At 49.1% G+C, this 288358-nt stretch overlaps 3 protein-coding genes across 5 annotated transcripts in view; 1 reads left to right on the forward strand and 2 right to left on the reverse strand.

Annotated features, from left to right (window-relative positions):
- Window positions 1–367: 367 nt before the first annotated feature.
- NTRK3 (neurotrophic receptor tyrosine kinase 3) lies at window positions 368–211098 on the reverse strand. 3 transcript variants are annotated; one of them, XM_088539201.1, is made up of 18 exons: window positions 210817–211098; window positions 175744–175818; window positions 174440–174511; window positions 154751–154819; window positions 146142–146299; window positions 143576–143718; window positions 142832–142973; window positions 140456–140752; window positions 136524–136547; window positions 136255–136325; window positions 134338–134440; window positions 92069–92257; window positions 39952–40082; window positions 35494–35666; window positions 30540–30783; window positions 19748–19822; window positions 3421–3579; window positions 368–699 (listed from the first exon to the last, which is right to left on the reverse strand). In XM_088539201.1, the coding sequence occupies exons 1-18, from the start codon at window positions 211062–211064 to the stop codon at window positions 514–516; spliced, it is 2559 nt and encodes an 852-aa protein (XP_088395327.1). In that variant the 5' UTR covers window positions 211065–211098; the 3' UTR covers window positions 368–513. The 3 variants fall into 3 exon arrangements, with proteins under 3 accessions (XP_088395327.1, XP_088395388.1, XP_088395453.1); XM_088539262.1 differs by lacking the exon at window positions 19748–19822; XM_088539327.1 differs by lacking the exons at window positions 368–699; window positions 3421–3579; window positions 19748–19822; ... (1 more) ...; window positions 35494–35666; window positions 39952–40082 and adding an exon at window positions 65876–66829.
- Window positions 211099–285626: 74528 nt separating this feature from the next.
- Window positions 285627–288159, reverse strand: MRPL46 (mitochondrial ribosomal protein L46). Its single transcript, XM_088538087.1, has 4 exons — window positions 287989–288159; window positions 287458–287650; window positions 286743–286916; window positions 285627–286068 (listed from the first exon to the last, which is right to left on the reverse strand). The coding sequence occupies exons 1-4, from the start codon at window positions 288142–288144 to the stop codon at window positions 285818–285820; spliced, it is 774 nt and encodes a 257-aa protein (XP_088394213.1). The 5' UTR covers window positions 288145–288159; the 3' UTR covers window positions 285627–285817.
- Window positions 288160–288186: 27 nt separating this feature from the next.
- MRPS11 (mitochondrial ribosomal protein S11) overlaps window positions 288187–288358 on the forward strand; it is a 3573-nt gene continuing 3401 nt past the window's right edge. The window contains exon 1 of the mRNA XM_088538136.1: window positions 288187–288302. Coding sequence (XP_088394262.1) covers window positions 288250–288302 — 53 coding nt within the window. The 5' untranslated portion in view covers window positions 288187–288249. The remainder of the gene's footprint in view (window positions 288303–288358) is intronic.

A 288358-nucleotide genomic window follows, 5' to 3' on the forward strand; every position in this document is an offset into this window, starting at 1 on the left:
CAGTGTACAGCATACAGCCAGGGCAGGGCTGTCCTCCCGGAGCTCCTGTCTGAGACAGCATCGCTGCCTCAGCCCATGTAGAGCCCTGCCCGAGCCGTAGCCTCACAGCAGGGTTACAATTCACTGCTTAGTTGCTTGGGGAAAAGATTCCTTCTCTTTTCTTTTAATTATATAAATCTTTTAAAGTAGTTTTTCTCTCCCCTTTTTTTTTTCCTTTTTTTTTTCAGTCATAATTTCTGTAACAGCAGCTTCTTTCTGTATTGGCGTAGAAGTTATATATAGAGGGATATCTATAAATATATATATATATATATAAGCCAAACTGCCTTACAGGTCATTGTTTTGTGGGGTTTTTTGTTGGTTTGACTTTTGTTTTTCAGTGTTGTTTGTGTAGCAGGCACTTGAGTTTATATGACAATGTTTGCTTGGGAGCTGAGGGGCAGGGGACTTGGAAGGGGGTGAGGGAAGGAAGGATGGAAGGAAGGATCAAGGACTCTTGACAAGTGGCCATGGCTAGCCAAGGATGTCCAGGTAGATTGGTGTGGCCTTGCCCAGAGCATGAAGGATCTTGTAGATCTCCTTGATGTTGAGCCGTTGCTGAGGTTCCCTCTGCCAGCAGCCCAACATGATGTCGTAAACCTCCTTGGGGCAGACTCGAGGCCTTTCCAAAACTCGGCCTTGGGTAATGCACTCAATGACCTGAAAGAGAGGAAAGCAACATCAAACACCAGCCTTCTGGACTCAAACACCAGGCAGTTCTTGGATGATGCCCCATCCCTGATGCTTTGTGGCTGTCCCCATACCATGTAGTGACTGGGTGCGGAGGAGATGAGCCATCGTGTCACTTCTGGAGAGACGTGGCTACAGATCTCACCTGTTTGGGAGCTGCAAGGCTGCGGCTGGAGGTAAACCTTCCAGCTTAAAGCCATCAGGAATGGCACACAAAGACTTCTATCAGTTTACTCTTAAGTGCCTTACTGCATCCAGGAAATAGGAAGCCACAAGCTTCTCCAGGGGAAATTCTCCAGGGGAAAGTTCAGAACGTCTCTTCCTACCTCCATCTCCAAGGGCAAATTTGCCTCACTTTCACATAAGAAAGCATCTGAAAGAACAATATTCCATCTCAGCTCACATTTGTGATAGAGGGAAAAAAAGAATGCAGTGCTAAAATCTTGCTCTGGGTCAGCTCAGTGCTGCTAATGAGAGGACTGGAGCTCCCGGTCAGATCACAATTTTCTTTGGAGGGCTGCTTTTGGAGGAGACTTCCCTGTTTGTGTGTTGCTCACCAGAGGAATGGCTGCAAAGGCAATTGGGATAAGCTTTGCAGAGAGCTGCTATCACTGTCGGGTGGCCTCAGTTGGAGCTGCTGAGTCCCAGCATCGCAGGGTGTGAGCGACCTGACATGCTCTGCAGATAAACACAGATCCCAAACAGAGTGCTGAGGGAAGCCACCCGGCAAGGGGCGCCTCAAGTTTCTCTTTTATGAATAGTAATGGCCCTGCCACACAGCTCAGCAGATAGTTCCCGCTTCGCTGTTAGCATATAAATATGCAGGGAAGAGATTAGGACCTGCTGAAAGCAGGGAGAGGAGACTGCAGCATGCAGGGAGGCCTGCAACCCACAAAGCTGTCAGCAGCAGGGACTTGGGAGCAGAGGTAAGTTATGGTTTCTGAGAAGAGCCCTGGATAGGAACCATGTGGTGAGCCCTGGCCCTCCAGAGTGAGGGAAGGGCATAGACTGGAGCTAATGGCCCGGCTGAGACTTTGAGACAAGAAGGTCCCTGACTCACCTCGCTGCTCAGGCAGGATCTTTTAAAGCCCTGAACAAGCTGGTGAGGGCACGAGGCCATGCAGATGCCGTGAGAGAGGAGCGAGCATCCCAACCTTGCCCACGAATAGCATAGTGCCCACGAATGGCAATGACGGCATTTGGTAGGCCTGGTTCTTGACCATAGTCCTGTGCTGGCAGCCTGGGGCTGACCAGCAATCTCTTCTCACTGTCAGGAGCTGCAACCACCCCGTGTGTGAGCCAGATGAGAGCTACTGTGGCTCCCTTTTGACACGGAAGGGTGGATAGTGGATGGGCTGCAGTGGGAACTCTCCCCTCAGAACCAAGTGTATGCAGCAGCAAGCAAGCAAAGGACGAGATCTCTCCAAGGGTGGGAAAAAAATAAATAAAACAGCCAATACAGCTGCATCCCAAACTGCATGCAGATCCTGATCAGCTCCTTTCCCCCAAGATGGCTGCTCTCAGTCCTGCTGCCCTGCAGAGGAAACTGAGGCAGGCAGCATGGAGGCAGCGGAGCGCTCCTCGCCCGACAAACCTCTCATCTGCATACAAGCTGCATGTGCTCATTTGTGTGTGTGTTTGTATTTACCCTCCCAGGGAAATGCAAGAGCAGCTCATTAGTGTGACAAATCACTTCTGTCGCTGTCTATTCCGTTGTTTGCGACTCCAAAATGTTTGCGTGTGCGACTTTGTGATATACAGTCAGGCCCCATTGAGCACACGAATGGGCAAGTATTAGAGATGTAAAGCAACACCTTGGATTTGCCATCTCTGCAACTCACTTAATTAAGGGATCTGTGTCCAGAAAGCAGAAAATGCACATTTCTCCTTACAAAAGGTGAAATTGCTGAAATCCATTAGATACACAGTAGGATAAAAATGTGCAAGGTTCCCACAGACTGCTTTGTCAATGCATCATGTTCTTCTAGAATACTGCCTGCTATTCTGAGCAAAAATCTTCCAATGCATTTTCTGCTGATGTACCTCAAACCTCAGGTCTGGCTAATCCCTGCCAGTCTCCCTAGATTTATTTTTTACAGTGTAAAAAAGGCTGCAATTTTTGATATTCAAAGAAATAATAAGGACAAGCCAGGCCTTTGGGTCCCACTCTCAATGAATATGAGAAATCCATCTAATAGATATGGCAAAAAGCCTCACAGAGCAGTGCCATATAACCTGTCTCAGACACTGTCTGACCCGAAGACTGCAGTAAATGATCAAGAGCCTCTGCTATAAAGCAAAGAGGAAGAGAATGGGGGAAATCAAGGGCACCACAGAACTTAGATTCCAGTAATTATTTGGGTATCCCCAGTTCTGACAGCATCCCGGAGTTTATCAGATGAGGTTGTTATGAAGGTGCATCACGAATTTAGAAGCTTGTAACTGAGGATGAACCATTACATGGCTTTGGCAGAGCCATTTAATTAATTCTTGTGTGCCTCAGTTTCCCTAGTTCTTAAATGCAGATAATGACACTTCTTACGAGATTTTTTTTTTACCGTCATGTCTGAAAAAGGACGTAGTGAAAAAATATTGCAGGTCCTAAGGTGGGGACCATCAACAAACAATTTGCTTTGCAAGCACTGACGGGAAAAAGAAGTTTCCAGCTGAGGGATCTCAGCACTGCTGTACCTCTGTGTTTGAGAGCTGAAACCAGGGCTGCTTCCCATAGGTGAAGATCTCCCAGAGGATCACCCCGAAGCTCCAGACGTCACTCTCCGTGGTGAACTTCCTGTACATGATGCTCTCCGGAGGCATCCAGCGGATGGGCAGCATGGTGTGTCCGCCAACCTGTGCGAGGGCAAAGGCAGGAGATCTGAGTTATCCGAGCCCAAGAAAGGGACCAGCCTTGGTGTGACATGGGCAAACTCAGGGCCACTCTGCTGGAAGGAGATGTTCAGAAAAGCTGTGCAGGCTGCAACCTCCCCTGCCGCCCACGGGCTTACCCTGCAGTCCCACCTGGTTAGTGTGATGAATAGCGAGTGCCACGTATAAATGATGTCCTCTCCTCCCCAAAATGGGCTTGTAAGGAAATGATATGACAAAAAGCCAAGAACATGCTCAGGCTGTGCAGGATGATGAACCAGCAGGCAACAAAAGAAACAGAGCTTTTAATCAAATAATACTGCACTGAGCTTTGCTGGAGCTTGGTGCAGAGGCACCCATCCCGAATGAAGAGTGAGGTTTGTCCCTCTTCAGTAAAGCGTACTGAAAGCCAGACACTGGTGTTTGAGCATCACCTAATTGCATGAAAGATTTCCCACTCATAAAACTGTGCTACAGGCCTTTTCAAAGGACGCTTTAAATATATAAATGACTGCAGGACTGCACTGAAAGAGAGCAGGCTGTTTGTCAGCCTTTTACACACAGGGATATGCCCAGCATTTACTAGAGGAGGGGGGGGGCCCTCCCCTCTGGAGTGTGGGTTTGGAAGAGCCCTTAGGCAAGTCCCATTGGGGTCTGTTAATTGAGGGAAAGCCTCTTTCTTCATCAGGGTCCACCCATCTCTAGGGCACGTGAATCCAGCAGGTGGGTGCATGCAAACAGTTTGAAAACAGATGGATTTACCTTCATATTCACTAGAGATTTCTAAACAAGTGTCTCTGAACAGGACAAATTTTTCTCTGTTCTGTCCCTTTGCTCAAGAAACACCATCTGTGGGGGAAGAGCTAATTGATAAGAGCAGGCAGTGCTGGAAGCAGGATGGCTGCAAGTCTCCAGCATTTGTTTCTGCTGAGGTTTTACTGGGGATGAGAGAGCACTTTTGTGGCACTGCTTGGAAGACTGCTTGTCTCATTACAGACGCCAAGAAAAACATGCGCTAACCCCTTTGTAGCACTGCAAGAGAGCCAAAGGGACAGGAATGTCTCTGATTCTGTGAAAAACTGGGAGGAGAAGATAGCTGCTGTCTAGGTTTTCTGCACATGTGCAACTGTTCAAAAAAAAATGAGGTCATTGTGCTTGTTTGGATGTAAATGTTTCTTGTACAAACAAACATTCTCTTCCAACCACCCAGCCTTCCTAATCTCCCACAGGTTTCTCTGCTTGATTAAAGCAGACTGAGTGCAAGGAAGAGTCAGTGCTGAGGCCAACTGGAGTGCTGGGGAGCAACAAGGACAGCGTGGAGAGGTGTGCTGGACTAGGCTGTGAAAAGGGTATGATGCTTAGCAGGTTTTCAGTAGAGACTGTGGGAGTAGGACTCCTCTGGAGTTAGAATTTGGGTTTGCAGTGTTGTATTGAGTTCTGCAGGCTGGCTCTGTTTCTATGACTAAAATAGTCTCATTTAGAAAGGAATAAAATAGTCAATATGAGGGAAGGGAAGGGAAGGGAAGGGAAGGGAAGGGAAGGGAAGGGAAGGGAAGGGAAGGGAAGGGAAGGGAAGGGAAGGGAAGGGAAGGGAAGGGAAGAGAAGAGAAGAGAAGAGAAGAGAAGAGAAGAGAAGAGAAGAGAAGAGAAGAGAAGAGAAGAGAAGAGAAGGGAAGAGAAAGAAGAGAAGAGAAGAGAAGAGAAGAGAAGAGAAGAGAAGAGAAGAGAAGAGAAAGAGAAAGAGAAAGAGAAAGAGAAGAGAAGAGAAGAGGAAAAAAAAAAAACAGAGAAGAAGAGAAAAAAAAGCCTCAGGAGCATCCTTCATTCCTAAGTGCAGAGATGCTCTGTACTGAGATGCCTGAAAATAAAAAGCTCATTGTAGCTCTATGCCTCCTGGTTATAGACACCTTGGCTAGCATGATCTCAGCTTGCTGCTCTAATCTCCCAAGAATGTCCTCCCTTAATGGAAATGGAAATAATCCTTCCTTTGTTTGTTCCTTTTAAACCTTGGCTGCAATTTTAGCTCTTTTCCTGCATTTCCTGCTTTCATGACTTGCTTTCCCTTCTTGAGAAGGGCTCCAAGGAAATGTTATTGACAGAACATGACATACATCAAAGTTGACTGTTGCAAAAAAAAAAAAAAAAAAGTTTTGTACTAATGCTTATTTTGTTCCCTTTTGAGTAGCACTAACTCTTCAGCTTTCTAGCAAGCTCAGAATAGTTACTTATTGCAAAAGCTTTCTAGATTTGCGCTATCTTGAATCTTGCAGGATCATCAGGGATTGCAGGTAGTATAAAGAAGTGAGCACATTTAACTCCCTTTTGAACTAGTCTTACAGAGGTATGGAATCTATGAGCCTGATCCTCAGCTTACAAGAACTGCTCTAGTGCTTAAATGAGAGTACCCTGATTTACACCATTTGAGAATCCATCCCCCAAAAGCAGAACAGAGAAGCCTGCAGGTCTACCTCAGGTCTACTAAAGCAAAATACAGTCCAAGTCTTTGGTCTCTCCTAGACACATCCTGGTGAAAAAATGCCATTAAAGCATCAGTGGTCATCCTGATGATCTAATGACACAATCTTGGCTTAATTCACATTGTGGCATCGAGGGACTGCCAAAGCATTCATCTCAGCCTTATGTCATGTGAGTTCTTTTTTAACTAAAAATAAATCCATTAATAATTGAAAAAACAAGCCAAGCAGCCCCCACAACTGTATGGCTCCCAAAATGCACCTTAGCTATGTTCACAGATAAAACCTGGTGAGGTGTTCTGTGCACCTGAAATCGGGTGGCACTCTTTTCTAAGAGAAAACAGTCATGCACCTTCTAGCTAACTGTTACCAGAAAAGGCATACATTGCACTGCACTATAAAAACCACTCCAGTGTCAAGCTTAGCACATAAGGCTATTACATATATAAATGTACATATTACATTTTAAAGCATTGTCTTTGACTGACCCTTACTGTGCCCATCACAGGCTGGCTAGGATTAAAATTCCTGTTTTGCAGATGAGAAAAGGGGCACAGGAAGGCAGGGAAAGGCCCTTTTGTGAAGTTATAGAGTAAGTGAACACTCAGACAAGGCTTGCCAGTCTGCACTTGGCTGCACCCTGTTATTTGCTGAGTTAGCAAAATGATTTAGAGTTGAGCAGAGATGGATTAACCTACAGATGCCGTGGGAAGCAGAGTGTGCCCAGAGTGACAGCAGCCCCTTGCATACCATATATTTGCTGTGATCTGTGTTGCAATAGTGTAGACTTGCACGTGATTCCCAAGGCTGCATACTTCACTTACAGGACCTGTCATTGCCAAAGGCATGAGCACAAAACGATGCAATTAAATTAGGCTTAAAAAAAAAAAAAAAAAAAAAAAAACAAGGATTCCCTTCTGCAGAGCTAGTTTGTCCTTGGCTCTGGAAAGGAACATGATTGTGTCTTTGGAGCACAGATAAAAGTTTGCCTCAGTCAATCCTCTATTAGCTCAGAGTTGGACCTGTCAGGCTCTGAAATAAGTGACCGTGCAGGGCTGATGCCTGTCAATCAGGAGCATGCTACCCTGTGTCTTTCCTGAAAGAACCACCTACCTTCTATCCCACCTCCCCTTTCCCCCGGGGAGTCAGGGATGGGGTAGAACCCAGACACCATTCAGCTCATATTCAAAAGTAAGGATGAAATGTCCCCAAATAGCAGCACGCCAGCATCTTCCTTGGAGACACTACATAACCTGGCTGAGGGTTAAGATATTTAGCCTAAATTATCTTCTATTCCTCCATTTAAATCCTATGATGTTGCCAAGCTCTTTTTACTTGTTATTTCAGTGTTTCTGAGACTTGCAGACTGGCCTCTTATCCCATTGCCATGGCTGTCTAGCTTAGCTTGACATTTTTTAGCTTTCTTTTTCTTCCTAGATCAACTCACCCTGCCCACATGCCCATGTTATTCCCCTGCTTTTCTCCTTCAGCCTGCGACACTTTCCTGGTAATAAATAGAGCAATCAGTGCATATCCTCTGAGCTGTTGAAGTTTCCCCTTCTTGCTGTCTCCATTTCAAGATGCCAGTATGACCTAGTGATTTCCATCACTTCCAAGCGGACACTACCTCGTCTATGGCCACACGTTTCTAACACTCCAGGGCACGTGGGCTTTGCTCTGAAGCCTCATTACACATCCAGCCCACAGATTGCAGGATAAGCAGCCACTCCCTTGGAGCAGCTTATTGCTGTATTAGATCAGAGCCGCTGGGAGCTGGGGGAGATTCATGAGAGGACAGCATTAATGGCCATTAGGGAGAGGGATAATTAGTTAATGTTAGTACAGCTCTTAGAAAATGTAAAGCTATATAAGTGCTATGTACTAGTAGTATTATAAGATTCTAGGTTTGTCTGCTAGGAAAGGAAACTGGTGTCTGGGGAAAGGATTCTCCTTGTCCCAGCTTTCTGAATGACATCTAGCTGATTAGGAAGGAATAAGAAGACATGTCATCCCCGATGAGTTTGCCAGCACAGCGACAAGCAGGGGAGCAGCAGTGCTCCAGCAAAGGCAGAGCGATGCATCAGCAGTTTGGGCCCTTTTCAGTGATACCATGGAAATTAGAACCAAACCAGAGCTGAAAAGCCCCCATGAGGATTTTGGGCTTGTGAGAACCCAGATCCTAACATGCTGGCTTGGTGGCCAGCCCTGCTTTCCTTCTCCCAGCCCCCAGGCTAACTTCAGGGCTCTACGCTAAAGGCACTATTCCGTGGGGATGGAAGGGGGAGGACTGAGTCATCCTCACCATACTCACTGCTGAAGGCTGTTTCATGATATTAAGTGACAGCTAAGAATTGGATTTGGACTCTCTTATACTCTAAGGTAGTGCTTTATTTTCCTTTCTTGTGCAGTTTTCTTCTCAACTTTGAAATAAAAGATTCAGTGCTTTGCTTTCCTTGGTCATTTGACATTTGCTTTGCACAGTCTTTTGACAGCTTAGTGCTGCTGGCACACTTTGAGGAGGCTCTACTCCTTTGGCTGCCTTGGAAGAGCCACAAGAATAGCAGTAGGTGTCTTCGTATGGTGCAGCATTAGCTGAACTTCCCTTTTGTGTGCACAAAGTCGAGATGTTTGAGTTTGTACAGAATCACATAGCAGTATTAGAGACCTTGGCACTACTTCTCTCCAAGAGACTATGCTCCACAAATCAGCTCTTTTTAGATCTGGTGATAAGGCACACATTCCTGAATTACTGTTTGAGTTCCTGCTGCTATATGTACAGATGACCTGGGCTCTTCTTTAATTGCAGACCTGGCTACCAGCCCAGGCTGGGCTGCACCAGAACATATGTCCTTTAGACCCTAGCTGGATGATCCCTTGAAAATACTTAGCTGTGAACCTTCTCCCAGCAGCCAGATGTATGTCCCCATCAGGACACATTAATTCCTGCTGTGGGTAGCATGTGTTATTCAGCAAATCTGGACAGTTTTGTATAAGAGCCACAGGTGGCTGGGTCACCTGAGAGGAAATAAGGACACACACACACACACACACACACACACACAAAAAAAAAGGCAATGCAACTGAGAAACACAAAAAGCTTCTTTGTTTGGCTAAGCTGAAGTCTTGGGGAAAGAAAAAAAAAAAAAACCCAAAACTGAAGACAACTACTGCAGATTGTGCCATTGTAAGTTAAAGTGTGTCAACTCTGGTTGGGAGATGAGCAAGTGGTTTCGCAAGGACAAGGCAAAGGCTGATTCTTGCTAGAGATGCAGGAGGAGACACTTTCCTTGCTGTCAGTGCTGGACTCAGCTGACTCGAGACACCTTTCCCCCCTCAGATGTTTTTGAGCTCTTCTGTCTGAGTCTGACAGATTTCTGGGCACCTTTTGCAAAGTGGAGGGATTAAGTCTGACATGCCAGCCAGATCTGGGCTTCACTAAGCATTAGCTATAGATACTGCCCTGCACTTCGCACTCATAACTGTCACCTCAATAAGCTATTAAGTACCCAAGTAGTTTACATCAGCAGTAGCTGTGTTTAAGTGTATGTTGTGACTGGATGGGATTTCCCTGCAAATTCTGTATTAATTTACCCTCATCTTATCTAGATGTTGCTCAGACTGCATCGTTGTCAGAATGACTCTGTCCTCAAAATCCCAAAGGTTCTTTCATGACTTTGAAAGGCAACATGTTGTGCTGCTGTACCTGCCCCCAAGGTTGAGTCAAGCTGTGACTGATGTCTCAGGTCCTCCCCTCGTCTAAGCTCAAAAGAGGGCCTTGCAAATCTCTCAACAGCCTTGTTCTCATCTCCAGGTCTCTCAGGTGTGCTCCTGGATATGCTGAACAAATTGCAATTTCTTCATTGAAAAAACAAAAACATAAAGCAAGGAAGAAAGGTGTGATCCAATCATGGTATTTCCAAGTAAAGTTTCCACAGATGGTCTTGTTTTCTTCCCTCAAACTCTGTTCATCCTGGAAAAGCATCTTGGTTAAACTGTCACACTTGTTTCAGCCCTTTCATTCAGTGTAAGTCATTTGCCAGGCACAATGGAGGCCACGAGCAGGAAAAAGATCATGGTGGTTCTAGACCGCTCTTGGTCAATTAGGATGCTGCGTCTCCCAAGGGACCACGGTCTATTTCCTCCTTGCGGCCACAGCCAGTGCTGAACAAGAGCTTAAAAACCAGCAGACCAACAACAGGAAGCCTCCAGATATTTCAGCGACTTTGTCCTGTTGTGTCTTCCCCAGGTATTTCTCTGCATGTATCTCTTCCCCTTTCTGCAAATGCCTTCCTCTCGCAAGCACTGGTATGACAGGGTTGCGGACTGCCCATCTGCATGCCAGTGATTAAAGGTGTCTTACAGCACCATGCACGGGATCGCAGGGCTTTTCTGGGATTTACACGGTGCATAGGAGCAACCGGGAGCTGTTTCTCCTACCCACATGCAGCTGACCTTGGTATCCCAGGCTTGCCCAAAGCAGGGGAGATGCAGGTCACCTGCTGCCAGAAGGAAGAGCATTGGACTTAGAAAGACCGTGGGCAAAGAAACCAAATGTCCCTGTTGTGACAGAATTCAGGAGCCAGACGGATGTGCTAGGGAGCAGGCAGGGTTAACGCCAAGGAGGGGGTGAGACCTTCCTGCTGTCAGCAGGACGGTTTGCAAAGGGACTGTTTGTTCCCCCCAGATGCACATACTGTGTTTAAACACGGGTCTAAAAATAAAGCCTGCCATTCACATTGTTTTTCCTTACTTCATTTAACAATCTAGTTGCTTTATGACCTGTAATTCTGCATCAAGAGGTGTAATTTGCAAGCAGGGACAACATCCTTGCTCCCCCTTCCCCTCATCTCTGCTCCACCGAGTGTGTTTTAATCCCACGGTTTTCAGCATTCCTAATGAGCCATTAACAAGCTGCCAATTACTTATGCAAATGAGGGGGGGCAGACAGGCAGGGGTGGCTGTAGCTAGAGGTAAATTCTGCTACCTAAAAACGGCCTGAGATAAATCACTGCTGCTGTAAGAGCTGCCTGTACCCAAGAGTCCTCTCTGTTATATTATCTGCCATCTAAAAATGCCAGCGGTAATGCAGAGGATGGTTAAGGAAAGGGAAACAGAGGAGTAATCACACATATATTTTTAATTATGTTTGCCAATAATCTATTTGGTGTGTTCATCCCTTTCTTTTTGTTCCCGGCTCTGTAAAATATTGTCCTAACAGCTGCTGCTGGAGCCTCGCCAGGTGAGGAAGAGCTGGGCAGCCTCCAGGAGCCCAGGGCCACCTCCTTGGAATGGCCCAGAAGGACGAGCCCCTACACTGCAACTCTCCAGCAGCTGCAGGACACGGCAGCACTGGGGTGGATCTGCTGGTGGGAGAGCACGGTGGCTTCCTGGGAATGCCACCACCTTGCCGTGGGATGGAGCAGGGCTGTGGTGGAGGGCTGGCGCACAGGCTGGTTGTCGCCTGTGCGCCAACATGGGCACCAACTCTTGACTTTTTAAAGCTGTCGACTAACCACCTTTATCCCGGTCACTGCCCAGATATCAGCAAACGCTGGGAAGGCCACTAAACTTCTCAAACTCCAGGCGTCAGCTAGTTAGGGAGGCACCATATGGATTTACTGATTCGGCTCCACAAGATTACAGATCCTTGTACCGCACTACAGTCGTTTTCAGGAGAGATGCAATGTCCATGAAACAGCACAGCTGTCAGCTGGTTCCAACTTTAGAGGGGATCTGCAGCCTGTGAGGACTGCAAGTACCAACAGAAATTATCCGTGACTGAGCTACATTATCATTTTGCAGTGAGTTGATAATACTACAAGAAGTGTTTAATCACTCAAAAGCTAATCACATAGAGACTGTTAAAGTTAAACCATCATGATGCAAGAAACATGTCCATCAGGAGTCTACTTTTTGGCTAGAGAAAGAAGGAAAACCATCTCCATTTCTGGTCTGAGAAAGTAGGAAGACATTTGACCAATAAATTCTAAGCTGGTGATATAAAAGCAGAGCCTCAAAATGGCTTGAGAAATTCTGCTTAGGAAATGGTACCAATAAAGCACTTGCATGTGCTATCACTCTATGCTAACATGCTTTCAGATTGGTATCTCATAACTCCCCTTCCATCATCCCTCTCTCTCTGTCCTGACAGTGACTCCCCGCCGGGTAACCAGTCATACTCTGTCTGCAGCCAAGGCCATTCCTGACTGACGAGTACACATGATTTAGATAAGGCTCCATTACTTAACTTCTGGATGCTGGATAATCAGTTCAACTGCCTTGGCATTAATCATAATAATATTCAAAATTCATTAGGCTTGATTGTTTGGAAATCTATTTCTTACTAATGTCAGATTCACTGAGCATAGGCCTGGCAGCACCAAGACAGAAAGTGATTGCAACGCAGGGCATGGGAACTCCCTGTCTTTACTTGCAGTAGCTCTGCTGGACAATGATCTGACAGCTCCTGGTTTGTTGTCCCTGAAAGGTGTCAGACAGAAGTGACACACTGTGACCATGGAGCCTGCTGGGTGACCAAGGGCCATCTCCATAAACCTACGAGAGGATATGGAGCTTTTGGTGGGGGTTAGGTGCTCACTCATACACTCATGCTAATCTTAATTGCATCTGTTGCAAACAAAAACTGTGCAGGCAACCCAGAGATTTGTGTGCACTATCACAGTAGAGACATATGGAAGCTGAAAGTGTCTTTGAAAAAATAAATCTGCCCCTCGCTTTCCTGAAAATTTACAGTACTTTAGACTACGGGCTGCAACTGTAGTGCTTTACCTGGATGAAAACCTTCCAGCACTATAACAGATAGATTGTCCCTTCTTGACAAGTTGCTGTAAGCCAATTGAGGACAGTTCCCTCTGGAACACCTTCTAATCATGTATCTGGCCTATTTAGGTACTGGGAGTGCTTCCCAGCTCCCCTCCAGGTAAGAGTTCTCACCCTCTAGCACAACAAGTTTCTCAGCAGGAAATCTTTAGAGACATATTGGATGCCTTCAGAAGATGCTTGGCTTTCCCTCCTAGCACTGGCAGTGCAGGCACAGATGGCATCTCCAGCAGGCTCAGTGCAAGCGGCGTCAGAGTGAAGAGCTCATCTTCGGAGGCTGCGGTGTCACACCTACTAACGACGTGATTAAACTCATCGGTGCCGGTGGGAAAGCTGTGCTGGCTCCAGTGCTGCTGAATGGAGAGCTGCATTTCCCTGCAAACACGGATCCTGGTGCCTGCAGGGCAGGCTGCCGCAGAGGCACCGTGACTGCAGGACGCTAATGGCTGGATGTGCTGAGGGCTGGGGAAGGAACGGCTGTGGACATTCCCTACCTGTGCATCCCTGTGAACACGCAGGGTGGCACCTGGAGAGGCTGTGCACAACAGCCAGTGCTGGGTCTTCCCCAGCCCCACTATGACCGGGGAGCAGCAGCAGTGGGAAGGGACAGGACCCCGACCGGCATTAGCCGTGATGGTGGCACGGGTGGAAAACAAGGCTGGCCTTGGGCTGCAGGATCCTGCTGGAAAACAAGCCAGATTTGAATCAGAATGACTAGCGAATCTGATCTTCAGCAGTTTTTCCAGATGCCCTTGATGAATCAATTTGCCAGTGTCTTCACAGTGGGGTGTCTAGACAGCAGCTCTCCATTAGGGTTAGCCACAAGAGGAAGGGGCAGAAGGAACAAGCGAGTCTAAAGAAACCACTAATGTTGCACAGTGTCTGGCAGGGTGAACAACCCGTGCAGACGTGTGCTGAGCAGACAGGACGGTCCTCAGTCATGTCACTGCCGGGGCATTTGCTCAGAGGACAGACGTGGCTGCAAGCGGTGGGCTGAGAGCATCACCTGGTTCCGCTGCTTGGCCAAGCTGCTCTCCTCCGAGAGGGTGACCACGCGTATGCAGCGTGTGCAGGCAATGACACACGTGGCCGTGCACAAAACAGCTTTACAGAACAACGAGCGTCACCGAGAAGGTCCTGTTAATTCCACTCTGCCATCTTCCCTTTGCACGCGAGAGCCCTCGAGGGTTTTAGCAGCTTTTGATGGGTGCCAATCCAGATGGCCCAGCGGGAAGCGCACAGCTTCCCTCAGGAAGTCATGAGCAAATATTTTCTACAGGATGAAAATTTCCTGCTTGCCACATTGATTTTCTCCGGCCTCATCTTCATCACATTATACTCCTACATACTTCTCTCAATAACATATTTTTAACCTCCAGGTTAAAAACTCAGCTCGCAACTTTGTAAATATTTGCAATCAGGTATCACATCTCCCCATCCTGGTCATTCCTTAGCGAAACTATTTGCATACTGTACTTCAAATCGTGCCTCGGAAATCAAGCAAGCCCCTCACCCCCCAATTCATTTCTGCCTGAAGCTGGCAGATGCTCTGTGTGGGACTATCAGGGCTAGATTAAAAAAAAAAAAAAAAACAGGTATTTAAAATTATGATCGCAATAGAGCCACAAAGTGATTGACCATTTGCTCTTTGACATGGGGTCTCTATGTAGGTGGCTTCAGAAGAGCATTTGTCTCCTGGTCACACTGAAAGCCACAAGCCTGCTAGGAGCTGCCACCCCCTCAAGGGACTGGGGCTGGTTCAAAGAGGACAAGGTTTATATGGATAAAATGCACCATGGCCCGGGGCGGGCGCGAGCGCTCTGTACAGCAATACTGCTCTATATTGATTAGAAGCGGCTCGGTGCTTTATTGGCCACCCGAGAGGTGTGATGAGTTGTTACTGGAATTTGTACTTGATAATCAAAGGCATTTGTCACACTTTGAAATGCTCTGGGCACGGGTGTTCACTTCTTACATCTGCGAGAAACGGAAGCCGGGAATCCAGCGCGAGAGGCCGGCATGTGGAGCGCTCACAAATCCATCCTTTCAGCTTTCCTAGAGAAACTGAGACATTTTCCTTCCTTCCTCCCCCTTGCTGGCAGGTACGGGCAGCCTCGCTGCCCTCTCCTTCCACCTCCCCTTGGATTTTTAAGCTCTTTAGCAGCCTTAAACGCACCTAATGAGGTTTCTGCCTGCAATTTGCTGCTGTCCCTCTGCTTCCCTTATACCGGGAAGAAGAGTGGTTTGGAAACCTATCGTGGACATCCCTGCCCTGGGAGGCTAATTACATAGTAGCCGGCGACCTCCTATGCACATGGTAATCTGCTGTGTTGTACCCGGGCAAATTATCAGAGTCCTTCTGCCTTTTCCACCGCAGTCCTATGCAGAGCTGGAAATACGGCTGGCTAAGCGGTAATTAATCTTGGCAGAGTCACGAAATGCCTGTGATGGTAGAGCCAGGCTTGCATGGCACCTATGCCTGGAGGAAGGGATGGATGGGAATTCTGGGGGGGAAACGACTGAATTTCCCACTCTAGCTCAGCAGGATGGGGCCAGAGGTTCAGTAGGGTTTATCAGGGAAGGGGCGACCACGAGGGAGCTGCATGAGGACGGCACTGATGTTTTTCTCTGAAACCATCCAAATCAACAAGGCACAGACCCAGGCACTCTCCACTCAAAACCCAAAGCAGAGCAACAGGATCAGCTTTGTCCTTGGCCTCGGCGTGAGTCTTCGCAGTCTCTTCCTGCATTAATGGTCCCATTGCTCAGGCTCGGGGACACTGTTCTGACCCCCGGTATCTTCATGGTATCCAAACATATTTGTGTGCGGCTTAGAGCCACTGACACTCTTCCCTCTGGAGAACTTTGCCTTTTTGTAACAATCAGAGCTATGTGGACTAATATATGGACTTATATGGACTAATAAAATATTACAATTTGTTAGGAACATTTGGGTTGGCATCGTATGATTCTTCTGACATTTAATAGTGACAATAGAAAAGAAAAAAAAAAAAAAAAGCTTGGAAAGAAAGGTTTCCAAGAGCATTTCTTTCCCAAACAGGAGCACTGAAATAGAATGGCAAAATCCCACATGCTGGTACTGAGATCGGCGCTGACACCTCCCATGCATGCCTGGTTCACTTGAACATCTGCCAAGTTAAACAAGCAAACATGGGATTTGGATGTCCTAGCCGCAAAGGTGTTTTTGTGAAGCGAGCCCTCCTCCTTAGCTGCTCCAGCAGTTTATGCCGTGCGCTAATGAACCGACCAAAGCGGTGCCTGCGTGTGTCACTGCTCGCGATGGGCTCCTCCTCAGAACTCACGGGTGCCGCGCAGGGGAACTCGTCTCGGCACTTCTCCACCTCTGCCTTTTTCAAATAGGCTGCGTTCACCTCCCTTCTTTCCTTTCCCAGTGCCTCATCCATCGTGCACTCTGGTTAATTAACAGGACTAGGCAGTAAAGCAGTGGAGCCAGGGGTCTGGAGCGTGCAAGGCACGGTCTGCCACGAAGCAGACTGTCCTCTCAGCCCCTCTCTGGGCAGCATTTGCATGGCTTGGAGGGAGTAACCCTGTGCTGAATGAAGCAGGGGCATCTGAGAGGTGGAAAGTTGCTCTTGCAGCAGTGTGGGCTGAATTTTGAGTCTTGCTGTTGTCACAGATTTTCTGTGTGCCCTTGGGCAAGGCATCTGATAGCTCTGGGCTTCACTTGCTAGCCTGGGAGATGGGGAAACGCGCTCTGACTGCCCGAGGACATTGGGCAGGTAATGGCTGTAGAGTTAAGCAATAAGCCTGCCAAGAGGGAGAAAAATGGTCAAATATTTAGCTCAGGGTTACTTACACCTGGCAAAAGAGATAGAGGGTAACACAATAAACACTGAGAAGAATAGCAAAGAAATTCCTTTGTTCAGTGACTGCTTTTGCCTTGTACCTCAACTGGATCTTACAGGATTAAAGGCAGCTGATTATGTAAAATCTGTACTACAAAGCACATGTAAAATATGTGAGCTAAGGCCTTACTATTCTATTACCTGACCTCGCATGTTCCCTTTTGCAACCTCAGCATTTTTTTCTGGATAGGTTTATCCCGGTGGTTATTTTAAGAAAACTGTGTTAAAATTCTTGCTTCTGTGCCAGGTACCTGCTGTTTAACAAACAGGCCATGACTAAGCATACACTGGAAATTAGAAGAATCTATGAGTTAAAGCAGTGAGATTCTGGGACTGTCTTCCCTTAGGAGCACATATAAAGTGGTGCTTGATTATGAAAAAGATAAATCTGATGTGATTGATGCAGCAGGAGATTGGATTTGATGAACCAGAGAGTCCCTTCCCATCCTCTCGACTCCTAATGAATTCATCTTTTAAGGAGGGGGGCAAAGTTATTTTGATGGCAGACAACAGAGAGGTGTGCAGATACCTGCTAATGCATCACAGCATCACAGGATTTAACCACATTCCACCACCTTGAAGGTGGGATGCATCACTCCCCTGGCTCTGCCAGTCCTGAACATACCAAGCAGGGCTAGAGGCAGGATCCTACCTCCTCCTCTCTGCATTTTCCAGCCACTGAGAACTTCGATAACTCTCCTTAAAGCAGTGAAGGGAATGTGTCTGCTATGTTCTCCTAATGTACTTACCTGTCTCCCATCAACATAATGCCTAAATCCCTTGCAATTTTTTTGATATATATCTCCTTGGTGAAGATGAGCAGGAATGGGATCACCTCTTTACCCTGTGAGACTGGGACATGGAAAAACCCACCTGAATTGCAGTGGTTTTTATGGTGGTGTTAGAGAACCCGCATAGAAAGGCTGCAGCTCAATCCAAGGCTGGGATCACACTGCTGAACTCTTCCTCTTCATGCACCTAACTGGGCTCTCCCTTTCGTAATAGGAATGGCAGAGCAAAAAGCATTTTGCAGCACACACATTCCTTCATCTGGGACTCATGTCCTTCTGGCAAGACAAAAGGCCTGAGCTTGGCATTCCTTGGCACAGCATGAGTTTGTTTCAGAAGAGATGCACAGCAAAAGTAACTATATTCATTTTTCCCCCTTGAATAGCTTTAATTCTGTAATACTTGCTAATAAGTTAAAATGTTGTGTTTCCAATTATCAAATGGTACAGGATAAGCTAAGGGAGTTTGTTAACACACTTTCAAGGCTGGGAAAAAATAAAAAAGAAAAGCAGCAACATATTTGGAGATGGTGGCTATAAACACAACCCAAGTGTTACCTGCTATGACATTTTAGCCAAGGGGAGGTTGTGCATATTATTGCTGGGCATAGGACTCTGAGAAAGGATGTGAAATAGGGCATAAAAATTGTAAACGAGAAGGGAAGGCTTTTCCTCTCCAAAGTGTGGCTATTCTCAAGGACGTCCTGCATAGCTCTAGGGCCTGATCCTGCAGATAATACCAGCTATAGCACTTCCATGTCTTAGCACCCCACTGGCTTCGTCGGGGACTGCTCAGAGCAGGGAGCACTAAGCCCAGTGGTAAGTGGTTGCAGGATCAGATTCATAGTGTGCCGAGCATTTGGGATGAAAAGAGCTATAAAGAAGTCACATATTATTATGTCACATTGCAAAGGTCAACTCCAGTATTTGTTCTGTCATGAGGACATGATTGAAAGGCAAAAAAATAGTGTCAGGGCACCGGGGAAAATCATTTTTTAAAAACTGCCTTCAGGGCTGAGGATACAAAATTACATCAGTGCTTAGAACTAAATTCCCATCCACACCTTGCAATTCAATTTCAGCTCAGAAAGGCAGAAAAGTAACAAAATCACCTTTTGGCGGCACGTCTGCTTATCCGCTGAAAAGTCAGCGCTATCTAAACTCCGCTCCCGTTTGACTCTGGCAACAGCATGAGCTGCCAGAGCCCTGCTCCGTCACAGACACCGCGAGGGCTTTGTGAGAGCCACTCAGCTACTTAACACCGCGGAGGCACCCGCTTAATCCCTGTCCCTGCCAGCTCTGGATGAGCCACGGTGACACTGGGGAGAGGCTGGGGACAGCTCTTCCCTGCAGCCTGGCTGCAGCGTGCACCTCCACAAGCAGCGTCAGGAGGAGGGCTGAGTGTGGGGAACAGGAAACCCCGTTGCTCTCCCTGCCTCCAATAATTCACCCTGATCACAACCACAATGCAGGTATTAATGCCCATCGCACAGGGCTCAGTCGTGTGAGACAAGGTGGGACAGTCAACAAGATAGAGCTGTCCTGCCTCCCCTCACAAGGGCTCATGACCCGTGGCCAAAGGGGACTCAAGCAGCAGCTCCCAGCTTCCTGGCTCTGCACCAGCAGCCAGACACAGGACAGTCACATTCAGTGCTCACCCTCTTTCATACACTTGTGCTTCCAGCAGAAGCCTTGCAGGTCACTGCTGTGACACTGTGACACATGGCTACGAGCGCCCGACACTGCGGCTGTGTCTACACCAGCAAACGGGCAGTGCAAAGGCTGGGATGGGGCAGTCTGGCTGTTTTAAAGCTCCAGTTTTAAGGCTCCACGTCAATTCAACAGTGCCCAAGCAATGGGTGAGAGGACAGCACAAGTCAAGGACAGTCCCCAGCAAATGCCACCTTGCTTTGAGGCACAAAGAGGGCTTCACAACCCTGTGCGGTACCTGGTCACTGCCTGAGCTACAGCCCGTGCCATCTGCTAGTGCAGACACAGCCCAAGCAACCACGTTTGCACTGCGGTCTGCATTTGCCCGTGCATCCTCGCCGTACAAACAAGCCCCAGGGACAGAGACCCGGGCGCCGCGCGCCGCCGCGCGTCCCTTCACGTGGAGCGGCGCAGGACCCCGGCTCCGGCCGCCCCTGGGCCGCGATGCACTCACTGTTGCAGCTGCCGGCGGTGCCAGTCGCTGTCGGTGCCACGCTGCGCCGCGCTGGGCCCTCCGCCGCGGCCCTTCCTGACGGGCAGTGGGCGAAAACAAGGGAAGGAGACAAACAAAAGAGAAGGGAAGGGTGAGAGAGGGAGGGAGGGATGGCGGGGATGAAGCAAGGGGGCAAGAAGGGGAAGGGCATCTCTCTAACGGAACCGTGTGTCTTTCACCGCTGCACTGACCCTGCACAGCCCTTGACAGGTCACTGAGGGGGACACACGGTGCCCAGGACCCCTCTGATCTGGGGCTCCTTAGGAGGGACTGCGTCCTCAGGTGCTCATCTGCACTACAGCAAATCAGTGTCAGCCAAGCTGCTGAGAAGCCACTTAATAGTGACGTTATATTTAATATGTGACAGGATAAACTGGCCACATAGGTGTTATCCTGCCTGTAGGGGACAACAGAAGGCAGCAGACACAGACTCATGGGACAGCGGAGTGCTCGAGTGACTCCACCTGGAAGCTGCTTTCTTGGTCAGGGCAGCGCTTTCTCTCTGGAGCACCTTTATCCAAATTGCTCCAGGCTCTTTACTAGGAGTAAACCTTCATCAGGCTGGCTCTGAAGCAGGGTATTTTGCAACCAGGATTAAGGGCATCATTGGCCAAATGTCCCAGTTAAGAAACACCTGGTACCTACTGAGGAAGGACCTCAGGCTCTGATCACCTGCAAACCTGCCAGCGCTTGCAAAACTGAGCCCTACAAAAGGACAAGGGAAAGAAAATACAATGGAGCAGAAAATACAGGATGATGATTTCCATGCATCAAAGAAGGAAAGATTTAAGGAATGGCAGGGAAGGAAAAGGGTGGGAATATCAGAGCACAAATGCATAGTGAATGACTAGCATGAGGTCTGTTGATTTCTAGTGAGGTGGCTCTGCTGCCACCAGGACAAAAAGCAAAGTCCCACCATGAAAGGGCAGCTGGTGAGTGCTGCAGGCTCGGGGGAGACTTCTCGATGTGACATTCAGTAGTGTGGACCTGATGGCCAAGGGAAAACCAAAAATGTGAGGTTAGGGTGTGTCCAGCTAGTCATCACTCTGAGCATCTTTCTCTCCTTCATCAGAGGTGAAAAATCAACTATAAAATGCAGCTGATGGCTCATTCTGCTTAGGGAATTGCCCTGTGAATGCCTGATTAGTCTCCAAAGTGCTTTGCTCGCTTCCCAAGGAGTTGAGGTAGGAAATGGGCGGGGGCCAGGCTTACAAAATTATTTCATGATGCTTGGTTAAATTGCCTCTGCATTATAATGTTACTATTAGGGGAAAAAGAAAAGAAAGATCTAGCAAAAAAAGCTGCATCCCAAAGCCAGCTGTGGCAGCAGTATGGACATTGGAAAGAAGCAGAGCAGATGAAGTCATCGGCAATGGAAAAAAACACATCAATATAATATAGTGCAGAACACAGCAAATTCTACCTCAAACACAGAGCTGAAAAGGAAACATCTTCCTTTGCCAGTTCTATTACCATGCATTTATTCCAATAACAAATAACTAAACCTGAGAGTAACCCAAACCTGATTTATTCCTCCATCTAAGTAAATACAAAGAGGCAGCGGAACCTGACTGTAAAAAACACTGATCTCATATGTTTTCCTCATATGTATTGGAAAAAGTGGGAATGGAGTTTCTGCCTTGCTGCCAGGGGATGCTGGCAAAGCATTTGAGTTATAGATATTGTATCTTGTCACTAATGACTGCAGGGAACTAAAAGGGATTTGGATTTTTTTAATGCTTTGCATTAATTGATAATTTGGTCTCAGAATCCACAGTGGAACACAGGATTTGCTATATTGGATCAGTCTACTAGCCCATAAAATCTGGCATTTTGCCTTTATGATGCTCAGAAAAAAATTATCATCCAGTGTCTGTTTATAAGGTTTTTTTATAAGGCTATACGACTGAAACAGAGAAAAGATCTTTCTGGCCTCCACAGGATGATGCCTCTTTAATTCCTGAACCATGGGTTTGGCAGGGCTTATCACTGTCCCTGTATTAATTCAAGGAAGAAACTCTGTAACTATGAACAGTTTCAATAGATATGCTGCTGTTTTCCCCCTTGGTCACCACATCCCAAATAGTGAGAAAGTGAACTTGTGTTTTCAAAGTGCAAATAAGAATAGAAATGGGGGCAGAGCAGGGATGGGGGTAACTTGCCTTGTGCTGAGCAGAACAATATTGATTAGGCAGTATAAAAATTTCCATCATTAATTCATTTAGCAATCTTATCATATGTTGCCCACATAATTGGATGGGGAAGAGAGAAGTGGAATCACTTAAGCGTTCAGAGCTCAACACGCACCAAGAAAGGATTCCTATTTCTGCGTGCGTGCAATTTTGTGCATCGTTGCCTCTGATTGTACATTGAACATGCTCTCTTTGACAGCCTGGCCCTAAACAGCCTGTTTATTAACGACAGCTGCTTGCAAATAGGGGCATTTTCCATCCAGCTGTCTTGGAGAAGGGGTTCTCTGTGTCTATGAGAGAAACTATGGAACAGGGTGGGATGAGAAAGGGAAAGCCGGTGGGAATTCTGACCAGGCAGGAATCAGGAGGGAAAAAAAAAAAAAGGAGAAGAAGAATGGTTTCTTTCCATGCAGATGTCTTAATTAAGAAGGACAAGATGTTTGAATATTAATTTTTTCTAGTGAGGTCTTCAGCTTGTCTTCAAGCAAGGTCCTTCACACTCAGGAAAATCTTTAAATCTATCACTTGAAAAGCCACTACTCCACTCTATATGCAAACAATGACGACAATGAAAACAGCAGCAGAAAACCAAGACAATTCATAATTTATCTCCACTCCCACTGAACTTGCTTCTAAGTTCTCTGCCTTCACTCCTGCCTGCAAGGTCCATGGCCATTCCCCACCTTTCCTGACTGATGGGAGATGGTGACGATGCAGAGGACTCTGCTCTGCTGGATCTCCATCACATCTCTGTGTCTCTGATCTGAAACTAGGCACCATGCTCTTTTCTATGCATCTCATCTCTTCTAGGCTAATAGGATATTCCAAGTGGGGAGAGAAGGAAGAACGGAGCACACTGCATGCAAGCAGCCTCTAGCAGGTGAATATTCACTTAAGCACCACTGCCAGGCAACATAAATTAGACCAAGAGCAAAAACAGTTTCATGGTCAGAGGAGGAAAAAAACAATTCAAGGATTAGTACAGATCACAAGTTCTTTCCTTTGCCTCTCTAGATCCATTTGCTACACCCAGGATAAGAAGAAAATGGAAAAGAATCCTGCCCTTCTGGATTCAGTTTTATTGAAAGGGAAATGCATTGAAGAAAAAGGCTCCCAAAATCCCAGCAGAAAACTTGCTGTCTTAAGTTATCAAAGCAGCAGTAAACAGGCTTGGACAAGCTCGGCTATGTGGAAAAACAATCCCAGATGTCTGAACTCAGCTGAACCCCTGACTTCTTGGGGCCCAACCACCACTTTCCTGGGTCCAGGATTTGAGGGTTATTCACAGCAGCCTTTCCCAGATTTCTGGGATGCAGGGATGAGACAGGTCGGCTCTTACAAACAACCGAAGGTCCCAATAGCAGCAGCACAAGCATTTCCTAAGTCAAAGGAGTTTTTTGTTTTGTTTTCATAGCCCATAATGGATTATTTTACTTCCACAACTCTGTTCAATCACTTTTCCCATCTTTCTCAACAGCTGACACCTCCAATCTTGTGTGACAAGGAACTCCATCGCTTTACCACCCACAGAAGCACCTCTGATCTCAGCCTGCCATGAACATCAGCAGGCTTCTAGCTCAGGACATGCCATCCAATGAATAAATCCTCCCTGTTTGGCTATATCCATGACCTGGGCAAGTAGAAGCTCAGGCGTTAAAGACAACAAGAAGGTAAACTGAAAGGCTTAGAGCTTCCCTAGGTCTCCGGAGGGCAGTCAGGCTGCTGGAAGAAAACAAAACAGCTCAGCTCAAACTTCAGGGAACTGCACTGAACTTTGATTGAAAAAAAATAATTTGGATTAATGCTCAGCAAGTGTGTGAGGTTTGGGAGGCATGTCGAGGGGTTAAGCAGAGAGCCAGGGTCTGGTGAACACTCCGACTGTATTAAGCCAAAAAAGTCTTAGCCAAATGACTTGCAATGCTGTGACCAGGTATCCCGAGCGGGAGAAGAGGTGAGTGTGGAGGTTAAGCAAGCAGTCTTCATTCTCCCCAAACAAACTGCTCATTTGTGTCTGTGCTTCAAAGATGTCACTAGATTATGAGGGATCTTCAACGGCCACATCTCTCTCATTATTGAAATGAAAGAAATAGCAAGAACATGACAGCAGCAACCGAAGCATGAGAAGGACAGGTAGATGGGGAGGCAGTGGGGAAGGCTGCGAGTGGAAGGTTTTGCAGGGTGGAGAATTAGGGCAATTACCATTTCTGAGAAAATGCCAGAAATGCAACACAACCTAATCTCCCCAATTAATTCCTCTGCACTTGAGTCACTTTGTGTGAAGGGCTCTTAATGCTTCAGAAGGAGAGAGGGGAAGAAAAAAGGACTCTTCAGTATTTGTTTTTCCCTCGATGGAGAAGTGAGAAGAGGTAAGGAAAAAATATCTGGTTAAAACACAAGACAGTGCTGTTACATCTTCCTTTCAGGAGATAAGAAACTGCTGCAAATTCAATTTGCAGAGCATTTTATAGGAGCCACAGAGATATCAAAGACCAATATGTTTAATATTGCACTTAGTTTTCCTGCACACAGATCATGCCAGGATTGGCTCAGAGACACCTACCAAAAATAACACACTTGAGCACTTCCCTCGCCTGCCCTGTTTCTGGCCCTGCCACAAGTTCAGGACAGCTTTGCTCTTTTGCCTCCAACCTGCCAGTGAGGGATGGTGCTGCGAGCCTCCCACACCTTGCGGGACAGCCAGGGCTCACCTGGAAGGATGAGCAATGAAAACAAAGAAAGAAATATCAAATTAGGGGCTAGGGTGAGGGGTATAAAGAACCAAAAATACCAAATAATTCCAACAGTAGGTCCAGGCTTCTATACATAGCAAGACAGCAGGACTGCTCTACCTGGTTGGTCTGTCTGTGTCAGTACTAGGGGTCTCCAGGCTGAGTATATCCAAGGTACCATGAAACCTTTGTGCCCCTACTCATTTAGATATGACAAAGCAGGACATGTTCTCCAAGATCCCAGCTGCTACAGGAGAAAACTACTTTTCACTTTTAGATCCTTTCATCAGTAGAATATATATTTACAGATGTGAAACTTCCCAACTCCCTAGGAGAAAGGTTTCATTTCAGGCTCATTTCTAGAAGGACGGCAAAGTGCTTGACAGGGGTCAGCTTTCCCCTCCTCAGGGACTGCTTGAGAGAGTTTGCACTGTCCACAGTTTTGGGGAGAGAATTGGGCAATAAGGGCTGGGCGGTGATTTCATTCTGCTGGTAATGACCTGTAAACACACTGCATGAGATGGAAAGCAAAGAAAGAAACAGAGCAGCCCGAGCATGCAAGTAGGTAGCGTAGGGCTGAAGGACACGGACACAGGCATTAGGAAGTCATGACAAGGATGCACAAAACTCAGGCGCGTAGACTGCAGCTAAACTGCTGCCAGTGAGTTCAAAGCTGGTGTGAACAGAGCATCATCTGGTGACGTTTGGGACCTGCCTTCAAAGACATTCAGGAATCTGCCTCTGTCTGGAGGAGTCTGTGTCAGACTATCAACTCCGTCTGCAATGTAAGGCTCCTCTATTAGTCTTATCTATCTTGTTCAACGAGTCTCCAAAGGAGCATGACCCAGGTAGCCGCTAAGCCTCAGTGATCTATTCCACACATGGAAGTCTCCCTGGAAAAATAGCTGGTTGTAGCCCAGGAAAAATAAAACAATTTTGAACTCTAGAGGAGAAGAAATAAAATTTGAGATGATCAAGATGGGAGAGGGTCATCAGGAGGCAGATGGCCATCAGGAGGTAACCTGACAATGGGTATTGAAAATTATAAAGCATATGGGTTTTTCTTTATCCATTTTAAAGAAAAGAAAAAAAAATGTTAGCAGGAGAAAGACAGAGTAACCCTCCCGGCTTCAGAGGAGGACACATCTGCCAAAGGGAGCCTAGACTTTTTAAAGGACATTAACCTAAGGCCAAAGTCATGGCAGAAATGTTTTGCTCTGATAGTCTAAGGATGTGAGAGCCAAGGTTCATAGGAAGAGATACTAAACTTTTACAAAACCAACTGATACCACTGAAGAAAAAAAAAAAAAAAAAGGCTCAGACAGGGCCTGTAAGTCTAAAATTCATTCTTTTTCTCCCCTCCAAAAATATCAGATATTCTAATAAATGTTATAACTTCGTCCTGCAAACCATTTCTCTCCAAAATCCAAAGAATGCTCCAGAGTGGTATACAGAAGAGAACATTTTTTAATATTATGTTTGGCTTTGTACTGCCAGAAATAGAAATATATTTTCAGAACCCTTTGCAAACTCTCTGTGTGTCTGTTTTGACAAGTGAGTGTCATCTGTGTGATGATCTGTAGCCTGGAATATGCTCAGGAGAGCCCTCTGAAGAAGTATGCATCTAAATTCCCTACAGGTTTCAAGCACAGGACAGGATTTAGGGCAGGATGCCAGAAGGGTAGGACATAAGAGACCTGAAGAGAGAGCTATCTGAATGAATTTTAAAGCCTGTATAAATTCTTCCTTTGCTGGACCTAAGGCTTCACTGCTGATGTCCCACCATGTTAGGACATTACCTGGGAAGTTTTTAAAGGCTGGCGACTAGGATTTAAACTGCACTAACTTCTAAAGTTGAGGAACGCCTTTTCCCTATCTTCCTCCATAATTAGCAACTCCAAGTGTCCTGAGAAGGCACCGCATAGTTCTGTTTTGGAACTGGATTTTTCATTACAAAGGAAAAGGAAAATGACCAGGAGTTCACTGCAGCGCAGAGCTGCAGCAGGGCTCTGCGGGGTGGCCAAACCCTGGTGTGCTGGGGGAGAGCGCGGCCTGGGGTCCTCAGCCCCACGCGGGGGATGCTCCCACTCCAGATAACGCCCCGTCCTGCCGTGCCCTCCCGGGCTCCCCGGGCAGCTCTGGGCTTGCACCATGTGCCTGACTTGCTGCAGTGCCCGACGTGACACTTGGCTTTGCTGGAAGCGCAACGTCCCTGACCTGCAGCTCCCACCGCCTGCTGTCACCATCCCGAGTCATTCCTGAAAAAAACAGTCTGCTTACACGTTTTTGAAAGAAAAAGCAAGGAAAAACAATCTGCCAAGGCCTTTTTCTCCCCCTCTCCAATATGGCTACATGCCATGCTGCCTTTCTACAGACACCCAAATGAAAGATCACATGGCACATTAATAAATATGTTGCAGAACTGCTCCTTCGGCATCACTGCCTTTACTCATCACCTAGACACTAGGATACTTCTCCCTTTCTCCCCAGTCTTTGCTTTCTAATCAGATTCAATTTCACCTCTCCCCAAGCCTACCACTTCCGTAACCATCTCCTCTCCATCTTGTTGAAAGAAGGATTAAAGACAACAGCTGATGGGATTACTCTATGCTACACATGCAAAAGGAAGCATCTGTCTTCAGCTTGAACACCAAGGGCCCTGCAGAGAAGCAGAACTGTTGTCTGCTGCTTTTAATACACAAATGTTTGTTTTCTGTATCCTAATGCATCAGGATACAAAGCAGTTCACCTTTGCAAAGCACTTTCGCATCCCACAAATGCAGAAGCCAGATGGTAGGGTTTTATTTTTTATTTTTCCCCTTTGTTTGAAAAGATCAAAAATGGGAAAGGAACTGCCTAGGAGTTAATCCTCAGCCTGGAACACACACACGTATCCACATGCCCAGTTATCTTTGCTCGCTGGGCCTGGAGAGGAGCAAACCTGGGGATGCAGCACACTAAAGTAAACACCTGCCTGTAGAGAGCTCCAGACCTGTCACTTTGTGTCAGCTCTCAAGTGGAATCCTTCACTGTATTTCCACAAAATGATAAATTAAAGTATTCTCCCAAGGCTACAGCCTGGACACAAAAAGTAATATTGCACAGAGATCACCTGAAACAGAACTTTGCTCCAGGTCCTACTGCTGGGCATGGCAGACTGTGCTGATAATGGGTTGTACGAAAACACTGAGAGTCAAATCTGGGGAATTTTACCGAACAGGTTGTGGATGTGACAAGGGAGACAACCATAGAGTGTCTAAATTAATCTCTCAAGCTACATCTCCACCTTCCACAGGGGAATCCCAGGAGCAATTTGGTTCTCACCCTTGGCCTCATCATGGTTTTTCTCTGTACCTGTAAAGAACCAACTGCTTAGGGTTTCTTGGTGCATTTGGTGATGGGTCTGTACGCTTGAAAGGATTGTCTCCGAAGACTTGAAGACCCAGTTCTTATGCAAGGGATCTTAGTAACTAAAATTACAAGGAAGATAGACTCAGAATATGAACGCACAACTGTTGTTAAACCAAACTGTTTTTCTCATCCATGTTTGCAGGAGGAATTGAATGCTGCTTCATACTCTAAAGTCACGTCTAATACAGTAATTCACAGGAGCCCCATGTGGCTCTATTAGTGTCACGCCTGAGTTTGTGTTTAGAGGGTTGTCTATTAGTGCTTGTAGGGAAGTTGGGAGTTCAGAGGAAGCCAGGCTTGTGCTTCTCCCTGCACAGAGAGCAGGGGGAGAGGGCAGGGATAATTGTGCAGGTAGGAGATAATAGCGGGAGGTGGTTGTAATGTGGATAGGAGGAGGCAGCGGGGAAGGCCAGAGACTGTCACATAACTGGGAATGCAGCAGAGGCATCAATAATGTGAGAGGCTCTGTGTGCTCACCTGGTGATCGCATCCCTCAAGGCAGAGACGACAGGAGGCTGAGAAAGGAAGTATCTGGGTTCTCCTCCTGCTCCAGGAGGAATGTGGCTTGGTTTTGGCTGAAAGGAGGATGGACATTGGTGCCTGGAATTCTGCTTTTGGCTATGGGGAAATATAGCATGGGTGGGTTTCCCAGCTTTGTCACTGAAGCCTGCTTTCGCCTTGTACAATTCAAATCCTCTGTTCTTCATGCCATCAGCATGAATATGGGTAATCAAAATCCCTTTAATTTGCTAGGACCCCTCTTAGGATTCCTATGTGCTTGTAAAGCAAGGACTTACTCATCAAAAGTATTAAAAGTAGCAAAAGTACAAAAAAAAAAAAAAAAAAAAAAAAAAGAAAACTTCCTAAGAACAAAAGTGCCTCTCAGGATATGCTCATCTGAAGTTCCGCTCCCGCTCTGGTAAACAGGTGATAACTAGTTATTGCTTTCATCATGTATGACAAGTTAAATGAACAGGGAAAAGTCCAATAAAAATCCATATGACACTGCATGGGAGAGCATGGAACAATCCCCAACAAAGTAGCTTGCACAGACAGGATGAGGTCTATGAGACACTATGACAGAGAAGGCAAAAAAAAAAAAAAAAAATCCACTATGGTACATTGGTCTAGGAGCCAGGCCAGAGCACTGGCAACCACATGGACCAGCTTCTCATCCTCCTCTTGGCTCTCCTTTTGCCCACTTGTTGCTTACTGAAGTTTCTGCAGTGATGCTACCTTGGCCACCCCTCTTCCCTGGGCACCTCTCTTCCCCAAGACCTTTCCCAAACATGGACTTTTGAGCTTTCTCACACAGTTTAGGTCTGTTTCATGCCTGGTAATAAACCTTAACATCAAGCCAATGTCCTGGACTTGGAAAGGTGGTTTGACTTAGTGCAGTAACTCTGCTTGGTATCTGCCTAGCAAGCCAGCACATAAAGCAAGCCTTTTGAAGCAGAACATGATCACAAGTCCTTCAAGGTAGCTGATAAAAATCAGCCTCAAAGCCAAGCAGCCGTGTTGTAACCAGAAATAAACCAGCCTTACACCGTGCCTTAGCCTGAAAAGCCCTTCGTTGGTTGTGGGTGGCCAATTGATAAACCAAGAAGGATGGGAAATACTTCCCGCCGGGGATGTTGCCATCCCAGGCGGATGGGACGGTGCAGACTGGCACAAAGGGCAGTATGAGTGGCAAAGGGTAAGTGCGAGCACAAATCACAGAGGAAAAGGCTGCAAAGGCGTCCCTGTCTCACTGCATCCATCCCCAGAGCCTAGTGCAGGATTAGCCTCTGCACTAAACTCAGGCATTTTTATCTAGTCACTTCCTGAACTTCCTTAATGACAGGCCCTTCAGCAACTCACCTCTGGCAAATTATTGCATTGTCTAAATGATGCCTCTGCTGGAAAAAGTGTTTTGAGGTCGAGCCTGAATTGCCTTTTATTTCCTCTTCCATATTTTATGTACTTATCAGATAGTCTTTCAGTTGCCTTTTCTCTAGGCCCCTGTATTAAGTTTCTTTAATCTAACACCAGAGGTCAGAGCCTGTAGTCTTTTAATCATCTTTGTCTCCTTCTCTGGATTACCTTTAATTTATGAAAGTCTTCAAAAAGAGAGAGAGGAAAAAAATAAGACTGTAAAAAAGGAGTGACTTCAGAGCTGACCTGAAGTGTGTGACTGTGTGCGGGAATATCAGAGATCTCTGTGTGTAGGCAGCTGCATGGATGTCTGAACTATACGTATGCCTAAGACTGTAAAGGACAGCGGTTCAGGGATCAGGCACACACAAGTGTGGCTGGAGGATATCCATGTGCATGTTTTGCTGAGGGAATAATCAAGTGAGCTCAGAGCTCTGTTGAATTTATTGTAATATTCCTAATCTCTCTTTGTTCTGAGTATCAGACTGCTGCTGGAGGCTGCCTTACCCTGTAGTAATCAGTGCTGTAGACATCTCTTGACATCCCAAAGTCTCCAATCTTCACCAGTAGGTTGGCTCCAACCAAGCAGTTCCTGGTTGCCAGGTCTCTATGGACAAAGTGCTGGGAGGCAAGGTACACCATTCCAGAGGCGATCTGGCTAGCGATGTGGAGCATCTGGGATAGCCCTAGCTCCCCTTTGGCTTGTCGAGGCTGCCCATCCACGAGGATCATAGCATCTGGGCCATGTGCCCTATAAGGAGGAAGAAGCAAAAAGCATAGAGTTGGGTCTCCAAAATGACCAGGAAATAGGAATCCCACACAGGCTCTGTTCCTGCTCTGGTGGGGATTAGCCCCTATCGTTCTGCTCAGTGAAGACGTATGCACAGCTTCAGTGGAAAGAAAAATGGAATTAAGAGAACAGGAGCCTGGGAGAACATTTGGTATATGAGTGGTGTCCTACATTTCTTCTCCTATCCTTACTCTTCTCCAGGCAACTTATGGCCACAGGGGGACACAGACTCCTTGGAGAGAGGGACCATTGGCTTGATGCCACATGGCCATTCTTCTCTTGTAAGACCTGTCCAAAACTCATGAGCCTTCAGATACTTACATGTTCACTCCAGTTTACTCTAAGACCTTGAAAACCCTTCCAGAGGAGGAGATATCACCCTTTTTTCTTCCACAGCCATTTCAGCCTCCTTCTTAATCCCCACAAAGCCTTCTCTGTTTCTACCAAACACCATTACGCCAAATATCCTCCTCCCAGCTGACACCAATGCATCTAGATATCACAGAAAAGGTTTCAGAAGAACATATCCTAAGCTCTCCCAGAAGTAGTGCAGCTACTGTAAACTGTGAAGGCAGGAGCAGAGGACTACAGAGGTTAGACCTGGATGTCACCAAATACAGAGAACATCCTGGGCAATAAAGGGAAATATTTTGCTGAACCAAGTGTATTGTAAAAGCAGAACTTAAGGTCAGGCTCGTTCCTGTCCTGCCCTGCTTTTAATCCCTTCTCTCACTGTGTACCAAGCCTGCCTTGGCCTTGCTCCCTCTGTGATGTCCCTTCCCTGGGGGATCTCACCCTGTGGTAGCCTATGTGAAGGTGGAATGACAAAAGCCCTCATACCTAGGGAAAAAGCAAGAGATTTGCTGCGACCTTCCTTCTTGTGACTAAGATACAGCATGTCTTTTTTTTTTTTTTTTTTCTTCTTCTCTCTGAGGCTTTCAAACTGTTCTCTTTGAAATGATTCCTGGCATTTCACCCCTGTCATCAGCAGTAACCCCGTGGAGAGCTTGCAAATTGAAATTGCATGTACAGCACGTTACCTCCTTCTTAACATGGGACCAAATAACCCATAACAAGACCTAAACTGTTTTTTCCCTTTGTCTCTGTTCCTTAATTACTCTGTTGGGCTTGAGGGCATGCAAAGGGATTAGCATTCAGGCATTTGGGGCTCAGCTAATACAGTTTTGCATATACCCTTGCCTTCAACCACCTCCTGCTGCCCTGCCACGGCGAATATGGTTGTGAAGCTCTCTGCCACCTGACAGGAGGACAGTTGAAAGACATGACAAACTCCAGAAATGGGTGCTAAGGATCCAGGCATATTTCAAGAGCCACAAGTCAGTGATGCTGCAGCAAGTGTGAGATGAGCTAGTGGGGAAAATCCTGCAGAGACTGCAGGGTTGGGGATGCCAAAGGAATCCCTGGATGTGGGTAAGGATTGTGGGTGAAGCCAGCACATTGGAAGAACTGCTGCATGCAAAGAAGAGCAACAGAAGAGTGTATGCAGAGATGACTGCTTGATGTCTTTTTTAAACAGACCCCGTGTGATTTACCCCAGGAAATTACCTCTTGATGACAATAGATATTGACAGCAGGTGAAACTGAGCCAGGACTGAACTGAAATTTGCAAAAAACAGCAAAACAGGAGAAAAAAGAGCTTCCAAGACTGTAATGGACAGTTCATACTGGTCATGCTTTGCAAACACATCCTGCATAGCTGCAACTGATCCTTGTTGTCATCAGGGTAAGTATTCTAATGTAGAGCTCGCTGGGAAGCAAAGAACATACTACTAACTCGTTACTGCCACCTATAAGAAATACAGTAATTGCCACCAAAGAAATCTATCTGAAGAGAATAAGCTAAGTTTAAGAAATGGTCAGTCAATACTTCAATTTCATTAGTTCTTTGTACATATATGTCCTATATTATATATTTTTCTCCCTCTGTCTCCTTCTCCATCCCACATGGTTATGATCGAGAAGAAAGAAGTAGCAGCATGTTCATGAGATTAACTCATGAGAGATACTAGTGCACTAAGTTGCATCAAGAAGACTGCAGGGACTACGAGAGAGGTCCGGCCATCTCTTCTTGGAGCAAACTGTCTAATTCAGCTTTACAGAGAGACAGCAAAATTGGTGGGATGTCTGTCAAAGAACTTTTTCTGGTATAGAGCAACGGAGGTTTTTGTTGACATCGGTTGGACAACCATCCCTCAGACTGCATGCTCTCTGTGCTGAAATTCCTCCTTCTGTCCAAGACAGTGCAACTATAGGGCTGCTGAAAGCACAGCTCCACTGGAAGGAGTGACACAAAAAACTCAGAATTATATAACTTGTCAAATAAAACCTTCTTGATGGCAAGATCTTTCAGAATAAGCTGTCATTTCACTATCCCTTGTCTACCAGCCAGGTCACTGCAGCTGCAGATGCCCTCTCAGGCAGGTCCTGGCCTCGAAGGACACTGATGTTTCGCATGACTATGTCTCAGGGCAAGGCTGTGCTCTAGAAGTACAGAGGTGCATGGCTCCACCACAGTAGCACTCTTCAGAGCTGTATCTGTGTAAAGCAATTACATTAGATGTTGACAGTGGGCACAAGATATCTCACTAAGACAGTTAGAGAGCCTGCTTTGGACTATTCTTTCTGAGAGGTCAATTAGAACAATGAAGGAGGCTATGCTTCATCTGTAATATCTATCTACTCTAAGGAGAATAAAGCTACTAGTGCCAGGAAAAAAGATGGTTCAATTTTCTGCTCTTCCTTGTGAAGAACTTCAAGATTGCAGCCTCCCATGTTTTTCTGACTGCTTTTCTTCAGTCACGAGGCTGGAACATTGTCCTTAATACTGCAAACCCAATCTGAGCAAAAACACTGTTCCAGCCATATACAAAGTTACTTGCTGGTAGACAGAATTCAGTTCGTTTCTTCTAGAAACACCTAGGCCTCTTGTAAGATGGGGTGGCACAACAGGGAGATGCAGGGTAACCACGGCTGTTCTTCTCTGAATGTGACTCCGAGAAGGAGCTCTGCAAGGTTAATAGTGACACCTTCACTCTTCCCAGCTTGTCAATGATCTCATCTATCCAGAGCATGAGAGAAGAACTGAGCTAGGAAGTCATATTCAATCTATACATAACCATGCCAAATTAAGGAGGGACAACCAATGTGAAGGTGTTTCCAGCTGCCCTGCAGGCACTCCCAGGGAGCTACAGTTTGGCACTGCTTGGCAGAGGAGGAACAAGCTTTGGGGATCCCTTCCCCATTGCTTTTATGGTACAGGTGACTGCTTAAAAATGAAAACCTCTGGGAATGTGTTTGTGTTTGGTCAGAAATTGACTGTGATGGTGGAATAATAATCACAGCATCCATCTCAGCCCCAGATCTAGACCACATGTGTTCAAGCTTCTTCCTAATGCAATCATGTTCATACTTAGCAGTCAAAACAGGAAAATATCAAGGGTCCAATTTTCTAAATGCTGGGAAATAAAACTACTAATTATTTCAAGAGGTAAGTACAACTCCACTTGCATGCAGGTCTCAAAGCATAATTTCTGTATCAGGGGAGAAAAAATCACCCTCCAGAGAGCAAACATCCTCCCACAGTTACTCCCTGCCCCTCACCGTTGGCAGATTCAGGGTGCAAAAATGATTGGCTTTATGTTTAGAAAAATGGTTTCAGGGAATCTGGCAATTTGGAGCTCTCTAAAGGCAGGGAAGGCAATTACAGCGCTTTGGTAGGCCTAACTTCCTGAGTAGCTTGGTGCTGTGGAGAAGAATATTTTGTACCTCAGTCAGGATCTCTGCCAAAAAAGACTCAGGGAACAAAGGACCAGTGATGGACCCCAGGAGGACCCTCCAAAATTTCTCAACTCTTCTCCGAATATGAGAACTAGACATCGTTAAACACCCAGAATCTCAGTCAGATCAAGGATGGCAGAAATTTTCTCTGGGTAGTAGTTTGTGTCTAATGCTACTGAACCAGGAGCTGTGTGAGATGAAGACAGATGACCAGCAAGCTTCTTCCTTCAGAAGCAGATAGGTCATGAGTTTATTGCCTTTCTACCGCAGCAGATGTGAATACAGGCAGCAGCCAGGCTTCCTGCTGTTTCAGATTTGCTAGGGTGGGAAAGACAAGTCAATCTCTCATAACTCACTAGGGTGAGCCTAGACCTGGACAAAGTAGTTCAGATATAACCTCACCAGGGCTGTGCAGAGGGCAGGGATCACCTCCCTCGACTTGCTAGCAACCATCTGCCTAATGCAGTCCAGGACGCCATGGGCCTTCCTTGCCACATGACCACATGGTTGGCTCATTGTCTATTTGTTGTCCACCAGGACCTCCAGAGCAGGACCCCCAGGATCATCCCTGCAGAGCTGCTTTGCAGCAGGTCAATCCCCAGCCAGTGCTGGTGCATGGGCTTATTCTTCCCTAGGAGCAGAACTCTGCAGAATATACACTAAATTTCATGAGGTTCCTCTCTGTCCAAGTCTCCAAAAGACTTGGTGGCGAGGACCATCATCATCTACAAGCTGCCTTTGGAACAACCAGCTCTTATTACCCAGTCCACCAGCATCCGGCAGCGTCCCTGGAACATCAAAGATTTACAACAAACCATATCAGGGTTGCAGAAATAGCTATATCACATATCCTACACCCTATCTCACACTTACCTCAGGAACTTATTCAGGTCCCCATGCTTCATGTATTCAAAGACCATGATGAGTGGGTCACCATCACCACATACGCCATAGAACTTGACAATGTGCTCATGCTGCAGGTTGGTGAGCAGCTCTGCCTCCCTCTGGAAGTCCTTACGGGCTGCCAAGGTGGGGTCTTTCAGTGCCTGAAAGAAGGGACACAGACACATAGAGGATGGCTCAAATGGGGGCAAGGCCAGAATGCGCAAGGCTAGATTGCTCCATCTCCCAACTCTGCCATATTCTGCTACAAGCAGGCTCAAAGAACTGAGAAAACTAAGGGCAGCTACCAGCTCTGCACCATGGTAGCTTGGCTAAGTGCTTTCAGCTGGCTCAGGAATGTCCCCTCACATGACCCTGCCAGACACTGCTGAGACACCTCCCCAGGAGGTGACCAAGGGGTGGCCACCAAGAGGCTCATCAGGGATTTTGCTGTGAGCCTCAGGATGTCGCAGAGGAGCTGATGGGGAAGAAGACAAACCGCTGTTGCCAGCCCCCTGTCACTGGGAGACCTGGCAGCCAGCAGTGATGGTAGCACCTCCGCGTTGCCTACGCTGCCCAGCCCAGCAGGTTCCCCAACTCATTTCCCAGGCAGCAGCAAACATTCCTCTGAGGGTAATAGCTTCCAATTATTCCCAGCTTGGGTAGGATTTGTACTGGTGACCTCGGGGTGAATGGCTTCATATCTTATTATTATTAAATTCCTGAGCCAGTCAGTCCTTGCTATCTGTCTTTCATTTTGAAATAGCTGACTATACTGCCTTTATTCAGAAGATGGATTTGCCTGGCTGTGCAGTTATTGTGTGGATTTTTCAAACTGCCTCTGAAGAAGGACACTGTCAAGTCTTTTCTCATAATTTTTAAAATCATGTTTTTATTCCCTGCTGTTTATAACAGCTTCCCTGACAGATTGATGCTGAAATCAGTATCCTCATTGAGAATATCTCATCTTCCACCTTCCAGCACACCAGTTTGCCATTGCAGGGTAGCTTGCAGACTCTGAGCTGGGTGCACAGGACTGGGATTGCAGGTAGCCTTGAAGACATTGCTCTGGGTGCCCCTGGCAAGTAGTCAGGGCTATCTGGCAGAAGATGCTGGCTTTTTTATGTATTATTCTATGGTTGCACAGGAGAGTTGGAAAACTGGGTGTCATTATCACAGGTTACCAATGGAGGGCTCTCCTGTGAGCACGTAATAAAAAAAAAGTTGAAGTCCGAAACATTTGACAAGGTAAAATGGGCATGAGAAGCAGCATGGTCTTCACAAATGCTTAAGGAAGAGAAGTTGTTATCCTGGTTTTTAGTCATCTGGTTTCCATTGCATTCCCTCCATACTCCACTACTCTTGGTACACGCTGTGATCTGGACTGCTCTGTCCCAGTGCCGGCTTCAACCATTCATCAGTGGTGGTCAGAAAGGAGCCAAGGTATCTTCATTCCATTTACCTCCACATTCAGTCTAGCTCTTTGCTTTGTACACCTCTGATTATCCCTTGGCATGAGGGGATGCTATGCAGCTCTCCCATTATTTATTCACAAATTCACCTTCTCAAGCCTTAAATCTCCTGGTGGTGATGGAGGAGGTAGTGTCAGCAAGAGCCGGCTCTAATTTATATACAAAAAAAAGGATGTTAAGCATCAGAAAGCTGCATGGGGAAGAAAGGGCTCAAGCACACAGCTAAGGTGGTCCTGCGTGGTCTAAAGTTCTGCTACATTCAAGGCTGGACAGAGTGAAGTAGCTAGCTCTCCAACACCACCTGCCTTTCCTCTCAGAGCAGATCTCCCAAGAGGTTTTACCAAGCCATGAACATTCCCCTCTTCTTCTGCCTCCAACCTGAGACACACATGGCATAATTTTATTTTAATTCCCTGTCCTATGGAATGGCTTCATTAGAGATATTTAGATGGATGATAGTTACATTGTACACATGGCAAAGGATCCACCCTTATCTCAGGCAACCAATGACTTCATAATGTTGATGCTAGCCCTTTTTTTCCCTCCAGGAAAAGTTTCCTCCATCACTCTTTTCCCCCTGCTTTTCCTACAGTTGTATGTAATATTTCAAGCTGCAATGAGTTTAGCTTTCCTTCATACATTCTCTTTTCTACAAGGTGTCAACACTATAACTTTGTAAGTATCATGCAGAAATGGATATTAGAAAACATTTCTAAGGCTGCACAGCCAAGGCCTTAGAAGGAAGGTAAATAGAAGAATTGGAAGTGGTGGAGCAGATAAAAAACAGGATCAGAGGAAGAGAAGGGATGTCCCATTGAAACCACTGAAATGCCTCCCCTAGGAAGGCTTGGGGTGGACTGTATTTGTACCTCCATTACGTGGTTCCTACCTGACATCAAGCAAGTCACTGAATATCCGCAGGCTGCAGCCATTGCCACTCCTAATCAGTTCTTATTCGTACCAGGGAATTCCTCACTTGCCCAGCACCTGCTCTCAACTTAGTAAATGCTCAGGACTTCTGCAATGACAACTGGGGTCAACAGGAATTTGGCATGTGCTATAGGAGGCTCTGGAGAGGCAGGTCAGTATCCGTGTATTCCAGATTAGAGGATCCTTTCAGTTCAATTTCCCTGAGCTTCCATCTGCAAAAAGGCACTCATACAACCCCCAGCACCTCACTAGGAAGTTGTACAAATGAAGACACATCTAGGGTGCACCCAGACACAAAGTGTGTTCATCACTGTGGAGCAGCCCATAAAACAATCAAAAATATATATTCTGGAGAACATACCTTGAATGCCAACCCCTCCACCACTCACATACTTGACTCTGAACTCAGCACTCTCTGATGAACACGGTTCTTGTGTATTTCCTAGGATGTTTTTAGAAGCATGTTGAATAAAACAGGAAGCTTGTCCATGCCATCACATCAGTACTCAGCTCATCCGCAGGGCTGCAGTCTTTAGCGCTATTGCAAATCTTTATCTGTTTAGCTGAATGAGTAACACAGACACTTTCTTTGCTCTCGTCCCGGCCCTGAGAGAAAGTCTTTGAGAGTGCAGGAGGGACAAATTCTCTGCTCTGGACTCTGTTGCCCCTAGCTAACAAATCCTGCCGCTGCCCAGAGTTGTAATGACTGGGGAAGTAGCTCTCAGGCCCAGTCAGAAACAGGAGATCTTCAGGAAATGCAGCCAAATCTCAATTTAATATGTAAAGCCTCCTTTTTTATTTTTTTTCCCTGAGACTTATAATATTGCCCAAATTCGAAGGATTTTTTTTTCCTGGAGCTAGAAGAAAGCCAGATTTCAAGGCCCTGTTCCAGAGCGGGATCTGTATGATCTTGCAGGATGAAAGGCACTCTGGAGATGTAAGTTCATAGTAGTGATTAACAGAAACAAGTTTGGATGCTGTTTCTGCCTATATGCAAACAAAGCTCACGAGAAACCTCTGGGATAAGATAGCACTAGGGATAGCTGACAGTGAGAGGCAGGCAGCAGCCATATAATCAGGCAATTGATCATATGTGTAGCTCTTCTTCAGCCAGTCTTGAAAGTGAAAGGTACCGTCTTGCACTTCATGGCCAGAGCAAAAGGGGATAAATGAGCTTAGAAAAAGGCTTGAACTGCTGACACTGAAACAACTCTGAAGTAACTGGATGCCTGCAGTATTCTGGAGAGAGCGCTGGAACCTTTCTCTTGCAGATCATCAGTTCAAATGAAGATCTCACAAAGAGTTAGGAAGCAGCAATTAACCACAGATGATTAGATTACGAAGGTCTGCCAATTGATGCCACTTGACAGCAGAGTACACTACTGCACTAATGGTACCTTCCACCTAAAGCCGTGCTGATGTATCACAACCCACACAAGGACCCTTGCAAAGATGCAAGGAGCACAGCACACTCCAAGTTGAACCTGTGTTGGCTCCAAATTCCCAAGATGGGAGGGATCTGTGCCCACGCCAGCAGGAGCTGAGCCGAGCCAAGCTGGAAGGGGTTACTTTATTCATCTTGCAGCAAAGCTATTCCAGCAAATTGATCCCAGAAAACTGCTTCGTGACATATAGCTTTTAAGCACTTCTTTTTGCAGAGGCCTTTTTTTGTTTCAACTTCTGCATATTCCACGAAGAGATAAAAACCCAAAAGAGAAAGGCCCCAGGCACTTGAAGAGGGAGGTAAATTCCATGCTTCACTTCTACAGCTGCACAGGAGCTTAAAATGGCCAGACCAGCTTCTCCTCCCTGTCTCCTGGCTTCATTGACAGGAAGAAAGGCTTTGGCATTGGCGAGAACAGATGACCTTGAAGCGAAACACTGAAAGTTTCTGTGACTAAGTGGATTTACCACAATATCCAGCATCAGATAAATCTCAATCCCAGCCCCCATCCCTCCCTGCCTCCCTTTCCCACACAGGTTTGGGCAGCCTTTCTTTGTGGTCCAGCCCCTGCTGTACTCTCTTCCATTCGCCCCTGAGATTTACCTTCACTGCCACCAGCATTTTGTCGTTGGTGGGGCTGAGGTTGTAACACTCGGCCAAGAACACCTTCCCAAAGGCACCTTCTCCCAGCTCCCTCTTCAAAACGATGTCTCTCCTCTTTATATGCTGGACATCTGTTGGAAGGAAGGAAGGAAGAAGGAGAGGGTTGAGGGAAGAATGAATTAGGGTTAATTCAGGGAAGGCAAAAATAACTAATTCAATTTTCTAGCAAGCTGCAAAGGATCTGAAATTGCCTTGCAAAAATATCTACAGGGATCTTTTTACCCACCCACAGAGCACTGCCATCTCTGGGGTGAAACTAGTCTTATATAAAACAGCTGTGAGGAAAGTACTTGAGATTTATCAGGTTTTACTATAAAGTTAGAGCAAGCTTGTCCTCAGGGGGTAGAACCTTTGGGGAAAAATCTGCCCTGAAGACCTGAATCTCTTTGGAATAATTCTGGAAATAATTCATGTGCTAAAGGTCACTACAAAGGCTACAGGCTTTTAGTGCCAAGCCAGGTGACACTAGAAGGTCCTGTTAATTTTTGCATTTTGGTTGGGATCAGTTTAAACCCAAATTCAGGCAGATTTCTGTGCCTGGGCCCAGGCAAGGTAGAACCAGGAGGGTTGCCCCAGGAGGAGAACTACTGACCTTACTGCACCTCAGGGCAATAGCACAAGCTGTTTGGAAGAGCGGAGCACAACCATGCGACAAGACCTTGGCCCTGCAGCCATCTCTTGTGCGAATGTTCCCTCAGAAAAGAAAATATCATCCCAGGATAGACTCACTGGCACAATGGAAAAACTCATTCCATTACTCTCAATGATCCTTTCCACTGACATTTAGGATGGCAAGGACTGATAGAGAATAGTAGCTGGGGTTTCAAGAAGAATGAAAAGAGCAACAGTTATTAATTTAACAAAGATAGAGATCTATGAAGACTGGTTGGCTCCTGATGTTTGTGTATCAGCTAATGGTGTCATTCATTATGACTAGATCTACCCGGACATTAGGCAGCTGCAAAGGTAGATAAGGGACTACCAGGATTTCCACAAATACAGAGAGAGGGATCAAATGGGCCACTGAGCACAGGGAGAGGTTGGAAGGTCTCATGCTCTCTTTGGGACAACCCTAGGGCACAGCTACTTCTTGCCAAAGCTCTTAAGCACCTTTCCAAATCACAGCCAACACACAGCTCCTTTAGCAACACGAACAGGCATTTCTTCATGCCTGGAAGCAGCTAGAGGCAGGTAAAGCTGTACAGCCACCCTAGCGCCGTTGGGAGCTGTGAATGTTGGAGGTGGGGACCAAATGGCAAAGGGCTTCAGACCCGCTGCAGAAAAGCATCACTAACGGTGATTAAAACATGAAACCAGCTCCTATCACCCAGATTTGATTCAGGTGGCATCTACATCAGCCCAAGAGAGCAAATGCTTTACAACAATGTAGGTACCATTCAACTCATTAAAATGCCAATGGATTGAAAGAGTAACATTCTAATGGCTTTCATACAATTAAGTTTTCTAATTACAAACTCACAGGCAGGTTGGAAGCTGCTATCTGTAGCCCTTTCGCTTGTTTGGGAAGATGGATGCTGCAAAACTGCATAAGCAATGGGCCTTGTAATGAACGATGCCTCTATAGAGAATTCCCATTGACCTTTTCATTAATTGTTCAATAGGCTGAAAATTGTTACTTACCAATATTAATAATATTAGTAACATTAAGGCACATGATGGTGGGCATATCCAAAATGACTTTGGTTTTAAATCTACAGTGACAGTCAGGGAGAACAAATCACCTGTGGACTTTGCTTTCCACACCTGGCTTAGTTGAGTGCTTAAGGAGTATCTTGAGAAATCTGAAATATTATGTGTTGAAATGTTAAGTGATGCACTTGGGTGAGGAAAGTCCTAATCTAAGAAAAGCTCAAATGGCACCAGTTTACTTAATAGTAGAGGAAAGGGTTTTTTCCTCTTTCTCTTGGCAAGCATTTCTATAGCGCTCATCAGTATACTATCTAGGATTTGCTGTCAAACTATTTGAATTCTTGGTATACTGATTAGCAACAGTCAAGAAAATTACTGAGAATGATCTTGTATTACAAGCAGCCCAAGGATACTTAAAAAAAAAAAAAAAAAAAAAAAGACTGAATTCCAACAGAAATGTAGCACTTATATCCTATGTCCCATCTAATTTCAGACAAAGTTAAAAAGGAAACTGTCTCAAAACAACCAATGCTAGTGCTTGAGATTATTTACACTTCAAATGAGTAAGTCATAACAGCATTAGAAATGAAGCAAACTTTTTTTTTTCCCTGAACTGCCTCGGGTCTTGCCTGAGATTTCCAGCTCCTTCCCTTACTCAAGAGCATCTTGATAAACGACCAGACATTTCTGAAAGCTGGGGTCCAGACTGTGTACCTTCACATTCAGGAGGTCCCAATATTATGTCTACGCTATTAAAAAAAATATACCATCTGCCTTTGAGACCCAGATTTTGCAGCAAGTTGTTAGGGTCACCTGGTAAGCTTCAGAGAAAATGTATATGAATAATTTCAGGACATATTGTAATAGTGGGAGTTAAGCAGAGGGAGAAGCAATCCTTTTGAGATAGTGGACTCACATAGCACCATAACATTTAAAGTAAACTAGTTCTAAAAAGTTCAGGAAGCAGTTTGACAGCAACTGGACAACTTTAATGGAGAGTCAGGAAAGCACTTCTGCTGATCACAATTTCTCTCAAGCTAGAATAGCCATAAATTTTTGCTTTGTGGTATTCTAGGCACAAATGGAATGATAAGAGAGTTATAATAAATTGCTTTCTCACATGCTATAGGCTTAAAATACTGATGTTTACATCAAATTCCTCCAGTCACACTGGATTCAGCACTATGATTAATCCCGTATTACTATTAAATACGGGCCTTACCCATGAAGCAATGACAAACCACCCTGGCACTGTGCAAGTGGCCGTGTTATTGTGCTAACCTTGCATCTATTCTTTGCTCATCTGTCCTGACCGTAACTCATAGGGAAGGCCGAGTAGCTGAAAGATGCTGGACTGCAAGGGCACCTGGGCGGTTCATCTGCATAAATCTGTTTACCTCCTCCTATAGAAAGCTGAGCCCTGTCTGATAAACAGCTGGTGTGTGTTTGTTTTCGGCAGGCTTCGGCGTGCTAATCTGTCTCGGCAGTGTTGCGGTCAGCCATGCTGACAAGGTTTATGCAAACTGTCTTCCCAAGTACCACTGTCTCCATTTTTTTTCTCCTCCTCCTCCTTGTACCATTAGCTTATAAGAGAAAGCCAACAAGATAATTCAAAAGAAGAATCTAGGAAGGAAACACAGCAAGACCCGGCAGGAAAGTAACCAGACTTGACAGCATGATGGAAATTCATTCAGGGCCATGCTGTATCTACAGGAAGGACATGAACACAGAACACTGAAGTAATTGCTGATTTAAATGAAACATCTCATGATCCTTGTTTCAGACTCACTGTGATGTTACACGATACAGACAAAGGAAAGATAGCTAGTTTCTCCACCTTTGTTTCTTCTCCATGAAGACCTAATATCCAGAGATCACGTCTGAAACCTTTGCTCCATTTGCGTTCTGAATAACACATGAACCACACGATAAAACATCTGACCTACTGGCTGGAAATGCCTTATGGTTTCAGTTCTGTGAAGTAAAGCGTGTTAGCAAGAGGGTAAGTGTCACTTACCTTTACAAACCGCCTCCAGAGCGCAGAGCTTTGCTTTACCCTGGAAGACTCGAGGAAGAAGGGTTGGAACTCCAGATCTGTGATGGGATCTTACCTAACCTCCTCTGAACCCTTTGGAGGATGGCTGACTTGATCTGTGCTTAACGTGCATTCAGTCAGAAAAGTGGCTGTCTAAAAACAGCAACTTCTCCCTCCCTGTTCCTATTCCCATGTGTCTCTTAGTCACATCTGCTCCTCTTCTGACTCAAACAGAGTGAGTTTGCTAACCTTTGCAGACCCAGCACAGATACTAGGATAGAGAGGAGAGGGAAAAGCAAGGAGATTTATTCTGCTTTTCTCATACACCAATCTACCATGTCCTGGTGGGTCACTTCTGCATTGGCCTCTGTGACAGAGCCTGGAAAAGCCAGGAAGAATTTTCATTCAAATGTCGGTGACATTCAATGATTCTTCACAATTCTTTTACACTATACTCATCAGTATTCAGGATTTACTGTATTAACAAACTATTTGAATTCTTGGTCTACTGATTTGCAATAGGCAATGGGAGTAAGAGACACTGATTTTTTTTTTAAATTAGAGAAATACCATAAAAAAAAAAAAATCACATGAATACAATTCAGAAACTTGCATGGGATCCATTTCAGGTGTCTAGTTTTCCAGTTAGTGACTCATTTCTAAACCAGTCCCAAAAGCTGTAAGAGGAAAGGAAGTTGTTGATGATCCTGCATTTGAGATTCCCATCACAGCCAGGATCCTTAGAAAACAAGTTTGCTAATAGCCTGGAAATATGGATGCAGATGATGAAGTACCTGGAGGCCAGGGTGACACAGACAACTACACTGGGATGCAGATGAACAAACCAAACCTAAGTAGTGCTATTACTTTAGCTACAGTAACATGCAGAACCTCTTTTTAAAACTGGGCCATTTTTTACCAGCTAAAACTAGATCTGAAGTTGATTTCTCATACTTCTTTTTGATCCATGAACAGTGAGTAGTCTATTTGGTGGCTGTATTTCTAGTAGATTTCCTGTCTTTGGGCTTTTATTTCACTAAAACTAGGTAGCTTAATATCTTTCCTCTCACTTTTGCCATCCTATAAATTAGCAGCTTTCTCTTCTTTCATAGAAAAGACTAAGGACAATTTTCTACTAGTTTCTTCTCTTCCTCCAAACATACCTTTCCTTCTCCTCTTCCTTTTCTTCTCCTTCCTTTCCTCCTCCAAAATCCTTTCTCTTCCTGCATGCCTCCTCTCCCTTACATTTTGGGCACTGTTCTGTACTGTTGGTATCAACAGCCATATCATTTTTATCTTGTGGCTGTTCCTTTCCTGCTCTTCTTTTGCTTTGTCACTTTTTGCCATTTCTTCTCGCATGACCTCACTTATTTCTGACCCCTTTGCTCCTCAATCCCTGCTTTAAAACTGACTTCTTTCAGGTGTTTTTCTAGAGTATCCTAAATGGAGCTCTTTGTAGTAATGGCCTTGATTTTCACAAGTTTATAGAGCCTCATTTGCATCAACAACACTGCATAAATAATAACAATGACATTTTTCAGCAGCAACTGAGTCATTTGCTGTAACAACTAATTTGTGTCAAAAAATCGTCTCTCTTTTCTTCATACACAAGTTGTCCACAAAAAGGTAACAAAGTTCTCAGTTAGTCAACATGATTCTGTCACTTCTTTCCTGACTCACTGCTAAAATAATTCTTGTGAATATTCCCTGTATGACTTGGCTGCTCCGTGACAATTAAAATCAAATAAATAAAGCTTACAATTTGCACTGGAATGCGTATCATTAAGACATGCAGCTACCAAGCAGAGTGTCTTTCCTGTCGGGCAGTTGACTGCAATTTAGATATCAACCAGATGTGTTGGTGAGGTACTGAAGTACCACATTGGAGCAACCTGTGCCCACCAGGTAGGACCAGATCAAAAACCTTGCAACTGGAGGTCTGACAAGTCTTTCTCTCAGAGATTTGTCTCTTGGAGAAGATAATGCACCAGCTCACTGCACAGAGCCTGAGTCTTCTTCCTCTCTTGGTTCAAATCCATCAAAGTCAATGGAGGATATTGATTTCAATTGCAGACTGCTGCAAAGTAGATGTAAACAAAGACAGAATCTGCCCCACACAATTTAAAAATGGAGAAATAAACAGGCTGTTGCTTATCTCCATATGGACCGAGTAGGTAGTCCTCTGCAGCTGGTGGCTTTCTTCATGCTCTGACATGAGCAACAGTTCACACTTTGGCAGCTTGGCTCTGTGCCCATACTCTGCTTCTTTGCCAAAGCCCTCTACCAAGGCACCCTTCGAGAACTCAGGTTCAAAATAATCATGATTATAAACACCAAGCAAATCTGAAAATCCTTTCAAAAGCAATCCCAAATGAGGTTTGATATATTTTTTGTTAGTTTAAGCCAATCAATCTTTGAGAACTTTCAGGGACCAATCCTCCAGCTGAGCCATCCGAGTTCCAACCCTTGGGTGCACAAGGTCCTTCTCACCCCCTGCTTTCCAGGCCCTGTGGACAAGACCACCTAAATTAGGCCTTTCTCTGCACTTTTCAGGCTGCATTTAAATCTTGCTAATTCTGCATGACAGGTCTAATAGCCATTCCTCTGTGTCCACACAGCAAAAATATAGATCTAAGCTTTCCAGCTCACATTTTCATTGTGTCAGCATCCTCTCCTTTGGCCTTGATGGATAAAACATGAAATACAAATGATGCTATCCCTTTTACTGTGTTACCCCTTGCAACTCTTTGCATCCTTTCTCATCCTCCAACAAGCCAATACAAGGCATTTGGCTTCACAGCTTCTCTTCAGATCGTTTTTCACATCCTGTACCTGACCAAGAAGCTGGCAGCTTACTTCCAGGGATCCCCTGCTGCCAGGCTATATATTATATTACGAAACAATCATAATCATCTGTGAAAATTCCTACATAAAGACCTTAAAAACCTCTCCACTTCATTTCTGCAGGTCTTGGCACCTTCTTATCACTCCCTGCATTTCCTGGGAGCAGCTGCATGGCACCAGCATAGTGCCCAAAGGGGAAGATCACATTATTGCCTAGCTGACCCAACAGACCTCAGGCTAAAGCACTGCATCCTGCTGAAAGGATCTTGTAAAAATTAGCTGACCTTGATGCATTTAGCTGGACATCTCTAAATATATATATATATATATATATATATATATATATTTAAATCCAAGAACCTTTGGCCATGCCAGGAGCTGATATTCAGTGCGATCAGGGTCAGGGAGACAAAAAGAGAAAAACTTGCACAATTCAGAGTTCCGATCCTTTGAAAATACCTTACGTGCATCACTTCCATGAACACCAGTGGCAATTAGGTGATCATCAACCCCTCTGGCCTCTGCTGCTGCAAGAGCGCACGGAAAGCAAGCACTGACCCAAAGGGCTGCCTTTCACTAATGAGCTAACTCCAGCGAGCCTCGATGTGAAGGAGAGCTGCTATTGTGCACACCAGCCCTCCAGCTACACAGAGTGATCTGATTAGCAGCACAGAGAGCCTGGATTAGCACCTGCTGAGTTGCAGTAACTCGAGCTGCTGCAGCCCCGCTGCAGCGCGAGCTCCAATATCAGCCACGCTGCACCAGGGAGGGCCCCTGGACAACCCGCAAGGATGGTCTTCTCACAGAGCATCCTCTGAGCTAACGGTGAATGTAAAGAGAGCAAGCACGTGTCTGTATGTGCATATGCATAGAGGAGCCGAGAGAAAGGTGAAGCAGAAGTCACCATCTAGTTGAACAAATCAGCTAATGCAAGCCCAGAGGCTGCCATATCATCCACAAGACCACACTGCAAACCTGGGTTTGCAAGCCGGTGATAGATGCTAGTGTGACAGACCTGCAAAGTTTAAACCCAAACCAAAGCAACCTTTCATTTTCTTCATTTAAAAGCTGAAAAATAATGATAATGTTAGAATATGCTCGGCATCCCCCTCCCTCTGCTTGCATAAAAGCTACTGTCACAGCTTAAATTACCTGACACTCCTATAAAAACAAATTATGACTTCAAAATCTTCTCATCCATTCCAGTACCATAAATCTGAGTACAAAATGGCTAGTAATTATTTTATAAAGAGAGAAATATAAGCTGTCCCAGGTTTCCTGGGTGCTGGGCAGACTCTCAGCCAGATGCAGCATTAGCACTTGCAGAGCGCTATTCTGGGGAGATCCCAAAACCAAGGAAGCTAAGGAGCTACAGCAAGAGAGAGGCTCCCGAGGGTCTTCCCCAGCAAAGTTTTGCCAGTGACTGTAGGAACAAAGAAATGAAGCCTCCTGCCTTCCTCTACATCTGGGTCTTGCATGGCAGCAGGCTCTTTCCTTTAAGACAGCAGCCACCTCCTCCTCCAGTCAGTTTGTGTCTTTCTGAAATTATTCCAGCAAGAGCTCTTAGTATCCATGGGGCCATGGTAAATCTCTGATCCCACCGTGACGTGGTTCACTTCACCTGTGCTAAGTTGCAGCCACTGCTGCTCCAGCAGGACCTTGCTCCTCCACAGCCACTAAACCCAGGCTGGCTCCCCAGGGGACAGCGAAGCACTCATGGTGGGACTGCAACCTTATTAACATTCCAAACAGTCCAGAAGAACAAGCCAAAAAGATTCCCATTGTCTTTCACATCCACCCAAATAAACTTTCTGGCTGCCACCAGGTTGCAAAGCCTAACTTGCCTCTCTAGCTTCAGCAGCCTATCTTGTTGACATCCAGCATCAACTTTGCACCCCAAGGGGACCCTTGGGCTCTGCCTTCATTATACAGAATTATCTGCATCCCGGGGACTCCTCTCAGTACAAGGACAGACAGCAGGAGACCTGCAGAGAAGGGAGCAGAGTGGGCTGTGGAGGCCTTTGCATTGGGTGCATGTCCAAGAGCACCACCATGTATCATAAAAGACACCCACAAAAGCACCACCCTCACTGACTCACCGTTACACTCCAGCAGCTCTTGGAAATACAGATTGGGATTCTTGGCAGGGTGGGAGGAAAAGGGAACAGGAGAGGGAAAGGGAGTCTTTCTGGTGAACGTGTTTTCTTTCCACCAGCCAGGCCCCTAGGTCCCCTGCTGCCAAAGCACTCAGAATAAAACATTAATTCAATACCACACATTTAATTACACATTATTTGAAAGTGAATTTATTTAACGGAGGAAAATAGTCTTTAGAGAGCATCTGCCTCCCTCAGACTGATGCATCTGCTGGGAGGGGGCTCAGAGAGGACAAAGGAGGAATAACGGCTTGTTTTACATCAGCAGCTATTGCTGCTCAGCTCAGCCCTTCAAAAGGGGAGATTTTAAAGAGATACGGCTGTGTTTTGCAGGAACTTACTGGATGATTTGATTTTCCAGCCAGTTTTCACTTGATTGGAAAGTGCTGCTGCAGAGAGATATCACTTGTCTTTTCTCTGTAATTTATTATTTCATTTTTCTGAGGAAAGGGAGGGATTACTAATAGAGGAATGGAGAAGGACTTGCTGCCCCTCAGGAGACCACACTGTAGTCAGATTTCAGGCTTAAGACTTTAACAACAGAGTAATCAGACACTTAATGGCATCCCATTGCCGAGATGGCTAACGGTAGCCAAGCTGCAAGCACCCAGGTCTTAGCAGCAGCCACACAGGTTTACGACAGCCTCCCATCAGGGAGGCAGGGCCTTACCTCCTGCCCCCCAGGTTTCAGAGGCCCGTGGCTTGCTTGCTCCCCAACGTGCAGGCTCATCGCTGTGGCAGTCCCTGCACCTCTCAGGCTGGCTGTACTAGCTGGGGCAAAAAGCCTGGCAGCAGCTAAATTGAAGCTGCATCGAGACTCACAACTCCCCATCCAAACTCCACTGAGGAGATCATCCCCTTCACCTGCAGAAAAGCAGTGGCTGATGCCAGTTGCTGGCACAGGTGCACCCTCCTCAGCTGGGAATGAATCCTGCTGAACTGCTGCAAGGCTAGAAAAGAGCTGCTTGGTCCTTTACAGGGAGAACTTTGCTCTCAGACTGAGATTTCTCCTTTGCTGTCAACTGCATTTTGCTGCCCCTGGAAAGCCCCAGCAGAAAGATGTGGCTCAGGGCTGGGTTAACTCCCTGCAAGGCTATAGTCATGCCACAGCAAGAGCCTTTCTCCCACCCCTCACCTCTGCACATGGTCTTCCCTCCTGCTCCTTAATTAGGGAGCAGTACCAAAAAGCTCCCTCATCTCCATAACAACCTTGCTTAGACCACAATCCCCATGAAGCAGGGAAACCCACCATCCTGGTTGCTCCTCCACCACTAGCCTTCCATGTGCCACCAAGAGGCAACAGGATGGTTGGTGCCAGGCTGGTACTTACCCACAGTGGGCTATGGCCCTCCAAGTACAAGATGTCCCAGAGCCTTCTCCAGCCTCAGAATGTGGTTTTTCTGTGGGAACAGCACTGACAGCACCATTCCAATCCCAAAAGTGAATCTCAGCATGAAGGCACCTCTTTCTGCCTTAAGCCAAGGTTCTAGTCACTCACTTAAACTGCTTCCACCCAGCCTAACTCAGCTGTCGTTACCTTTCTAATGATTGCTGATCTTAATAGGCCATCAATGCTAAAAGCTCCTTCATGTAACTGTTTAACAGGCACACTGAACACATTCTGGGGACCATGTGGGCTTTAGAAGAAGAATGACATTAAAGAAAGAGGTATGGTTTGGACTCAAGGGCAGAGTCACAGCTGTGGTCCAGGATGCAGCACCCACTCTTAACTGGCCCCCAAATTGGGTGTAAACTGAAAAACAAACAAACAAAAAGAGAAATATTAATAGAAGAAGCACAATTGGAAATGCCAGGATATTTAAAAAAAAAAAATCTGTTTCCACAGAATTTCTGGGCCAATTCAAAAGCAGGAAATTTGGTGACAGGGCCCAATCTTCTGAGTTTTCCAGCTAGAGCTCCAAGCAGTTTGGAAGTGTTTCTGATTGTTGCCAGGCTCACCATAAGAACAACAGAAAAAGGACAAGTTTGAATACAACATAGCATCTTCTGCTCGTTTTCTCTTTTTGCTCCTGGAAACTTCTGGGTCCTCTTCTTGCTCCATGTTCAGTTGTTCTCTCACCAGTGACTTCTTCTGGTGGTCTTTAAATGAGTAGTCAACCCCGCCAAACTCATGGAACAAGAAATTTCCAGAAGTGAAGCCATACGGAGTGAAAACATGAGGTGCTGAAAGACAGATCTCAGGCTCATGTTATGATTTCATTAGAAAGTTTCTCTCCAATCTGCGCAATTTCCATCGTTCTCTTCCTCCCTTCCTCCTCCAATTCCCCTCCTCATAGGGCCGACACAGGAGGGGCACTCACATCTATAGTTTGATGAGGTGTTCCCCTTGACTCATGTTTTCCTACACCCCAAACGGACCTTACTCCGTCTTTGTTTCTGCTTGAGGTTTCCTTGGCTTTCTCCCTACTTCTGCCGTCCACAAAACCCCATCCCTTTCTCATCTTGCCAACTTCTCCTGCTAAAGTAAACCCCTGAAGGAGGAGTAACGTGAGATATCTCTGCCTGCTAAACTCTAAAGTTACTGTGGTTTTGGCTATTTTGGTAATTGCTATTAGGCTGCAAATTACATAGAGATGAATACAGAGAAGGAAGGACTGTACAAAGGAATTAGCTAATCTGATGGGACTAGCAGCTGGTCTTCATTTAGCTGTCCAGCTCAGAGTAGTTCAAGGCTTCCTGTACTCCCTTCACCCATGGCCGAGTCAGGCACAGGCTAAGGACGCAGTGAACACTGTGCTTTGGTGATGCTTCATACTAGGAGAAGTCAGCCTTTCTCCTCAGGTGAGGAATCCCCTCCTCGTTGCTAACAAATGAGCAGGATAACAGCAGAGCGCTCCGAGCAAGCCAGAGGAGATGCCCAGTACTCCTGGTTGGTTTTGCGGGTAAGAACATCTGAAAGGCAGCGGTTCTGCTGTGCATGGACTCCACAGCTGCTCCAAGTAGGAGTGTGACTTATTCCACAGACTCCAGCTGAGTGAAGGCCCTGTCTTGCCAACCCCACCTTCCTTCCCTTGGCAGAGACAGAACTTTTTGATTAGTGACAGGTGAACCACAAAAAGTCCTCTCTGGAAAAGGCTTTGGAAATCTCTCTGTCACCAGGAATTCAGGACTATTTAAAGAACCACGTATTATTGTTAGGACACTGTGTTTTCCTCCTTTATGCTATTTCTTTGTTGTATCCACCCATTGTCCTGTCTTTATTACAATAAAAAATGAGAATCTTTCTCAGCTTTTTGTCTCTGGCACTCCCAGCATGGACAGAACACAGTTCAAAAAACCAGCATACACCTGTCCATCTCTCTGCCATCCTTAGTGATGCCTCGTGTCATTTTAAGTCAGGTGTTTGGGGTGAATTTCTACCCCACAAAACACCACAAACTTCACCACATGCAAAAGGGAAAAAAAAGTCCTATGGCAATCTCCTGCAGCAAAACATCAGCGTTGCCCAGTGGAACAATATCCAGTTAATTCTTCTTAGGGGTCTTGGTGAGAATCAAGAAGAAACTCTGCAGGGCCAGTTACGAAAGCAAGATTATAAATATATATATCCTTGTATATGTATAGTTTGACTTATACTCAAATTTTACAGCAAGAATATGCTGCTAATGGAAATCAGCAAAATGAGCAAGATCGCTGGGAAGGAAGGAAGAGGGAAATTAATGCTTTGCATTTAGCGGATGAAAGGCATAAAAAGGATCTCCACCTCTCCAAAGGTGGCAATATCAACTTGTGGATGAATAGATGGGGGTCATACTACAGAGCAAGGAGTGGGGCATAACAGTGGGAAGAGCACTGCAGTGTCACTAGCTGCTTCTCCTCCCTAGTTTAGGACGGATCTCATTTGATTGGAAAATGGCTTGACTTTTCCATGTACAATTGCATATGTAGCTTTCCTGAAACACCAGAATTGGACAGACAGCATCAGATCTTGGGACAGTAACATGGAAAAAAAACGGAGGCCAGTTTCCACTAATCTAATCTATGAGACTGCCTGCAAGTCCTGTTTCATTATTGAAATCTGAGCTTGGATGGTGTCCTCAAACTCAGCTTGTATTATAAAGGTCACCTTCATGTCTTTTCTTTATCAATCAGAGTTTCATTCAAGCCTCTTAATCTTTTCCTCAGGCAGGAGTTTTTCAAACTGGTAATGGCCAAACCTACCCAAATCAATTCCTGAGCACAAATGAGAAGCCAAAATTCAGAACTAAAACTTCTTGCATTTACGAAACCAAGTTGCATATCAAACTGATGCCAAGTGATCTGACGTTTCCAGGCTGGAAGTTAGAAATGTAGAGAAAGCAGAGAAAAAATAAAAAAATAATGAAGAAAAAAATATTTACCAAATGTTCAAAACCACATTTTGATTTCTTGAAGGAGTTTGATAAAAGATTCCTGTGCTGTCCAGTTTGCCCTTTCTTCATTGATAGCACTGTCTTTTGCCTAAATTGCAGTTTTCCTAGATCACAAATTCTTCATGCATTGAAATATTCACAGTGCTGCTTATAGTATTGCAAGGAGGGTTTGAGAAGTCCCATCTATCTTTGTTTCTTTCTCTCACTCACTCTCTGCTTCTCTCATCTCTGTCAAACAAATCCCCAAATCAGATGGGTCAGCAAGGACACTCAAGACCTTGGGCCATAGTGTTGTGAAAATAACTGAGGTCCATGGTTTAAGAATAGGGGTGATTCTAGTTCCTGCTTTCACTATTGTCCACAATTTTTCAGTAGACATTGCAAAACACACACGATTAAGATTGACCTCCAAGATATACAACATTCAACCTCTTTCCAATTGGAAACACTTCTATGAATAGCTCTGTTTTGTCTTATGCTCCTTTACCAGATTTCTACACACTCTCTTATTTAAACCCTATACCAAAGCTCTTACTCTCAATCATTAATCTCTGATGGCGATGCTTGTCAAATACTGAAAATCGGCAGTGTACTATATCCATTGAATTTCCCTTATGGATTGTGGCAGTTAGATCCCCAGGGAACCTCATTGAATTAGTTGAGTATGACCTCTCAATAGTTCAAGTCACAGAAGTTTGGCCTTCATGGAGCTTCTCTTTACCAGGTGTTCTCCCACAACATCCCTTAACGTTGAAGATGATTTCCAAGAATTTCCCAGAGCAGATATTAAACTTACTGGGTCTCTTGCTCCGTTATGTCCACCACAATCCAAACCTCATCAATCTGGCCCGTATTAGACAGGCACTTAAACAGGCCAGTTGTGTGCACTCACAGGTGTGTACATTATGGGATGTGCTCTCTAGAGGATGTCGGTCAAGGATGCTCACCTTGTCCAGTGTCCTGAAGCAGCTGACCATTAGGCAGATCTTTCTCTTCATCTTCTGTAAAGTTGGATGCAATTTTGGCAGATGAAATATATCTAATACTTCTCTTACCGCTGATACAAGCTGACTTATATTCTCTGTGGCCAGTCTAATTTCTCCATATATCACCCTTGAGATAAACATTTTCTCCTCTGCACCAGTTTGCTGTTCTCCCTGTCACTCCACACCCTTCCTTGCTAGGAGGGCAGTCTCATCGGTGTTCACAGATACTTACGTGCAAAGGGATTTTGCTTCCTTAAGTATTCCCTGAGCATCATGTATGGCTGCTTCTTCCCATTCCTTTATTCTCTCTTCTTCATCCTCCCCTTTGCTTTCACTGTGATATTTCATCAGTGCCATGTCACGGTCTTTTTATGTCTTGCTTACCTGGTTTATGCTGGTCCTTTTGTCTTTTATTTTTTTCCCCCACTTTTCTGAATGTTTAGGACAGCTTTTCTACGTGTATCTTAAAGTCCTGCTTCCCCCTCCCTGCTGCTGATTCCCCAGGAAGCATTAAGCCCCAGCCAACTTGCTTTCACTCATTTTGCATTCCCCTAAAGTCTGCTCACCAAAAGGCCAGCAGTTTTGAATAGCTGCCCTTTCTGCAGACCCTCCTCAGCACTTCAGCTCTGCAGGGAATATAATCACTGTATCCTAGATGCTCTTCAGTTTCAAGTGTATTTGTTATAGCTGCTCAGTTTCCTTTAATCTATCATTTCTCCTCCTCCCCCCACAAGTGCCTTCTTTCACTGGGATTTAAGTGCACCAAAGGAAGCTTCTGCCTTTGACCCTTGCTGCCCACACCGGCTCAGTCCCTGCACCACCGTCACCGTCGGTGGCTTGTGAAATGCTTGTTGCTCCTTACGTGGCTTAGCAAAAGTGCTAGGCGCTTGCAAAGAAAGTACGAACCTTGCTCGGAGCTGCGGAGCTCTCCCGTGGGTGACCTCTCGGAACAAATCGAGGGAGAGAAGGCAACGCTCTGATGTCCAAATTGCTTGTATCATTAGCACCAAGATGAAAATGAAGATTGAAAAGTTCTCCCAGACCTATCTAGGAGGCGGAAACATTAATAACAGAGAGAATGTCCATGTACTTATGAAAAAGTGTGCTCCTGGGAGGATTATACTGTATTTTTATTGGGGTGATGCATGTCCCCTTGACAACACAGTTTAGAGTAAAATCACATGCATCCCTGTAGAGCTGGAGCCAAAACTGCCAGATATGAAAGCCTCAGTTAACAGGAATGGCATCCACATGCCTTCCTCTATGTTAAGCTGCGTGAGCTTACAGACAGAGATTTAATTGGTGTATTAATGTATTAAAGCATTGATACAAACAGGGACTGTTTTCATAAGCCAGAAAATCCTTGAGTACCTTGTAATTAGCTGGGTTTGTTAAACCACTTAATAAGCAATAGATAGCATATGTCTGATGCCTTAGCTAGGTAGAAAATATAGTCAAGAAGTGCTTAAATATGACATGTGTTAAGTTCTCAGGTGGGCCCTGACAAAATATCACTCCATTCACTGCCTTCTGCTCAGCCTGGGCACAGGAGAGCCCTGTGTCTGGGGTTGCACACTGTGCCTCTGCTTCCCTTCCCAGAAACGGCCACCAAACCCTACCCCTAGCTATAGCAACTATCATTGACTGTTGATAGAAAAAAAATGTGCTAAAATTCTTCAATAGGATATAGAAGACAGGAGAGTAAAACATTGGCAGCACCTTAGCCTCTAGTATCTTCATTTGTATGGGTTACACAGGCCGAGGAGCGGATATGCTCAGGTAGCTCCATCAGAAACAGTGATGTTATGTCAACTTTCACCTGCTCACAATGTCACCCAAAGCAGGGAGGGTCAGAAAACCATCCAAATTACATCAACACAGTTCTCTGTCCAGTAGCCAGCTGTTTATTAGGGCTCACACTTTGAGAACCTTTTCTTCTTGAGTGGTCCCAAGCAAGAGGCAAACTCAGCACAAATGATGTCATGATACCACCAATCCAGGCACTCCCGCTTCCCTGGGCAACGCGCAGCCCACCAGGTTATCCAACTGCCCTAACTTTGCTTTCCAACAGCACATTGCCCAGCACAACAGCAGCTTTCAGAGAAAGGGCAGAGAAGTTCCATTCAATTCTGCATCCACACCAGTCCATCGAGGGCACCTGCAGCTCTGCGACTATTCCTAGATCTCAGCTGGATTCTTCATTTCATCTTTGTCCTATCTCCTATTCTAGTGCTGAACCCCAGGCTTGCTGCCTTGGAGCTTCCTCCAAACACTGCATTCATCCATTTTTAAAGGTGACCTTCCAACTTTAAAGCAAGTTAGTAAGCCTTACAGTCTTTTTTTTTTTTTCTTTTAAATTGGTCTTTATTTTGAATTGAAAGGGGGCTGAAAGGTTTCTCTATTAAAAAATAAAATTTGCTTTTAACTTTAGAAAGATCACAAGTTTCCAAGTCATTTTTCTCCCAGCTTTTGTATTAGCCTCCTTGGGGGTCACCCAGCTTGCTGCAAGCTTATCAGCTGCCAGCTCTTACTGTGAATCCAGCTTGGAGGCTTCCCATCCTCCATGTGATGTGCTGTCTGCCAAAGCAGTGCCCTGAAACATCCCGTGTGAAAAATGGTCTTTGTAGAGCAGGGTATAAGTGGAGTTATTTTTAATTGGGGTCATACTAGAGACCTAGGTTAAACTGTGACCTCAAACTCTTGTGCTGGCACAAACGACGAGACAGTAAAAAATGAAGTTCTTTTTATCTCACCTCCCTGCCCAAGCCAACCTCTTACTAGCCCTGTGGAAGAGAAAGGGAGTGCAGCCCTTAGCAATAGCAACGTTGCTCTTCCTCTGAATTGGCCAAAGTGATTAAATAGCCATCAATAAATAGTATCAAAGCAACAGAAGAGTTTGCTGCTGCTGCTGTAGTGTAACATTTTGCCATCTACTCAGGACAGCGAAGACCTAATTTTTAACGGCAATAGAACTGAGATAAGGAGAAGAAGAAAGATTTTATAAAATAAAAGCTTATATTCCAGGCCTTCTCCTAGAGAATTAAACAAACAAAAAGACAACACACTCTCTCTCCCACTGTATTCTCGCTTGTTTGACTATGAGTTCTGACACTGACTGGTTATCCTGAACGTCTGTTTTTACCAAGAGAACAGGACATCACCAATCAGTGCCAAGCAGCTCAGCTCTGGATTTAGTCACTGGCATCATTCTTAATCCAAAACCTTTCTTGTGCTATGGACATTTGATTGCAGGGAACTACACTGACATCTACAAACTCATGTTGTCTACCAAGTGACCACCCGCTTACAGGAGCCCTTATTCACAGCTGATTTGTGCCACATTGAAACTGGGAGCCTGGACAGCTAAGTGTCTGGCTCAGTCAGAAAGCAGCCAACTTCTCTTTCCAGACCACTTGGTTACCCTAACTGCTGTGTTTGCCATCTCCAGTGCTAACTCTTCTACTCTGCTTGACCCCAGAGCATACCTAGGACTCTTCATTCTCCATCCAAGCCAATGCACCCATGCTGCTCCTGGCCATCCTGACCATGTCTCATGTGATCACTAGAACATGCCACTCCTTCTTTAAAGACTCACAATCAGCTGAAGAACCAGTTATCTACTGAAGATAAGAGTACCTCAACACACATCGTCTTCAGGAGGAGAGAGAGAGCTTCCTAAAGCAAAGGCAGGAATGGGGGGTGTTACTAGGCCAATTTTAGTACAATAAATAATGGAACGTTCCTTGCCTCACACTCTCAGCGTTCTCCTTAGCTCTGATGCTCGGTTTCATCTTTGGACTATGAATGATTCATGAAGCCTTAAAATATATATTATCCATATCTCATAGAATAAAGAATCTTTATTCAGAGGTTTGTGAGGGAGCAGCATGCACAAGTTCTGCTCCTTCTTTCTGAACAAGGGCTGGGATGTGTCTTGGGAAATGACCCTTGCGGCTCCCCCATCTTTTCCAGACCCAGATGCCGTCTGGAGCTCAAAGATGAGCTTTGCCTGGAGGCTCCAGCCCTGCCTCTCTACAACAAAGAAATGCACTAGCTTCTTATGTTCCTGAGAATTTCTCTTCTTGAATCATTCCCAGGACCAGTTCAGAGCCAGACATCTGAAACTCTCCTCATCCCTCCCCAGGCAGCCAGAGTGCACAGGTACTACCTTTGCACTTGGAGGAATTTAAATGATATGTGAGATTATGAATGGGGAAAATATAGCAAAAACTTACCTCTAGCATACAGAGTATTCCACTGAGGCCTCTACCATCCTGATTTCCACTTCTCACATTACTGATGGTATCTCTTCCCTTGGAAATCCAACACCTTTCATCCAGCCACATTTAATTCCTACTGTGCATATAAACACACACACATCTCTACACCATGAACATCTGCTTACTTCTCCAGACAAGAATATTACCTCAGGCATTTCTAAGAATGTTATGCCAAAGTACTTCCCTTTCTAACTGCAGAGATGGCCATCCGCTCACTCTGCTAAGAAAGGCAAGCATGGTACTGGGTTAGATCTGGTAAAAAATCCCAGTCCAGCAGAACCTGTCCCTCACTCAGAGGGGAGGCAGAACTGAAGGGCAAGAGTTACGATTTGTGACTGTCCATCTAAGAGGGGCCTCTGACAAAGCAAGGTCGGTAACTAGGTTCTCTGCCATTTATATCATGGGGCATCTTCAGAGAAAAGAGTCTCTGAGCCCTCTAGCCAGAGTGCCCTCCTCATCCATGGTGACTCCAAGGATGTTGCTTCTGCCCACGCTGATGTCACACCACCCGGACTGCCATCCCCCTTGCCGGCAGGCTGACAGAACAGACAGCAGCCAAATCTCACCTAGATGATGCTCTAAGCTAATGGGGCTCCAAGAAGGTGAACCGTCCCCTGAAGTGATCACGCAAATACATCTTCTTGCAGCCTCCTGGTTTTTAGGTATCTATTCAGGATCAAAATGCAAGATTTCATTCTATGCTACAGCTCGTGCTCACCAAGAACTACATTTCCTGACCCTTGGGAGTCTTAGGAGATCTCTTACTAAGAAGAGATGTTGTCTGTCCCTATTCATTTGGGAATACACTGTAACATCTTTTTACACTCAGGAGTTGTCTTTACTTCCTAAGGATGCCTGCCTGGTTTGTTGGCAGGAGATATTCTCCTTCTCTCCTAAGTCTGTTATCAATATCAATCTGCCCATTCTCTCTGAGGCTCAGGCTAACACCACTGAATCCAGAATAGGAGGTTTGGCACAAGATTAGATGCATTACAGTCATGTAGGGGAGCTTAAAAACCTACACAGAAAAGAACCCAGCTCCCAGGAGCCCTCTCCGAGGCTAAAAGGATTAATCTGAACTTTCAGTCTAGCCACAGAACAATATTTTCAGCCAAGATACAGTGGCAGGGACTTTGCTGTCTTCTTCTGAAGCCATGTCTACAGATCTTCTGCTAAGATTGAGTGACAAGTGGCTGCAAGAGAGGCAATCATTTTGTAATGCATGCTCTGCTGGAACCAGATAGAGGGTTAAGGCACAGCAGCACTTTGCTACTTATTGCTGATGAAAATGATGAACTGGCACTATCATCAAATTGCCATCCAAGAACCGCTGTGCTTCCTGGCTTTGTAAAGGCACGAACTGCCATGGTGACTCCTACCACAGCTCCGCCACACCAGCCTGCAGCTTGAGGTGGCATCTCCCCACCATCTCCACCTGGGCAGCCAAACAGTGTTGGCAGGGGTTAATCTCAGTCTTCGGAACACTTTGTTCTTCTGGTTCAAGGCTTTGACACAGCACCAAGTCTGCAGCATTTCCAGCCACAGCAGCCCCGGCCAGCTCCTGAGCCAGGACCGACAGTTTCTCACTGAAACAGCCTAATACAGACAGATATCCTCTACACACTAAGGCCAGATCCATCAAAATCATCCCTGATAGAGGTCTGAACAGAGAGTAGTACACTCAATAGCTCCCTGGAAAGAGAAAATCTGACACTTACCTATGTCTTTAAGGGCCCTTTCTTGATCACATGCAACATCTGTGCACTGTCAAATGTGATGGCTTTGGGAGACAGTTATCTCTGGAGTTGTTCTAGCAGTGATGAAGAGATGACTGGTGCTTAAATATTTGTAAACTTGCAGTCCCCTCTGGCCCCAGTCAATGAATGAATGGCTCAGGAATTGCAAAGCAAACTTGCAGTCACCTTCAGCAGTCTGAGAGAGATTGTACTGGGCACTACCAAGCAAGCAGCAGCTGCACGTTAAAGCAGAGCCGGTCCCGAGGTCTGCAAGTAGTGCAGGGAACTCATGCAGCAAAACCAAAATGCTATGTTGGTCCAAAATCGCTCTAAAATCATGTTAGTTACCAGACACCAATGCCTCATGAGGAATTCTGAGCAGAGATATTTTTACAGAGAACTTTTTGGCCTGGGAAGAGTTTTGACTGCAGTGTGCGCACTGCATTATCACAGTGTCACTTCAGATTCTTGTTATGAGCAGCAGGGCTTGGACTCTTGCTGGCCAGAGCACCAGGCACACAAAGCTTCATCTCACAAGCCCATGAGCTCATTCGCTCTCATAGCCGATGTTGCAATATACTTAGCTTCCTCACCAGTTTAATCCACAGACTATGAACATCCCCCCCCCACACACACTTTCTCCCTCCCTAGCCCAATTATCTTAATAAAGAGCCTGGACACATCTCTGACTCATTTAAGATAATGACGACCTGGCCATGATTAGCTTATTCAGACATCCTGGCATTTTACCGAGCCTAATGCGACTCCAGTCTGGCTCTTTCTGACTTCTCAAGAAAGAGGCTGAAATCCAGCACTGGCTGCACAACAATCAGTGCATGGAGATCCATCCGCACATCAGAAACAGGCTGCTCCCAAAAATCCGGCTGCAGCCTTGAAGGCTGCTGTCCAAAACCAGCTCTTAACTATCCCGAAGAGGCTGGGGCACGATGGTGTCTCTTGTCAGCAGCCAAACTTGTTTGCTCGGAGCACCAGTCCTGATGCCTGGTGCACAAACATGAGGGTAAGAACAGTTCCACACATGGTACTGCTGAAGAACATCTCTGAATATTGCAGTTTTGCCTGCCTGTCTAAAACACTCACTCACCCAACTGGAGAACAAAAGCCGTACCAGTCTGCCAGTCACACAACATGAATATTTGAAGAAAACCCTTGGAGGAAAAAGGCTGAGTAGTCTGAAATCACAGGCAAATCCTTACAAAAAGTCAACTCATCTGCAGGAATTGGGCACAGGTCACAAATGACTCACTAACAGCAGAGCGAATCATTTAACCAGCACTTGGAACAAATCCCTCCGCTTTGTAGTGAACAACCAGGATTTATTCCTGCTGATTAGCCAACAGTTACACTCACAAGTTCAAAATTAATATCAAAGTTCAAATATAATTGTCTTGTACTTGCACTTTGCTTTACTGCTGGAAAGATCATCATCTTTACTTAGCTAAGAAATCATCTACCATTTATTTACCACAGTCGGGGGCATGAGTTAAGATTTATATTAATTCTTAATTTGACAAAGCTCAAATACTGAATTCCATCTCAAAGTTGTGTCTTGGAAAAAAAATAATTTAACAGCATTTAAGATTATGTACCAACTTCAAGAGGAGCAGGCACTTACCAATTGTCTGGAAAGAAATTACCAAATTCCAGTAGAGAAGAAGGACAAACCTCCATCAAACATCTGCAGTACATCCAAAGAGGTGAAATTCTGAGCTGAAGAGTGACATCAGGATCTGAAGTGACCAAGCTGGGTTCTCAGCAGAAGCAGGGAGGCTCATAACTGAACAACTAGATGTCTGAATCTCTGCGCATTTCAACTTACAATGGTTCTGGAGTAAGAGAGCACTAAGGATGGTCACACATTTTCCTGAGGTTGTCTTTCCATGGTTGCTCTCTGTGCCGCTTTGCAGAAATCACACTATTAGTAGCACAAAGGAAGGAGCACCGGGCACATCACTAACCTATTTTCACCATAGGGCTTCCTACGTCATTTTTTGGGATCCTGACAACGCTCACCAGTGGCTCTGAACCTGCGTGAAGCCCACGGTGTGGCCACGGGGGCAGATTTCCTACAGTCTGCAGTGCACCCCGAGGGCAAGAGCAGCTCCTGCCATGGGTGACACAGGCGGTGGAGCTCGCTCTGCAGCGAAGCCTGCCCACATTGGGCCACTCACTGGGACCCCAAGGAGACTGCCCTGGCAAGACAAGAGCGTGGGGAGCCCAGGGGAGACAGCAGGATGACCACAAAAACAAAGGAGAAGAGAAATCACCATAACAGAGGATGAAGATGCATTACTTGGCCTGCCAAAGTATCTTCCCCAGCTATTTTATGCTGCTCTCCAATCACAACCCCTCTTTCCCCTTCAAAGCAAATGCATGCACTTTCTTGTGGCTTGTTGCACTTTTCGACTAATCTATCAGGGCCAGAAAGCACTGGTAAATACAGAGTTAACAAGGGCTTTTTCATTGCATAAACTGTAACAGAAGTACTTCAACATCTTAAGCAAAAATAAAGTCACCATCATTCATTCCTTGTGTGCTCTCTTCCTGCTGCTCTTCCAAGCCTGTGTTTTTAAGCTCTACTACTGTGTCTAGTACGGAGCCTTCATGCAGGTACGTCTGGTGGCCCTGAGACCTAAGGAGCAGGCACAAGGAGAAGCAGGTGCCCAACCCCTGTGACATGGGGCAGAGCCCTCAGGCACAGTCACACTAGCTCATTCACAACACTGAAATCATCGTGGCAATTCATATGTAAGAAAGTGGCTGCCCTGAAACATAAGACAGGGTGGACTAAGGCTGGCCAAACCAGCAGCCTCAGTAATTGTCTAATCAGAGTCTTGTGAGAAAATATTGCAGAGCTGTGAGACCTGATGATAGACCCTGGCGTACTGAGGAGAATAAGGCAGAGCTTCCAACAGTCGTATTTCTTCCCAATACCTCAGAAAGGAGAGGAAACAGGAATGAAACCCAAAGCAGCTTAGCTGGCCAGCCCATGCATAGGGAAACAACCATTCTTCTGAGGTATCTTCGACATCCCTGGAAAGGTAAAGATCTCAGCTACCACCTAATCTCATGAACCAAAGCACCCACTCACTTCTAGAGATATTCTCATTTAGCAGTGAAAAGCAAACAGGAACTTTCAAGCAAATGCCTCACAGAGATGCTGTAAGTCATATTAGGACAGCATAGAAACAGAAGGATACTACAGCACAAGTTTTTATTTCACTCATCAAAACTCCACTTGGGTATTCCACAAGGATTCTAGCAGCATCCAGCAAAGTCAGCTCAAAGACTCATGCCCAGAGATACCTATAAGTCAACAAAACAACACTAAGTTAAATAAACAGCATTTCCACTAGCAATACTATGACACGGACACTGCCATCCTCAGGCCAGACCTCACACACCACAGAGCACGTCCCAGAGAGATCCAACATCCTTACACAAACTCCCAAGGAAGCACCCGAGTGCAGCAGCCACTTTCACACCTCCACGTCACACACGGTCTTGTTAGCTTAATAGGAAGCTAATAGTCCCTGATGAAGAGGCAGCTGTTCAACACTCAAGGAGAGCACAGCTGAGCAGAGGGACCCACAGCAACAGCATGTCCTAAAGGAAGAGCAGTACAGCCAGAGCATCCCCCTGGTATCAAACTCCCTGAGAGACCAGACTCCTAAAAAACTCCATCCACTAGGGCAAGAACTTTTCTTGGCAAGCCCTGATACCACCTCCCAGCAGTGCTGCCTTGTTCCAGAGAATATGACTGTTTCTAGCTGCAAAACCCAACAGGCTGACAATTGGGATAGCAGCAGCTGAGCTCTGTCTAAAGCAAGAAAACAGCATCCTGGCTGGCGAGAGCAACAGAAGCAAGAGCTACACCTGAGCAACATTCCCAACTGCCAATCCCACGGTCCACACCACCCTGAAGGAGCAAGTGATCCAAACTCCCCACACATGGAACATCTCATGAAGACGTGAGTATAAGACATGTCATTCTGAATGTTTATTTATTTTGTCTTCAAAGAAGAGACCTGATGCAGCTGTTTCGTTAGAAAATAAAGTGTTTATTAAGAAACTAGACATTGAACACCCCTATAGTCTCTGTGAAAAGGGACCGTCCCATTTCCCATTAGCACAGGATGATAGTTATGGCAAGATAAGAATGCTCAAAGATGGAGGAGTTTCATTGACAGAAAATGAGGTAATGATTTACAATAATTAAAACCAAAATAAAATAATAAAAAAAAAATCCTTAGGCTTGCTACTTAAAGCCACCAATTGCAAACAGCCATAATTGGCTTTCATTTTCAGCAGTGAGGAACCAGAGACTTTAATCGGTGTTAAACAAATTGAGACATTGATCACAGTGGGGAGAACTGCTTTAAATTATGCTGTACGGTCCGGAGGATTTCTTCTAGACAGAGATGGACCTGAGCTGCAAAATTCAACCCTTCCTCTGCTAGGGTGTTTGGGTATAGGCTTCTGGTTCAGGCCCACAGATGTATCTCTATGACTGATACACACAGTTGAGAGCAGAGTCCCCTGAACAGTGCAAGGGAGAGGAGACAGTTTGGACGGACAAGACATCCCCAGATCAGATGGGTGACTTCCAGGAGATGGGTAATTCAGTTCAGACAAGCACCCAGTAATTCACATGCTTTGTGAAGCTCCTCTTCAGTCTGCGAGTCTGCAGAATTGAGGTGTAAATCACACATGGCCGCAGGTCCTCTCTCTTGGTGCACCTCTTATATTTCCAGCTCTGATTTTGGCAGGAAACATTATTGGAAATTTGGTCGTGGTTTCTGAAGTGATCCAACCTGAACCAGGCCTCCTTGTCCTAATGCAGATGCCCCACCTAAGGCATGTCCATGAACTTAAAGCCATCTGCTATCATTTCTCCTTCACTCTTCTATTGCACTTTACCTTTTTATGTGAATGAACCAGTAAAAGAAGCAAGAGAATGGAATATTCATAGGATCATCCCTGTGGGAAAGGTGGTAATAAAACCTCCCTGGAAAATTCCAGGACGGTTCATGCAGGTCACTCATAAAGGCAGGATGAAACAGAACATCCCATTCTTAGGCTTCTGCCCAATTTTGGCAAGGGGGAACCATTACTCTTTCCAGTGGCAGTGACCCATCAGGGCTGGTGATCTAGAGACATCCCTGGTGTGATGAGAACCTCTCAGGTCACCAAGAAGGCAAACAAAGCTGAGTGGCTGGTGAGCAAGGTCCTAGTTCAACACTCCTCTCAGAAAGGGATCTGGCCACACCTGAAGCTTTCTGGAGTTTTTATTATTATTATTATTCCTCTAGAGAAATCTGCCTTGCTTCTAGGTTCTTACTGGTACCTCACTGGTACGTGTGAGCAGATCTTTTTTTCCCATAGATATGATGTCCGGAGAGTCCAAGGAAAGCCCTCATGGCAACTGGCAACTCTTGAGGACAGGATCAAGGGTTTTCTTTTTCCATCTGAGAGGCTTTGGATGAAGTAAGACAAAAGTGGGAAGGGAGAGGGGGAGATAATACAAATATTGACCAGAGAACATGATCAATACTCTTGCTTATGGCACAGAAGCAACAGAATGCTTATTTTTCTTCCCCTTCAGTCACTCCTCCTCAAGCCGATTGCTCCGTGCGCATGACTGGGATACAATCAATCTCTAGTTTGGTGAGAACACAGGGGAGGGCTAAATGGGGCTGGAAAAGGCCCAGCAACTGGGATCTGCGTGCGTCTGATATGCTTTTCTGCTTTGCTTACTGCCCTAGTCCTGGCAGGGGCACTGACCCTCCTGCACTATAGATTTTCCATCCATGTGGGAAGTCCAGGAAACTCCTCAGATAAAGCTCATCATTCAAGCAGCAGGGAGAGACCAAAGTACGACAACGATATAGTCAGATCCAACGAGCCGCTCTAACACACACAAACAAACAGACAAACAAACAAAAAAAAGCCTCCTAGAATACGTGCACTTCAAAGATAACCACATTCGCTTCCTGTTAGAGAAGTGCGATTTTCTTTTCGTTATTATGCCTTCCAACATTATTTTCTGTGCAAAAAACCTGGGAGCGGGGCTGTTTTTGTTCTTACCAAAAGTCTTCGTTCTGCTTTAGTTTCTTCCAGGCTCCCGCCTCGGCTCGCTCTGGGAGATCCCATGGCGCTGCCACGGTAAGAGGTGCTGGCGGCATTCACTGGGTGTTGCGAAGACACAAGCTTACAAGGAAAACTCCAAGCAGGGAGGACATGACTCAAGATGTCAGTTTGGTTGGCTTGGTTGGCTTTGTTTTGTGTTTTATTTTAAAGCAAAAGTACAATTATTGACTGTGTTATTAGGATGACTCCTTTGAATTGGGTTTTAATTTTCTTTATTTGCTCTCATTGCTGCTGTTGTGCCTTGCAGAGATATTTAACGAACACAGCGACCATTGGAGGAAAAGAACAACCCTGTTATCTGGTGACAGAAAACCACAGTTTCACTTGGCTTTAAGGTGTGTACAGGCAGGGCTGCAGAGTCCTATTAGGAGGAGACCTCAATCCATACAGACCACGCTTACTGCTTCCCACCATTTTGAGGGCACAGCCTATAAACTTGACATCAGAACAGGGACTTTTAAGGAGTTTTTAAAAGCCATGACGTCCTTTGCTGAAATAAACACTGACATCCTCAACATAAATGCCTTGGTTAAGAGGTTTGGAATGTCCAGGGAGGCTTATTGGATTCAACATAATTTCTCTGAAACCTAAAGGGGGAAAAAAAACAGAAAAAAGAAAAAAGCAAAATAAAGTAAACGAAAAAACTAAAAAGAGCAAAACTAGAAAAAAAGAGAGAGATATTGACACACATATAATTATTAAAAAAGAACCAAATGAATAACCAGCAAACGGCTGCAGTTAAATTAAAGTCAAAATGTCCTCTCTGTGCCAGCTATCGTGTTGTGTTTTTCCGTCAAGAAGAGACAGTCATTCCAAGTGGTGTGTGCAGGCACAAGTGCTCCAAGGACAAGGGGCATGCAAGACTTCTGGATGGAGACCTGGCAACAACTATTTTCCTGAGCTTCCCACTGATTGGGATGGGAGGGGGGGAAGTTCTATTTGGACCATCTTTCCCATAGCCAAGGAGTGAGGAAAGTGGAGGCTCTCTCCTGTATCTATCCTTCTCTGATAGTTCTTTCATTCAGGCTTGATATATCTGAAGCAGAAGAGGACACTGAGAGGCTGGGGCGCCCTGACTCTCAAAGCCCCATAGGCTTCCCTAGCTCCTGCTGTCCTTTTCACCCCAAGACCTGCAGACTGGAGGCATCTCCTTGTACAACCTCAGGTCTGTACAAGCTTTCCCTTCCATATTTTTGCAGTCTCTAGGCGCTTCAGGGCAAATATAATATTTTCAAAGATTGTTTTAATTATTTCTTCAAAATGCCCTTTTTGTGGAATGCCGCAGCCAGGGAAGCCTATTGTGATTCTGTTTCTAATAGAGACACAATACTTGATTATTTTCTGAAGCTAACTAAATGCAAATATTCAAGACTTCTAAGAAAACAGTCCACTGGGCAGGCGGCAGCAAACTTATTCTGTAGGGATGAATGGGAGCTCCATGAGGGAATCCTCCTGCTGAGATGCCTAGTCCTGCAGGCCTGGCCTAGGCCTGAAGGCCAGGCTAAAGGAGGGCAAATTTGGGTTTGCACTTAGGACATAACCTGATGTTCAGCCTTCTTCCTGACTTGAAGCTACCTGTGTTTGTTATTATCTTTTGCGCTAAGTCCTGAAAGCTTCCACAGAAAAGACTCTTATAAGTCACTTCCTGCATCAGCTCATCACTTTTTATACTACTTTCTCAGAAACTTACTTATAATAGTATTTCTATGATTGAGGTCATCCCAATGGACAGAAATGAGACATGGCAAGAAGAGGGATATATCTTTGAAGGTAGTGATAAAGCTACAATGAGGTTGCTGTTAGCTCTCATCAGATACTTGGAACATAAAAGAAACTTTTATGCCACTTTTTCAAAATTCCTAATTCAGATCCATTGAGTTGTCAGGACAAAGACATACAGGGCAGTAGCCTTGGGGTTGCTCTGAGTCAACTTCTTACAGCCAAAATGTCGTTTCCAGTAACTGAAAATTACTGGGATGCCTTGACTACATCATAGCTCTAAGGTCTGGAAAATGCTCTTGCTCCTCCTGCAACTTGGGGATCTTCACCAAAATGAGTAAGTTTGTCCAAGCCTGGCATCACTAGAGCAGCACAGTGTAATATGGATGCCTTTGGGAACTGACCCTGCCAGCCTCAATAGGAAGGTGCCCTCCATTAGATTAGGAATAGCAAGTATTATACACTGAATCTATGCCAATCAACGTTTTTTTCCCCCTATTTCTTCTTTGTATTTTTTTCTATTTCTAATTGCTATTTCTTTCCTTACTTGCTATGGCTATTTCTATCTTACTCCATCTGCTTCTCAAATGCATGCCTCTTGATGAACCTGAGATTGCTTTTTGTTTGCTTTGGAACTGTTTAAGCTTGTTTTAGGGATACTATCTATTACTCTTAGAGGCCCCAGAGAGCTGATCCACATGGGAAAGTGAGCTAGACTTAGTTTCGGTTCATATATCATAAACAGAATTTGTAGGCAAATTCCAAGTGCTGAAATGTCATTAGTAGTGAGAAAGAGCTGCTTAACTCTTAGAGCCAAAGCAGAGTTTAAAGTGCTGACGCTTGGAAAACAACATGTAAACTAAGTCCACTTCTTATTGGAGTCACTGAGAGACAAATAAACATGGCATCCCTGAATGTCACTATTTATCTTGTTTTGTTTTTTATAATACAAATATACTTTATGGTCACTAAAGGACAGTTGGGAAAGTCTATGCTCAACAATATCAAGTCTACGCTCAAAAATATCAAGCATCTCAAAGGAGCACTCCTGCCTGCTTTATTTTATTTGTATATCCTAGCTCTGCTAAATTAAGGCAATTCCACTTCTGCTGGACACCAGGCAAGATACCTAAAAACCCACTGGGGGCAAAGAGCCTCAGCAAAGGGACACGTGAAAGATAAGCAAGTCTTGAGCCTGGGAACACCAAGGGCTTTGCTCTTTCACAGCAGAGTCTCTGTAGGGCAGGTCTGGATTGCAGGGATTATTCCATAGCTGACGTGGTCATTGCTGAGAGACAACAAGGAACGTGTCAGGAGAGCAGCCTGCATTCCTGAACTCTAGGGGCTGAGCCCACGTACTGTGGACTTGGGAACGGGGCCCAGCATTCTTTCATAGGTCACTTTGTCATTCTCTCCTACTGAATTCTTAAAAGTCCCCAAAGAATCTGAAAAAACATGTTTCTTAACTGATTTTTTTCGTCTTTCTTCCCTACTATCTCCCACGCCATGTCGATAACTTTAACCCCATTCTGGTTTGTATGGAGCAGAAACCAACAATGTTCTTGCTAAGTTTACTTCTTCCCTGTCAGATATGAGATGAAGGATGTTCACTATGATTTCCAGGGATAGAATGAGTGAATCTCAAAAGGTTCAGAGTTTGGATGCTACCAGGAAAAAAACGTCATCTTCCTACTATCAAAACTATCAGCAGCTGAAAAAAAATAATTAGAAAAAAAAAAGAAAAAAAAAGTGTTCATGGTCTTAAAGGATCTAGTGAAATTTTAAACAAATAAATCTTTTTGTAGTCTTTCATACTTATCAATGCAAGATGGACAACGAGAAGTATTATCTTTGATATTGGTTATAGATTTGGAAGAAACTCCAATGTATAATCCTGAAAATAGTGGGGTCATAAAAAAATATATCTGGATTCAAGGAGAACGCATCTCTGAGGACTTACAAAATTAGGAAGAGTCTGACAGATTAAAATTTGTACTTTTCTCTTGTCTAGTGAGATTACTTCTAAAATTCAAATACGATGCTGTCTGTCTTTTCTAACAGCCATGATATGGTAGTGGAATAAATGTATGGGAAGTGTCGGAGAACAGGGAAGGAGATATGAGCTCAGACCTGGTGTCCAAGTCTAATAGTTTGAGATGGACAGGGCAGATGGAGCATTTCCCTGAGCAGGCTGGAAGGATGTGACAATGAAAGGACAAGAAAATTGAAGGTAACTTAATCATAAGAGCAGTTTTTGCCTTCAATCTCAGCCATCCACTTAGTCCTCCAGAGTTGTCTTTAGTTTCTCGCTCCACATGTCCCACGCACAAGCCACCCAACAGCGCCCTGCGAGGCTGGGACACACCTGCCTCCACCGCCTGAGAGCAAGACTAAGGAGACAAGGAGTAAACTTCACCTCTTCTTCCCTCTTTGCCTCCTGCTAAAACTGCAGCTGTTTAAATATACCACGCTTCCAGGGCTTTTGAAATCTCTGAGTGCTCAGCGTCACATGAGAACGGCAGAATGGGGCTGTGATACTGAGAACTTCAGAAAACGACGCAGAAAACGACGCAAATTTCCCCATGGCAGCCCCATCCAACCCGGCAACAGCAGCGGCGCAGCCCTGTTTTGAAAACCCTTGATTAGAGATGGATGGAAGCTGCCTTTATAACAGCAGCAAAAATTACTATGGAAAGGGATCAGAAAAACAAAAGATTGCCGTATTGTGACCGACAAACAAGAGTTAAATAGCAGCAAATTAAGGGCAACAGGTTGGCCAAATGTCTCTGCTATCCACAAGACCTATACTGAGTGATAGACCCCTCTTCCATGTTACAGAAGAATTTGTAACATAAAGGAAAGTAATTGGAGAATCAAAAACCCTCCCTACACACAGATACCTTTCTCTACACACAGATACCAGATAAGAATAGCATCAAAGAAGGCATAGAAAGCCTCAAAACTGACCTTTATCCAGAGCACAAAGAAGTGCAATCCATTTAGTCAAAGTGAGGAGTGATATGTCTATAGTTAAGTGTTAAGTATAGATATTAAGTATAGATATGTCTATAGTTAAGCAACACAGTGCTCCAAGTCTCCTGTCATGCATGGGTTCACATATCCAAAATCCTTTCTCCTTGCTTTTTCCTCTCGCATATACCAGACACCACACAAACCAGACAGGACTACCTGCTGCTGGGCCTGAAAGGCTTTTACTCCCCACGGAAGGGAAGGTCACAGAAGGCCACCACAGTCACACCAAGAGATTCTCCCTGCTGATGTCAACAATCTCCTCTGCCGTGCAAGGTAAAGTCAAAGGACCTGGCCTGGCCTCCTCTCATTTGCACCAGCTATTGACCAAGAGTGGACAATTGCCCCAAAGAAATGCAGCCCACAGAAGAATTTCACACCAATAAGAGATGTCAAGTAAATCTTCCAGTAGATACAGCTCCTTTAAGAGTCACAGAAGGATTCTGAGTGCTACAGCACTTGATTTTCATGGAATCAGGATCCTTACCCTCAGCTCATGGAAGCTCACCTTGTCTTGTTCTTTTGCCATGACTAACCTCATACATAAGTCTCCCACTTTGGCCTATGAGACATTGGAAACCTCCAGGGAATATGCTAGATGGAGCTCTAGCTACAATTCGTGGCATCTTCCTCTTCTCCACAACTGCAAAATCACAAGCAGAGGATTCACAGCACTGTATGTGTTTGTGGTCAAGAAAGGGAAGAGATGGGCTGAAAGCAAGAGAAACATGGGTATCAAATGGGTTCGAAAGATTCCTTTTCTGCACAAATCCATTTCTGCACAAATTTCTCTCAAGATTAACTAGAAAACAGAAAAGGAAAGAAGAATACTACAGAAACTCAACAGCTGAACAATGTTCCTCAAGGAAAGAGTAGCATTCATGGCTTTCCATGAAATGAACTCCTAGGCCTATGTCAAATTCATTAAACCTTTGGTCGGAGGAATTCCAGTATCCATAATATTTCTGCCTTTGCCTCTGTTAATATGAGCCATTTCCATATTAACCAGGATCATAAGTCTGTTTTCTCTGGAACTCCTTCATGGATGGAGTAGTTCCAAGATACTAAATGTTGTAGCCTGATAGCTTAGAAGGCAGAGCTCCAAGATTCCCCACCATTCCCCCTTAGGAAAAACTCAAAAGTGGGAAAGCATTTACCAGGGTATTAGGTGAAAGAACATTACATACATGTATGCATATATATATAAAACGAAAAAAAAACTGAACAATTTGACCAAGAGGCTGTTTCCAAGTATGCTACACTGCAGCATCTGAAATGCCCTGTGATTTGAGCCGACGATATTTTCCCTGTCTAGAGGCATGGCAAATGCTTTTTTCTCTAGACTGCACAGAGGTGCAACTATTTAAAGCCAGTGAGAGGCCCACTGTGCGATGGAAAGTAGCCAGATCAGTTGGGCCTTCTTGATTTTGTTTTCATTAGATCGAAGCCAGGGTATGTGGAATTATTTGCAAGAGGACCAGAGAAGGGGAAAGGAATGGGCACCCAACAAATTCACCCACAGGATGCAGACCATAGCCTCTGCTTCATTGCATTTGCAGGGGGTCAGAGAAAAGGAAAAGTATTTTGAGTGAAGAGGACGGTTTTGTTGTCCCTCACAATACCCACAACAATGCAAAGGTGCATAGCAAAGCTTCGGGATTGACTGCAAAAACAAGGTGCAGGAAACTATTTTCAAGTGAGAGCTTGATAGTAGCTGCTATCCTGGTATTTATCAAGCTATCGATAAAGCCCAGGATCTGCCTCTGTTCCTCCGTGTGCTTGCAGCAGGGTCTCCAAGAATCTTCTCCTTTGCAGTTCTCCGTGCCTGGGGGAACAACAGTTCTCCCGACCTCCGCGGGTCCCCGTTCCTCACAGCGGTGCATTCCCCCTGCCTCTGCACTCCACAAAGCCCACGGGACCCTGCATGAAAGATCCCATCCCAAAAAGCAAAACATCATTTTCATCACTTTGCTTTTCAAATCAACTCTTTTGTCACTTTTTTAAAGTCAGCCCTCAGAGTGCTGCCAATTTAGGAACTGTGCACAGTTTTACAAGAGCTTCTCATTTTCCACTTTGCCTGACAGGTATCAGTGTTCTTCTGATACTGCCTCTGTTCCCAGCCACTTTAGATAGGAACAGCTATCCTAAGCATTTTTACAAAGTTACTGGAACCACTGACTAATTTGCCTAGAAATGAATATCCACTGGGAAAGAATCTGGTTGGCTTGTGTTCCTTAATTGCTGATTAATTCCAATTATGGTACAGTTGATCCACCAGTACCATGGACTTCCACATCAAAGAGCTAACCAGCAAGAGAAGCCCCTGAGTTAGAACACCAACAGCCCTCTTATAAACTTCTTCTCAGCCAGAGAGCACTTCATAAACATTAATTTGTTACGCCTTTCTTATTCCCTTGGGAGGCAGGAGCTGTTATATTCATTATGCAGATGGCAAAACTATGGCACGGAACAGGAATATGATTTGTCCAAGGTCCCTGGGGGAATTAATACTGGGTGTAAGCACTGAGCAAGGAAAAGCCCCAAATCCCGGCCACCAGCCCTCAGCAGGAGTCCCAGCACCCTGGAACTGGAACAGTAGCATTTGGGACAGGCAGATGGCTGGGGTGAAAGAGCAGGCACCAACCGGGATGCGTTTGGTGGACAGGGAAGCCCACAATTGCTGCAGTCTACAGCTGGGGCCCTCTCTGCTGAGACAGTGTCCAAGAGGCCCTGCAGTTCCTCAGAGGACAGGAGGAGGTTGAGGAAGAGCTAATCAAGGCCCAGGGTAGATCCTGCTTTGCTCAAGTCTCTCTGCCATCTGCTCCAGCAATGCCTTGTGTTGTCTAGAAAGAACAGAGCTGCCCTCCAGGAAGCCCAGCCGTAACATGAGCCAGACAGCCTGAAGTGTCAGGAGGAGATTCCTATGGGGAAAATGCGGTTTAATGGAGTTTACAAACCGAGGATGGAAATCAAGGCTTTAGAAGTGTGATGTTCCAGAGACTGCAGCAGGCCAGGAGATGCACAGCACCACAGAGGAGTTATAAATGGAAGGAGGAAGAGCAGAGAGTAAAAAAGCAGGGCACTTTGAAGCATGAGATTTTGTTGTTTTTTTAGGCTGCTTGTTTGGATACTGCATGGTCCGGCACTATTGCCCTTCATCCGTGTTTCTCCAGTGCTCCCACTCTGCCAGTTGTTCCACAAATGAAGGATAATATCATGTTTTTTCCTCACTAGATAATCGCCCCACTAGCTGGTTCTCAAAATAAGTTTCCATCTGCAGCAAAATATATTAGTTGTCCAACTTTCTGGGGCAGGACTCCCAATTCCAGTGTTTGTTTGAAGACTCTGCTTTGGTACCTGCAGGGGGTGGCAAGCTCAAAACACACAACCTCAGGCACAGGGAAGGCCGTGCTTTCCTCACATGGAGAGAAGACCCTGCTGTCCTACAGCAAGTAGGGCCAACTAAACAAGTGGCAGATACTTGTGGTGGCCTCCGTGCTGCAGGAGGGGAGAAGAGGCATCGCTCCCACAGAACACACATGAAATACAGCATGTTGCAGTGGCCGAGAAAGGTATGAAATGCAAGGAAAGGCCCTTCCCCTTGCAGCCACAAAGCAAAGACGAGATGAGAAGAAAGTCCCCAAGCTGGTCACCCCCGTGCCTGCAGGGGGGATGGAGCCTGGTGTCTAGGACCAGCCTTGCTCCACACTGCACCGAATGTTGCAAAAGAAAGTGCTACACGTCACACAGAGCACAAATGAGGCTGAAAGCCAAAATGCACAGCAACTACAGCTACTGTGCATTAGACACTCTCATCAGAAAGAGGGAGGAGGACTAAGGTTTCTCTTCTGCAGACTTTTGCCATCAAGTAGTTTTTCTCTCTCTCTTTTTTTTCTCCCCTCTGGAAGCCACCTCCAAGCTTCACAAACTACATGACTGCCAGACCTTTCCTTGGTGCAGCTTCACTTTGGATCTGAAAGTCTTTCTGTCTCTCATCAAGTCAGGAAAATGTACAAGGCATTTGAACACTTCGTCCCAATCTTACTTCCCACCATCTCATTCTTTGTGAGCCTTTGTGTCTGTCTGTCCCTCCTGTGTCATCAGCATGTGCTGATCAAGTATCAGCAGAGATGAGGGACAGAGAGCAACAGAGAAGAGGCCAAGCTCCCTGAGCACCAGACAAGGAGGCACTGCACTATAAGAACTGCCAGAAAAACAACTCTCCAAAAGTCATTTTCCTTCCACCAAAGGACGTCACACCTGAGAAGAAGTGAAAGTGCTTTACATTAATTTTTTTTTTTTCCTCCTCTCCATCTCCATGCAGGAGACAGCAGTTCCAGCCAAGAAGGTGTCCTCACCTCCATATTGTGCTTCTCCAAAGGAAAGCTGCCCAGACAGGACAACTCTGGGGCCAAAATGTCCATGTGGAGATGCAATAAGGAGCAAGGGTGCCAGTGCAGAGCGGGGAGAGGGTGTGCACAGCCCGGCACACGTGGGACACGTCGGGTGGCAGGAGGGGAAGCAGGGCCTCAGCACAGGGGCAAGCGATGAGCGCAGGGAGGGGGCTGGCAGGTGTGTGCACACACGTGTGGGGCCGAGAGCGTAACGCTGCTCAACGCTCACTCGCGCTTCACATTACGGATTTAACGGCTTTTAATGGGAGATTTTGAGAGCGATCAGGAATTGGAACAAAAGGAGCTGGGGGAATAATTATTCTAACCGGGGGAGCTAAAGAACACGGCAAAATCGCGTGCAGAGCAATCAGGCTAATTAAAGGCACCCAGAAGAATCAGGATAAAAATGCCAAATGGTTTTCACTCTGCTGCCCTAATCCACTAACTGCCTCCTCACTTTGCCTCCCACCAGCTGTGGGAAGGATGTGTGTGGTGGAGTCGGATCGTAGCACTAAAGAGACAGAGCTGACTAAGCGACACGGGGTCCCCTTGGCTGTGGGCAGGAACATATTTTGGCCTGCCAGGCCCCAAAACAGCTTTTTTCACTGGCAGCCCAATGACACTAAATGCCCCTGCTCCCTCCAACCATGCAAAGAGGTTTCAAACTCACTTTCCAGAAGCAGAAGAGTTGGTCACAACTACCAGCATAGTGACTAAATTCAAAATCCACAATCCTGGTCCTTTCAACCCAACAATGCACAATGGATAAGAGCATCTTCTTGTTCAGATAGTGTCATCTTGATCTTTCCAGCACTTCAAAGCCCCTGCCTCCTGTGCTGGGGCTCATGCCATGCTAGCACCAGAAAATGCTGAACTAAAGCTACAGAATGTAGGCAATTTTGCACATAGGAAAAAAAATGGAGATTGGGAATACATTTCTGCTGTTAGGAACAGAGATGAATGTGTTCTTGATTGAACAGACTACCGGTTTTACAGACTCCCCTGCCTTCAGCCTGGGTTAAAAATTCCCTATGACTGAGCCCTTAAGGAGCTGCTGGGCCTTGACCCTCTGGGTATTTTGGCAGGAGATTTTTCTTGGACATTGCTGGAGTCAAACAAGGCATTATTTGCCTAGACAGATGCATGCAGAAAATGAGATTATTAGAACACAGCATATAATAATGAAAGTGCAAAGTGTCTCTCTTTTCCTCCCTGATCCCTGTTTGTGAGACAGGGATGGATTTCTTTCTCTCCAGCAATGCAGAGCTGGGTGTTGTTGCAGCAATTGCCTGCATTGGCACAGGGTGCAAATTGTGCACAGGGGAGGTGGGGCCCCAGAATATCAAATGATAACAATTGCCATCAAGCAACAGACTCTATTTAAAAAGCAATGGTTTGTTTGTTAATCAACAGGTCCATTAACACCGAGCAAATGCCTCTCTAATGGACACCCACAGGATCATAGGCTGAACTATTTGTATGCAATATCTTTTGATTGATTCACCCTGAAGAGCATCAAGTAAATGAGAGAGGATGTAATATTTCTGCAGGAAACATTCCACAGCAGATGCATTGATTGCTACACTTAACCAGCTGCTATGTAGCAGTCTCTTCTTAAGGAGGCTTCGTATTTGATTTTGATTACATATTTCAAAACTGAGAACAAATCAGGAACACTGACTTGACTGTATCAGATCACTAATCCATAAAGCTCTGGTATCCTGCCAACAAGGACGACACGACCGGCCAATGCCCAGCCTGCTCCCACTGTCCATGACCTCAAGGCTCGTGTTACGGTTCTCTATTTTGAGTCCTTCCTCACAGGTCACCCTGGCGCTTCGACCGTCTGCTCCTGCCTCATGGTGCACCAGCCACGCTCATCGTTTGACTCACTCACTGCTCAGGCTGCAAAAATCACGGTCCATTTTCCCTCACAATGTCTGCTTGACTCCTGCACTGTCACCACCATGAATCCAGTTTAAAACAAAAATCTAGTGAATGCCCAACTGGAGAGAAGAAAGCAGGGAGGTGAATGAAGAATATCCTGAGAACTAAGGAAGAAAGTCTGAGTGAGAAGAACAGCAGTCAAATCAGTTGAATAACTTGCCAAATGAGCACACCCAGCTGGCAGAGACAGCCCACAGACCCAGAGCTAAGCGCTTGATTCCATTTCTAGTTTGCAAAAGCAGATTCTTTCTTTCTATAGACCAAACACTGGGCTGGCACTTCCTGTATGAGCTGTGAAAACATGCCATCTTCTGAGATCTCTGCAGAAACACTTCCAGCGATGACCAAGCCTTGCCACTCCACTGCTGCGCACAAAGCCAAAGCCTTGAAGGAGCTTTCGAAGCCTCCCTGGATGAGAGGAGCACAGCCAGCAGAGCCAGGATGTCCCCAGCTTCAGAAAGGACCCACTTATTTCTCATGCCAATGCATTGCACCAGTTGAGATCAGACCCTCCTTTTCCCCTCTGAGCTAGTCACAAATGACAGAGCGGTAAGGCCGGGGAAGGACCCTGGAGTCAAGCATGGCATGGGCAGGTGAAACAGAGGTACACCGGTTGGAGACAAAATGAGAAAACTAAACACTCACCCAGGGTCCCACGGGGAGACACAGCTAAACCTCCCCTCCAGAGACAAGCTCCAACAAGAGGGCATCCAGCCTGTTGGAATAAGGGCTCCTTGAGGCAAATCAGAGGTGGCAGCAGCTACAAATGGGGGCCTTTCTCTGCTGTAGGTTCCATCCTTTCTCCCCTTCAGTACTGGCAGGAAAAAAGAAAGAGCCTGGAGGTCCCATTCAGGCTGCGCTACATGTGCCAGCACAGCCACACAGCCAGGCAACAAGGTAAGGGCTGCCGTGGATGCTGGGTTCCTGCCCCCATTTCCTTTCTTTTTAAAGAAAGTAAAATTGAGTTTGTATCGACTACTGAACAAATGAGACAACATTATACAGGACACGACCCTCCACAATCAAATTAGGTCATTGCAACGCCGTAACCAGCATGGAATATTTAGCCCCGATAGCACAAAAGGATCAAGGAGAAGGGTTTTATGCAGCAAACACTAAAAGACAAAGGAAAATGAATCATAGCAGAGGATCAAACAAAATCAGAACCCGAGATAACCACTTTTATTGGAGTGGCGGCAGACAAACAGCACACAAATTTCACCCGGTAACACCTATTTCAGGGCTTCCCTTCCACGATCTTGCTTGTGCACCCCATTCAAATCGGCCTGCCACTTCTCTTAGCTTGTTTTTAAAGACATGGCAAGTGCTGGGAAATATCTTTGCCACTTCCTGCAAAGACTCCTTACTTCCTCTCTCCAGAGCTTTGCTTTGAGGCCTTCCAAAAGAGTAAACCCACTGTTCACAGAGCAGCTTTCCAGATGCATCCCCCAACTGCATCCGAAAAACAGTCAACAACGACAACCACAGGGTGCTGGTTTCAGAAGTGACGAGATCTCTTTAGATAGCCAAAGAGACCTGTAAAATAGCTGGGCAGACTCAGCCTCCTACTTTGGCTTTAAGTCACTGTTTCTGGTGCAGGGAGGTCTCCAGCAGCCCAGGTGCACATGTTGAGAGGTTCTTACTGTGATACAGGGGCCACCACATAATATCTCTGGAAAGAGGAGTGGGGGGCACCTGTACAGAGTGATAACACTGGTCACTGCTGCACTGGGTCTGCCAGGACTTAGGTTTGAGGCTTGGGCTCCCAGGCGAGCTGGGAGGACAGCGCTGCCATCCAGGGGCAGACCAGAAGGCACTAGAGCAGAGGGCTCCCAAGCCTGTTCCACCCCATAATGCGGATGAATATGCACCCAATATATTAATCCTGCTACACGCAGGACAGAAGATACAAACCCTCCTAAAACCTGAGATTTACATACCAGTGTGTGGCAGTGGTTTCCCAAGTGCATAATGAGTACATTAACTTCAGCTTAACTTACCCTCTAGAGATGACGAAATGGAAAAGAATAATCGAAGTAAACTGTGATAGAGTTTTTGATTAAGCAGCCGATGATCAATACAAGTTATCTGCAGGGCACAGAGCGTTAATGAGCTACCACTCTTTCAGCAAAGCAGCACCTGAGGCCACACTCCCTGCTTGACACAGCTCACAGAGGTCACCACGCCACCCCTTCCTCTTCTCTCCTGGCGCCCATCGCACCAGGACACAGGACACAGCCTGGACACGAAGTCCACAGCTCTTCACTGCCCTCATGCCTATTCAAGTGGAGGCGGTGGGCAAAGGAAAAGGAACTTTAAAGAGGAATATGGCTAGAAAGAGAGGAATGCAAGAGGTTGACAGCCTGATTCAGAGCTTGAGATTATATGTTTTGGGGGAAAAAAAAATAAAAGAAAGCAGTCATAACCTCCTAAGTCAGCTCCATTAATTTAAAAAGCCCTTCCAGCTTTGCAGCTGTAAAGCTCCACGTGCTTACAAGGAAAGCCAGCTCAGAGCACTAACTACTGGCCAGCTGAGCTAGCAGACAAGTGGTTGCTTCAAGAAATGGTGATGCAGCTCCCAAAGCCAGCACAGATCCTGCAGTTACTGCCACATTGGCCTTGTCACCCCTGCCCTCACAATGATGCAACTGCAAGAAGTATTAAGTGTTAAATCTTAATACTTATTAATGATACCTTGCATTCACCCTGAAAGATCTTAAGCCATTAATGACTGCTTGGAGTTTAGACAGAATTTCTCTAATAATGCAGCACCTGTTTAACAGCACAGAGCAGCAAGGGGGCATAAAGGTTCTGGAGAATAAGTGCAAGGGAGAGCTTCAAATTAAAACTACCTTGAAGAGAAGGGGCTCGCATCAGCAGAGCCACAGCATCTCATTACCTGAGATTTAACCATATCAATGTACCTAAGCATTTTGCTCTTCTAAAGAATATTCAAAGAACTGTTAGTGGCCACAGGGAACTGCTAGAATCTTTGTTTTGCATTTCCCACCAAAGCTGTCTTGTCTGACAACCCACCCCGGCCTGCCTACAAAAGGTATTTGTTTTCCCCAAACTTGCTCAATCTTCCCATCTTTGGAGGGTCCAGGGAAAGCTGAAAAAAATGGGCATACCGGATGCTCTTCCTGTAGTGTCCCAAAGAGAACACAGTGGATGAAGAGCACATGAGGGCATCTGCCCCAGTTCCTCAAATTCTCACGGAACCAGGATTTGCAATTGCCCTCAGTAGAGAGCATATCAAGACAGATCATTAATACTACTTGATGCTGAAGATCTTTCATATTAAAAAGCATTACAATTACTTAGTTCAAATCTCTATATTATTCATAAGATCCATATCTATTATGGATATAGTATTTATGCTACTATGGGGAAATATAATAAATAAGGTACTAAGTGCTCCCTTCCTCCAGGTCAAGAGGAAAGCCTGTATCTTGGAAAGCAGTGTTTTCCTAAGGCAGCAAGGCTTATATCAAGGTTTCCCATTCAGTTTCTTCAATGAAGAGCTAAAGCCAAGGCAAAAAGCAACCATTCTTCCTTCAAGCCCACCAAGCCAAGGCCTAGGTGGAATGAGGTCGCAGAACTCTCTTTGCAGGAGAAGTCTCTTCTGAATTAGATGTCAGAGCAAAAAAGAAATATATTCAATTGCAGTATGGCCCACCACAATGCATGTATCTGAGAAGACAGGCAGAATTTGATCTAACATATCTGGAAAGGAGAGAGAAAATCTCAGAAGAGCTGTTTTGCCTACAGCAGGATCACAATATACAGCTGGTAGCCCCAAGAACCTGTTTCTCCATCTAAACTCCTGACTCCACTTGGCAAAGGACTGGCTGCAAAAAGAACTTCAGGAGGCAACTTGTAAACAGGCAGCCTGGTCCAGCAGCTGAACGCGGGCCAGGCTGCCAGCTGGCAGCAACCTGTTGTGACCTTGAACAAATTGATGCCTTTCCGGCTGCCTCTCCTCATCCGTAAAATGGAGATGAAGATGCTTGGCAGATCCTCACTAGGCTCCAAGGGGAAACTCCTCTTTCCAGAAACAGTGACCATGCTTACTTCTCTCTGTTAAGGAGAGGGAAACATTACAGCCCATCCTTCAAAGACTCTGTTGCCTCCTGAGCTTGCAGTAAGATTCCTCCGACTTTCGTGCCCTGCTGGGGTCTGGCTACAAGAACGGGGTAGTCCCAATCCAGCCCATTTCTGGGATTTGCCTAGCATTTATTTTTAACACATCCCTCACTGCGAACATTTTTAGCGGGATTCGTGCGATTTCCTGCTGATCCCTGAATCTGAACTAGTCTCTCCCCGGCTGCGTCGGTAGCCAGGAGCATCGAGAGGACAGATGGTGCAACCTCCCTCACCCTGGACAAGATCTCCAAGCCCAGGCAGACCCAACGCACCCCGTTCCCTTCCACTGTGCAGGGAGGCAGCCTTGGGCAGTCAGCTCAGGTGGAGACACCTCACTGCAAGCTCCTAATGCTTTCAAGGGGTAACTAACCTTTTCTAGTGCATAAAGCACACCAAATAGTGTGCCGAGCTGTGCTTAAAATTGCCTTTTGGAAGTCATGAACCCTTTTCCAAGATCTTTATATTCTTGGTTTTCTATTTGTGAGCAGTGGGATAGGAGCAGAAACAACTGCCTGCCCAGGATAAGCCTCGAGGAATGAGTTTGATGCATCTTCTGATGCTAAGATATGAAGATCTCAGGTGTAATTTGAGGCCCAGGTCCTTTACTTTTGGTATACACCTAGTGGCCCCCATATCCCTTTGCTCAACGCTCCACATCAATTACAGTGCAGAGATGTAAAATGACTGATACTTTTAATACAAGGGGCCTGTCATTTATTTATTAGCTGGCGACAGGCCCTGCAGTCCAGGATGGATGCATTATAAATCAACTGCATTTCTAACCATTAAAAATTCATCCAATTCATAATGTAGGACGCCAGTAATTTCCTTATTAGTGTTGAGTGTGAAGGATTTTTCTTTCCCCTCCCTTGGTTTTACTTTGCTTCTTTGCTTTCCCAAATATCTTGCTCATTTGAGGATTAGCTTAATCCTGCAAGAGGGAGGTGGGGGGCTGAGAAGGGCTGGGGGAAGGGAGACAAGGGCTGAAGTCATTTTGTTCCAGTGTTTTCTTCTAATTGCAAATTTGCCATATACACTTAGGAGACTTAGCTGCCTTTTCTCTTAGTCACACTGATGGGAGCCAGAGAGAATGTTCATCTTGAATTTAAGAGATGCTTTTAGGGAAAATGAATAAATCAATTCCTTTACCCTGGCAAAAGGGGAAAAAAAAGGCTGCGAGGTACACGGGACAGGGAAGGATAATGTAGAACCTGTTAATAGTTTGAAGACAGGAGAAGGTACTCGAACATGAAAAAACAGTACTTTTGAAATAGATCAAATGTATATGTATAAAAATATTAGATATATTAACCTTTAGAACATTTTGCTCCAATTCAAGTTAGTAGTCCAAAAATAAGACAGTAGGGCTCAAAGAAATGTGACATATCTGCAGGTCCATGACTATTTCAGGGAACCATAAGTCTTGCCACAAGACCAGCAATAAATAAGAACTTGGAATTAAGAAAGATGAAGACAAGCTCAGCCTGCACGAGGCTGGAAGTTATGGCTAGTTGGAGTATGGCATCCTGTATCGACCACCCTTTGATGAAGGAGGCCGGGCTGACTGAGCGCTGATGTGGTACACAAAGAAATTCTTGTGCTCCTGTCTCAGAAACTGATGCATTCAGGATGAGAAGGCCCCAAAAGCAGATTCCAACGGGGTTCAGCATCAGGTAAGTTACAGAGTCAGCTTAGGAACGAGCATGTAGGAGTCTGAAAATGGATTATGCAATAACCCTGCCTTAGCAGGAGACAAGCCCAGGCATCCAGAGCCATCCTTACATGCCGTGAATTCAATGTACTTTTCACATTGGGACACTCACATACAAATCTTTATCGGTTACACATGAAAATGGCTTTACAGAGTCAGCCCAGTCTGTTCACCTCAGTAAATCACCTTCAGTTCAACAAGGCAGGTGCTTTACACTTCACCACGGTATAAGACAGCTGCTTTGGGTCAGCAGTTCAGGAGCGCATCAGCAAACGCTCGTGCAGCAGCCGCGGGAGCAGCCGCTCGCACCGCGGCCGCCTCCACTGGCTGCATCGCCTCCGTCCGGGCCACCGGCCCCGTCCGCAGCGGATCCGCTCCCTGTCCCAGCCGGGACCGGCCGCAGCCATAGAGCCACAGGCACTGCGAGGCGGGCTGGAAACATTCTGCAGCTAAAAATGACTATTTTGGTGTTTTTGCTGTATATTATTCATGAGGGACAAGAGCTCTGCGCTGCCTGCCCCTGTGCAGACCAGAGACAGGAGCAGTGGGGCTGCCTTCACGGGGCTTCTCCCCAGGGCTGGCCACCGGGACAGGCTGGACACAAGGGTCTCCTTTGACTCAAGAACCTCTTTAGGCAGAAAATCTTTTTACTTGGGTCTTCCCTCAGCTTTCAGGACTGCATAGGATATTTGGGGTTCTCTTACCCAAAAGCAGCACTCAAAAGTCTTTGTTTTTTAACCTCTATTTATATATATCATCACTTTCAGATCCGACACCATAACTTGTCCCAGAGAGCAGTGCTACTCATAATGCTCCTGCTGTGCTTGCCACCATGCAAACCCACTCCTGACTCCTAAGCAATAGCATGTATTTTTAATTAGGAATCATAACTTAACTGGACAACTACCAGAGCAAAACAGGATGTGTTTTCTAACCAGTTCCTGTCTGCTCACAATGAATCGTTCATGTGTGTCTGAGAGTTAAGATTTTAACACTGAAAACCAGCCCAGTTTGATTAAAGTCACAGCACGATCTCCTTGCACATAATGCAAGGTGCCCACCACCTTGTAGAGGTACCCTGGGGCTGGGTACCACAGCAAACCATGGACATAACCCTGTTGGCCCAGGAATATAAAAATGCACCAGCCTTAAGCTACTTTTCCAGCACCTAACCACTAAAAGCCGCAGTAAACTTGTTAAAAACAAGATAAATATTTAACTGGTGGCCAAAATAAATCAGTACTGCAACTCTAGCCATACGCACGTACGCACACACAGGCTATTTCTACAGCAACCCACAGCCTAATTCATGCAATCAATGAGCCATTAGGAGATTATTCCGAAACCTTCATTATCACTGGCACCAGGGCTGCCTGCGCTAGCAGCATCCTCAGGTCACACACACCATGTCAGCGCTCCTGTCCTTGCCGCGAGGAAGCTCCAGGCATGAGGAGCAGCGGCTGCAGACGGAGCCGCTTCCCCCGGCATGGATTTAATACCAACGTGGGGTCAAGAGCACACAAATGTGAGTGAGTAGATAGAAACACAAATACCTGGGGATACAGGCACTAATTTAGATAAGGAGCACCTCCCTTAGCCCTCATTTGCCCCACTCTTTTCCTCTCATCCTGCTACAGTACATCTTGACTCAGGCCAGGCCACTGCTGGAAAAAAAACCCTGTACCACCAGGCCTTAAAACCTGCTAGAGAAACAGAGATATAACCATTTTCAACAGCTTTGGGCAAGAAGTCAGCACTCACACGGGTAGCACCCTTCATGACACAGAGGTATTTGGCACATAGGTACCACTGCAGTGTGGAAATGAAGAGGAACTCTGAGGTAATCCAGCAAAGATTTCATATCACATCGGGAGAGAGCAGGGGACACGTGTGCCTATGCACGCAGGGATGACGGGGTGGGCACGGGGACCCATGGGTGCTGGAAGAGCTGCACAGTGGGAGCACTGCACCAGGTGAGGGTGCGGGGAGCGCTCGGCTGGGGAGCTGAACGCCGCACGGAGCGGCAGGAGCATCCTCACCAACACGGTACACACTGTATCCCAGGCTGGGGAGGAGGCCTGTTGCTGGAGCTGCATGGCAGTAATCCATCCATTCGATGTGGGGACAAGGCTGCTAGGCAGCGAGAGCAGCCTGCTGTGCTAGAGCCACTCCAAATCCAGTAGGAAATCAGCTCAGGGCATCTCCTCAATTGCCCTGTTAACCACTCGACAGCCACACATCACTGGCTCCTTTTTCTGAAACCACCCCAGGCAAGTTAACTCTAGTCATCACCCCCCACAGACAGCAGGATTACAGGGTCCTGAGGAGATGCTCTCAGGCACCGGGAGATGCAGACAGATGTTCAGGGGAAAGACACTTCCTTGCCCACTGTTTGATGTCTGTATACAGGAGCGTTACCTCCACCAGCGCAGCCTCTCCAGCGGCAGGTCAACGTCAGCAGCACAGAACAGCATTTTGCTTCATTTAAGGGTTTCTTCTTTTAATAGATTCCCATCATCAGGAGCATCTCTCTCCAAAGTGCCATCACCCAACTGCAGCTATGCTGTCAGCTTCAGTTCCTCATACTGGGGCTGTATTCTGCTTAAACTGCCTTTGATCTCAACTGCTGCTACAAACATCTTCAGTAAACACATATTACCGTAACAGAGACAGCATCTAAAACCCAAACAGCTGCAGGAGGTAATTGGCTTGTATGCAAATAAAGCCAGCCTGTACGTCACACTCGGAGCGAGATGAGATGGTCCCACCAGGCACCGCACTGTTGGCTACAGCAGCTCCTTCCCAGCTGAGCAGAGACCAAGCAGGGGAAACCAGAGCAGCAGTTTTCACCCTCCTAGCTGCTTGGCTTAGCCTCGGTACAATCACATAGAAAGCACCTGCAAGGCTTGTTGGAGGGCAAGATACACACAGCAGATTTGTCAGCCATTCCAGGACGACACTCTGGTTTCTGTAGGAAACTCATGGCAGGAAGGTCTGAAGATTAACTCACTGAGCATGAAGTTACAGCTGTACGTGCCATTGATGGGATGGGCACTCTATTTCTGCAAATATAGACTTGACTTCTGCAAGCTGGCAAAATATTCCGGTAGGTAATTTCTTCCACTTGCTCTTTCTGAGCTGGATGAAGCCATGTAGAACATAAAACAGGTAAATTGTGCAGCAGTGAAAGGAAAACCAGTAGAGAGCTGATAAGAGTTGAGCAAGCTGGATCAAATCCCTTTGGCCAAGCAATCTTTCCTGCTGGTCAGGTATTACAGCCTGGGGAAGTGGGATGAGAAGGAGATGCTGGGGTCGGGGGAAGTTCAGTTCTGCTTTGGATGGTGATAAAGTAGTAGCTTTTTGCTGCTTGCACTTTTCTTCAGATACCTGCAACATCAGCTCTGGGAATAGACAACCATTGCCTGCAGGGTTTCTTCAACATCCAAATCCATTTGCAGGAAGCTCACGTCAACACTTGGAGTCGTTTCTATTAGAGCGTAGACCAAACCAGAGGGAACAGAATTATGGAGGCAAGACCACCGTGGCAGTGACCACCACTGCCTTCCACCTGCTGAACAGCCAGGTCTGAGTTTTCCCAAGACCCAGGGCAGAAACCCAGGCATTATAAGGCCAAATGAGATGCAGAACTGGATAGCAAAACATATTGAAAAGTTACATGGTTACCCAGAGGTCCCCATCGAGCCCCCCATAACTATCCCATACAGCTTGACTTTGAAGGATGAGACTATAAGACAATGAGGAGCCCCAGTGCAGGAGAGCAGTGGTCCAAGAGGGCCCATGGGACTTAGGTCCTACCGAAGAAGCAGCTTTTGTTAGAGGGAGGAGAAAAAATGAAGTTTGGAGAAGCTGGAGAACTAGGAGGGACCTGCAGGAAGGACTGAGACCTGCTGTCAGTTCGAACTTGCTTCCACCCTTACATTTCATGAAAACAAAACTTGACAAACCCTCTCATCTCTAGAAACAATAATAAATAAGGGTTTCCTTTCCTTAATACCAACAGTTTGGGTTTTGCTTTTTAACAAAATGAAATTACAAATATTTATGGCTCAAATTTGGTGTTTTGGTGAAAATGAGGATGTGAACTGGCCAAAAGTAGAAACGATACAGACTTTTTAGCTTCCCATACCCAGGATGAATACAACATATTAAGTGAACAAAAAGAATTAATGGGGGCAAGACAAACTGGGGTTATAAAACATCTTACTCATTTTGTTTTCAGGTTCTACTAGAAGCAGAGGTAAGGAAATCCATCTGTTTAAAAAATATGATTTTTGAAATGACCGCAATGTTCCTTTTTAAACTGCATTGAAAATGCAAGATAAAGACACAGCACTGAGTGAAAGAGCCCTGATGGCGCTTTTATTGTGTGATTTGCCTTGTTTTTTTTTTCTGAAGTACTTCTTTTTAGCCGATTACCATGTATTTACAGTTAGTGTAATTATATCTAATTACTTAATTAGCATGAATACGTGTAATTACTAACTTCGAATATGTAATTATGTCAGGGCAGCCTGTAATAAATGAGGTTGAAAAAAAGCCCTCATTAGGGCTCTACGGAAGGACGGCTGCTCCACCCGTGTGCAGAATGCATCACGGTCCCGAGACTGCACCAGTCCTGCAAGAAAATAAAGCCAGAACCATCTGCGTCCTCACCACAGCCAGCAATAACCTCCACCAAAATGAAACCACTTGCCCAGAAAGTCTCCCTGAAGTTTTAATGGGAATTTAGCATCCACCCCCAGGAGACAGATGAGGAGTTGCAGCGGGTCCACACGCCAGCCTCCTTTTTTGCCATTGAGTTTTGTTTTGTTTTCCTAACTTTCTCGAGGAGACTTATTTTGTCAAAACAGAAATGCCAGTGAGCAGAGGAACTTCAGGATTGTGTTGTGGCATTTGTGTAAGCTTGAGAGATCAGATCTAAGAACTTCTAATCTGCAACTGATGCGTTATGAGGATTATTAATTAGCACAATTAAAAGTAAGACAAGGCTCCAAAATGTTTCAGCTGAAACATTATCAAAGACAGCCACCATCAAAATCTCCAGGTATTCATATTTACCCATTTTGTAATGTCAAATCCTAAACATAGGGAGACGGAGCTAAGATAAAAAGTTGCTGCTACTATCAAGAAGCTCATCTGCAAAATATTGTTGATCCAACAGCTTAAAAGTCACCTCATGAAATTATTTCAGTATGATGCTCCCTGTTTTTTCATTGACTTTTTTTTGTTTGTTTGTTTTCTTTAACAATCTGCCATCTCCGGCCTGCTCACGGTGACGGTCAGTTACTGGACACAGATGAGGGTTGAATGGCTCAGGTTCTGCATTAGGTCCACCCTGACCATAGGATGGAGCCATCTGCTCCCCTCACTCTACCTCCTCATCAGATATTTTGCCCACAGTGCGCTAGCTCCACAACCAGGTAGTCCTGTTTCTCTCCTCTTGACTGTTTATTTCCAAATACAGGAGATGCAACTCACCACAACTTGTTGTTTCGCCTGTTGACATCTGCCAAGTAGATATGCCACTTGGTGCATACCAGAAAGCTGGGGGGGAAAAAATGCATTTCAGTTCATTCTTTTGAAACTGAGCCTTTAGACGGTGCTGTTGTCAGCTCAGCTCTTTGCCTAACCTTCCAGATGGGGCTGAAGGTGGCTGAAACGAGGATTTGTTGTCAACTCTGTCGCTGCCCAGAGTGCCCTGGAGATGCTGCATGAGACTCCCCAAAGACAGGAGAGCGTCTCCCCAAAGGGTTGAGACAAAACAGGGTGGTGGGCTGTATTCCATGCCTCTTCAGGAAGCCCTCAGGTAGGAATGGAATAAGGTCTCTAAGTTCCTCCTCCTCCTCTAACTCCGGCTGTTGCAGAGCATGGGTAAGAAACACACTTGAGCTGCATGGAACCCAGAAAGCTGAAGGTGTGAGCAGGCTGCTGCACCCTTCATCCAGTTGAGGGGAGGAAAGCGCATCCCCCATGAGAAACGCACCTCTGCCTCCCTGCGGACGCATTAACTCCTGGGCCGGCTCGGGGGAGCCCACCGACCAGCGCGGGGCGGCGGGAGCGAGCGGGGCGGCAGCTCGGCGCGCGGGCAGCGTCCTCTGCGTTTCAGCTGCAGCTCCATTATGCAGAGCTAAGTGGCTGGGAATAAGCATCCGTCATCCCTGCGTGATAAGCGATGTTTGCTAGTATAGAGAGTGACAGAAATCTATATCACATCAATGTACTATTAATACTGCATTAAGCATATAGAGTTCGCTCTCCTCATTGCAGCTCGGTAATGGGTATCGGCACATCCTCTGCGCAGACAACGGCCAGGAGTAGGGTGAGGCAGAGGAAGGAAGGAAGGAAGGAAGGGGAAGAGCCTTGAGCTGGAAGGAGGGAAACCACCTGCTGAAGATGTTCTGGCAACATCTCAAGGGGTGCTCCTGAGTGCCTTACTCCAGCGAGGGCTGCGGGAAGCGACGTGTCTGCTCGCAGTGGCACCGGCTCAGCCGCGTTTCACAGTGCTCAGCCTAACGCAGCTCCCTCTCTGCGTGGCAACGAACGGAGAAGTTCGGGCTCCAGCTCAGCACGAGGGCAGGCAGCCCCTCCGGGAGGGAGCGTGCGGCAGCAGCACGCACCCTCCGCTGCGATTCCCAGGCCAAGGTCAAGTCGGGCACAGCACATCAGATCAAACAAAGCCTTTAATGGTGAAGGCTCCCAATGCACGGCTATTTTAAAAGGTGAATTATGAAACTTTCCAGCCTTAAGGAAAGCCAGCAGATCAGTCAAAGAAGTTGTATCCAAATCAAGTCTTACAAGGCTTGGAACTAGAATACATAAACATACTAAATCCAACGCTGCCCGAGGTCTCAGAGCCTATTTCGCGCCACGTGAACAGTAAATAATTCCAAAAATTGAAAGGGTTTTTGACCTGACAATATCCAGTTGGATTTTTCCCCGTTTTAGCACCCAAATGTAGCATCTTTGCACTGGATTTTGTTTCAACAAACCTGCTTCACAGCCCTGGGAAACCTGGAGCTCCAAGATAGGGCCTGGGAAGGTTAGCACAGAAGTAAGCAGTTTTCCATGCCTTTCAAAGCGTCCATACTTGGTGGTAGCGTTATATTTCCCCCCTGTGGTATGTTCTACAGGAGAAACGGCTCCAGATACCACTGCCAATTGCTTCTGCTGTGCATTGAACTTTTCAAATCCTAATCAAATAGCCCCCTGAAACTTTGAGGCCAAATCCTGCTGCGAGTTGCTTTCCCTGCAACCCTACTAAATCTGATGAGCCCCACAGGGCAAGTGCCCAGAGCAGAGCTTAATCCTCTGAGTGTGAACCACTACTACTGCGTAGCTGCAATAGCAGTAATGTATCAAGATGGTCGGCACAAGGATTAAAGAGATTTGAGGGAGTTTGGAAGGTGGGAAAAAAAAGGAGAGGAAAAAAAAAAAAACCATCAGAGTTTGTAAATCACTTTGGGATGAGGCGCTACAAGAAATGTGAAACATAAATAACAGCAAAATCCAAACCCACGCTACTTTCAGCTTCATCCTCTCCTGCCTAATCCACTCCTCCTCCCCCTCTCTGCAAACAGACTAAAATAACGACATTAAAATAAAAATCCCTGGGAATGCCAGGCGCGTTAACTGGATGCCCCCGTGGCTGTGGCTGACAGAGGCACCGTGTCGAGCGCCCGGGGCACGGCCGGGCTCCTGGCTGTGCCCACAGCGCCGGGGAGGCCGTCCCGGCGATGCCACAGCGGGGCTGCAGCTCCCCTTGCTCTGCTGGGAGAGCCGCAGCCAGAGAGAAGCCACTTGCTGCCTGACGCTTAGTGCTGAGCGGATTCCTGCAGGTTAGAGCCTGGCCTCCTACCAGCACTTCTGGTGCAGATACCGGGTTACGTTTCCTTCCCCTCATGAGTCAGCACGAGCGCAGCGCAGAGCCAGAGGCGCCCTCGGCGCGCTACCCCACAGGGCCAGCACCACGGCTTGCTTCACAGCCCTTTTATGGGATCCGGCTCTGCCTGGACCAAGAAACACCAGAAAGATGAACAGGAGGAACGTTACCTGTTCCTCCTGCATTGCTCTGTTTGCTCCTGAGGTTTGGCAGGAGGCGAGGGAGAACTCGGCTACTGACTGTGGGAGCCCACCCTGGGGAGGGTCAGGCTGCAGGGCAGTCATGAAAAGCACTGAGCGACTTGCAAGGATGCATCCTTTCACCCAGAGGTTTTCTTTTATGCTCAGAATTTAGGAGAGCTAAAGGGAGAGGGCCAGGTTATCATCACCTGCTATTCTAATACCTGACTTCACAACCCAGATTTATGCAGGGAAACTGCAAGCTTTATAGAGGCCCATGAATATAAGACATCCAGCAACTAAACCTTCTGTTCTTTATCTCCATGCACCTGGCCCATCCATGAACACGTGTCCTGAGCTTGTCTTTGCACCACAAGGAAGCCAAGTAGAAAGTCCTGCTGCTACACGGCTGGGAAACTGCTGGAGGAGGAAGGGGAGGCAAGTCCTTTCCCCCACAAGCAGCAGGTCACTCAAACACCCCGCGCTTCCACACAGGCTCCTGCTCGTGCTCTCACTGGTGCTCAGAGCAGAGCCCTGTCTTGAATGGCGTTTTCAGGAAGGGGGGAAGGTGACTGGTGGGTGGTACAGGGAGGGTGAAAGGAGGTGAACGTGAGGGTGGAAAGGCTCCTTCAGCAGCACCTGCATGTATGTTGTGATTTCTGAAACCTGAGATTCACTTTGGTTTCTGGACCATACCAAGACCCATTCTCCTCAACCTTATCTTCCTGCCCGCCTCTCCCCCATGTCCCTGCCCCTCCTCCTGGCCCTCGCAGGGGCATCCGGCTGGACCGGGCACTTACACGTGTCTGGCTTGTGGCAGTTGTGACCTTGTCGGAAGTACTGGGGGTTCTCGATGACAGGAATACGGGTCATGCCGATCACCACCGTGTCCGGGCCAGCGTCCAGGGATGAGGGCGTCGTGATGCCGTGGTTGATGTGGTGCAGGGGACTGGCAGAATCCTCCTCGCCGCTGATCACTGCCACAGGACCTGCAAGCATCACACAAACATCCATCACACACGGCCAGGCCGGGAGGAGGCCCCTCGGCCCTGCTGCCCGCGTGGGACTGACTGCTGCAAGAACCAGGCAGATTATCACCATTCTCTGCAAGAGATGAGAAATGCTGGAACTGATCCCAGTCAGCTCACGCTACCTCCCACCACCACTGCGAACGGCAGCATCTCCATCCTCTCCTCCCGGCCCCAGAAAGCTCAGAGACCAACAGGCAGGCAAGGAAGCCTCGAGACAAACTTGTCAGCCCCTGAGATGGAAGGAGGGGGGATCTCCCACCGCTCTGCTGTGCTGGAGAGGTCACAGATCTCCTTCCACACCGTCCTCCTGCAGGAGGAACCAACAACTGCTGCTCTGAAACGAGGTGGCCGCTGACTCCCTGCAGCCACCTCCCCGAAAAGAGCATCCTGTTCCCACCAAGAGCATCATCCACATCCCCACCAGCTCGGCCAAACGTGGCCCCTCTGGGACCACATACACAGCCTGGCCTCCTCCTGCAGAGCAGGGCCCCAAAACACAGCCCGCTCTGAGCGACCGCACTGAGAGCGACGCCGCTCTGACCCTGCCTGAACATGAGCAACTCGTTCCTGCAGACAAAACAAAGCTGAGAAGAAAAGAGCAAGAGCACCTGAGAAGACAGCTTTGCCTCCCAATTAACAGAGATATTTTATGATATTCAGCTATAGCCCAATTTTAGCATTATGCTTTGCTTTATTTTTAGAACTTCTAACTTAAGCCTTTGCTATCAGCTGCCAAGGCTGAAAACCTCAGGGGACATCAGAGATGAAGACAATTGCCCGTTTCCATCTATTCTCACATACCCCAGAGGTCCCAGCAGCTCCGTACTAACTCCTCCATCACCAGGTGAAACCTCTTAACCCATGCACGCAGGGCAGGATCACACTGCAACATTCCTGGAGAACCTCTGGATCAAACATAGTGAGTTCAGACGGGAAGAAATCAGAGCCAGTCCCTTTCTCCCTTCTAGAAGCTGCCTGGAGCTACCAGCAGACCCAAGTAAAGATGAGCAGAGATGTGCACTGAGATTCAAGCTTATTCAGAGCGGTCTGTCCTTTACCTGGGCTGCAAAGAAAATGCCTCTCCCATCAGTAATCTCTTTCTAATTGCACAATTACTTTATTATGTAGCGCTAGCAACAAAGAGGGGAGTCTTCAAGTCATTTCATTGTCCGGAGCCTCCGAGAGGCTCCACGCAGTCATTCTGCCTGCATTAATCTTGTCTAAAGGCTATTCATTTTTGAGACTTCAAGCATTGTTTGTTCTTCCAAGTGGGATATAATAAAGTTATTGTGTAATTAGCAGAGTCCTGGCAGCCATGGCAGGTGTTTTAGTCACAGGAATTGGAAAAAAAAAAAAAAAAAAAAAGAAAAAAAAAGAAAAAGTTTCTGCCTTTATTATGAATTCTTTCTGGCAGGTTCTGGGCTTCTTTTTTAAAGTTACTCCCAGGGCCCACCTGACTTGCAGCTTTTGAGACGCAAAGGCAAAATTCAGCTCTTGCTGCAAGATGCCTCTGTTGGGACTACGTACGCTGCATTTCTCCAAACACAAGAAGTAAACACGCAGTTTTGGTTTGAATGACTTCTGTTCTTCCTTGTCAACTCTCTGCATGTAAAACAGACAGCTCGGGGATTGCAGGGGGCCTGCGTCCCTGCCCCATCCTGCTCTGATGCACAGCCTGGCTGCGTGGGAAAGGGTGACCTCTCCCCTCCGCGGTGCAGGTCACAAAACATGTCATAAAAATATCAGCTGGACAGAGACTGGGATAATTCACACCAGGAGAGACCGTAACGACCTCCCCTGCCGGGGAGCCGTAAGAGAGGCTCTTGAGAGCTTATTGCTTTCCCTGCGCAGCCAGATACTGCTGCAAAGGAGGAGCAGGGGGTGGCCAACGGGACCAAGGCCATCAGCGCTGCCCTCTGCTCTGAGGGCAGGAATTCCACGTTGGACGAGGGGCAGAGAGGACAGCGCCTGCAAGGGCAGCACCAGGGGAGAGCTTTGCTTTTGTGGTCACCCGGGGGAGACGTGCCAGGCTGCTAAGCCTGGACATGTATAAACTTAACCATCCCTCAAGAGTCTCAGGACCAAATCTGTTGCTCCACAACTGTCTTAACCTCTTCTCATTTCCGCAAAAAATGGGAAAATCCAAGAACTGTCAGGACACCATAGTAAACCAGTAGGTTCTGTCATTGCAGCAACCTGGGAAGAGTTTCGTGCCTTTGAGCACATTCCAGTGCCTTGCACAAAGTAAACCAACAACCTCCGTGAGCTCTTCTGGGTGGTCAGAGCGGAGGTCCAGCCCCGCAGAGGCTCCAGCCACCCTGCTGCACCGAGGCTACCCCTGCACTTGCTGCACAATCCTGAGACAAACTCGCAAAACACCTTTGATATCAAACAGTCACTGATCACTTTTATAGCTTTGACTATTGCTCTGACTCTCAAAATAGGTACTGTCATCAGCAGCTCCTGGAAATAAAGCAGCTACCCACACTTCAACCCTTTTAATCTTTCTTGGCAATATCATATATTTTTTGCTGCTAAGTAGGTAAAGAGGTTGACGTTATGACATATAATGCTGATGAATGGCTTTATTTGGAAGAATTCTAGCTGGCTTCAGCAGTAGGTTTTCCAGGTAAGGTTAAAGGGAAAATAAATGAATTAAAAAAATAAAAAATAAAAGAGTGCAGATTTTATGATTTAGGTTTATCTTCTACTTGACAAATGAATGGGCAGAGGGACATAGGAATTATTCCAGTTTTGTACCACAAAAATGCACGATAATAATCTGGGGCGGTCTGGGCTAACTCCTGATATACCACTCTATAAACTTTATAAAGAAAATAAATTATTTTGAAGTCCCTCTGAAATTTAAAATCTAAACAGTGATGCAGCAGATGTTTCTGAGGATAAATCAACCTCCACTATGGACAAACACACTGAGCATTAACTATAAAGAGAGCTTATTTGTTAATATTTCAAAGAGTCCGTGTACGTTCTGAGCATCAGAACAGCCCGGGCTGTGCCTCGGCTCATGGACACGGGGCAGCAGGAGCCGGAGCAGCGGATGGAGGAGTTTGGGGTGAGGAGGAGCAGCCTGAGGGTGGGAGGAGGTGGGAGCCCCCGGGGCCGTCCCGTGGCTCCAGGCAGGAGGCCTGGGAGGCCCCGCTGTGCCGGGTGCTGCGCAGAGGGGACGGCAGCGACGCAGCCTCGCGTGGGCCTGGCCGGAGGGTCAGCTGCAGTGACCGCCGCTTCGGCGCCCAGAGAGCAGCGAGGCGGCCTGAGAACGCTGCTTCTGAGAGCTGCTGCAGGGAACAGCTCCAAACACCGCTCTCCTCTCCCACACCTCCCACCTGCATCCACTGCTCCCAGCCTCACCTCTTCCCTTGCGGCCTCCCATCCAGGCTATCCTCCTTCCATATGTATCCCAGTGATGCTCTGGTCCTTCTTCCACATGTTACCCCCTTGGTACAGCTGCTGAGCAGTCTTCCAGGCTGCCCTGAAAGCTCTGCTTTTTAGAAATTCTCCAGTCATTCCCTATTCATCGCTCTTCCCTGTGGCTAAGCTCACGTTTGGCTTGGCACGTTTTTTCCTCTCCTCCTTTACGCTGAAGTTCCCCCAAAGAGCATATACATTTTAGTCCATGTCCATAAAGCGCTGCTGCATCCACAGTGTTATATGGACATTTGTTACTTAAGAAAAATAAAGCAAATAGTAATAAATAGCTTGGGGAGTCCCTGTTTGCATGATCATATCATAGTGGTAAATTATTTACCAAGGCTAAGAGCTGTACTTTCTGGTAAAACACCGGCTCAGGAATATTAGGGTACTTTATAAATAACCACAGATTTGGGAAGATAAGATAATGGTCACTTCATACACATCCATAACATAATAAATGCTCCAAGGCACACAGGTGAAGAACAACAGAAACTCCAGCTTTCTATCTGACAGTAACCTTGCCAAAACAGCAAAAATGACCGAAGGTGGAGAAAAAATGTAAAAATTGTGCTTTGTATTGAAGAAAAGACTGAAAGGACACGTGATAGCAGTCTTCAACTATGTAAAAGGTTACTCTGAAGAGAAATATAATAGCTGTTCACCATGTCCACTGGGGATAAAACAAGAAATAATAGGTTTAAATTGCACTGAGGGAGATTAAGGTTTGAGTGTTTTCCCTAATACCTAGCAGCACGGATGGTTAAGCACTGGAACAGATAACCTAGGGATGCTCCAGAGGCCCCAGTGCTGCTAGAGCAGGATGGGGAGAGGTTAAAGAAACTTATTTCAAGGACATTTTGGTTATAAGAGTCCCCAAGCAGTAGTATTTTTCATCTGCAAACAAATAGCCCTCAACAAGGAGTAGTTTTTCCCTTTTCAATGCTTCTGAAGAAATTCCAGGCACTTGCCTTCCACTCGCAGCCTGCCTGGGCAATGCCAAAACGGTGGACACTGCAGACAGACGCTGGGTAGGTCACCACGGCGTCACCAGGATGCCTGCTTGTCCGTAGGAAATGGATGTCAAGACGCGTTGTCAGCTTTGGCTTTCTGGGGCTGAACGGAAAGCGCTCGTCCCCGGCGCGGTGCAGCCCGTGGCTGGCCACGCGAGCAGGACAACACGATGCCCAGGACGAGGCCATACCCTCTTCATGCCGTTTCTGACAGGACAACTGCACCGTGCACCAAGTCACACGCAGCAAAAACACCCAAGTGCTTAAGCAGACAGAGCGGGAGCGAGTGCCCAGGCTGCAGGGCAGTTCCTGCTGCCTCTGCCCACAGGCACTCCTGTTCCGGACATCATTTTTGATCAGAAACGATCGCTGCAAGAGATAATTGTGCACCCACATTTGACTGTGAAATATAAAGAAGCCATATAATTAACCTACTTAATTAGGAACTGTATATGACCTGTAACTAGGGAAAAAAAAGCTCTCCCAGTAAACTGGGTCACCATGCATTGTATAGCAAGTGCTGAAGCAGACCTCATTAAACTCCAATATATTATAAAACCCTCTCCCCATCTGACTTCAAACCTCTGTTGGCACTTCCATATTTCCACGCTCCTAATCTTAAATGCTGTTCTTCACAGGGCCATATCACTGGCTGGCAAGTGGATGGTTCCAAAACAGGATCTCTCAGCCTTGCTTTGCAATTCAGAGCTAGAGGAACACACATACCCATTCATTTATAACCACAGACAGAAATCTAGTCCCAACCCTCAGCTTATCAGTAAAACAAAACAAACAAACAGGAAGCGTTATAAAAAAATAAGCTAACCTTTTGCTGGAACCAAAATCAAACAATCCCCCAGGGCTGATCTCTGCATCAGCAAGGAAAGGAACTAAAACTCATAAAACAGAATAAGTGAAAGCACAACAAATACAATTAAAAATCTATCCATGCTCGCAGCGAGATTGCATTTACTGTCTCATAAAAAGAGTCTTGTCCTGTCAGGCAAAAAAAAAAAGGAAATCAATTTCTTAATTTTTATTGGCAGCTGCGGGCAGGGGGCCAGGCGGGCGCGCGGTGCCTGCGAGGGAGCAGTTTGGAGCCAGCCTGCCGAGGGCTCCAGCGCGGCCCGGCCGGCTCCGGGGCTGCCGGCTGCGGCCGCCGGCTCCTTCGTCACGCGGCGTCGCCTGCGCCGAGCGGCGGCAGCGCTCGAGAGGCACCGCGCGTCCCGCTCGCACAGAGCCGCTGCCAGCTGAGAGCCCGCAAAGCCAGCCCTGCCGCGGTCCTCTGCGCCCGCCGCCTCAGCCAAGGCCGAAGCCTCTCACACGCGCCACGTTCAGGCCCTGCCTCGTTCTCAACGAGCAGACACCGGTCTCAGCAGCTCCCTAGGGACTGCAGCCGAACGCCCTCTCCTCCTGCCCAAATCCCACCCCAGTTTCCATCCACAAGCTGCAGAGATCACGAGATACCCACCGAAAGCGGACGAGTGTCTTCGCTGCCGCTGCTCCAGCCCGGCCGCAGGCACGGCCCAGCTCACTGCAGAGCTCACCGAGGTGCAAACCCTTCACCAATGCCCACTCCCCCCTTACATATTGACATGTTCTTCTCTCTGATGTTTTCAGACACTCCTGGGGAGAAAGAACAGCTGCTCCTGCAGAAAATAGTCTGGTGCAAACAGCTCCAGCCCCATCAGCAGGTGGAGGATCCCCAAATCTCTCCCATTTCACCCTTGTCCTTTCTTTCCCCCCTCTCAGGTTTATTTATGGATCTTAGACATGAATCCTATAAGCACTCACACTCGGGAATGGAAACATTAAGATCAAATCATATAAAGCATAAAGTCAATGCATATGACGGCACAAATGCATAAATCCAGGAGAACAAGCACGAAAAAATGCTTGCGGTAAAAATGACGAGACAATCTGATAATTAAAAAGGGAGGGAGGTGACAAGCCAGAGCCATGTGTGATAGCAACTCCAGCCACCCTTGGGAAGAAGGGAATTATGGAGCAGGAATTACATCTGTGCTCTAAGCTCCCAGCACAGCCGCACCACAGACCAAAAGTGCGTAACTAGGAAAGGAACAGTGAGCACACGCCGGGGTAACCCTGGGAATACTTCGGATCCTTTATTCCAAGCATCTCCTTGCACTTCAGGTGTTGACTAAGCGCAAATCCACTAAATAGGAAAAGGGTCCCTGGAAGTGGCTTCGCCCGCTGATGCCAAGGTGCTTTCGCCTCTGACGTGCAGCGATGCAGCGAGTCGGCGGCTCTGGCAGCAGCAGAGGAAGCCAAGGGCATCGCACTGGATTGAGGCGGAGGGAGGACGGCATTTCCCCGGTGCCACCCGCGCCAGCGAGCACAGCGACCTGCTCTGCCACCGCCCCAGTCACCTGCCATCGCCTCCCCGGCCCGGCCTCCCCTGTTCGCAGGTCACGGCTGACTCTGGGGCCGCCAGGCCGGCACGCGCCCTGCGGGCTGCCACGGGTCTTGTGTGTCAATCACTAGATAGAAACCTCTCGAGACTGTGTCTTGGCATGACAGAATCCACGCCAGCCACAGCAGCTTCTGGAGCCGTAAACAGGAAGACAAATGCACTTTTGGCAGCAAGAAGCTGACCCACATTAATGACACAAGAAGAGGCCCCTTCAGTGGCTGCGATTTCTGCACCTTGGGCTCAGTGTGCGGGCGTGGAGCAGATGCTGGGAGCTGCAGTAGCCAAGCTGCTGTTCCCAGGGCTCCGGAGAGAGCAGAGAAGCAAGAGACTCAGCATCCGTGCGTGGCCAAAGACCCTTTGGATTCTTCCCAGGGCTGAGGCCCAAGATCAAGGCTCAAAAAGGGCTGGTGGAGCAGAATGAGGATGGGTTGCTACAGTGCAGCTGACGCCAGGCATGCAATAAGACATCAAAACAAGCCTTCAGGGTCCTACTTTAGCCAGCCAAGCACCCTAAGGTACCAGAAGAGACAGGGCTGTACTGAGCTACGTGTGAGGCCGTCGGACAGCACAGAAAAGGTGCTGCCCTCTCCCTTGCGCACGTGAACCAAAGCCCCCCACCCTGCCCCACGCGAGGCTGCAGTTCCACTGCTCTGTCCAGAATAACAACATGTACTAATAATATCCCCAGGCTTTACCCTGGCACTGGAAGCTCACTGTGTTTCACCACCTCCGTGCCCAGCTCTCCAGCATCCCCACGGCACCAACTCCAGCCCCTGACTCCAGAGCTGGGCACGGTCCTGCCTGCCCCAAACCCTCCACCTACAGCCCAGCTATCATTTCTTCTCATCATTTCTCGGGACTAGAAATTTGCCTTTGATTTTTTAAGGCAAAGTCACCGAGCTCTCACCTCGAGGGCACCTTGAACTCCAGCGCGGTGCGGGCTTTACGACGCCGCAGACGGGCAGGGACTGGCTAAAGGCCTCGGCAGCGCCTATTAATCTCTTGGCTCACTCATCCCTATCACAGACACACCGTAAAAATGATATAAGCATTTCATTGAGACGGCACTGCAGAGGGAGCGGGCCGGGCGCGCAGGCCGATTGATTTCCACTACGTCTGCTCTTTACCTTCAGGTATAAATACAACAGCAAAATCAATCGGAATAACATCATATCAGCTCTCTAATCTCTTCTGTTTGGAAGAAGCGCTTTATATACTGCGGTGCTTCCTGCAGCCACACGCTGGTCTCCAGGAGGGTCTCGGCACCTGCTCCGCCACACGGCCTCGAGGTATTCCCATCCCAAACGCAACTCCGTAAGGGAAATGCAGAGGGATCTCCCTCACCTGCATCAGAGCTGGTACCACCATGCACTTGGTACTCTGGGGCATGGGACCGCATCCTAAAAAGACCTAAAAACACCTGCTTGCAGCCCTTCCTAAGCAGATGGCTGCTGGCTGTGGTTAATATATTTGTATACACACGTGAGCACGCTTGCGTTGCGGGAGCGCTCCCACCACCATGGGACCTGCGTGAGGATGAGCAGGTGCTTTTCCCCTCTCCCTCAGAAACACGTCCCTGTGCCCCTGTCGCTGCAGGCAGGTCCCCTCCCGGCTCCCCTCTGGCACCAGCACAGCCCCCCGGGCCAGATGAGTGCCCCAGCTCAGGAGGGCACTGCCTGCTCCGCGCTGAGCGCACACAATTCCTCTCCGTGCTTCGATTTATCGCTAGCCCGAGGCTTTTATCCTCTTTCCTGGCCCCCAGCCACCATGGAGGGAGACTGTGACAACCTGACAAACGTTTTAGCTGGGCCCTTGCGCTCACGAGCAGGCGCGAGGAGCGTGAGGCTGCAGCAAGGGCCGCCTGGCGAGCGGCTCTCAACGCCGCTCAGCTGAGCTTGGGGCGCCGGTGATGCTCTCCCCACCTCGGATGGGAACAAACACGGCTTGACCAAAAAGCTGCAGTACAGAGAGCAAAGCAAAGGTGCTCGAAGCTACCTCTTGGTCTCCTCCTACAATTTATCTGGGCAAAGAATACCCCTAGGCAGCTCATCGTCGTCTCCATCAACACCGTGGCCGCTGCTTGGGTTCCGGCTGGGGGGATGCGGTTCCTAACCTTGCAAGCTGACAAGGAGCACAGTCGTTGCATGTTTCTCATCAGGTCCCTTCGCTGCTGTCTGTCCCCGTGTCCCCACGCGAGCCGCCCTCCTGTCACCTCCCTTCCCACGCTGACACCCACCTTGGCCACCTGATCTACTTGGAAAGCCGAACTGCCACGAAAGGAAAGCGCTTGTCCTCCGGCTCCCACCTCTTACTGGAACTAGCGCCAATGGAAGTGTCACTACCAATTTCATAATGTTATTGGATGGATGTAAAACTGGGCCAAGTCCCATATTCCTGATGGGCCATCAGAGCGATAGGGATGGTGGGTAAGGAGAGAGGCAGCCCTGACAGGAAAGGCAAAGGCTCCGGATCGATTCTGGCTGTGAATCCCTGCACAGGTTCCCGCCGGAGCCTCCGGAGAGACTTCCTTGCTCCCGTGGTAACTGGAGACCCTCGGAACCCAGGGCTCTCTGCATCCCCTCACCAACAGTCATAAGACCCTGGAGACACAAGAGGGATTTTGCTGTCATTACAGGACATTAATTCTCAGGCCTCCCTATTTTGGTTTAACATTCTGTCAAGATAAAAAAAAAATCACATATTAAAAAAACAAATAGATGCCTTGCTCTGCAGTACAGCGAGGTTTCAAAGCGAGGGAACGTTCAGACTCAGAAGGCCATGGCTCACCACGTGTTTTATCTTTCTTTGCTTTAGGTTTTTCCTCTTGTTTTTTTTTGGTGTTTTCTTTTTCACGGTAAAAAAAACGTCTGCTTGGACCACAAACCTAAACTGGTCAGCTCCACCATCTGGTTCTCACGCAGTAATTAATAGTGCTCATAATTTTTCAAACAAAAATAGTTTGTGATTGTTATTTTTGATCAGCACTTGACCTTTTAATGTTAAAGGGAATTTTTATGAAAACATCGAGCAGCCACCGAGGCCCCAAGCAGCAACGGGCTGGATCTGCTTACAGGGGAGGCTTCCCTGGCAGCGCGTAGTCCCTGCCAGCACTCAAGTCACTGGCACTCGGGGTGCAAAGCTGTAGGCAAAAGTTTTAAAAACATCAGACTCATGATGTTTACTTTCAGATTAAGCGATAAATCCTTAGATGGCCAAAAAAGACAATTAAACCCAGCCAACCACAGTTGGGTTTGTTTTGTTCATGTGTGAGGTCAATGAAGAACTTCTGCCTCTTTTGGAAAGCCCATCATTTTTTTCCTTCCTCTGAAGACCTCCTCAAGACGACTTCAGGCAGTGATATCGCACTCTCAGATTTACCCCTTCCCAAGATAAATAGAGTACTTCTTACAGAAACAAAATGTGTTCAAGTTGTGTAACTGTTTATATCCTGAACCTGCCCTTGTATTTACAAGACTCTTCCGGAATATAAACTCGGCGACAGAACTATCCGCAAACAAACAAATCCCTCTGCTCTCCCACTCCCAAGTTTTGGGTGGGAGAGCAGAGCCGGGCGCCTGCAGCCTTGTGGCCACCGTGAGCAAGAGTGCGATCAGGAATGTCAGGTTTGCCCAAAACACACGGATCTGCATTTGCAGATTTCCAATTTGCAGATTTTTCTGCATTTGCAGAAAAAAAAAACACCCTCACAAAATAAATGAGGTTTCACAGGTTTCCCAGAGGCTGCTGTGGACTATGGGAGCGGGAGAGTAGGGAAGCCCTTGACAGTCTCGACACTGAATTGATTGATACGAGAGCGATGCTATTTGGCTTGACTAATATCAACAGCAGCATCAATATGCTGGTGTTTTCTAGGATGTCATAGCTTACCCCCAAAATTTATGTTCCTTGGACAGAAAGATGATGGTTTTACTTACAAATAACAGAAGTGGCCCCTGGAGAAAGGCTTAGAAAGTACAGGTGTCTAGGAGCTGGCAGCTTATTGCAGAGAGAATCTCCAGCCTGGGAGTTGCTGGTCCCCTCATCGATTTTGGAGAGGGGCCCCATCGACAGGGAGATAAAACACAGCAGGAGAGAAAGGCTGGGAGATGGGGAGGAAAAGAAGAGAACTTCCCACTCCAAGAACTTGCTGCAGCGCTGATCCACCAGCCTAAGCAGCTCCTTTAATAAATTAGAGAGCTATTCATTGAAATGGCTTCCTCCGTCCCCACGCTGCCAGTTAATCTGTAATTCAGATAGATCAGTCAGAAGGCAAGAGTCCAGCATATAAAATGATTAATTCCTCCACGGCCCGGGGAAATTTCACTTTCTAAATAGCCCGGCGCGCCGCTCTCCTCGCGGCTCGCTGCGGGTCAGCGGGGAACAGCCCTCGCGCTGAGCACGGCCCGGCCAGCGCGGCGGGGTCTGCGGCAGCCCCACGGGGCAGCTCAGCACGACCCCGGCAGCGAGTTCGGGTCGCACCTCGCAGCGCCCGCCCGCTTCCCCGGCCAGGACCATCCTGCCACCCGGGCAGCCCGAGGCCAAACTGCTCTGCACAGGAAGGGCTTTCCAGAAAATATTGTTTATGCAGCAAGACTGCAAACCTGGTTTGAAGAAATGCAGCATCCGCTGAATGCAAGCTAGAACCAAAAGCAGCTGGGACCCAAGCAAGCACGGAGGGCAGGGCAAGGAGAGGAGCCCATCTAGCATCCCAGGTCCCAGCTCCCACATGGGAGTTCCTGGCAATCCCACTGCCACTTCCATCCTCTACCACCTCACTGCAGCACTGGCAGGAGGAGATGCTGCTACACAGGTTAGATATTTGCACCTGACCAATCATACCTACCAGAGAAAGGGAGGGATGAGCTTGGAAGGGAGATGTGAAATACCTTAAAAATGTGCCAGTAGTGCAAGAAAAAGACCAAAAGGAGGCCTCTGTCTAGAAGATACCAGTGAAGAAACCATACAGATGAAGGTGCTTGGGAGACAACTCCAGGGTAGGAGCTGGTCAGATGGATAAGCTGCACTGGGCAGCAGGGAGAAGTTGTATGAAATTCCACGTGAGACCAGGGACATCTGAACATGCCAGCCCCAAAGGCTACAGAATATAAGCAAACATCTTCAAAATGCCAGGAGATAAGAGAGAAGAGGAGCAACTCAACCAAGATGACCCTTTAAAGGAAGCAAAAGTCACCCTATGTGCAGCTGACCCCAGCAATGGCCCAACCACAGAGGGCATTAGGGCAGGCTCTTCAGAGACTCCTGCTGATCTGAGGCCCACGGGTAGCTCGTGCAAACTCAGTTGCCAATGTTTTTCATTTGTGTGAGGACAAGAGGGATCTCCAGCCAAATCCCTATCCCCGTTCACATATTCCACATCCTGCCCCCAAGCTATTTCATCAGCATCCCGAAGGCCTCTTGTTAGTCTGCGAGCCAGGAGGGCAGAACAACAGGGTGTTCAGCATTTCCCTTCATGACTAATCACGGGGACGCCAAGAACAGCATCTGCAACGGCCAAGCAAAGCACTGAGTGCTGCTTCCTTGCCCCACACCCCATTCCCCCAAAATGCATCTCTCGCCTGAGGACTTTGTAGCTCATGGCAAGAGACACGACCCAGCATCCTGGCTGCGAAGGCAGATCCGAACACGACTCTCCCATCCACACCGTCGGCAGGAGCAGAAAAGAGCGAGTAAACAGCATCCTCACGCACAGCACGGCAAGGAGAAAGGGCTGAAGTTACAACAAGAGAAGGCTTGCGCCAGGCTAGCAGCTCTGCTACCAGTCTGTAGAGCTTCGAGCCAAGCGCCCCTTGCCCAAAGCCCACCCAGGAACAGCCCCCAGCTGGGGCAGCAACCAGGTCTACAAACCCCTGCCTAGGGCCACCCGCAGCATCACCTGGGAGCACCGGGGCAGCACAAGCAGCTCGGGGCGCTCCAGGTAGAGCGTGAGGAGCTGCAGGGGCTGAGGCACCTGGACCCCGACCAAGCAGCTTTCTAGAAGCAGCTATCAAGTCGCTGCAGAAGTCGTAGTGGAACGGAGCCACTTTTCATCCTACCTCTCAAGGAAATCATCGCTGCTGCTGCGCAGACACAATTACGTCTCCAGAGCCCTTTAACTGCAGCTCTTGAGGGCTGAGTGGGCTGGTGCAAATCTATTCACAGGGCTGACATAGCCTGGCTGGGCAGGGACGCTCTGCCTCCGACTCACTCCCTGCGGAGGGACCCAGAGATAAGAGCAGCAATGGGGCAAGTTCCAGGGAATGGCTGTAGGCAACGTAACGGCCCAAGCAGCTTCCCCAGGGGGACCCACGCCTCTTCCCAAAGTCCAGGCCAATTTTCCATCTTATCCTTCCAGAACTCCCTTCTAAAGATAAATGATAACAAGCAATGCTAATCCCGCACCTTCAGCCCCCCGTTTCACACTAGCTGTGTGCTCCTGGGCCCGGAGGCAGCCCCTGCTCCAGGACGCGGCTGCGCACGCGGAGCCGCAGCAGTGCACAGCGACATACGGCCGTCTCGTCCCCCAGCAGCCACGTCCTCCGCGCGGCCGCGAGCGGTGCCAGGATCCGAGCGCCGGCGGATGAGAGCACCGGGTCGGCTTGGCCGCCAGCCTCGGGGACGCCTTGCCAAGTCCACGTTTGGAGCAGAGAGATGCAGGAAGCACTTACTGTGGGACCCCTGAACTGCATCGCAGAGCCCTCTCCGGGCTGGCAGCGCCAGCTGGGTGATGCTTTATCATAGCTGCCATCTGGTTGTTTGCTTTGCAATGCTCTGCTCCTCCTGGCTGTGTTCAAAGGCTCCTACCTGCGCTCAGGAAGCAGTGCCGGAGCTCCGCAAACAATCCGCAGGCAGGTAGGAGAGCGGGGATGGGGAAGAAAGGGGAGGGGGAATCAAAATTTAATTAAAGACACTTTTGCTCCAGGGTCTCTGAAAATTACAAACTCATAAATCTCTTCCTAAATGCCCTGCGCAGCTGCTGCGCCAGCCGCCTGCCGGTCCCGCTAGGAGGGCCATAAAGCACGAGCACGAGGCTCGGCTCCCTCCCTCCACCTCCGCCCTGCTACAGAGGCAACCTTGAGCGGCCTGCCAAGCCCGTGACAAGTGTTTTTGCGAGAGGAGCTATCAATCTGCACCCCCGTTAGCTGCTCGGTGCAGGGAGCTGCTCCTTCCACCCACGGCCCGTGCACGACGAGAGGGGGGATGCAGGGACGGGCAAAAGTCTCTGCAAGCGGAGGGCACAAGGTCCCAAGACCACGTTCCCAGGTGCACCGAGTTCTCAAAAAGCAACTTTTTGTGATGAAGATGACCAAGGAACGTGGTAAATGAAAAGGCAGATCCAGAGGGAATTTGCTAGCCAATGGCAATCGCAGGGCACTCTAGAGAATAATCTCATCTTCCAATAATTTCCTCATTAATCTGCCCTGTATTTTCTCCTGTGGCTGAGGAGAACACTCCCCAGAGGATGTGGAATTGCTGTCCAGCCCAAACTCACTTCTCAGAGGACGGTACAGAGGAATAGGTATCATCTCCTGCCTAACAGCAGCAGGAACAAACTGTTTTATCGTGTTCCCTCCATGCAGCCAGGAACGGACTGAACTCCAGCCGGCGGGGGAGTCGCACGGCACTACTATATTTAACCAAAGCTCCCCGTGCAGTCTGTAGTAGTGCTCCGAACCACGGCGTGTCTGATGAGAGCCAGCAGAGTAAGAGCTAGCGAGGCGGATCTGGGGCAATCTTCACCCTTTACTTCCAAATGGCTACAACTTTGAATGCAGGAGCACAGCATCCTGTTTTCCACAGCCTGGTCTTGACTCTTCTCTGCTAACAGCAGTTATTTAGCAAATAGGTAATGTAAACTTGCTTTCTTTTCCTTAAAGGAGACATCAGTAAGGGAGAGTAGCAAGTTTCCTGCACAAAAAGGGACTGATATATAATAAAACCCACTGCTGAAATACAACACTGGCTAAACTACAAGCAGAAAAAAAAATAGCAAAAAGGTTAAAAAGGTATTTATATGCTAGTAACAGCCTCCAGAAGCATTCACCCCACCACGGGCTATGCTTTGAACCACATCAGCTCTTCACCCACCCAGGAATGCCCATTTTCCAGAGGAGAGAGAAGCAGGACAGACCCGCGTCAGAAAGTCAAGGCAGTTTAAGTAACATTTTTTCAGCCAGACAGCAAAGAAAGGTAGGATGGCTCTGAAGAAACATCAACCACACCAACTTTGTCCTATGAAGAACCGAGACGAAAACCTGAATCTCTCTGGGAATCCCGACAAATCTCACATCTCTCTAGTTATGTAATGAGGGAGCTTCTGCTGCATGTTGTGAGCAGAAGCCCAAGAGCTGAGAACTGAGGCAAGATTATTTCTAGTCAGCTCTCAGAATCTTCCCAAACAAATTCTCCAAACCAGACTTGGAACACATAGGACACACATAGATTATTTGGATCAAACAAATTCTGAATATCCTGTAAACAAGGGCATCAACTTTGCTGCACTTCTAGACCAGCTAGACAACTGAAACCCCACTAGGCAGAGGAGGCATCACAACAGATACCATAGCTTGCAATGAACATGTGAACACTGGAGGGGCAACACACAATCACTGAGGCTGGTTTCTCTCGCAGCTTCAGCTTCCCTGGTCTTGTTGGTCCGAAAACACCCAGGGACAGAACCTGCGTCCCCTCCAAGCTCACAAATGAATTTGTATGGCTTGCTTAAATCATCTCCCCTAAGGCTGTTCTCCAAGCTGCACAGGTAATGCTTGGAAAGCAGCGGAGGAGCAAGAAAATCAAACCTTCCTGCAAAACGCAGCCGCAGCCTGTCATGCATGCGACTGCTCCAGCAAGAACATCAGGGAAGAGGGCAACAGTTCAGAGCAGGGCAATAACTAACAGGCGTCTCTCGCATCCCACAAAAGCATCTTGATATCATTACTAGTCTGTGTAGCCACTTATCTACACCATTATCTGCAGTATCTAATTTTTATCTACAGCACTTATTTATCTATGCAGAGCATCTCCTTATGCACTTATCTTTCTACAACGGTCTCTATTCTAAAACAATAGTGCTCTTTTCTTCCCCCCTAATTTGCAAAGTAGGGCAGTTCCCAGGAGAGAAGGGCCCTTTCTCCAGCGTCCCTGCTGCCACGCGGGGGACTCCATGCGGTCGGGGTGGCATGGACACGGGACACGTGCCTGCCGGGAGGAGCCGGCGCACGGGTGCGCGTGACAGCAGGGAAGGTTCGAGCTTAGGAGAAGTGTGGAATATGCTGCCACGGGGAATCTCCTTTGCAGCGTAACCCGGGATGGCAGCTGACCCAGCTTTATCTTTCTACCTGCCTAATCGAATCTCCTTCCCGCTGCGGCCCTGGGTGCACGTGGAAACACACAGACCTGCAGATGTTCTCCTCTCGGTCACACCAAGGTGACTTGGCTGGGGACGACCGCGCTCAAGGTTGGAGCCCCTGTTTTGTCCTGCAGCTCATACTCTATCTCAGTGACTAGACAGCAAGAACAGACCCTTAAGGACCCAAGAGCAGACAGACTGGACCCCTGACCCCAAAGCTAAGGGCAGTGGTGCTGAGCTCCACACCCTTCAAGCTCCTTTACCTATGGCATTAGCCTTCTACTTTATCCTTTTGTTTTATTCCCCTTGACGAGTGAAAAAGGCAAACAAGAGCTTATAAATTATCAATTCTTCTTGATTGATTTTGCTGAGAAAAGCACATAAAACAATCACACAACAGAGCAGAGGAATAATTTAGCATTTCAAGCAGGGCCTGGCAATGTTGCTGAGACAGCTCTGTGCAGGCAGACTGCTCCCAAGCTGCCCCACAGGATCCCCTCGCTCCAGCCTCTCCCTCCTGCCCTCTGGGAATATGGAAGCAAAGCCTAAACTTCCTTTTCTCCCCGCTGCCTTAAAATGCCCCCACTTCCAGTAGTGGGGCAGTTCCTTCCCAGCCCAGTTACCTGATGACTCACGAACATGAGCTCAGGTCTGGGCACACAGGAGACTCTATGGTGTGACAACCCACAGGAGCCAGACTGCTGCTCCTCTTTACCATACCTGTGCATGAAAGGCTGCTATTTCCACCGCAGAATTTGCACTGCAACTTACTGAGGCTATTAAAACCAGGTGTTTTGATTTAGTCTCCTTCAGGGGCTTGCTACTGTGAATGGTTCATACAGCTGTGGTCCTCCCGTTCCACACTTAGGGACAAACTCACTGATACTTCCGAGCTCCTTTCTCTCTGTGAACTCCCAAAGAAGATTCCTCTGTTGAGTTTCTCCAACATCACATCCAATTTTTCTTTTCTGAGTCATAGAGGGAAATAATAGCGTCTCCCCCAGAATTAGCAACTGCAGAACCCCACTTTCTGCTGCCAGGTTGCATGCATAGTGTTTAAATTGCTTCTCACAGACTACAACGGACACCATGCAGTAGCGCCTAGCTGCACATGCAGTTTTTAGTTTCTACTTATGAGGTTAGTACGATAACCAAAATGCTTAGCAAGGTAGCTGATGAAATCACCCACTGATTACCTGCAAGACTGGAGGCAGCAGAAAGCAAAACAAACAACTCTCATACCTTCAGTAATAGGGGTAGATTTGGTAGATTAAGGTCTTTCACTTTTATTCCTGTAACTTTTCTAGCTGCAGACATGTTCCACAGACAAAACCGTTTGTTCCACAGGGTGGGAGGCAGCTTGCTTTCAGCCACTATCAATGCAGCATGAAACATGCAGCTCCCTAGAGTCAGGGATCGCAATTCGGGGGCCCAAATGGCCATTTTCCCAATCTTTGGGATCTCCGTTTGCTTGGTTTCAACTCCGAAGAACAGAGCATTTACTAAACCTGACCTGCTTCTCCTGCCTTACAGAAAGGTTGGGTTTTTCACCACGCAGCAAAAAATATATATATGCATACATATATTAATGCATGTGCATGCACTTAGAAATAAATAAAGATGATGATGAAAGAGATGGTGGCTTAAAAATTATATTCCCTGCTGCAGTAATGATCTGATTAGGCTCCATTCCTACCGCATCCTTCATGCGCTAAGTCATCTTTACAGAGTTTCAGTTGCTTGAAGGAGATGGATGGGGGGAGGATTTGTCTGCACGTGAGATTCTCATACATGCAGCCCTGAAAGGATTGTACATTAACCCCTGGTCATCCTACAAAATGAGAATTTTTCTCAGGCACTGAAACACCTTTTCTGCTTTTTTGGTTTGCTTTTTCTCCAGCAAAGTCTTTTTAAAACTACAATTTCATCCTTCCAGTTTATGCACACACTTGGTACTTCTGCATGAGCTGGAAATCCATGCACCCTTCTCAGTCTGTTGTTTCCCCAATCTCACCCAGACTTACCAGCTTCCTTGCAGATCTGGCTTTCATCTTGCTCCCTTGCTCTCATTCCCAAGCTGCTTAGGAAATCTGAAGACCTGAAGCGCCAGCTCTGCTCCACCAAGCCATATTCCAGCTGCTACTGACTGCATTTCTCAAGATGAAGACTGAATATTCAAAGCTTTCCTTTTTCTCACCTTTCAGAAGTTGATTTTCAGATTCACACGACACCTGCAGCCCAAGTGACTGTATGGGAATTTCCCATCCTTAAGCTGCCTTCATCCAGGCCTCCAGCTTGCTGTGAATTACAAGGGATTCCTTTCAAGGCGGCCTGACACCCAACTAAGCTGTTCAGCACAGCCACACCTGAACGAGTGTGCCAAGCCTGGCATAACCCACAGGATAAGGCCCAAAGTTGCAGCCCCAAAGCTACTCCATCACTCCCTGGGAATGAGGCATGGGACAGGGCATCAATTCCTCAGCAGTCCCAGGAGACTGAGCCCTGTCCCGGGATGCTCAGAGCCAGCTGGACAGTCCCACACGCACAAAGGGCCCAGCAACCTGCTCTGCACTCAGGATGTGACCCAATGCTTTTGTCGGGGTGACTCTGAAGAGGCTGTGGACACTCTGGAAAGTGGCACTTCCAAAGGCACAACCTGCAATCGGATGCTGACCCATATACAAAGGGCTGCCTCGTGTATTTCCCTTTCCAGCCTGCACCATCGGAATCAGGGGAAAACAGTCCCTGCTGCTTCTGCAAATGGAATAGAAGGGAGCTCACACAGCACCTCTTGTCTCCCCAGAGGTCGTGTGTGGCTCTCATGCAAAGCTGCTATTGCTGTTGATATGCATGTTCCTTTCACAACTAAATTATATTTTTTCTATTTTTTCCTTTTTTTTTGTAGTCAAGGAAATAAGAGTCTTAAAAAAAGAAAGCACAAGGATAGAGGAGGCTGAGCAAAGGAGATCAAAGACTCCAATTTACTTTCCCTCATCCTTGTAGGAATTAGAGATCACTTCGTAGTAAAGCATTTATAATCGAGATTAAAAGACAAATAAAGGGAATCTGTTGCCTAATGAAGTTTGATTAACCTACAAAAATCCCCCCAAATGCAGGACCTTGCCTTGCTGAGACTTGAAGGGAACTTTCTGCGGGATCTCAAAACATAAAACAAATCACTTCCCATGTCAGACCAGCACCTTCAGTGCCTGGAGCCAGGAAGCTGGGAACCAGTCACTGGTGCAGTAAGGCTGTATGTGGCAACAGCCTCTACTGCAGATGGTGCCAGGACGGACGGGCCGGTCTCACACTCTGAGACAGTTGGTCACAGAGCTGGGGGTGCAATTATGTCTCCTAACTGTCCCTGTCCCATTTGCTCGGGCAGGGGACTTCTCTACAAGGGCCCATCCAAAAGCAGCTCTGGTGCTGCCGCCTCGCGCAGCCGCGGGCTCCAGCTGAGACCTGCCAGGGCGACGGCGCCTCTTCTCATCGCACAGCGGCGAAGCAGGAGCCTCGACAGACCACGAAACCTGTTCCAGCAATCCTGGGGCTGGGAGAGCGGGTAAAGGGAACACTAGGCTGTTTTGCAAACTTACACAGAGCACAGCTCCACTTTGTCACGTGCCACCGACACCGCAGCTCGCGTGGCCGAGAAGGAAACGTTTCCTGCAGGCTGCTGCTACAGCAGAGGAAATTGGAGCTCCAAGCCAGGCGACGTCAACGCAGTGCAGCTGCAGCGCGTGTGCAGGGGCCTCAGTGCTCTCAGGGCTGCACTTAGGGCCATGCATCTGAACACAGCGTATTCTCCATGCACGGTTCCATCTCCCTTATCAGCCAGAATAATTTGCTTCCAGCAGAGACAGTGCTCAGCGGCAGATCTAAAGACTGATTTAAATACCCTGACCACGGCATTACACGAGGGGAGCGTGTAGAGCAGGGCTGCACAGGGTATCACTGCAGAGCTTGGAAAGAGCATTTGCAGCAGGTGATGCCTGTGCCATCAGTCAGCACAGAAATAAATCACTACCTTTGCCTCCATCCACATACCAGCTTATGTCATTTGGCAGCTCAAACTCAACTAAATTCATTACTCTAGGTCACGTTTTAAGAGGATGGCACGCATGGTACAGCTCCAAAGCAGAAGGAAAGCTTTGCTGTTGGGTGCAAAATATAACTCCTCTAGCTATGTAGTCGACACCACAAAGCAAATAAATTTTTTAGGTCTTAGCTGGTGCCTCCTCAATCCTCATTTCCAGCCCCAAAATGTTCGTCAGAAACAATGGCCAAGAAAGTGCTGTTTCTCTTTAAGTGCTAATTTTCCCAGGGGGGTACATTGCTTTATTGCATGTAGAAAAAAATGGGGAAAGCTTTCGCTCCTATTTGGGGATTCATTTGGCTGCATGCCTTTTCTCATCATAACTTACGTTCTTACTTATCTTTTATTAAAGCATCTCAATGCACTTGGGAATAGATGCCCAGGAATAAAAGAGAAAAAGCATAAAAATAAAAAGCTCCACTGCTATTAGCGCTACAAAACAACCAGATGGCTTGGAATGACGAGCTGCCTGCAAAGCAGAGAGGCTGTCCCAGAAGAGCAGGAGTCTGAGGTCAAATTTAAGGGGACCTGGACTAAGCTAGAGGGTCCACTCCACCAGAGCAGTGCTGGCTGCGAGCTCCGGGGGGACCCAGCAGTGCAAATGGAGCCCGTGGCGCACACTGATACTGGCATCAGCTGCTGGGGACTTTGTCCAGGCTCGAGAGAGAGCTCGGCAGCTCATCGCACTCACTCCGACCTCACCACCTTCACCTTCCTCACCGTCACCTTCCACCCTCCTTCCCAGCGGCCCCGCGGAGGTTCCGTGCGATGGGAATGAGGACGTCAGGGAGGATGGAGCCAGGGGAGAGGGTGAGGGCTGAAGCGGCGGGACGGCAGCGGTGCCCACGCGAGGCCGCCCCCGCCGCGGCGCTCGAGCACAAACGCAGCAGCAGCGGCTCGGTGCACTCAGACACTCCCTGCAAGGAAGCTGTGAGAAAAGCCCTCCCTAACGCGTATGAGCACAGCTGAACACAGCTCCCTCCTCCTGCCCTTCTGCAAATTACGGGGATCTTGTCACTAATTATCAGGCTCAACAAGTGAAATTGCACCATTTGCTGCAGACGGCACTGGAGAAATGCCACAAAAAGCGGGATTTAGGGCAAAGACCCCAGCGGGAGGCGAGGGAAGCCCCCGGGAGACCGCGCCGAGACACGGGGCAGGGAAGGGCAGCGGCCGCGCTGGTGCTGCGCCCTGTTTGCCTTTTCCTCTGCCTGATGTTTACTTCAAGCATCGCACTCTGAGGGCTTATAAAGAGGATTAAGTGGTGAGGAGGTCTCGCCGTTAGGAGGAATTAATCAAGCAGTAATCAGAAAGGAAATTAATCTGAAGAGTTAATTAATCAGTTGAGGCAGGGAGACTGCAACCAGTCCTCCCCATCCCGCCTTCCATGTTGCTGTTTCACACACTGGCACCAACCTGGCAGCTGCAGGGAAAGGAGAGAGAAGCCCAGCAGGAGAGAGCACCCAGCTGCTCCCGTAGAGCCCCATCCCGCTCCCGTAGAGCCCCATTCCCGCCCCATCCACCTCAAAGGTTCCTGGAGGCCGAGGCATCCCCTTCACAGACTCTTTCCTATCCCTGTTACCTCTTTCCTTTAAAAAAAAAAAAGGTCTCCGGCTACGCAGCCCCCAGCTTTCTGATTGCTTAATTGATTTCCTACACCCCAGTTTCTCCTTCTAACATCCTTTTTACTTCTCCATTGTTTGACTCTTCTAAATATGCACCACTGGGGATCGATTCTGCTTCACTCTTGTCTAGCTGGATTTTTATATATATTTAGCTGTTTTTTTCTTAATCTTTCTTACAATACATTCCCTGCAGAACCTTAATCATTTTAGTTGCTCTTCTCTGAATTGCTTCCAAAAGGAATCAGGCAGAATGTTTTGCAAATTCATTCCTGTCCCTTCCGGACTGCATTTTGTCTAATGCCTATTTCCCTCGTGATGAGACATGCCCCACACAGGCTGCTTGATCTGGGATTTTCAAATTTTGCTGCAGCCTGAAGTGTTTAGGAGAAAAAAAAAACCCTCTGCAATTCACAGGGGCTGCAACTTTATTCACACAATGCGTCTTTGAACCTACAAAACCTAGGCCAGTTTGCAAAGACATTTGAAATCTCATTAACTTCACCATTATTATTATTATTAGACTCTTTTTATTCACAGAGCAGACGTTTTAATTGCCTGCATGTCGAGAGCAGCTTCTATTGTGTGTTTTATAGACCGCAAGTACGGATTCATTTCTGTGTGCTGCCTGCAAGCTGCCTCCAAGGAGATGCAGCGAGTCCAGGGACGAGCCCAGGCTGCAAGGGCTGCCCCCAAACTGCTCCTTAAAAACCCTTTCTTTGGAGGGCAGCACCTCTGCACGTAGTTACCCCAAACTCATTTTGAATGACGTTTATCGTGGCTGCTGCCTCCTGGGAGATGACAGCTCAAACCTGAGCCAGCTCGGTTCACCTGAGCTGCAATGTCCAACAAAACAAGAGTCTCCTCCCTGGAATTAGCAGGGCAAGCGGATGCCACGTTGCTTACGGAAAAGGCAGCCCAGTGCTCATCCTCCTGAACAGGATTTACTTCTGCATGTAACAGGGAGGAGGACTTCTCTGTAGAAGGTGCTTCTGTAGCTCAGGAGGGCCCACACACAGGCCATGCAGGCCAAGCTACCCTTGGCCTTCCTGGCCAAGAAGCTACTGATACCAGAAGATTCATTACATGACAGGAATGGGAATTTTAAAAGACTAGCAACATGTGGACCACCAGCAATAAACATTGTTGCAGCTACAAATTCTTATCCCATCCAGACATTTTAAAAATAGTAAGAAAATAACGTACTTCACAAGCAAGCATCTGTGGGGAAAGGCTGCAGATTGGCAAGGTGGGTTGTGATACACAGAGGTGACTAAAGACTGAAGAGAAACCACTTGGGAAACTCAAGCGTGGCCGGAGTCCATCCTCGCCACCACGAGGGTGCCAGGAGGGCGCTCGCTGGCCACCCTCACCCACACTCTCCCTCAGCAGAGCCCCACAGCTTGGGCAGCCTCAAAGGCAGCCACGCGCCCGCCGCACCGGCCCACCCTGCCCGCGCTGCTTCACCAGCTCTGCAAGCGGTTTCATTCCTTCTCTGTGTCATCCCAGCGCCCTTCATGCCAGCATTATCACCAGGAAAGCCAGGGAAGGGTTGTCTTCTCTTCTCAAGTAAATGCCACCCCCACATAAAAGCTCCTGCGCCACCCAAGGGTCTCCCTTTTCTCCATACTGTGAACATGTCTCTTTTTCCTTTGATACATAAAGGCTGCCATTTCCATACATCCTCTAGAATGAAGAATGACCTTTAAAACTACTGTGGTTGCATAAAATGTGTTAAGATCTGTGGAGTCCAGGGGGATCTATGAGGCTCAGCTATTCTCCTGGATATCCTGAGCCAGGGAAAAGGCTCAAAGAGCTCCCCGTGTGCTTTTGTGCTGGGGAGACTACTTCTTCTCCCACCTCCCCACGCTGCTTGACTGAAAACTGCTGGATCCAATTCATTATAACACAGTTCCACTGTGACCGCCTGTTAGATAAAATTGATTTTAATAATTTATACTCTGCCCAGAACGATAGCATTCATACCACCAACAGGTATCCCAAATGCTGGCTCTGATCTGAAAAACTCTCCCTTCAGAGCCAGGGCCTTGGGTTCCTCAGCAATCGATCCCTTCTCTGTGTGGTACCTCAAGAGCAGAGATCAAAAGAGATGCCGCTGCTCTTCTAAATGTGCCCTAAATGCCACAAAGAGGGCACGCTGGCAGAGGCAAAGCCTTGCTTTGATACCTGCTCCCCTCCTGGCTCCAACGGAGGCTAAGGAGCGAAGATCTAGTCCCTATGGGGCTGGCCACTGTGTTCTGGCTTTCAGGGTGCAATGCTTTTATTTCGGATTTTTAGGGAGCAGTTCAAAGGAGAAGACATTAACCCCTCAGAACCCTGGTCTGCTGCAGAAGGAGCTCATGGCATCGCCTGCTGGGCTGCGATAGATTCCTGGGTCATACAGAGCTGGAGATGAAGTGATAAAAACACTGGGATAAAGCAAAAGAATAAACACCACACACACACACTAAATACATGAGCTTAGATATAAACATGCACAGCTAAAACGCACATCTCATATGATGCTAACAGATACATCAGTCCCCAAATCCCTGCAGAGCAGCAGACCATCTCCAAGGTCGTATTAGCAGGGAAGTAACACCAGCCCATCACCCCGGCTCCTGCTCTCCCCGTTTCCACGTTGATGTTTGCTCTCAATTTTAAACACTAGCTGTGTATCTTGTGGCCCAGCCTGGGACTGCTTTGCTCAAGTAGTGGTAAACACATGCCTTAATTCACTCATTTTCCAGGAAAAAATGTTTTCCCGGCATGAAAAACACACATCCGCTAGCGCGATGATGGACGCAGAGCGCACCGAAAGCTGCCATAACTAAGGCAGGCTTGGGAAGCAACTCGACCACGCGGGCGGTGAGTGGGAAAGCTTTACACACTGCACACGTCAGGGCAAAAAATATATACGTACCACACGCCTCAGCCTGCACGCCGGGAACAATATAGCACACAGGCTGCCCTGGTGCTGCGGATGCGGTTCAGTGTTTATGCCACAGGTATTAACCAGTCCCCAAGGCAGGTGACAGGGTCACGGGAGGGAAGGCCTGACTGCCCACCCGGTGCCTGGCGCAGGCCCCAGCACCGAGCACCAGTGCTGGGTCTCATGTCACACCAAGACGCAGGACAAAAGCAGAACTTGAGAGGTGGCCGCACAGCAGCACCGTGCCCCTGGGCATCAGGCAAAGAAGGGGCTGGCAGGACCTCAACCCTTCTCCCACTCGGGTGACCTCCCAAGAGAATGAGGATAGAGGATAGTTTGGCCGGGAGTCACCATGGGCAGGCTATCCCACAACGGCCAACAGAGCTGCCCTACACAAAGCCTTTACGAGCCACATTTTCCAGGGAACTTCTGGGGCACTGAATTCTTCAGGAAGTTGAGCCCCTGGCATGGCACGTGAAAAATGTCTTGGAAATCTGGTTCTGTGCTTCTCCAGTCCAAACTATGAATCACTACCCTGCTACATACTACATTCATCTACCATCCAAGCCTTTCCTACCAGCTTTTCAAATCTTCCTGAAGTTCAGGCCATTGCTCTTTGTCTCTTCTCCTTCTGAAAATATCTCTAATCTCTCTTTTTTCCTTTTGGTGCCTGCTGAAGGCTGTGATAATGTATCCTCCTTCGCACCTCTTCTTTCCTAGCTGACATGATAATAAAAAGTTTAATAATAACAACCTCCAACAAAGAGCACAGTGAAAGAGCGCGGGAAGCACTTCTCGTCATCGGATGCCAGATAGATCTGGCAAAAACACGTATATCTCAAAAGATCTTTAGTAAATGCTTAGACTTCTCTCAAAACCCACACATGACCCCTCATGGCAAACCAGCACCGCACAGACATTGCGAGGCTGGTCGACACACGGGCCAACTCTTAAGCAAGACCCCTGGAAAGCCTGTGAGGGCGCTTTCACCCCAAACGTGCACAGCACTCTCTTTGAGAAGCTTTCATTTTGGAGTCTCCCTGCCAGGTAATGGGGTATTTCACAGCAGGAGGCAGCCAGACCATTGCAGCAGTACGGCTGGGGTGATAAGTCCAGCACTGCTTCTGGGTCATAGGTGTCCGGCCTGAGCCACTGCAGTGGCTCTCAATGTATCTTCATGGGTGGCTCAAGATACTCACTGCCATCTCCAAAGGCATCCTCACAAAGCACAACTTAGCTAAGGATGACTGATGTCCCTAGGGCTCTCTCTACAGTCAGTGGAGAGATAAGATGCTACTTGAAATACTTCTGCATATGCCTAATGAGAAACCCACCCCTCCTGGGCAACAACAGAGGGTGTCTGCAGTGATTAGTCTCATTAGGCCCCTATGAAGGCCACCCCAATGCGAAATTGCTAGGTCCAAACAACCCGAGATGGACTCATTAGCAGAAGGTGAATGAAAACCCAGTCCTGCTCTTTAACAGCCTCCAAGGTGTCACTTTGCTCAGATGACTCCTTGACCTTTGTATGTTTTCATGGCTCTGGTGGTTACTATTCACCCTGGAGCCCATCTCCGCCCACAGCCCCTGCCCTGCTCTTCACTAGAAACCACACCAAGTTTCTCACTCTGCCTGACTATGAGTAAAGGCCTTTTACTCTAGTTAATAAAATACTTCATTACGTACCCTCCCCTGCTCCCATCACACGTATTTCAGCACTTGTTAGATATTAAGACCAGGATCATCAAAGGATGTTACAAGACTTTCAGTAGGATTTGTCTATTAATTCCCTTAGCTAATTCTTAAACTCCCAATGCTTTAAAAAGCCTGGCACACACATCTTTCTCAACAGGTAACCACAAATGAAATTATCCACCAGCTGCTTCTTCAGCAAAGCTCAGCTGATCTGCTGGGACCCCCCAGCAAAGCGCAGCTGCGAGGATGATGCTTGGAGCTGCCCTCGCGCTAACGGAGACCAAACCGGGGGCTCGTCCATGGGTCCCCCTTCCTCCAGGAGGGGACGCACAGCGACAGCCTGACCTAGCGCTGCTCCTGGACATGAACTAGGAGTGCAGCCCCTAGACACTGCGGTGTCTGCGGCACAAGAAAAGGCGCATCCACAGCAAAGGCGTAATCTGTGCACTTGTGACACTGCCCCAGAAAGGGGGATAAACTACCTCAAACAGATGAGGAACGCTCATTTCTTTATCCTTTAGGAGCCAATATTTACTATCAACATTTCCTTCAGCCTGCAGCTTGCAGGAGATTATGTCTTAGCATCCTGAAGTCTTTCTTTGGTACAGCGACACATTTGACCCCCTGCATCTCAACAGCTGCAGCACAAGACAAACAGGAGCAACACAGGCTGCTCACTCAGAACATGAGCTGAGCAGCACAGAGTGATTCCACACACATTTCCAGACTCCGAAGCGATGAGTTAAAATTCAAAGCTTCAGTCCTCATTCTTAAAGCCCTGCTAAGACAAACTACCCAAAGGCCATTTTGTCTTTGCAACCACAGCTGCAGAGCTCCAGCATGAAACAAATGTTTTACCTTAACAATGCACGGAGATTTGAGTTTTGGAGCACCTACAAGAGCATGCAGATTTTACACCTCCCAGCAGCACAACTTTATACAGGAAACCCATCTCTGCTTTATAAACAATTCAGAGGCCTGCCTTCTCACACAGATGCTTGCAGTAATAATATTCATATAGCATTTCATTTTTTACCATTTCCTTTCAATGTGCACGTGAAGATGAAACCTAAAAGCGCCATTTCAGACATATCCTAAGAGTAGCATTTCAGTGCTCAGGTAGTTGTGCTGAACCCAGTGTGAACGTGAGGCAAACATAAGGTTAATAACTTCAGTCTGGCACTTGGTTCCACCCGCTCAAGCTAACAACAGCTCGGACGTAGGAGGACCTTTGACTGCAGTAAGATGGACTGTAGCAAGATGTAGCTGCTACTTGATCAAGGCAGTTGTACATATCCCCTCAATAATTTAAACTGACAGAGCTGTGCTGGACTCTGTATCAATCAAACCTCTTTGCTTAGGCAACATTCTTCTCAAAAAAGTATCCAGACTTCCTAATCTGGGCTACTGAATTTGTCAAACAGGAAATAATTCTAAAGGCTGGATAGAGAGCATCGAGTGGACAGTCCAAAGGACCACAACATGCTTTGCTGAAGCCATACCTGTGGGTCACACAGATCCTGCAACTATTGGTCTTACAAGAAAGTGTTTTTAGAAATATATAAATAAAAAAATAAGCTTCAGCTTCATCTCCTACACCGCTAACCAAAGTGGGCAATGATTGTTGTTCCTTGTTGTTCCTTCTTCCTGCTCACTCAGACCATGCCAAGCACACTTAGGAAACCACTGGTGCAAATGCCAAACAAGATTGTTTATCGTTAAAGACCCTGTACAACAGAAAATCTCACTCCAGCTACTCCAAGCATCTATCACCAGCTATAACAACTTCACAAAGCTTCTTCCTACCCTTATTTCCCCCTGATGCCTGCACACACATACACACACCCACTCCAGCTGCACGAAGCTTTCCAAGGGTTTCTTCTGCCTCCACCTGCTTTGTTCAAGGTGACATGAAGCCCCCAAACACATGCATTTAGGCTGTCAAGGAAGTGCTTATGCTACTCTACTGCCTCTGCCTTCATGCTTCCACACCTTCACCCATTCTCATCTTCAGCTGGAAGTTCTACATGGCAAGGGCTTTGTGTCTTTATCTGTACTGTAAAGCGCCATGCTACCTAAAACACTTTGCAGATAGTGATGGTATAGATGATAGGCTATATAGTTTGAGACATGCATCCAATAGGGGAGAGCTACAAGATGCTAAAGCAATCGGGGCTTTATGCACGAGCCAACAACACACTGACCTCTGAGAAAAAAATACACAGAAATAGATCCTGTGTAGAGCTCTAGAGTACTGAGTTAAAGATTTAAGGGTTCCCTATTAAGAATGGAAGACATTAAAGGACCTGAAATTATTATGAATTCACACAAGCAGCAGCTGGCTTAGAGAAATGAATAAATCTAAAGGCAAAACTTGGGCCAGTGAAGGCTAACAGGATTTTTGCTGTTGGTTGGCAAGTGACAGAGATTCATCTTCAGGGCACCGACTCGGGCAGCACACAGACCTTTCCACTCATCCAGGCCAGTGTCAGAGGGGTTGCTGCACCACAGGTCAGCACAGCAACTGTGCATCCAAACTAAGATACTGTTTGTGAAACGGCCTTCTACAAGCTGCACACTAATGGGTAAGTAAATGTCAGCGTGGTTTTGTCCAAATACTCTTTAAAAAATAAAAATACATCTGGCAAGAATCCAAAGATGCTACACGTCCTGTAGTACACGGCAGGGGAAGATTTAATCTACAGTAGTTAATATCACATTTTCTCCTTAAAAAAAAAAAAAAAAAAAAAAAAAAAAAATCACACACACACAGAGACTCATTCCATGTCAGTAGATTAACAAAAAGCTTGCCTGGGGTTTTGGGACAGGAATGCACCTAAGTGAGACTTCTTTCTCTGAAGCGCCCCTAAACTATAAGGCAGATTTTAGCTTCTCCAGTAGGATGCACTTCAGAGGTGACGTTTTTAGTATGACCTGATCACAGCAACTTTAGCAGAACTTAAATCGGCGCCTTTACCTACACATATCAAAAGATAGAAAGATACTTCCTTTTATCTTACAGTTTCTGCTTTAATGTGCCTGGGTGGAATACATCTGCTTTGCTGATGACAGGTTTTGGCACCTGCTGATAGCCCATTAGCTCCAGTACCATGTTAATAGACAGTTACAGCCAAGAAGCATTACTTGAACTCTTAAGAGAAGAGAATAAGCCCAAATCAGAAATGATGTTCCCAAATACATCAGTAGCATAGTAAATGCAGACAGAACAGAACCATAAGTGAAGACCATTTGTTTTATCATTAAGAGCTAAATGATAACATAAAAAAGGGAGGGAAGGGGAGGGATCTAAAATTCAGCTCTCCAGTAGCAGCACAAAGGAAGGGGATTGCTGCACACATTCAAAAGCTGAGTTAGGCCATACCTGATTTCAAACAATTTTGGTCACGATCCTTCTCATAAGAGAAGTCTATGAATAAACAGGAGATAGAAGAATTCATATTCTTTAAAGAGAAAATGATACAAAGGCCAGAACAGTTAAGCAAAGTTATACTAAAAAAATTAGCAATATTTTCTTAGTATTTTGCACCAAGGGGACACACCTGCAGCAGAATAGTTACAAAAGCTTTCCATTTCCCCAAAGGCAGAAACTCTTATTACCAGAGGCTGCTACTAATTTAATTCTGAGAGACTGCTCAAGAGCTCAGACATGTACCGTACATCTTTAAAGAATTTCTCTTCATATATTCATGCACACACGCATATGCACACAACTTGCATTTTCCTCAATTTCTTCCACACCTCAGCATAAGTCTATCTTTAAATTCAGTAAAATACGAAGGAAATATTAAAAAAAAAAGAGTCTAAGTGGATAGTGGAATCAAGATCATGAAGCATTTGAGCTATAAAAACAAATCACACTAAACTACTTTGAATACTTTCTCCTGATCAAATCACAAAATTAGTCAATGAAGGTTATAGAATATTTGATCTCAATAAAGTATTTGATGGCACCTCAGAAGAAAAAAATCTTGAAAAATTAATTCAAATTGGCTTGGCTATGAGTACTGTCACACAGCAACATTAATAACAACAGTAAATTTTATTTATGCAGCTCTTATCTGCTAGCACCATTCTAGGTGGCTCACAAAAATCTCCATTCGCAGTTCCACCATAAAGTGGTAGGTGGGTATGAATGCAAAGCTGGTTTTTTTGCAAGAAAAGGGTATTAATATGGCAACCAATATAAGTTTTATTTAATATCTTTACTGATTATTTGGAAATGGGAAAAAAGGCCACTGGGTTAACCAAACAGTTGCCACTCTGTCTACAAGCTGCCATTATAGAGGCAGGAAACGGGGTTCCCCGCTGCAAATATGGTCACGCTGGCACTGATGGGGTGACACCTCGTCTCTGCTATGAGGACGTTGGAAACAGACGCCTCGCTAACCTGCATAGGAAACTGCACAGATTCCCACTGGGGCCCCTTTTCCCAGATCAGGGGGATTGAGGGCCAGGACCAAACTGGAGTCGGGAAGGAAAGACAGGGGCTTTGGGTTGTAGGGACGTGGCAGGGGCTGAAGGAGCGTGAGGGCCTGGGCTGGCTGATGCCACATGAGCCCCACGTGGCACCGCGGGCCCCAGCAAGCAGCCCCCATCTGGCAGCCCTGGCCCCGTGTGGGACGCCCAGGCTAGGCACCCCTGTGGTGAGGAGAAGCGGAGGCCATCGGGAGGAAGGGAAGAGTGCTGGGGGCCGTTCCCCTCCGCCATTTCCTGCTGTGGAGGTTTTCAGTTTGCCAGGGACCAAGATGGATTTTTTGAGGGTCGCTTTGCTCTGCCTTCCCCAGGAGCCACCCTGCCAGCACAGAGAGGAAACCAAGGCCCAGAGAAAACAGCAGAGGTTGACACGCCAAACCCTGCAGCACGGCTGCGCTGGCAGGAGGCCTCGAGACCGCGGCCGAGGCACCTTGCGGCCGCCGATCCCCACAGAGCAACCTGAGGCAACAGCCATCCACAATGGGTGAAACCCAGCAGATCCTGGGATATCTCCTGGGTCCTCAGGCTCTCCTCAGACCCATATCTCTGCTCCATGAGAAACGTTCCTCAAGGAAACATTTCAAGCCCAAGGACAGCAGCGCTTTTACCTGCCTCTCCCCGTGCCGGCTCCACTTAGCGTAATGATTATTAAGTCCTGTCAGCAGCTATGAAACCAATGGATGCAGCTCCACAGGCAAGCGCTCCGAAAGCTGCTGAGACACCCGTGCTTACAGGTTTTCGTTATCCATCTGGAAAATTGCGGATGTCACAAGAGCTTTTAGAGCATCAAAATGAAATCGTCTTGTCAGCAACAAAAGGGACAGTTTCTTTACTCCGATGCCGGCAGCTGTCGCGCTGCCGCAGGCTTTTGTGCGAGCGGCAGACGCGGCGCTGTGTCAAGACACAGACACGGCGCGCGCTGGGGAGCCTCTGCCCGCGCCGCGCTACCCAGCACCGGCACCTCCGTCTGCACCACGCTCATTTTACAGCCAAGGAAAAAAAAAACGGGGTGAAAAGCAGCACTAGCTTTCCCCTTCAATCCCAATCTTCAGCCTTTTCTTCTGACTCTCAGTTGCATCAAGTCAAGTCTAGGAAAAGTTGCCATTTTGCTGAGGTGGATAAATCACACCTGGGGATAGAGGGCAACAAATGGTACAGGCTCCCCCATTCCAACCCTTGGTTCAGGTTGAATGAGAAGCAATCTAAATAACTTTTAATCTAAAAATCTGGGTAGAGTCATCCACACTTTGGCTGCCATAATTGTATTTTTTCATTCCTTGTTTTTGTAGCTGACACAGCACTTTGGCTCAGGTGACAAAGGCAGACCAGGCAAAAGAACCTTCCTGAGGGTGGTTGTTCTCCATAGGACTCTGGATAAAAATGTCTTCTCCTTTTTCTGCAGGCAAGGCCTCTTTCAGGTCACAACGTGAAGGCTTTCAGCAAGATCACAGGGTATCCAGAAAAGCCACCAAAGCACCTGCTGACACCAATGCATGTAGGATGCTGGGCTGCAGTGTAACAGTCTTGACATGAAATACCTTCCTTCCAGTAAAAGTTAAGTCCTATTGAGGTGAAACAAAGCAAAAGAAGGAAAAACTGTTTTGCTGCTAATAGAGAGGGACACAGGGAGAAAATGCCAAGAGACACAGGACAGCTGTGAGCAGTAACTCCACGTCTTCTTGTGGTGCCAAGTCTGAGTTGCAGGGAGCAAATCTTCTTGCAAAAGTGCCTGCACATGGAGCAAATCAGTTTGACAGCTGGCAACTGTGCTGGGCAAGATCTTGTGGGTGCACTGGGCTTCGTAAGTGGCACATGCCAGATTTACTTGGGGCTCCCAATGCTTTCTGTTGGCAAGCAGCAGGACCTCATATGCAGAGCCCAAAGGCAGATCCTTGGCAAATTTAAGTGGCCACAAGCAACAACATCTCCTGGCTCTCTTTTCAGAAAGACAAGCCAAGCTCAAGGGGAAACAATATCCCATCTTCCTTCATTAACCAGGGTCCAGACATCAACTGGAGACCAAATCAGAAATGGAATTATGACCCCTGCCCAAACACGACATTAGAATCCAAATGTAATTTTTTTCCTACTGTGCACAAAATACTGCCAAAGCACCTGCCTTTGTTTACAAGGCTAGACATTATCTCCGGGTCCATTAATTTTTAATAGCAGAGTTGTAGATAGAAATGAGGTGTCTGAGTATCACATAGGGTTCTGCATTGTTCACATCTTCATCATTAAAGATGCTAAATACTGGTGCTGCTGCTAGAGTTTCTTGAGACTCTCCAGGATACATGAAGGCTTATTATTCCATGACAAAAGACAGACGTTAGAGATGGAACAAGCCTGTTATACCACTCCATGCCCACTGTCCTCTACAATTTGGTTCATCAGTGCTTTCGTCAGTTGAAGTTTAAGTAGCCCGAATGACAGCTCCTATCCCTTTGCTTGGGAGGCTATCTTTGAATTTCTTGGCACTCCTTTAAGCACATTCAGCCCACGTACAAACAAGCAACATCCTTTTCTTCCTCCTCTATATTTCCCTTCAGAACTCTCCAGTGCATCCTCTGGCAATCCTGCATTTACGTTGCACTCACCTCACCAATTAGCTTCAACCAAGAGCTAGGCTCTCCTACCCCTTGGCTAAAGGAAAGAACGCTGGATCTCAGCAGCCCTGGCTAAACAAGGCATAAATCAACAAGGATCCTACAGCAAGTCACGACAAGGAAGAGGTGGAGAAGTCATCGGGGCATCCTCCCTGAGGAACATTTATCAGCATTAGCAGAAACAAAATCTTTTTCAAAGAATAATTGGACAACCGCAGTACAAACAAATTACAATTAAAATAAAGCCCTTTGCTTCTTCCCACAATATCTTGCACCTTATTAAAGCCACATCAAAGTTGACACTTAGTTGCCTGGTGGTCGGCCACCTTCAGAGAGGCATTGAAGACTGCATGGGAAGTAGGGCCTGAGGACACAATCTCTTCATCAGATTAGTTGTATTAGTAAGAGGGGGAAAAAAATGTTTATCCTGCTCCTATCTGTGATACTTATTCTGTAGATAAACAGAATTATTCACGTTCTGTGTTGTCAATCCAGCATCTTTCACTAAGGGAAAACCGCTTGAAGACAGACAGACGCTGCAGAACTCCAAGCAGTATCCCAGGCTCAAACCAGAGGCAGGGAGCAGCCAAGCAGGAAGAGTGCAGCCGCAGAGATGAAACATTCGGAGGACTAACACCTTCCTCGTGGTCCCTGGTGAAGGCTGCTGTGCTGATTGAAGCTAAGTAGCCTTGAATTTCACAGCTGTGGAAGCGATAGATGTGAATGACTGAACAAAAATCCAGCATGCCTCAGTTGCTTCTGCATCAGCGTGGATAGAAGGAGCCTTCCCAGTTCTCCAACATAAGGGGAGTGCAGCGTTGTTCTACTTCTAATCCTCTCTCTGGAACTGGATGGCAAGTTTGTGCCCACGCTGTACTTGAAAATAGAAGCCTAGCACAGTACCACATGTGGCAAGGTCATCATCTCCTGCTGGTGCTCACTGAGCCAGTGTGTCCTCCAGTCCTGCAGCTCCAGCCTGCTGCCATTTATTCACAATTTACTGGGTAAAAAGCATCGAGAGCCTGGAACTGAGAAGTCTTTAAAAATGGAAAGGAAAACCTGGAGATTTTTTACCAGCTCAACTGCAAGTTTACATCACACTACATCACAAATAAGTTGTGTCACTTGTGTGGCTTTTGACACGCTCCCTCTAACACGCAAACCACTCGTGGGACTCAGCAATGACAGAACTGCTAAGGAAAGGCTGCCCTGTACAAACGCAACAGCAGCCTGCTCCTGTTGGGCTCCTGCTGTGTGACCAGTGCCCTCCAGGCCAAAAAGCAACTGAAATTAGAGCAAATGATGCACATGTGAGTGAGGAAGATGAGGAGAGGGTGGGAGGTCACGAGCACAGAGTAAAAACCCATAGGAACTCTACATGGAGGAAGCTTGGTGCAACCCAGGTCAGATAAAAACTACTGATCTGACATTTTTCAAAGGCCTTTAGTAATTTCCTCAAATACACATTTATGCTTTGTAAAAAAAAAAAAAAAAAAAAAAAAAAGTTGTAATGGATGCTAGTAAAATGCACTGAACAGTTATTGTCATTTCCTTTATGAATAACTTATTAATGCTTCTGGGAGAGAGAAAATATTTTATTTATAGATCTAAACAGTCACAGATCTCCTGCTGACCCTTTCTTTTGCAAGTTGCTTGAGGCATCTCTCCAGTTCCCTCCAAGGATGGTTCCTTGTCCCTTTTGGGGGCAACAACAACAACAGGGACCTGGCACAAGGCAAACAAGGCTGGGATAAACTGGCTGTACTCTGATCTGGGTTGGATACTCTCAATTTTGCATGACAGCTGGACTACAACAGCACCCTGCCACCTTTTGAAGGTCTTCACTGTAACAACAAAGCTGGAAACAAAGGAGATGGGATGTGAGCATTAACGGCTAATGGCACAGCAGAAGACACAGAAGTTTTTGCCTTGTTCAGCACCCTAGATGGATCTCCTGAAGGTTTCTCATGAGCCCAATTCCACAAAGCTGCACTATGGTCTTCCCCTGCTGCACCAGTTAAGGACTGTATGCTTAATGGAGGGCTGGGCACCTGAATTCACAGAATTGTTTGCCTTATCACCTTGAAACCACTACAAAAATAAATAGCACAAACAATTCCAGCAGAGTATAAACAGGCATTTACAGAAGGAAGCCCCAGTGAGACCCCATACCCTTTCAATCTACTTCCCAGGCAAATAAAACCAAGTAATACCGAGCACATGAAGTACTTCTAGGGGCTTTTCAATCAAACAGAAAGATACCAGCCAGGAAAGGCCTTGACCTCAATGCCAGGGCTCGCTCTGCCTGCTGGTTTCGAGGGCATGGGAAGGAGTTTGGTCCCTCGGCACTGTACCATGGGAGACCTGCACGTTACAGGAGCAGCTTCAAAGAACTCCAGAGCAGCCACCTCTCTGCCAGGGCCTTAGGACTGCTCAGTGCACATCCCTGAACCGCCACGCTTAGGCGGGTAACTCTCCTCTTGCCGTGGCAAGACTGGATGATACTGCTTTGCCCTCCCTTTCTTCCTGCTCCTGCGACGTGACACAATCCCAGGAGGAAGAAATGAAAGGGCCTCAAACACAGATTTCTCCTGAGCAACTAACCCTGAAGATACAGCCTCTCCAAGCTGCACATCGTTTCTTTCATTCCTATCCAGTTGCAAATGGATAATCTGGGAAAAAACAACTAGCACATTATTGTAGCCAGACTTGGCCAAGACAACATATATCAGAGTTAAGCCGCATCTGAAAAGCGGGTCATCTCTCTTGTATGTTTTCCCCCTTTAAAGCTGCAGTGATAATCGCATGATGAAGGAGAAAAACAAAAAAGAGAAACAAAAAACAAATCAACACAACCCAGAAGCCAAGCATCTGAGATATCTTTGCAGGAGCTGGTCCCCTTGAATCAGAACCCTGGAATTGTTCTGCAATCGACTCAGCGGACAGTTACCATCTGTTTATGGAAAAAAATGTTAATAACCCCCAATCATAATCAAATAGGCAACCACTTTACTTTAAGTACCTATTAACTAATGCTAAATTACAATGGAACAGCTCTGCAAGTACTTCTGACATTCACATGCGCATCAGCAGCACCAGCACACTGATCAGGGCTATTACAACAAATACCAAATGAATTGATAGTGATGTGATTCCTAAAACATTACAGAAAGCGTGGGCATATTTACTGCTCTCTTCCTTCACTCCCCCACCTCCTTGTTGATTCTGCCTATTCAGAAAGAAAATACAGATATGTATTTGCACAGACATGCACAACACCCACCAAGAGCAGAGCCCGTGGAAGCTCGTTCCCATGGGTTCCACTTGGTGTCCTAGGCTGAGCTTCCCTGCACATTCTCTGACACCCAGCAAGGCTCAAGGCATTTGCACTAGGGACCATTTACCAGAGTTGTCACCCCCTGGTTATCTCCCTAACTCTCACGGTGCCCATAAAAAACCCAGCACCTCAAGTCCTCCCTCCTCTCCTCTGGCTGGAAGGGGCCAGCAGATCCAAAGGCTGCTGCAGAGAGGGAGGGAAAGGGGCGATGTACGCACACACACTTGCACACGAACACCCACTTTATTCCTTCACAAAACCAGATTAAAAAGCAATGGATTCTTAGAAGATGTAACTAAGTCTGAGCTATTAGCTGGCACTGCCTCCACCTGCAGAAGAAACCTCATTTAGAGGATGTAAATAGTTTTTAATCTCAGAGTCCAGAAAACAGTTCATCTCAGCAAAACGACAAGTACTTTGTCCCTAAATTCTCTCTAGCATCTTTCTCTCCACAGCTTTGCAAACTCTTTTTTCATTGTGCAGCACAAGGAATACATCACACAAATATGCATGAGCATGACTTCTTTATCCCAAGACACTTGCAAACATAACAGAAAACAGGCCAAAGGAGCATATATTGTACTCCATCAAGCTGAGCATTTATATAGCCTCCATCACTGTGCCACCCATCCAAACACTTTGTTAGTCCCAGGATTTGTGTGTCCTTATTGTTTTATGAAATTTCATTTTTGTTAGCCCCATGACTTCTGTGCAAATTTTTATTATATTATGAAATTTCATTTCCTGTCATCTGCTGGGACTATATTTTGATGGGAAGACTTGGGTTTACAAGTCTGACCCCAAAAGGGTGTCAGGGACTCCATTCCCCAGTGGGCAGTCAGGAGATTGGGACACAGAGCCCCACATCTAAGTAGGTGACAACTGAGCAGAGGATGCAGCACTTCTTGCTTCCAGGCTGTCCATTCTAACTCTAAAATTCACTCCCCTCAGAGAGAGACATAAACTGAAAGGCCCCAGCTCCCAAATCCTTGCTCTGCCAGATCATGTTCCCCTTTCTGCACTAATAGCTAATAGGTTTCAAAAGCATCTCAGTTCTCCTCTGGCTGGAGGAGCCCCTAGCAAATGGTTACCGCGCATATCTGAGACTTGGATTTTTCTTAGTTTTTGTATTCCCTTTTCAGGGCTATTTCCCCTCCACTGCCTCTGTATTGTCCATGCAACGCTCCATTTCACAGAGGTGCTTTGTTTGCCCTTGTCCTTCTACCTCCAGCACCCCGGGTCCGCTGATCCCGCAGCCCCAACAGCTGCCCATAGCCGCTTCAGCCACCTCTGTATCCCCCAGCCACATGAGCCAAAGTCAAAAGAAAGCCAGAAAGGGGATCTGACATCTGTGATCCCATGTTAATGAATGCCCTCTCTGGAGGAAGCAAGGGGAGGCAATGAGGATGGCACACTGCCAGCCTCCACAAGCTTAGCCCAATGACGCCAGTGAGCCGGGAACACAGCACGTTAGAGGCCGCTCAACAAGGAGCTTTTGTTGATGCCTCTGCTGCGGTCCGTCCATTGTGCGCTCGGCAGGGCAGGCATTTCACAGCTTTGCTGTTGGCTGTATCAGTAGCCGGGTCGTAACCAGGCTGGCAGCTCTGGCAGGGCTCCCGTGCGAGTGTCCGAGGAGCTGCCACCAGGCGGGGGGACCGCGTGGGCCCACGCTGTGCAGACCTGCTCCAGCACACGCGCCTCCAAAAGCCCCTGGACACCAGGAGCGCCTTTGCAGTGGGGGTATTGCCCCCTTTGCACCCATTATCCCACTTGTACAGACTGACCAACAACCCAGACTGCCTCAGGGGCCCCTTCCAGACCAACCCAATTTCCAGCCTTCCCAACCCAAGTGCACCCTTCTTTCTCTAGGAGATAAACTTCCCGATTAACTACTGGGGGATACAGGAGGAAAGAGCGAAGTGCTTTGCTTTGGATAACACATGTAACATGAGCACACAATGTTCTGTGTCTGTGACAAAAACAACAGGAAAAAACCTGCTCTTATAGTCCTGCCAAGCTGAGATTTCAACAACAAGCAGCAATGTATCAGCTGGCTATGAACAGTTCCTGATTCAGGGAATGGGGCACTTTCCCAAAAAGACTCAGGGTTTGGACCTTTTTCTTAGTAAACAATAACATGTTGAGTGCCATACAGGATGGCTCTTGCCCAAGAATTAAATGATAGCGGGTGACCCAGAGGAAAGCACAAGCTCAAAGGAGATGTGGGGCTGGTTGCCAGTTATGTTGCATCTAGTATATAGGAACAGAACAAAGCAGAACTTCTATATGAACCCGAGGGGAGGAAATCAGAATCGCTAAGTAAAATGACTTGATGATTTGGACAAGGGCATCATTTCATGGGCTGGGAGAGGAAAAAGAACAACAGACCATTAGCAAAGTGAAATGGGAGACACAAAGGGAAAGAGCCATCCAACAAGCATAGGGCAAACAAAAGTTTGAAAGTATAATTGCCATGCTGGGACCATCTGCAACAGCTCAGCTGAGACCCTGAAGGAATCTAAGGAGAAAGATGGGCTCTGGGTTAAAAGGCCTGTAAAGGAGCTAAGGAGAAGAAATCAGAAGCTGCATTTCAAAATAGTGGAGAGGACTGAGATATTCCCTGAGGAGGCCAGAAGCAGAGGAGCTGTAGCTGCCAGGGCAGGCCATGGTCAGGGTACCGGTAAGCACCTTGGTCACTGCTTGAGGATGGAAGAGTTGCATTCATGTTGTGGATGCAGAAGCAGCAAGGTTTGGCAGCAAGCCTGAAACAGGGAAGGGAGATACAGCTAAAGATGTCAAGTCTCGTACCACAGCAACTGGCATTGGCACTATGGCAAAATAAAAAAGCAGAAGGGACACAGGGCAAAGCAGAATGCTCAGAGCTGCTTCTCTGCACCAGCGAGAGGCAGTTAAGGCCATGCAGGGCACGACAGCCTGTGTGGAACAGAGCTCAGGGAGGATAAGCAGTCAAAGCACAGAGGGGAAGACCTGCTGGACACTGCAGGAAGACGGGTCAGTGGCAACAGGGGACACCACAGTGCAATTTTTGCTAAGGCCAGGCAGGAAGCCGGGCAAGCGAGGGGAGCCGCTGGCGCTGCAGGCGCGCGAGCAGCAGCGCGTCCGCACCGGCCCGTCCATTCGCCCGCCGACGCCGCGGGGACGCAGCGGCCATCACTGCTGAGAGCCACCCGCGCTGCTGCCTCCGAGACTCGTGCCTGGCTAAAGCCAGAGACATCTTCCTCGATTTTAAAGATTAAATACATCTCTGCCAACTCTGTCTCCCTGACCAATATTGCAGATAAAACTTCTAGAAACCCCGCAGAGCTATTGTTTAATATCATAGCTGGAAGATATATAGCACAGCAAAGAGAAAAGAAGGCTTTTCTATTTAAATGCTTTTGCCTCTCAAAACCAGGACCCACCACTGCACACCTCTGGTTCTCGGGAACTCAGAATATCCACTAACATGCTTATTGGAACCCCTCTAAAAATATATACATCTGTTCACCAAGACTGGCTACTTGCATAATGGTTATTTTTCTTTGATTCTCCCACTAGAGTCAAAAAATTACTTTTCTTTTTTGTATTTATATCTCCAAGTCCCATCAGTGGCAAATGCCCAATCACTTTGCAAGTGTTCTCTGACAAATCCCACCAGAAGGCCTGTAACATCATCCCAATTTTACAGTTGGGGAAATTAAAGCAGAGACAGAGGTTAAGACAACTAATTGCCTACGGACACAAAGTGAGTCAGTAGAGCTGGGAATTGATCCCAGGAACCGTATCTTCCATTCTTGTGCTCCACCCACCAGTCAGCACACCCTTCCAGATGGTTCCTATCATTGGACATATGGACTAAATATTGCTAAGTTGGTGTAGAAGATTTGCTATTTAATTTAAAGTCTTGTCTTCCATCTTCATAGGACGTATAGGGAAAACTCTAGCCAGAATCCCACCTGCAGCCACTCAGGAAATGTCTCTAAAGCAAAGATCTAAACAAGCAAAACAAATTTCCCAAATCCATCAACTCACCCTACAACTCAGTCCCTAACAAGGCCAGGAAATAGGCTGCAACTCGTGAGCCTCTGAAAAACTGTTTCCCAAAGCCAGTCTTCAGCACGGTGCAGGCATAAACCACCAGGTAGGCTGGAAACTACTTTGTCACGTGAAGTCTTTTCCTTCAGCCTTCACTGCTCACCACCAGTGCCCCCAAACTAGAGATACCAGCAGAGGCACCCAAAGCCAGTGACACACACTAGGTCACTTCCTCTGGACATTAGCTCCAGCACAAGCCCCCATAAAACCATCACTGGTGCTGGGACCCCAAAGAGACCAGCTCTACATGGCAAATATCAGATCCCTTCTCCCTTGTTTATCACCACCCAAACCATCTGAAATGGCTCAAGTGGATGGGATGAAGCAGAGGAGGAAACTTTCCAATAGAGATACAGCAGACCATCCACACCACTAAAAGATCTGCCAGCTCTCCCAGCCCAGACTTTACAAACGCAAAGTAGCATCTCATCCTCATCCACAGAGGAGCTCGGATGCAACGTGCCTGCCTTTCCAACAGAAAACAAAGCTATTTCATAGCTTCCTCAGCCTCTGCAGCCAGTGCACCATAAAGAGAAAATCATCTATCATCAGGCCCACAAAAAAGCTCCAAGCATGTACTCTCCCGAGTGCAGTCACCTCAACGCATGGCCAGAGAAGCAGGCTCAAAGCTCTTCTGGAGGAAAACTGTGGGTGCAGTTTTATGCACTGACAAGGAAATACACTGCCCATCATTAACATGCACACAAGCTTCTTCCCACATTAACCTTAACACATGCAGCTCAGAACCTCCAGCCCCCTATCTCCGTTGTTCTCTGACCAATAAAACGGAGGAAGGCTGGACAACATTTCTTCAGAAGGTTTTGCACCAACACCAACAACATAGGAATAAAATCATAACACCTTTCCATGTGTGCTATAAGAGCTGGGCAATCCGGGAGGAGCCTCCTGCTTGAGGAAAGCAACTGCACGTACCTTTCATCCCAAACTTGGACCGCCGGCCATACTTGTTGATCATAATAAAGAGGACCACCAAGAGGACACAGGCAAAAGCTGCCAGCCCAACCGCTATGGAAACCTGAAAGGAACAAAACTGAGAGTCAAGGCAGAGGAATTTAGAAGTCTAGATTGGAAGTGTAGGCACCTCCTGGCTCAGTCACCCTTCTGGAGACTCATACCACCTGCTGTGGCCACATGGGTACCAGCACTGGAGAAAAACGCAAGCGAAAGCAAAGAGCTTTGGAACATCTCAGAAGCTTCATGGGAAGCTTCCACTACTGCCAGGTTTGACACCTCTCCATCAACAGCTCCGTTCGGGCAGCACTTCCACACACGCCTGCGGAGGGAGAGGACCTCGGCTCCCCCGGCTTCCTGAACGCCTGGCCCTCCCCGCACCTGTGGCATCAGCATCTTCCCTTTGTGATATCACCCGCCGTGCCGCGATGCCACAGCAGAGGGGCTCTGCCGAGATACCGGGAACCACCAGGACCAACAGATTTTATTTTATTACTATGTTTTTTTTAATACAAAAAGCATTCCTGTCTCCATCCAAACACACCTCAGGGAAAAAAATGAGACAAAGTAACACAAGAAAAAGAAAACAGACGAAGTGAAACAGAACTATTCTCCACTCCTCCCCAAATATTTGTTTTTTCTAGAGTCTCCCAACAGCTCTCAATTTATAAATATTTACTTCTAAAAATTAAAATAATACAACAGCATCCAAAGTCCTTCACTGGAACTATGTCAATGTATGAGCATAGAAAAGAAACTCTTACTGCCCTAAAGGGTTTACTGTCCAAACTTTATTTTAATATTTTTTGATATTTATTCCTTCAAGCCTTTACTCAAGATACTTTTGCTGCACTGGCGTAGACAATTTCTTTGGTGTTTGGCCAATACTTCTCCTGTACTAGGTGTTGTGTTGCATTTAGACCTGGGGTGTTTTTTGTTTTTGTTTTTTTTCATTTTTATTTTTTTAATACAAACTGTGTTTTGTTATTACTGAAAATATATAATTTAACAAAAAAGCCATTTCATTTTTAGAATATTTTTTCCTGCTTTTGATTTTTGGCTATATTATTTAATCTTTTTATTTTACCATATGCTATTTTCATCCTCAGCTTATTTTCTGTGTTGCATATTTAATAATCAGTGCGCATTATTACTAGAGCCTCACTTTCAAGGCTTTCATTTCAACCATAAGAGAATTTCAGCTGCATGAAAATTGAACCCAGCATAGACTGAGTTTTGTTCATTCTGTTACCATTGATTGGGTTTTTAAGTTCCCAAGTTCCCCAAGCTTTCACAAAATTAGAGTAATTACATAACATGCTAACTTTCCTCCAGTAGTTGTACACCCAATATATATTTTTTCATCTATCTGGAACCTGCCAATGAAAGAAATGTGGAGATTCGGTAAGCCCTGAGATCTGGAGAGGCTTCCTTTCCTTTTTCATGTGTGGCATGACCTGCAGAGCAGGCGAGAAGGAAACCTGGCATCAACAAAATGAACCCAGCTAAATCTGTGGCCCTCACAGGGCTAAACTTAACCGTTCAGTATTTCCATGAAACATGCAATTGCCTGCTTGTTTGTTTGTTCTCTGGGTGCTGCTTTTTCTAGAGGGAGAATTTCTGACCCTGCCAGCAGCAGCTTCACAGGATGTGTTATTTCAAAGGGCTGCCTAGTTCTGCATTGCAAACCCAAGAGGCTCACATGATTCATGTCAGTATTTTGCTTGCCTGCTGCAAGCCACAAAATCCTTCTGATTCTTGGCTGTCTTGTATCAAAGGAAGAGATTTTACCTGAAAAAAGTCTCCACACAGCAAGAGTAGAGCTACCACTAACAAGAAACACATACAGAATAGTTTTGTAAAGACGACAGGACTCACCCCAAAAGTGTCCTCCTCTGGTTTGTGGGTGACAGTGATCGGTGGCGTGGGACTCACTTCATAATCACCAACTGAAACCAAAACACCAGAGACACAACGTTCAACGCACACCCCCCAGGGCTCGCAAGGCACCAGCACATCCCCACGGGCACTGCCCTACCCAACAAGATCCTATTCACCCCTAGAAGCAGCAGCTTATGGTTTCGGAAGACAAAAGCCTCCCCTAGTATTTTGTTCACGCATGGAAACCCAGAGAAGAAGGCACTTACTTGAGACAAAGTTATCCGTACTCTCTGTGGAAAGGACAAACAGAAGCAAAACAGTTAGGGACACGCCAAAGTGTGGGTTCACCACCCATTCCAGCCACACACCACCACCATGTGAGCCCAGAAGAAACCCAAAACATTCCATAATTTCTCCTGCTTGACAATTGTAACTGGAGATCTCTCCATGATGTGCCAGCAGGCTGTGCTGGAGGTGGTCATCAAGAGGACATTTACTGCTGGATGGGGCCTTGGCCTAAAAGAGGAGGAGGAAGATGTTGCAAGGCCAAAATACTATGCTGAACAATTCCACTTTCATGAGTGCTAATACCAAGAAGGCAGCAGGGTCCCGAGGATGCCAGCCTCGTGGCCTGCTCTGTGCTCGTGCTCAGCTCTTGGCTCACCCTTTCCTCTCCCCAAGAGCCCTGCTCGCTTTCACACCTGCCCTGGTCCTCTAGCAGCCAGTGGAAGAGCTGGATGTGAATGGTTCCATTCCCAGCTGGGAGTCTTCCTTCAACTCCTCCAGAAAAGCGTGCCAGACACCTGGGGCCAGCAAGGGAGAAGTTTTAGGAGCAGTGAGGATGGAAGTAGAGGGGAAAGAAGCAAGTTTTGCCTTGCACAACAGCCCTCACCTCAGCATAAAGCCTTAGAGGGACAAGGAGCACCCCCCAGGGAAGACACATCAGCTTGCGATGGGAGATGGAGGAGACTCTTCATAGCCCCACTGAGTCACTACCACGAACACCAGCAGCATCTGTGCTGGATGCCCCGCTGCCAGTCACTCCCACCAGCAATCTGACTGCCCCGGTCTACTCAGTAAAGCTTATTCAGCTCCAGAGACAGCCGAGGTCCTGGATGATGAGCTCTAAAGCTCTCAGTGACACTGTTTACATAGTACAAGAACAATGTCAGCTTTCAATTTAGTCGCCCATGTAAGAAATTGAGCCCAATATTAACAAGAGTTTACACAGCTTTGCTGGCAGAGGGATGCTGGAAGGATGTCGAAATGTTCATGTTGAAGTACGGTTGAGGTTTGGAAGGGAATAAAATCACCCCAGGGTGACAAACATGGCTTTCTAAATGAGGAAAAGAAACTTGAAAAAATATTTTTGTTTCAAGTCAGGCAGAAGGAAGTTTCCTTGGCTTTTTCTAACATGAGAAAGGGATTAAGGAAGAAATATTTCATTCAGAGAGTTTTATATATATTCTTTTTAATCTATTAAAATTGTCAGAGTCTAATCATAAAACATTTGTTTCTTCTGTTTTCTCCGTTCCATTTTTCTTTGCTGCACTAAGCAAATTCAGTAGAAATTCACAAAAAGATTTTCCCCACTAAATCTTACCATTTTTGTAAGCATAAAACATAACAAAAAAAATTTGGGCAGCTGGAGTTCTACAGAAACTTTCCAAAGAACTGGAAATTCATCAGGTGGGGGATAAGTTAATGTCTGTGGATTAAATAAGGAGATGGCAGTCCACGGTATAGATGCCAATAACAACATGCAATGATATTTTGACTGGGAGCTGAAGCAAATCTGTCCTTGGAGACACATGCAGGAAGGGCATCATGGAGAGGCAGGATATAGCACAGCAACTCCCATTCAAGTGTTACCAGCACCTTTTACCTCTAACTTGGGAAAAGTGCCACCTGGTATAGTGCCAATAACAGGGTGACAACTTCTGGATCTACACAATGTGCCCACAGTTGTTCTTCTATGCTGACATGAAGCCTTCCAGGAACGACACTTTAATTAATACTAATAACCTCTTTCTGGATAGTTACAGCAAACTTCTTGTATGTGTGAATACTTATAGGCAATAAACTTCTTGAATGAACCGCATTGGGGAACCTTCAGTTTTTAGCATTTTCTGGAGGAATCTACCTTCAAATGGATAATTATAAACATCAATTGTATTAAGTGTTAATGGCACCTTTGGCAGTGGATGAAGCAATGAACTTCAAGGAAAATAATTTACATCCTGGATTGCACTGACAGGATCTGCCTGGATGAGGAATGACTTGGGACTTTGGAACAGAAGGAATAAAAGAAATGGGTCATTTCCTGCTGGAAGATGGTTCAGTTCTGTAAGTAATCCACATGCACAACACATATAAGGCACGGGTGAAGAGGTGTTCGCAAGGGCAATATTTTATGAATGCTTCGCACAAAAGGATTCTCCCACAGCCTTCAACACGAGAGGCTCTTCAGACATTAACATCCCTTTCCACAGCACTGCTTTCACAATTGACTCTCCAGAGCAACAGAGCCGCCCAATCTTGTGGAGGTTCAGCACCTACTTAGAGCTGTCCTCATTTCCCAGGCAGAGATATTGAGTCACAGAAGTGGGACCTGCCAAAGCTGAGACTGTAAACCCGTGTTTCTCTACGCCCACCTACATTCCATAAGCTGCTCTTCCTCCTCAGCAGCAAGAAACATAAATAGGTCAGATAACCAAAGAGGGCATCACCCTTGAAGCCTGAATACCAATTTTTTGCTCCCATCCATATCAGTTCATTTGTTCGATTGTCAGATCTTCGAGGCAGAGATTTAGGTTTCCATTTGTGGTATCTGACCTATGGGAAAGCTCTGTATACATATACAGTGTGATATAAATAATAAATGAGACTACCATTGGTATTTTTCTATATTTAGAAAATGTCCTATTTTGCTGGATTTTCTTGGGCTGCAGGGGCCAATTTACAGCTGCCACTTTCTCGTGGTGCTGCTCCTGAAGGCAGCAGCACACACGGCTCTTAACTCTGTGGTGGCCAGCATTGAACTGCAATGTGAAGAGCAGACCAAGACCCACCACGCTCCTACAGAGCCAATAGTCACTACAGACATCCCTGCTGAACTCCCCATAGCTAGATCTCCATCTCCTCAAAGGTTTTCCTGCACTTAAGCCCTACTGATTCAATGGGGAATTCCAAACCATTGGCTAAGAAAACCTGGCAAACAGCTTGGTGCTGAGCAACTTGTTGAGCCATTGTCTTTATTTTCTTTTGGTAGGGATTGTCAGACTGGAGTTGCATATGTCATATTTAAAAAGAAAGCAAGCGTGACAGTACTGCATCCAACTATAATAATTTCACAAAATAGAGTCCAAAGAAGAAAAAGTTATCCCACTTTAAGGGGCTTTACTTTCTTTAGTGCGTAATTAGCAATCATTTAGAATTTTACTATCAAAAAAGTGGGCATCATCTTTGCGGGTTCTCAGAAGAGATCTAAAATAACCAACCTACCTTACATCTTTCTCTCTGAAGTCCCTAAAGGTCTTAAAATATATTGCAGAATATATTACAAAACAACAAAAAAAATGCAAACCAGAGAGTCTCTTCCTTCTCAGTGAAATTTGGCCCAAAGCTCAAGATGAAATTCTTCCTCTTGAAAGTAGAATTTCCTGCTGTTAAAGTGCTTTCAGAGCTCACTACCTACGTTAATCCATTATACACAGCTGATCAGCATCAAGGCTTTCAATACAACATTACACTGCCAGGTTTCCAGAGAACCTGGAACTTAGGGTCACAATCTTGCAAAGCTGCTGAAAGCTCCACAACACTGAAGTTGCTCTTGATACCTCACCTAGTGCTACATAAAACACTTCTTGAGTCCCAACAGATGTCAGTTTGGATAAAACTATACCTCACCTCACGCCTGCATTTCAAAAATATCAGTGGATGATTCTTTTCACCACCTTTCTGTGTTTTCGTGCAGTACTGATCACTGAGTCAGAGAGTTGTTATGACACCACTTTAATAGCAGAATCCTACTTATTAGAAAAAATAACATCTAGAGAGCCTCTCTTTCAAATTCCTGCTCAAGAAAGGCTGGCTTGTATTAGGTTGCTCAAGGCCTTGAATACGTACAAGGATCACCGGTGGAAGCATATTAACATCTCTGTTTTGCAATTGTAATGATATAAATAGAATATCCTACCTGGAAAGGGCTTTTCAAGGAAGTGTCCTTTGATGGTTTGGTTGGCTGAGCCCAGCTGGTTGGTGGCCACAATTGTATAGTTGCCATTGTTGTAGTGAGTGGGTTTGTTGAAGAGCAGACAACCCTCCGACACTTCCCCTTGTTGGTAGAACTCCATGTGAATGATCTCCGTCTCCCGGAGGACCTGGCCATTGTGCAGCCAGTGAAGGGTGGGAGCTGGGTTCCCGTGCACCGCAAAGGCAATGCAGTGCTCCAGGTGTAGCACCGGCTCCTCCAGGGTTAGGATACGAGGGGGATCTAGCAAAGAGAAACACGGCAGAGTCACAGCACCCAAGCACCCACATCATCTCTGTGCACCACAGAAATTAAGACTATTGAGAGCGTAATCTCCAAAATCCTTTGCCCCTTCTACCTTTCCTGTGGATGTCTGCAAAGAAGGAGTGCTGAGCCATAAGAACTGCTCCACAGAGAGATGATGTGAACCAGTCAGCACCTTTGGGCTTGCGAACAGCACTACTGAGTTCAGCACAGTGCTGGAGTTGCCCAGGCCACGCTAAGGCAGCATGTTCACATTACAGAGGACACTACGATGCAGCGCTCCTGCATTACGTGTTAGATGTGTGCAAGGTTCCTACAAGGGCTCTCCAGGCACACTGAGCCACTGGCACTCAACCATTCAAGCAAAAATCCTTCAAAAGCAGTGTCTCCTTGAGGGGCTTGATTGCCTGCATATTCCAACCACTGAACATCCTCCAGGGACATTTTAATTAAAGGGAGAACAGTAGAAGAGCAGAAAGAAAATGCTGAAACTGCACCTAAAAATTCATGCACATGCATGGTCTTCCCTCACAAGACATCCCAAAAATTCAAATGCTGCTCTACCATCATTCTTGAAACCCAAATTACAGCATCCAAGACTAAGGTCCCAATCCTGAGGCTAACAAAGTACAGAAAAAGTCTTGTGGAGCAAAAGAAAAAGATTTATGTCTTTCCTAAAAAAAAAAAAAAAAAAAAAAAAAAATCCTTTTCCTCACAGTACCCAAATGCAAAAACAACCTACTGGGCACCCACAAGGAACAAAGATCCACCAACATTCACCCCTTTTTTGGAGAGAAAAAAAAAAAAAAAAAAAGAATTGGACAGTGAAGTGGGTAAGAAAGAATAAGGTACAGAGCTGGTGGGAGCTGAGCAAGATTTTCTCAACAACGTTCAGGTAGCCAGAACCATAAAGGTGCATCCCAGCCACTTAGTTTCGCTTGTAAGCCTAGATCTGAAGGCAGCTTACTCACATCTTCCTGGCAAGGGAGATACCAAAACAGACATCCACCTACACACAAAAACCCAGATCTTTTAAGTGTAAAATTGCAGCCTGAGTGACGGGTCTGGGCAGCAAGAGCAGGGGTAGCAAAAACCATCAGCAGCTTAGAGGATTACATGGGTGAAAATAGGCATTGGCATGATACTGTTGAAAGTGTGAAGGAAAACACGTTCAAACGCAGTGCGCAAACACCCGCCTGCTAACTGAGCTGATGCGAACTTCAAATATCTGCATTCTTCAATGCATCACTTGTATTTATTGGGAGGAAGGGGAAAGAAATAAAGCATCTCCTCTCCCCTTTCCAGTTCTCTGTGGCTGCCTTACCTTCCTGGGATCCTACAGTTCCTGCACACCACTAGACACGCAACACAGGTTCACCCAGACTGGTGTCTCTAGGGTTAGGTGAGTGGATAGATCTCCAAACTACAGACTTAGGGCAAATGTTACAGACCTAGCAACATACAGTAAATCTTAGCTGCTTGAGAGAGCAAAGCTGTGTAAACTGCTTCTTAAGGTCAGGTTTGTGTTAAGTTATATTAGAAAGGAGAGCAAAAGTTTAGGTACTTGCAGCTAGAAATGAATGGTTGAAATTTGACATGTGTGTGTTTACACGGCATTTGCTGTTTAACTTTGTAGGAACAAACCTGGAAGGAGCACAAGCATCTCTGAAATTGGAGGCAAAACTTACACTGGCTTTACCAAGGGTGACGTTGAACCTCTTAAACATCATCAGGGTGAACAACTACACGTTTGTAAACAGAGTTTTAGCCTCTGTGAATGTGATTTTCCACACGTTGGGTGCAGATATATCCACCATCAGTGTAGGACACTGCTCCTCACCCAGTGTATCTTTGCTATAATAGAAGTATCAGGAAAGCCAAAATAACAGCTTCAAAGGGACAGCTGTGCTAGGATCAGCCTCTACCTGTGGTCAGCTCATAATTCTCATCCAGAAAAAGAGCACATCACAGGTAGCAGATGTCCTGCTGCTGCCACACTGTCCTCAAGCAACCCTCCCTCCAGCCTCTAATGGTCAAGGTCTCCCCACCGCTACTTACAGTAGACAGTGAGCAGCACACTGGCATTGCTCATGCCCACCACGTTCTCAGCAATGCAGGTGAGCAGGAACCCGTTGTCCTCACTGGTGACATTCACCAAGGTCAGATTGATGGCATGAACATTGGTCCAGTTGAGGTTCGTCTAAAAATCCCAGAGAGATATACAGGCAGAAATCAGTGTCTCCTGCCTCCACATAAAATGTAAGAGTCTCTAGCATCCAGGGACAATTAGGATTTGGGTGATGAAGGTGTTTCCACATCTAAGTAAGTGCACTGTATCTAGAAGAGTGAATATTGGGGGAGAGGGGTGTGAGGGAGTCACAGTACTGAAGCAATGATAAACATAGCTTGTCTTTAGAAAAGCTTGCTTAGTAGAAAGTTTCAGCTGCAGTTATTGCAAGCACCTCTAATCAGGTAGTTTCATTAAAGGAGTTAGAGTTAAGATTCAGTTGAGGAATATTGAACTATCACATCTGCAGTTTTCTGCAATAGAAAGGAAAAGGTTTTCTGCCTGCAATACTCGTCAGTTAGCCCTCAGATTCTCATCTGGCTAGGGGATGGCTTCTATTACCCATCAAATGCGATGACTTATTCACTTTTCTCCCATGGCACTCTTCGGCATTTATCTAACCTCGTTGTCCTGCGCACAAAGACCTCCCAAGTCTACAGTGGCTGCAGAACATTTCTGAACATCCAGAACATCTGGTTCAGATGCAGGCTGCCCGACAGCTCCTCAAGCCCTACCTGGTGAGTGTTAATGGAGTGGAGGTCTGCGACGGTCCAGTCCACGTCGGGCAGCGGCGAGCCTGAGCCATTGCAGGTGATCACAGCGTTCTCCCCTTCCCGCACGGTCAGGTTCACATGGCTCACGCTGATCTCGGGGAGGTCTAAGAGAGCCAGACACCAAGACACTGAGGTGAGAAGTGGCATTTGCTCAGCCAGCCATAAGGTCCATGTGTGCAGAGACGGATCCTGCCCAGCTGCTTCCCAAAGAGGCCTCAGGTGATGGCAGAGCAGCCTCCAGCATCCTGAGGCAAGGAACAGGACACAGCCGTAAAGCCCTGCTTGTGAAAGGAGATGGGAGCACCGAGACCAGGGGGAAATCACACACCCTGCTGCCATCCTAGCTGAATCACACCCAAACCAGAACGTTTTGGGCAGTCCTGACTCCTCTCCCTCCTCACACAAACACCCTACCCTTCCCTTCCTATCGCACTGAAGCTGCTCTCGAGGGCAGTCACCTGGGAAGGGTAAAGCCTCGTGTGCTGGGAGAGGATCCAAAGCCTTCACCACCCCCGAGGACACAGCGCAGAGCACCCAGGACTACGGGCGGGCAGAGCATCCCTCTAATTTATAACAATCAAGACAAGATGACCAAGGATGTGTCCTCATATTAACTGCAGCTCTCCTATTAAAAGATGCCCTTGCTCTTCCTCCGAGGTGGCAGAGAGATTCACTGATTTATAGCAACCCTGATTTACACCTCTTCAGTGTTTGCTGCCACAGGCGCCAGATATGCTTGCAACGTGCCACAGACTGTGTCGGTCACAAGGAGAAGGGCAAATAGACCTCTTTAAAAAAAAAAAAAATCCTTGAGGGAGGCTTCCTGGGCTCACTAAAGACAGTCAGGGTAGGAGGAAGAGGGAATTGGCTGCTGGTCCCCTCCCACAGGGGATATTTCCCACTGTTAACAGGGATACCCAGCCTTTTGTTGCCACTGGGACATGGCAGCAGGAGGGAAGCAACGTCACATGAGGAATGGCACTAGTGCGGACAGCAGCAAGGTCACAATGCAACCCGTTTCTCTGAAATGTTTCACTGGAACGTTCAGAACTGATTTCAAAGCAGTCTGCTGCTTTCTCGCTTCTGCTTCCTTGCCCGGGAGGATCTCACTGATGCCAAGAGGCAGCAAGACAACGGTGGGTCAGATGCCTGGTGTGTTGACCAGGCCACGAGAGGAGCTCTGCTGAGGCAGCAGCTCCATGGGATCAGCACAGGGGCAGGCAGGAGAGAACACATCAAGCTCCGAGGGTCTCCCCCCGTCCAGCTGGCATCAAACATGGCCAGAGCGAGTCACACCAGCCCTCAGGACTAAGGGCAGAGACACACAGAGCCTTGTTAGGACAACCGTAAAGTCATTTTAGTGCTCAAAGAGAAAAGGTCTCCCGTGGAGGAAAGCACATCAGTGGAGCTCCTTTCTCTGCTAGGGGACTACAGAATCAGGGGAGATGCTCACCCTACACACCAGAACGTTTGTGTTCACAGATCAGCACCCTGCTGTCCACTCAAGTCTAATAATACCCTAGATGAAGTCACCTCTCCTCCCTTCCCTGATCCCTGAGGATTTTTTTTTTTTAATCTTTGAAGATTATTCTTCCCATTTGTGGAGGAAATTACAACAGTCTCTCAAATCTTTTTAGCTCATCCAAATGCAGGCATGCTTTGGCCAATTTCCAGAGCTTAATAAAGGGATACTGTGAACTTGAAAAACGTGCATGCCGCTTGTCTACTCCTACTATAAGAAACAAAACATTCCTAGAACCAAGGAGATCATCAAAAAAAAAAAAAAAAAAAAAAGCTACTGTGTTTTTCCTCCTTTTTCCCAGGCTGTGCGTTTGACAGATGCTTGTGCACAGACAGTTTAATTGTTCTGCTTATGGTACATGTCCTTCCCATATTCTACAAGGGATGCTTTCCAGTAACAGCAATAGCAGAGCAAAAACTGACACTGAACAAGCAGCTGATGTGCGAACAAGGTGAAGAGGACAAGGAATAACTCTTGAATATGCCTCCTGCTGCTCCTGGGGCCAGTGGACTCTTTTAAACATCAGCAGGAAGCAGAGAGAGATATATAGTCTGCATCTTCCCTACAGACTGTGGCTTTTGACTGAAAAAAAATAAAACAAAGCAAACGAATAAAGACATGTATTTCCTAAGAGTAATTACAAGAGATAAGGTGACCATGCCCTTTAACAATATGCCATTTCCAGGATTTGCTAGGCAGAAGGAAGAGCACCAAGAAACACATTCTCGTCAGGGAACGGACTGATCACACACACTTTGTCATGCAATAGCACTGCAGTGGAAGAAATCCCCCAAATCACCCCATACCTCCAGGCATCAACAAAAGCAGCTCTGTTTTTACCCAGAGACTATTTTAACCCGCAAACTACGCAGCGTTCTCGGGAACGTGACGCTGTCCCGCGACACCGGCGTCCCCACGACGGAGGTGCCGGTGCCGGGAAGGCTCCTCCAGGCTCGGCCGGAGGCAGAGGGCGACGCTCCCGCAGCGCCCGTGGCTTTGCCTTACCGCACTGCGTGATGTTCATCTCGTGCAAGGGGATGATGGCCGCGTCCATGGTCATGCAGTACAGCTCCTGGTACTGCAGGGTGGCCTCGCCCTTCTCCTGCCACAGCTGGATCCAGCGGATGTCGCAGCTGCAGTTAAAAAGGTTCTTCTCTAGTCTCCTACGGGCAGAGAGAACGTGAAAAGCGGCGGTGGGGTGGGGAAGGACACCCAGGTCACTGCCCATCTCCTCGGCTCGCCAGGAGCGGGACCAAGACAAAGAGGCCTGAAGCTGCAATTTAAACGCTGCTAAACCATGAAGACAGCGATGGGAGGATTCTCCAGCCCAGGGACCATCAGCTGGAGTGGCCAATTGGCCACTTGGCAGAGCCAAGGCCAGCGCGATGGGGAGCTCAGGGATGTGGAGACCCAGCAGGAATCTCCACCACGGGGCTGTGTGGGGAAGGAGGCGACAGGAGGACTGCAACCACGCGGACGAGAAGCTCTTTGAGCTAACAGGAAATCTCTTCCCGAGTCTTCTGGCACATCAAATCCTTTCCTATTCCAGAGATGGTCGCTACGCACCCGCGTGGTCGCACGTCCTCTTCCACACACACACAGGCACAAGGTTGTCACATCTCTCAGAGCTCCACACACAGATACTCAAGCCCCATCTGCCACCACAAAGAGCACGTATCTGTGACTAGGTCCCACGGTTGAACCAGTGGAAGCATCAAAATATGCATTTCTTGGCAAGGAATCAGACAGGACTACATTGCCCCAAAATATTAAATATTTCGCATTTTACAATGTCAGTGCTTGCACAGGACCAAGACCATGATGGGGAAAGCAGAGCCACAGCCTCTCCTGAGCACCCGGTGGAGCTGGCAGCTCTGCTCCACCTTACACTGTATTAACACAAACCTCCTGCTGATCTAGGACACAAGCTAATGCACTGGGTATCATGCATTTTAATCAAATCACACAGCCCTGCATTGAGACCTTGCTGACCTGGCCAGGAGAAATGGGGAAAAAAAAACCCTGCCTTTAATGTACTCCATTTAAAATACACTTACCTGTGTTTTATATACCAGAAATGTTTATTATTATTGATTTTCCAACCTATTAACCATTTCATTTACATTTTTAAAGCCCTGCAGCTCTCTGCAGAGATACAAAAATCTCTGCAGAAATGAGTCTGATAAGGAAAGGGAACCCAATGCACAGCTGGGAGGACAGAGTTAACAGGTTTTGCATGGATAAAACACAGGAGAGCACAGAAGAGCAGAATTTCCCCTTTTCATTGCCAAAAAAAAAAAAAAGCACAACAACAAAAATCAGTCACCCCAAAGCAGAAGAGCAAAGGTCAAAAAATTCCTTCCCAGAGCACCTAGGCCTCCACACCACAGAAGGACAGGCTGTTTCTCTGATCCATTCCATGTGTTACTGTAAAATTCACGCTTCCTTTTACAAAATTAATTTCACCGACTAACAGGATTTGGAAATAACCTTGCAAACACGTGCAGCTGCTGTTCTTTCCATACAGTACTGCCAAAGGAGAAGGGGGGGGGTCCTCTGTTAGCGCCTGGGCACATTAAACCTGAACACTAATGACGTCACTTTGAATCGCTTCATAGAACAAGATGTCAACTGTGACCTTTTTTAGGAACAAACACCAAGTTAAACTTCACTAGATGGCTTTTCATTATTACTTTCCTTTAGAAATGAGCCACAACTTTGTGAGGCAATTATAAGGTGTAGACAAGAGACTTGAAGGCCAAAACACTGAATTCCACCCAGCGGTTCATTGGGATTGCAGCCGCACGGCGTTCCCTGCACGCTGCGCCGGCGTTGCTAGCACGTCACGCAGGCTTGGACCCCTCTTCACGTGGCCGTGGAGCTGGAGGCCGGCTCTCCTTGGGACCCGAGGTCCCTCCGGCCTCCGCGGGAGCAGGGGACACGTTCCCAGAGCGCGGGACAGCACGTGGGCACGAGCCACGGGCCCTGCTAAGAGCGACTCTGGTAACGGGAGCTGCACGTCGGGGAAGAAATCCTGCTCCACGGCAAATCTCATCACGAAGGGAGGCTGCCAGGGAGAGCCCTGCCACAGCGCTCAAGGGCAGCTCTGCAAGCAAGAGAAGGCAGCGTCCCCAGCCCATCGCTAATTCATGAGGGCCCATGAATAATACAGGAGCAGCGTGCTGCAGGGCAGGATTTACCAACGACCTGCCCCACCAGCAGGGATGTAACTTGTTCTAATCGAGATCCCCACAGGGGTTTTTGCACAAATTAACTCCTGTCGCAGGCTGGACGTGCTGTGTGCTACCAGTAGCACTGGTTTTGCACTGGGAAGACACAGCAGGCGTAAGGGGTAGAAGATGCTCACGCCATTTTTCCCTTCACACTCTTCCCAAGGACATTCTTGACCTGTTACAGAGCCTGCTCCTTGCTTGAAGCTTGTCCTGCCAGCAGACGTTCCAGAGAGGTGCATGAGTGTGACACCTATGCTGCTCTGCACCTGTGCCTTCCTCCTGGCCTAGGACACCAAAACACCCTTGTCTCATCTCAGACCTCCACACCGGAGCCTCAGCCTCCGGGCTCGCGTGGATCACTTCGAGTCAGAGCCCTTCCTGTCCTTCCTCCTGCAGACTCCAACGCGTTTGTTCTCTCCCTGTGGATTTAACAAAGGCTGAAAGCAGCGGCTGGTCCTATGCTCCGCTAATCAGCGCGCTGCGCACGCAACGTGAAAGAGGACACAGCTCTCCTGAGAGCAAACCACAGGAATTGAACCACTGTCACTCACACCCAACCTGGCCACCACCTTCCAAGGATACAGAGTCCCTGTTACCTGAAAAAAATGTGCTTGCTGAAATAAATTTACTGAGATGAACTTCTCTGCAAGGAGGGAAAGCACCTCTGGACATACAAGGTGCCCTTCGGCAAATGCCCACTCTCTGGGTAGGAGGCATCCCCATGTGTGGCAGAGACAGCCTCCATCACAGGAGAAAACAGCTGTTAAATAGCAGAGCGTGGAAGGCCAAGAGAAATGGGTTTATTTGTGTCAAAGTTTTTATAAGGCTTTTGGAGACCAAAGGGTCAATGGGGAAATCAAAACCAAACACCACGGGTATGGTGAGAGCTGTCAGATGGGAAGGGCCAAGGAGGACAGAAGCTGGAGCTGCCTGCCTTGTCACGCAGCTGTACGGGAAGAGTTTGAGAAAAGGAGCCAATTTTCTCAGCTACATCCACTTCCTCGGCACCCTCGAACACAACTTCACTTGGCTGCTATAGGCCTACAGCCATACCAGCACTGCAGCAAGATCTAAGGCAAGGGGATCCTTCCCCACATTCAGCACAGCTCCTCCTGGGAAGGACAAGTAAATCTAAAGGGCATTCTTCACACACAGCCTTAACCTGGAAATATTGCCAAACCACCGCTTGGCTACAGCCACCGCAGAGCCGCGCACACTCCCACACCTTCCTGAAAGCCTCATTAAAACAGAACAAAATGCCCGTGAGAAACAGCAAGCGCCGCAGCTGCACGTGTGCCAGGGGCTTTCTGAGCACGCAGAACTGCTGCTGCACCAAGGGAGGCAGCAGCAAACGGGACGGAACCTGCACGTGGGCCGGGCCCAATCATCAACCCGAGGCAAAGCAAAGACACCAGGACCCTCTGTGCCCAACCGCGCCGCACTGTGGACACCGGAGCTCCGCTTGTGTTCGAGACGGAGGGAGGAACAGGGACAGTCATCGCCAGCACCATTATCATAGAAGATGGGAGACAGAGCTGAAACCCCAGGCCATCTGGAGACTAAGTCAATCCAAGCGTTCTTCACAAGTGCTATATGGATGGCGCATAACCTCATCCCAAATTCATGCTGGCTCAGAACAAATCTGGAGGTACGCAAGACCTAAAAAAAAGCTCTGAAGCATGGAGCACCATGGCAGAGCAGAAGAGGATCCCTGGACCCTTTCAGTTTATACCACCAAGGTTACGGGACCGTGTGCTCCCTGCTCACCCCAACCACACATCCATCCGCCATCTGAGGTGTCCTGCAAGGAGCAGCAGTAACACAAGTGCCTGAGTCAAGGCACCCTGCCACAGCTGCGGGACCCACCGCGGTGCCACACGCCAGTGCTGCAGCTCCCAGGCCCAGGTCAGCTCTGCTGCTCCCCGCAAAGCTGCATCTACCCCATCCAGCTTCCCAAGAGCCTCCACCACGGCAGAACGACATGGGAAAGGGAGGTCACCAGCGTTCCAGAAGGTGCTGTGACAAGTGGCATTTCACACACATGGCAGATTCTCTCCAGCGCAGGCAGCTAAATGAGATGCACTGTCCTGTGCTTCATCCCTACCAGCCATCAGCTAAAACAGACCTGTCTGCAGCAAAACCTCTAGGAGAGGAGTGGAAATCTCTGCCACGCTTCTGTGTGTGTCAGCTCACACAGAACCACCCCTGAGCTTGGCACACTTGAAACCAAACCATCCCCCTACCTGGGGACTCAGACCATCTTACTTACCTTCAGGAAAAGAGGGCCCAGTGCAGAGAAAACTAAATCTATTTTCATTTTTCATTTACATGCCAGGACCTCTCTGGGGAACCCAGCTAGAATCACCATTTCCAAACCCCTGCCAGAAGGGATGGGGCAGGAAAGGAAGAGCTCAGAGCAGTGCGAGGTTTCTGAAGACCGAGTTAGCTCTGCACAGACTACACAAGCGTCTCTGCTTTGCTGCAGCTCTATTAGTGTGACTGCTGGCAGCAGTGAGTTATTTAAGCTAGAGGTACGTGTGATGTTAACTTGTGCTCTTAATGTTAACAGAGATGCTGCTCTGCCCTGCCCCTCAAAGCCTCTTGCTGTAGCACTGCAGAAACCCACTGCAGGGCAAACTGGCAGCGACCGCTTGTGTTAGACACACTGAGGATGTGTGCTGCAGGATGTTTGGAACTACGAGGTTTTACACAACTGAAGATGTAATTGCATCCAGAGTCTTAAGGCTTTGGGGGAAGGAATTTCTTGAAGTGTCAGCCCTAAGCCCTCTGAGGACATGACAAAGGAAGCCAAGGACATGACAGAGGAAAACAGCTGTCTGGATAAGAGAGGCTGCAAGCCCAAGGTTTACGAGCTGTTGTACGTGTCAGAGGCTTCCCTGTGCACACTTAGCTTCAGACTTACGAGAAGTGTCCACGCATTAGCTTCAGTCCTGCCTGTCAAGGTCAGCCCGTGCCACGGGAATTAGGGCTGAGATGCTGGAAACCATTCCAAGCCTTGCTTATGGCCAGGAGGAAAAAGAGATAATTTTTTTTGGAAGCGTGCCTCATTTTTGCCATCCTTTCTTCAGTGAGTCAGCAGGGAAAAAGCTCAGCTCTGTTCAACAAGAATCTCTGCCTTAAAGAAATTATCTTCTCTCCTGGCTTAAGATGCCTCGAATGCAACTTTGAACAGGCAGCTGTTCTAAGCCCCAGATTCCCATGCACCAGCCTGCTCTCACAGCCTGGCAACAATCTCCATATTATTCTTTGACTCTGTTCTGCTCCATGTTCACTCTGAGTGGCTTTGTCAGGTGTTATGTTCCCTGGCATTCTCCATTTCACACCAGTTGTAGTTCCTCTCTCCCAACACCCTGCAGGAGATGATCTCCCCGCCGCCTCCTTCACCGCGTGCTCCGCTGCTCGGAGCTGCCTCCCTGCCGCTCGTGTTCCTGCCTCGGCCGACACTCCTCCCTCTGGATCCCCGGGGAGGGCAGAGCCGCCTGCGTTTGCCTGGCTGCGCTGAGGCTCTGGGTCGCCCCAGCTGGGTGCCCTTTCACACGCTGTCCCTTGGTTCACCACGAGCGCCTGCGCCCTTGGAGAAACCCCACGCTGCCAGCAGAAGGTCCCACTCGTCCCCACTGACCCCCCACCCCAACACAGCCCTCTAGAAGGGGACAAACCCTGGGGTCACCTTCTGGCCTCCCCACGGCCTCCCAGGACCTGCTGCTCAACCTGCATCCCGAGCTTGCTATCTCGGCCTCCGTCTCTCCTGATCATCTCATTTTTGCTTGGTGAGATTTAGCTTCAAGCTCCTACTTGATACCAATCCATGACTTCCTTTCTAGATCTCACCGGTGTTTCACACTTACTTTGTAGGCCATGTATTCTGATCCCCTCCCAAATCCTGGAGACTCTTTAGAGCTCAGTATGCGACAGAACTGTTTTTTACTTAACCATCTACTTAACCACTTAAAGGAAATAAAAAGAAAACCATACACTCTAAATTCTCCACTTCTACCTATTACTAATTTCTCCCCATCTTGCAGATTTACTTTTGCTCATCAACAAGTACAGAGCTTCTAGTCCTCAGGGCTATGAACATTCCATAACAGATCTTTCTTTCCTTTATTCTTTATTCTTAATCTCCAAATCCCATTATGTGAATGAATATTCAGAACCTATAGCTCAGGCTACATATCCACATCGCCTTTTCTTGAAGGTATGCAAAGTTCTGCAAAATTGTTTTCATGGTCTTACCCCTGGGAAAAACTGCAAGCATATCCCTTTTCCCAATTAACACTGACTTCCTAATGAGCATCAACTAAAATATCCCCCTCCTCCTTTCACGCTTCTGGGAATAGCATTCCGATGTCATTCTGCTATCTCCATCTGTCTGATCTATGTTAACCTGGGTGGAGGGTCCTCAATGAAAAGCAGCACAGAATATTTGACAAGAAACATCAGTGACAAAGCAATTCATCAAAGAAAAAAAGAAAAAAAAAGGAATAATTTCACTGGGTTCTTAGTTTTGTACTTCAGTGCAGCCAAAGCAAGCCAGACCCAGCAGGTGTTCATGGAGCCCCAAGCTCCTCCGTAGCTCTGGGCTGGCCACTCGAGCTCGTGCTGTCACACGGTGGCAAGAGCACATGGAGGGCACCGAGCGGGCCGGCTGGGCACGGCCGGGCCGCAGCTCTGCCCCCCTTGCTGTGGATTCTGCCAGGCCTTTCGGCGGGAAGCCGCTGACACGGCACTTCACAACCACGGCGCTGCTTTCCCACCTCCTACCATCTCTTCCTATTAACCAGCCCTGTGATCTGCAGCATTTTATCCACATTACTTCTCTCATCAATCAGGCCTTGTTACAGCTGAGAAAACCACTTTGAGCGCAGATCCAACAGGAGCCAAATGATTCGGATCATTTCCGTTTGCCAGCATGCAGAGCACTGGCTCCAAGCAACTCTGCTGATGCAGAATTAGGCCAGCTCAAGACGACGAGCATCCCTCTGAGCATCCCTACAGCACGACAACAGATGAGTCTTGATCTGTACTCTGTATCTGCTGCAGACAGAGCACACTCTGTTGCCCCCAAAACAGTATCTCATTCCATTAGTGAAAGGTATTGGTCTTTTCAGCCTTACTTGGATTGACAGACCTAGGAAACGCCTGAAGAAATGACATATAACTAAGTGAAACCCACCTAAGAACAGAGCCAAGCTGGAAGTACCCATGCTGATCTGCAGGATGCTGTTATCCCAGACCCTAACTCCAAACATCCTTGCCAGTGCCTGTAGTGCAGGATTGCAGCCCTCATTTGCTCTTCCACTCTTGAATGTCTCTTGGGTCTAACAACCATTAATCTGAGTTTTGCCAGACTGCGCAATAAGTAAAGGTCTAAGAATACAAATGACTCATGCTATTAAACTTGAAACCTGAGCCAGGCTTTAAAAATATTTAGAGCTGTAATCAGTGAGGAGACAAACTCCAAATTCAGCATTTTTAACTTTGTTCACCGGATTCCCCACCAGAAGGGTGTTTCTGTATTTTCTAATATCACTATTAGTATTTTTCATTTAACAACTTGACAGAAATAAAATACACTGGAGTAACACCGGTGATAACACACTTACTCCCACTTGAAAGACTGTCTTTATTCTTTCATAAGTCACTTCTGGCTCACAGTTCTATTGATCATCAGCGAGGATGAATGGAGTTTCCCAGAATCCTCTGGGAAAAATCCTACATATATATTTTTTTTATACCCACCAAGAAACTATTTCTAAAATTCAACAAAACAGGTCACCAGGGCAACATTCCATTGATTTCATGTCCACTTATTCTTCGAGCACAACACTGAATGCTTTATCAATAATTCAGTAGGTTGAAGGCCACTGCTGCCCAGAAGGAATCCTATCTAACCTCCCACACCGCATCTGGAAGCACCTCAATTGCTAAAGATCGAGGGAGTCATTCACATAAAAGAAGGAGTGCCACATAAAAAGTGTCATGAGCTAAAGGGATATAACCAGCCATAGCCCACAGATGAACAGTAGGTGAGGATCAAGTCTTGGAAGAGTTTCACTCAAAACGTGACCTAGTAAGTATTACTAATGTGTTCCCAGAGTTAGTCAACCAGTTACCACCCCACACACAGCTTGTTCATCATCCTGACATTAATTATCCAGATGCCATGGATTTCAAAGAAAAGCAGTTCCACTCTGCTGCTTCAAGACCCTGGAAACCCTTCCAAGGATGCTGTTGCCTACCTGAGTTTTAGATAATTATTCATAGGTCCCAAAATAGGTTCTTTTGAGAAACCATTTAACCTCCTACTTGGTTCAGCCTCCCCTCCTCTCCCAGGAGATACCTCAAGATGGAACTTACAGTTCAAAGAGTCTCAGTGTCTGGAAGAGTTGCCATGACAGTGTGGTGAGCCGGTTACCGGAGAGGTCTCTGAAAATTAACAAGAAAAAGAAATCATGGTAAATAATTCCTTCTGCATCTGGCCCTACGGGGTCCACAGAGCTCATCATTTCTTCCGTAGGGAAACAGTCAACCAGTCTAGGACCCAGCCTTAAGTTTCATAAAGAGAGATTTTAATGAATCTCAGCCAAAACAGAAATTTATCATTTTATTTGTTTCCTAGTGGGAAATGGTTTATATTCTGCTACAATGTTAAAAAACTCTTGTCACTTGTGTCCAAGAATCAGGAGCTCAACCAACCGTAAGCAGAAAGAACAAGCCTAATTTCATTTTCCAAACATGAAAAAAATACTAAGTACAAACAAAATTCATGTTAAAAATATTAACACCCAGGTTAAAAATGACAGAACCATAATTATCCAAGATATTATCATTAGCTTGGAAAGATTCTTAAACAACGGAGAATTTGTACATTAGCTGCATCCCATTACAGCTCTTTAATATTTGTACCAGAAGGTACCACTATTACAGCAACTAACAGCTTCATACCCCTTTCTGTATCTGCCCAAACTTGCAAAAACACAAATATTAACTACCTAGGGAATATCCAGAAGACATCTCTTCAGCTAAAAGCCAAAAGAGGATAAAACAAGAGCAAAACCAAATGCAGCCTTTAAAGCAAAAGAAGAAATGTGTTTGGGGTGGACTGACTAAAAAGAATAAGAGCAGAGCCCTGTGTTCCTAACAGCGCGAGGGGACAGTGACAACCTCCTCTCTGGAAGAGGCTTTCTGCCAGTCTGGCCCTCCAGCAGACCCCTCAGCCAATGCCAGAAAGGAGCTCCCACACTCTGTGTCCCCATGGCTCAGAAAGGAGCTCCCACACTCTGTGTCCCATGGCCCAGAAAGGAGCTCCCACACTCTGTGTCCCCATGGCCCAGAAAGGAGCTCCCACACTCTGTGTCCCCATGGCCCAGAAAGGAGCTCCCACACTCTGTCTCCCCATGGCCCAGAAAGGAGCTCCCACACTCTGTGTCCCCATGGCCCAGAAAGGAGCTCCCACACTCTTCCTCCCCACGGCCAGGGGCCGGTTGCTGACACCACCCTCCCCTCACCACACGTTTCACACCCCACGAGACAACCTACTGGCACCAAAATCTTGTTGTGACAATCCAGGCTGCCAAAGCGACAGTGCTGGGGAGCGTGGGGAGGTGCAGACACTCCTCTGGCTCTTGCTGGTGGGACAGGAAGAATTAAGGAGTTGAGAAGGACCAGAGCGGGTGGAAATTTGTTGTGGGGCTTTTGGACATGGAAGAAACCACTCAAGGGTCTCTGTCAAACTCCCCAGCTAGCCCTGAAGTGAACAAGCTCAGCACAAGCGGGTCATCCAGGACCTGTCCTTCCTCAGAGATGCAGTCTTTGCTGATCAGCTGCTGACAGCATTAATTTGTTTTTCCTTACTCCAAAACCCAGATTACAGAAACTAGCCCTAATCCAAGGGCTGCCACCCCACCTACGGAGATGTACGATCACAAAATTTTGCAGAAATCCAAAGTCATCCCATCCTCTTGCTGGCATTCAGAGCTACAGAAAGCACGGGAAGTGGTTTGAAGCGATGCCCTGCTGTCCTTCCCTGCATCTAGCCCTGTCCCCACCAGTTGTTCTGCCCCCAGGTAGCCAGGCCCATGCGTGTCCACAGGCCCCACAGCTCATCACACACGTGTGCCCTGGCTGCAGGGACCCTCCGAGCTGCAGCCCCGCTCGCTCCAAGGGCAGGGAAGCACCAGAGGTACCAACGAGAGGCCCGGCCTTTCGTTAAACCAGCGGCTGCTGTAAGGAGAGACATGGGACAAAGGGGCTCGGCCTGGGATCTCCGCTCAATTTGGAGAAACGGGATCAAAGCAAGGCAGCAAGTCTCAGAACCCACTGGTGCCGTTGGAGGAGTGAGAATTTGGCCTGCAAGATTCATTTGCTGGCTTGCCCTGCATTAAAGGGCAGTAAGCAGCGAAGGCAGAAGCTGTCAGGCTGGTGGGGAGAGGACATCGCTTCCAAACTTGCCCTGCTTCACAGGGCCAGACAACCCCCTCCCAGGAGGGCAGGGAAGAGCTGACCTGCAACAGCAACGTCTCAGCACCGTCCTCTGAGCCCTGCCAGGCCAGCACCCGCGGGCCCCCGTCTCACTTCCCAATTCAGGGCTTGCAGGGGACACACTACCCAGCAACACACATGGGAAAAATAACTTGGGACAACTTTGCGCCGCTCAAACTCCGATTTGCAGAGGGATTGGAAGGGGAGAAGCCACCCAGCTGCCATCACCAAGGCAGCCAAGCCTCCACACCAACCTGCAGCTCCCAAGCAAACCCCCACGGGCTCTCCCTGACTCCAGCACAAGCAGAACGGCCGGCAGGGCCGGCACCGCGCCGTTACGCTGCCTCGCGCCAGACCATCCCGTTGCACAAACCACCGCAAACCCCAGGGACCTGCTCTCACAGGACTAAGATCCCACCACTCCCAAGGCTCTAGACAAATTGCTACCAGCCTCCCACAAAGTTTAGCAGTAACAGCTCATGAAACTAAGGGAAAGGGGGAGATTGCACACCTCCCCCCTGATCCACCCCAGGCACCTGGGCGCTTTGCAAAGACAGATGAAAAGTAGGAGGGGAAGGAACAGGTCGCTGCTACAGAAAGACTAGACAGCAAATTCCCTCCCCCAGCAAAGAACGAAGAAGGAAGTGAAAATGGGGATGCATGAGAGACAGCAAGATGTGGGAGAGAGGCAGAGATGCAGAGGAGGGAGTGAATCTTGCTGGAATGTCCTTTCTCAAAGGTCATGTTTTGCTACATTAGGCAGAAATGTCAAGAGAAAATTGGATTCTGAAAGAGAAGAGAAAAAAACAACAGGCTTTCCACGCAAATAAGGGAATCAAAAATAGCATGATCATGTTATTACAATTTAGGGCACCGAGAGATGGAGAGAGGAAACATCCTCACTGTTGCAAACAGCTTTGCCAGGCAGATGTGCTCCACTTTTTGCCTCCGTCAGTCCCTGGAAATCAGCTCCTGCCTCCCTCCTCCCCCCAACAACCCAAATCATGCCAAGCCTCCAGCAAAGAGAAGTATCTTCACTGGCACGCATCTGGCAGGGGGTTCTCTGAGGAGGAAGAGGCACCATCCAATACAGCCGTTAGCATCTGCAGGACTTGTCAGGAAGGACACGTATTAACAGCTCCCGTTTCAGGAGATCAGCCACAAGTCATACAGGGAGAAATGCATTTGTCACTGCGAGCGGGTAGACAGGATGCTTTAAAATGTCACTAAGGTCTTTGTAAAAGGCCCCTGACCTCAGCAAGGGGAAAGAAAGGGGCTACACACATAAATACACATTAAAAATACATAATTTAGTTACAAAGCCAAACACTCCAAAGGTCAGAAATGCCAGGACTAAGGTTAGTCGCACAAAAAGTGCACTAGCTGACACCAAAATACAGAGCCCCTATGGAAAGAAACCTTGTTGTGCAGCACTGATCTCTCTCCTGAAGAGCCACCCGTGCACTGCACATAGGGTGATGCACATGCACCTCCCCATCCCTGCATCCCGGGGCAGGTTTCCTGAGAAAACAACATGGGATTGATTATGTAATTAGAGGCAATATCACAGTACATGCCCTAACCTCATTTCTAACCTCTGGCTAACGTGCTCAAGCTTCCCGCTGCGCACATGGAGCTTCCCAATGTTTTATAAAGAGCGAATGGGGAGAACAGAAAGTCAATTCCCTCCACATATTCCCCTCAGTCCCTGCTGCAATTGTGCAAAATTGCCACAAAACCAACCTCTATCACTTGAGCAACTCCTATCCCAATTCCCTGCGGTGTTTCCAGCCTTTATGCCCTCCCATGGCAGTGCCAACTAAAGCTTCCATGCATCCCCCCATCTGCTCCCAAAGAGTCTTTCCAAAACATTTCTTCTTATTCTCCTGCAAACCCTTCATCCAACTGGATCTAGGGCTGTTCTTCCTGGGGTTGACTAGGCAAGGGAAAATCCCCTGAGGAGCAGGGACAGGGACCACAGCAAGGCTAGAACATGATGATGACGCGTTCAGGCAATTCACCTGCAAACACCACAGACATCTCTGAGCATTAACAAATGAGATTTTTAATGGAGCTGAGCTTTGGCAGAGTTTCATGGGGATGGCAAAAACAAATCTTTCACGTAAAAGCTGCCCTTTGGTGATTGCCTAGCTCCAAAACATGAGGATGCAGGTGCTTCATGGAAGAAGCTTTGCCATTTTTTTTTTTTTTTTTAACTTGAGCAGAATCACAGAACAGCCCATTCTTTTCCCTCCCATCTGAACAGATTTTGTTTGAAATTAAAAAAAGAAATAATAAAAACAATAAACTCTGCCAGGAGCAGGCACCCAACATAGAAAACTTCAACTTGAGTGATTAAAATTTGGCAGTGGTAGGAAAGCAAAAACAGTCTTGAAGCAGAGCATGCCAGCCAACCTTTCCAACAGGCTGTGCACCAGCTCCACCTGCAACACAACACGGCAGAGCACACGGAGCTGAGACCCGCTCCGAGCTCCCTCCAGGGCTGCAAACACGGCTCTGGCCTCCTCAGGACAGTGGCTGTTGGCACTTTTATAGCACGTTTGAACTGCTGCTTTGCCATGCGACACATTCACCATCACGCCCAAGACTATTTTCCACGTAAAGAGAGGAAATGTTTAGTAAAAGGTGCAGGGTCCTCTTCCCTCTGGAGAAGGTTTCCAAGGAAGGGCTGGGCAAGGCAGAGCACATTGCAGGCAGCCAGCAAAGCCCATGAGCTCTCGTGTCCCTGCCACAGCCGCCTTGCTGCCCTCGCACCGCGCTCGGTGATGGTGCTGCTGAACCTCCTGCTCTTCAGGAGCTCAACCTGGCGGGCAACCACCTCTCCCCACGAGCAGCTCCGCACACAACCCTGGGCTGGTGTAACTGAAGGGCAGCACAACCCCACGTACTGCGTCTGCCTCCATCCAGCCACCCTTTGCGGGTCAGGAGGGGAGATGCTCCTGTCCCGTGGTGCCGTTGTGCACTCAGACAGCTCGCGCATCCTCTCGGAGGTGACTGCCTTTCCACACAGGCTCATACATATCCTGAGCACCTCCAAAACCTCCCCACAGAAAGGCAAGAGAAGTATAAAGTGATCTTGAGGGATATATGGGCTAAAACGGTGCATTGAAAAAGACTTCTGCCTCCTGCACAAGAAGGGGTAGAATGGCAGGGGGGTGCATGTGTGTATTAGAGGGGGATAAAACAGCCTGGATCTGCACCGCCCTGAACAACTGTGGAAAAGAAAAATCTTTTTCCTCAATTAACCAGCTTCCAAGAAGAGTTTTCGCTACTAATTTAGTTTAATAAAATTGACTTTAAGTCAGATGCCTCATTAATGACACCAACAAGCAAGAAGCCCTGTAATTAAACTGTAAACTATATAATGCGGTTCAGTCCAACCTGACACAGAAACTCTGCTGCTGGGGAGGGGCTCCGTGCGCCCGTCCCTCCTCCTCACAGCTCTCCTTTCTCCACTTGCCCTTGTTTCCAACCTGGCACATTTACTTCTGCACGGGAGACGTTTTTCACACATTTTAATAACACGGTGCTACTCTGAAAAAAAAACCCGATGAGGAGGATTAACCACACGGAGCAGCTGGGGGAGGCGAGGAGCACAAGCACTGCCTGGTGCAGATGCGGGGCAAGATGCACCCTCTGCTGTGCTCCCGTGCAGGACACGCCAGGGACACCGCGCGACGTCCTGCAGGGTCCCTGCCTCCCCAGGCCGTTCCGTTCAGACACGGGCAGGACATCTCACAGACTGCGGTTTTCTCCGGGGCCCGCTTCCCATTTTTGTGCCCAGTTCCAAGGCGACATCCACCTGCTGTCCCATAACCCGCTGTGACGGGGGCGTTCAGGAGACACGTGCTGTTGTGGGAACCATGAACCAGAGAACAGCGCTCGCTTTCCAACACACAGCAAAATCACTGCGGCACGTAGGGGGCTCAAGTCAGGCTCCTCCAACTCGGGACTGACTTCCAGAAACGCAGCACCTGCCCCGGCACCCACATGCCAGGGCCTCAGCTCCAACGAGCCCCGGCTCCCGCGGCGCCGGCCCCGCTCCGCAGCAGGATCGCGGCGGCTCGCAAAGCGGCGCCCTGCCCGCCACGCGCCCTCCCTCCGCGTCCCGTCTGGTGAAAGCTTTGATCATTAAGGGAAAAAAGATAGACTGGCCTCCCTTAATGAATGTGCTGCAACTGTCCCGGCGAGTCCCGGGAGCTGTGGAAATACAGACCCCACCACAGAGCAGGCTCTGCAAATATTAGACTCAGCTGAAGCCTCCGACAGCAAACCCCAGCAGGCCGCATTTCTGATAGAGCCTGAAAAAGACTGGGCAATGCCAAACGCCCAGGCCTCACGCACACGGAAAGCGTTGGAGTTAAGAGGAGACTTGGTGCTAAAGCGATAAGACCGAGGGCCTGTAGCTGCCAGCAATTCCCTCGCCCGTGTCCACAGCGCAGAGACAGCACCGAGCACATGCTGCTGGGATGTAAGGGTGCAGCGACAGGAGCTTCTCCCAGACATGGTCCTGCGTCACCTACAGCCAATTCCGCTCCTCAGGGAGCCCTTTAGGAACACCCTGGTCTTTACTACTCTGACACAGCTGACTAAGAGCTGCCAAGGTTCAAATCCTCCTTTGTGACTTTGGACAACGTAGCAAACTCTGCTATCACGTCCCCGAGCACAGTACGCTGCCTTGAGCTTTTTAAAAGACATCCAAAAGCAACCACACGGCAAATGCCATCACATTACCTCATTCTCCTGAAGTTAGTCCTTGTTCCAGTGCTAGAGTCAGAATTTGCAATAATTTCACAAACTTAGGGGTAGGTCTCAGGCCTCTGTGCCAGAGGAGAGCAGGAGACCATCACCAGACACGAGAAGAGACTTTTCAAAACATACAGCCCTGGAATTGCAACACCAGAAGGGAGAAACAGGGCACAACAGGCACACTCCTTCAGTATTTGGGATGCATAAATCAAGATTTGGATCCTGAAACAGGATCGGAGGAGGGGGGAGGAATGGGCTTCCTCATTGTTCTTTAAACAATAGCCTGAAAAACAACAGGCAGTCGCACACAAGGCAGAGGAGGGAGGCGCGCGGCTGGCAGCACGAGACACGGTGGCACATCTGCCACACGCCTGCCCACGCGGCAGGCCGGGACAAGAGAGCTGCTGCTCCCGCTTCTGTCCCAGCACATCCCAAAACACGCCGAAGGCCACATCAAAGGCCATCTCCAACCCTGTGATGTTCTCACACCCTCCAAACTGGCTCCAAGGCACCTCCCAGCTGCACCAAGATTTATTTGGAGGCAAGATGACACTCCAGAGCCCCTGACTGCTCACAGTTTGGGTTCAGCCCGTTACACATGGGAACCAGCCACCAGATGTGAATAATGATGTCCCTGTGCTTTCATTGCAGGAATCCAGCCCTCTAGCTTACACTTCTCTCCTGCTGCACGCTCTTTATGCTGCTCTTCTCCCAGGACATCTGGGCTCTCAGAGGTCCTGTGGAAAGGTTAAACGCTTGGTCAACCCTGCAGTTGCTTCTCCTCTGCCTTCCAGCTTTTCTGCAAGGCAGAGTCCAACAGCATTCATGAAACATGCCAGTTGCCTGCTCCAGGAAAGGAAAATGTGTTTGAAACGGGCAGAAACCCTTCTCCAGGGCTTCCCTCTTGCCACCCAGGCATCCCCATGGCTGCTCTGCATCCACCTCATCTCCTCTCTCCCAGACCCAAACTGTGGTAGTTTTAGATGCATCGAGCTTGGAATACAACTGTACACTGGGCTCTTTCCTGCTTCAATGCACAGAAATAATACTGGAGATTTGTGCTGATTGAGAACAAGGGGTGCCAGCTGACAGCTCCAGCGAGGGGCTGGATTTATCGTGCCTGCTTGTTTCAAATTGCATGTTTCTTTGAGATAGGAACAGAAAATGACTGGGGAATGCCTCCCACTCACAGGCTTCCAGCAGGTCTAGAGCAAACCATACCACCACGTGACAGAGGAGAGCTCTGCCACACAGAAGGCAGCAGAAGCACAAGGAGACTGTCTGGAACAGGGAACAGTGCCCAGAGGGCGTTTTCCAGCATCTCAGGGCACATGGTGACACCAGAGCCCAAGGACGTGCTCCTCAAAGCTCCTCCACTTTCCCTCCATGAGGAAACTCATATAGCAAGGTCAGCAGCTCAGGTAGCCCCATCTCAGCAGCCATCCACTACAGGCCAACCCAGGAGCACAGAGAGGTGCTGGGGAGAAGCCCAGGTTGACTGTTGACCTTGTCAAACTGCCCCAAGAGCCTGATCTGCCATTCACTGAGCACAGAGCCTCTGGGACAGGGTCCTTCCTCCCCTCTCTCTTGAACTAGGTCTCTGCTCTCTCAGTTGTTACAGACCTACCGGCCCTCACTTTTGTATTAAAAAAAAAAAAAAAAGTCCATCTTCCCTCAACATTCAGTTCCCAGAAACTGATGAGCCCTGAAGAGCCCCTAGCACTTCTCTCGCCGGGTAAGGAGACAGGTAACAGCCAGGTCTCAGGTGGCATCCCGGGAATGCCAGCGGCCAGGCTGGAAGCAGAGGCTCTGCAGAGGCTCCGAAGAAGAGCGGGGGTCTATGTGTGCGTGTGCTGCATGGGCAGAACAAGGCGTAAGGCAGGCGAAGCTCTCAGCAGACGCTGCTAAATGGTTTCCAATTAATTAACTGATTACATGATAGAACAGAAGGGGACTCAAGTGAGTGCTGTTGACCTTTAAGAATAATTAATATCATCAGGATCACAAAACTCATCCAGGAAAAATAATTACCTCCAAAGCCACACCGAAGAAGAAGATGCAGGTACTGGTTAGCTTAGAGATAGAGCTCCCAAGCATTTGCTAGCAGCCCCATTTTTTCTTAAACACACACTTCTCCCCTACCTTAGGCTGTCTCCCTCTCCTCTCCGTATCCACTCTCCCTAACACCTTTTCTAACTCATCTACCTTCTCCATTTCAGTTCTCTTGCCTAATGATTTCTTCTTGCTCCACTCCTTCCTTGCAAATTTCCCTCTCCAGACAAGGTCCCATCCCTCTTGCAGCTGCATCCCACCCCTTCCTTCTCATCACTCAGCCCTGCGCTCCTGACCTTCCTGCAGTTCAGGAAGGAGCCCTGCTCCTTCCCTCCATGACACAGACCCACTTGCTATCTCCAGTTTCCATTGGCAACTTCACAAGTTGGGCTACACATAGCCCTGGAAATCTGCTTTTCCTCAGCAGAGACTCTTCTGAGAAACCCATACAGAAGAGATACACAAACAAGACAAGATGAGAGGTGGGGATCTCGTGACTCCTTTTTTCACCCCTTGACCTTCTCAAGTGTGTGAATACTCCCACTTTGCTACAGCTTCCTTGCTCCAAGTGCTCCCTTGGCCACACAGGTCCATGCAGGGTGTCTGGAAAGCTGCTGTGTGGAACAGTAACCGGAGCAGAACAGGTCTTGGGGAGAAGAGCCAACAGATTCCCTGGAGGGGAAGGTGCATGAGCAACCAATGCCTCTCCTGAGGCGGCCTAAAAAAGCTACAGCCCTGGAATAAAACCTGCCTTCGCAGCAAATAAATTTCCTCCACTGCTTATTATTGTGGAAACTTCTGTGGCTTGACACTCCACTAAATTATAGATAAAAGGAAAAATGGTCTTCCTGAGCTCAGAGAAGCAGGCTGCTCTGCCAAAGAGCCGCGTTCTCCCCAGCTAATGAAGAGAGAGCTGCCATTAGCCTGCGGCGCTCGCTCCGGCCTCGGCGCCGAGGGCAGCGGAGCTGCCGCTTCCCCCGCAGCAGCCGGGGACGGTGGCGGGACACGGTGGGGACACGGGACAGGGGCGGGAGGGCGGCGAGGAGAGGCGCACACGAGCAGAGAGAGGCAGGAGGGGTGCAAGGAGCCCTCTCCAAAGGGTCCTGTCACCAGCCAGCGGGGACGGCGGCGGCCGCCTTGCTGCTGCGGGAGGGCTGGGCTGACGCTCTCCAGCTACGCCTCGAACGCCGAGAAAAACCCTCTGCCTGCGAGAAACGGCATCCAGCAGGGAGCTTCCCTGCTCCGAGGGGCAGGTTCCCCCCAGGCACCACGGGGCAGCAAGTCCCTGGGAGCAAAGCTGAGCTTACGAGGAGCCGTCACGTGGAAAAGCTCCTGTTGGCAGCGCTGAGCTCACAGCGAGGAGATGCACCCCCGAAGACACCCCTATTCCTGAGGCCTGGAATGCGGTGCCCCTCGTTGTGGTCTCAGACTTACCTGAGGGGGACTGTGAACTGGTAGTGACTTTGGGCAGGCACAGTCTAGCAAACCCTGCTCACTGCAGTCCTCTTTCATAACCTTCCCCAAAGCAGAAACCCATTTCGTCCTTGACAATTAGCTCTGGCAGGTAAAACGCACACGGCTGGATGCTGTGATTGTGTTTTCCCTTCTCTTCCCAGTGAAGGCACACAGTGCTTAAGCACAAAATGCATCTTTCTCCCACCTTTTCCCTTCAAATACTGGTCACTGTGGAGGATATTTGAGCATAAATAGCCTGACAGTCAAACCAGGGCAGGTATTTCTTCATTATTCTGAGACAGCAAATTACCCACAATTATCAACACAAACAACTGGATGCAACAAATGCTCAGCCAAATCCCCTGGGCTGTAGCTGCAGCGAGGTTAGGTGGCAATCCTTCCTGGAGAGCTACTCATGTGAACAAGCCATCGACAGCAGCAGGGAACCACAGGATGCTGCCTTTTACGCTGCAGAACAAACCAGTGCCAGGCAAGCGCTGCAGGTTTGAAGGTTTAGGATACAGCTACTATAGACAGGCAACCTCAGAAGACTTTTCACAGAGGGAATAAAGGAGGGGAAAAGGAGGAAAAAAAAAAAAAAAAAAAAAAAAAAAGGTGGTGGCAGCAAAATCTAGTTGGGTGTTCCTCAGGCACATTTCCTAGAAGGGCTGCACCTGTGAGCCAGGTGTACACAGCTGCTGATTCACTCTCTGTGCTTGAAGGGCAGCCCAGAGCTGCGTCTGCGAAGAGGAAAGATCATTCCCCCAAAAAGGCAGCAAGGGAAGCAAGGAGGCCACGCTGCAGGGCCAGGCGGCTGCGGCTGGCTTGGAGGGAGGGTGGCCAAGCCACAGGCGACCAGAACTAAAGGCAAATGTCCCAGGGCTCGAGTGGAGGCAGGGAGGTCAGGGCATCGGGGTCTGCCTGTGAGCAGCGAGGCCGCCCGGGCGGAGGCCACGGGGCGGCCCCGGTGCTGTCCGCGGTGCTGGACACCCGCAAGGGCCCTGGGACACCCCAGCTCTCACTCTCGCTCAGTAAGGTCAGACCTGCTCAACCCCAGCCCATAAAACCTAACGCTCCCAGTCATAAAACCTAACCAACAGCGCCATTCCCACTGCTTCTTGCAGGTGGCATAATTCACAGGTCAGCCCTCCACAAATACAAATGAAGCAGAAGTGTTGGCCCAAACCCCCTCCTACAATCTTCTAATAAAAGTTTTATAAGTCCAATAAAACACATGGCTGCCTAACTTACGACATTTAAATTCTTGCCTAGGCACACACCATCATGAATTAGTGCCCCATCATTCGTGTCCTGTCATATCTTATTGCTCAAACAACATATGATTTGAATGTTTCTATTTCTCTGGCCTAGCGCTTACTGCTTGTATATCAAAAAAAAAAAAAAAAAAAAAAAAAAAAAAAAAAAAGGAGGAGGAAAATAATCCTTGCAATCACGTAGCAAAATAGCACTATGGAAAAAAAATTCCAGGTGAGATCACTTGTGTGGTCACAGCTTTGGCTCGTCCTGCCATGACTGTTCTTCCTCTCCCAACAGCTTCCAAAAAGCCTCTGTGCGTCCAGGTCCTCCCGGGTTGCTCCCTCTCTGTACAGTAACTCCCACATTGGCACCTGCAGGTAAGACAGGTCCTTGCACCACAGTGAAACAGCTGAGCCCCTGGGTCCAGAGGGTACACAAAAGGGACAGCCAGGGGCTGTTTCTGGAGTACTTCTACACTGTGACAACCTCGGGAGTGGGATCTGGTCCTGTCACACAGGCACCTTCAGGAATCGGCTCACTCTGCGCTGCTGCTGTTGGCTTTGGAGAGATGGATGGAGACGCTGTGAGGTTTCCCCGGGGCAGAGCAGCACCTCTGCTTCAGGGCCATGTCTAAGGGACGATTGAGCCTCTCTAAGGGGAAGCTCACAGCACAGCAACAGGACATCCACCAGGCCAGGGCTGCACAACACGTACTATGTCACACGCTTAGGGTTCATATTTTACCGCAGTCCTGAAACAAGGCTTGTAAAAGACTGGAAAAACCCTCATCCCGGAGCAGCTGGACAGTCACATGCAAAATATCCCCAGCCTCTTTTTAAAAGAGGGAATAGGGCTTTTCCAGAAGCACAGCTGGCCCTTTCACATTGCTGTCAGGAGGTAACTGCTCAGTCTTCAAAGGGGAAAACAAATCCCATAGCCACACAAGGCATCTGGAAGCACCACATCAGTGTTTCAAGGAAAGAACAAAGCCACACCAAAATCCTAAGAGCCCAGGTATGAGTGATAGGCATCACATTAAAAACTGGCCAGCAAACATTTGTGACATTAACAACATTATAACTCATCTTACACTGCAACAGCATCCCACAGTGCAAGGTCATATATCACTAGAAATGTGCAAAGAACTACCCTGCATACAGATCAAATAAAAGGAGAGGAAAAACAAATTATACCAGTTTTACAGATGGGGAAAGTGAGGCAGAGCAAGTCGGAAGCCAAGGTGCACAGAACTAGAGCCAGAAACTCTCTCCCAGGTCCTTCAAATCTGACAGGCAGAAACCACTCTTCCTCCTGTTACAATAGGATAAACTTTCTGCACAGCCGCATGGAGCAACACACAGTCAGGAATTAGTTCCCTAGCCCTCTGAACACAGGTCAGAGAATTTGGACCCATTCGGAAGGAAAACCACAGTCCTGCAGTAAAGTAGTCTCTCGTCTGGCCCTGTGCTCAACGCCCGGTGAAACAGGAACCACCTCTGCTGCTGCAGAAAAAATGAATAGCTGCTTCTAACTGATTATCAGTCACCTGCAGTAATGACAGGGAATAAACATGTCATCAAGCCACTGTGCTGATTAGCGTATCAGCAAGGGCTGTGCTACAGCAGCTGCCACCGACCAGGCAGGCAGGGAGTCAGAGCAGGAAAGTTTATGGAAGCACAGGAGATATTACAGCTATTTATTTTAGCGAGCACACTCTAAACATGCCCAGCATTTTACAGAAGAACAGAAAAGATGAGGAAAAATGCCTTACTAAGTAAATCACAGTACAAAAGCCTGATCCTAGAGGGGCTGGGAACAGTAACATCCTCAATGTGCAAGTAGAAATCAAGGGGTACCCAAACTGGCTGTTAGATTAGGGGTAACAAAGTAACATTCACCTAATGGAACTGAAAAGCTATTTCACATTTCTCATTTCTTTTCTTTTTTGGGGGGTAGTCATGGAGAAATTCAGTTCTTTAGTCCTTTGCAAGTGCAAAATAAAACATTAAAGTGTCAAGGAGAAGGGCTAGGCAAATTCATTCTACTCCATACTCTACACAGTCATTTACTGTGCCTAACAGGATATGCAGAGACTTCCTAGGTCACATTCGCTCTAGCATGGAGAGAAAATCCATGAGCAATTAACACATGACAGCTCGTGTGAGGAGACTGCTGCCAGGATGGATACGCAAGCAGGATAGTGATGGACAGCACAGAGCACAAGTCATCAGAAAGAAGAGGGGAGGGTAACAGGACCTTCTGAATCAAGTAAAGGTTACAGGCAGGGAGAGGGCCTAGAGCTGGTTACAGGAAGAGAGTTAAGCTCTTCTTATACACAAATGGCTCCTTGAGAGGAAAGCAATAGATCATTAACCACAACGAGCAGGCAAACGACCCTCAGGCCATACTGAGAGGGAACACTTGCAATAATTCAAAGTCTGATATTTTGTTTATTTCCTTATTTAGCCTGAGATCTTGATTGAACTCCCAGACACCACAAAGAGGACATGAACCTTATAAGCCTTGCGGGCTCATTGCTTGCAGCCCTTGAAGGTGTGTGGGCTTCCGCTGGTGCAGAGCTTCAAGAGTTGTCCTGAAACTGCATTGAGGAGGGCACACAAGGACTTACCAGCCCTGGGCTGCTTCCAGGCTCAGGAGATGCAGCCCCCTCACCTCCCTACCAAAGTCTAATGCCATAACATATCTGCAGGAACTCCTGAGCCAAAGTTACAAAGCTACATCCATCACCAATCCTTACCTGATGCTGCAGAACAGCTGCCTTGAGGCCAACTAGCTCTGGTCTTTGGCAGCCTCCAGTAGCTTTGCAGGGGAAGCCAGGAGGTGACATGACGAATAACTCCAGTGAAAACAGCATGTTTCAGGGAAGCAGAGCATGGTTCTCTTGGTGGAGACCAACCAGAACAGCACAGCTAACCCCACTCTCAAAGCAATGCAACCTTTAGAGGCAGCTGTGAACAGCTGGGAGGTCCACATTAATCACATTTCCAAATTTGCCTATGGGGAAATTCTACAAATTTGCATTTTCATCTTTTGACAAATTCACATCTTCGGGAGAAAAATAACAGGCTCACGCAGATGATAAAATCCTAGAAGCAAAAAACAGCACGGCCATACAACGCCCTAGAGCTGATCACACTCCGCACAGAACACCCAAAGACAATGAAAACTTCCAGTTTTCCAGTGGTTCCTGGACTCTTTTAGAGCTTGTGCCAAGATCTCTACTGCAGTTCTGGCCTTATCCAAGACCTCCATCTTTAAGATAGTTGGGTGATGACCCAAAGAGAAAGCTTTTTTCTTCAGCCTCATCCCTCCTCCGACAGGCAGTGATGAAAGAAAGCTCTCTGACAGGAGCTGTGCCTTGGCCAGCCCACAAACCAATTTAGAGTGCATATAAACCTCCAGAAGACAGTTTAAAAAGAGCCACTGAATGCAGGCAGAAATGGCAATTATTAATTTTCTAAATAGAAATCTGACTACTTAAGTCTTATTTAAAAGGATGCCTGTCTCTCTAATTGCAGAGCCTTAATTTGTTTTCTTTACTGCACAATAAATAAGGTGTGCGCAATTACCCTCTGCAAATACAAGCGAGTACATCCTGCCTGGCTGGCTGAGTACGCAGCCACCCAGGAAAACATTTAGAGGGAGCTGCAAACCCTTAGCAAGTACCTGTTTCCCTGTAAAGGGGGACATGGGCACTGTGAATGTCAATTTGTCCAAGTCCTAGGTGCAATTTGTTCAAATACCTTCTCTCCTGCATCCATAGCTCTGCTCTCCAAGCAGCGGCCAGTGAAGGCTGGAAGGAATAGAGGTTCTGTCCTCTACTGAAATCTCATTCCTGATGCCTTTTTGCTGTGAAGTCAAGTTCTCATAAGAACTACCCAGTGCCTAACAAGGATCATACAGCTGTGTTCTTCCCCACAGGGCATTATAACGTCTCTTTCCTCTACTATTCCCCTGCCTGTTTTCATGAGACACATAGGAACTTAATATACCTTGTGATCTGTGATCCCTTATCAGGTTCAGTTAGAACTGGCCAAAGCATTCAAGTGTTCCTAGGAGAAGGACGGAGAGCAATCATGTGCAAGACTTTCCCAAAAGCTGTGCTAAACAGTGACATGGGTTACACGTCTCAAGTTTAGGACCATGCCATCCTCAAGCCTTCTCTGCACAGCCTCAAGCCAAGGGCTGAGGTTTTCTATCGATGCTAGATGTTCCCTATGTTCAGCTGGCTATCCTGTTAACACTAACTGCAATGGATTTTGGCTATAAGGCTCTCAAGCCTAGAGCTGCTGATCCTCAAATCCAGAGTACAGCAAGGAAGCACCCTCATATTAACCAAGTGGCCATCAAACACAGCACAAGAATGGGACCGCTAACCCACCCAGACAACCAGCCAACGACCTTCAGAACCTTCAGAACAAGGGCGCAAAAAGACCCTGGGTTACACCCTGTTCAGGTCAGACCCACATCCATCTGCACCCAGCTGCTGGCCAGTGCTCACTGTGGAAAGAGTCTCCGTTCCGTTGCCAGCAGGAAGGGAAGACGCACACTGCAAATCCCACCATTACACTTTGGATAATTGCCTCTATCGCTGGTAGACCTCAGAGTCACGAAGATCAGACAGGTCGTGGAGTCCTGGCTCTCTCCTTTCCCAGAGAGACAGCAGGGCTCCAAAGCTATTTATAGGATGACAGCTCAACATGGGCTCTCATTTCCAGTTGCTCACTGCTCCTCCCCTCACTAGATTGGCCTCAAGCCCCTCACTCTTATGGGCCTCATTTAAACTTTTAAGGACAGGGATGACCCTGCCAGGCTGCGCTCCGGAGCGCTTTGACGTCCACCCTTAGGCAGCTGAAGGCTGAAAAAAATCTCTTTATGGTTTCACCTTTCCTCCCCGACTGTGATGGGGAAGGGGTGGGGGGAAAGCCAAGTTCTCATCCAGAACCATTATAAAACTCCCACAAATCTGAGCTCCTGCAATTAGAGCTGGGATAAGTGATCTGCTTGTGATTGCACAGCTGGGGTCTGAAGACAAGTGCATGCACTGTGGAAGGGCCAGAAATAGAAGCTGATGGGAGCAGGCAGAGCTATCTGGCCCATCTGAGAGGAGAAAATCTTGCTAAAAAGCACAGGGGGAAGGGAGGAAGTCACTTCTTCCTTGGAGGGGAGATGGAATTAACCTAGAGTGGAGAGGGAAGAAAAAAATAGCATTTGAATCCCAAATGTGCGCACAAGCTTCAGCCAGAAAATGCCTGCTGCTCCTTGGAACCAGCCTGTAGCACCCAAGGAAGGTCCAGTCTGGAATCCCCATTGCCCTGTGTCAGGACCTTGGTGATGAAGCCCCTGATCCTTTCTTGGGCACACCTTCTGCTTGGCAACTTCTTCATCCACAACCATCCAAACAGGAAGCAAAACCAAGGCAATGGGGCCTGCATGGCTTCTCCCAGCGGTACCTCCATGAGCCAGGAGCACAGCACGAGCTGGCCCCAGACCTGCTCCCGCATCCGTCCAGCTGCAGCCATCAGCAGCCTGTTCTGCTGCAAGGGGTTGGGGACAGTATCACTTGCTCTTGTCAGCTACTGTACCCAGTTATGGCAGCCCAAGATTTAGAGCAGAGTGACATTTCCATTAATCCTTTTATCCTGGCGCCTGCGTGCAGCGGCTGCAGAAAATGTCAGGCCCTCAGCGAGCTGAGTCCTTCTGAGATAGCGGCTGGAGAGCAGCGGAGGAGACACCCGGCTGCGCTGGCCCCATCCCATGGACCTGCTCTCCGTAGAGGTGCCAGAGCGGCACCAGATGCCCCTGAGGCTGCTCCAGGGTCGAGGAATATCCTGTCTCCCCAGAGAAGATGTGGGAGCCACAAGCCCAGGGCAAGGGGAGCGTCTAGGCTGCCTAAGTGACACTGGAATGAGTGTATCCTGATCCCGGTCCTGCACCACACATCTCATCTCCCGTCCTCCATCCTGAGGAATTTCAAAGTTATGAACTTGGAGCCTTCAAGCAGAAAGGAGCAGAGTGCCAAGGTGCCGTGGAAAACTGGGTGCCTGGTGCCACAATGGCCATACTGGCACACTGCAAACACACAGGGCCTCCAGCTGGCATCGCAGGGCCAGGCGCAGAGGGCTCCGTCCCCAGGGCCCTCGCGCGTCGCACGAGCCGAGCGGCGGCCTCGCGGCCACCCTGCCGAGAGCTGCGGACCGAGGCCGCGGTGCAGGAGCTCAGAACAGCATCAAAACCCACTAGCAGACACTAACTAAATAATACAGTTACTTGCCTCGAGCTTCAAAAGGCAAGGAAAGAAAGATGTTAAGAACATGATAAATCTTACATGGCCCAAGCAGTAAACAAACACATATTTCATCACAACACACCAACCTTAGCTCTTGACACAAGATGGATATGTTTTTTTTTTCCATCTCAAAAGTAATCTCAACTGACAAAACCAAAAGCTATCTGGAAAAGCAGCAACAATTGCACCTAACACATTAACAACACACACCCAGGCCCAAAATGTCCATATGTGGCCTTCCAGGCTATGAATGCCCAAACTAACATTATAAGAAACTAATATTTTTCACTTTATCTGTTACATACATAAACAACTGCACAATTGACAAAACGACCCTCAAAAAACAAACAAGAACAAAACAAAACAATCAATTGGGAGAGGCATTCAGAGAGACCATTTTCCACTAACAAAGAGCTACAAAAATAACATTAACCACCACAAATCAAAATAATGGGAACAGAAATCAGGAAAATCCCAATGGTCAGCATTACGGAGGTTTTATTATAACAAAATACGCCCTTCTTTAGGCTCAAAAAGGCCCTGTGTTTGTTCACAATGCCCGTAACTATTCATGCCCTTTGGTACTGCAGTTCTCCTATTTAGGAAGCACTTTACTGTCACTTAGCAACTGGAACTGGTTTTCCAAAAAGGAAGCTTTTGGGGCCTGCATCATCTCTGAGCAGGCACCAAAAGACAAATATATCCTGCTCTGCAGGTTGCATCTATCTCCCTTCACCAGTAACATGACCATATTGATGGGCATATGGGTTTGCAGAGTGAAACTGAGCTATTTCAAAAAATGAAAATAAAGGGGCTTACTACTGCTTTCATGGCAGGAGCCACTAGCACTGGTCTGTGTAAAGCAGGGAGACGTGCACCCTCCACCAGCTCCTGAGCTCACTCCCAAGGCCGAGACCTCTCACCAACCCTGTTTTCATGCCAAAAGAGGGGGGTGACCTCAAACACAGTCACTTGGATGAGTTGTCTCAAGGCCATGAAGTGCCTTGCACCCTCAGCAGACCTCCACTTACTGCCTTGGGAAAAATAAACACCCAGAGAGAAGAAATCAGCCTCCTCAGCCTCAAGAGCACTGGAGTTCCCTGACACACCACTCTCCGGGCCTGGGACCGGTGGATGCTTGTGCAAGGACTCGTTCTCTCCTGCAGCCACGCTCCGGAGCTTCAGATCCCTCTGCCTCATCACACCCTGCCGCATGAAGCAGCTCCCTACACCAGCCCACTGCCAGTTTAATGGGTTAATAATTAAGAGCACAGCTGGCAGGCACAGGCCCAGAAGAGAGATTTGTGCTGGAAACCCCGCATTGGTGCAAAGCTAACGGGCGGGCGCAGGCCGTGAGCGACTCGCAGCCCATGACCTCCATGGAAAGGGAAATTTGCCCCCGCAGCAAGGCTGCTAATGATACTGGTGCTCATTAGAAGGGCCAAAGCTGGCCCTGTGATTAGGCACCAAAACCTGTCAGCAGGAGAGCCAGTCTGTGCTCCAGCCTCCCTCATCCCTACACCAGGGCCCCTTTCACTTTCCAGCATCTTCACGTGTCCTTCATAACCACCAGCTATTGCTCCCCTGCTTCTTTCATGCCTCCCACTCCCTCTGTGTTGCTCTCCTGGTGGAGGGACACTTTGGAGATGGCTCTTTCAAGAGGATCCAAAAGACCAGGGAGCAGAAGCAAGGAAAGAGAGGCAGGAACCAGTTCAACTCACATGTAGCGCAGGTGGGGGTTCTTCGCAAACGCCCGCGGCTGGATGTTTCGTAGCCCTGAGTTCCTGATTGTCCTGCAAAGAGATTTGAGAGGACAGAGATGGGGCTGAGGTTGAGCACTGCTTTACACTCAGACACCAGCACTCTGGAGCCCTCAACCCTAACGGAAGGCAGACCCCACCTCAGACAGGTGCTTGCAAGTCAAGAGGAAATTTGTCTTTTCAGGGGTTGCAATGAGGGTGTGCAGTGCTGCGGAGAACCCAACGTGTTTCAAACCAAGAGAAAACCCCTCTGCTTAAAGCACCAAGAAGGACAGGCGAGCATTTTGTGCAGGGCAAAATGGATATTGCAACAGGATTCTCTTTCCATCCATCTTTCTCTGTTTGGAGAAGCTGTATCAGCGCTATGACCATGATTTATTAAATATCTGCTACAGACAAAAACACACCCGACTCCATTGCTGCTTCTCGGGCTAGCTGAGGAGCGGCAGGCAGCCTGCATGCAGAGGGGACGCGTTAAGTGCCCGGCTCGCCGGGGTTTGGTTACCAGCGCTCAGCACTAAACGCCTCTCCCCTCGCTTGCGGTCAAATGGTAGCTAATGTAAAGCTGCCTGTGAAACACATTAGGAGGGTCTCAAATTAACCCTCAGCAGCGCTGCAGGTCTCGTAGGAAGAGCCCCGGCGAGGGCAGGGCTGTCTGCAGTGCAGGAGGGGGAATTTGTGCAGGGTGGGTTGTCCCCCTCGCTTGGCCAGGCTGCTCAAGGGGCTGGCAACCTGTTGGGGACCCCGGTTTCCCACCCGCCACACGCAGAGGTGTCTTCTCCCTGTGCTTTGAGGGCTGTGTAAGGGGATGCAATTCCCTTTTCAGGCAGCAGTGGGACATGATGGGACAATGGGACATCGGGCATGATGGCAATTGCAGCAACGGAGACCCAAAAGCCCAGTGCTGAAGGATTGATAAAGACAGCTGGAATTTCTCATTGTAGGGCTGCAATGAGTCAGAACAATGCACAAGCCCAGCACCAGAATAGCAGGGAGAGGGAGGTCAGGGCTGATGTATGCTGACAGAGCTGTCAAGAGCTAGCAATCTCCTTCACACAGATCCAGCAAGGACCAAAAAGCTCTTCATCTCCATTTTGTGAAGTCTCGCAGAAAAATACTGTGGCGCCAACAACTAGCAAGCTCCAAGCATCACAGGGTGGAGGCAACAGACAGAAGGGAAGAGCAGGTCTCTGCTGGACCTCCTGCTTGGGAAGGAAGGGGCTGCCCAGTGTCATTCCATTCCCCGAAACACAAGACATACTCACAGCCTCTGGAGTCCGGTGTACAGCTCCATGTCTACAGCATTCAGCGTCTGCAAGTTCTTCCAGTTCTCTATGTGTCTGTGGAGAGGAAGGACAGACTCAGCAGTGGCACAACATGCAGTGGACAGCACACGTGGAGCAGTCTGTATCCTACCTCCTGATCCACATCTCTTCCCGTCTCGTTTCGGCCAAAGCTTTGTAACACAAGAGGTCTGGGACCTGCTCTGGCTTCAGCATTCACATCCCCAGACACACATGGTATGCATCACGTTGCCAAAACAAGCAGTTTCTCATGCTGCTTTCTATTTTATTCTGTTTTCCCAGCACTCTGGGAAAGCCAAATAACATGGCTTTACCCAGGGTTTCTAGCATGTAACGTGCAACCAATCCATCACATGTCCTTGGCTAATTCATTTTTCTTCTCCAGACCTCACTGTGCACATTGGTAAACTAAAGACCTGATCAAGACAGTTCAGGGGAAAAAAAAGTAAATAAAGTCTCTCAACAAAAACACAGGGGAAAAAAATCCCAGATCAGACATGTATTTATCCAGGCTCAGTAGGGTTGCCAAACAGGTCCTGGTCTCTACAGGCTGGAGCAAACAGCCTGCTGGCAGGAAAACACCAAACTTAGTCTGGAAACTGTGTCTTTATTATAAATTCCTCAGTCGCCCGGGGCGTTCTGGCAGGTATGTTATAGAGAATGAAAACAGAAATAGATCTGTCACTGCAGGATCGTTATTCAGTAAATATTAGAGCTGGGGGAAGGCAACAGATCAACAGCACCAGGGAACAGGGTCCCTGTTCGTTGATGGCACCGGAGCAGGGCTGCCCGCCTGCTCGCTGCGGTGGCCTCCTCACCCTTTTGGGTGGCTTTTGGGCTGAACTGGTCCACAAAGGAGTGGTGACAGGGCTAAAAGCTATGGGTGGCTTTGTGCAGCACAGCACCTGAAGGAGAATCCCAGGACATCGGCTCCTGTCCTGACAAAGCTGGAAGGAGGGACCAGAAGGCGACTGATGCCGCTGCTTGCAAAGGGCAGGCAGCAGAGATCCAGCACCCATGTCCTGAAGGAAGCAGGGAGGCTTTTCCTGAGTTTTACCCCAATAAAAATTGTTGGGAGCTATACTCCTCATGAAGCACAAAGCCTGATCAGCCTCTGTGATTAAACTTGGACACCTCCCCAGAGGGGAGTACTAGGGTTTTCAGGAGGATCCTCTGTCAAAAATCAAGAGAAGTAAAAACATCCAGCCAGTCCCCTTAGACAATCCATGAAGATGAGCCCAGTTCAGAGTGTAGGAACGGGTGCAGCCAAACTCACATTTGCCTTAATGCAATAATTGGCCCTCATCTCAGCCCCAGAGATAGTTTCCAGTGATTCAGGGTGAATTAGCCAAGGCCGAGAGCTGCATCGCTTTGATGAGGAGGTTGGAGGACACCACCTGATCCAGAGCGTAAGCGGAGAGGGAATCTTCTGCTACTTCCAGCACGATCAAGGGGACCGTACATCCCTCCCCCAGCACTCAGTATTTCTTGAGAAAAAAAAAAATGTATAAGAATAGATGAACTGATGAGAAAAGTGCATGGATCTATTTGAACCATATCCCACATCATCCATTTAACAGGGGAAAAAAATCCAAAATCCAAACCCAGGACAAGCTAAATATGTTTATCTTCTCTCGCCATGAAGATCTAAGAAAAGCAGAGGCCTCAGTCATCTCTGCTTTTCACATGTTCTGTAATTGTCTACATATCCAGAGCAGTTACTGTAAGGATGCAAGAAAAGGACACGGAATGATAACAAGTTGGGGGGTTGGACTAAATGATCTCTAAAGGTCCCTTCCAATCTTAATGATTCTCTGATTCTATGAAGTTACAGTTCATCCCAAATGACCTGTTGATCAGCTTGGATTGCCTGCACCCCAGGGAGGATGAGGAACAGGGCATTACTGGAGCAATCTCATATTCACTGCCAACGTCTACAGCTCCTGCAACAACTTGCAGGACAGAGCGCAGACTGGGAGGCATCTGTTGAGATTCGATGGCTGGATGAAGCTTGGAGGAAATGCAGCACCACGAGATCAGGTTCTGGGGCACAAGGTTTATTGGGGACTTCAAAAAATCAGCCTGATCACTCTAGACAAGGCCAGAGACACCGACTGAAGACATTTCCCACCTGCCATTGCCAAAGCTGAGATGAGAGGGTCCTCCAAGGCAAAGACAGAGAAGGGTAGGAGGCAGGTGCTGGGTGCCATAGGGTCCTGCCAGGCCGTGCTGGAGCAACCACGTTGATCCCTGGCCCTGGGGGCAGAAGCAGCAGTCCAGGGCAGCAACTGTGGAGCAACCTCAGCTCTGAAGGAGACCAGATTAGCTCTTGTTTCATTGACTATGCATTTGCTAAAAAAAGTAATGTTATTTTTGACCTTATACTGAAAGCCACACAGGCAGCATTTTAGTACAGGTAGGAGGAGGCCTCCACTTGTTCCCAGCAACAGGCACGAGCAAGACTTAGGAGTCCGCTCTGGGGTATTGGGCCGTTGCAATAGTGAGTGCTGAAATGCACTGGCAAAAGCACAAGTCCCTCGGCCCACTCACTCCTGTCTCAAAATTAATACATCCATTTCCACCCACAAAACGGCACAGAGCAGCTACGGCCTGGGAGACGAAGGCCACAGCACTGGCCCAGACTGCCCGTGTCTCCAGCCCAACCAGGCCAGAAGCGACACCACACGAGGCTAAACACAACTCTGCAGCCTGTGCTCCAGCCTCCCTGAGGTGGCCAGCGACCCTTCCTGCCCAGACACCCTGGGAAGTTGTTGAACACCCACACAGGGTACCCAGGAAGGGAGAAGCAGGAGCTGCAATGAGGAGCTGCACCTTCACACAGTGCAGCGGCCGCTTTGCACGGAGACAGAGACAGGACCGAGCTCCCCTTCTAGACCGTGTATCTAATCCAAGATGATACTATCTGCCATAGAGACACGTCTCAAGTCTCTTCTGAATATTTCTGCATCTGCACAGCTTTGCCCTTCTCAGGGATCCCCAGCAATGTCTCTTCCCCTTTTTTAATCTCTTTAAACCCACCCAGATCCCAGAGGTGGCAAATGGGTCTTGGTTCACAGGCACCCCAAGGACGCATCTGGAACAGCTTTTTATTTGCATCCACATTGCTTAAGAGAACAGAGTACCTCAGCACCATCAGGATTCACCTGAATGCACTTTAAGAACAAGACAAAACAAGTGCATCTTATTTCCAAAGCTCAAAGGGTAAAGCTGTGATTGGTTTGTTTGCTTTCTTGTGCAACTGCTGCAATTTTGCAATCAATAACAACAAAAAAAAACCCCATGCAACATAAAAGACTCCCAACACACTTAATCCTTAAATGTTTTTTTTTTTCAGGTCCTTCAGGATGCCAAACTGGTTCTCTGGCTTCTCCTCCCAGCATTTTGCTTGTCCTAAAAAGCTCCTATCTGCCCTATTACTGCTGAAGATGGAGACCTTCCCTTCTCCTCTGCTTAAATTCCTGAGCCTGGAAGGAACGCAGTAACTCCCTCCCTCCCTGCAAATTTCGCTATTATATTCCTGCAGCAATCTTCATTTATTACCAAGGTACACAGCTCTTCTGCGAGATGCAAGAGCCCCAAGGCCAATACCATACTTTACAACTCCTGAATCGTGAGTGCTCACCGCATACACATCCTTCTAAAGTCTTTTCCATTTTTTAATCAATATCACAAAGCCGCATCACTAATAGTGCTGACATCAGCAGGTTTTTGTTTGGTTTGGTTTTAAATTTTTGCCTCCTACCACCTCATGTCTTCTTGGAGGGACCTGCTGAGTCCTTCAGTCTGCCTGCACTGCAGAGTGTTACATTATACATTAATACATGCATTATTAATTACAAAATTTACATATTATTATGCAATAATGTACATATTATACATTTTACAGACTGATCAAACTTTACCTAAAAATTACTGAAGAGCTTTACTTCTATACATGCACCAACATGTTGGACCATTGCTCCTCTCCTGTCTTGCTTAAATGCACTCCCAACCACCTGCTCTTGCATCAAAACTGTCTTAGCTTAAGCAGCTCTTCTCCTTTCCTGGTATTTCTCCTGACTCCTTGCAAGGTGCTTACAAGTGAGAGTCAAATCCTCCCCACCATCATTTACAAGTTATACGAGGCCAGCTCTCCTAACACAGCACATCTGTACTGAGCAGCAAAGTGCAAGGCAAATTGTCTCAAGTACCTTGAAGAGACACTAAATCAAGCCTCAGAAGTGATACAGATATATTGCTCAGAGCTCTTGGTGCCAGGATTATTTGATTTCTGGTTTCAGGCCTAGCACAACCGATGCTCACACTTGTGACCCTACACAGCAGGCACCCTCCTGCCCTTCGGTAGAGCTGGGTCTCCCTTTTACTCATCATCCTATTTCAACCCCTCTTTCTCCAAGAGGGGCAACCAGGACACACAGCAGTCTCTGGGAAAGGTCTCACTTATACAACAGCACTAAAACCTCCCTATTTGCACTGGGAATGACTTGACTTTCTGGCTGAGGTCACATCTGCCTCTCTGTCACATCAGCTCGGGGGCTCTTCTCCACCCCATAACCAAACAGGGCACCCGAGCACTTCTACTTGGCATCTTGCGTCCAGCTGATGCAGTTTCCCAGCTATCATCAAAAGCCTCCAACAGACCCGTGCCCACACTTGTGTTCTGCACTAAATACTCTCATCTCTGCTCCTCCAGCCTCTGCTACTGCAGCTCTCTCTTCCCGCTGTCTCCCTGGTCCCTCCGCCCCAGCACTGCCCGTCGCCCCCCAGCAGAGGAGCCCGCCAGCCCGATGCTCCCTTCAAGCCAGTGTCCCAAGCAAAGGCACAGACTAGGATCATCTCCAAGAACAGCCTGGCCTTTCAACATGTCCCATGACCATCTCGCCCCCATCCAGCTCCCCTGCCACAACCGCCACGTTACCCTGGGCCTTCTCCAGAAAAAGATGCTGTTTCTCAGCATCCTGTTCTTCACGAACACAGAGGCAGAGCAGCAACACTGACTTCTCTCTCTACTTAGGAATTACCTACCTTTTCAGAGGAAGATTTGAGGTTAACCTGACACAAGCTAAATTTGGCAGGCCAATCTCAGCCCCCGTGCATCTACAAACACCCCTTTAAAGCACAGTCACTCTGTGGCTTGCATAATGCCGTGACTGCAAACAGCCTGTGAAGAGCAAAACCTCATTTGCTAGTTCTGCAGCTCGCAGGCAACATGCATCATCCCGGAGCCAGGCAGCCAGCAGGGACCAGGTACCTGCGTGTGTCACAGGGGCAGAAAGAAGTTAGAGAGCACCTTGATGGCAGGGCCACCATGTCCCGTGCTCTAGCTGTTGGTAAGTCTCCAGGACTTTTGGGAGCACCAGGAACCTGCCCCACTCACCGCAAGGAGGGTCTGACAACTCCTGTCATCCAAACGGACACTGTGCAGGGCAGCATTTGTCACCACAGTCTGGTATCACTTTTGAGATGACCCAATAAATCTGAGCAGGTCAACACGCTCCTGATCCACTATGTGGCCAACATGATAAGGGAGACAAAAACACTCACAGATGTCAACACAACCAGACTCATTTTGCCCCAAATACAGGAGTCAGGCAAAAATAGCTTCTGATGCCAGTTTACCAAGCGATTATCTTGAGGGTACTTGATGTCTCTGGCCTTCCTGCACCCTCTTCATACAACAAGGATAATATTTATCTAATCTCTTCCAGCTTCTCAAGTACGGTGGTCGATAGCTGAAAAAGGCACTCAATAAGAGCTAAGTATTATATAGAATGTGTACATAGATGCTATCCAATCTGTATCTAAGCCAGTTCTGGGAAGACTTTTCACGAGGACACAGTCAGCTTCATTTACTGATGGGGTAGGCGACATCTCCTTTAGAGGTGTGCTGCATGGGTATGCACATGTGCACACACACACGAAACAAGGGCAGCATTTGGCTCTTCTTGTAGGGCAGTAAGAGTCAGATTTGTCAGCCAGGAATACTGTGCATAATGATTCAGGCAGAAGCATTAGCTTTCAATTATCTGATAAGTTTAGCATTATTAACAAACTGGTCAGCGTGCCAGCAGCAGACCATGCAAATATGAGTTTGATGAGTGGTACAGCTAAGTCAGCTCTTAAAACCTTTGGCCTCCTTCAAGTGTGAGGTCAAGGAAAGTCAACGGCCAAGGTGGAGAGGTACCCCCGGAGGGCACAAAACCCACGTCAGGGTGACCCTTGTAATGCCACGTAATGAGTGCCCACAGACTGAGCACGAGCTGACCTGCCAAGGCCTGCAGGACTTTCCAAAGCTCCAGGATAAGGCAGAGCAGTTGAGTCAGTCCCCGGGCATCTCCCAGAAACTCTGCTCCGGTTTGTCCAGTGGCTGCCTTCTCATCCCCCCTCCTTCACATATTCCCTCCCCTCAGCGCCATCAGCTGCAAACAAGGACTTCAGAACATCTTGTCCCCAGGTCCCTCTGGAGCTGTTGCACCCACAGCTGACAGGGTGGCAAGGTGCTTCATGAGCTCTACAAACCAAGGGGCTTTTCTGGTCCCAGAAACTCGCTCTTTCTGGGAGTGGGTGCCATGTAGCCACCCACACCTACACGCCACAAGTGGTGGCAAGGACAGGTTGGACAAACTGCGTCCCAAGCTTGGGAATTGCAAGGACCATCCTCATCCCGGGCAGCCCTTCCCAGCTGCATGAATGCACATCTGCATTCACCAAAACCTCTCCCAGCATCCTGGTCAACTGCTCAAAGGTTGCTCAGGATCCTGCTTCCAGTCCAGAGCAGCTCTGTGTTTAAGCACAGGTGCCACCACACCAGGCGCTCAACGCGTCCCAGCAGCCACAGCATCACCACAGTGAGGCTGTGAACACGCCATAAGGAAACCAGCCATCCTTCATTGCATTATAAAGCACTTAGCACATACATTTATTAACCAGAGGCATGAAGGACTTTATTTCCTCAATATGGAAGTTATAAAATTGAATTGGTAACTAGGTATTAAAGGAAAGTGCAGCTGAATAAAGACTTACGAGGTCGGTATTTTCCCCATTTAAAGTGCAGGTTTCCTTTACCCAAATCACATGGAAGAGTCGCCCTGCAGCAGGTAACTTTGCATCATTAAGGATAATTTGAGGTCAGAGAGAGAAAAGGGGGGGAGGAAGCAAATACGGCTTTGTAGAAATAATTATTAGCGTAACTCCACAGTGTAATTGAGATTTGTCAGGGTAATGATCATAAAACACAGCACGGCGCTCTCTGTGCTCACAGACCTGCTCCTCTAGCCAAGGCCACATAGGGACACGTGGTGCCAGGAGCACCCGGGCAAGGGACATGCACCCAGGGCCCCTCTCATGGGGCACTCACCGTAATGAGCCCAGGGATTCCAACAGGGCCCTTCTGGAAAGGCTGGGCAAAGAAAACTAAGGGCAGAGCTGCCTGGGGATTCCTGCTTTCTGTGACCCTGCCGGCTGCGCACCGGAGCAGACGCTACTCGAGCTGCGAGCTGAGCCCAGCTCTGGTATCCCAGATAAGTCCACGAGCTTCTGGGCACGCTGGCCAAAAAGCGGGAGCCCTGGAGAGGCCCCTTCCTGCAGGAGCTCTGTGCACACCCGGAGTGCGCGGGTCCCTGCGGAACAAGCCGCAGCGAGCCCGGCCTTGGCCCCGGCAGCGCCTGCCTGTCCCCGGGCTGCCCGGGAGCTACCGCTACGCGCAGAGCTGCCGCGGTCACAGTATCTAACATGACTGCTGTGTAAAGACACCCTAGCACGGGAGATGCCCTGAGAAGCCATCCTGAGTGACAGATTCAAGCTCTGCTGTGAGCACACACAGAAATGTTCCAGGCAGCGCAATTAAACGATGCTGTCTGGCACTCCTGAGCGCACACAGGAGCTGCTCGCGAAGGCAGGGCATTTAAAGCACAGAGAGCAGTACCAAGGCAATGAAGATCATCAACAGCACTTTAATCTCCCAACATGAGAGGCAGGAAGGGCGTGAGATCACCCTCACAGACAGGGAGCCTTGGCCCATGTTTGTGCATTTATTTGCTCCTCCCCAAGATCCCACCAGGCTCCAGCTCGCCCCGTCACAGCCTCCCCATCCTGCAGCGGATGCGGGACGTGGATGAGGAGCAGGCAGCACCCTGCACGAGGGCACGGCCCGAGGACAGCGGGCTCCTTCGGGCACCCCATACACACCGTGGGCAGGCAGCAGCCCTGCGCTGCCCTCATCGCGCGTCACATCCCCGGCTTTGCAGTATGGAAAGTTACGGCCAGCACCTGTCTCCAGGAGGGAAGGAGAAGGCATAAGGCAAGGTGCCAGAGGTAGGACCTGCTGCGGGGAGCAGCACAGCTGCCATCGTAACAAATAACCTTCTTCACTTCCCATCACTGATAATGAGCTAGAGCTGGGATGAACCAGCCCTGGGCTCTGAGGAGGCAAGAACCTGGGGTGTTTTGGGTTGATCTGCATGTCACAGAAACCTCCTTGTTCATCAGAAATGAGCACCAAAGTCACCACGGGCCACAGCATCAGAGGGAGCAGAAGCGGGGACAGCGCCCTGCCCTCATCCATGCCCATATGGTCAACCAAGTACAGCCTTAGGCTCCTGGCTCCATCCTCCCTGCCGGATGTGGCACAAACACAGGCACGAGGACAGGAACGGGGCCACCTCTGGGTGAAACACCTGCCTGGCACCAGTAAGAGCTCCCCCTCCTGCAGCGCCATCCACATCTATCCCTCCTCCTGGGGCGGCAGGCTTGGTGACAAGGCCATGCCCCCACCGTAGCATTTATTTTGTTCCTGTTGCTCAGGAGAGCCAGCCAAGCCAGGTCCCTGTGCCAGGAGGGGCTGCTGTGCGCTCGAGCAGGGCTGCGGGACAGCAGAGCAGACGCTCCCGCCACGACTGTCACCACAGACTTGCTCACGTCCAATTCCCTTGTGCCGCACGCACAGAGCCCAAACGTCAAGGTAAAGGAGCACCCCGTGCTGCAAGGAGAACGAGAGCTTCCCTTCAGGTAATGGCCAGCCCCCCTTGCACCTGCCAGGTCCCAGGAAAAGAGGCTTTTATCCAATATATTTATCCAAAATATTTTATACAGTTAGGACTAGCCACAGGCAGCATTTTGGAGGGGAGGGTCTAAAGATCAAGGAGGCCAAAGTTGGCATCAGAAATCAGCCTTGTCAAACTCTCTCTGCAACTTCAACCTGCAGGCTGGATTCCCCCATGCTCCCGCCTCGGAGCAGCTCCGGAGCTTCCCGGGAATTAGGGCTATGCACAAACTCCTGCAGCCGGAGCTGCCGAGCTCTGCTCTGGAGGCAGCCGTGCTCTGCGCTAACGCTCTGCGGGGCAGATGAGCAGCCTTCCCAAAACGAGGGGATCGCCCCCATTCCACTTCGCAGGAATAACCCGCCGCATCCAAGAGCAGGGGGAAGCGGGGCCAGCGGGACACTGGGGTTCGGAGCACTCTGTGATGTCCGACACGGCTCAGCTAGAAGCAATTGCCCAAAGCAGCGTTCACACACGGCGCTTCATGCTGCCGACAGGAAAATGGATGGAGGGGGAAAAGGAGAAAATAAAATCTCGCATAAAACCGGGTGTTGGAAGGTGGGAGGGGAAGATCCCGGCGGGAGCAAACACAAGGGCTGCGCAGGGTCTCCAGCTCAGTCCACAGCTCCCAGCCCCGTCACCGGCTCCGTCTCGCTGCCCCCGCACAAACCCGCGAGCCCTCTTTAAATTCTCAGGCTCCACAAGACTCTAATTTGGGAGCTTTTACAACCCCATCAGTTCTGCTCCCTCGACCCATCCCAAATCCCGTTTAAATTTAGATGCAAGTTCTCAGGCTGTGCAGCTGATCCTTCCCACTCCCAGCTCCCTCCTCCTCCTCTCCGTCCCTCAAAGCTGGGCAGCAGCAGAGACCTGCACCCTGCAAACGCCAGAAGGTCCCTCTGCTCCAGCTGTAGCTATGGCCAGTTAGCAGCCAAATCCTGCACCCTCCTCCTGGACCTCCATCCCACTTCATCCTCCATCCCCACAGCCATCACCGCCCCCATGGCTGGGCTTGCTGGGACTATTTCAGCTCCCACACATGCCAAATGCCAGGAAACCTGCTGCCCGAGCACCATGGGAGCGCCACGCTGGCTTGGACACAGGCTCTGCTCCCAGGAGCAACTTGTTTTTCTAGAAGGCTCCCAAGGCGCCTGCACTTTGGCTCCCCGTGTGCTCACGAAGCCCAACAACAGGGCAGCAAGGCCCAGCTGGGCTGGAGGGCAACCAAACTCCCGTGGGCTGCCGTGGCTCCGGTCAGACCGAGACCTCCGGGGGCCGCCCCCGTCCCCTCCATCCTCCCGGCTCCGCAATTCCCTGGGGCTGCTCCCCACCAAGCCACAGCCCCGAGGAACCCGGCGAGCCTGGTGCAGTTTACCCTGCGCCAAGGACCGCGACCCGCCGGGCCTGCTCCCTGCACCACAAACATCCAACAGCGCTGCCCCACGGGCAGCAATAAACAGCTCGGGCTCCTCCGTGTCCCATGCCGGGGTAAGGGGGCTCCTTCCCGACCCCGCTGCCAGGCAGGACAACACGGGGTCGCTTCCCAGATCCCGGTGCCGAGAGTTCAAACCCGCAGGTTGCCAGCCAGCGGCGCCAGATTAGCAGCTTTTCGTCATAATAATGTTTGGATTCCTGTGGTTTGCAATCAGCTCTCGCAAAACCGCGTGGCAAAAAAAGCCTCTCCTGCATGTGCTTGCTGCGATGGAGACGCATGCCAGGCGGCTCTTGGCACAGAGATTTAAGGGCAAAAGCATCTCCCAGCAGAGGAGGGGATGCAGGCACAAAGGCGGGATGATCCCGAGCCCTGCGCTGCCAGATATTTCGTGGGAGGACAGTTGGCTCCTAACAGAAAGGACGAACACCGTTCCCATAAACACGACACAGGCAGGAGGCGGCAGCGTAGAGAAGAAATGAGAGCAAGGGGATAAAAAAGCAAACACTTTAAAGAGTCTCCCAGCTCCCTACTTTGTTCGCGTAACGCTGTGCAAAGCTCTCCCGTCATGCGAGCTGACACCCTGACAGCCCCAGACGCCGCCAGCTCGAGCGCGGAAGCAGCGAGTCCAGCTCAACTCCAGCACGGGGACGGCTCCCATCCCCTATCCAGGCTCAGGCTGCCTCTCCTACTCCTCTAGATAAAGGCAGAGCTGAATTATGAAGCGGCCCCTTACGATGGATGAGCACTCATACAGCTGGCGATCCCGCGGCTGCAAAGCCGGCATCCATGTCTGCATTCCTGGCCTGTCCAGCTCCGCAGGCACCCTCCTCCTCCTCACCAGGGCCAAATGAAGCCGAAGGCTGGAGCTCCGGCTACGGATGAGCGATTGGCTCTGCTTGGTCCCGGCAGCTCCTGAGCCCTGAGCCGATACCACGGAGCCTTCGCCAAGGGGCTCCCCGTGACACACGCTATTTCCTTGCGAGGAGACGTGTTCGTCAGCAGCCTCGAGGGCGAGCACGGGCTAGGTCTGCAGGAGAGGGCAGCAGTGACACGGAGTGCAGGCACGTCACAGCAGCACGGTGGGACCTATGGACACGAGCCTATGGACCAGCCTGACGGGACAGGTTTTCGGGAACACCAAGCCGTTCCCAAAGGGCTCCCAGGGGCCGCGTCGCCCTCATAGTGCCAAGCCCTGATGGAGCACTGGGGAACCAAGGGCCACTCAGCCATAATCCCAAGGGGGAAGGAGCCAGGCGGGCAGGCTCAGCCCCCGCTGGCACCTGCTCTTTCAGCACTTCATGGGTTTGGTGGGACGCAGGGTCCTTTCTGGTACCATTGAGGGTCACAGAGCAGTTCCACAGAAAGCAGGTGCTCAGAGGAAGCCCTCACAGCTATTCTCTTTAGAAATAGCTGCTCGCACCTTGTTTCTCCTCCCTGGCTGCTCGAATGCCTGGACAGCCCCAGCACCACCTCGTGGCACCAGGGCAGCAGGAGGCAGCGCAAGAAGGAGGCAGGATGAGCAGAGCCCCTGTCAGCAGCGCGGGTGGCAGAGCCGATGCTCCCGCGGGTCCCTCGGGGCGGGCGAGCGCGGGGACACAGTACAGACACTGCCGAGCCCAGAGCCCGCGGCCCCGCGGCCGCTCTGCCCTTTGCCAGCACAGCCCAAGCCCTGCCCCAAAATCACCAGCCTCTGGCACGGCCCAGTGGGGGACAGTGCAGCACCAGCTTGGCCCACGGGCACATCGCAACCCTGCCAGGCCAGGACACCCTCTTATGCATTTTTCCATCCAAGCTCATTTTCAGATGGGTTGGCTTATTTTTAAACATCCTTCCCCATTTCCATTTTGAAAATCCTGCTGTTGCTATGGAAATAGCCTCATCAGTATGGGTGGAGCATCAGCACCATCCAAAACTCCCTGTGGCTTCCAGTTTACACCGGGACCTCGGAAATGGCTGTGCTAGAGGTTACACAAGCTGCCCTTGAGCAGCGGCTGCCACCGCTGGGGCAGCAAGATCCCCCTGGGAGGCCAGGGCAGGGATCTGCAAGTTACCCAGGGATAAGCCAGGGAAAAATAAAATAAAATCAATACATCCTCATGTCAGCTGAGGGGTGAGACAGTTCGGGAACAAGATGCAGCCTCCCAAGTGGTTCCCTCATTGCGACGCAGGAAGTTGGCAGGGAACAGGCAGAACTGAGTCTTGTCACTGGCTCTGTCACCGGTTTGATGCCCCCCTCAAGGGGGGATTTTGCCACCCTCTGTACTTCTGCAACACAAGCCTGATAAACAAGCGAGGTGCAAGACAACACTCAAGTGCTGTGAAGAGAGGTGGGAGAAACCAGGTCACTGCTATGAGACTCCTGCGCACCTAGAAACAAGGCCAAGGTCCCACCCGGCTGGTGCCCAACCCAATGCAGCCGTCCCCCCTGCTCCCACCCAACAGCAGAGGCTGAGGATTTTAAACCATAAGCTGGTTCTGAAAACACTGGCAGAGTCCTTGCAGGCAAAGGGACATCCTGCTGAACGACAAAGCAGGGTGCACAGGCATCCAAAGGGATGAGCCCTCCTCCCTGTCCATGCTCACCCACCTCCCGCGTCCCAGAACTACCATGGGCTGCGGGTGATGGATGTGGCTGCCTGTACAGACAGCATCTATCCGCCACGTGCACCGAGAGCTGCAAGACAGCTCGGGTCTGAAGCGTGCGGGGGAAACTCAGCTGCTTTTTTTTTCCCATATAAACGCTCTGCCAGCTGGGTGGGAAACGCATCTCCCCTCCAGCTGTCAGTGCAGCAAGGGAGCCGCGGGAGCTGCGGCCTCGCTGGCGGAGTCAGCGCATCCCGCGTTACCCCGGCCCAGGCTAAGGCGCAAGATCCCCGTCTCCATCACTGGCCCACGGGCGGGAGCGGGTCCCAGCTGGGGTCCCTCAGCCTGGCTCCTGCTGGCAGCACCTCGGCAGCCCAGAGCCAGGCACCCTGTCACCACCCCCTGGCACGGGGACTGAGCAGCTCCCCTTGCGGGGACAGCAGGGAGGGCTCCCCGCGCCCAGGACACAGCCAGCTCTCCTGGCCCTGCTGCTGAACGAGCCACTCCATAATCGGCCACACGCTCCTGGGAAACGCTGGCCTTTCCACTCTAGGGTTGACTGGGTCAAGAGCTGGGACCTAAAGGAAGAAGCCCAAGTCAAAGCACTTCCTTCCCTGTTCACCTCGTCCTACATCAGGGAAACAGGCGCTTTTGCTCCCTGCTGGCAGAAATCTCATTGCGTCAGCCCAGAACTTTTTGCTCCACAGTTTGCTCATCGTAAACCAAGCTCGAGGCAAACTTGCCTGCAAAGCCAGCAAAGTATCCATGAAAGCGACAGACTTGAACCAGTGACTCCCTGTCCGGGAACAGCAAACACAGGTTCAAGACCTGGGAGCAGACAAGCCCCCCACAGCCCTGCCACCGTCTCCTCGCTCTTGCAATGCTGCTGTGCTGGTGCCCATCACTGCCCTCTTGCAGGGCAGAGGCAACACCCCAAAGCCCTGGCCGATGGTCACGCAAGCTCTGCGCTTTCCTGCAGCCCCTTCAGCACCACAGCAGCAGCCAGAAAGCGAGCTCGGAGGCAGAACAGGCCCAATCCCTAACAGGGAAGGCTAAGGCCCAGACCAGGGAGAAGTCTTGCCCAGAGGCATTTAGCAAAGCTTTCAGGAAGCATTAAAATGCCCACGCCAATCTCCCAACACCCATATTTTTACCATCTCTCCCACACCAAAACCTCCAAGAGTCACACAAGGATCAGAAAGCCGATGACTTCGGCAAGGAACTGACGCTGCGAAGGACTGACACTATAAGAGCTGCTATTAGAGCAGCATTTCAGGGCACTGCTGGCCAGGAGACGAGTCCGGTCGTGGCTGCAGGCTCCTGCCATGCCCGTCCCACGCGGGGACGCCCATCACGGAGCCGGTAGCCATGCCCAGAGCCCGCGTGGCAGCGGCACGACAGCCTCCGATGAAAATGCCGCGCAGCCAACACAGCGAATAAGATTACAACAAATACAACTAATGATACAGCTGTCAAGATAGATTAGACCGCACAGTGTAAAAAATTGCAGGGCTGTTTAGTCACAACAATATAAGATTAATTTATCAATAGAGCTTATGTGGCACTGGAGAGATAGCAAATTGAATAAGTGAATCTTTTCTACACCTTGCACAGGATGGAGGCACTGGCTCGATCGTGCAGAGGTCTGAGCACCTGCGAGCACCCACAGGCTGGGGACACGCGACGAGGGCTGCCGGGGAGCCCCACGCCGAGCGCCCCATGCACAGCACGAGCCAGGCACACACGGCGGGCACGGCCGGACTCGACCCTGTCTACTCACACAGCGGCCTCCTCCTGGAAACACAGGGCTGCAGAGGGCAGCTGCTGACCGGGATGTCTGGAAGCTGCTGGTGCAGGCAGTGCTCCCCAGAAACCTCCCTGCACTTGTCCAGTCCATCGCTGCAGAATCCACAGTGCACCATAGGCCTGGCGCAGATACAGCATGCACCTTCCAGCACACTCAGATCCACAGGGCTTGTCCATGTAAAAATCCATGTAAAAACTGGCTCAACTACTTCCAGCCTTTCAGGCCCCAGGCCCTGGTGGCTCCAGGCAACTTCACCGACCTGAGAACCTCTCTCCCTGTTCCCCAAAGAGCAAGAACGCAGGCAGCAGGTCCTTAGGAAGCGCTTCCTTCCCATCCTGCAGCGACTACCCGGGACGAGCATCCTGGTGGGACAAGAGCATTGGAGCCCTCTCATGCGCTGTCACCCAGGGGTTAAAAGCATGCAAGTAAATAAATAGCTGCAGTGATAATGAGCCACAGTTTTCATCTGTGAAGGTGAGAGCACAGCAGCAGCCGCCAAAACGAAGGAAGCGCCCGTTTCTATAAATATTGAAATCCGGTAATTATCATCATTAGAACTAGTTGTGATTTATCCGTAGCTCCATCCCAACAAGTAAGAATGGCATTTATTTGCCATAATTAGAACAGCTAAAAATATCCCCTGAACCTTGCCTACTTCCACACTGTCCCCTTCAGCGACGCAGCCCGGGGGATCAGGGCACAGGGCAGATCAGCAAGTTGGGCACTGCCCCAAGGGGTCTACACGTCTGCTCCAGGCCCCAACCACTCCTGCAGGAGCGAGTCTGGCTACATCTCCTAACCCTGGATCTCATCCTCCCTGACATCTAAAGATAGAACTTGTCAAAAGAGATCAAATTGGTATTACAGGTACCAAGATAACAGACGTCCTGCTCTGCCTCAGCAAGGTGACCAGCAAGGCCATCACCTCTCAATAAGGCTTCAAACGTGCTGGTGGCCTCCTCCCTCCAGCACCTATCTGCACTCAGCAGTGACCAGATGTTTGCCAACTTCTTTCCAGCTGCTGGCCTGCTATACCTGCCAGCACACAGTGAGGTATTGGAGGAGGCAACACCGAGGTAGCCACAACCACCACGCACACCATGGAGTCACCAGAGCTCTCTGCTCTCTCTTCTTCCCAGCTGAGCCACAACCCAGGGCAGAAAAATCCCCATCAGGTGGCCCAAGGCACCCAGGCCCGTTTCCTTGTGCTTTGGCCAGACTTGCTCTGAGACACAAGAGTTCTCAGAGGAAATGTGCTCAGCTCCCTCCATCAGGGATGTTCTTTTGGACAGTCACGCTGAAATTTTTCCTGTTCATGCAGTAATATCTGCAAAAGACCATGAAATCAGGAGCTTGGCGATGCACCACTGTGCAAGCATGAGGGCAATGAAGTGCCCAGACCAGGCAGCAGCCAGTGCCAGGTCCCCATGGCAGCTCGGGGGGCTCCGCTCTCCACCCCACAGCCTCACGGAAAACCACCCGCTCCTCCTCGAAGCTCCTCCACCCCCGGGAGCTCCTCACCCTCCACGTGGGTAACGCAGCTCCCCCAGCCTCCAGTCCCTCTTTCCCCCTTGCCTCTGAACTCCAGCCAGTTTGTCAAGATTCCCGCCACGAGGTGCCTCAATCCACGGCCACATTCCCGGCTCTCCAAATGAGCTGGTTTGCAGCTCTGCTCCCGCACTGCCCGCTCCCTCCTCCCCAAATGCAGCCCAGTGCTATTTCCTTAGGGCCCTAAGCCAGTTTTCAGTCCATTTGGCAGTGTCATATCCAAGGCAAACTGAACTAATTTTAAGAGTAAGATTTGGCGAGACACTATATCAAATGCTTTACTAAATCCAAATATATTAGGATTTCCACATTCTGCTCAGCCACTAATTTTGCGATTCCATCAAAAAGAAAAAGCAATCAGGTTTGTCTGGCAAGATTTATTCTTTCTAAATCCCTGCTGTTATTGCTCATGCTTTCCTTATCCTCTAGTGCTTCTCTTCCTTAATACTGCAGGACTGGAAATGTTTGCTGGAAATTTATTTTTGCTATTTATATGGATTTTTAAAATCTGCCTCTGCTCTCTTCCACTGCCCCCTGTCTTCCCTGTTGCTATTGAGGTTCCTGCACTGTCACCATGTACATCTTCTGCTCCATCCTCTCTGCAAGGCCTGACCACAGCAGCATCCTAGCTCACCATTAATGCACAACAGAATATGGATAAAAATCCTCATAGAAAAAAGGACATTTCTTTACTGACATCAGGACAAAGGACCAAATGCCCAACTAGACTCATTCAGTCCAGGGAGGCTCACAGGACACGCTGTCCATGTGTTCCCACCCACCATACAGCTCATCCAAAAAGCACATCAGAAATGCAAGACATTCAGTACAAGAAAAAATAAAATAAAAATATCCCAAGCTGTGCAATGTTGGGGGCAAGAACTGGAGAGGACAACAGTTTCACCAGTATCTTTGCAGAACCTGACATGGGGATAGTCAAGCCAGGCTCAGAGCACAAGAAATGCAACTTGTCCCACACAAAGCTCAAGGGCCACTCAGCCCTCCTGACCCAGTAAGGCACCATGAGCAGCACCACATAGAGGTGCCGGGTCCAAGAGCCTGCCCAAAGCCTCTGCTTACATACAAGGGACCAGGACCAGAAATCACCAGGATTTTGTCAAGCCAACCCCATTCCTCTTTTTGTCTCCTACTGGTATCTCCCCAGCTCCTCCAGCAACCATTTGGCTGGTAATTTATTAACACCTGAATCAGCCACCCCTCTGTGTCACCTCCAGCCATCATCCCCTCCTGCTCTTGGAAGCCCTTCTGCCTGATCACAGCTGCCAGAATTGGGCACAAACCACGCACAGCTCCGCGCCTGGCTGGAGGGCACACACAGAGCAAGAACCTCCACAAAATAAAACCCAGATCCCACCAGCAGCTGAGGAGCTCCAGGTTGTAGAGCAAAGTAAAGAGCAACTCCCGCCCCTTCTGCACACTCCTGCCTTAGTCAGGACCTTGTCTGAAAGGGGCTTTTCTAGCCCTAGAGCTCAAGCAAGAATCTCCTCTTGCCATGGCCAGAGTGGAAGGAAAACAGAGCAGGGAAGAAGCTGGAGGCACCCAGGAACCTGATACAACTGAACCAGCCACGTTGCTACAGAAAGGAAGAGGAAGAGACCCACAGCAATGCCTCTCCAATAGCTTCGGGCCCAAGGTGGCATCTGCAAGAGCCCTCACGCACATATCCTTAGGTTTGGAGTGCCTGGAAATGCTCAGATCCTTCCCAAAAGCGCAAGCGGGTGGGACATCTCCACAGACCATGGCAGTGTTGGCTCTCTGCCTGCCAAGCCACTGCCACAAACACTTACTGTGAGTGACAGAAAGGAGCAGGGGCTGGACCAGCGTGTCCCACCACCCACACCAGCCCTTCCCAGCCCAGGAAGAGCCTCCATCCTGCACCAGAGCCCCCTTCACTCCTCCTATCCTCCTCTTCCCTTAATGAATTGCTGCGAGTGCTCCCTGGGAGGACAACCCATCCCAAGCTCCTGCATCATGTTGCTCTGTGGGGAGCCAAGCAGAAGTCAGTAAATTTTGTGTGCATGCAGCGGCTTTGCCAAGAACACCATCCCTGAATGCTCCAGCAACTCCATTCCGCTTCCAACTACACATCCTCCACTGGGTGCACCACTGACCTCCACTCAAGTGGGGCCCAACAGCTCATCTATTTCAGGTGAGCACTCACTCCTGCTCAGCAGGAAGAAAAGGCAATGCTGCCCAAGCAAAACTGCTGTCTGCTCGCTAGGTCCTCAGGTATAGCGAGAGTTGGTGTTTTGCAAACCAAGTATCATCCGGCACTCAAACCTCGTGGCTCGGAGCGTTCAGGTTTGCACTCAGGGGCTCGTATCCACATGTCTTGCCTGTCCACAGACCCGGATCACGCTGAGCGCCCCATGGGCCAAGGCAGCCCACGCAGAGGAGAGCACCCGGCCCTCAAGGGCTTTGGGGCAGTCCAGCAGCCCCCATGCAGCAGTGAGGCACAAGTTATAGACAACACGGTTCATGCCGAGGAGCCAATCCCACCCTGTGCTCAGCTTCCTACATGTCCTGCAGCCACCTGACCTAATGGATACTTGCCCAGTGCCCATCTGCTAACCTGGAGTCAGCCACAAAGAGGGAGAAGTCAGTGCAGCTGCCCCTGCAGCACGAGGCCCAGAACTGGTACCTCAGAAACCTGCCCGAGTTCACATAGCAGCTGCCTGTGACCGTGGGGGACCTCCTCTGCCCAGCGGCAGCTCCTGCCATGAACGTGGAAGAGCGGGCAGAGAGGGGACATTCACATCAGGTGGCCACAGCTCTCCAATAGCCACGTCCAAGCCGGGCCGAGCCACCCCTCAAGCCTCAGCCATGAGGAGCAAGGCCACAGGAGGAAGCAGAGCACTCGAGGGACAACGGGAGGTCTCTCCTCTGCTCCAGCTCCTTCCAGCAGCCGAGAGCAGCCCGGGAGGAGCAGCCCCTTGCAGGGGGCCTGCAGCCCCATGCAGGCTCCAGCCGTGCGGGCGCTCAGCCCGGTGCCCAGCTGGCTGCAGAGCTGGGACAACGGCCCAGCACTGTCCTGCTTCCAGCGGGAGGACAACATTCCCACAGCCGGGACGCCCGTCATCAGCCACTGAAGGCAGGAGAGTCGCACACGAACTGTCTGGAGGGATTAAGGGGCCCTGGGGCAGCCATCGTCACCTCCATGTCCCCCGGCTGTGCCCACCTCGGTCCCCTTCCCCTGCGGGATGGCCCTGCCACAGCTGGGGATTTACAGCAGCAGCAGGAGGGATCGGGAGCAGGCGGCTGCCCAGAAGGGTGCGGGATTTACAGGGAAGGGCCCGTGCCAGGGGAGCCAGAGCAAAGCAGGGGGGATTTATGGGGTCAGCAGCAATTTACACAGCAGGTAGCACTGAGGAGATGAAGATTTACGGGAGACAGGGGAGGAGGACGACTCCTTTCGGCATTTGTTAGGAAACAGGGGCTGCTCTCCTCTAATCCCAAGGCCCAGGGAGAGGCACAGGAGCAGATGGTTTCTTGACAAGCCTCCTCCTTACTCTGGAGGCCACGGCTCGGCAGGCATGAGGAACCCTCCACATCCTCAGGTGTGCTGCTAGTGGCTTTTACGTGGCCACAGCACCCTCAAGGTCAATGAGAGCGTCTCCAGCCCTACTGAAGGCCAAAGCAATGCTCCAAGGGCCAGGCAGCCCCTTCAGGGAGGCTGCAAACAGCAAGTCCTCAGCCAGCTGCTCCCCAGGCCCTCCCTTCTGGCCAGCCCTGCAGCTCCTCCCTGCTCCCCAATCCTCTTTTCCAGGTGCATCTTGCTCACAGCAGGAATCACAACCCATCAAGCCCAAATTAGAGCAGCAGCTCCAAGGAGCACTGCAGGGAGTGAGTCCAGGCTGCTCTGAGACACACACAGCTCTAACTTAGTCTTTTCTCTTCCACCCTTCACTTCCAGGCTGTACCCAACTGCAGGGCTCAGCAGCTAGTAAGGGGTGACAAGGGGTGACAGTCACCTGCATTTGGAGGAAACTAGTCCAGAGCTTCTGCCCCATAGGTCTGCCCCAAGCCAGCACAAAGAGGAATCCTGAAGCAGGAGCTGGGTTTGGACAGCCCGGCTGCCAGCTAAGGGCAGTCTGGGCAGAAGCGGCACCTGCAACGTGCCACGGCCTGGGGATCTGGACCTGGCAGCGCAGCACGAGGATAACGCCCGTGTGCCCCTCCTGCAGGGACCTCCAGAGCTGCTCTGCAGAGATACCACCTGCGGCCACACCTGCATTTTTAGGTAAGGACACAGGCCTCAAAACATCAGTTTGAAGATTGCACCCAGTCACCTCTCAGCGGGAAAAGCAGCTTCCAAAGGGAAGGCAAACTCAGGGCCACATTTAGCCCCCAACCAATTCTCAGGCCTGTTTTGTAACACAGAGCCTGGAGAGGCTGCTCCTAGCAGAGGCCGGCAAGGAGGGACTCACACTCCAAGCACACACTCACACCCTGCTCACGCAGGGACACCCCGGCTCCACACAGCCGGGCACATGAGCGCAGAGCCACCTTTCCTCTCTCCTCACATATTTGTGGGGCACAACTCAGTTTGCTGGGATCATGAACCTGCAGGTCTCCATAGGGAGCATAACTCCCATCCAGAGCTGCAAGTGTCTGCATTTCCACATACACACAATGCATACAGGGCAAGGATTCACCCAGCCAGCTGCAACACTCCATCTCACCGTCCTTCTCCAGATGGGCTCCAGACAGATGCACGCAAGCTGGAGATTCGTGCTTAACAACTGCAATACTTTGGGACAGCCCCAGACTCCCTGCACTTGTATGATGAGCAACCCAACATTGCAAGAAGCCTGGGGCTACTAGCAGAGGAAGGGAAAGGAAGGGCTCCAGCTCATGAGCACAGAGATGCACCCATGAAAGGATGGATGTGCTGCCCAGCCCTGGCATGGAATAAATAAGATGAGAATAAAGCTGTTAGGAGCCTACACAAGGCAAGAGAAGTTTCTCTCTCTCAATCTGGAGTGATGGCAGCTTTTCAGTGCCGACAGATTATGAGTCATAGTGGGTAATATCCTATCCGTAATAGTCAGTTATGGGCAACACAAGGGCCCAGAGAAGTTTCCATCAATCACACACGAGAGCTCGCCCTGAGCACAGCCTGCCCGATGCAGTAGAGACTGCTCAGGAGCCCCTACCCAGCAGAGACACGGCCGGACACCAGCACCCACCCAAACACCACGATGCCCACATCCACGCACATCTCCACAGGTACGAGCCCCCCTTGCAGCGAGGCTCGCTCCTCTCGCCTGCCGATGACTCTCAAGTGAGTGATTCAGTAGATATTTAGCCTGGTTTCCTACATGCAACTTCACTATTTAGTTAGGGACAGATCCTGAGCAGGCACTGGAAGCCATAGGGTCCCCCAGACATGGGCTCCCTGAGCCGAGGCAGGAGCAGGAGGGCCCATTTCTTGCTCCAGCGGGACAGGACGAGCTCTTGAACAGCTCCGTTTGCTGCCATAGACCCTCCTTCAACCCATCGCCCTCTTCTCGCCCTGTCACTGGCAATGCAGGCACCTGGACTAAGCAGAAAACCTCTTCCCTAAGACTTGTGGAGATGGCAATGCCCAATCCTCAAGAGGTCCCTAGAGACAGTCTGGACATCATCTTTCCATTTTATACACCACAATTTTTAACTGTCAAGGTCCAGTTTGCTCATATACCTTCACAGAGCAGATTCTTCCTCATGCACATTATGAATACAGCCATCCTTAGCAACACAGAGCACCCATGGAGGGCTGAATTCCTCCTGGGGAGGAGATAGAGGACACCTAGAAACAAGGAGGAACAGAGGCCTCCACACACCAAGCTTGGCAGCCCGGCCACGCTATTCCATGCGCAGCCCCCTTGGCCCTGCGACACATCCCAGCTCCGCTTCCATGGGCCCCGCAGCAAGTTCAGCCTCAGCAGCAGCTCCCGCCTCCTCACCCAGGCTCCGGCCGCACGGCTGGATGCACGGGATGGGAAACTGCTCCAGGGACAGCTACGTGCGGGCCAGCAAAGCCCCCTCACCCAAAGCACAGGCAGCAGCAATGCCGCTGCCCCCACCTGCTACCCCAACTTTGACTAAAGCTCAGGAGGATCTTTGCTTTTATAAATCTCTGCCTTTTAATCATGGCTTCAAGGCTCAGAGAAAAAAAAAAGGTCCATTAAACTCGCTGAATAACTTAATGGGGCAGAGAGAATCCATTTCAAAGCTACCCCGGGCTATTTTCCTCTGGAGCTAAAGCCTGAATAAGCAAAAAGGAAAAATTAAAACTGTACAGTGCTTTGCCAATAAATAACCCCCAGTGTAATCTGCTCCCGGGCAGGCCTCCATTTGCGGAGATAACGGGATCAGCTGTCAAACACGTCCCCTTCCAGGGACACCACCTCCCGGTGGCAGCCACTCCAGGGCCGCAGCAGCAGCCTCTCCTCTCCCCACATCCCGCATGGAAGCGCCCCATCCCAGCAGCACGCAGATTCCCAAAAACCTGCGCTCCAAGCACAGCCCTTCCTTGCCTGCTCCTTCACCGCTTTCTCCAAGCTCTCCCACCTACTTGTGCCTCTCGCAGCCCTGTCCCCTCCTCATTTCACTGGAAATGCTCTGGTTTGGTCCCTCCCTGCCACTGCTCTCACCAGACAGAAGATCAGGCTCCATTAAAAGACAAAACAAAACAAAACCCCGAAGCATGTCCCAGAGATAGGAGGGAAAAAAAAACACATCCCTGTTTGTAAATGTTGATCCCGCTAGACACAGCTTGTTTACTATTTAATATTTAAAGATGCTAATTAAGTCTCTGAATAAACAAACTTATTCTAGCAGTGCCTCTGCAGGGCCGGGGATCCTTCCCCTGCAGCCAGGGCAGCCCATGCAGGCAGATGCCACCACTGTCCCCCCCGCGTCCCCATCCTCTCCCCACGGCATCCAGACCTTCACAGCCACATCAGCCCTCGCACGACACTCACCCCCGTGTCCCATCTGAGTGGGGAAAGGAGGAGGCCCAAGGAACCTGCCCCTCCACCACCTCTCCAGGCTCCTAAGAGCTGGGCAAAGGATTGGACATGGGGCAGGCAGAGGGGTTTGCCAGCCCCCAGTGTCACCTCCGTGCCCATCCAGCAGCAACCAGGCCAGCTTCCCGAGGCTCTGCAAGGCCTGGTCATCTCCCTGCTCCTTCCCAGCTGCAAGCCTGAGCGCTGCCCACATCTGAGCACGGTGCTCCCAGGAAAGGCACTAATGTCTCAGCTCAGGGGAAGGAAAACAAGGTAAAGCAGCCTGCTCTGCTCAGTTAGCCTAGGAGGATATTTCTAGGTTGATTAGCAGCAACTGAAAGCTGGTGGAACACCACATGCCACCTGCCTCCTCCTTTTGCTATTTGTGGCTAGATGTCTCATGCAAGAGCCTATCTGCAATCAAAGCCAAAACAACCACCAGGCCTAGCTGCCAGGCTCGGCCTGGGACCCCGGGGTCAGGGCTACAACACGCTCAGGGTAGTGTGCACAGAGCAAGACCCGAACACCGCAGTTTGAAGGCTTCCTGAGAGCTTCCGCGGTGCAAAGGGCAGGTCAGACCCTCACAGGACTGTCCCCCTCAGCTCAGTAGCTGCCACTACAGCACTGGAGGGGTCTCCAGAGCCCAGCACCAGGCAGATCACAGGTACCCACAAGGACAACCCGAGGCGCTTCCTACCTGAGGCCAACATCTCCACCGCCTCTTCCCCAGATGGCTCCACTTCTGTCCCAAAGAGCAGCCCAGCTGCCTTCCTCTCTTATCACCTCCAAAACCCCAGCACCTGCCACCCTCCGAGTGCTCCCGGGGTAACTGCACTCAGGCCTGAGTTGCAGAGGAGCTGATGAGCTCTCACCTGATGCCTGTTGACCCCCTTCAGGTTCCAGCTGTAACAAACTCAAACCAATAACCCTGCAGGCACTGAGCTCCACAGAGCTCCCCTTCATGCAGATGGGACAGATACTCCCTGGCTCTCTGCCCGCCCAGGATGCTGAGCCATGTACATGCTCCCCAAGATCAGGTTTTGATCTTTCTAAGGACCATCCACCTTGGGAACATGTGACATCTTCAGCTCCAGGTCCCACTGAACTTTACTCACACCAAGGGCTGGTTGGCAGCAGCAGCACCAAGTGACTTGGCGGGCTTCAGCTCACAGTTCAGATGTTGGCTGGGAGAGGCAGCGATGAGGCAAGCAGAGCCGGAACCAGCATCTCAGGACCAACACAACCAGTCAGAAATGATCATGTCACAAAAAGGTAATTTGGGGCAGAGGACAGGAGAAAAAGAACTAAACCCTCCCCTATTCAACCCAGAAAGACTCCTGTCTGAGAGCAGCCTGTGATATGATCAGCACCCTGTGCCTGGCCGGAGAGCAGGTAGGACCCCTGCCCAGCCCAACTCCCCCGCACTCACCCCCCTGTCATCACCCCCGTGCCTTGAACACCCTGTGCCACCTGCGGGGATCTCACACAGCTGCCCCCAGAGCAGCTCCATGCAGGGACACCGCTGAGCACACGCACAACTCGTGACAGGAGCTGCCTTTCCCAGGGAGCACCAGCGCTCAGACCTCTGATGGCCCCGTGCTCCTGTAAGAGCCTGTGCCGCTCCCACGTGGCTTCTCGTGGTTTGGAGAGAGCTTGCAGGGAGCCCCCCGGCCCCCTGCGCATCCCAGCACGGGGCAGCGCTCCCTGGGAACCAGCTTGCTCCCGCGGGGCTCTTCCTTGCCGCAGGGCGAGCAGTGGGTCCACGCTGGGGCTCCCACAAACACCTCCCTGTGCCAGACCTCAGGCCCGTGTCCCTGGAGCATCCAGCACCGTTCCCAGACTGGGTCTCAGCTGCCTGCGCAGGCTGCTCCAGCACCGGCACCCACCGCCCTGGGTGGGCTGCCTCCCCACAGGCTCCTTCCCAGCCTCTCCGCTCCAACCGCTGGGACTTTTTTTTTGGTTAAATAAGCTGTTTTGCTTTCTATTTTGGCAGACTGATGCGAGGAGAATGAGAAGACGGAAGAGACAGCACGTGCTATAGGGAAGGGACGGGATGGGGATGGCTGCTCACACTCCATTGTTTCCCAAAGCAGAGCGCGGGGTGGCACTTGGAGGAACGCCGGCAGTGCACATGGTGCTGGCTTCTCCCTCTCCTTTCCAACGCTACGTCACATGAAAACAAGCTAAAAATACAGCACATATTTTCCTAGTGCTACTCTTCCAAGCAAGGAAGGGGCAGGAATTGCACGCGGGTACTAGACAAAGGGGGACACAGCCAGGACCCACAGCTGGGGATGGGACAGGGTGACAACATGGAAAATGGAGAAATGCAAGGATGCGCGGAACTGGGTTGTCTCTCCAGGGAGCCTGGCACACTCCAGAGGGCCCCAGCCAGAGCCTCCTCCTGCCAAACCTGCTGGCTCTGCACCCACAACACCAAGGGGCCCAAAGGCCCCTGCCTTCCACGGCACCTACAGCAGCAAGCAGCCTGGGACACTGGCTGGCACAGCCCTGCCAGGAGTGGAAGGGACAAGAGAAAACTAAAAGTACATTAAAAAAAAAAATCCTGGCCTCATTTTCCCACAGACACCAAGGCAGCTTGATCTGGCTGCTCTCATTTACCCCAAGCAAGATTCTAGCGTGGCCAACTATGAGGCTGATTTTCCTCAGAGTTCAGGACAACAAGCCCTGCATGAACCTCTTTGCTCCTCAACCCCTCTACAGAGCTGAGGGTTCTCCTAACCAGGAAGCAACAGCCAAACAACCTTCCAAAGGGAATGCACCATGACAGAGAAAAAAAAAAAAAAAAAAGAGGAGGTTAATCTCATTTTCTTCAAATGAAGCCACACTTTGTCCTTACATGACTGAGTGATATCTCAGCTCCTCTCCTCCTAAGTGGTATTTGCCACCCGCCCACAACAGCCCCCCAGAGCCACCCTCCCCATCACCGAGGCCCAGGAGCCCCCTTTGCTGTTGCGTTGCAGGACCACGGGGTGTCACAGCCCTTGCAGCAGGCAGGCAGTGCCTGGCAGGGAAATAACCAGCTCTGCCTTTGCCCAGCCTGCAGAGAGCCAGGGAGGATGAGACACCAGCCCAGGCGCTGGGCACGCTGCAGGGCTCACGGCCTTCCCGCCAGCACCAGCCTTTCCCCCATCTCGCACTAGGCTCTGCTCTGCATTTACCCCCTGGCAAAGGGTGCACGATCTCATTAACCCTCCAACCTCCATCCAACCCCTGCGGCAAAGGGTTAATTGAAGAAGTGAAGAGCACTGCATTCGTGAGAGCTCTCAGTCTGGCCCGGGACCTCTAGCCACCACATCCCCGATTTCCCTGGGGACCCCTCCTGCATGGCTTGATGCAACAGGACAGGCAGGTTCCCCACATGCCTGGTCTTGCCCTAAACCCTGCCTGGGGCTGGCCTGGAGGGTCCCTTTCCCTGCCATGCTGCTCACATACCTCCATCTCCCCATCAGGAAGACGGACACACCTGAAAGGGTTGCTCACAGATTGCACTCACAGCCTGGTCCCAAGCACAGCCACACTGCTCCTATCCAGGGCAATTCCTGGCACTTCAAAGGGACATGAGGCATTTCCCTCCACGGCCACCTCTGCCTCTGAGCTGGCACCTTCCAAGACACTTCAGATCCCCTCAGCTCACAGGCCAGCTGAGGCTGTAGTGCTTGTGACACTCATGTATCACCAATCAGCAGTTAGCAGGGGAGCGCACTGACCTCATCCTCTCCCATTCACTAGGACAAGAGCACTGCAACCCAGCCCCAAATCCCATTCTCAGAGGATCACCCAACGCCACAGGGCACTTGCTCACGCCAGGCAGGGGCCAGCTGCCCAAATGTCAGGCAGGAGAGAAGGGCAGCGAGCACTACGGCAGCAGCATCGCCCCAAGGCGAGAGCTCTGGGCATGCACCAGCATCCTGCAGTCTAAGAGCAAGCAGGGGGAGACCAGGCCCTCGTCCCTAGCAAGGGGCACCCCTGTCAGCCAGGGCCTGGCACCGACACCCCAGGGCGGCCGTGGCTGCACTGCAACCCAGAGCCCTGTTCCGCAGCTCCGGCCTCAGCGTCCCCAGCGCCCGCGGGGCCGTGCGGTGCAGCCGCTTGCCCTCTAGCGGCTCAACCACGCTGAGGAAAGGCGAGGAGAAGAGGCGCGAGAGGAGCCGAGCGGAGCTGAGAGGGCTCCTCACTACTCCTACCCGAGTACAGGGCCGGGCACCCAGTGCGCCAGGGCCATGGAGCATCCGCCAGGTTGGGGGCAGCACCCTGGGGAGAGGCTTGGTTTTGGCAGGGGGGGGGATACAACACTCCTGTGAACCTGCTCGCGTGCAATCGCTCTGGCCCTTTGGACCAGCCTCGCGCCACGGGGGGAGAGAGATGAACACAAGGGAGAGCCCAGCACGGTCACAATCCTCGGGCATTGCAGCTTGGAGCAAGGAGGAGGCTGTCAGGTCTCCCAGGGGCTCACACTAGCCGAGTGTGGCTTTTGGTTGCCACCATATCCCCTTACAGAGTGCACAAAGATCTGCTGTAACCCCCCAGCCACCCACTCCAGGCAGGCAGGTACAGCCCCCTGCATAGGACCCTGCTAGTCCCTCCGCCTGCCTGGAGCAGACCAGCAGAGCAGGGGACAGAGCAGGGAAGGGGGCAGGAGGAAGGAACAATTTTCTTTCTGCTCATGCTAAAGGCAGCCACCACAGTAACTGCAGCCCTGGAGTAGAAACTCACCCCACAAGCACCACCTTCATCCTCCTCGGCTGCACATTCCACTCCGCACCCCTTGGTGCAGGGCAGCTGTCACCATACTGTGCAGCGTGGCTTGGGGGACAAGCTAACAGGCAGTAAACTGATGCACACAAAGTACTTAGAAAGCATACAACTCCCTTCCCCAAAAATAAGTGCAAGAAAAGATGAAAAAAATCACTGTTTCTCAATATCTAATATATAATACACAAGTGAGTTACATTACTAAAGCTTCATCAGACATTGGTCCACTGCACACTGGACTGTAGACCCTCATGAATAAGCTTAGTCAAATCCAACTGCAAACTAGCAGGTGACATCTAGCACTGAACCCTACTGTAAACAGGACAAGCCTAAGTGTTGCCTTAGCACTTTGTAGCACCTGAAAGCATAACATGTGGGGGATCCCCATGAGACCCATTTTGCCAGAAGAGCCACAGTTCCTGTCATTTCAGGGTGCCCAGAGCCATAGACCTTTGGTTGGACACAAAGAACTTGCCCAATTAAAGGGGACAAGAGCAGAACCAGAGAACCATTACTGAGCTCTAAGGTACCCCCGACAAGGGGTGATACATCTCCAAACCTCAAAGAGAAGAGCCAAAGGTCTTTTCCGAGTCTCTTCCTTCCCATCTCTGCTTCTCCCCTGGGACAAATGGCAATGAAAAACCAAGACTCAACCAGCAATATCTCTACCTCACTTTTCCCACCCCAGAGAGCCAAGGCAGCAGGTAGAGCTGACCTAGACTTCTGAGCCCCAGCAGAAGACAAAGCCGGTGAGATATCATGTGTACCCTGAAGGCAAACTGGGCTCCAGCTGCCAGCCCACCAGTCACATGTTCAGACCTTCTATCTGGGTGACAGCTCAGGCCTGAGGTTCAGCTCACGAGGAAAAGCAACAGGCACACAGGGCATGTGGGCAAAGCGCTGGGAGCTCCCAGCAGAAACCAAAACCTGTCCCTCCCCAGAGCAACACGTCACATGCGCAAGCAGCAGAGGATCAGGCTGGTGTGGAGACACAGCTGGGCTTAGGGGCACTTGGGGATATCTGGCCAGATCAGACAAGCAGAGGGCAGAGAGACCAGCACAGATTTTGGCATGAGAGGGCAGGTGACTCAACTCAGTAGGAATCCAGTTTCAGAGACAATGTGGGGCTGTAACTCTTAGATGCCCGATGCCTTCTGCTCCATGTTAGCCCAGCTGAGGCCAAGCTGACATGTAGCATGAGCACAACTTTCACAAGCCCTTTTACTCTGCCCATATATATATTTTATATAAGATATATATATACACACACACAGAGCCTTGAAGGCTGAAAAAGTACTATAGGTCCCAGAAATCCCTGCTAGGAAAGTACTTCCTTCCAGTACTGCTAAGCAGAGTGCAAGACTGTAAGAGCACGACATGGACGCAGCAGCTCGAGCACACAGCAAGGACAGCACAAGGAGCACTACTGGGTACCTCAGGTCAAATTCAGCTTTTCTGGTTCACTTAAGCCACACAACACCTGCCATGGACACGGTTCCCTGGCTAGAGAGGAAACTGAACCAGGACACACAGAACTAGCTCTTCCAGCTTAAGGCACCTCTTAGGACAATGAGTATCTCAACCCACTTCCCTGTCCCAAACACCCTTGCACCTTCTTCTCCCGCCCCAGAGCCTCGCCTCTGCCGAGGTGGCATGTTCTGGGACAGCCACTCTGCAAAAACAAGACTTATGCAAAGCAATCTGGGTTGAATTAAGGACCTTCTGAATGGGCTCTGAAGCAGCCAAAACCTCTGGGAGCAGAAGACCGGGGAAGCAGAGGGATGGGAAGCTTTGGAACACGCAGCCCGTCATCACCAGAGCAAAGCAGCCCACAAGGGGCCCAGTGCAGGAGCAGCAGGGCACGTTCCAGCATCACTGATGAGCTGCCCAGCTCACCAAAGCCCTGGTGTTGACATGCCTCTGGGGCTCCCTCAGGAGGATTCAAGGATCCCCCTCGGCAGCAGTCGCTCTTCTGCATCCCTCTTCTCTCCCCAGCACCACAAGCTCCTGGCTCCCGTACAGTGAGTGGGAGCCGGAGCTGCCACTCACCCCCACAGCGTGAGGCCACCCCACTCCAACGTGGCTCTCCCACTCCCTGCCAGGCCCACGTCCCCCAGCATGGCGCACACTCACCTCACAGAGTGACGCGTGCTCCCAGGGATGCTATGACAAAGCCACATGAGCCAGCGACAGGGCTGTCCTTCTTGGGAGAATTCCACTGCTCCCCTTAGTAGGTTGGGATAATGGGAGTCCCCATCCCGAGGATGCTTCCCTGCCTCCAGGCAGCGCGGGGTGACAGGCACAGGCCGCTTTCCTGGCAGCCTCTCAGCAGCGCCATAGCAACAGTGGAGGAGTGGGGAGGCCCAGATGGCCGACTCCTCCGTCCGTCCTTCCCCACGTGCATCGTGCCGGAGCGCGAGCGCTTCCCACGCTGCCAGCAGCGTAACGCCCCAGCCCGCACACGGCGCCCAGGCACACGGGCTGGCTCCCTCAGCAGCGCAGTCACAGCCCAAGGCCAGACACAGACCCCAACAAAAGTCCCCATTGCTCCACTTGGCATTGTTTGTAGGGGACGGAGAGCCAGGCACAAAGGTCTGAGCTGTTTGGGGCACAGATTCATTGGTCAGCTCCCAGGGACTGGGAGGGTTTGAGTTGCAGGACTGTAGGCATCAAGGGTACAAGACTCTTCTCCCTACACCTCCCAACTCGTGCTCCCATGGATGCCTATCCTGCGGGACCCAGCTTCTCATTCAACAGCTAGAGTTCAGGGTCAGGAATGCTCCTCAAAAACATCAGCACAGAGATTGCCAAGAGCTGGAGCAAACTGCAGCACTGACTTCACATCCAGAGGTGATGTGGGTGAAAGGTAGCTTCAGTGTCCCCTTACCAAGTCACACCTGGCTGGGGACCAAGCAAAGGCCACCACACCACCCCACTGCACAATGTCAATGCTGCGAACCTGTCCCAAGCCCATGGCCCACAGGCCAGCTGCCCCCAGGTCAGGAGGCTGCAGTCCAGCACTGTACTGAGGCCCAACCCAGTCTCTCTGCTAGATGGGACACTCAGCAGACTGCATGAGTATCCAGCCACCTCCCTGGAGATGTGATCTAAAATTGGGTATGTTACTAGGAATGCTGGGGATGGGCAGAGGGACACCAGCCAACCGAACACCCTCCTTCATCTCATGGCAGTGAATCTCCTGCCCTTTCCCTGCTTCACTGTTAACATTTTGCTGCCTGGATTTGCACAAAGATTGAGAGACATCTCATCCCCAGAACCCTCAGTGGCTCAGCAACTGTGTGGGGCCACCTCTTCAGGAACCTCCTGGTCCTGCAGCAGGTCCCCAGTACAGAAATGACAGTGCCTGGTGAGGTGGCAAGAGGATGCTTCATAGCGGTGACAGGCCACAGAGCAACCAGCTCCAGGCTCACAGAGACACTCAGGTCCAGGACCGCCACTACCATGATGACAGTGCTCTCAGAGCCACACACTGCCCAGGGAGTGCTGGTGCCATAAGACAGCAAAGCATCACAGATAGGGCCAGCTCACCCTCCCTTCCCTCTCCTCAACCTCACCAGGCTGAGACCCAGGTAGGCGAAGCCAGGCATCCAGGCAGACATCCTCCCAGCAAGCAACTTCTCAAGTGCCCATACTCAAGAGGAGGTGCCCAAGTTCAGGTCCTTCCTGATGGGTAACTCCCCTATTTAGCTGGTGGGAAGACTAACACCCTCCCAGACTGGGTGCTGCTCAACAGACTGGCTCTGCCCCCTGAGACAGGAGAGGAAGCCTAGTAGTCCTGCCTCTGCCATGGGCCTCGCTCCATGCTTCTCCACTCAACCTTCTGCAAAACAGCAGCTCACTACCTGCTCAACCTTCATATTTCCAGGCACTGAGCTGAAGGTTCCAGCTGGCCTTGCCCTACCCAACAGCCACCACAGGCAGGTCTCTTCACACCCACATCTGGAAACTCTGCTCTAATACCTACTAGACAGCATGAGGCACCCAGTGGCTTATACCAAGCTGAAGACCTTCCCAGATGGGGTGGCCTGACCTGGAGGGATTTGGTGGTCTTTTCCCTTGGGTTTGGCAAGATGAATGCGCCCACCAAGCAGGCTCATGGCTCCTTCTCTGTTATCCTGTTCTCCTTCCCTACCCTCCTCCCAGTTTTCTCCTCAGCACCACCCAGACCAGCACCAGCTCCCAGGGTAGGTAGCGCTGCCTGTGCTGAGCTCAGCTTTCAGACACAGGAGGCCTCTCTGAGCCCTCAGAGCTTTCAACACCATATGTCCCATCTTCAATTTCCCTGGCTGCAGAAGATAAGGGGGAGAGGACATTTCAGGAGCAGGGACCACCACCTCCGCACAGGGCCTGCAGGGAAGACCTGGCCCAGGCTGGTCCAGATGGGATACACTGAGGGAGATGTCTCTACTCATCCTCCATCCTGAGGCAAAGGCACCTTTGTCCACTCACTGTCCATAAATGAGGCAAGCTGCCTGAAGATGCAAAGCCCCGGTGAGCTCGGCAAGTAGGAGGAAGCGTCATTCAGCGTGGAGCTGAATCAAACGCAGGCGCTGGGCATGATTCATCAGCAGCCAGGGCAGGCTTCAGCGCAACCCCCACCCCAGCACCTGCGAGGTGGGTCCAGCAAGGAGAGACCTGAGACCCAGCCCAGAGGGCACAGGACCTGTTGCCACCTGCCCTAGCCCCTGCACCAAAGTACAAGCACTGGTTCAAGTCTGGCTGGGATGGCAGAGCCACCCTCCCTGGCCTTCATGCTCTAAACCTCCCCACGAACCTCCACAGGAAAGTTGTCGCTCACATCTAGTCTCAGTCCCTTGGGGCTCACCACCGTCTGGTATCCGCCTTGCCTTTTGACCCCAAAGCCTGGAGGTGCATTTGGGGCAGGTGGGAGGGCCAGCGAGGCCAAAAACAGTCTGCTTCAGGAGGAAGAAACACATAGAGCATCCAGCAAGAACCAACACCCTTTCCCTATTCCTCAACTTAAGGGAATCTCTTTTTGCCAAAATTACCTAACACCTTTGTTTTTGGAGTTGAGAAGGTCTCGTTCTCCTCCCACGCATTTTTTTCTGACTGCTTATCACCATTTTTTCAATTGCCAAGCAGGAAAGATATTTTCTGGGCTCACATAATTGTATCTCTCCCAGCAGGTCAGCTATATGTGTGTATCTGAAAACACACACTCATGCTGGCTGCTCCCAAGCCTTTCAGAGCCTTCTCCAAGCACCCAGTCAAACAAAGGGTTAAAACAAAACCACAACAAACAGCAAGCACAGAAAAAAAAACACGAGTTCCTCTGACTTTCCTAGCATCACCCATGTCCCTCTAGCACCACAGGAGAGAAAAAAAAATAGGCAAAAATACCCCAGCACTGACAATGCAGAATAAATATGGGGCATTTGGAAGCAGAACATTACAGTAGTTTCACATTTACTTTTCCCATTGCTGCTGGGTTTGCAGGGCAGGATTGCTGGCAAGGCAAACCTGGGGGACAGCATTTGCTGAAAAATCTGCCTGGGTGCTGCACAAACCTGTAAGCAACTGGGAAAGGGAGATCCAGGCATCTTTACCCAGCAAAGGTGACAAGCAAAGCTGCGATGGAGCCACTGCAATTACTCCATGGCTATGCTGCAATTGCACGGTGACCAAATACAACCGCCTCAGGAAAAGACCAAGCAAAGCGCTCTTCCTCCATGCAACTGTGCAGTCGAGGTGAAAAATAAATAAATAACCCTCCATTACTCATTTCAAACCTTGCTGCATTTAACTGCCACAATAAAGGATTCCACCTCTTCTTCGCTGAACTCCCACTGGCAACTTGCTCAGGGGGCTACATTTCCCTAAATGCTCACATTTCAATTAGCATTAGAATAATGAAATGGCTCAGTCATCTCACCCAAAAATGTACTGGAAAATAGAGAGCAGAGATTGGAAATGAGGATTTTTCCTCTCGCGCACACACACACGCCAGCATGATGGATTCAGGAGGAGGAAATATATTCCTTTCTCAACTCCACAGTGATGAGATTAACATGAGCTTTGCTAACCGCGTCTCCAAACAAGGATAATGCAACTTCAAGTTGATTTTCCAGATAAACAAGCATGCAAACAAACGCAAAGTGCTCAACTAAAAATATCTCCATGTTCCGGTTCCTCTCCCCACCACCAGCACACTGAGATGGAAACACACAAGCCCAGCTCAGTACCAGAGTGAGTTGCAAAATTATAACAATGAGAGTTAAATAAGCTACTTAAGGGACAGCTCTCACTGCCCTATTTTTCCCTCCTCCCTTAAAAAGGAGAAACCGCAGATTCCCAGATACACTCAGCCAGGGCAGAGAAGGGAGGATTTTGTATGGGGGGGGTGAAAAAATGGCATTCTAATCGGATCCAAAGTCTCAAAAAAGAGCAAGCAGCTTAGAACTTGCTTTTCTTGCCCAATTTGGGTATGTGTGGATGCGTGTGAATGTGGTGTTCTCCCCCCTCCCTTCGCAGAAGCACATAGTTAAAGGAAATAGCAGCTTTAGCATCTTTGCCTGCTGCGCTCTCCTGCTAAGGAATTAAATCCCATTTACTTTATTTCTCACAAGCCTTGGCCAAACTGTTGCTGGACTCCTTATTTTTTGTTTTTTCGCTGCCTCTCTCGGACGGGGCAGAGGAAAAAGCCGGTGCGCATCCACAGCGCGGTAAACAAGGCTGAGCAGTGCCAGGGAGCAGCGCGAGGCTGAGGGCACCTGAGCCCCGGCGCAGGCTGCTCGGCTCGCGACCCAGCGCCCGCCCGGAGAGCCCACTTACATCGAAGTGATGTTCCTTGAGATGTCCGTGATATTGATGCTCGTGTTGCCATTGCTGCTGCCTGAATCCTGCCCTTCCAAGAGAGGGAAGAGGTTCCCATCATCCGGCTTCTTGCAATTGATGTCTGTCTTGCTGCAAAGACAATTAGCAGGGCAAGCCAGCACCGAAAGCAGATAGTCTCCCCAAATGCTCCAGAGCAAAAATACCCTCCAGAAAGTGCACTTGGTAGGGCAAAGAGAGACATCCATCTCCGATTGCTGCTTCTAAAAAAGAGGAGGAGGAGGAAAGGGGGGGGATGGAGGGGGGGGGGAAGGGGGAAAAGGGGGAAAGGAAACAAAGACAGTGGAGGGAAAAAAAAAAAAAACCCAAAACCTCAAGCGATCAGATGCAAAAATCCTCCAGCAGATGAAATCATGCTGGCAGCTGGTGAGGAGAGGCTGTAATTCCCCCTACGGTAGATGCATCGCGGCCGGGCTGCGTGCGCCCGGCGCGGGCTCAGGCGCTCCCCGCCCGCCGCTCCCGAGGATTGCAGCGGCTCGGGAGGCAGCCCGGGAAATAAATAAATAACAAAAAACGGTGCGAAAGTCACCAAGTCCCACCTACTGGGCAGAATTAAAATTGACACACCTGCAAAAAAAACACACCGAGGGAGCGGAGGCTGGGGAGAGGAGGGGGCAACCTTCCCTTCCCATCGCTTTCCTCCCCAGCCCTTCTCTCTCTCTTCCCCCCAGCCCACCCCCGGCCTGGCCAGCCCTGCTGCAGAGAGGAGGAAAAAAAAAAAAAAAGGAAAAAAGAAAAAAGAAAAAAAAAAAACCCAAAAACCCCAGAGAAGGAGGAGGAAGAGGAGGAGGAAGGCTCGCCGAAGCGACCGGGCTCTGTGCGCTTCCCCCGCTGCAATAAAAAGGATTCCCCACCCCCTCCCTCGCCACCAAAATAAAACCGGGGTGGGCGGTGAGGGGGGAAAAAGCGGGGAAAAAAACAGCCCCGCAGCCCAGCCCGGAGAGGGAAAGTTGCAGCCGGGGTTAAATTTGTGCTGGGGGAGAGCCGAGGGGCTCTGGCTCTGCTCCGGTTTTCTCCGGATCTTTCGGGGTTTGGGGGAGGACGATGCTGCCTTTTTGCCTGGTTGTTGGGTGGGATTTTTTTTTTTCCGCCCCCCCGCATTTCTTCTCACCCCCGCCCCCACCCTGCAATCCGGACGGACAGAAGGGTGGAGAGGAGGAAAAACATTAAACTGAATTGGAGGAGACTAAAAGGTGGTGTGGATTACAGCAATTTTAAAAGATATATATGTTTTTCTTTTAGAGGATTCTAGCAGAGCAGGCATCTGGGTGGGCAAAAAAAAAAAAGCAACTGGAGAGCACCCAGGAAGGACTTTCTAGAAAAGACACATACACACATACACACACACCCCTCACTAATGCAACGGGGACGTGGGTGGCTGGCTGAAAGGCACAAGCAGAGCAGCGGGGCTCGGGGCTCCCGTGCGCCCTTCCCTCGCTTTCCCCTTCCCTCCTGCTGCAGATTCTGCAATCAGACATGCAAGGAGAGAAGGAAGAAAAAAAAAAAAAAAAAGCGAACGAGGAAGAATGAAGTGTTGAAAAGGCTGAGCTCAGAGAGCCGAAATGGCATCAGGAGAGCAGTGAGTGCGAGCTGAACAGCAGAGCGAATTAAGATGCATGGTGCATTTTTGGCAAGCACAAACCCAAGCAGATCAGAGCTCTGCTTAATTTGCTCTGCTTTTCTACAGTGCTCCTCTGCATGCCGTTTTTTCCCCAATAGTTTCATGTTTCTGCTCCCCTGCACAGAGGGGCAGTGATAAAGGGAGGGTGCTGCAGGTAGGGAGTGCAGGAAGAGAGAGGAATTACAGGTGGAGGGCTCCAAATATTCGGGGTTCTGCTCCTTCCAAGCACAGGGCTTTGCTTCCCGCCCTGCTGGGCTGGGAGGAGAGATGGAGCAGTCACTGCTGTGAACTGAACCAAGACCTTCAGACTCCGCTACAAATCCCAAGCTAACCCCAGGCAGCTGGAGAAGGCAACAGGATTGGGGCAGAAATAGAAAAATAAATAAATAAATAAAATACAGAGGCAAGAAAAGAAAAATAGAGAGAAAAAAAATAATAATATAGGAAAAAGAAAAAAAAACTTAGTGGGGCTGCCCAAAGCTGCACTTACAGGCATCCAGGTCCACATGGGGCAGTCACCACTGATCATACTTAGTAGCTTTGTGCTGAGTAGCACAGACAGGTACAGGGGAACCTGGGAATCTCCAGGGATATGCAAGGTGCAGCACACAAGTGACTGGTCCCAGCTCCTGGGGCTTCTCCTGTTTTTGGGGTGGAAAGATCTTCAGCCCAGAAGGGGCCTCTGGGAGGAGAGCAGGGTCCTTATCTGAACTAGGAGGGCTGATTTCTTCCCTCATCCCACCTGCCTGCAAACTAGGGCAGTCCAGCTTTCAAAGCGAAGCAGCTGGATCCAGTGAGATCAATAAAGCACCTGGCACCCTGGGCTGCAGCTGGGAGCTGCTCTCCATCCACGTGAAAAATAGGCCCCCTCTGCAGGCACCTGTGTGCAGACTCTAGCTATGAGCCAAGGTGCCAAAAATAAAAATGCCTGGTCAGGCTTGCTCCCTGCCTCAGTTTCCCAGCTCATGTCAGAGAGATAATTTTGTTTCCCCAAGTGTCCCAACCTGCCTAGAGAAGGCACTGAAGGAGGGCACCCTGTTTTCTCCGCCTAACGTTTTTCGCACCTATAGCTCCTTTCTCTTCCCACTCCCACCTCTAGAAAACGGCTTTCTGGCTCTTTGCTACGCAGCATTTTTTGCAACGTGGGAGCTTCCATCCCATCCCAAATATCTGCCCTTCAGAAACCCAAGGCCTCAGCGGTGACGTGGGTGGAGGTGATCCGCGCCACAGCTTGGGGACACGGGGGCATTTGGCCACCCGCAAGGCAAGAGCCGGGGCCGCACGGGACCATGGCTCCCTTTATGTCCAGGCTCGCGCAGGGTCACAGTCTGGTGGCATTTGTGACGTCCCGGCGTTGCTCCCGGCGCCGCTCTGATGCTGTCGGAGGGCTCGGGGTGGCGGGCGAGGGCGGGCGGCCCCCAGCCCAGCCTCGGGGCCAGCCTGTCCCCCCTGCCCACACAGGGGACGCGCCTCCCGCCACAGGGACCCGCTCCGCTCCCCGCTCCCACCAGCATGACTCAACCGCCTCAGTAACCCCGCGTGAACAGAGGAAACGTTTAAAAAGAAAAGAAGGAAAAAAAAAAAAAGTCCCTCCCACCCCCGATCCCACTTCTTTAACTTCTCCTCCGCACATTCTGGGAGCAGGCAGAGGGATGCCCGCATTTAGCAGGCGGGGGAGCGGGATAGCGCGGGCTCAGCCTGCAGTCACCATGTGGCACTCGGCCCCGCAGGGCACCCAACGCTTGGGCGGCCCCGCGGATGGGGGTCCCTGTCCCCCCGCTGGTGCCAGCGGGACGGGCTGCCCGTGTGAGCCCCGAGCCGTCCTTGGGGCTCCGCGTGCCCATGGCTCCAGCAGAGCAGGCGAGACGGCCCCTGCCCTGCGGATCTGCCCTGCGGCAGGGCCAGGCGTTCGGAGAGGCAAGGGGGAGGAAAAAAACAACAAAAACAAAGCAAAACACCAGATCTGCACCTGTTTACGACAACAGCCACCAGCAACGTTGCTCTCCCATCGGGACGGAGGGGATGAGGATGAAGAGGGAGGGCTCTGGGGAGGAAGGCAGTGCAGTGTCAGAGGAGGCATTTCCAGGCTGCCTGCCCATCTCTGGTACGGCTTGCTTCTTTCTCCAGGACAAGCTGTCCCGCTGCCACAGGAGCCGGTGGGGAGGCAGGCGCACGTGCCACCAATGTGGTGGCCCCATGTTTCACTCATGTCAGGCTGTTGTCAGGGCCTGGTGGCAGCAGCGCAGTGACACGGCCGTAACTTCTCCCTTATGTGGGGCCTTTCCCATAACTCCCCTCCCGGTTCAGCCCCACGGGATGTGAACGTGGTTGAGCCTCAGCGGCTCCCAGGCGCACAAAGCACGGCCACAAGCCACCTTCGAGCCAACTGCAGGCCGTGGCCACCCTGCCCGGCGGCCTGGTAGGCCAGGGGCTTCCTTGCCTCACTTGAGCCAGCCGCTCATCGCTGCCCTGGGGACAGGACCCCAACGTTGTGACCTGACAGAAACACCCCATTATCACAACAGCCCAACCATGCTTAAAGCTTTTCCAGTTTCAAGGATGGGGATTAGAAAGGCCCAGTGCCAGATGGAAGCTGATGCTCAACAAGACAAGTGCTACCTAGTTCACACAGCCCTGGACACAGATCCCAATGGAGACAGGCCTATCTGGGCATTGCCAGTGGTGTGAATGTGCCACTTCCGCCTCCATTTCTCACTCCTACTCCCCTGGAAGAGGGACGTTAGCGGCAAGGCGTGAGTGATTGGGCTGTCAGAGTGCCAAGATGATATCTCGAGCAGAGGCCTTGCTGTTACTGCTCCGAGGGATGCTGGCAAATTGCACTTTCAAGGAGCATCTCCACGAAGGATGAAATCAGTGTCTCTCTGCACGAGCTCTCCCCCACAGGGGCCTCAAGGCCAGGCTGCAGGGCACTTCCCGATGAGGTTTAAGTGCCTCCAGAAACTCCACAAGATGCTCTCAGCCAAGCAGAAATCCCATTTCATCCTCAGCCAGGCCTGCGAACTCAGCCAGCCCCATCTCCACCATCCATATAGTCCTCTGGAGGGAGACATGAGTTGCTACCAAAATGTCCAGCACAAACCAGTTTCCATCTCTTCCCATCTACCAGTCCCCTTTAGCACCCCACTTTCTGGCTAGCTTTGCCTTGCGCTCAATCCTTCACCACAGTTGCCAGACTGGGGCTACTGCTCCATGCCTTATCCACGATGCACTGCTCTCCTCCCCGGAAAGGGCAAGTGATAGCCCCGGCCTTGCAGGGGATGGCCAGGAAGGGATTTGGAGTCCAATATTTGCTCAGTCATCATCAGCTCTGACGTTCTCTCCGCCTCTGATCTCCGCATTGATCCAGCAGCCCCACGTAGAGACGTGCGCCGCCCCGCTCCCTCTTACCAGAACACCACTCACCGAAAGTGATGAGCTGACATTTTTTGCAGTCTTCTCTCTCATCCAGAAAGATCTAACGCTCTGCGTGCCGCAGGATCGCTTGGCGCACCCCTGAACCGCAGCCAGCGTGGGGTGGGCAGAGGCACGCGGCGATGCTCAGCAGCGAGCCCGGCGCACGGAGCTCTGGTGGGAACAGCAGGGACAAGGGTGTCTGCCCTTCACCCTCCTTGGGAGTTGGGCTTTAAGTGCCCCTTTGCAAAGATCCTAGGAATTTGGAGAGAAACACCAGCGCCAGGCTGGTGCTGAGAGGAGAGGGCCGTGGAAGAGCTGCTGGAGCTCTGGGAGGGCAGCGGGGCTGGTCTGGGGCTGCAGAATCCCCGATGGCATCGCCAGCACCTGCAGTCCAGCCTGCAGGAGAAAAGCGGCTGCTGCCCTTGAGCTGAGCGTTTGTCCCCCGTCCCAAGCCTGGCCCGAGCCACGCAGCTCACACGGCCATCAGAAGACACGTTGCTGAAGCAAAGCTGCCCTTTCCCCATGCCCGGGGAATAGCTCAGAGGATGCTTTTGATCTGAGGTCCGTATCTCTTTTCAAGCACTTGGCAGGAGAGCCCATGTACAACCAGGCAGGTTGTGTCCTGCACACAGATCAGCCCAGCCCTGGGAAGCCTGTGGGAGGATCCACGGTGGGGAGGGCAGCGGGTTGCACCTTCTGAAGGTGACATCCTGAAGCACTGTGTCATGAAGGGGGTAAGGTCTCAGCTGGGGTGGCAGTGGAAGGCAGCAAGTCACGGCTGGCTCCTATGGGGCGCGTGAGGCCAGTCTGGGGCCACAGACAGCAGCTGGGCAGGGTGCAGGGAGTCCATCCTGCCTGGATGGGGTGCCCGGGACCATCGCTGCCCACTGCGTCAGGCGCTGGGAACGGGGCAGAAGTGCCCGGGCAGCGGGAGCTGCTGCCTCCACCTCCCGCGGAGCTGCTGGGGGCAGCAGGCAACAGCAGGAAGGTTCCGCTGCCCAGGCATAATGAACGTCCGGGAAAAGCTTTAGCCTCGGGTGTTCCCGGACAGAGACGCTCCAGCAACGTTGGCTCGCGCCCTGCTATTGGGAGCTCCAAGATCTCCCTGCAGCCAGTTCAGCCTCGGCTGCAGCTCGGGTTTTTCAGACTGACTGGGTGCAAAGGGCCTCCCAAGCCCGTGGCACCCACTCTCATGCATCCCTCCCCCTGCCCTCAGCCCCCCAAGTTGTAACGGATCAAGGCAAAGAGGCAAGACCTCAGCATCTCCATACAATGGGCTAGTGAGCCCCATTCCACAGGGGCTGTGCAAACGTGAGCTGGTGCATTGGGAAAAGGCTTTGAGGAGAAGAGAGCACATGGAAGCATTGTCACCATTGCCATCACTGACATCATAAAAATAATCCTGACACCGCTATAAAACCACTCCTGCCAGTGATGACTGTTTAACCCACAGAGCAGATCTTCTTCTGCCGGGCTGGGAGGAGAACAGCTCTTCCCGCGTGGGAGCAGGTCACCATCAGCCTTTCCAGTTATGTGCCTGAGGCTTCACCAGCTAAATTGTCAGCATGAAAACTGCCCTGCAAAACTCAGGTAGATCAGAGAGACAGGTGCCCATGTTGTGGTGTGCTGGAAAAGAGGAGGAAACTAAGATGCTGAAAAGGAGGGAATTCCTGAAGAGAAATCATAAACTGTCCCCTTTCCAGCAACGTGACCAATTCCAGCTGATCACTTGCTCATAAACTTCCAGAGAAATTTCTTAATATTTCAGATAATATCAAGAAATTGTAGAAAAAAAAACACAAAAAAAAAACAAAACAAGGAACTGTTTGCTCAGATAAATGGAGTCAAAAATATTAGGAAGAAGCACTTTCAAGTGACAGCTAAGAAACAGTCCTGCCAGGAGGATATCACATGCTGGTGAGGCGCATGCATTGCTGTAATCTGACCAAGTCACCCAGGCAGCTTCGGAATTAAGATGTCTAGGAGGAAATAGGTCATGGCTATAGTGTCCAACTGATGGCCCAGGGAGGACTTCTGCAATGGTCAAAGGTAAAAAAGACTGAAGCACAGATCTTAGAAGGCCAGAGGAATAGGGAGGAGAACACTGCAGAGCAGATTATAGCTGTATTCAAGAAATCAAGGCACTGTTCCTGCTTACGATACTCTCTACAGACCTGGTCGGTCTCTCACCAAGAAGAAATAGAGGCAATTCTGAGGCAATGAGAATGAATCATAGACAGCGATGCTCTAATACGAAGAGAGATTGAAAAGGCTGAGAGTGCCTGTCTAGGAGGAGAGTTGGGGGTGCCAGGGCGGGATGCACAATAATGACGGGTCTGAGCACGGCTGATTGCAAATTTCTGCTCCTCCTGCTTCATAATGTAGGAAAAGGAGGAGAAAAGGCTGGCAGGCGAAGCTGTTAAAAGGATAAAGAAGGCCTGTGAAAGTCATTGACACACGATACTGCTGCAGCCAGAAGCAGAGCGAGGTTCGAAAGAAGATCAAGGCTTGTACAATCACCAGAGCCAGAAAATAATTCACAGGCATTCCCAGGATGGGTAGATATCTCCCGCCTCCCTCTCTTCACCAAGCAGCTCCAAGAGTCTTTCGCAGAGCAAGGAGGTCTCCTGAAGTGCTGGCAGCAAGTGTCCCCCCCGGCACCTCTGTGGGGACTGTCCCCTGCCCGGGCTAGGAGGAAGGTGATTGATGCCCAGGGAGAGCCAAGGTGCCCTGTGAATGGGCACTGATAACCCTGCAAATGCCTCATGCTGCCCTCTGAGAGGCACGGAGGACAAATCATTTCCGAGGCTCCATCCGTGCTATCTCTCCTCCACCACCAGCCTTTCCCCATTTCTCTCCCATCCTTCAGCACCCCGTTCCCTGTGCACTCCCCCATCACCAAACCTCTCTGTCACCATCCGAAAGGTCCAATTACTGCCGGCCAAAGGAGTCCCAGGATGCGTTTGAGGCGCTCTGTATGTTGTGAGCAGATAACGGGAATTAGAGTCAACGCTTTGTTTCTCTAATGACCTGCCATCTGCAGACCTCACAGGGCTTTTTACGTGCTCAGAGCTGCTTGGTCACGGGCACAGTATGGGAAAATCCTGGGGTAAGTGGTCAGGCATGGGCCTGTTGTGCAGCTATACATACAACTTCTGCCAGGAAAAAGGAAGAAGAGGTCTCCATCCTATTTCCTGGTGTTTGTTTTTGTTTTCCCAAAGCAAGCCTGTGCTTTAAAAAAATCATATATTCCTACTTCAGTAGGTGGGTATTCAAGTGGGACATTCAGAGTCCAGAAGCATCAGAGAGGGTCCGGAATGATCCACACCTATGAGAAGAAGGAGCTTGATGCCATTTCAGGGTTGTCACTAAGCAAAGAGAGGCAGGGGCATTGCGGGGAAGAAAATTAGCAGTAGATGTAGAAAGAATCAGAATTGGCAAACACACAAGAGGACTCTTCATATTATTTTCAAGCATATTTTTAAGAAAGAAAAAAAAGGAAAAGTTATGTCATCGCTGTTTGTGCCAGTGAAACACCCCAAAACTTTATATAAATTCAAGTCCTCAGCCTTGGTCGGTGTCTCCTTTTGCTATTTACTGGCTCTTAGCTTCGGTCCCCACATCTCTGCCCCAGCAGCAGGCAAGTCACAGCCCCACGTTTGGGTCCCCCTCCCCACCAGGCCCCACTTTTCCATCACACAGCGACTTCCAAGTGCCCCCGTGCCCCGTGGGGAGCCCAGGTCCGGCAGCCTCCCCAGCTGAACCTCTGCACGCTCAGCAAAAGTTCAGGCTAAGATGCTGGGAAGGAAATAGTGCGAGAAGAAGAATAGCATCCGCGACACACGCCTCATCAGAGGCTTAACAACACTGATATAGGGCCCCTACCAAGTCTGCAGGTTAAATCACAGCTCACTGGAGAATCAATTCCTCCTCACCCTGAGCCATCCCCTGCTTCCCGGTTGAACACATACACAGAAACATGCTCTGCAAGCCCTGTCTTTTCTCAAGACTAAACTGAATCGCTTTAGAAAAAGCTCCCTTGCCTGTTCATGACTCGGGATATGTTCCTATTCATGACTTCAGGAGATGTTCCTTCCTGGGTGACTCTGTTGACTTCAGGGGAAAGGTACCAGAGTTGTGTTAGGTAGAAAAGAAATTCAAATAACCGGCTCCTCAGAAAAAGATTTACCGGCATTTTTTATGAGAGCCCTGGTTTCCCCCAAAGAATGCATGATGTTGTCTGCAGGAGTGTAAGGAAGGAAGCTTTCACGCCAGCATAGCCAGGAAATGTAGCCCTACCTCAGCACTGTGAGTGCTGAGTGAGCCTAATGGTGTCAGAGCTGGGGAACAAGGATGAGATGGTCTCTGCTGTGCACACCAGGCAGGCTGTGCTCCAGGGCTGGTCCTCTCCGACCACCCACGTACAAGGTTAGCAAAGGGCCCTGCCAGTGATGGGTGCAATTGAGAAAATCAGTCCTACTCTCAACCCACCCCAACCATGTGCAGGAAGAAATGAATGTGTCAAACCCAAAGGGACCATGACCCAGAAAATCTGACCTAGGCAGGATCACTGGGCTGAGCAAACAGCACCACCAAGTAAGGTATAACCCAGCCACATCACCTATCTTTGAAGAAATGCAAGTGAATGAAGAAGACTTTCCCCTTGGTGGCTGAGAGAATCTTTATTTCTCTATTTTGATGCTTCTCTGGCGATACCTGCAAACCTGAGCTGTTGGAGCAGAGAGTGACAGGGTAATAGCAGCCCTGGCAGCAGGCTGTGCCCGCACGCCTTCCTCTCTGGGTGCTGCCACATTTGTTTCTCAACATTGGCTTTGCAGAGTCATTAACAATCACATTAATGTGGAGCATCTAATCTCTTCCCACATGGAGATGACAGCAGCTGGGCCTCAATGGCATAATTGTGTTTTGATCCCTTGTGCCAGATTTCCTAGACACGTGCTGGGAGTTGATACCACCTTACAGGAGGGAACCTTGCTAAGGCAAACAGCTCCTGCAGGCTCTGCTCACCTTGGCACGTGGAGCAAGGCAGGTGATCAGAAGTGAGCTCTAGACCTGTATTTGGCTCTGCAGAGCCACTTCCCACAGCGTTTGCCTCATAGAGATTAACCTTCGAGACCCTGGAGCACACAGATACACTAGCAGGAACGGACCCATGTTGCTCTTAGGCTGGGTCACATGTCCCACACCTCATCTCACTAACCCTCCCTCAGCCCCCTGCGAGCTGGAAGAGGAATCAAAGGCAGGAGCCTGGCATGCAAGCTGTGGCAAATGTCCTGCCAAAGTGTCTGCAATAAACAAATCAATAATTAAGAGAGGATGTACATTAGTCTTTGAACACACTCCAGGTAGAGTTTATTTTCAACCTTCCAAGGAAAGCATGTGAGGTGAGCAAATGCGAGTGGGGGGCTTGCAAAGTGTCCAGAGTCTGCAGGAGGATGGAGTGGAGATTAGAGCTGAAGATGGAAGATGAGGTGAAGGAGGGTGTGATTTCTCACGTGGACAAGCTGCAAGGATGAGGAATGTGTGTGTGAGTTAGCCTGCTGTGGCAACTGTCAGGGGGCCAAAGAGGAGAGGGACGTGTTCACTTGTGTAGGCTTGAGGTCATGTGCACAAGCAGGTCTGCAGGAGTGCTAGGAGCTGAGAAGTGCAGAAGTGCCATGGAGAGACTGCAGTGTAGAAGCTGTGTGGAATCTTTCTCAGAGCCCCAGCCTTTACACCATGGACTCAGAATAACCAAAACACAATTGTGCCATGACTCCATTGTACCCCAGTGATCCACGGATCTGCCCTTTAGGGTGAATGATGGCTCCAGGTGCTTGTGCAGGAAACAAGTGAGAGTTTTGTGACCATAGGACAGTTTTGCTCACCTACTGCTGCCTGGCTCCTTCTCCAGCTGTGTCTCTTGCTAAATACTTCCTCCTTCCAAAAAAGCAGCCCTACCAACCTCACAGTCCTTTGTCCAAAGGTCAAGATGCCAAAAAAACATGTCAACCACCAGTCCACCTTTAGCCCTGCGATTCAAGGTAGAATCCTACAGCAAGGAATAGCATCTCATGTCAGACAACATCAGCACATGAAGATACCATTTTGGTATCAGCAGGTTGAGCTCCTGGTCCCTGCGCTCACTGAGAGCACAGCATGGTGGTGGGGTAGGGCACATTGCTAGACTGATCGGACTCGCCCCTTCCCTACAGAGGAAAGAGATCTGCCCACCATTATATAAGCCTACAGCATATCGGAGCTGGCTTGCACCAAAACTCTACACTGGGGCTAATGCTGGAAGCCATACAGGAGCATCAGCTAATGTGAAAAACAACCCACCTTTTCAATGGGATAGGATCCCAAGAGTCCATCCTTCCATTTTCCTCTCCACTGGCTCAGCACCGTGTCTTGTTGCCAGATAAGGCTGTGGGTTGTGATAACCAAATGCTCAACAGCTGATGATGCAGCAGCATTAACCAGAGTGCTGCCAGCCCTGCTCTTACAGCGCAGCTGGGCCCATCTGGGGACAGGCTCCGGATGATTCCTTGGGAGGGATGCAGACAGACATCAGCCAGTCTAAGATGCTCAGCTGCCAACTGCTGAACTTCCAGAGAAGTCTTAGTTGGTTCAAAACCTCAAACACTGAAGAGTCTTTTCCTCTAGTGAGGAACTTGCATTATGAAAAGATACCAACAAAACACTTGTGATGTGGTTCTGAATAAAGTAAATAAAAGAGACTAATGTGGAGCTGAATAAAATAGTGACTAATGATTTTGATTAATTATTAAAAGATCACTTTATTTTTGTAAGCACACAGAACGTTCAAAACATCTGAAATCCAGGGATGGCTCTTACAGCTGAGCTAATCAGAAATAACTAAAATGACAGTTTTTTCAGAATGCTGTAACAAGGATAATCTGGACACTGAGGCTTCTGCTTTGCACCAGGACAGAGCTGGGTCCAGCAACCATCTCTGCAGGCTGCTCCTGTACAGAGTCTCTACAGCCAAGACAGACATGCTGAGGAGGGACCCTCCTTCCCTCACAGCCCCTGCCCACAAGCCCATGCCATTTCAGTGGCCTCCGCAGTAGTTGTGTCTCTCCTTTCCCCAACAGTGAGGATGGGGCTGAACTTGCTCCCCTAGTGCTGTTTGTCTCACCTCAAGCACTACAAGAGGCTGCTATGGCTTTTGAGTAATGTTCCATTGCTTTGCCTTCTCTATGGAGCAAGAGCCCTGTTGGACTTGTCCTTCTACCGTCCATCTCTGGGCATGAGCTCTGGCCCTGCTGCCTTGTCTGCATCATTCCCTCAGCTCCCTGCTTTTCTCCTTGCTGCTCCCTTTTCTTCCAGCACTTCTCTCCCTGCCTCTTCCTATTCTTCTCTCTCCTCTTGCTGCTCCTTTCCTTCTTCCTCCTACCCTGGAGCTGCTGCAGCAGATGATTGCAAAAGTTTTGCCCAAACATGCTGTGTTGTGCACCCCACAATACCATTTTTATCTGTTTTGATTTTTTTTTTTTTTATGTATCATCACTTGTTGCTCAGAAAACCAAAGCACAAGTCAGGAGCTACAAGGGCTCATTTCCACCCCACCACAGGATCCTGCAGCATCCTCAGGCTTCCATGCACAGCCAGGGACCCTCCTGGTCCTGGAGAGCTCAGGGGCTCTGGACCACCAGAGAGGATGGAGCAGGCTGTGCAGAGAGGCCCCACGGGGTTGCTATAGCCTTGCTGGCAGGGGGATGCACCGCTTAGCCAGAGGAAACTAAGGAATTGTATGGCCAAATGTCCAGCCCCCAGAGCTCAGACACCAGAACCCCGGGCTGAGCGGCCAACACGACTCCATTCAGCCACTAGACGTGCAAACCGCATGGTCCCGTCACAGGCAGTTTGCACTGGGAAGAAGAGGTGTATTTTGCTGTGAAGTAATTCCCTCAGTACCATCTGGCTGTTTGATCCATCCCCAAAAGCCTGCTGGAGAGGGCCCTAATGACTCTAAATGCACCTTGCATCAGAGTTAGTATAACTCAGTGCGAAATAAAATGCTATTGGTGTTGTTAAGAATCAAAGAGGCACTGCAGAAGTGCACCAGCCCCAGTCGTCCAAGGACCTGGAGGAAACTATTTGCCTGTGCCCACTGCTCCCTCCCTTCCTCTGCCACCTCCGATCGGCTGCGGCCACTGCTCAAGCACAGAGAGGTAAAGGGACGATGCTCCGTTAAAATCCTGGTCATTAGAAACTCAAAGGGAAAAGAATGAATGAGTGCCAAATGGCGAAGGATAAAATCAATATGGGGAGAGCTGTTATTTAAGCTTCTGAGCTCCGGGGTATTACAAACATTGGAGAGCAATGAAATAAAAATGATACATAAAGTGACAACATCATCATGTCTGTATAACTGACGCCCTTAGCAGCTGTTTGGTCTGAACAACAGAAGTAAATCCAAATCTGTGCCTGCTGCCCAGGGCTGTCTGGCACTCCTAAGGGGGCACTCTGTGATCAGAGAGAGAGGAAATTACAGGGTATTTTTGCCAACTGGATTGTAGTTAACCTCCTTTGGTCACCATGTCCTGGAAGCCCAGAGAATCCCATCATGAGCAGCCCTTTGCATGGACCCACACACCAGCTCTTGTTGAAGAGGCTGGTTTTTTATTATTATTTTAATAATAAAATAAGCTGGCTGTGGCTGCCTCCTGGCAGGGCACATGTGTCTTGGCTGGCCATGGACCAAGCTACACAGCACATAGGTCATGCTGTGTCATGTAGGTCATGCTCAAGGGACAGAACCAGTGGAACTGAAACCCTGTGTGAAAACACACCAAGTCTGGCTTGCAAGCTGCTTTGTTAAACCCAGAGGATTTGGTGCCCTTTTCCTGCCTTCCAGGGTTTTCTGGCACTCTCCTACTATCCTTTAAAACTTCCCCTCACCAACGGAAGGCAAGAAACTTTTTAATTTCTCTCTTTTTCAGCTGAAAGTTGAGGTTTTCCCAATCATCTCCTCTTCCTATTGACACCATCACTGGCTTGCAGAACCTGGGTCAAGTAGTATTTAACATTACCACCTTGGGTGCTGTTAAATATTAGGGATTTTCCCTGCTTGGTCCACCCAGAGAGCCAGACACAGCACACAAGGTGCTGGGCCAGGAGAGAGGACACCTCGGAGCATCCAGAGCTTAAATCCAGCTCGTGGGAGGATGCGGCTGCTGGGCTGGGGATTTGCACTGCCACCTTAGGGACAGCAAAAGAAACGCTTCGCCGGAGAGCGGGAAGCGCCGTCTGCTTGTACACAGAGCGCTTTGTGTTAAAGCCTGGCTTGTACAAGACCAAGGCAGAAGTTTAACCTCCACCCAAGCAAGGGGAGCCTAGGGAGAGTGCACATATTCCCCCCAGCATCTCCGCTCTGCAGCTGCTGCTGCATTAACTCAGCAGCTCCGGTAAAGCACCCGGCTGCGCTCCAGCAAGAGGAGCAGAGGCTTTTAGCGCAGCCCAACCATTACGATACCACAGGAGATGGCCCTGCCAGGGGGAGAGGAAGCAGCCTCCTGCTCCCAGAGCACCATTTCAGCTCCTTCAATGTGCTGGTGGGCTCAGAGGGACCTGCTGGCAGAGAGAAACGACGCCAGATCCGAACAGGATGACACAGCTGTGCCCAGTGGCACCAGGGCAATGGGGGCCAGCCTGGAGGTGGCTTGGAGCAGGGGATGGCCATGCTGGACAGGGACAGGGAGGGAACAGATGCTCTTTTCTCCTTGCTCATCCATGTTTGAAGCCTCAGCAAGATGCTGCAAGAGCCTGGCCAAACCTGGCATGGCCTCCAACCTTTCTGTGCCCCAGCCACCACGTGAAACTCTCCTTCCCTGTGCTTATTCCCTCTGTTTAAGCCAGTGCCTGACACAGACAGACAGTGGGCAAGGTGAGTGCTGCCTCCGTGGGGAAAGAGCTGGGGCTGGGAAAAGTCGGAGCTGGAAGAGCGGTTGGGCAGGACAGGGAGCTGTGACAACCAAGAGAAAGAACGTGAGCCAGTAGAGGAGACAGTGTCCAGAGAAACCTGAGAGCTGGTGCTGTTGGTCTTCCTGCTTTCAGAGAGAGCTGGAAGATCCCTGCTGTAGCTGCAGATATTGCCTAACCCAGTTTTCCATCTCCCCATCCTACTTTTGCATGCACTATGGTCTTACAATACCCCTGCCTGTTCCAGCTGGACAGTATCAGCTTTAATAGGGGGTAAAATTAAAGGTAGAACTGCTTCCAAGGGAGACAACTCTCTTGATGGTGCCCAGCTACCTTCAACTACCTTGTGTGCAAAGGCTGTACTTGCCCTAAGCCCATCACATACCATGTTTTCCAGCTCCAGCAGGATGAAACTTTCCCAAATTTTCATGGTTCCTCTTCCCACCTGCTCCCAAACCCTCAGAAGCTGCTCTCCTGTTCATGCACAGCTCCTGCATATGACCCCAGCCAGAAACATGGAGCATCTCTGAGGTGGGTGCTTACCCAGCACTCCACCCACTGGAGAAGTCCAGAGTAGGGAAAAGGAAGGAAGAAAGGAAAAAATATAGAGAGAAGCAGAAAGAAAAGTCTCCAGGTTTTACCATACACCTCTGTAGAGCAGCGTGAGGTGGAGAGATCCTCCAGGAAGGTGTTGTGTGTTGGAGGAGGTGAGAGAAGAGTGGGAAGCGAAGTCCTTCCTCCAGGCAGTGAAATGGGAGGATGGGGCCAGTGGGGATGTCTCCAGGAGTTGGCAGCAGGGCCAGGAGAGCCGGAAAAGAGCTGCAGGGACCAGCAGAGGGGTGATGGCAGAAGCATGGGCCTGGAAGAGCCAGCGTGTACATGAAGCACTCCAACTCCTTCCCACCAAGTGCTCTCACTGTTGCCAGGAACAGCAGCCCCGTCCCCACATTTCCCCCTGCCCAAATTGCTCTGGGCTCTGCGAATGTTCAACTCCGGACCTTGGAGAGACAGAGCAAAGTCCCAAATTCAGGTGGTTTTCACTAAAACAAATCCTCTGGCTTGTTAGTGAGCCCCTGAAGAGCTGTGTCTGGCAGGTTTATTGGGGAAACTGGAATAATTTTTATCAAACTGCCGCTAAGTAGCAACAAAATGGAGGAAATCAAGGCTTTAGCAGTTTTGTTTTACACAGACTCAATTCCCAAAGCAGGTGGAACACAAGAGGCTGGGAGGGCAAAAAAAAAAAAAAAAAAAAAAAAAAAAAGGCAGATGAGTCTTTGCTTGCAGACTTTCCAAAGTTTTAACCCAAGAGCATGAACTCAGCAACCTTTAGGGCAAACTGAGGGCTCTGGATGCCAAGTCAGGGTCAAAGACCCTTGCTCTGCACTGCGTGCTAGGACAGTGGGACCCTGCTTCTCTGAAGCACCAAGAAAAGCCAGGAGAGACTTGGTGAATTGAAGCTTCCCTGCAAGCAGCAGGTTAGGATGGGTTTCCTTGGATACAGGGGGAACTCCAGCTGTTTAGCAAATGGCCAAGAGAAAACTCCAGCCCTGTTTTATGAAACAGGCAGCAATTTATGCCTCTTCTGGATGGTGAGGATCTGGGAAAGCGATGCTCTGGGCCAGGGACAACAGGCAAAGCCAATTACTGTTCACAGACTGAGAGGGACCCACCAGAAGGGTAATGCTAAAAAGCACTAGGCTGTGACTTAGGCAACTTGGGATCAGGCAAACGTCCTGCTTTGACTTTCCATACTGGCTCTTTGCAAAGTGCTCGCCTGTCTTTAGCGGTAAGGAAGGTCCTGCTCTAGCACAGGAGACAATCCTTCAGCACTGATGACCAAGGTTGTTTTGAGGTAATCTAGTGCCAAGGAAATGAGAGGACGGTGCACATGACTGGCCTGAGAGATGCTCTTGTGCCTGTGTTTGCGTCCTGCTCCCTGAGAAGTTCTGCGTAGATCTGTGAGTAGACACACGGGGTGTTTGAGCACTGGTCTGGTTGCTGGACAAGGAGACATGATGGTGCATCAGAGGAGACACAGCATATCCAGAGCACTGGAAGGACTTTCCCAAAGAGATAAGTCAGTGATGAGGGCTGAGAGAAGCCTTATGAGGAGTCATGATGTATAGAACTGCTCATCACCAGAAATCGGGGTTGCAAACAGCTCCTACAGAAAACACAAGATGGAAGAAGAGAACTAATATGCAAGAGAGGGGAGCAGACATATTTGTTGGTCTTCCATCCTTAAAACTCATTCTGCAAGCCTCCAAATCCTGGAAGAGGTCACAGGACACAAAACCCTGTGGGGAGCTGTCAAGCAAACAGTGCTGCTCATGGGAAAGGCCCCACAAGCCCTACGTGCTCATGCAGCAGGGCACACCAAAGGAGGTAGTGAGCAAAGGAAATACAGAAGTGTCTTGTTTGGTTGGTAGGGCATGTTATTCTGTTTTAAATAGCTTATTTTAAAGCAAGAGTGAAGGCAAGGAAAACGAGAACCTCACACAGAAGAGAACTGTACTAGAAATCAGATCCCATTTGGAGAGAAATTTGACTGGCCTTAAAAAGGAAGCCAGTGTGGCTAATTTAAATGATGATGTTTCTCCCTAATTGGAGGAGGAAGGTATACTACCATGCACATCCCCACCAGATGCTTGGTTAACACAATGCAGCAATTCCCAGAATGGTGACAAACAGAGATCCCTGCTCTGGGTCTCCTGTCATTTTTCAGTTCTCCTGCATCTTTTCCTTCAGTTCATCAAGTCATTATTAGGCAATTGCTTGAAGATGACACCAGCAGTAACGCAAGGGAAAGTAAAGCTTCCATGTCAATGCACATGACTTGACAATGCAAATAGCCTGGGCTACAGTGTGCATAAGTATATATTATTAAGCAGCATTAAATGAACAAATTCCCGTACTTGCCTGGTGGGAGGGGGTGGGAAAACTCAGGAAAGACCTGGAGAACCAGCAGCCTGAATTGCTGCCTTCTCAGCCTCTCTCTATTGAGTGGCTCATTTGCCCTGGGTGCTTGAAATTGATTAAGATTTTTTGTGCATTCAGGTACAATAAAATGGGAACAATTAAGCCTAATAAAACTCACGTAGCTGTGTCTGACCCTCTTTATGCCTTCTTACTCCTTTGACAGCCTCTAGTAAGAGGCCAGAGTACCCATGAAGGATTCAGAGGGGGCACACCTGGAGAATGTCTTAACCTATCTACCTGTCACATCAGAAGGGATAGAGCTATTCAGTGTCATCTGAAGGATCAGCCAACACAGTCCTGCTCTGGATAGTCCCAGTCTTCCAAGACTCCCATTCCCTTCCTTTTTGCCTTTTTTATTTGCTTTTTGTTTTGCTGCAAAGCTAACGACATCAGGTTTCCATCCCTGTGCATACACAGTCCCCCCAGTTGCCCCTTTTATGCATTACTCTGGATCAAGGCGGATAGCTCTCACCATGTTTGGAACCTAGGATTTGATCAGCGGTTTTGGGCACCAACCAGACGCTGCAGCAAACTTATTTTTGAATAGAATTAAAATTATTCTGGAGAGTCCAAATGGAGCCAGTGCTCAGACACTGGAAGTACACCCGGCCTTGGAGAACTGGGAAGTAAAAGGATTATTAGAGGACTAGTATTAGGAAGCACAGAGAAGGTATTTAACAAGGTCTCTCCTGGTTAGGGGTGGGCCCAAGCTGAACAGATCCAGCTAGAAGGATAGCAACTGAAGAAATATGGGAGATCACCACCCTCTGAGAACCAGAAGACGCAGAGCAATTCCATTATATCTTTCTCTCGAAGGTGAGCCCAGATGTGAGTTGGCAATGATCTGTTCCCAGGACTGTCACTAAGGAAGAGGAAGATCTAAGTGTATCCACCAGGCACTGCCACATAAACAGCCCATAAACATTTGAGTTCAGCGTCTTGAGTATATATAGCATTCCAGCAGCTGTGCTGGTGAAAGGAATGAACAGACCTTTGAGCGAAACTCTTAGAGGATCCAGTCACCACTCTTGGCCATATCACAGCATCCCTCACAGATGGGGCTTCTTGTGCATGCAGGGAAGGGACCAAGCTCATATATCATGTTGAAGGCAGGACACAGGACCTAAGAAGTTTGAGGGCAAGCTCTGCATTTCTTCCCTAGAACAGGATGAAGAGTGTGTGGTTATGAGCATGGCCATCAATGAACCACAAAGCCTTTTAGAGTCCATTATTTGCAATTGCTGCTGAGCAAACAAATGTGACCACATCAGTCACCAGGCCCATCCCTGATGAAAGCTGTTCTCATCAGCCAATGCCTCCCCCCAGGAAAGAGGGATGGCTGACCCTGAGGGAGCATGATACAGACCATCCCCCTTTCCGTTCAGTATGTTTGTCAGGAAGAGATAAAATGGGGTATCTCACCTTTCCTATCGCTCTGTCTAGCATCTCCTCTTGAAGTGGGAATCACAGTCTTTGCATGATCACTGTGGGCCACATCTTCCTCACATTTCAGCAGTAACTCCCACTCAAGGTGGATTTGGAAGTCATTTGCACATCCCCATCACAATCCTATATCCAGCCAGCAAAATTTCACATAGAAGAGCTGAAAGCCAGCACGGAGACCAATATTTAGAGATCTGATCCATGTGAAGACAATGGAAAGCAGTCATGAGAAATGAAGAGGTTGGAGTGAAATCTAGAGCCCCAGCTCGGGAGACTGAAACAAGACTATCGTATTCCCCTGAATTGCAAAGGGGACTTGATTAAAAAGGAGACTTGGAAAATAAATATACACACAAGAGCAACGTATATCAGACAGGGTGTTCCCCTTTCCTCCTTCATTTTGGGACAGCTTCTTTCTGTTGCTAAGACTGGGCATCCCAGTCCATCACAAAGAGCAGCAGAAGCCCCAGCCACTGAGAATGAGGAATCAGAAAGCAGGGCCTGCATCCCTCCCATCCCCATTTGCCCCTTTCCCAGCCCTTTGCAGGTGTCCTCTGCAAACCCTGCTTCAGTCTGCCCAAGCACCCGCTCTGGCACAGAGAGGGCAACTGGAGAGTATCAGCCTAAGTGGGGTGAAAAAAGGGGGTCCCTCTCGGGTCAGCCAGGGAGATTTGGCTGAGACCCTAAGAGCTGGTTTCACTGAGAAGACCCTGTGCTTCCTTGGCAGAGGGGACAGTGATGCCATTGCCCTTACTTTGGCTCTGTAGCCCTTCAAAGGCCTCTTCCCATCCTCATACTTATCCTTGCTTTGTAGTGAAGGTTTGCAATTTGCCAGCACACTCCAGCCCCTGTTCTCCTCTGTCTGCCTGTTTATCCTCAGGCTGCCAGCTTAACAGAATGGTTAATTTATTTATTTTATTGGTCTTTCGTTTCTAGTCCTATCCTCTCTCTCTCTCTCTCCTTTTTGTTTTTTTTGTTTTGTTTTGTTTTTTTTGAGTTGTGCTTCACTTCTTGGTAAAGCACTTTAATCCATTTTAATGCTCCAGTTCTGCTCCTCAGTGACAGCTTGGTGGTTAGTCTAATGCGTCCCACTCACCTCAGGGTTACTAATGAGGTCACGGTGAAGGCAGTCTCCAAACTGAATAATTCACTAATCAAATGCTGCAGACTCCAGTGGTAAAATTTATTTCTGACACCTAAACAGCAAATGGGTTTGTGGACACACACACATATGCACGTGTGCTTTTTTCTCTCTCTTTTTTTTTTTTTATTTCTTCAGGGATATTTTTAGTGAATTGCTGCTATGCTATCTGTTTCAAGAAGGTTTTGCTCACTGTGGAGACAGCTGGGTTGTCCAGAGCTCAAGGCAAGAAGAAATCGCTGTGATCTGTGAATGGGACAGCTGACCAAGCATGATGAAGCCAAGACCTGGGGACAAAGACGCTCCCATGCACGGAGACTCTGCTGCCAGAATTCCTAGTCTTGGAGAGAACTAGTTAAGGAATCTAGGGCTGTGTTTTCTAGGAGGTGACCCATTGAAACATCCCTTTCTCTGAGACTGTTCACTTTTCTCTTTTAATAAAAGTTGAAAAGGAAACTGCACAGAGAAGTTTTTGCCCCTGAACTCCCCCTGTCTGGTAAGCTGGAAGGATTCAGCAGTGGGGATTAAGATCACCTGAACACGCCTATTTCTTGCAGCAGATACCATGAGCTTCTTAGCCTGGCTAACCTCATTTCAGGGAGTTTTTATGCCATTACTCAAGTGGTTCCAAAAGGGAACACCTGGGTCTTCATACTTCAGACACAGAGAGAGGGAACTGCAGCTGCTACCCAAGGCCTGTACTAAGGCCAGGACCACTTCCCCTCATGTACCTCAGGTCTCCCACCTTGCTTTCGGACTACCATCAGTGACACTTTCTTTGGAAAAAGCAGAGGGTCTCGCAAACTTCTCCATTCACACCAGCCTGGATGCCTGGAGGAATAAGACCCTAATCTCACTCTCCTCCTCTCTAGACCTCTTCTCTAGGTCACAGTGGGTGCTTTTTTCATTGCCCAGTGATCTGGGGCTGGCATTGCTATTCACATACTCTGTCCCATATTGGGAAAGTCCTCCAGAACTCTTCTCACCCTTGCCCTTTGCATTACCCAGATAACATCGAGTAGGTTCCTGCTTATCCCTTTTCTGTATTGAAAATGATGGCTGTTACTTTACTATGTGCTACCTCCAAGCTCATCCAATAGAAGGGATAGTAATGATCCAATTAATTAATATTGCTAATACTAGGGAGGGTATTGCTAATACACAGTGAGTCATTAATAATAATTAATACTCCATATTCCTAGAGGACACAGCAGTCAGAAGATTGCTTCTCTGTTGCTAAGCCTGAAAACAGGTGGCTGTTGTTGATAATGAGTCTAATAGAGCCTCAGAATAGGGTGCATGCTGGCAACATCTCCCACTTTCCTTGGCCCTGAACCAATACTGTCTTAGCAGACTGCCAGAACTGGAAAGTCCTGAGAGACTCCATCGGCGCAGTCCGTATTCAGTCCTCAGCTCTAAAGGAGCAGTGTTCCTCCTAGAAATACCTGGTTTCAGCAGAGAGAGCAAAGCAGAAATACTGATGGGATGACAAGGAGGTAGTTTGTTCTCTACCTGACAACTCTCCTTCTGCAAAAGAGGGAAGGAAGGTCCGAGGCTATCTGGGTGGCATATGGCTCTATGGATAGAAAGCGCAAGGGCTGGAGCTGGCTGAACTCCATCCAAGGAGGATTTCATCAGCTGTGGGAGGGCTGAGACACCTCATCCTGCTCCTCCCTGGATTTGGGGTGCAGTGATGGGAAAAGAGAGAACAAAGCACTTGGGGAAAAGGACAGATTTGCCTTCCAAAGCATGAGGTGAAGATGCACCCAGATGGGGCGGTGATTGGAGTCACTTGGAAGCGCATGCATGGAGCTGGATATACAGAGAGGCCTGCATGGACGATTGTCTGAGAGGGGAATAACCACTGGACCTGGCTACAATACTGCTGAAAGATTTGTCCAGGCCAAAATGTTCCTCAGAAATAAACTGTTTTTCACATCCAGGAGGGGTGAGAAGACTCAAGAGAAACACTCTGCAAATGGAGCATTATGGAAACATGAGTCTGTACGAACTGAGGTATCCTGGGATGGGAAATAATTCATGCAAAGCAAGGATTTTAATCCATGCTCCCCAGCCCGAGCCAGTGCTGGGCACAGCAGCCCAGCCCTTGTCTCAAAGACTGCACCTGAAGATTTTGTTTTCCATGGAAAGGAAACAAACATCTAAATCTGAAAGCGTTGGTGAAGTAGGATTTGTCATCCTGTGGCCAGCTTTAGTAATTACACAGCTAAGTGCTCATTTGTGACAGGATCTGTGCAAATTAGCTGTATGGTCTGGCACATCACTGCTTTCCTGAAGATCCAGTAGATGATTTTAATCCCAAAGCTCATTCATATAGGCTACAGATGCAAGATGCAGAATAGGTGGCTCAGTGGTGCATCCAGATCCCATAACCTTGCATTGGAAAAAAACATATGCAAATGTTCAGCTGATCTTATAACCCATCCCCAGAGTGAGACACTGCTGTGCAGTACTGAACGGTGCTACTGCCATGCTAGCAGTACAGGGGCATTTGTGCACCTAAGGACACTGCAGGTCTCCTTCCTATTTCAAGCTCTACAGAAGGAACAGCCAAATCTTCCCAAGTGAAAGCAGCTGCAGACAGTGGGATTCCCTGCCCTCCGACACTCACAGCAATGGCCTGGGAAGAGCTGATGGTTGGACACAGAGATCCCACCCCCTTGCCCAGCAAGAAATGTTGAGCCGAGGCAAATGAGCTCATCTTTGCCAGAAGTCACCCTTTGATGTCTGTACATTTCCCTGGGGGTGCAGATCACATATGGCCCAAACACGAAGCAAACTCTAAGATGCAACATGAGCAGGGAGTGAAATTCCCTTGCTGCTTCCTTTGGGTAACGCTTTAACACTGACCCCTTTTTGCAGTGGCGTTTCAAGCAATGTCTCTTTATGACCGGGTACAAGGAAGCAGTAAATCCAAATCCCAGGCTAGCAGCTAGCATAGCGTGGAGCCACGATGGCCCAGTGATGAAATGTCTCACCACAAGCAACGACCTGACAAGATGCCATCTTTTCTGAAAAAAAGGTCCACAGTGAAGCAACGTAAGTCCCACAGCAAGGACCGCCGAAGCCTCACTCTGAGGAAGAAGGAAGCATGCAGAGGATAACGGGGAGAGCAAAACTAGGCAGGCACAACAAGCATGACAAGGCACTGGAGAATCCTGGAGGAACCATCCACAGCAACTGCAGCAGGGTACCGGGGCCAAAGAGCTCCCACCTAGTGCCAAGCACCAGGCTCCTCGCACAACTGCTGAGCACGATTATGTGATAAATGACTGCATTAGTCTGGACAGCTTCTCATTTTCCTCCAATCTGGCCTGTCTGCCCTCTTAGCACGGGGCTCCCGATAGCATTTCTCCCTTCACTGACTTCATTTTTCCTGTTAGGTTGTCAAGCTGTCAGGGTGAAGCAGGGAGAACCATGGGCCAGGCTGCTACTGTCACTGCACCGAGTGCTCCGTGGGTCTCTTCCTTCTCTGCCCTCCCTGCTGCCCCTTGGCCTCCATGAAGAAGGCTCTTGGATTTCTCCGGGCCAATTTTCCCAGAAACATGGTCCCTCCCACCCTCTGCTTATCTTCCCCTGAGCAAACACACAAATTTCCCCCTTCAGTTCAGCAGGCTGTTCCTGCTGCTGCCTCTGACCATGCCAAAGATACAGGGGCACAATGGGGTTTCACAGAAATTAAGGTTAGAGGGTTTTGCAGGGATACTAGCTGAAAATATACATATTGATAGCAGTGTTTGGGGATTTTGAATCTCAAATCTTGAACTTCATTACGAGAGTGAATTTTGTGCCTTTGGCACCATTGTGAATCAATACACGCTTCCTAAACACAAACATCTTTAAGTCCACGTATCCCTAGGCAGAGAGTACCAAGACATGCTGATAAGACTCATGCCTCCCAATCCCAACTCTGTGACTGGGAGTCACAGGACATTGATCAACAGCTCTCCTGTGCTCCATACCCGTTTCTCCATTTCCCACAGGAATAATCACGGTGCCTCCTGCTCAGGTCTGGTATTACCCAACAACCTGTGAAATGCAGGGGTAAGGCATTCTGGAATTGCTGTCCTCTCACTCAACAGAAAGCAGTTAAAGGAGCAAAAGTTCTGGTACCAAAAGCATTTCTCTCTTCTTCAAAGTGCTTTGGAAACACCAACTAACTCACCTGCCCTCTGTGAGAGGGAGGCGGGGAAGCCTAATTACTCCCAGAAACACGGCAGCCCATATTTTAAACTGGCACAAGAGGAGGAGGGATTTTCACACCTTGCTTCCCCACACACAGGTACTACTGGTTCATGACAGCAGATAGCACCGGTTCATGTTGAGAGGCAAGTTAACAGCCCTCTGTAATGGCATTTGAGAGAGAGTTGAACCAAGGAGAGCTGCTCACTGGACATACTCCCCTGCATCACATTACAGTGAGGGGGTCAAGGAGGATCAATTCCAATGTGGAGATCAAACCAGAGAGGGAAGCAAGTCCACGGGCTCAGACAGCAAGGGCAGACATGGCCAGTGGCCTGGCCTGGGGTGGAAATCTTTACAAATGTAATTAAGGCAAGGCTGAATTAAGAAAGGGGATAACACGGAGCAAGCGAAGATTGTGGGCAGGGCTACGCAGCCAAGTTACAGAGCAGACAGCTAAGATGGGACTTAATTAGGGTTTTTGTTTGTTTGTTTGTTTTACCCTGTTTGGAGTGTGGCCAGTGCAGTAAATGCAGCATGGTTTAGCCGTCCCATGCCGAGAAGAAAGCTACCTGCAGTGTCCCCATGCAGGGAAAGATCAGCTGCTGTGGAAGGGCTAATGCAGGGTAACCAACTTGTGCACCTGTATTTTAGGGCTATTTACGGTCTAGGTGAGAGGCCAGTGTGGAGAAATAGGTGAAAACAGACAATTTTCTCCTCAGATATCTTCATCTCCCTCACTACAGCCCCTCATTAGATAACATATCTAGCTATTTACTTATTTTCTCTCTTCATTGAACTTGTCAATATTTGCCTTTGTGCCCTGCAAAGCAGGTGAAGCTTGGATAAAGAGGCGGAAACCAGGTGGACCTGCAAAGTTTCCACACAACAGAGTCTCATCTCTCCAGATTTGACAGATGAAATATAATTGAGGAACAGAAAAAAAAAATCCTAGCTGGAGTGAGGAGTCAGCTCAGGAGGAAGATACAGAGCTATCGAAGTTGTTTGGGAGTTTAATCCACAGAAGCAAATTTTCCAAAGGACCTGAGATTTGCCGAGTTCTGAGGGGGGAGGATGGGGAGCTCCAGTACTGCAGAGCTCTGCCAGCAAGGGGCCAGACAACCAGAGGGAGGTAATAAACGCTGCCGAACACAGGGCGAGAAGGGGCAGTGTCCCTGGAGCAACTCTGCCTCAAAGCTTTGCAGACATCTTCAGCTCTGTGCCCCTGAAGAGAGCCTAGTTCACCAATGGTGAAACAAGGGAGACAGATCCAGCTTCTCCCAGCATGTGCATTCATACCTTCTGCCACAGACTCTGTCCAAGCTACATTTGTGTCTTATAGCTCTTCCAGTGGTCACCACAGCCTTGTCCCAACCCTGCTCTTCAACTGAAGCCCCACATTGCTGCCCCAAGCATGCTCTCTTCCACCTCTTTGGGACAAGCATGGCAAGACTAGGGCTGGGCTGGCACCAAAGGAGGCTCTTCTCCATGCTCCTTCACAGGCGCCCGGCAAAGCTCGGGCTGCCTTTGTGCTGGACACAGTTGTCCTCTGTACTGGCTGCTACTCCCCAGAGTTCCCTGGGCCACGTGGGCCTGAGCTTCAGAGAGACTAACTCAGCCACTGAGAAGTGGCCAAGGGAGACAACTAGTCCTGGCCCATGCCTTGAGCATTCCCTATAGAAACATGGCCATGGAAGCGACCTACTTGGTTGTGAAGGCCAACTCTGCTATCAATGAACAGCATCAGACTTTCATCCCTATCAATCGAGTTCTCTCTCCTGTTCTGGCTGAAGAGAGGCAGGGCTACGGTGGAGGAGACACCCCAGAATTGGGCTCAGAAGAACCAGCATATTTAGCAGGTGGCCTGTAGCTCTCTGGAGCAGAAACTTCTGCTCCTGGGTTCTTGTCTGCACAAGAAAAGGGCTGATGGCTCCCCTTCTCCATCCACCCTCTCTCTGTCATTCTTACAATGCTTTCCTCTCCCTCCACACATTTCATTCTTCACTCCCTTCTCTTCCTCATATACCCTGTTCCCTAGAGACACAAGATTGTAGGCTTAACATCTTTCTCTCAAGATCTTGGCCTTCTGCCCAGCTGGGGTTGCCAGGTTCATATTGGAGGCTGCTGTAAGAGAGGTGGTGTTTTTAGATGTAAATGATAATGACTTGTCCCATTTCCTAGCTATTTTTCCAGTTTCCTCTCCATATCCTAGCCCCAGAGCCCTGTAGGACACATGACCACTGGAGACTTGCAGCCATCTGGGCATTTCTGATATCTGAGGCTCATGAATTTTTCTCATAGACTTTACAATGGGGCTGCATAAAACTTCTCCCAGGCAGGTTCCTGGGTCTGCCACTTTTTCCCACACAAAGTTTCTTTTGGAGGTCAGGGAGCTTCCTTGCATGGACCACAGGTCCCAGAAGTGTTTCAAAGGAACCTGAGGTTGGGAACATGCTGAATATATGGCATCTTGTCTGCACAGATAGCGAGGTCTTGGAAAGCTTCTAGAATGACATAGAGGCTTCCTGCTATCATAACCCTCCCTGGGAGCATCACCTCCAGTGTGCTGCCCCATCCCAAAGTGCCACTCCTGCCCAAGTGTCTTCCCAGATCAGCTGCAGCACAGCCACGGTCACAGAGGAGACCAGTCCCTACCCAAACGTGCTGGGCAGCTGCTTTTGTCCAGATCAGCAGACTCATGGAAAAGGGCAGCTTGCATCCCAGGCCTTTAGAGACTGATGAGGATAGCTGGATATTCTCCTGCTTCCCTTTTGTTATTCCTCTTTTGGTCCTCTCCCCCATTCAGAGAGGCAAGTTCAGAGGTCGCAGGCAAGCAAACCCCAAATCAGAGACCAGGGGCTCCTGAGTTTAGAGAGAGAGATGCCGATACTATCGTCAAGAAAAATCATAGCCGGCTTCTTCTCTGGAACGACTGCTTAGCCGTTCCATGGGGAACGGCTGATCTACATTTAGACAGTGACACTGGGACACAGGACCCAGTGGACCATGTAAGTATCAATTTTCCGGAGTGGACCGTTCATGTGTAATTATAGACCGTTGCAAGGTTTATATCCATGGAAAATCTCCCTGACTGACACTAGTGACTGACACTAAAATGTTTATGAAGTTGTTTTGAACATTTTTTCCAAAAGAAAGAGGTCCTATCTGGGCCATCCAGTTCTCCTGACCTTTCTTTCTGCCCTTCCAAATATCAGGTCACCATATGATCAGACACAATCACACTACTAAGTCTTAGGGAAAGGATAACCAAGTAAGGAGGGTTTCTAATTCTAGAAAAGCAGAGTAGAAAACTTAACTCCCTTCCCCAGATCAACATGTAAGGTAGAAGAAATGGTACCAAGATTCTCATCAGCTCTGAGTAAGAGCAATCTGCAACTGAGATTGCTTTGGACTGGACTAAACCTATAAAAACCCTTATAAAACATTTTCAGTGTCATGGAGTGTACTCCAGGATCTCCTCCATGATTTCTCCTGTCTCGCTGATATTTTCTTGGGCTCAATTCAAAGAGCAACCAGACAAGTGTAAAAACAGACTGTTAAAAACAGATAGAGAAAAGGCAAATTGTTGTATGGGCATTACTGGGAGATTTCTGTGAAAGCAGAATGGTCACAGCCTGACAGGTAAAAAGGGAAAGCAGGACTGGCGTGAAAGAAGGGAGATTAAAAAAAAAAAAAAAAGAAAAAGGAAAAGCCAAGGAACAAGGAATGGCAGCCAAGAGGGGTTATGGAAACATCAATAGAATAGAGGGACAATACTAGGGCAAGGGTTGCTGGAGGCTCAAGCAGGTCAGTCCTGGGTGTTAGTTGTGTTTGGGAGGATGCAATTTTGCCTGGGATTGACTTCAATAATCTCGGCTGAGAGAAAGCATCATCTGTGTTTTCAATCTTTTGGCTAAAACATTTCTCAGCCCTCAATTGTCTGTCCTGGCTAGAACAACCAACCTGTAGGAGATCCACTGCCTCACCCTTTAAGTCAAGTCTAAGGCCCTCTGGTCACCAACATCTTGTAGGCCTTCAGTGGGGACTTTGGCTGTCCCCAGATCCATGAGAAGCTCCACCTGCTACCAGACCACTGTCATCAGGGCCAAGACCAGGAACCTTCCTGATGCCAGTGGATAACAAGAGGATCTATCTGATGATCTCAGGTCCTTGGCATAAGCCCACACAGCCTCCACTAAGCCTGGTGGAAGCAGCGTGGGAATGGTCAGCACTCAGCTCTTGGAACTTAGAGCTGGGGCAGTGTTTTGACTCCAAGATGGAGTAAACGGTTCCATCTTTGGGCAGAGCTCCCATCTCACATAAGCCCTTTATCTTTCACAGAAAGAACTTATGTATGATTTACCCAGGAACAAACCATGTGAGACACCAGGCGGTCACCTGAGAAACGTTTAGATTAAATCTAGGCTCTCCAGTGAGTCAGTAGCTAAGAAAAAAAATGTTTTTAAAGAAAATGAGACATTCTGAGGGGAGGAAAAAAAAAAGGCTCTTAAAACATGCAAAATGCACCAATCCTATTAATTTCTGAAACACCACCCCTTTTGGGTCCATTAACATATATGGGGGAGTCCATCCGAACATACCTCACCTAGGAAACCAGACAGATATCTCTATCTACACTGCTATCTTCCCCCCACCCAGTCCTGAGTCCTATCAATGAATGATACTTCTCCAAACCCAATATGGGAATGCAGATCCAAAGAGTAGCAATGGTTTAAGACCGCCCATTCTTGCCATTCTCAAATAGCTACCTCTATGTAGAGGCTCTTTCTGGGAGAAGAGATTTCCATTCCAGAATAATTACTCCACTCCGCTTGGAAGCACACTAATTAGCCCAGAACAAAGTGACTTGAGTGTCCACATGGGGAGCTATTGTGGAATAGCTTATTCTGTCAGAGATCTTCTAGGCAATTTCCTCTCACAAACAGGCCATGAGATTTAATTTGCCTTCTTACTACAAAGAGATGAAAGGTCTTTGCTAATCAATCCCAAATCATCCCAGCCTTTCCTGTCATGAGACCTTCCCAGCACTGTGTGAAAATTGTCCTGAGTTTTCCTCTCTTTGGGACTGCCTAAATTTCATTCTTAGGGGGAGACATAAATCAGAAGATTTACATCACCAGGACTCTGGACCCATTCCAAAGAGTAAGGCCTAACCCTGCATAAATTAACCCACATGATGGTAAGTGAGGGCAATGTTCTGAGCACCCCATGAATGCAAAAATGATATATGTTACACAACACATGTTTACAAAGCAAATTAAAAGACAGAGGAGAGAGAAGGGGAAGAAGGAAGAAAAAAAAAAAAAAAAGCCACAACCCAAGTGGCTATGTATAAAAAAGAACCCTTCCTTAAATCAGATTGCCATTATTTCAAGAAATGCATTATGAATCTAATTAGCCAGTAATTAAATACACTTTTTTCCCAGCATATGAGATGGGAATGAAAAAGAGAAAAGAAGATACAGGGACAAAAGGGAATAAAAGCCTGTACTGCTTGTGGGATTGGAGCAGCCTGGGAGGTTGTAGGGTGGGAGGACATTGGGTGCTTTGCAAAGCCCTTAATACCCAGCTACCCCAAATGATGGACAAATTGGTGAAGACTGAGATAGACCCACTTCTAGCAGCACCTCAGGCTTCAGGATACCTTCCTCTCCTCACTTTTCTGCCATCTTCTTGACCCGTTTCATTTTCTTCATCTCCTTTTACACACAGCAAGTCCCATAGGTGCAGGGCTAGAGAGCAAAACAGAAACACAGGAGCAGCTTAGCAACAGAGCGAGAGAGCTGGGGGGGAAAGACCAATATTGGCTGCGTTGGGAGGCAAAGTGATTTCAGCTGTGGGTCCATAAGGGCAAGGGGAGAGCTCTGCCAGGCTGAGACGGCTGGGAAGACACCTGGGCATTTCCAGCAACCCAGATGGTGCATTTCACCCTGTGACTCAGGGCTGGCAGAGATCAGCCGTGTGGGTGCGAAACAGAGCAGCAGCGGGCAAGCCGAGCAGCTCAGAAAGCACGAGACAAGCCCATTTCTTCTTAGTAAAACACCATCACGCTGGTTTTACTTGTACCTGATCTTCACAACATCTGCCCCACTTTATGACAACTCCCTTATATAAAAATAAATCTTAGGGGGGCAAAAAAAAAAGAAAAGAAAAAAAAAAACAACAGCTCTGCAATTTCTTCCTCCAAGCCGGACTGCCTTTCTGGCCCTGATTTTATCAGAGTGGAGACAGGCTGTCCTTGCAGAATGATTTTACCATCTTGAAAATGATTACAGCCCTGCACAATGCCTTCAGCTCGCCATGTAACGATATTTTTATACACTGTCTCATTAGAACTCTGCCCGGGTTGAGGATGTTTTCAAACATTGTCTCTTCATGGTCGACATACTGCAGTACCAGGAATAGAGTGACGAATTGGAGGCAGTTCAGAGGGCAGCGGCAATAATCAGAAATCTGATTTACAAGGAAAGGCTAAGAAAGCTGAATCCATTTTGTTTGGCCAGAGCAGGGAACTGAGCATCCATCCACAAAGATCTGGAAGGGCAAGAGACAGGTGTTGGGACCCTGGTACCTGCTATATATGTAGGAGAACATTTATCAGATAGAAGCCTATAGGTGCCGTCTCCAGAATATTCTGTATCCATCAGATCTGCTATAGATTCATGTATTATAGGACAGAGTGGAAGGATCACTGCCGGAGATATGAAACTAGATTGGAAACATTAGGAAAAACTACCCACTGGGGAATAGTTCTGCCTAGGCAGAGATGTAGATTACAGGACTTAGTGGGTCTGCTTCATCTCTAACCTCTCTGGTTCCTAAAACAGCTGTTAAATGGCAATGACAGCCAGCCATTAGTGACCCAGGCTGCAGCTGAACCTATATTCAAGAGGTGACAGGTTCCAGATCTCATTGTCACCCCTCGGAGCTGCCTGAGGCCCTGTGCCCCTGCCCTAGATGGGTCACACTGTGTGCCTGAATGAACTTGCATTATCCCGGTAAATAGAGTTCATGGTGTGTTGCACACTCTATTTTTTTTTCCCTTTATAAATACATGTGCTACAGCATGACTGCACTCTGTGAACCGAGGGTGTGAGCAGCCTGTGATTAGCAGAGAACAAAATGCTGATCATGGGTTAATTAGCTAGGCTAATAAACTGTCTGTAGCTTCATTTAGGAGAGAAACTGTATTTCATCAAACACAAAACAGTGCTGAACATGGAGGAAAAGAGAGTTTTGCTTAGAAAGATTGAAATCCAGCCTCTGAGAGGGAGGGAGGGACTGAATAGCTTGCAGGGATGTAGAGGGACATCGGGCAGGTGACAGAGGGCAGAGGTCGGGGTGCAGGTTTGGCTCCTGGGAAAGGCCACCAAAGGGCCTAGCCCAGGCTGGTGGAGGAAAGCATGGGGACAGACACACACTGCAGAGAAACATTATATGCAAGCATGGATTTAACCACCCTGGAAGTCCTTTTGCAGTCAAAAGCAGGTTGCTGAGGTCAGGGAGCAGCCAGGGAGAGCATTTTCACAAGAGAGGGGCTGTGGGGAACCTCAGCAGGAGCCCTGGCAAGGGCAGGAGTGGGCGGGCAGAGCAGCTTAGCTCAGCGAGCAAAGAAATGTAAGCAGCGTAGCTGAACTTCACTAGGGAAGTGCAGACTGCAGAGTGCAGAAAGAAAAAGTTCTGCCCTAGGGACGGATTAAATGATCTACAGTATGCACACAAACCAGTGGTTTTCCATTGCTCATCTCCCTGCACCAGTTGAGAGCTTTTTCTGGAGCTGCTTCACTCTCTTTTCAGTGGAGGAAAGCTGGAAAACCCCAGCACAAACCCTTCACATGCAGTTTCCAATCCCTTTCTGATGACATTTCTACTACCAGATCTTGCCAGAGCAATCAAGTGCCCTTGGGAAAGACAAGCTGACTTCACCAGGCTCTTCTCACAGACATGGTCCCAATCAGCCTAGTGCCATGCCAACCATGTGCCCTCTGAGGTTGACTTTTGCTAACCCAGACAGTGTTTGGAAGGAAGGACAAAGCTGATCCTTCCCTTGCCATGCAAGTGCTTAGGTAATTTGTGTTTCTCCAGGTGGGTTTGTTGAGTGTTTTGATGTTCTCCGATGCACAGTGTCACTTTTTCCAAGCAGCTGCTCTTTAGACAACACCACGTTATTAGCTCCAGCCCAACAACATGTCAGGCAGGGACCAAAAGCAACACAGTGAGAAATGAAATCATCTCAGATCTGCTTTTTGTCTGACTGTGCAAGGAAAACAATTGGGGTATTTACCACCGTCCTGCCCGCTCCATGATCACAGGGCCCCTTTCCTCTTTCATCCTGTCAGGATGGCAGCGTATGTGCAAAGCTCCAGTACAAAAATAAATCCTCTCCTGTCACATTCCAGTGTATTAATAACAGCACTTAATAACTTCTGCTTAATAGTCTCCATATTTGTGTGGAAATGTGTGACGCTGAGGACTGGACATGCTTCCTCAGTGCACACAGTGTGGTTGTCCCATATGCCATGCAGCTTGAGAAAGAGGAGAGGGAGAAGCAAGCAGCACTCTGGGAAAAAATAAAATGTAATGCAACTTTTAATTGAATTTAATGTTGCCAATAAAAATAAAGTCGAAAGCTTTTGAGACCATGGTCTTCTCTTTCTGCACAGAGCAGCTGTAAGAACCAGACACTCACAAATATGGACAAATCTTACCTTGGAGAAACTTTGTTGAGGATTTGAGAGAATTTCTCTTACTGTGCTTTCACTTCACTGTCATCCTTCAGCTATGGATGCTGTAAATACCAGGAAACAGGCCAGAGTTCCCTAAGGATACCCAGATATTGAAGGCTGTGGTTCTGGCTGTGCCCAAGTAGTGCTTGCTGTTTGTTCTAAGTATGGACAACAAATCTGATCTTGAGGGCAGCCAAAGTGCATTCCTCAAGGGACAGCCTAAACATACCATGTGAGTCTAATGAGTCCATTAGCAAACTGGACACCCACCAAGTATCCTCCTGTGGCTGCGTTCAGGATCGCGCACAGGCAAGGGGAGCCTGGGGATAACCCCAGAGGTGTATTTCTCTACAAAGATGGGAAACCTCAATCTCTGCCAGTGCTCAAGGGCCCAGCTGGCCTGCTGGGAGAGGGATGGACATGAGGATCTCAGGTGGAGAGCAGGGTGCCCATACTGTAAACATGGGCTTCCCCTCACAGAGGTCTCCCCATTTGCAACCCTACTCCTCTCAACTAGATTTCAGGCATGGGTTATATTTCTGGCTGTGGTCCCTGAGTAATTAAAAACATTCATTTAAAATAGGACGAAAACAAACAAACTGCAAATCAGTCAAACCTCATCAATCAAGCCTGCTCTGAAGCTACCAGCAACTATAACCACACAAAAGCTTTGATTCCCAGCCTATCAGCCTAAGTTTGGGGCAAAGGAGAATTGTCTTCCCCATGTAGAACAGGCTGCTCTTACTTTGTTTTTTTTTCCTTAAGTGAGAAGCTCCCTTCATGAGCTGTGCAAATTCCAGTATGTCTTAAGATTATAACAAGGGAGAAACAACCCCAGGGTGATGCACAGCTTGGAAAAGCCACCCCACAAAACCACACAACCACTTTCCACCCAGCTCTTACGGTCCTGGGGAGAACTTCATCATCTAAACCCTACACAGGGGATTTTAAACCACTTAAATCTCCTTCCTGTGCAACAGAGATGAGGCTAGAAATAAAGGTGATGTAACAAGGGAGAGGGGGAAAGGAGAGCTTCAGACATGGTGGTTCAAAAGCCTTCTTCAGACCCCTTCTAACTGGGCATTTACCTAAGCTGTATTCCATGCCACACAAAGCCATTGCTTAAAGCAGCGCATACAGTGAGGCAATTGCTTTTTATTTTGATGGTTATTATCCTTCACCGGAAAGAAAAAGAAAAAAAAGAAACAAAGAAAGAAAGAGAAAGATATCACACTGGATTTTTTATCAGGTTTCAGCCACTCTGGCTGATGTTCAATAAAAGAAAAGCTATCTCTGGTAGAGATGAGTAGCCCTTTACAGAACAGTCATTGCCTGCAAAGTAACCTTTAAGCACCTGGCTGTCTCTTAAGTTAATGCAGGTAGAGGATGGAGAGGAAGTTAGTCACTTCTGTATGTTTGAAAAATGCAGCTATTTCTCTTAAAATTCAGCAGCCAGCCACACATACTTGGATTGGTTTTCTTGATATTGTTGTTTTCAGTTTTCCTGAAATCACTATCCATCCACCTTACCCCTGCCCAGCTCGCCCACCTGGGCCTCCACACTGATGGGAGGAGAGAAGCAAAGTCAGCCCATGCTTAGGAGATCCAACAGCCTGATTTGTTCCCGTAGATGAAGCTTGGAGGATGATGCTTAAGTGTCCTCTTTAACAACCCCTTCATGAATACCCAAAGGAGCCAGAAGATCTAAAGTGATGGCCTCAGCGACAATGAGAGCCCTACCAGTGGTGCTACACTGGGTTGGTTTCTCCCCTGGAGATGCACAGTCCTCTGAGGGGACACTCCCAAAACAACCAACCAAGACAGGTTCACAACAAGCCTGTTTGGGTGGAGAGAGATTTCTGAGTCTTCATGGAGGTACCATACTAAGGCCTTTGGTATGTTATGGCATGATGGGGACTCTGCAGGTTCTGAGCACACAGACTGGGCAGAGGACCTTTGAGATGGCTGAGACCATAACATGTGCAAATGCTCCACAGTTATCAAGGCATGTACAGGGGAACTTACTGTACGTGCAATTTACCTAAGGAAAGCCAGAGCCAGTAGGATGGTTAAAGTGGAAGCCTGGGGCCTTGGTCCTGGGTGGCTGAAGATGGCCCTCATCCTCGTGTTACTTAGTCCAAACTCTCTGCAAGAGAGTCTTGTGTGGAGTGTCCCTCCGACACCTGCCTTCTCTGGGAACCACCATCAGGTTCATGATGACAAGTGCCAGGATGAGGGGCTCCAAGCCTTGGCCAAGGAAGAAGGAAAGGCTTATCTTGCCTGCTGCTTCCCCCTGAGCACCTCCATACCCAGCAGCCCTGGGCCATGTCACCATGGGAGAAAAGCCCCAGCAGCTTTGCTAGCCTTGCTCTGCAGATAGGAATCCTGGCCAGCAGATGCACACGTGCCCAAGGAAACATAAGTCCACCCCAGGCGACCTGCTTATGGCTGCGGCCTGCGTTAAGAGAGTCAGGATTTAAGGTACCCCCGGCACCTACTGTATAAGTGACAAGCAGCTGTCAGCAGCTTTCGGGGGTCTCCAGCTGCCTGCAGATTTCCGCATTAAAGCCGTAAGCTCTCATACCTCACTTGGGACCAATAAAACAGGATAGGGTAGAGGCTGTCGTGATAAATGGGGCATAAATCACACCTCCCCCTTCTCCCTTCCCTTCCTTGGGGGGAGGCGGTGCTGCCAGAGCCTTCACTAGCCCTGCTTCAATATGCTCAGACAGGTCCTCTTCTGACTGTGCAGTCAATTAGAACTTCATCAGAAATCAATTTGCGAGGCCCAGCTGAGATGTACCTATAGATCAGGCAATGCCAGGTGATTATTACGCTAATGGAATATTCCATTGATTAATTGAATATTTAAGTCCTGAAATGTAAGCCCCACTGTCTTATCCACAGCCTGTTACTGGGATGAGCAGCAGACATTTCACCAGTGTGAGGAGCTATCCCTGCTTCTTGCTCTTGTGGGGTGAAAAGCAGAGAATCTGGTCCCCATTGGGCAGGGGACATTTTTATCTCCTGATGGATTCCTCACTCACCCTGAGGCACTCCTCTTCCCTGTGGCAGGAAAAAAAAAATGCTGTCTCTTCGATTCTTCGATGAGGAAGATGTGGACACTTGTCCTGGCTTGGATGTTATATCCCTTTGCATTTTAAGCAAACACTGAATGTTTTCAGTGATGAGTGATTGGTCACAAGTGAGATCCGTATAAAATAATCCATGTACCAATAAATACACAGAATAAGTAATAAAGTAGAAAAGATGGGGCTGGGTTCATTCCCTGGACCCACCTTATCAACCCACCTAAAAGCAACCCATCCTCTCAAACCCTGCAGAGCTATCTCAGCTCCCACTCATCCCAAGGACAGCAGTACTGATATTCCCCATGCCAGGAATTTCTTTTTTTTTTTTTTTCAAACAATTAGGACTGCAAACCATAGCTAGTAGGTCATCAGGGCATTCCAAGGATTTCCCTAGTTACTCTACCCGTAGCCCTGCGCTTTTTCAAACCACTGAAGCTCCAGGTGCATGGAGGGCAAAGGCAGCCAGATGCCTCCTGCCTGGTGCTTCCAGATTTGCCGCTCAGAGAGGGCCAGGTTACTTGTTCAGTGAGACACCTGTTTAAGTGCTTTGTTGGATCAAGGCCATAATGACCAAGGGAGAGAGAAATGAGAATGAGATAGGGAAGAAGGGAGCAATAGGGTCAGCAAGCGGAAGAGACGTGTGCTGCAGCTGGTGCAATCGTCACTTAAGGGCCCAGCAGTGGGTTAAGGAATATTACTAGCATTACATGATTAGCTCAGCAGAGTGCTATTAACCACACAAGCAAGCGGGAGGGCTGCAGGCCTTTCCCCAGAGCTCCATCCACACTGGATGGTGAGGCCTCCTTCCTCAAGGAACGCAGGCTGCCCATGTCCAAACCCTAAGGATTAGTTGCTCCAGATAGGAGCAACTTCCTAGAAAAGGGACCATGGCAGATGTCTAAAGGACTGAAGAGCCTTTTGCTTTACTCACAGCAGGGATACAAGCATTCCCTCAAAGGGTCTTCCAGGGAGGCAATACAATCTGCATCAGTAGTCACTCTTTCTAGAGAAATCATTGCAGTGATGAAACCTGCCCTTGATTCCACCTTATACTGGCCTAATGTGATAGATCTCATACACCTGCAAATAGTTAGATGCCCATAAGGCTCCCTTTTGTTCATGTCCTTCATAAATCTTGTGCCCAGAACCTGTCCTTCCTCCTCCCTCCATGTATTGAAGAGCTGCATGTCATTCCTACCCTTCCACCCCCACACACAAAGTATCTTGTGGTCCTAACACTGTCTTTGGCTCGAGCTCTGCAAGCAGAAACTGCTTAGCCAGGAATGGGAAGCATTTTTTTGTTGTTGTTTCCTATTTAAGTATGTCTTTTTGGACAAGAAGGTAAAAATAAACTGAGAGGAAAAACAAGTATTGATGGAACAGCTAGAAAAAAAGAAGAGAGCTTTTTGTCTCAGTGAGACCTGACCTTTCAGTGGTAGCTTCAAGAAACCTCAAGCAAATGTGCTTTCCTGGCATTCGCTGCAGGTGAATCACAGGGAGTTTTCACCCCCTCTCTCAGGAGATAATGTTTTGATTTATTAACTCATTAGCACTGGGTGCCTTGGAGACCTGAGAACCTGGAAACATCCAGGATCATATCACCTGCCCAATGGGAAAAGTCTGCCTGGCAGAACCACTGAGAGGCAGGGCAGCCTGTGAGGATGGTCTGTGCATGGGGAGGAACTAGGAAGAAACTGCAGCCTGGCTGCCTGCAGAGGGAGATGGACAGGATTGGGAGAGGGAACATCATTTGCAGATGAACACTCAGCCATGGGTACTGCTGTGCCTGTGCTCTCAAATCCATCTGCAGGTCTTGAGAACAGGCTCTGAGAAGAGGCCGGACGTTGTGATTCTCAGCCTTTTCCAAGCACTGGATCCGTGTGAAACGCAGCACTTCTCCTATTCAGCAGACAATCTTGCCCTCGTATGTGACGCTGTGTTGCAGTGGGATGCAGTCCTGTCTCCTGCAGTACTTGTGGTCTGTAAACCACCCTTTAGCCGCAAAACACAATGGAGCCATAAAATCAACACGTGAAACTGGGCCAGAAAGGAAATATGTTCCTTTGGGTTTGGGTCTGCTTTTGCAAAAGAGACAGGAGAAGTTAATCTGTGCTGGCAGCCCCTTCTCTTCCATTAGCAGTGAAGAGTGAAGAGTCCAGACTGCCTTCCTCGCGGGAGAGGGGGAGACCAGTGGCTTTGCAAGGCTCTGTGCAGTCTGGAGAGGACTCAGCAAACTACAAGCCAAGGATGAGGGAAGGCAGAGGGGAATTTGGCAATATCCCCAGAAAAGCAGCTCAAGGGCATGGGACGCCCCCTCAGGACTCTCAGCTTGGCCTTGGCGGTTCCCTAATGTGAAGAACCAAGGGAAGAACTGGAGGTCTTGACTTCCTTTAACCTTTCCTTAACCAGAGGGGTGTGGGAGTCCCATGGTGGAGATATTATGGCAGCAGTATCCAAACACACACTGGGGAAGGCATGCAATCCATCCAGACACAGTCTCCATCTCCCACTGTGCACCAATGAGAAATCTCTTTGGTAAGCCCTGAAATATGGCCCCCGGGGCGGAAGAGAGCAGGGCACAGCCTCACAGCAGGTTAGCACCGTGCAGAATACCTCAGCCAGTTCAAACAGCGGTCGCTGCCTGTGTGTTTGTGAGGGGAGAGAGAAAATCGCTTGCACTGGATTTGCTTCCCCCAGGCAAAGCTCAGAGGTCAAGTGCCTGGTCCCACCAGGCTGAGACCAGGGCCACAATCCTATTGGTTGCAGCCCCTGAGCAGAGGCCCAAAGAGATGAACTTTCTTCTGCCCAGGGACCCATAGTGTCAGAGTTGAGGAGAAAAATGGAATCATCAAACATGACATGAATCACAGGGAGATTTCGGACTGATAAATATTTCAGACTGACAACTATTCCGGGCCCCGAAAGTTCATTCATCAAGTTCTCAGCAAGGCCTCCACATCCCAAGACCATAAATACTAAAACCTATTTTAATAACCTACTTTCAGCACAGCTAATACTAAAAGGATAGAAAATGGTTACAGTTCAACACATACACTCCTGTATTTCAGTGTAATTTAATACCCCTAAAAAGGATACACTCAGGTATATTTCTGTGGTAATTACAATGCCCGATTGTGTGTGTCGATTTGTGAGTTGATTGCACGTTGTTTCGAAAAGATTCTGCACAGTGATAACAATTTAAGAACAACAGCAGGCATGAGTATACCTGCAAGATAAGAAGCCTAGCAAGGCTGTCATGAAGCTGGTGGCCACGTGTCTGGAACCCGACTTTCCACAAGCATCAGGTCCAGCAGGGCTTGAGAGACCAGATTTGGGAAAAAAATAGTTTGTGGGTTTTTTTTTTAAATCAGCCCTGAAGGGCCTGGCTGCCCAGATGCTCGTCCTGCGGCTGAGACAAGCCCCAGCGATGCACCAGGGGCACCTGTGTGGCTCAGGAGCTGGGGACATAGCACTTCCCAAAGCCAGGATTGCTGCTATATCCGTGTGCACATGAGTGCCCACACATACAGAGGGCTACACGAACACGCGTTTCAGCCTGGGGAAAGTGCCAAAGAGAGAAAGACAGTGTAAAAACTCCGTGAGAGAGAGCAGGGCAGGTTGCTCGCTCCAGACCAGCTCCCTGGTGGCTGAACAACGATGCTGCCTGTGTTGACATGGTCACAGCACAGGACAAGTGATTCCGCTTTCCCTCCAGCATAGCAGACGCCTGTCCCTGCAAGGCAGGAAGGCTCATTTATGGAGGGCTGGAGGTCCCATGGCATGCTTAGAGCCTCCCGGTTCACAGCAGCTTGAGTTCTTGTTGTCTGTCTCAGCAGGAGGGAAGCCACCAAGTTGTTCATCAGAAGACAATGCCTCCCTATTAGCAATGGCAATAGCAAAGGGGAAACTTCCTATGTGCCTCTCTGCCCCAAAAATAAATGTAGCCCCCACCCCGATCCTTACGTTAGTCACAGATTACTACAGGCCAATACTAAACACTGGCAAGGCTTCTCAATTCCCACCTCCAAGTACCATCTTTTCTATGAGCTCTTTAAATGGAGCCATTGCATACCAGGCACTCTTAAAGCACATTTCATTCATGAATTAAGTCCCTGACAGCCCATATCTCTATGATCAATATGTTTGTTTATTAGCAGCAGCTGCTGTGTTTTAGCAAAACTGGAGGGCTCCTGCAGGAGCAGCACGCTCTAACCACAGAGTAGGGCTTGGAATGGGGAGAAGGACCTCCTGCTGGCAAATGGGAGCTGGGCTGGATAAGATTTCACACTAATGACCCTTTAATTGAAATCACTTCTCGGGACAGATTGCTCATCTCAGGGATATTTGCACTGATAGATCCTGGTTTGGCTGAGTCCATTAACTCAGCAGAGGTGAACAAAAGCTGATGTGTGTGTTCAAGGAGCCTCAGGTCATCAGATGGTGTAAGTGAAGACCTGGGAAAAAGTAGGATAGAAGGTGTCCAGCTTGCTGGACCTCATGTCTCTGCCTAGGCGTGCTGGGGCTGTCAGCCCAGGCTGCATGTGCCCTATACTGCCTAATTCTTGGAGCAAGTTTGGCCCCAAGTGCCTATTTTGCATATCAAAGGAAGGGAAATTGAGATATCTAGGTTTCATCCCCAGCTCGTGGTGTGACCTTAGCCTTTGCTTTACCTTCTGGTTCTTGATCGCACTGCATGGCTTGTGCAAGGTAGCAATATTTGTCCACCCTAAGGGAGAACTCACATCCTAGAGATGTGAGATGTGAGAGGCAGAGAGATGTTTGCACTGGAGAAGAACCAGAGTTGGAAAGAAGTGAAAATCCTGGTCTCCTGTTCTGTCTTCTTGCACCACACAGACCAGTGGAAAAGCAAATTCCCTCCCTGAGACTCCTTCCACTTACCCTTGCCAGCCATGACAGCAACGGAACCTCACGTAGGAACAGGCAGGGCTGTCCTGGCTCCCTGACAACACAAACCCTCTCTTGCCTACACTGGCATGTGAGAACTCTCTCTTTAGTTCTTGTAAAGCCTCTCTGGGCACCCTCAGTGAAGGACCTAAGTGCTGTGGCCAAAATTTCAGGGATTACAAGATCTATTTGTGTGTAAGTACATGCAGTGACCCCAAAATACCCATCTGACTTTCCAGAAGCAAGAGTTTGCACTGTCCCAGCATATATCTGAGCAAGTGTTCCTGGATGAGCTTGACTGAGAGCTGCCAGAGCAGGTGCAGGGACTGTCTCATGCCCAGGAGGGCTGCTGGTCCTCTACTGTTTGGACATTCAAGCGTGCATGGTGCAACCCACCAGCCACGCTCCAGGAAAAAGGGAATTTCCTCTCCTCTGGCACCTGCGGATGTGCGATGGGAAAGTCATAACCAGCACAAAGTCCTCCATGGTCACAGAGCTACTTTGAGATACAGCTCCCTGCTCTCTGTGTTACACCCATTCCCAGGCAAGAGGGAACATCCCTTCCTTCAGGCACCCTTTGTGTCGGAAGGTTTATTATGGACCAGAGAGTGCTAATGAAACCCTCATCTTGTTGGACTTACACAGTTCTTCTGGGCCTGCTTTGCAAGTGGAAATGTTGATGTGTGTCTCTTACGATGCAAAGAGAAGTCTGAGTGCACAGAAAGGAGGGTTATGAACCTGCTTTGAATGCATTTATTATTCCCATTAATTACTATGCCTGCTAAAGAGGACCAGCTGTTCTAAGAGGCTGTGGTACCAATTTATCAGGAGAAGATTCCAACAGAAGTCACAGAGAGTTTTTCTCTGAACTTGGGAGGATGGAAGATGGAGGTTTTTTAATTAGAACTTGTTATTAATGGGAACGTAGCAAATTAAAAATAGTCTCCCTCCGCCCCCTTCCCCCCCTCCCTATTATACGAAGCTCTGATCTCAATTAGAAAGATCAGGGACCAACCATTGAATGGGAATTACTGAGATGAAAACTGATTGAAAGACAAAAGCTGAAGACAGAGGCATCACAGGCTGAGAACGGAGACAGGGAGCAGCAGGACAGGGAAACAACGAGCAGAGTGTGGCAGAGGCCACATGCAGCTGCTGGGTGTCAAAGCTGTTGGCTTTCTGATTTCCCCTGCAGCGAGGATACCCTCCAAGGACTGCTATCAGAAGGTCCCCTTCCCATTGAGACCTGTGGTTTTCCCCTGCCTGCTTTGCTCTGCTCAGGTTGGGGTTTCAGACATTGCTGCCCCTGGGCATCCTTCGTTTCCCCAGCTTTGCAGGCCTAACTGTAGCAGCTCTATGGACACTTCTCTGGTCCGTGACCTCAGTCCCAGACTCCTTTTCCACCCGCATCATTTCCATGCCACGCCGCTGGTGCGTACTGGTTCCTCTCTGCAGCTGGGGAGGACTGGTTGCCACAAAGGTGTCCTCCACAGAGGTGTTGCCCCACTCCTGTTCATTAACCCTCCTTCCGTCTCACCTCCCATCCCCGTGTGGTTCTACTGCCACAACCAGCGCTCCACAGAGTTATCTCATCCGACCCAAGCACTTTGTGCACCCAAAGGCTGTGCACAAGACCATATAACATACCCAGATAATCAGCTCACCGCTCTTGTCTTGCTGGTTCTTCAAGTGTGGGAGCAGCTCTGGCTGTTGAGACATGAGGATGCCCTGGAGCTTCCAAGTTCTTGGCGAGAAACAGGCAAATTGGTCCTCAGCCCCCTCCGCTGCAGGAGCTGCTCCAGGTTAGAGGGAAAGTTGGCACTGGCAGTTCCTGCAGCATCTGGGCAGCCTGGAGGCAGGCAAGGAAGTGGGTAAAACTACAAAGCAGGGGCTGGACTGGGTTTGTGTTTTGTTTTACTTTTGCAAATCTGAATCATTCTAGGTTGGGGAATGTGCAGTCAGGACTCAAACCACGGTGGCATGAAAGGCCAGCTGGGTCCTGACTAGAGCCATCTCCTGCACGCTGCTCCATGAAAAACGTGGTTAATCAATTCTTCTTCATGAGAACCTCATCTGCTAGTTTCTGTGGTCACCTGTGGACCAGGCCCTGTCTTCCTTCCAGCAGATAATCCATGCCATATTCTAGGGCAGGCAGAGACCTTAGGCTGAAATTACAGCCTTGCTTACTAATTGCTGCATGTTCTCTCTCCATAGGTATATCATTGCCAGCAATTAGCACAAAATCCTTTCCCACTCTTGTTAAGTTCCTGTGCTGCAGTTAAATACTCCCAGATCCCATTTAAATGATTTCAAATGCAATTCATTCTAGCTCGTTAAATAATTCCACAGCAGTGTTTGTCGTATTCTCTCTCTGTTTTCCAACAGCAGCTTTCTCTCAGAAAGAATATGACGACTGAAGAGGGCAGAAGAAGGAAATATGAAAGCAACAAGAAAACAGAAAATTAGGGGGTGCATCTTTTCCATACCTATTTTCTCCTCTTTTCTCCCCCTCTTTTCCAGATGAGGCTTTACCAGGTAGCTGGATTTTGAGACCCTATGGTCCAGAGAGACCAGGTTATTCCAGGGCTCTGTCCGTGGTGTTCTGCAAAATGTAACCACCGACACCAAGCCATCAGCAGGCTTTGGCAGGGATATCTTTCCTTGCATGATAGGATGCATTTTCCTCTTAGTCCAGGGCTGAGGATGGGCAAAGGTGAGAGCCACAGCTACAGCAAACAGCTGCTCACACCGGAGCGAGCTTGCTCAGTGGAGTCTGCAGTTTGCCTGGTGGACACGGCATGGCCTCCTCCACGTGTCTCACCTGCTTCCAAACTCTCCTTCCCTCACCTCCTCTTTCCTTCCTGTGCCAGGTAGTTTCTCTCCCCATACCTCCATGTCACTTCTCCCACGTCCCGAGGACAGTTACAGTATTTACTTTTGGAGAAACCTTACCAAGAAAACTTTGTTTTTATGTTTACCCATACATTAAGGGAAGATATAGCAGAGCGGCGAGAGGTTAAGATGGAATTTTATCTAAGCCCGCTTCAGTGATTCCTGTCTGATGTGGCATCCTACAGCATTTGAATGTCACAGACATCGGATACAGTCACAGTGGCAGAGCACTGCTCCTAGAGTGTATGCGCCTTGAATACAACCCTTGTGTCGTCCTTCCTGACAAGGCTGCATGACATCATTTTTGGTTTCATCTCCTGGCAGCATTGCCAAGTCTCATGAGTACACTGCAAACTTCCCGATGCTGGATATTTTCCTCAAAGCCTCCATTCCTGGAGACCAGTGATTCAGCAAGACTCTCAGATTTCAGTTTTTGCTAGAAAAGAGAAATGTTCTAGTTCTTGTAGCTGGGGGGGAAAATAAATAAAGGCTTTGAGTGTTATTTGAGTGCAACCTACTGGATCCAGAGCCAGAAGGCAAGTGAAAAGAAACCAGCATTTAATATTTTTGTTTGAATTTGGAGAGCAGACTCATAAGCTCTGGATGTCTGGGGTCAGCAATACCACATCTGTTCTGCCTCTCAGCTGGAAATGACGCAAAGGAGCCAGGTTTGTCTCCTAAGGCGGCTACTTGTGGATCCACAGCCAGGGCTCAGCTCTCCATGAGCAGAGACCTTGCAGCAGGGAACAGCTCTCCATCTCTGTTCAGAATAATCAAAATTGTACTGATGTTTCAGTATCGCTTTATCCCCTCCTGTACGTGCATGAAATGCTGCCATTTGCTAAATTTAATTCCCACCCAGAGAAGTTAGATGAAGTGTTCTTCACATGCAATTTAATAAGTTGGTGGCTTTCAAACTGCGGTCCTTGAGATCTGAGGGTCCGTCAGCTACTTGCATGGACTTATGAAAAGGTTATAAAAAAAAGCAATTTCTTTTCTGCCATTCAACAGTCTATGGCTCTGTTAGTGTTGGAAAATTTGTAATGAATGATCCTTGAGCTCATGAAACTGAAAGCCATTGTGCCAAATGGCTAAATGCATTAATGCTCCTTCAGGATGAACAGTGCAAGAGATCACACTGTCAACAGGGGGGCATCTTCTGGACACCTGTCCAAGGAATGAAGAAAACTCTGTGTAGTCAGAGCCATTCACAGGAATCAAGATCTGACTTTGCATTTGTCCCTGTGTTTGTTTATTTGTTTTAATATCAGAATGAGTGCTGGCTGAGGTGCATGGATGAACACCTCACACCATTTCCAGGGTGGGAGTTTGTGACACTGAATGCTCATAGCTAATGATCCTCCTGAACTGTTTTGATGAAAAATACGGATTTGGTTGGAAAGGAATTAGACAGTGAAAGAAATGAAAATAAATTTCAGAAGTGTTCGTTACACTGCTTGCATAGAGAAGTTTGATACTGAAAACCAATGCAGTTAGTCACAAACTTAAGACTGGGATGCCATATTATTCCCAGGTTCCCATTCCACTGCAAGGATGCTCCGGGGAGGCGGGGGGAAGGAAATCTAAGATAAATAGGGGAACGTAAGGAAAATCTCTGTGCTTTGAAAAATGTGTGTCCCCATCTGTTAAACAACATTCAGGTGCTCCTGCATTTACGCTTCCTCCAGATTTATGCGGCAATGACTTTCAAAGACAGATTGTCTATGAGAAGAACAGATGGAGAGAACAATCCTCCCCTCCAAGCTTCGCACCAAAACTACAGAAGTTTGTGGTTTACAGAAGTTCTTGGTTTACAAAACGCAAAGCCAAGGCTCCCTCTGGTCTGACTCTTGGGTAGCTCCAGAGTCAGGTAGAGCTGTTTCACATCTGTGACTACCAGTACTTTGCTGTGGTTTTCCCACAAGGGACTACTTTGTAGTAGAACATAGGGAGTGCAACAACAGCATCAGGAATGTTTTCTCCTTCAGCATCTGTAGAAGAGCTGATATGTAACAACATGGACAAAAGGTAACAGAGCAACAGAACCCAGGTTTCCTTTCTTCCCATACATGCGAGAGCATTTTTTCAAATGTCTGAGTTGGCTTTGCAGGCTTCAAGACAAACTGATGAGCAAAGTCTCCCCAGGCGGTCAGTCCACACCATTTAACTTTTCATCAGCACGGAATTTGCTTTAACATGGAAAAAGTGTTTTCTTGAAAGCGAAATAATACTCAGTTAAATCAGCATTTTAGAAAAAACAGAAAGATTGGGAGCTATCTCCCTGAATGTTCAAAGGAAAACAATGTGATTGTTAATTATAAACTGTTTTGAATGCATGAAAGAAAACATTTTAGTGCTAAAGCCAGCCAGAGGCACAAAAGCTGAGAATGCGACGAATTTCTGCTTTAAAGGGCAGAAAGTTCTGCTGTAATTAAGGCTGATGCAATCATCGTAACAGATACAAGGTGGAACAGTTACTTGTTTAGCTTCCCACTTGCCTGTTTTCTACCTACTGGGTTTTACTTTGGACTAGGTAGAAAAATTTACTTTGGATAAGTTAATATATAAGTTAATGGATGAATGCTGTGCTAATTCACTAGTTATCTATCAAAGCATTGGGGTTCCAGGGTTCCCAGGTAAATCAGCAGCATTTAATTAAAGCTGGTACTTTCATTAAATTACAGTTGTCTTCTGCTGGCGCATCCGAGGAACAGACAAGATAGGAATGAAGGAGCCAGCTGAAGCCTGGCTACTCCAGCTTGAGTGGAAAGAAAGTGGAGCAGAAGTTTGCTGTAATGGTTAATGTTAAAAAAATAATAATTAAAAAAAAAAAAAAATCACACCACGGTCATTTTCCCCAGTCCCAAAGGGCTTCTTAATCTCTTTGTGATTCATCCGAGCTTGGGAAAGCAATTGCAGCAGACTGATGGAGTATAAGATAGAAGTGCACAGCTGAAAACACAAAAGAGAGTCTACATGCAATACATGTCCAAGGTAAGATGAATACCCAAGGCACAGAGGGAAGCTTGCACAACACCCCAGAAGATACCAAAGCAGGAACAGGCTCAGATGCTCACACAAACACATGCTACCCATCAGACAGAGGCAGAGGGCTCGTAGCAGACAGCCAGGGACCCAGCACACATCAGCTGTGAGGCAGGAGCTTGCAGTGGAAGGATGGCCAGAAGGTCCCAGGATGGGCCTCATGCACGAGGCATCCTAGATTGCAGGCTCATTGCTCACATCACAAGGTCCCATCTGAATAGGATCACCCTTCCCCAACCCCACCAGGACTAGCAGGGGGAGATGCAGAGGATACTAGCTCACAGCAGAAGGTAGGTGAGTTAGGACACAGTGACAGGTTGAAGTATGAATGGGAGAGGAAGAGGGGAGCACGGCATGAAAGCCAGACCAGATCAGACATCCCAGCAGATCTGAGCCATTACTCCTTCTTGGCCAAGACATGCCCCCATTCCAGGCTGAGTGGAGAGAGACTCCAGCAAGGAGTCTTCCAGAGGATGTCTCCAGGCTGACCTTTCCATACCTCCCCAAAAGGAGCTTAGAGCAGGCAGAGGGAGGTGAACCCATGAAACACCCACAAGGTGTCAGGACAGCAAAGGGAAAGCAGAAATGTTGGGGTGCACAGTGTCCCCATGGGGCTCCCTACAAGGCTGGTCCCAGAGGGAACTCCTCACCTCTTGAAAGCAAATACCCCAGTGCTTGGCCCCACTAGTCCTCTTATCCCCCACCCACAACTGCCTTTTTTGCCACTGCTCAGGTTTCTTGCCCACACCCACCGTTTAGCCAAGCTGCTTCAGGTGCTTTGCCCTTCTGTCCCCAGTCAGCACCTCCAGCTTCAGCAACTTGCCCTCAAACTCCTTCGAGCCCAGGTCTCCCTCTCTTAAAAAAGGGATGCTCAGCAATGCAGCTGCTCCATTCCCAGGACAAACACCAGCCAGTGGCTCTGCCTTGCTGTCCCTGCCAGGGCCAGCTTCAACCATGCACATCACTGGTTGCAGAGCTCCTATGCAGTCCAGCCCTGTCCCTCTTTGGGGCTGCAATCCTCCAGGACAGCCCACCTGCTCCAAATCAAGCCAAGCAATTAGTCCCCATCCCAGCCCTTGTGTTTGGCCACCAGGAGAGGGGATGTCAACAGTGACACCCTGCACGAGTCAGTGGCCGTCCCTGCGCGCCACGGTCTTGCTCCGCACCGTGCCTGCGCGCCTCCTCCTCTGCTCGCAACCTTCCTCCTACGAGGAGCGGTGACTAATGCTAATCGCACGCGCTCCTCTCCGGCGTGCATCATCGCAGCACGTGTGGGTGTGCGAGGGTGAGAGAGAGCGCACGGAGGAGCGGGGAGAGCGCGGCTGCAAGAGTGTGAGACCGTCCCAGAGCCCGCGGGCAATGGGGGAGCACCCTGGGGAGAGGCAGCGAGGGGACGAGTGGGCCAGGAGGCTGCGAGGCTCCCTGGCACTCCACAGCTGGGGCAGGGGGTGGAGAAGGGACGTCCAGGGAGCAGAAAGACTGACACTTCCTACCTGGGTGATGTTCCGTGGGTCTCACTCATGCAGGAGAAGGCAGTGTCATGAATGGGAAGGAGTAGGAAATATTGGACACACTGGGAAAATCAAGACTCCTGGGCTGCTTTATTGCTCTCCCTGGAGATTGGGATAAGAGACTGAAGTGTTGAGACCTTTATGTCAAATCATAGACCAGCCTCATGCCTCAGTTTCCCCATTAGTAAATAAGCAATGCTTATTTTTGTCACAGCTGTTACTTTTAGGAGGTCTCCTGGGGCTGCTGTCCCCTCACTGTATCAGGCCAGTATCAGGCTGCCAAGAGGAGTCTTTCTGGCACGGTCCACATGAGACCCTCTCCCTTGCTCTGGCACTATGGTCAGTCACTGAGACACTGCGGGCACTGGGCAGGGGCTCCTCGGGCATGCAGGACACTGCAGGGCAGGAGGCAGCCCTGGGGAATGGGTCCATAAAAGGTCTTGGCCCTTCCAGGGAAAGTTCATTGAGCCAAGGTCTTTTGTGTCATGCTGCGGTGTGGCCAGCCTTGTGTGTCTACATGTGATATATCTTCATGGAGACCTTGGAAATTGCTCCCAGAGGTCATTGGGCCCCTTGTTCTGCTGGACTTCACAGATGGTTTGTCCCTGTGGCCAGGATGCTCCGGTGCTCTTAGGCTTTGGTTGCAGGATAAACATCAGGCGATCAAGTCTGGTCCAGTCCCACCTCCTGGGCCTACACCAAGGTCCTCACAACCCTGCTGTCCCCTCAAGTCTTCTCACTTCAAGCACCCATGAAGGGGTGCCGGGCCTAGAGATAGAGCTTCCCAAGTCTGATCCCCCTGCCCAATCCCACACATGATGGGATATCCTGGTCCTGCTTCTCTCCCTTGCACATGTCCTGGCTGTGCACATGGAGGCTGGGAGCCTGCAGCAAGCCCAGGGGGAGACAGCCCCAGCAGGGATGCTGGGGGAGGCAAGGCAGAGCTTTTAAACAAGACAGTTAACCATGGCTCTGTTTCCCAAGCACACTGGCATGGTTTTTTTACAAGCCCACTTAAGAGCAGAGGTGGGTAGGAGCTTCGGCCCCCGTCGGGGTCCCAGTGGGCTTGGGCGCCATGCGCTGCCAACCGCAGCGCTGCGAGCCCGGGGTAATGGCCTCAAGAGTGGCGGAGGAAGCCGGCAGCACCCTGCTAATGTGAGCTGAGCAGAGCGCCCGTGAGCCCCTCGGCCTCCTCCTGCTGCTGCTCTTCCTGATGCCCTCGCCAGGGCCCCGTGCAGGCAGCGAGCGCTGAGAGCCGCCTTTGCTCCCTGCCTCGTGGAGCGGGTGAGCTGCTGGACAGGCCACAACCCACTGGGCTGGGAGGGGACATGGGACAAGGCTGACACCCAACGGAGCCTCTATCCCCATGGAATAGCCTGCAGGGCCTCCCTCCTGCATTGCTCCTCAGGCCACCCTCCACTTTCCACAGCTCGCGCTCCTGTTCCGGGCGAGGCTGAGGGATGTGGAGGTCAGGTGGATCTCTTGCCCAAATCCTGAGCAGAACTCACTAAAAATGTGCTATGGGACAATGAGGACAGCTTTACAGCATAGCAGAGCTCCTGGAAGGGTTTTTAATCCTTTAAATCATCATTTTTAACATTGCAATGAGCAGCAGTCAGGCAAGTGTTAATGAAGCAGACCAGCATCTTAGATGCTCTCTGAAGACCTCAGGAATCCCTTCAAAAGCTCCAGATCTCAGAGCCCGCTACTGTCTCCATCAGGCAGGTTTCATTACACAGCAGTACCAGTCATTTGTCATATAAACCTTTTCTACCAGCAGCAGGACAGACCCCAACCATCAGGCTTCACAGAGAGAACTGAGAAGCTTTTGGGTTGTGTGCAGAAGCACAGTCCATACAGGCACTTCTAAGCATATGTAAAACCCTGCCACGAGTGGGACAAGCAACAAATGTTCAGTCCACAACATCATGAAAGCAATCGTGAAGGATGAACAAGCTCAGCTCAGCTTGGGTGGCAAGGCCAGCACGGACCTTCTCCTGGCTTCCTCCAGCACCTTCTCACACGCTCAGGCTCATGGTTTAGGCATCAGAATTGGGACAGAGCGGGAAGGTATGAGCTGCCCATTCAGCAGAGCTGCAGGAGAGCTCCTGCGAGGGTCTGCTGCGAGCAGACAGCTGGCCAAATCCTGCGTATCGCATGAGATCTACCAATATCCATGTTCACAGTGGTCTGACTGCAGGGCTTTTTTGTCAGCTGATGATATGAGTCTGAAATGAAGATAAATGAGAGCAGAGAAGAGGAAGAAAAAAAAAGAAATCCCTCATCGAAACACATTTGAACTCAAGATAAAAAGCAGCTCAGCTGCAAGGATTTTTTTCTTTCTTTCTTTTTTTCTCCTCAAACTTTGGGAACTCAAATGTGGGTGTGAATATCACTTTAAGGATTTATAAAATGACACACGGCCTCACCTGTCAGCATGCCAAAATCTGAATGTCGGTTTTAATTACACAGAATATTTTACTTTCTTATGCAGAGGCATAATCAATTATCTTATTTAAAGGCATTACGATAATGTGTGTGTAAAATGGAGCCATTCCCTGTATTGCATTAGATTCTCTAATTATAGGAGAATGTTTGGAGCTAAAATGTCAGCCTGTCATCTGGCGAGTGTGTAATTCATGATCTGCATTCGCCGCCGCGGATGGGACTGACAAAAATTGCATTCATTCCCTTCCGCAGCTTTGGCCTCCAATTTGCTCGGCCTGGAGGTGACAAATCCCTCCTCGTGCTTCTTCCCCGAGCACAACCAGTGCCATCCTGTCCCATCCCCGCCAAGAGCTGAGTTTGACAAAGTGCTTTCTGTTTGCGGGTGTTTATTCGTCGAGGCTCGGTGAGCCCAGGGATCGAGTGCGGGGATGTACATCACGGCGCTGGATAGCGGCTGTGGGGCGGCCATGGGCATGCTGAGAAGCTTCCTTGACGTCCTGCCTCATGGGAAGACACTGTGACAAGACAGAGCGACTGGGGTGAGAGTATAACATCAGCAGAGGCTTTTAAAAACACCCTCATCCACGTTACTAATAGCAAAACCCCTCCAACTCCCAGTTTTTAAAGCAGAGGGATTAGATAAAAATAGGGCTTGTTTCATGTTGGCTTAGCTCTCTTCTCCGAGCATGAACGCAGAGCCTGGGCGGCTCTGCTGCCTGCTCCTTGCTCTGTTTGGAAGGTGGTTCATGATCTTGGTGACGTGCTGCCCGCGCGCACTGCCCTGTGGCTCCTCCTGGCCACACTCGGGTGTAGCTGGGACACACGGCAGGTCCTGAGCTCCATCAGAGCTAATTCACCCCAGCAAGGAGCCAAACCTGGAAGTGCTGCAGCAGCATCAAGCAGGCGCTGGCAGCGTGAGACACGGCGGGAAGCACCACCCTGGATGTGATGCCTCACCGACACCGCTGCGAAGACGATGGTCCCATTGGGGAAGTGCGGCTGATGCTTTAGCCTGTGACCCTCCAGAGGAATCCCATGAGAGAGCAGCACTGCTTGGTCCAGCTCTGGGCACGACCATTCCCCTGGCCAAGTCACCACTCAAAAGCAGGCACAGTGGACCCTGATGTGCCACAAGACCTGCCACCGCACGTGAGGAGGCTGGTTGTGGGCAGCGCACGCAGTCAGCCTCTCTTGGCCTTCCCTTGAGCAAGCGCTGTGGTTTTCAGGCCACCTTCCTGACTTTCTGGTGCGAGCTGCGTCTGCCCTCTGCATTGTGGGAACTCGCATCCGCCCTGCTCCGTAGGCAGCTTCCACGCTGACGGATGCACCGTGCTGCATGCGGCACTTCAGCTCCATGGCTGACGCACCATGGCGGCCTCCATGCCCAGCGCTCACGTGGCTGCCGCCTCCAAGCTTGGCCGTGGGGTTGGGACAAGGCCGTATTCAGCTCCCGTCAGCCCCTGCCTGGTTTCCCAGGCCTTCTCCAGGATTCACCTCTTGCCAATCCCCTGTCAGACAGATAGACCTGGCCTCTCCCGGCTGGTGGAGCAGGACACAGGCCTAACCTGCCTCTCAAACTCCCCGGTTCCGGGCACTGCTTCCCTACCCCGCGCTCACCGCAGCACTAGGGTGGCCTAATGGAGGCATCCCAAAGCTGCCAAGGATCCTCACGATGCCATTAAGAGGCTTATTAAAAAGTGATGCTCCAATTTAACACATATTAGCGAGCGTGGTGCCCTTTAGCTGCACAGGGGAACCTGCAAATGGAGGCCCCGGCTCCCAGCAGAACTCTAAGTGGGCGAGTTTAACTTTATGGCACCAATTAGAGGAATACTAAAGCAGTACCGGCGCTGCGGATTTATTAACGCTCATCCAATCCCCAGGCCGCCGCTTGCCAGTGCTCCAAGTACGCGCAAGCAGGTGCTTTGCGGGCCAGAGCCAGGGTCTGGCAGGGGCCCAGCACCACCAGCAGCAGCAGGATGCCCCGGGCGGCTTCGCTCCGTCTCCCCGTGCGTCCTGCTGGGATGTGATGGGAACTTCCAGAACATGCTGAACAGATACAGCCTGTCCCTGAAGATTTTCCTGGATCTCCTTTGCTATTTCGCTTTTCCCAGTGGGGTCCAAAGTCTGGGATGCAGCCTCGGGAGGGCAGGCATGGCCCATCCCTGAGACAGTTTTAGGAGAAGGGGGATGTCTGCACGGAGGAGAAGGGGGACATCTGCAGGGAGACGATGTCCCTGATGTGGTGGAGACCAGGGCAAGTCGCCATATCCCGGGGCCCGTCTTGCCCACACGAATAATTCCCCCCTCATTGGGCCGAGGTCTCAGGGATGCCTCCCTTCCAAAACGGTGCATTTTGAAAATAGAAAAATACCACATGTGAAAAGAGTGCAAAGGGTGATGAATAACCCTGGGGAATTTATCCTCACTGACAAACCCAGGTCACTACTCACAGGGCATCAGCCGAGTGCTTTGGATCTGAAACCCTCGGCCAAATGATCAAAGGGACCCTCGAGGAGCCAAGCCAGAGACCTGAGCGCCTGACTACAGCAAGAGTGGCAGGAACAGCAGCCGTCTCTGCGCACAGTCTGGAGTTGTTTAAAAAGCCTGTTTGTTCCAGGAGGTTTATAGGCTGCCTTTGCCTAATAAAGTAATTTTTTAGCATCGCACATCAGCCTAATTACCTGTCACAACAACACGAGGCAGCTCTTGCCTGCTGCACTCCCCAGCCCAGCTTGGGGCAGGCTCAGCCAGAACATGAGACGCAGTTAAAAACCGGCTCGTTTGCTCACGAGCGGGTTCCCGCGCGCATGTCACCTGCCCAAAGCCACCGGGTCACCCGTCCCTGCTGCAACCACGACCACCCTGCACTGCGGTGCATCCCCACAGAGACACTCCTCAGCCTTCTCTGCATCCCTGCTGTGCTGGGTCGCCATCCCGGTGGGACTCCCAGCTCCTTGGGCTTTCCCAGGGCAGGAGGGGAGGTGAAACACGCAGCCCTGGCACAGGACACCCAAAATCCCCTTGCTGCTATAACCCGCTCCAAAAAAACTTTGCTGAATTTCATCTTCCAGAGCCCTCAAAAAGGCAATGGACATTGTAGCCCAACAAAGCTGATGGCCCCAGGTGCTTCCCTGGCTCCGAGTGTCTCAGGCGAGTGCACAGCACCAGCGCTTGCAAAGGAGAGACAAGGTCCCCATGCCTCCCCCCATCCCAGCTTCCAGCCCTATATGTGATCCCTGCCGAGCATCCATCCCGCAGGTGGCAGCTGGAAGTTATGGCAAGCGCCGCTTTGGCACCACGAGCGGGTGAAGGGCTGCGGGCGCGGAGCTGCCGGAGCGCGGACGCTCATGGTGCTGGAGCGAGCGGCTGCCGCGGCTGTTTCTATAGGAACTGCCACCCGGCAGCGCTGGCAGGGGCACCCAGAGCTGCTTCCCGGCTCCATTCCGGCAGGAAGCAAGGGGCAGGGATGGGGATCGTGGGCACGGGAAGGCTGCAGCAGGAGGCACCATCCCTGTGGTTCGATGCCTCCTGGAATGGCACCATCCCTGTGGTTGGATGCCTCCTGGAATGGCCGCTTCCCGCGGCAGCTCCCTCCCTTGGGCAGGACCGAGTCTCCAGCCCCGCGGCAGGCGGTGGCTACAATTCCCAATGGATTTTCCCACGGCAATTTTTCATTACCCGCCAACGCACGCTGTCATTTTCCCACTGCGAATAACATCTACGAGCGCTTCTCCCTCCTTGCTCAGGCGAGCAAGTGAGCAAGTTAGCCGGAGCCTTCATAACCAGGGGAAAATTAGCATCAGGTGAAAGCAGACTTTAATGAGAGCAAACTGTTGCTCATGCAGCCCAGAAACAGAGCTTAATTCCCCTTCTCCTTGTTGTTCTGTGCTCAGAGCTGGCACAAAGCAGACGCTCACAAGGAAAATCCACACATCGCCCGTGTGAGGAACCTGCCCCTTCCACACGCCCGGGCGTCCCGTCCTGGTGCCCGCTGGCCGCACGAGCTCCTGAGCTGTGTTTCACTTCTGCATCTGAGCAGCCGGATACAGGCAAAAAAGCTCATTTCATTCTGAGATATTTAATTACACTCTCAGGGGTTTAGCATGACCTTTTAAAAAAAAAAAACTTTTAAAAATATGGAAGAGCAGTTTCAAAAAGCCCCAATATTTAGGGGGGGGGAAAAAAGTGCAAATTTTGTGTTCCAGATGTGATGTCTGGATGTGGCCACACCATCGCCAAGAAACGCTGCTTCTCTAAGCCAACGTAAGCGGCTGCATTAGACTTCAATCCATTAGCAGCTTCTGTTCCCCCGACACTATTTTTACTAAATTTGTTTACACCAAGAAACATCCCCCTCTTCCCATTCCCCTGCTCTCCTCACCTATTAGAGGAACATCGTGGGGATATTTATAGCTTGGCTGAGCTCACTAAATGCTTTCTTCAAGGAAAATAGTTAATCAAACTGTCTATCCCAACTCTTCATTTAATCTCTGCTGCCCATCTGCTGCCGGGCCGGGAGCGGGTGCCGGGCTCGGGGCAGCGGCAGCAGCTTGACGGGTTTCTCCCAATTGTGCATCCCATAATAACCTCTTCAGTGTGCCCCAAGGAAGGGAAAAATCAGTGCAGCACAGCCCTGGGCCTGCAAGCAGCCCTGCCGCCCACCTAGTAGTGCCTCCACTCCGATTTCTCTTGATATATAGGAGGAAAACATCTGAGATCATTGTGTTTTTTATTGTCCGATTTGGCAGCCTCTTCATATTTGCTTGGATTGAGATATAAATTGAATTTGGTTGTCTCCCGCTGACTCAGTTATTTGTTATAGGACTGAGCATGTGGCAGTGGATCAGAGGGGAAGGAGGTTTCCCGCAGGCATGTGCAGGGTGGGATTTGCCGTGTTCTGCCCCGGGTTTCTCTTAGGGGGTTGCACCACAAACAGCTTCGCAGGCGCTGCTCCCCTCCAACACAACACATTTCTGGGGGCACTTGCTCCTTTTCCTCCAAACTCCACAACATTTTAGAGGAAATTTAACCAGCAATGAAATAATTTTCTGAACCTGCTCCCTACACCAAAGCCTTGCCTGCACCCAAGACGCCATCAGTCACTTTGCTGGAAATGAGACACAGCATCTCAGGGCTTCTGCAGCCATCCCCCTCCATCCTCCCCGCCTCCTCAGCTGCATCGGAGTGGACAGCATGAGATGCCCCCCAGCTTTCCTCATCTTCTCCCAAATTAGAGATCTTGAGCATCATTGGACAAAATGGAGTCCCATGAAATGAAGATCTACTGGGCTCGGGGCAGGAGGCCCCCAGGAGCAGCGTGGTCCCACTGGGATGGTTCTCAGGCCAGACTAGGACCCTACGATGTGACACCTGCTGCAGCAGCAGCACTGCATGAGCCCAAGGGTCTGTCCTCCCTCCATCTCCACACTCCCAGCACCGGCCCAGATGTGCCGGAAGGGAGCAGCCAGCTGCGCCCACGGCTGTCAGCCCCCGTCCCTGTGCCATGGACCACCTACCGGCAAGTGTTCATGGAGAAAACAAGAAACCCTCCCAGCCCCAGCACTGCACAGGGCCGCAGGCTCTCGGAGCATCCCTGAGGCCACAGCACACCCTGCAGGCCCTGGCGCCGAAGCACCGACCCCGGCCCTTTGCCGAGACCCTCGCGCCGCTGCCCCAGCCCATCTCGCTGCGTTTGGGGCTCTTCCTTTGCACTTGCTGGCGGCAAAGGCAGCGCGAGGCATCGACCCTGCAGCGCTCGTGCCGGCCTCCCCAGCCCGCCTGGTCCCCAGGCCCTGCCTGCAGCTCGCGGGGGATGGCTCTGTACCTGCATTTATTGATTTGTTGACTTAGGTTCTTTAATGCTGGGACACTCAAGTATTTTGGCTGTATCAAGCTGGAGCAGGTACCTGCTCAGCTTTTGCAGGGCTCACGGTGTGAAAGGCACAGTCGTTCTCTGGGCACACATGGAGCTTCTACACTCATCCAAAAAGTGTGCGGGGGAAAACATAATAAACACTTCAGGATGAGGGAGCTGGAGCTATTAATGCTCTGGGGATGTGCTGTAGTTAGAGGGGAGCAGAACTCTGTGTAGATCCCAAGAGCAGAAGCAAGAATTTCTGTGTCATTTCTCACCTTTCTGCATGAGCTTCCTTCCCCTGGGGAAGCTGCTGCCTGGGCCACAGGGACGTCACCGGCCCTGCGCATTTCCCATCCGTGCCGTAAGGAGCAGTACAAGCGCAAGCACTACCTGTACTTCACCTTTCCTCCATGGTTTCCACATGCCCCTGCTGCTTTCCATCCATGGAGCTGTAGATACTTCTTTGCACTAAAGTTGATCGCTGTGTTAACAGCCGGGCCGTTCTCCTGCAAAGCCCAGCAGGCTCCTAGAAGGCAAACAAAGCTGCATTGGATTTGCTGATGGGCCAGAATAAGCACGTAACAGATGCATCTGGGTTAAAAAAACCAAGGACCTCAATTTTGAGGATTTTCCCTTTCCCCCTTCACGTAGCTAGGAGTATCCTCACAGAGGTGCCTATGCACTTCAGGATGTGTTAAGGAAAATTAAACGGGTAAAGCAGCAAGGTTCAGCTCCCTATAGCTGGTGTTTAGGGAGGTGTCGGACTGCATGGAGGAGACTCTGCTGGACTCGTCTGCCTCTCTTCTCCCAGCTGAGGTCGCACTCCCTGTCAAGCACGTGTGCCTCTCAGAGGCATTTAAAAATAGAAATAATAACAACCTCTCTTCTCTTTCCTGCCTGGTTGGAGAAATAGCTTAATTAGTTAATAAGGGGTTTAATTTGTTGTGTAGCTGTGTGAAGAACTTGCAGAGGGTGAGCTAAGTCAAATAAGTCAAAGAAATGAGTGTCAGTAGTAGCCTGAGGTGGGGAGGGAAGGACAGAGTTTGATGTGCCGTGCAGGAAAACATCCCTTTCCCTGCAGGGACCTTCCGCCACCTTCTGGGGGAAATTCCAGGCCAGGCCTGAGGAGCTTTTCCCAATAAGTGGTTGTGTCCCTGTGGGAAAGCACTCAATGTTTGGGGCACACCAACATTTCTGGTTTTCTAAACAACCTCTTTTACCTCTAGCTAGACATAACAGCAACAGTGTCTTGAGCAAGCTGCCTCTTCAGTCCCAAAGGGCTGGCCAGCGCCTCTCCTCCAGTGAGAGAGGGATGTTATCCCGTGACAACAGGGATGGGAGAGGACAGTCGGTCTCCCAAGCACACAGCTCGCAGGGTGTCAGTTGGCTTTTATCCTCCTGCACAATTTGAAAGGGGAATGCATGTCCTTGCATGTAGCACGCGGTCAGCCTGGGCCATCAGTCCTGCTATTTGTGTCAGAGTGCGCCGGAATCATTTCCAGTGTTGGATGTTGTGCTCCACAAGGGAAGTGTTTGCACCAAGATGCAGAGATGTCCACACGTATTAGTGTATGGCCTCACATGTCCTTTGAGTGCTCTGTCACTGGAGAAAAAGGACTTTGCCTACAGCCAGGCCTTGCACTCTTGGGTGACGGTCCTTGGAAATCTTCAGCTCAGCCCATGCCTCTAAGCAGCCAGCCATTAATTTCCTAAAAAATGTGACAGAAGCATTACGCTTGCTTGGTTGCAATGTCAGAAACACTCAGTGGTTATTTCTATGGGCACCTCTCCTTTACCCTTCTCTGTACCAGGATGTTGGATGCCCAGTATCTCTCCCCAGTGCTGAGGAAAGGGATGGTGGTGGCTAGAAGACAACTGTTTATTCCTGTGGGCTCAAACCAGGGGGCAGAGGTTTCCAGAGATGGGGGGGAGACTGGGGCCAGGCTGACATTTTAACCGGGGCATGTGGCTGAACTCAATGCTTTGGGTCCACCAAGAGCTGAGGGGAGAAGCCAGAGAAGAGACCAAGGCATCTCCTTGGACAGCAGCAAAGGAAGAGCCATGGCAAACTTACCCTTCCTTTCCCCTATCCTAGCATAGCCAGCTTTCTGCATCCCTATAGGTATGTTACAGGTCCTTATAGGTAATTTCCTGCTTGACATCTCATAAGAGGTGGGGGAAGAGACAAACATTATAAAAAAAGACAAAAGGGCTCTTTCTTCATCAGCATTAACCTCGGGCAGCTCTCAAGAAAAATTCTGGGCAATTAGTGAAGCATAAGAAGACTTATAATTGAAACGTAGTTTGTAGCATTACAGGCGGCTCCCTCAAAAGACATTTTCAGACATGAAAAAAGGGGTGGGGAGAATAAAGACAGAGTGGGAGAGAGAACCAGTTAAAGAGTTTTAAAATCTCTCCGAAAACTCCATTTAGTTTAACATTGTATGATAGCTTTCATAATTCAGAACAAAGTGCAAAGCTCTTTAATGAGGCCATTAATGACCCTTTAATTTACTCCACGAGGGCTGAATTCATAAAACATTTATGTTCCATTTACACAGGATTTTCCTGAGACTCTTCAGGGCAAGTCACCATCACAGAGCAGGTGGGATGAAACAGAGGGCTCTTCTCTACTGTTTTTTCCCACTTTTCTCTCTTCTTCACCCTCTCCCTAAAACTCTCTGTGTGTCTTTTAATTCTGCTAGAGAAGATGCAGGGCGTTGAGGGGAGAAGAGCCGTTTTTGCCTCTTCTGCACGGTAAATAGATGCCGTGTGTTGAGTTGTATTTCTGTTCTAGGAACAATGAAACCCTTTCCAAGATCTAGCTGAGGTATCCAAAGCAAGATATCCAATATATATATATATATATATATATACATATATATATATATACATATATATATACCAGTTCCACTTTATTCCTCACTTATTCTCTAGGACAGCTGTCTATTGCAATATCTAATTTGCTTCTGGTGTAGCTCTGCTGATCTTGGAGCATGTGGGGGAAATGTCTCACCAGGTTTCCAGGCTGCTTCCCATCACTGTGGGTGGTAATGCATGATGGAAGAGGACAAGGAAGACTAAGGATGCGGGACCCAAGACTGCTCTTCCAAACCCTGGGGAGGGAGGGATGGACTGGGAGCTGCTGACAGCCTCAGTAGCGGTGTCTACCCATCCCAGGGAGCTCCTGGGAACATGGGTCCTGTCCTGCGAAGCGCAGAATCTGTCTCCAGAATCCTCCACAGAGGACAGCAGGGAAGATGCTCTCAAGCTATTGGCAGAGAAAAGAGAGGCCATTGGACAGCATGTCAAGAGTCAAAATTTTTAGTACTTATAAATGACAGTAATAGGAACAGTCCATGCTTGAAGGTCCGTGAAGCCGGGTCTGGCAGCAGGACGTGTCTCGTAATGAGTGGGGACAGAGTCTCTCAGGGAGTTTTATTCTCCATATCACTTGCTCTTTCCCTCTAAATGCAGGTTTTGTTGTCATTCTCATTTCCTTTTTCACCCCTGATTTTGCTCACGCAGGTTAGAAACCTGATGGACCATCAAGGTACTGACACCACTTGCGTTTGTATGGTTCATGAGTCATCCTCCTCACTTCACAGTTAAAAGGACTGCTGACGCTGATGGCCTCGGAAAGGACACATCGGCAGGAACATCACTACATCTGAAACCATGTCAGTGCTCATCAGCAATGGGCTGTGTGCACATGGGTTAGTTATGGTAGGGACTCTAGCATGCACCATGTTCCAAGCACTGGGTTTATTATTGTAGGGTCATCCTTTACTTCAGGGGAAGGGCACCAGACAGGGAGATTGCTTGACCTACCTGGGTTATTTGTACAGAACTGCTTTGCAACACAGGGTCAAATTTGTCGGAACACCTCGATCTCAAAAGCCTGTGGCCAAAAAAAAAGTAATTTAAAGGTGGGTAGGAAAAAATATAGACAAACTACCATGGGGGGAAAAAAATAGAAGAGGATTTTTCAAATATGCTAAGTGATTTAGGCACTGAAAGTGCCAGGCTCCTGACAGGAAAAATAGGAGAACTCTTCGCAAAACGTTTAAGTTTGAAGCACCCAGCATCAGCAACACAACTGTTACTGTACAAGATTAGTGAATGGATGAGGAGAGAGACCATGACAGATAAATGAGGCAAAAATGAAAGAAATCAGAGCATCAGACGGCATTCACCTACAGACACATGTTTAAAACACCAAGATCCATGCACTCAGACTTGCTAAGGAAAGACTATTCATTTTCCATCCTCCATTATTCTAGAGCCAATACAAATATCTAGGAACCACTTGCACACTAAAGCAAATAGAATTGTGTTCATCGTTGCAAAAGGGATGCACAGCTATTAGCCAGTCTACAGAATGAAGCTGGTTGTCCTAGCAAGGCTTGCTGTAGAGGAGGACCAACTTTGAGCTGGAAATCTATCTGGGTTGTAGGTGTTGTAAACCTGTCTTAGCCATTTTGTCCACAAAAAGTGAGTCACACTGGTAAGACTTGGTATGACTCATTGAAGGGCAAGACAATGATAAAAGAACAGGCTCAGGGTTGGGTCTGAGGCCAATCCTTCTCTTTAGAAAGGAGTGTTGGAGCTGGCCATGCATAGGTGTCATGTGGCACATTCTCCTTTAGGCATTTTTCTTATGCTTTATCTTTTCTTTATCTATACCTCTTTATTTTGAAGACATTTTATTTTAGACAGCTTCAGAGGGTCCAGGGTCTCTCCCAGTTATTTGATTCCTACACTGTATGGCCTATCATCATACATGGTCTCTAATAGAAGAGTATCAAAACCACACCAAGTAGCTGGGAAGATTCTTGAACTCATTATCCTGCTGCCTGTGACTTAATATTCTCCTGGACCACAGAGAGAAAGCACATGAGAAAGAGAACATGAGTGAGATTGTCTTACCTTGGTGGCAGCAGGAAGAATGTCCACCTCCATCAGCCATGGAAGGACATTCTCCATCCTGGCGTGGAGGTAAGATGCAGCTATCTGTGAGAAAAGGCCATGCAGCAGAGAGAAGCCCAATTTCCTTCCTGGTATCACCCTCCCCAAGGCCAGCGGGCAAGAACAGCAGCACTTAAGGAGACTTTGAGAAAGGAGCAGTCTGTCACCAGGGTAGGGTCATTCTTGGGCACTGACCTGTACAGTGAGGGTTGACTGAGGGGAACGCACACATGTGAGTGGCACAGGGATGTCCTGCTGTCACCTGGAGCTGCCTGCATGCCCGGACCCTCTGTTCACAGGGATCAGGAGAGGCGGATGCTCCAGGCGCTCTCATCCCTCTGGCTCTGGCAACAAGCAGCTCTGGGTGGCTCTAGGAATGAGCAGCCTTAGCTTTATTGTCATTTGATTTCCAGAAACAGCAATGCAGAGACCTGATCCAAACTGGACCCTGGATGGTTTACATAGCACCGGCTACCATTTAGTTAGAAACACATGGGCTCTTATTATTACATTTCCTTGGAAAAACAATGGTTTAAATTAAATGGGAAAATATTTAGCGAAAATCAAAACTTTTAACACACATGGAGTCCCTGATGCTTCATAAATGCTGAATTCTCCACTCCCCCCATCCTGATTTCCTGCTCAGCACTTCTCTGCTCACAAAGGCCATCTCCATGGGAAGCCTCCAGCCAAAGGCTTCAGCTTGCTTAGCTTAGCAATGGTTAGCAATATTGATTTCTCTGCAGATTAATGAACTCTTTTCCCTTTCATTGCAGGTTTCTTGCAGCATGCCCAGGTTGCCAGGCTTTCTCCAGCTACACGAGCCCAGACTCTCATCCCAGGAAGCATAGGCAGGCTCCTTAGGCTGCCCGGATCCACACCAATTCCTTAAGACTTCCCAGTAAATTCAGATTTTCCAGTTGCTCATACACCTCATAGCTACTTTCCTCGGGAGTGCACGGTGTGGGAAACCAAGGCACACTGCCTTTATAAGAATCTCACTATTAGCTGAGATCAGGAAATACACAGCTGGTGCCACAGCTAGGGACACGTGTGCATATATCCTGCAGTGATCAGTGGACTGGGCTCCTCTGGACATACCAAGACCTCCACTCGCCCTACTGTCGCAGCCAAGGCAAGGGCACATAGCTCTGAGGACCTGCACATGCCCCTTTTCCTTCTGCTGCCCCAAAAGAGGCCACAGGTGAAACAGATAAAGCCTGTTCCACCAACAGGTGATCCAAATCCTCCTGGATGAAGCTGGTGCCCACAGGTGGTCTGCATTGCTCTCTGATAACCAGGGAGGTTTCACAGTCTACCATGAGCTATGAAAAGAAGACAGGAGCAGCAGCCCGGGAGGGAAGTCCCTGCAGGAAAGTTTTCTTTAGTGCAGCCACTGGGTCTTATGATCAAGGCTGTCTGATATACTGATATCATGCTAGCAATGGTGTAACTCGGTATCAGTCTAATGGCACAATGGATTTACAAAGGGAGCAGTGTACACAGAAATACGCATTCATGCTTGCTAATCCCTCATAAGCCTGTAATCCTGATTCTTTTTTTCCAAATAATAAGTGCAGATCTATTAAGGCTATCACTAGCTGCATGTGAAATTCTCTTTTTTTTCCCCCCTGCTTGGGATCTGCTGTGTATCCTGGGCATGGCAGAGACACAGCAAATCCTGCTGTGAGGGGAATGCCATCCCTTGGCAGTGTTTATCCCCTCCTTACAATGAGGGCTGTCATCCCACGTGCTTGAAAATCCCACACGTAGCACAGAGAGCACATGGAGGCAGATACAGCCTCGGAGCTGCTGCCTTGCTGGAGGGACTGCCGGGAAAAAACGGGCACAGAGGACAAGCTGAGGGCACGGGTCGTGTGTTTGAAAGTGGGATGCCCTCGAACCACGATTTTCTGACCTGAAGACAGTTGTGGCATCCTTCACCCGCATCTTCTCCGCAGAGCCGGGAGGCTGGCGCCGGCCTCCTAAGGAAATGTGAAGGTGAGTTTAATCAGAGCGGTGCGAGGAAGCGCGGGGCCGGGCTGCTGCGCGGCGGCCTCCCCAGCCACCCCGGCCGCGTTTCTCCCACCTGTGCAGCCTCTCTCGCCAAGGCTGCACCTCGGCCCTGCCAAATCCCACCTCCAGCAGGGCCCGCAGCCACCTCGATAGCAAACAGCATTTCATAAAGCATTCCTGAGCCGTTGCACACATACAACCTGGAAAAAACCCTTCCAGGAGTGACAAAGTAATAGTCACTAATTACATAATTAATTTATTATTTGGTACTAATAAAGAAAAAAAGGATTTGAGTTACAAAGGAAAAAAAAACAATTTAAGGATTTAATTAATACTACAATGTACTGAAAAAAAACAAGTAATTTTAATGACACAGACAATGCTGTGCTTGTATAATTAGTAATTAATTACCTAAAGAAATGACTTTTTTTTATTATTTCTTTAGAACTATAATTTTTTTTCTTTCTTGTTTTCCTTTTTTCTCTCAAATGCAGCTGTCTTCAGGGTGCACAAATCCCGACAGCAAAGTGCTGCACAGCACGACGGCTGCACGTGCCCTTCCTTACCTTGCCCGTCGCGGAGCGAACGCGGTGCCGCTGCCGCTGCCCCGGCTCCGCGGCCTCCAGCAGCCTCGCGCCGCGTCCGCTCAGCACCGAAAGCAGAGAGCAAATGGGCAGCGCTGCAAATTGTGACTCTGGGACGGAGCTGTCAGGCAACGGAGGCTACAGCCTTCTAAGAAGGGGTCCAGGAACAAACTGTTAGCCCAGTGCTATATATATATTGTGCTTATATGTCCTGATGTTAACCAATGTTATATATATATATATTTATTAAGTAATCATATATTCATAGCTATAAACGCCTTTTCTCTACTTGAGCTAAATTGCATAACTGTGACCTAGTGTCCCAGAAGGCTTTTTATTCACGTTAAATGGGTACTGAGATTATAGTACTCCTTGGTAGTGGGTGCAGAAGCGTTCTGGAGGAGACAGGGGAAGATGGATGGTCCTACTGAGGCTCAGCAAAGAGGGCAAAGCACCTTTCATTGAAAACAAGGGAAGCGAGCGGCTCTGCAGCACGCCCGGCTTCGCATCAGAAAACAAGCTGCGTGGAGCAATTCTGGGAGAGGGAGCAGAACTGCCATTGCTTTAGAGTATCCTATGGAGCCAGGCGAAGGGAAGGGGCCCTGGAGCCCTAGGAAGGGGAAGGGGACAGTCAGGGTTACCCCCATGCCCACTGCCCAGGCTGGAGGAAGCCAGTGGCCCAGCTTGGACCAAACTGTGGGATGGAGAGAGGGGCCATCTAGGACTGTTTGCACTGCGGGCCAGTGGCCAGGGTGGCTCTTATTCCTGACAAGTGACATCATGAACTCACGGGCCACCAAAACATTGTAGTTCCTGGTCTGACCCTGCAAGCATCTCTCAGTAAGACAGAGCTCCTGACTCCCAAATAACCCAGGTGCACAGGCAGCCATGGGCAGCCCCCCTTATCCGAGGAGATGACAGCTCCCAAATACCTTGTCCCACATCCAGAGGCAGAGCTCTGCAAGGTTCAGCGAGGAAGAGCAGGAGGAAGGAAGGTGATTTCCTGCAGGAGGGAGCCCAGCGTCCAGCCCCGCTCGGCTAGTTCAGCGCTCCCATCACTTCGCTCACCGCTTGCTGGCCGAGGTGCTGCCCTTGCACCCAGGGCAGACACCCTGGGCCCCCTGCTCATTCCAAGGAGAAGCTCCGGAACTCCCAAGCGCAGCCTCTGCAGTTATGGAATATGTCATAGTCCTTGGCTCAAGGTCAACGCACAGTTAAAAGGCTGTAAAAATATGGGACAGGTTGACAAAGCATTGGAGGAGGTTGCCAGGCAGGGGAGCACAGCAACCAGTCCCACATGAGGGTCTCATCAGCGAGGGAATCCGCGTAGCTCCGAGGCACGCTGACAGCTCCAAGGCCAGGAGATGCTTGACCTCAAACCCAAATCCTAGGTTTAAGATCAACAGCAGCCTAGGGCTGAATAAGAACGAGAATCTCCATTAGTAAGTAAATACAGTCCAGCTCAGAGCACAGGATAGTCTGTAACACTGAATGATAAAAAAACCTTACTTGCTTCCTGCAGAGTAAACAGCTCCGAAATAATGGAAGTGCCACGCATGGAGGCGAGAGGCTCAGTGCAGAGCTGCGCTTCCCCATCAGTATTCATGGGGAAACACAACCTTTTTGCAAAACCTCCACATCAGCATCCTGCCAGGAACCCCTGACCCTTTAGCCCTCTCTGGCCAACCAGGAGATCACTAAAAATCACATTAGTGAGGAGGGAACTGGCTGCAGAGAGTAGCCAGGCCCCTGCTCAGTTCTTTAACTTTCTCTGAGGTCTAAGGATGACTTTAGCTGCTGGCTTTGAGTCTCATGGTCACAGAGACACAAGCAGTGACATGTTCCCATCCACTTGTTCTTCCCCAGTCCATGCTGGGAAGAGCCACCAGCCATCCCCTATCCTGGCCATGCCAGCTCTTCTGCCCTGGGAGCACCTTGGTCTCTCTTGCTGCCATGGGCCTTCTCAGGGCACTAGACTGTTCCTTCCACCACTGTACACGGAGACAATTCATCCTGGGAAGGAAATAGGGGGAGAGGAAAATCCAGATCCCTTTTCCCTCCCATAGCCACCAAGGGAGAAAGAGAAGCAGCACCAGCTGGGCCCCTGGGGAGGAATTCTGCCAGTTCCTCCGAGTCCTGGCTCCCCAGGCTTGGTCACCTCTGTGCTGTCTTGGGAAGAAACCGGGACAGGGCTGGCCCGGGTGCCGGTCCCAGGGCACGCGGCGGTGGCTGGGGACGCTGGTGTCCCCTCGCCCGCTCTGGCACACGGGCAGGGTGAAAGCAGCAGCAAGCTGGCTGCTACTCTGGTGCCAGATGGTGGATGAGATTAAAAGAATTTGATTTTCAAATAATCCATAAACCTGGCTGAGCTAATGTCGTTTCATATGCATTATCTTGTAATCCCAGGGAAGAGAACATTTCAGAGCAAAGAGCCTTATTCTCCCTCCCTGCAAGGACTCTAACAAGCTAAAGATAATCCCCTTTTTGTTGGAAGGTGCTTACAGGGAACCTACAATGGCCCCGTGCCTGGATGGGAGACAAGTGGAATGAGTGGAAAATCCTGCACTGCTTTCTCCAAAACAACTGCCTCACAGCAAAGCCAAAGGAAATTCATCTTCTAGAATTTGCTGACTTCTACCTGCCTGTGTCAAATGTGTGCAACTTTTTTTTTTTTCCTCGCCCCTTCTTCTACCCCATACATGCAGAATTCCGTCTTCTCATCGCCCCTCTGCAGTCCCAAGCCCCTGCTCTCCATCTCCGCGCGCTGACTGCCCGTTCCCCTGCCCGAGCTCCCTCTCCAGCTCAGGGTCCCTGCCCATCCTGCCCTCAGGCTCTGGAAACGGAGCCCTGCAGGAGCCCTTCCCCCTTGGCAGCCCCACCAGAGATGGGCAGCACGTCCCGTTCCAGCGATGCTCAGACCCCCTCGAGTCTCCTTTGAGCCCTTGGTTGCTTGTCAACCCTCCATGGAGCAAACACAACCCTAAGGCGATCCCCAGAGCCCTTCAAGGCACAAACCGAGGCCTAGGTGCAGCAGGGAAAAGCTGGTGATCCCAGTTCCATGATGCCACACTGGACTGGATCTAGCGCAAGAGGCAATTTTGAGGGGGAAGGGAAGGAAAACTCCATGGATGGGATTTCCCAGTCACTGCCTGCCATCTAGTGCCTAGGGCTTGCTGCTGTTTTATAGGCAGGAAGCAACATCTGACTGTGTCCTCAGGGGAATTTATCTCTTAAATTAGAGGCAGTGACATTTGTTTATCAGTTCCCCGTGTGGGGAGGGCCCTGCCACGCTCCTCACTTTGTGCCAGGGTTCTGCAGTCAAACAGCTCAAATCCTGAAGCTGATCAGGGAGAACAGTGCAGGAGCTGGGGTGGTGACACCCTGGCAGTGCCCAGCGCTGCGGAAAGCCAGGGAAGAGGTGCCCGAGCAGCGGGTGGCCGGGCGCGATGCTCGGCTGCAGCAAGTGACCTGAACCAGCCGACTCGCTCGCCACGTGCAGCTACCACCGCTGTGAGCACCGCCAGCACAACGGTACGTGAACGCGTTGTGTGAAGAATGCCACGGATGGCGAAAAATAGGGAGGCAAATGGAAGTGTGAGAGGAAGGGGTGAATGGGGAGGCTTGTCAGCTGGGCAGGAGTTGGACAATCTAGAGAAAATGGGAAACAAAACAAAGTAACAACAAAAATCCCACAACAATGCTGACTTCACAACTCAAACTGCTCTCCAAAACACTATTGAAATGTTTCCTACCTGGCTCAGTCCCTGGGGAACCATGGCAGCAGAAATGTGGTCCCTAGAGCCCTCTCACTGGCTTCGGGTCAGCATCAATGGCAGATACCCTGGCACGATGGCATAGGGCTGGAGCTTGCATTAATGCACAGAGGGCCGAGGACCTCATCCTACATCACTAGCATCTCTCTCCATCCTTCCATGAGGTTGTCAGACTAGCGTGGACCCAAGAACAAGGTTCACTCACGGCTGATGGCTTGGGCTTGTGCAGGTACGAGCAGGAGGAAAGCGACAGCTCCACAAAGTCATCCTCATCCAACACAGTGCCAGGACCTGGCTCGCTCCGCACTCCCTGGGCCCTTGGGACAAGATTACTGGGCAACTGTCCTGATGACTTGAGGTGATTTAGGGCCTTTCACAGGCTCAGGCAGTCAGGAGGGCTGTTGATCTCTCTCTGTCTTCTGTAAGGGCCTCTCCATTTTCACCTTAGGAGCTGGTCACCTGTCAGCTTCTTGACCCCCTGAAGGGGTTGTGGCACCTACCCACAAAGAGAGGAGAGAGCAGCCAGCAAAGCTGAGTCACCAGGGTCCTGTTTCCACGCAGAGGAAATTGAGGGAGCTGAAACGCAGGAGGGTTTCTCTCTCCTTACCCAGCCCTGCATCACTTATACACCCGCTGTCCCTCACACCCCAGTGTTTCCTAAAGCTCCTCTACCACTCACGGCCTGTGGCATTTGCTAACGCTCTGGATCAGGGAACGATTGCAGCTTTGCAGAGGGGCACACGGGCGTCTGGCACAAACGGGCTGCTCTAGTCGCTTGGCAAAGCAAGCGAGGGCAGGGCAGCAGCTTACAAACACACAGAAGCAGATTTACTGATTAGCACATGGCTCTGATTTCCTCCAACACTTCCAAAAAAGCAATAGGCAACATTAACAAAAGGATTACTCGGAATTCAAGAGTAAATGGGATTTGTGACCCATTATATTAACCAGGGACTGGCGAAAGCTCTACAGAGAGCGAACACTGCCGGCAGGTCACCAAACCAATTATTAAGAGCTCACAGATCACAAGCTAGATATATACACACATCCAGAGAAATTTCTATTTGCCTGGAGAAGCAGGACGCTGGCTGAGCCACCCTCCCACCCCAGCATGCTTTTTCCTATGTGCCCATTAAAGCTGGATTATATCTAGTTACTTCCCCCAGTAATTCACTTCCCCCACAGGTTTAATGCCGAAGCATAACATTCGGGAGGGTAAAACCTGAAAGCAGAAATCTAATGTGCATAATTACTTTGATAGATGAGAGGGAGCGGAAAGCAGCCACCTCGCACGCGCTGCCCGTCCTCCCGCACTGCTGCTGCCCTCGGCCTGGGGCCACCAAAGCCCCAGCTCCCCTCTGCCCCGAGCTCGACAGGACAGCAGCCCTCGGGCACAGGATCACCTGCCTCCCGTATTAGCTGTCGCCCCAGTCTCCAGCAGAGGTAAGTTTAGGCAGCAGTTTGTGAGCTGTCATATCTTTTTCTAAATTTCTGTCCTGGTTAATTATAGGACTGGACATTTTTGACAGCCATGGAAATGGCCAGTTCCTGTTAGCACCCTGCCCAGCCTCTGGAATAGGCTGTGACAGTGAGTCCTAAAGCCTTGTACATGCTGCATAAATGCTTATTGCCTTGCCTGGGTTTTGAAAAAGCTCTATTTCAATGTTGCTGAGAAGGCCCTCATATTCTGATGAAGAAATGCCCTTGGTCTTCAAGTATTACCTAGGAAATCCTGCCAAAGACCTGTTAGGGAAACGTAGCCTTGACAGGCAAGCCATGTCCAAAACAGCTTGAAGGCTGTCAGTGTCTTGTACTCATCTCCCAAACTCCTGGCTTTGCTTTTTGAGGACCTGGTGTTAAGGACTGAGTATTACAGCAAAGTTTTTAGAGCAATTTTACCCCAAGTTCAAGATTCCCAGTGAACTACCCATCCTTTATATCCATCCTGATCTCTGCTGAGGTTCACGCCAGCACTACCCTCTACCTGCCCCACTCTGTATCCTTGAAACCTTGAATGTTATGTGAAGACACAGGAATGGCTTCACAAGAAAAGGAGAGAAAAAAAAAGATATCCCAAGACAACAGGATGAGACCTAATCAACTCACATCACTGCTGACCTCAGCCAGCTTTTCCAGGTCGTTCTCTGCAGGGTTTCGTGGCTGTCCCAAGGGGGGTTTGTTTCAGAGCACCCCATGCTGCTTCCCCTGTGAACTGCTGAGAACAGGAACGGGCCGCATGCACAGAAACCCTGGGGAACACCACAGAAACCCCTGCTGAAGAGGGGCATCCCCCCAACACAACCACTCCAACCCCTGAGCCACCCACCCACTTCCCTGGCAGGGAGGGATGCCACAGGGAGCAGCTTTCCCTGCTCTAACAAGCTGCATTCGGGAGCAAAAGCATTTTTCCTCAGTAGGGTTTTCAGAGAGCAGGGAAACGCATAGCCCGTGGGTCCACCTGGCTTTCCTGGCTCTGTTTGCATCCAGTTTCCACATGTTGAGGCTTTTTGTTGCTTGGAGCCAGCCAGGAGCAAGAGATAACAGCTTCCCATCACACGAGAGCGGTGCAGTTCTGAACAGTTCACACTGGATCATCATATACATAACTGGGGCTCTGCTCAGAGAACAGTGATACCTACCTGGAACTTCTGCAGACAAGGGGAGATCAGCTGGAGACGATACTTGGTAGGGGGAGTAGAGGAAACCTGTATCCATAAAGCTCAAAAGTGGTTTTATTAGGACTTGTTATTTCTCCTTTGCCAGAGGGAAGTGCTAGCATCCAATTTGTCACAAAGAAAAACTTCATCTCTCTCTTCTGACATAGTGGCCTAGGCAATAACTTAGATGCAGGAGTTTCAGACTGCAATTTAGCCTTCCATTCATTTCTGCTTCTTGAGGCTTTTAGCAATGGCAGCCGGACTGCATTGCACCACAAAGAGGTCATCTAGGTACGTCTCCTTAGAGGGAGAAATCATCCAGCTGCTGTGAATTGCCCTCATCAGTGGAAGTGCTCTGTATTGAAAAAGTTTCAAGAACAGAAAGTGTCTGCAGTCTGACCATCAGTGCTCTCCCAGCTCCTCCCCAGCCTGTACTGTTTGGGGAAGATGACCCTTGGTTGTCCTGCTACTTGCAGCACTTACCTTATGCAGGGCTTCCTACATGAGCTCCCTGCTGCGCTTCTCCATCGGAGGAGTCCCAGGCCCTTTGCACCACACGTCTCTGCACACACTTCCAGGGAAGGGTCTCCAGTTGTTCTCACTGGACCTGTCACTAGGGACTTGCAGAAAACTTGATGCCTTCCAGGCTACCAGGAAGGCACCAGGTTGCTTCAGGTTCTCATGTAGATATCCCATGTGGGGAGGTCTTTACCAAGGTGAGAAACACACGTCAGGCTTTGGGCACAAAAAAGTAGAGGAGCTAGTGCCCAGATAAAGGAGTAGTGCCCAGTGATATCTCCACTTATCTCCAGATAAAGGAGCTAGTGCCCAGATAAAGACCTAGACGATGAATACTCACACAATTCACTCTCACATTTGCATGGTAGTTTTGTATTTTGTGCTCAATGCAACTGAAATCCAAACCACAATGCCCTACTGTGCGACCTCTGGGAGCAGAGAAGAAAGGAGGAGTTGCAAAACCATCCTCTCCCCAGAAGACCTGCACAACATCCTTCAGCCTTCCCTCTTAGGCACCAAGGTGAGGGGCAGCAGGCCAAAAGAAACAAAAAATGAGCAAAAGCACCTGAGTCAGAGGGTCCAAGATCGTTTGCAGCAACCAAATGAAGGTTTGCAAATAAACAAACAGCAGGGAGGGAAAAAAGGCACTGCTCGTACACCCACTGGAAGTAGAAAATCCTATTTTAGGTGTTGAAAAAACAGCTATTGCAACTTCCAGAGAAGACCAAGTTCCTTACAAACCTGCTACCTTTAAAAACAGGGCTATGAGTCTGAGGGAAAAATTAAGAACATAAAAAAGGCTGTTGATTCTGGCCTGTCCATCACTGGAGAGCGCTACCCATGTGCAGCACAGACAGTGCCCACAGGCTTGCTGCCTGAGCAAACCACAGAATAAGAACTGTCTGGGTTTGAAGACCAGACAGCCTTTCTCTCTTCTGTGCTCCTAGTTCTGAAGACAAATAACTACCATTCAAATAGCATTTTACATGCTTTGAAAATTTGACTCCAGCAACACAGCCCCTGTCTGTGGTAAGGGGAATGTGGTAAAGACCTGGGCAAGGGGCTTGCCCATGGCCTGTGGCCACAGAGCTCTGCCTGGAGGCTCAAAGCTGCAGCCTGGAACAGCAGGGCCAAGAAAAGCCTCTCCAAAGCTGCCATCCCCATGGCCCTGAGCCTGCTGGGGACACGAGAGTCACAGTGCTGACAGCAGGTCCTCATCTCTCCCCTCTGCAGGAGCTTCCAGCCTCAGAGAAGCCAAGACTCTCCCTTCAACAGTGCTGGTCCCAGACAACAGCCAAGAAAATGTGTAGTTTTGCAGGCACGTACCCTACTCTGCATTTATTTCCTCTTTGCAAATGCTCTTTCAGTGCGGGCACAGCCTCCTTGACAGGTCTGCAAGGGCATTTCAAGAAACCAAGTTTTGTTTTGTTTGTAATTTATTGCAAGCCTGCAGCTCCTAAACTGCCCAGCATTAGGAAAGAGAAGGCTGCTGTGCTACCCCTCACCCCAATGGTTGTGGAGTGATTAAGGACAGCTTTAATTTGAGGCCTGCAGCTCAACAGCTCCCAAAGGATTGATAAAATATATATAGCAATCTCCAGTTCCACCTCTGGAGGCTGAACTCTCTCCAGATGATTAACGACAGCTATTTTCTCCATCTCTCTCCCTGCCACTGAGGAAGGCTGATTCTCTGCAAGGTCCTATCAGCGCTGGCCCACACTCTGACTAGCAAACAGCAACATTTACAATCAGAAAAACGCTGCAAGAAATTGAGCCAGCTCCAAGGAGGCGAGGCAGCACCACACAATGAAAGGACAGCTCTTTTAATAAATAAATTGGGGTAAACGAGGTCAGGCTCCTGCAGCAAGCCCTGCTGGGCTGCGTTAGCAGCACCGGCATAAAACAGCGGGAACAGAAGTGGGAATTCCTCCGTGCAGCTTTCGTGCCTGTCCCCAGGAAGCAGCAAGGCTGAGAGCAGCCTTGCCAATGCAAGTAAAAATTAGCCTCTCAGCACAAAAACAGGAGGTTTTCCTCCTCTCTGCTCATTGCTAGAACTTCAGGCTGAACGGGATTGCAGCACTTGTGGGAAAACAACACTCTTTAATATAAAAGAAAGAGCTACATGAGGATTAGACAACAGCTGTGTCCTCCATGACCACTACTTATCAGGGACTCTTGGGTCAAAGGCAGCACAACAGTTTAAATCTAATTTTCAAAGCACACAGGGGGCTGAACAACAGGGCTGGGACGCAGAGCTGTGCAGAACCTGCAGAAACACCAGCCAGCTCTGCAGCAACCTGCCTTCCCCAGCCTCGCCAGCCCTCATGTGCTGCCGAGGTCTCCACGGGGCTGGCTCTGTGGTACCTGGTTAATGGGAAAAGCTTTCAGCTGTGGGCAAACATGTTACTGTTGGAGAAGCTGAAGGGCTCCAAGGATACGCAGAGGGAGCCCAGCTACGGACACAATCCTGAAGGCATCAGGGTATGGCCGGAAAATACTCATTAGGCTGACCAGCAAGAGCTAATCCTTGGAAAAACAATCAAGTGCTGCTCTACTGCACGCTGCAATGTGCATTTCCTCCCAAGAGAGGTCACAAAAACTAGAGTCTTAGGGATTGGGATGGTGCCTAAAATCCAGAAATTCTTCAACGTGGTCCCTTGCCAGACCTCCTGGCACAGCTAGCTGGTGGCAAGCCTCCCTCTTACACCTAGGAGGACTTGTTCCCACCTGGGAACACAGGAAACTCTCCAGTGCTGCTCTTTACTTAAAGAGCAGGTGCCAGGGACACAAGCATTACTTGTTATTTAAAAGAAATTGTTTGAGCTCTAGACTATGATAGGAATCTGGCGAGGACAGACAGCTTCTTGGGTACCACAGCCCCAGGGAACAGCCCACTTGGGAGAGGAAAAGGAAGTCACAACACGCACTTCCAGAGGAGGTGGAAGATTCAACATAAGCAAAGAACTCTCCAAGGAGAGCTTCACTTAGGAGTATAAATTTTAATATTTATTTAGTACAGGCCTGGGGAAGAGAACTGGGAAATAAGGCAAAGGCAGATTATCCTCCAGAGCCCAATTCAATATCTCATACACACAGAGCATGGGAAGCAGCAGCTGTGTTCCTCCCCAGAGTCATGTTCTACATCTTCCCCATCTGCTGGAGCACAGCCTAGCACTTACAAGTCCAGAAGGAATCGATTGACTTTCTTCAAGTATTCTGACTTCAAGTAACCTCCCAGCTCATCCTTTGTAACCCACAGGAAATCTTCTTTCAGTTCTGCCTGGGACAAGTCATTGCTCTGGAGGAAGGCTTTGAAGAAGAAGACTTTGGCTCCCACATTATCCTCAGTCCTGATGGCCCTGGGGAATTTGTACTTGTAATGCCCATATGGTGCATTCCCCAGGAACTTGGCCTGGATACGATCTCCTGCAAGATCCCAGGAAAGCAAGAGAAAGAAAACAAGACATAAGAACACAACGCAACAGTAACTGCTTTGCCTAAATAACAGAAAGAGCACAGGACATGTCTGGTTCAGACTGACTGTTCCTTCTTCCAAGTAGAAATATTGTCAATCACAAGCTTCATTTCATGAAAAATCTGTTTGTCCTGGTGTCCTGCAGGTTGCCTAAAAGTGAGGGAGGTGGGGAAAGAGCAGCAAGCTCTGCCAACCCATCCTGAAAAGAAAGGAGTGCAGATTTGCTAACACCCATTTGCCACAAAAGCGGCTACGAGGTGACAAGAAGAAAAGTGAAGCTGTACCTAGAGCAACCCCAGACCATTCAGGAGGCAACTAGTGATGCTTAAGCACCAGGCTGCAGATCAGTGTTGGCACTCAGCTGCCAGGCCGGGTAGCCCCTCGCATACTCAGAGCAGAGTACAACTCCAGCCCCTTTCCACAGGGCAGCTTCACAACTTGGCTTCCACAGGCCCTTGCCAGAAGCCCCATCACATCAGCTCAGTCCCTCTGCCGTGAAATCCCTTTTCCCAGCAGATGGGAGATTTTAATACTGAGAATTGCAAATATCCCTAAGTTAGGACAAAGAAAGAAATAAAACAGGACAAAGAGGAGAGAAAGGCCAGGGACAGAGCAGACTACCCACCCAAGGCAGCAGCCATGGCACGTTCCGCTGTGCTTCGCAGCGTCTCTCCGGGCTGCCATTCTGCTTGAGGCAGGAGCCACAGCTCCTGGTTACCAATTTTCTGTTTCACCAGAAGCATCAGGTTCCTGTCCAGCTTTCTCTCCAATGACGTTCGAATGTTGTTTTTATCAGCATCTGCCAAAAAACAACACACCAAAACAACACACCTGGAAACAGGCTCTCAGCAGGACCCATCTCATCACCATAATCTAACACTTCCCTCCTTCCGACACCCTTCCAACAGTAATACATGCACAAGACTGATCCATAGAACAAGATGAAAACACAGACAAAGCTCTCGGGACCCCTGGAAGCCCACGCATGATTCCAGTGGAACCCAGTGCTAGACTGCACTTACTTTGAACAAGACTTAAAACCAGCATTTTCAGTTTGATAAAAATCTGCCACAGCCCTACTCAAGTTTGTAGGTGAAGCTAACCAAAGTTCCTCTGATCTCAAAAGAAAATCCCCTTGCAACACTTGGCAATGTTGTGCCCACAAGCGTATCTTCGCTACACAAGAACAAAGATTCCCCCCAAGCTGGTTAACTCCTCTGGCGCTGACTGTGCTGCCACACAGTCACGACCCTCCTTACAAGCTCATCCGGACTGCGCCGTGGCCGTAGGCTCCCACATCAGGCGCTCCCGCGCCGCGACACGGCCGCTTCGCGCTGTACCTGTTATCCGTGAGGCCGCTCTGAAGCGCTGCAACTTCTGCTCCCACTTCTCCTCCAGGTCCTGAGCCATGATGACGGTTTTGCCAGGTCCTTCGTCATCGTCGTACCCGCTCTCCTTCCTCCTGCGGAGCTGCTCTTCCTCCTCCTGCTTGCGGAGTTCGTGGTCCGAATAGCGGCTCTTCTCCAGCTCTATCTGGGAGGGCAGCACAGGGACCCGCTAGGCCTTGGGCGCCGGCACGGCAGCGCCGTTAGCAGAGCGGGCCGCAGCTTCCCGGGGCCGTGCCGGGACGTCCCCGGCAGGGACCGCACGAGCCCAGGACGCGCCGGCTCCTCCCTAGGGAAGGGCCGGGAACAGCTCCGGGACGGAGCCCCAGGCCAGGCCCAGCGCATTGGGCCTCTCCGGGTCACCGCGCGTAGAGTCCCCGCGGGCTGGCGGGACCCGGGGCCGCCACGTCCTCCTCGCCCTCCCGAGGGTCCCCGCCGTGGCCGCCATTTTCCCTCCCCCCTGAGTCCCCGCCGGGCCGCCGCTACCTGCCGCATGAGCGCCGCCATCTCCTCCTCCTCCCGCCGCATGGGCTGCGTGACCCTGGGCAGCCGCAGCAAGCAGAGCGCGCCGAAGAGCCGCCACGGCCGCCGCGCGGGCGCCGCCATGGCGCTCCCACAGCGCGCCGCGCTGGGCGCCGCCATCTTTCCTCCCAGCACCCGTCGTGCCTCGCGCTGACCCTAGCGCGGCCGCCGGTGCCGCCGCCGCCACCGGGGACGGCGCGGGCGCTACGGAGGCCGGCGGGAGCCATGAACGCGGCGCTGGCGGTTGCCGGGCAACGGCTGCTCGGCGCGGCGGGGCGGTGAGCGGGGAGGCCGCGGTGCGGAGGCCGCCGCGGCCCGGGGCTCCCTCGGGGCC

Source organism: Tinamus guttatus, unplaced genomic scaffold (genome assembly GCF_059628265.1).
Source record: "Tinamus guttatus ecotype Peru unplaced genomic scaffold, ASM5962826v1 Tinamus_guttatus_pri_ptg000004l, whole genome shotgun sequence".
Taxonomy (NCBI): Eukaryota; Metazoa; Chordata; class Aves; order Tinamiformes; family Tinamidae; genus Tinamus; species Tinamus guttatus.

Excerpts from the sequence above, each read along its gene's own strand:
- NTRK3 (XM_088539201.1), bottom strand. The coding sequence starts at position 211,064 with ATGGATGTCTCTCTTTGCCCTACCAAGTGCACTTTCTGGAGGGTATTT. Across the intron at positions 136,548-140,455 it reads CCTTGAAAAGCCCTTTCCAG|AGAGTACGGATAACTTTGTC; the intron begins GTAGGATATTCT and ends TCCTTTCCACAG. Across the intron at positions 19,823-30,539 it reads ACAGCACTGATTACTACAGG|GAAGGGCCGCGGCGGAGGGC; the intron begins GTAAGGCAGCCT and ends ACTGCCCGTCAG.
- MRPL46 (XM_088538087.1), bottom strand. The coding sequence starts at position 288,144 with ATGGCGGCGCCCAGCGCGGCGCGCTGTGGGAGCGCCATGGCGGCGCCC. Across the intron at positions 286,917-287,457 it reads AGCGGCCTCACGGATAACAG|ATGCTGATAAAAACAACATT; the intron begins GTACAGCGCGAA and ends GTTTTTTGGCAG. Across the intron at positions 286,069-286,742 it reads TGCCATGGCTGCTGCCTTGG|GAGATCGTATCCAGGCCAAG; the intron begins GTGGGTAGTCTG and ends GGGATCTTGCAG.